General features: G+C 41.1%; 11 protein-coding genes and 1 long non-coding RNA gene across 24 annotated transcripts in view; 4 read left to right on the forward strand and 8 right to left on the reverse strand.

Annotated features, from left to right (window-relative positions):
* The first annotated feature begins 8,614 nt into the window (after window positions 1–8,614).
* Window positions 8,615–157,218, forward strand: ripor3 (RIPOR family member 3). 5 transcript variants are annotated; one of them, XM_079683327.1, is made up of 26 exons: window positions 8,615–9,030; window positions 84,271–84,363; window positions 102,006–102,104; window positions 113,567–113,719; window positions 114,224–114,302; window positions 114,396–114,419; window positions 114,548–114,601; window positions 115,027–115,176; window positions 127,508–127,571; window positions 127,654–127,697; window positions 128,810–128,935; window positions 130,030–130,175; window positions 146,007–146,133; window positions 146,512–146,663; window positions 147,450–147,671; window positions 147,986–148,082; window positions 148,484–148,747; window positions 149,262–149,407; window positions 149,496–149,646; window positions 150,261–150,390; window positions 150,549–150,713; window positions 151,991–152,155; window positions 154,346–154,548; window positions 155,659–155,742; window positions 155,958–156,048; window positions 156,137–157,215. In XM_079683327.1, the coding sequence occupies exons 3-26, from the start codon at window positions 102,007–102,009 to the stop codon at window positions 156,235–156,237; spliced, it is 3,036 nt and encodes a 1,011-aa protein (XP_079539453.1). In that variant the 5' UTR covers window positions 8,615–9,030; window positions 84,271–84,363; window position 102,006; the 3' UTR covers window positions 156,238–157,215. The 5 variants fall into 5 exon arrangements, with proteins under 5 accessions (XP_079539453.1, XP_079539457.1, XP_079539455.1 ...); XM_079683329.1 differs by lacking the exon at window positions 8,615–9,030 and adding an exon at window positions 36,745–36,905 and having other exon boundaries at window positions 156,137–157,216; XM_079683330.1 differs by lacking the exon at window positions 8,615–9,030 and adding an exon at window positions 42,816–43,266 and having other exon boundaries at window positions 156,137–157,216.
* On the forward strand, window positions 55,165–57,468 carry LOC307040477 (uncharacterized protein). The gene is made up of 3 exons (XM_079683343.1): window positions 55,165–56,369; window positions 56,737–56,955; window positions 57,038–57,468. The coding sequence occupies exons 1-3, from the start codon at window positions 55,516–55,518 to the stop codon at window positions 57,243–57,245; spliced, it is 1,281 nt and encodes a 426-aa protein (XP_079539469.1). The 5' UTR covers window positions 55,165–55,515; the 3' UTR covers window positions 57,246–57,468.
* On the reverse strand, window positions 57,493–62,491 carry LOC307040473 (G2/M phase-specific E3 ubiquitin-protein ligase-like). 2 transcript variants are annotated; one of them, XM_079683333.1, is made up of 13 exons: window positions 61,974–62,491; window positions 61,622–61,740; window positions 61,237–61,543; window positions 61,057–61,136; window positions 60,783–60,841; window positions 60,494–60,533; window positions 60,346–60,413; window positions 60,167–60,256; window positions 59,718–60,031; window positions 59,359–59,537; window positions 58,766–58,938; window positions 58,262–58,476; window positions 57,493–58,185 (listed from the first exon to the last, which is right to left on the reverse strand). In XM_079683333.1, exons 1-13 carry the CDS (start codon window positions 62,146–62,148, stop codon window positions 57,950–57,952), a joined length of 2,055 nt encoding a protein of 684 aa, XP_079539459.1. In that variant the 5' UTR covers window positions 62,149–62,491; the 3' UTR covers window positions 57,493–57,949. The 2 variants fall into 2 exon arrangements, with proteins under 2 accessions (XP_079539459.1, XP_079539460.1); XM_079683334.1 differs by lacking the exons at window positions 61,237–61,543; window positions 61,622–61,740 and having other exon boundaries at window positions 61,974–62,489.
* Window positions 128,785–145,941, reverse strand: LOC307040480. Its single transcript, XR_013808508.1, has 3 exons — window positions 144,486–145,941; window positions 130,014–130,169; window positions 128,785–128,922 (listed from the first exon to the last, which is right to left on the reverse strand). It is a non-coding gene; the product is annotated as an uncharacterized lncRNA (long non-coding RNA).
* Window positions 157,219–159,374: 2,156 nt separating the features above from the next.
* blcap (bladder cancer associated protein) lies at window positions 159,375–163,526 on the reverse strand. Of its 3 annotated transcripts, none has more exons than XM_079683348.1 (2): window positions 163,381–163,526; window positions 159,375–161,242 (listed from the first exon to the last, which is right to left on the reverse strand). In XM_079683348.1, the coding sequence occupies exon 2, from the start codon at window positions 161,060–161,062 to the stop codon at window positions 160,799–160,801; it is 264 nt and encodes an 87-aa protein (XP_079539474.1). In that variant the 5' UTR covers window positions 161,063–161,242; window positions 163,381–163,526; the 3' UTR covers window positions 159,375–160,798. The 3 variants fall into 3 exon arrangements, with proteins under 3 accessions (XP_079539474.1, XP_079539476.1, XP_079539475.1); XM_079683350.1 differs by lacking the exon at window positions 163,381–163,526 and adding an exon at window positions 162,883–163,330; XM_079683349.1 differs by lacking the exon at window positions 163,381–163,526 and adding an exon at window positions 162,623–162,834.
* A 23,586-nt stretch (window positions 163,527–187,112) lies between these two features.
* LOC307040475 (zinc finger MYM-type protein 1-like) lies at window positions 187,113–191,504 on the forward strand. 5 transcript variants are annotated; one of them, XM_079683338.1, is made up of 5 exons: window positions 187,113–187,425; window positions 187,963–188,046; window positions 188,145–188,246; window positions 188,372–188,458; window positions 188,723–191,504. In XM_079683338.1, the coding sequence occupies exon 5, from the start codon at window positions 189,372–189,374 to the stop codon at window positions 190,974–190,976; it is 1,605 nt and encodes a 534-aa protein (XP_079539464.1). In that variant the 5' UTR covers window positions 187,113–187,425; window positions 187,963–188,046; window positions 188,145–188,246; window positions 188,372–188,458; window positions 188,723–189,371; the 3' UTR covers window positions 190,977–191,504. The 5 variants fall into 5 exon arrangements, with proteins under 5 accessions (XP_079539464.1, XP_079539465.1, XP_079539462.1 ...); XM_079683339.1 differs by having other exon boundaries at window positions 188,769–191,504; XM_079683336.1 differs by having other exon boundaries at window positions 187,113–188,046.
* A 1,138-nt stretch (window positions 191,505–192,642) lies between these two features.
* Window positions 192,643–197,711, reverse strand: LOC307040474 (zinc finger MYM-type protein 1-like). The gene is made up of 4 exons (XM_079683335.1): window positions 197,687–197,711; window positions 197,490–197,597; window positions 197,167–197,214; window positions 192,643–196,926 (listed from the first exon to the last, which is right to left on the reverse strand). The coding sequence occupies exon 4, from the start codon at window positions 196,832–196,834 to the stop codon at window positions 194,651–194,653; it is 2,184 nt and encodes a 727-aa protein (XP_079539461.1). The 5' UTR covers window positions 196,835–196,926; window positions 197,167–197,214; window positions 197,490–197,597; window positions 197,687–197,711; the 3' UTR covers window positions 192,643–194,650.
* Window positions 197,712–206,622: 8,911 nt separating this feature from the next.
* On the reverse strand, window positions 206,623–238,807 carry podxl2 (podocalyxin-like 2). Its single transcript, XM_079683332.1, has 13 exons — window positions 238,502–238,807; window positions 226,520–226,863; window positions 225,309–225,660; window positions 215,286–215,377; window positions 213,259–213,475; window positions 212,010–212,183; window positions 211,114–211,331; window positions 210,960–211,034; window positions 210,048–210,204; window positions 209,639–209,700; window positions 208,767–208,946; window positions 207,831–208,028; window positions 206,623–206,865 (listed from the first exon to the last, which is right to left on the reverse strand). The coding sequence occupies exons 1-13, from the start codon at window positions 238,530–238,532 to the stop codon at window positions 206,803–206,805; spliced, it is 2,163 nt and encodes a 720-aa protein (XP_079539458.1). The 5' UTR covers window positions 238,533–238,807; the 3' UTR covers window positions 206,623–206,802.
* Window positions 238,808–239,738: 931 nt separating this feature from the next.
* mcm2 (minichromosome maintenance complex component 2) lies at window positions 239,739–251,798 on the reverse strand. The gene is made up of 20 exons (XM_079682663.1): window positions 251,647–251,798; window positions 249,999–250,192; window positions 249,754–249,926; window positions 247,982–248,112; window positions 247,728–247,866; window positions 247,546–247,643; window positions 247,187–247,308; window positions 246,321–246,528; window positions 245,563–245,697; window positions 245,246–245,437; window positions 244,806–244,899; window positions 244,638–244,716; window positions 244,327–244,498; window positions 244,058–244,184; window positions 243,303–243,415; window positions 242,564–242,728; window positions 242,161–242,235; window positions 241,639–241,821; window positions 241,392–241,547; window positions 239,739–240,583 (listed from the first exon to the last, which is right to left on the reverse strand). Exons 1-20 carry the CDS (start codon window positions 251,650–251,652, stop codon window positions 240,473–240,475), a joined length of 2,673 nt encoding a protein of 890 aa, XP_079538789.1. The 5' UTR covers window positions 251,653–251,798; the 3' UTR covers window positions 239,739–240,472.
* A 775-nt stretch (window positions 251,799–252,573) lies between these two features.
* On the reverse strand, window positions 252,574–263,169 carry pigu (phosphatidylinositol glycan anchor biosynthesis, class U). Its single transcript, XM_079684268.1, has 12 exons — window positions 263,012–263,169; window positions 261,783–261,847; window positions 261,586–261,645; window positions 260,616–260,678; window positions 260,074–260,183; window positions 259,066–259,166; window positions 258,367–258,464; window positions 257,807–257,961; window positions 257,409–257,552; window positions 257,183–257,307; window positions 256,479–256,621; window positions 252,574–254,464 (listed from the first exon to the last, which is right to left on the reverse strand). The coding sequence occupies exons 1-12, from the start codon at window positions 263,139–263,141 to the stop codon at window positions 254,351–254,353; spliced, it is 1,308 nt and encodes a 435-aa protein (XP_079540394.1). The 5' UTR covers window positions 263,142–263,169; the 3' UTR covers window positions 252,574–254,350.
* An 847-nt stretch (window positions 263,170–264,016) lies between these two features.
* Window positions 264,017–288,358, reverse strand: part of tmem74b (transmembrane protein 74B) — a 41,498-nt gene continuing 17,156 nt past the window's right edge. The window contains exon 4 of the transcript XR_013808512.1: window positions 264,017–264,320. The gene's annotated coding sequence lies outside the window, so the exon portion shown is untranslated. The remainder of the gene's footprint in view (window positions 264,321–288,358) is intronic.
* On the forward strand, window positions 270,052–282,632 carry psmf1 (proteasome inhibitor subunit 1). Of its 2 annotated transcripts, none has more exons than XM_079683355.1 (7): window positions 270,052–270,219; window positions 272,389–272,544; window positions 273,123–273,205; window positions 274,456–274,638; window positions 279,315–279,371; window positions 281,106–281,267; window positions 282,083–282,632. In XM_079683355.1, the coding sequence occupies exons 1-7, from the start codon at window positions 270,181–270,183 to the stop codon at window positions 282,132–282,134; spliced, it is 732 nt and encodes a 243-aa protein (XP_079539481.1). In that variant the 5' UTR covers window positions 270,052–270,180; the 3' UTR covers window positions 282,135–282,632. The 2 variants fall into 2 exon arrangements, with proteins under 2 accessions (XP_079539481.1, XP_079539480.1); XM_079683354.1 differs by lacking the exon at window positions 270,052–270,219 and adding an exon at window positions 270,840–271,057.

The following is a 288,358-nucleotide window of genomic DNA, read 5'->3' on the forward strand; positions in this document are numbered from 1 at the left end:
AATACAATATGTAATCTCTCACACATTTTCATTTCCTCCTAAGAATGAGCGTTAGAGATGAAGTAACAAATCAAAACCAACATTTCTTTAATGCTCCAGCTCTTGGTCTTTTGTTGTAAAGGTGATATAATACATGTGCTACTACTACATTGTACATCTTGTGTTTTATTTATTTTAAGTGTGTTGCTTTAATGTAGCAGTGCATGACATTAAGGATTTTGGCCCACAGGGCCATCTAAGCTCATTTACAGATGGCCCTGAGCCCAATAGAGATTGCCCTGAAAAATGCGAGCGGACGAAATGGCACGAAGGGTTTGGGGGGCCTCCCCTAGAACATTTAGATTTTTGCAGGTCTTAGATGCTGTCTGGTGCATTCTCTAGACTGAATTATAAGATGAACCACAACAATATTATATTGTACAATTTCAATTTTATTTTTAATTTCACTTGTTTGTTTGTTCTTGTTTGTGTTTGCTCTCTTGCATGCCCTGCATAGCTATAAGAAATACTTAAGTTGTTGGTCAAGACACTTTCCATCTGATGAAGGCAAATGCCTTCCCAGATGTAAAAAAGTAGAAAACATTACATTCAGTTGTAACTGCCAAAACAAACATTATTTACACTATTATGGCCCCTGTTACAAATGTTTGTAATGTTATCTACTGTAAGTTGGTCCAACCAGCGCGCTGGGTCGAACGAATGCCTCCTCATCCGGAAGCTGACCGAGCAGACCCCGAGCAGCAGTCGAGGGGAGCCGAGAGGAGCCGAGCGCATCCGCGAAGCACACAAAATGGCGACGTCAGAGTTCCCATTAGCCGGCAAATCTAAATCTCTTCGGTCAAAATAATTTCCCTTTAGCGCAATACTGCTTCAATTGCGCCACTTAGGTGACAGACAAGAAGAGTATGTGACAGGCAAGAATAGTCAATTCTAATGTCTAACACTTAATGTGGAGAAAGAGATGTCCTGTATAGGTCGATTGTGCGTTGATCTGTTGGTAATGCCTCGGGGTTCCGGTGGGCATGTAAACAAATGCATAATGCTGCGCTATACTTTGTGGCCTCACCCGGTTGCATAGCGACACTTATCAGAGCTCTCAAGTCTCGAGCATTTGGCGTGAGAAACACGCATTTCACTCCATTCACACGCTCACATGCCACACCTTGTACTTCTCACGCAGAGATTTCTTTTCAGGGTACCGCCCACCAAGTCGCGCCGCAATTTTGTAAACAAACTAGGCTTTTTAGAGACGCGTGCACTCCACTAGCACGCACACCCCCCCCCCCCCCCCCCCCCCCCCGTTGACATTCGCGATACAGTGGGCTTCATACTCCACTAGCACCCCACCCCCCCCCGTTGACATTCACGGTACAGAGGGCTTCATGGGAACTTTGAGGGGAACCAGAAGTTGGAGTACCAAACACCACTGCCAAAATCTCACTCTGAACTCTGTTCAAAACTTGATAGCCCTGACTTATTGTTTAGGTGTCTTTTAATAAGCAGGTAGTCCTATAATTAGTTAAATCTGATCAATATGGACATAAACGTTAGTGAAGTCTAGGTATCATTTTTTTCATACCGTCATACCTTGCTGACATCATACCGTGGTATACGGTATGACTTGGGTCGACTTGAGCGAGGTGGCGTTCGGCGGCAAATAGATGTTTCGAACGGTATATTATATGCTTGGTGTAAAATGCAGGCCGAGCCGGTACACGCTCGCAAAGTGCCGCGACGTGCGCGCAAGTGCAAAACAAGGGCTGAATACATGACACATTGTGCAAATGGCACATTTTGAGATCGGATACAGGACGCGTTTGTAGATGTCCGACGTTGTTTCCATTGTGAGCTAAGTCAACAATATATCATCATACATAAACATTTTCCGGGAGTAAATACTTGACTTATTGAAAAAGTTTGCTATATTCACTAACTAGTTTGGCAATATTATTCCGTGCATGTGTTAAAAACCTTATTTCCATTTGATTCATTGGATTACTCGCGTGAATCTTTAGCACGTAAGTGCTTTCGTTTTTAAAACCGTCCGACCTCGACTACAAAACCATCAACCAGTTGCATAGGATTAAAAAATGTCAACACTCACTCACCCCGTCTTAAACATTCCCAAAGAAGTGCCTCTGTCTCTCGTTGTGCTGGATGAAGTCACTGGCGACGAGTAAACCCAAAATAGTCCCAAACATGCGCAGAGGCATTTTTCTTTTTTACTAGTTGTCCGGGTTCGGGGCCGGCAAATGCTGCCGCCATCTTGCTCAGCTCAGCTCTGTGCTGAGCTCTGAGAACGGGAAAGACGGACTGCCCTCCCCTGCCCTCTGCTGGCGTGTGCTGTGCATTACAACCAATGTCGTCCCTGTCAAAACTCCGTGTCAGTGTAATAGAATGAAACGCATCTGTGATTTGGCGCACAGTCTGTGACGTCACGGTATTGAAATCATACCACAGGGATTTCGAAATACCCTGGTATACCGTAATACCGTCATACCGCCCAAGCCTATACTTTTCACCACATGGCGTAGTAGTTATGCGACGCCCATTTTCACGTTCGCTCGATGCTAGGTGATCCCTCACCATGGAACACAATGATGTCTTGATTCCAACTGACATACTCCGAACGCCGCCAAACATCACATTATGGTTAACACTGCGGCCCTGAACAGCTCTACGTCAAATCTAAGGTTTCATCATGTGATGTTACCATGGCAATGCACCCCTCGCCATAAAACACGATGTTGCTGTAACTCCAATGGACACGGTCTTATCGTTTTTGTCGCAACTCAAAGGAAAATGGTAAAAACTTGAGTTTTCCTCAAAAGCCGCTGCCATGGCAACGCATCCCTCGGCGTTAAATACGATATTGATATAACTCCTATGAAAATTGTCATAAACTGGTCAAACTTCACATGTGTGCTAACAGTCCAGCCCTTAAGACATATACGTTTAATTTTTGAGATTTCCTCAAAGGTCATTGCCATGGAAACACAACGCTCTCCATGAAACACGGTTTTCTCATAACTCCAGTGAACATGCTCCAAACGGTCCAAAACATCACTTGATGCTGATTCAGCCCTCAAGACATCTAAGCCTATTATGGGGTGTCATCAAATGCTGTTGCCATGGCGACATATCACTCGCCATCAAACACGATGTTTATGTTACTGCTGTACCTCCCATGTAGACCTACATAGTCCCATCGGCCTGAAACCTCCCACGCTTGCTAACGGCCGAGTCCGGAAACCATCTGCGTGACGTCGACGACAACAGCGAAACTGCGCGGAGCGTCGAAGATCCGATCATCCCCCAAACTTCACATGTATATTACTGATCCATGCCTCAACAACTCCACATCAAATCTGAGGTCTCATCATATGCCATTTCCATGGAAACACATCCCTTGCCATAAAACACAATATTGTCGTAACTACACGGAAAATTATCCCATTAGCCACAGACTTCAGATAATGGTTAATGGTCCGGCCCTCAACATGTCTTTGTGCCACTTGGAAGTTTTCCTCAAAAGCTGTTGCCATGGCAACGCAGCTCCTATAATTGTGTGCTAAAAGTCCAGCCGTGAAGACATTTACATGTCAGTTTTGAGATTTCACCAAATGCTGTTGCCATGGCAATCCAATGCTTGCCATGAAACACAGTTTTCTCATAACTTCAATGGAAATGCTCCAAACCGCCCAAAAATGCACAGGTTTGGTAAGGATCTAGCCCTCAAGGCATCTAAGCCTATTATGGGGTGTCATCAAATGCCGTTGCCATGGTGACAGATCACTCACCATCAAACACGTTGTTGTTGTGGCAGCATAGACAGGTCTTTTCTGTGTTAGAGTTTTACTCGCTACAGGGTGTACTTTGAGGGTTTGTGACTCTGCAGACCGTTTACATGCATAAAAAGCTACATAACACACAAGGGGACGGGCAATAACCAGAAAAGCATGACATGGGACCTTTAATATTATTTGTATTATTATTTCCAATTGTTTTCTGTTCATCTATATTTTTTTACTAATTTGGCAGCAAAATATTCCAAACAGAGGAGAAGCAAGATTGCACTAACAAACTCACACCCAAATACCAGACATACACACACACAATGCACAGTCAGCTGTTACAGTGAGGGAGTGGAGGAGCAGAGGCCTCCAGATACACAGGATACACTACTCTTGCTCCGTATCTCTGCCTGCCATGTGTGTGTGTGTGTGTGTGTGTGTGTGTGTGTGTGTGTGTGTGTGTGTGTGTGTGTGTGTGTGTATGTGTGTGTGTGTGTGTGTGTGTGTGTGTGTGTGTGTGTGTGTGTGTGTGTGTGTGTGTGTGTGTGTGTGTGTGTGTGTGTGTGTGTGTGTGTGTGTGTGTGTGTGTGTGTGTGTGTGTGTGTGTGTGTGTGTGTGTGTGTGTGTGTGTGTGTTTGTGTGCCAGCTGAAGTAAGTATCTGCATATATTTCTGTGTTAACTAGCCAACTGTTTGAATGTGGATGTCTGCGGTATGTAAATATGTGCGTGTGTAAATGTGTATTTGTGCAAGAGATCCCTAAACTATGACATAAATATGTGTGTATTTTAAACCTTGTGAGGGTGTGTTAGCAAGTGTGCGCTTCTATCTCAGCAAATACTGAACATATCAAAAACAGGCAACTGAGAAACCTTCATATGTACTGTATGCTGCTGCATCTTTTGTGTACACTGCAAGGCATTGGCCATACTTTGGTTACTGTCACAGTCTATAAGCCAACAAGGCTAACAATTTAAGAAGCAAACTATGAGACAAATATTACAATAATTTTCCTTTCTGAAAAATCAACTTCCATACCGCTGACCATTACTAACAATGAGAGCAAACAACTTGTTCACTGTGAGCTTACTGAAGATTTCCTCTCAGGAGGTTGTGTTGAACACATTATGGGTAGGTGTTTGTAATTACCATGCTAAACAAGAGCCATTTAAAAGGCAAATGTCTCTTGAATTGGCCCCAGTATGCTTTTGTTTCCCTTTCTTGTATTGCGTTATATTGGCGAAAATCCCCCCGTTCCCTCCCCACCAATCATCATGATTAACAGTGAATGTGTGAAAGTCACTTTTTTGCCACACTATATAATAAAACGTTTAGCTAGAAACTAGCTAACATTTTCTCTAACTGCTAGCGTAAGCTTTAGCCTACACTCTTAATTTTCATTGTTACAGTACATGGTATCATGTCTCATCATAATCATATATTATATTGTTGTCTTAGTACTTGCACACTGTGCAATGACAATAAAATGGAATCTTATCTCATCTAATCTATTATCATCCTCGCTGAAGCAAGAGGAAATTCCTTTAAAAAAACAATGCTCTCAATTGAGTGTAAAGCGCCAGATTGGAAACAAATTATGACAATAATTAATACATGGACCAGCATTAAATCATACATTACACTTAACTTGACAGACCTGCAGCTCTTGGAAATCACTGCCTGAATTCTGAGAAACAAAGGCTGTTAGGAACAGATTCATATTTTCTGTTTTGAATTAAGATTTTCACTCACACGTACGTTCGGTCATGCATATAGTGTAAATATTTAAACGAGGAAACAAACAGGCATTCAAATAAATCTTGATTTTGTTATTAATTGGATTTTACTCAGAAGAAATCCTTGAAATAAACCACTGGCTCCATTAACTTTGCCGCAAATTACTTAAACGTTTGCTAAGACTTTGAGATACTCTGCTGATTACCACATAAACCTCAGATAACAAACCAAACAAAATGACATAACACAGAAATCATTATGGGACGACTAAGTTAATGTGTCCTCATGAATCTTAAACTGGTGTCAATGTCCCCACATCACAGTTTAAGGTTAGAGGCGAGGTTCAATGACTTCAGTCAGTGTATACAGTCTTACGAGATTTTCACACGGTAGTTTGAGAAAGCTTCTGGACGGAGATGCATAGTTTAAGTTCTGATGGCGCTGTGATGTGTGGTGATAATGACAGAAAAACATCCAAAAACAAAAATAATGTAAGAGTAAAGAGGACATCATTCGAATAACACACAAAGGAGTGATTCATAGCTGCAAATGGGAGCGTGTTTATTACTCTGTGGTTTGACTAACAGATCAAATGTTTGGTAAAGGGGGTTACAACATTTCATTTAGTGATTGTAATGATATGTTAAATTTGTTTATTTGTCCTCGTGGAAAATACAAATGTGACGCAAGAAATGTTTAGTCTTAGCATAATAAAGTGTTATCATAAAGTATCGTTCTAGTAAAATTGTTGCTATTCTGAAGAGATGTATGATAAAAACAGCTACTCAAAACATAGTATAAGTGTAGAAAATGCTTCAGGCTAATCGCGTCAACGTTTTCTTGGTTTCTTGGAGTCCCTTTAAAAAAACATATAGAGATAATTAACAAGCTGTAATTAGACCCTGATGCTATAGAGTGGCGAAGTCACGCCCACTTACTTCCGCATCATGGGACCTTATTCCGAAAAAATAATACATTGAAGTCAATGGAGAGAGAAAACGTATCTTTTGATCCCGTTTGAATTGTGCCATGAATTACACATATGTTGTTTGTCAATCTTAAAAAATACTTTCCATGTCAAAAAATTCAAAGTTTGTCTTAAAACTGTTGAAATATAAGATTATGAAAAATACGCAACTAGAAAGACTACAAATCCCAGAGTCGCGTAAGTGCTGTCATAACTGATGTATTCCCTCCAGATAGCTAAAAATACATTTACTTACTGTACTTACTTACTTTAACAAGATGCCTGTGTGCTTTGTACCAAGTTGTTATCATACCAGTAATAGTACCTCTTGCTCGTTCTCGAAGAGCAACTAAAACAAAACACGAGAGTGTACCTTGTTAGCTAATGTTAGCTAGCTGACATTAACGTTTCACATTACACTCGTGTTACTCACCGAAACCTTGTAAAGCCGGTCCCGCATGCTGGCTCTTACGGAACCGACTAACTCCCCTTTTTCGTATGTACAGCTCTCAACATGCCCAGACTTCTAGTGATTTTCACCTCTTTTAATACTTTTCGCCTCATTCTGAAAGAAAGAGGTGAAATGTACCAACGTGACGGCCATCTTGGTGTTGGTGACGTGTGCAAGACCAGAGTTGTAGTTCATTGAGCGCTTCACACAAAGAAATGTGTAACTTCACAGTTTTACGAAACATTTAAAAAATGTTGACTTGCAAAATTATCTTTTAAATTGACAAACATCATATGTGTAATTCGTGGCACAATTCAAACGGGATCGAAAGATAACCTCTCTCTCCCCATTGACTTCAATACATTATTTTTCCGATATAAGGTCCCATGGAGGTACACCGGAAGGGGAGGGACTTCGCCACTCTATATGTTGTTCCTCTAATCTGACCTGTTTCCTTGCTTTAATGTTCAACAAGCTCTTTATTTTTCTCATACTGGCCCTGTTGTGTCCTGCCCACATTAAATATGACGGAGTGCTAGCCAATAGAAGCTTGAGTGTGTAGTGATGTCATTATGCTACCGAAGTAAACCAAGGAGTCCAATCGAGTCGTTTCAGGTGTTAAGGATTTTAGACAAGCCTGTATAATACACTACAGGAAAGGGAAAACCCGAAAAAAGCACAATAGGGCGTTTTTAAAGATTGATAACATTCATCTTTTAAATCACATATTTTCACATGTATTCAACCCCTTTTGGTTCACAGTAAACCTCTCCTCCCACAAACTTTACATTTGTATGCATGCCTTCCTTTCTTATAATATGATTTGAAAGTTTACACTCTCCGATGCACTGCTAAGAAAACGTCTCCAAACATACAGATGGTGTGATGAGTAGGTTCAGCATGCAATGTTTATTTTCACAAAGGCACGACCATCCATCAGGACATAAAGCAGCGGGTCAGTGATGTATGTGTTCTGAGCCGCAGCCAAGTTCTGTAGTTTAAAGACAAACACGATATACTCTAAGAGAGGAGAGGGGGAGGGGAACAGGAGAGAGGAGAAGGAGAGGGATAATGAAACACTTTCGGGGAAAAGAACAGTAAATTGTGAAGTTTAAGGAGTGTTAAATGATTAGGTCACAGTTGTTGGAAACAGGGAAAAGTATCCCCAAGACAGAGAAGCAAGGAAGGTAAAAGAGGCATTGGATTTGGCAATACGGAAGAAACAAAGGGGAAAGATTTAGAAGAAAGTGTCAGTGCATGGTAAGAGTAAGACTGAATAAGAAGAAAATAGTGGAGAGAAAGGAGGAGCTGAGGGTGAGAGGTGCGAGCTAGAGATACAGATAAGAAATTAAGAATGACATGCACTGAAATTTCAGAAAGAGGGAGAAATAAAAGGCAGAACGTTAGAAATTAAAGAAAGAAACAAAAAGAGAGAAGAAAGAAAGAAAGTTAAAAAGAAGAAAGGAAGAAAGAAAAGTTATAGAGTTAAACAATCAATATCAAAATAGGAATTCTGGCATGAGCATGAAGAAGGAGGAAATAAAGGTGCTTTAATTGACAAAAAGAAAGGAGCAGATGTTAGAGTGGGAAGTGCTGAAAGAGGAGGAGAGAAAGACAAAAAGGGAGTGGATAATAAGCTGAAGGAGAGTGAGAGGAGCGGAGACCAGAGGTGGAAACAGAGTGAGACAGAGAAGGAGAGAGGAGGAGAGCAGAGTGAGAGGAAGAGGAGGAACTTAACTCAGCGCTGTGTTTTCAGACTCTCTCTCACTGTGAAAACCTCTCCAGCTGCAGGACTGAACGCTATCAGTGCCTAACAGGCTGCTGCCAAACCCATTGACACACACACACACACACACACACACACACACACACACACACACACACACACACACACACACACACACACACACACACACACACACACACACACACACACACACACACACACACACACACAAACACAAACACAAACACAAACACAAACACACACACACACTGGATATGACTCTTGTGGTGTGTTGGACTCGGAGTGACAGTTGGGAATAATAGTTGGGAATAATAACCGGTTCGGCATCCAGTCAGGTAAGTTCTATAAGCTTTTTTTTTGTTGTGGTTGTTATTGAAAAACTTTCTTTAATTTATTAAAGTTAGTGGAAGAAGTAATTAGGTATTTTACTAAAGTAAACGTTGCAATACAACTGTGTAAAGTTCTCTGTTCTAACTACAAGTAAGTGAAAATTATTGGCATCAAAATATACTTAAAACAAAAAAAGTACATTTCAAAATTATATGTATTTATAAATGTTTTTGAAGAAATATTATCATTGAGATATTAATGTCAATGTTGCACCTACCTTGGTAAAGGTGGGGTTGATTTGAATGTATTGATAGCTTAACCTGTAATAATATATCATCATTTATTTAGCTTGATTGATTAATATACATCAGCATGGTAGCTGTTAACTGAAGCTGTAAAATGTAGAGGAGGAAAGAGAAATGGAGTGGAATAAACGTAGCATAAAACGAAAATACTCAGGTAGAGTTCCTCAAAATTATACTTTGTTACAGTACATGTGTAAATGTACTTAGTTACATTCCACCACTGTAAACATTTAAATATTTACAACCTTCTCCTTCCTTTCCTCATTTGTTTTGCCACTGAGAGAATAGGGAGGTTATCGATAAGGTCAGTTTAAAGGACATAAAAGATGATTGAAGTAATGGGTAATAGGTTTCATATAGGTTTTTAACTTTAAAAGCAGAGTAAATACATTTGAGTAGGCACAATGACATTTAGAAGCAAACAAACCTATGTGAGTAGATGTTGTTTGCATTTGAAGTTTAAGTAAAGTTTTAACCACAGGTGATCATGAGTTTGCTCTGAGGATCAACGTGACATAGCAGTGATGCTGGTTCTCAGGTTTCCCATGTTGTTGGTGTGTCTGTTGCTTTATTCTATCGTATCCATTCTGATCTGCTGTTACTGCTGAGAAACCAACATGAGTTTTATACCCTGCACGCTTGTTACAGTTTATGTTCATGTCTTCTTGAGTTACATCTCCAAAGAAAACCAGCAGAAACATGATTCTTCTTGTAGAAGCTTTGGCTGAACTTCAATTTGACTACATCTCTTTATCTTCAGCTTCACATTCATTCAATCTTCTCTCTGTTCTAAACACATGTATTCTATTTTCGCAACAGTGCCAGTACAGGGAGTGGAGAGTGGTGCAGAAATGAGTTCTAAAATCCAGAAATTAGTTAGCATTTTACGACTTCTGTTTCCCCTTTCTCAAAGTCATCTTTTTTTTGCCGCCTTTATAGCCTTAATATGTGGAAATTATTAGACTTGAATCTTATAAAGATATTATATTCTTCAATGTTTTAAAAAACAATGGAAAAACAACAATCAATCTTTTTACGGATTCTTTGTGATGCAAAAAATGCGCCTTTGTAGCATAATGTAAAATATAACAAAAAACACTACCTGTACGTATTCTGGAAAGACTAGGTCAACAGTTTTTAAGTTTTTCTCCACCAGGTCAATATTGTATAGGTGTTCATTTCATGTTTTCTAATATGTTTCCCCCTCTCTCAAAGTCACCACATCTTCATACACACAAGAGTTCCCGTCTTTCTCTGTTTGCAGTTAGGAAAGTATTAGTTTTAAGTCAGGAAATCGGAGAACAAGTTTACATCAACTGCAATGAGCTGATTACTTTAAAACCCACATTTACAAGCAACTGGTCAGTGATCAGATCCCCCCCCCTGCCCACCCCCTTTTACCCAAAGCTGGCGTACTCTCAGCTTTTTGAAGTATTTTGTTTCAGTTTCAGAATTAGGATGTGATTACTTCAAATGGCAGGGTAAACCACATTACATGTCTGCATCCCACTGCACTGCTTTAAGGGATTCCCTTTCTCTGTTCGAGATTGTTTATCCCGTAACATCCTAAATACATGTTTAAAACAAATCCAGCGTAAATCTAGCAGTGTTCCTTAAACGTAAACTTCTCTACATGTCCCTTCATATTTGTGTGGGTGCGAACCTCTCTTGTCTCCCCTCTTCTTCCTCTCCTCCCCCTCCTCCCCCCGTTGGATTGAGGTTTTGCTCTCAGAGCCAGATGAGCGTCAGTTTCTCATGATCCCCCTCGGTGAGTGCAGCTCAAACCGACGCGCTGCCAGAGAAAACATCAACACAACAAACTTCGCTCCCCCCTTTACTCTCCGCCTTCCTCCCTCTTTCTCCCCCCTTTATTCTCCTCTTCTCTTTCTTTTTTCTCTCCCACCATCTACTACTTAGTTTGTTTTGATAGCTTTGAGTCGTGCTGCAGTTCAAGGTTTCTCAAGTTCATGGTTATGTCCAGTTCAATTTGTTCTCCTGCAGTGTGTGTGTGTGTGTGTGTGTGTGTGTGTGTGTGTGTGTGTGTGTGTGTGTGTGTGTGTGTGTGTGTGTGTGTGTGTGTGTGTGTGTGTGTGTGTGTGTGTGTGTGTGTGTGTGTGTGTGTGTGTGTGTGTGTGTGTGTGTGTCCTGGCAGAAGTGGGGGGTCTGGCCTTGTGTGTCATTAAATGGTCTCAGTAAGAGGTCACTGGTTCAATTGTTGTTAAATTAAGTGCTGGCAATTGTCACGAAGGACAGTGTGTGTGTGTGTGTGTGTGTGTGTGTGTGTGTGTGTGTGTGTGTGTGTGTGTGTGTGTGTGTGTGTGTGCGCGCGCGTGTGCGTGTGTGTGTGTGTGTGTGTGTGTGTGTGTGTGTGTGTGTGTGTGTGTGTGTGTGTGTGTGTGTGTGTGTGTGTGTGTGTGTGTGTGTGTGGGGCAGAGTTGCCTTTGTGCAGAGTGAAGTGTAAATCTGTAACACATTCACTGGTGTCACTATAAGTGGCCCTGACGCCTCAACAATGGTTTCATTAGCGCTGAGGATGCCAACACGTCGAGTGAATGAAACCTCGATGAGATTAATAGAGTGTGTGTTTGCGGTCTAATGAAGCGTGCACTGCAGATGTTTGGTGTTGTGTAATGTCTTTAATGTCACTGATACACATTAACTGCTGGGGTGTGTGTTTCGAGACAATACAGAGGAGGCCCCCTTTGCACTTTAATGAAGTGTGTAAGTGATCTTGAAAGGGCAGATGACAGGGTGGGTTAAGACTTATAAAACATAATAAACTCATTTTATTGGATGATGTACACTGTTCGTACTGTAAATAACAGATGATGGTTCTGTTTACCATAATCTCTTAATCTCTGTTGGTTCCATTGTATACCATATTAAAAAGCTTTAGGGAAATGTCATGTTGCATTTAACTGCATTGAACTGAACAAGAGGAGGTCGGGATGTACAAAAGACAAGTGTCTTAGGCTGGAGCCACACAGGAACGGTAACGCAAACGAACTGAATTCGATATCAAAAAAGTCTTCCACCCACACGCAATAGGCACCAGAAACGTGCCCTTCCACATGAGACCGCTCGACCCGCTGGAGACGCTGTAGTACATATGCCGGGCCTGTAAGTGGCGCTGTACTTCTGCCACAAAATACACCAAAAGCAACGAAGAAGACTTCTGAGCATGGTTTCTATGGTTGCCCTTCAGTTTATTCTCCGCGGTGGATTTAGCAGGAGAGGCAGGGCTCTTTTTGTCCGTCAGCAGCAGCTGATCTCTGATCTCTCTCTCCTGTCCGATTAGACTACACTCGCGTTTGTGTCCATATCGATCATATCTAGCTAGTTCTAGCTAATGATATGACTGCAGTGTTCAAATTACCCATTTGCTTTCGGGGGAGCCCTATTTTTCAGTGCACATCCTGCTACTAAATATGTCACACGCACGCTCTGTTGATTGGCGCAGCAGGGCGGATGCGATCAATTGCTATAAAAACACTGCTATTTTTTATTTATTTATGAAAAGCCATGGATACCTTTCATTCCACTCACTCAATCTTTTCTGTGTCCAGTTAAAAGGCAGGTCGGGAGTCGCGGGCTCTGAGGATGTAAGACGTCAGGGCTCGACATTAAGGACTGACCGATGGCCCGGGGCCATCTAGTATTTAGCTCGGGCAATGAAGCCTCACCTGCTGGTTGCCCGATCGGGCAATCTATTATGCCAGTATCATGCAGCTTGCGGATCCAGTAGTGAGTGACCCGACAGTAAAACTAAACATATCTATAACTAGTTTAGGTAGTTTGAGAGGTAATTAAAATAGCTACGAGTGATATTCTAACCTGAAGTGTGTGTTTTGTCCGCTCACCGCTGCATGTGATCATGCAGAGCTGTGTGTCGACTCGTCAGCAGCAGCTGATCTCTCTCTCCCGTCAGATTAGACTTCACTCGCGTTTATGTCCATATCGATCAGATCCAGCTAGTTCTAGCTAATGATATGACTACCTGCTTATTAAAAACCACCTAAACAATAAGTGTTGCTATGCAATCGGGTGAGGCCACAAAGTATAGCGCAGCATTATGCATTTGTTTACATGCCCACCGGAGCCCAGAGGCATTACCAACAGATCAACGCACAATCAACCCAGACAGGACATCTCTTTCTCCACATTAAGTGTTAGACATCAGAATTGACTATTATTGTCTGTCACATACTCTTCTAGTCTGTCACATAAGTGGCGCAACTGACGCGGTATTGCGCTAAAGGGAAATTATTTTGACCGAAGAGATTTAGATTTGCCAGCTAATGGGAACTCCGACGTCACCATGTTGTGTGCTTCGCGGATGCGCTCGGCTCCTCTCGACTGCTGCTCGGGTCTGCTCGGTCAGCTTCCGGATGAGGAAGCATTCATTCGACCAACTTACAGTAGATAACATTCCAAATATTTTTAACAGGGGCCATAATAGTGTAAATAATGTTTGTTTTGGCAGTTATAACTGAATGTAATGTTTTCTACTTTTTTATATCTGGGAAGGCATTTGCCTTCATCAGATGGAAAGTGTCTTGACCAACAACTTAAGTATTTCTTATAGCTATGCAGGGCATGCAAGCGAGCAAACAAGAGCAAACAAACAAGTGAAATGAAGAATAAAATTGAAATTGTGCAATATAATATTGTGGTGGTTCATCTTATAATTCAGTCTAGAGAATGCACCAGACAGCATCGACAGTAAGACCTGGAAAAATCTAAATGTTCTAGGGGGAGGGCCCCCAAACCCTTCGTGCAATTTCGTCCACGCGCATCTTTCAGGGCAATCTCTATTGGGCTCAGGGCCATCGGTAAATTAGCTTAGATGGCCCACAGGGCCATCTCCCAAAATCCTTAATGTCATGCACTGGACGTGTTTCTCCGCTGTTCCTGAGAATGTGACTTAATTTCATAAATCCTGCACAATCTTGGTCTTTTATTGTTGAAATGAAATAGAACATAAACTAAGGATTCGTCATACGTGACTTTTGTTAACCAAAACAACCGAAATGTCTTCTGCTCCCCAAAAATCCGAAGCACAGAGAGGAGGCTGCAGCAAAACCTCGCCTTTGCCTGACCCGGCTAACGCTGCTCGAGGGGTGGCTGAAGCTAACGCACTCGACGCCGAACTATAACAAAGTATGATGGACTTCCTGAAAGCCGACATTTTTGGCAAAATTGACTCTTTGTCTTCCAGCCTACGCTGGTGGGCATATCGGAGGGATTGGAGGGACCTCGTCCTACTGAGTTTATCGCCAAACTACTTCAGGAAATACTTCGCGTGGATGAAAAGCCCCTGCTAGATCGAGCCCATCGTACACTGCGGGACAGGCCCAGAGAGGGAGATGCACCCCGACCATTCGTCGTAAGAGTTCATTACTTTCACATTCGCAATGAGATCCTACGTCGGGCCGGGGAACTGTCTCCCCTCCTCTGCCAGGGTAAGAGGATTTCTATCTTTGCTGACTACACCTCCACCGTTGCTAAAAAGCGAGCTGCTTTTGGGACTGTCAAGCGTCAGTTGCACTCATGTCCGGGCATTAAGTTTGGACTTCTCTACCCAGCGGTACTCCGAATCACGCTGCCGAGCGGAGACACACATCGGTTTGAAGACCCTACAGCTGCAAATGACTTCGTCAATACAAAACTCAAGAAAGCAGTCAGTCCAAGTGCTGTGTGACGGAGCAGGGCTGAGCTCCTTTTTTTTTGCTCATGACAACTTGGACTGCATCTCCCAGTAAGTCATTGAGAGCCGCAGTGACGCGTCCTTAAACCCGGAAGTAAACTTCTTCCGGTTCCTTCGTCTAAAACGCAATGCAATTTCTCCATAGGATTTTGGAAAATAGCTCGAAATAAGGTCTGTGGTTGACACATATTTAAGAGATGGATCACGTTTTGTTCAGCCGGATAATATCCACATGTCAACCCTACTTTTATAATTTTTGAATAATAAATCTAGTCGGCAGAAGCAAAATGCTAACGTTATGCTATAAACGAACTACAAGCCAGTACAGCAGCAGGGTCGCACGACTTCAACGTCACGCCAACTTAAGATCGTTTCAACTGACTTGCACTGAAACTGCACTTTGAAAACTTTAAATATATTAACATTTTAAAATGTATACCCCGGTTATCTAGGCCCGTTTTGTTTAATGTATACCACGTTTATCTAGGCACTTTTTGTTTTATGTATACATGTCACACTGTGGGAAACGATATTTCGATATTTCTGGATGTATAACACATGTAGAATTTTTGACAATAAAGCTGAATTTGACTTTCGCGTGCTTGCATATTTTAACAAAGCTTTTCATTTTAGCCACACTGAATTTAACTAGAAGTCATGGCTGTGTCAATTACCAGTCTGATATCGTTTTACAAAGATGACAAGAAGAGTGTAGATAGAGGAGAGAACCACTACAAGTCAGGACACGTTACAGTGCAGCCTCGATGAAGGTGTGCTTACCGGTGTTGTCAGGGCTAGCATGAGGGACAAGGTTTATAGTGTCGGTGAGTAGTGATAGCAAGAGTACCGTTAACCTTTTAAGACCGAGTTAATTTATTCACATTAATTCCCATCAACAAATTAATTTTATGTGTCACATGAAATCTTTATTAGGCAAGGCAAGTTTATTTATATAGCACTTTTCAACACAAGGCAATTCAAAGTGCTTTACAAAAAATGAAAGACATTAAGAAAATGGCATTTAAAATCAGTCATTAAAAAGAAAAGCTAATAAAATAAACATTAAAAGAAAAAATACATGGATAAAAGTTACAGTGCAGTCTAAGATATGAATAGTTCAATTAAGAGCAGCGACAAAAAGAAAAGTCTTCAGCCTAGATTTAAAAGTAGTAAGTTGCAGCGGACCTGCAGGTTTCTGGGAGTTGGTTCCAGATATTTGGAGCATAATAACTGTACGCTGCTTTACCATGTTTAGTTCTGACTCTGGGGACAGAAAGCTGACCAGTCCCTGAAGACCTAAGAGATCTGGATTGTTCATCCTTTAGCAGGAGGTCAGAAATGCATTTTGGTCCTAAACCATTCAGTGCTTTATAAACAGCAGCAGTATTTTGAAATCTATTCTTTGACACACAGGAAGCCAGTGTAAAGACTTCAGAACAGGAGTGATGTGATCCACTTTCTTAGTGTTAGTGAGGACTCGAGCAGCGGTGTTCTGAATCAGCTGCAGCTTTCTAATAGATTTTTTAGTGAGACCTGTGAAGACACCATTGCAGTAGTCCAGTCTACTGAAGATAAAAGCATGGACACGTTTTTCCAAATCCTGCTGTGACTTTAGTCTTTTAATCCTAGATATGTTCTTTAGGTGATAGTAAGCTGATTTAGTAACTGTTTTAATGTGACTGTTGAAACCAATAACTAATTTAACCCGCTCACAAGAGAGCCTACCTCCGAAGATCGTGACTGGCTGAGGGACAGACTCGGGGGCAGGTTCTCAGGAATTTCTTGGCTTCTCTCCCCCGAGCCAGAAGAGGAACACTACAGCTTGGAAACACTTACTGTTCCTGAAATTATCAAATCTGTTGGGCATCAGGGACCTGAGGCAATTGTGGCAAGCATGGCATTGTCTGAAGAGGAACAGAGGGCAATTCAGGTGGCTACCACTGGTCAGCGAACCAGCCCAAACTGGCATTTGTTCAGGAAAGGAAGGTTGACTGCCAGCAACTTTGGAGCTGTCCTGAGGTCAAAGCGTGTGACTGCTTCCTTTATTGCCAGGGTGCTAAGGCAACAACAGGCCCTTGATGGTGTTTTGTCTGTACAGTGGGGGACTATGAATGAATGTGAGGGTGTCAGGGCATTCACCACTGCAACTCAGATGCAGGTCCATGAGTCAGATTTGTGGCTCTCCCAATCAGGATTGTTGGGGGCATCTCCAGATGGTCTGGTAGGGTCTTCCGCTGTGCTTGAGGTAAAGTGTCCCTACGGAGCAAGGGAAATGACAATTAGTGAAGCATTGCAAATCAAGGGCTTCTTTGTCAGTAAGGAAGGAGAAACATTCAGCCTGCGTGAGGAATATCCTTACTGGCACCAGGTGCAAGGTCAGCTTCACCTCACTGCAAGAAAGAAGAAGAAATAATAAAATTGTGAATTGTTTTTAATTTACATTTACTCGCCTTTGCAATGTTGTGGTTGTTAGAGTGTTAGGTTTTCTGTCAGCTCGTCTGTTGGGAAGATATAAAATATAGTTTCATGGAAGTCACACCGTCACATATAAGAGCATTAAGACATACAGTACATAGGCTAAAACAAAACATCTAAAGATATAACCTTGCACTTTGATAAGTCTCGTGAACATTTTCACTATTTTGACATTTTTATAGATGAAAATTGAACTAAAGAAATAAATAGTAGATTAATCCATATTGAAAATAGGTGTCAGCTGCTACACTAATTATAATAGTTATATTTCTTAATTAATTAAGATAAGATATTACTGTATTGATCCCAATTTGGGAAATGTTTGTGTTGCAGCAGCATAACAAGAAAAACAAAATATAAGTTATTATATATACAAAAGTATGTGAGGGATGGAATATTAAATTGAATATAAATGTAAAATGTACATGTGATTTTACGTCCAAGAGAAGCTATGGAGCAGAGAGTTCTCTGCCAGCCAGAGGTGATTTGTTATTAGTTCAATATGTCAAACTGATTTCCCTGACTACAATCTTTAATTACATGGTGAAACGTTATGCTGCTTGTACTAATAAGACTTATCATATCATATCATATCATATCATATCACTTATCATATAAGCCACACAGGTTTTAATAGGATGTATTCATTATCTTTACTTGTGTTGCGGTCTTTTCAGCAGCGCCATCTCTATAACGGCGATACAGTCACTACCCATTATTTACATTTCACCGTGACATGGACAAAAATGTAACGTCAGCTTACCTCATGGCACGAATCCAGACTCTCCTTTGGAAAACATTGGCCGGGAAACGATAGAACAAGCACGTTTCATGCGAAGACCTGTGGCTGCAACCCGGAGCAAAGCAACAAACCATTGCGTAGCTAACTAGTAGCGCTAGCTTTAGCTAACGTTAGCCAACGAAACGAACTGCCGAGTAAAATTGGAAAACACTGGTAATTAATTATTCTATCATTTGTAAAACTACGGTGTTAAAAACGACAATTTCAAAAATACAGATTCTAATGGTCAGATATAGATATACAGATACTAAAGATAGGCAGGTACTTGCTTTTAAGCTGAACACAGGGGAAAACAAACTTAGCGGGAGTGTTTACGTGTTCGGCGTAATGACGTACAACGGCCTCGACAATTTCTGTAGTCCTATTCAGCCATTCGGTAACAACCATCGTTTTTCAGACACGTAAACTCTTCAAAAATCCCCAGTGGGGTCACTGCTGATGTATTTAATGTCGTAGAACAAAACGTCAATTACCTCTTAAATTTGTGTCAACCACAGACCTTATTTCGAGCTATTTTCCAAAACCCTATGGAAAAAATGCATTGCTTTTTGAGGAAGGAACCGGAAGTGCTAAAAATGCTAACTTACTTCCGGGTTTTACGACGCGTCACTGCGGCTCTCTATAGCTTTCCATGATAATTAGTCACTGACAACATGTCTAAACGTGTGACGAACGTATTAATGTTCTGTTTATTTTGTGCGTGTTTACTCTTGTTTTACCCAGTCACCTTTCTCTTTGGGTAGCTTTAGGCTGTGTTAGTATAGTAGCCTAGGATGGTAGTAGCCATGACGGAGCGTTTAGCAATTCCTATAAGGTTTGATCGGCGTGTCTCGCATGGGGAGGCACTTCTGCGAAGGTGGGAGGGAGTAACGTGGTTCTTTTACCACAAAGGGTTGTTCTATATGGTGTGTTTTTTGGTTGTTTCTTTTTTGTTTTTTTCGTGTCTTGGTTTATCAACATCGTACATGTTGAAATGCTGTTATTCGTTATACCTCATTCTGCTTCTATGTTATATAATGCTTCACTCCTTGCCTCTTAAGATGCTTCTATGGTTTCACCTAAATTAATACAACAAGATGGAGAGGGGCTTCAATTTTGTACCTGGAACTGTAGGGGCCTTAACAATCCTGTTAAGCGCAGCAAAGTGTTGCACCATCTCAAGCACCTGGGTGCACAGATAATTTTTCTACAAGAAACTCATTTTAGAGTCTCTGATCAGAGCAGATTAAAGGCCAGTTGGATTGGCCATACCTACCACTCTTCTTTCATGGGGAAATCTAGGGGAGTAGCTATTTTATTGCACAAGTCAATTCCTTTTGTGTGTTGCATGTATGAGAAAATTAAGTGCCTTGCAATTTATTTTTGTATAGTTTCACTCCATTTGAATGTCAGTGGACTGCAAATAAGTCAATAAAGGAGCATGGCTGCTCATTCCCTGGCTCTCAAAAGAGTTGGGCTGGCTGTTTAATCTATGTTCACACTGAGACAGTACAACACAGAGAGAGAACAGTACACCTATTGTGTAAGAACATACAAGCAGTTCACAAAGTATGATCACAAATACATAAACTCTGTTAAAAATCTGTTTTTATTCAAAAGTACAGGCTGCTATGTGTTCTTGGAGAAACTTGACATGTGTTGGTATGTGTCTGAACCTCTCTTTAGTGGTTCATTAATAAAACAGATATTTCAACGTGTGCCTACTTTGTTCATGTACTGTTGAGGTTAATTTCAGTAGTTGTGTGCTATAATGTATTTACTTAGTGTGAAGAGGAGGCGACTTTAGAATAGGGAACCTGTTCAGGTCAATTAGAGTCAAACTACTAGCTCAGTGTTTCCCCTATATACAAATAGTGGCGGCGCAGCGCCGCTGCTGAAATATGAGCGCCGCTGCTAGGGGGCGCCAGCCAGGTACCCAAAAAACAAAAATAATAATAATAATTTTTTTAAACTTTTTTTTCTTTCTTCAAATAATAATAAGTGGCGACCATTTTTCATTTTTGATTGTTTGTTATGTGGATTTGTAGTATTTGTGTTACTGGCATAACCGACACAGGCAGTCGCCTAGGACGCCAGATCTGGGGGGCGCTGCGCTGGTAGCTCTGGGGAAAAACATTTTTGAACGTTGGCGCTCATCCAAATGTTCGGCCTTGATGTAACAACATTCATAATTAAGTAAATGTAACACCCTTTTCACCCCGGTTACACGTTTAATTTGCCCTGTACGGTGGGCGCTAGGTTAACTAGGTAAAATAAGATATGAACGAACAACAAAATTAGAATAAGCTACATTTATTTGTTATTGGCTATGGTAGGTTATTGGTTATGTTCACATACTTATTTGATTATTAAAATGTAAACTGATCTTTTTCATATGGGCCTTTTTATAGTTGTACCCCCTAGATCAGGTTTCTAGTAATTCTCTGCTCAAAGTGCACCAGATTGAAGCATTTTACTGTAAAATGTTCAAAAAAAATCTTCCCGGGTGGGCATACCCCCGGACCACCCTAGAGGATGTGACATCCACCCCCCAATTCAAACATGTTCATACAATACTGAATACATTTGAAGCCATTTTGACGTCTATTACCTATGTCAATAAGTTTCTGTTTTTGCAGTGTATTTGTCTTTTGTAGAGATTTTTCATTTATTCTTTACACATAAAATGTCGCCTAAAATCTCACCAAGGGCAGCAAATTGTCTAGAACCGGCCCTGGTACTAGGCCTCAAGAGCCTTTCTTGTGCTGACACATAGAAACAAATTGGCGGGGCGCACTTCGCACGCACTAAAAATGTCCATGTGCTCCGCGCTCACATTATGCTGGGCCCACGGGCCTTAGCACCGCTGCTATGACTCCATCCTAAGGGAAACACTGTAGCTTATTGGTTATGAACAAGACTTCACTTTAAAATAGGGAACATGTTCTTAGATAGAAATACCTAATTAGAGTCAAACTAGCTTATTGGTTATGAACAAGACTTCACTTTAAAATAGGGAACATGTTCTTAGATATAAATAGCTAATTTTGTGTTGTTTAGACTGAATTAACCCTTGTAGTTTCATGTCTTGTTCCATAAGAATAGATCATATTTGTTAAGTGTTATTATGGGAGAATTATTATTCTTGTGGTATTACTGCCTTATTAGGCCCATTTTGAGCAGAGCATTAAGACCAGAACTCATGCCAATAAATTCCTTACTTGCAACAAATAAGCACTAATTAGAGGGTTATTGAGGAAAAACTCTCAACTAATGGCTTATTACTTGTAGAATATGGTCATGTAGAATAAGGCATTAATAAGCCCCAAGGTCCCCGCCGGCGGGGACCCTGGCTATTTTTTTCAGGACACTGTGTCTCAGGGGATCTTAATATTTAAGAACCTATTAATGTGTTATACCAGATTAACGGAAATAATCAAAACAAAACACAAGTCTCATAAGAAGCATCTAAATGACCCCTTAGCGAAAAATGCTAACGGACATTGGCACAGAGCTCAAGATAAAAGTACCCTTATTACTTATCGTAGCTGCATATACAAGATCTCCGATTAAAGCTGAGGTTCCACAGATTATTTAGGTATACAGTATCATCACTGAGTGATCGGAACTTGCGACAGGGGAAGCAAAGACAGACATCACAACACGTACCTTTACGTAGCTTCTAGGGAGATCGTCTCACCGTAGCTGTTAATCTGATCAAAAGACGTGTTCAATGGCATTAAAACGAGTAAAAACGCGGCTGAATCGGTTAATCCAAAGGTTGATAAAGTTCCTGGGCAATAATTGGAATTATTTATAATACATAATTTCATTTATGTAAAAATCGCAGAGCAAAAATTAGCTGCTAATGGTAGCCACCAGAGTGGCTGCTGCTTCCGGTCTTGGCTATGCGGCAGTATAATACACACACATGACCAAATAAGGACTATGTGGGAGTACCCCTCGATTCCATTGGCTCTGACGGTTAGAAATATATGTCACATGTCAAAATCCAGCAGGGGGAGCCAGAGATATGACAAATCCACCCAAATGGCCCCAGAAGAGGTTTTTATTTGCTAAATCTGTCTAAAAATATCAAATATAACTTGTTTTGCATCAATCTTGATACAGGGTACTTATTATATGTTGTACTTTGGATTCCTAAAGCTTTTAGTCTACTAACCCATCATCCAAAGTTAGTTTTCACTATAAGTACAAAATATTATTTGGACGGACACTATAATTTACAGTTTTTTACCATGTTCAATCGGAATTTTCTTTAAAATAAAAAACATCTATATTGAATCTGACTTTTCTACATCCAACTGACAGGTTTATCATTACTTTGAGAAAAAAGATTATTAATTTAACCCTTTTAGAAGGGAAGATATGGTCATTTGTTCTGGGAATGTCATTTTCGAGCCTGAAACCTGAAAAACAGGCTCGGGGTTTAACAGGTTAATAAGTGTTTTATTATGACTACTAAAGAGCCAATATACTGCTAATATGCAAGTTCATTAACAACTAGTTGTTGGTGAATTTGTGTACCTTAAAGGTGACCTATCATGCAAAATGAACTTTTGTACGTCTTTTATACATGAATATGTGTCCCCGGTGTTCCAGGGAACTCACCAAGTGTCAGAAAACAGAACCCTCTCTATTTTCCTCCATACACAAATCTCTTAAAAAGGGGCTGCAACGGATCTGATACAGACTGATCCAGATTTGAACACTTCTGTGATGTCACAGAAGTGGCGCTACGGCTATTGGGCCAACTCCACCAATCAAGAGGAGACAGCCACGGACATTGCCGTTCGAAAGCGCTGGAGACGCTGTAGTACATATGCCAGGCCTGTAGATGGTGCTGTTCTCACAGAATCAGCCCATGCAAAGACAGTGTTAAATTGAGCGAAATGAGGAATGGCTAAAATGCATGATCTGTTTGGTATTTTGAAAAATAAAAAGTATAAATATGCCTTATATAGGTATGGTCCTACACTATATTATTCAAATATAGCATGATAGGTCCACTTTAATATAAAGTGTTACCAAAATGTCATCTGTGGAAGCCGTAGTTTCTGTTCTGCCACCCGAAGTCGGCATCCCCTGCAAAGGTTCGGATGTGTTACACAAACATTACCGGTTGCCTTGTCACAGTCAATCTGCTCGACAAAATAAACTGCTGCTTCTTAAGCTCTAATCACACTCTCGCAGACTTTTCCGGTGATTCTAAAGTAGATGACAATGTATGTGTGTCGATTAAGAGGAAAAGATGCCAGTTTTTTTTGTTGCTATTACTATCAAGAAATGTACAACCTAACCCTCGTCCGCCCAGTAGTAGTAGTCAGATTGCTACTCCTGCTGATTTTAAAGCTAGGTCTGGGTTGGGTTTCATCCACTTGAATGTGCGCAGTCTGTTAGGTAAACTAGATTTTGTCCGCATTTGGGCAAGCTCGACTGACGCTGACGTCATTGTTTTATCAGAAACATGACTAAATAAATCTACTTTGGCCTCTGACATTGCCTTAAATGGTTATAATTTGTATCGTACCGACCGGCCTAATAAAGGTGGTGGCGTTGCCATTTATGTTAAGAATAAGTTCAGTGTAACCACAGTAGTTTCCAAATCTATCAGTAAGCCATTTTAATTTTTAGCCTTAAATGTAGAAGTGGCAAAGGGTCAACAGGTCATGGTCGTGGGCTGTTACAGACCCCCCTCAGCTGTCAAAGACTCCTTGTCTTCGCTAGCAAATCTTTTATCGCAACTAGAGTACAAGGAAATAGTGCTACTTGGAGATTTTAACTGGGACTGGTTAACTACAGTGTCAGAGGATTTTAAAAACCTTTGTATCTCTTTAAATGTTACTCAGATTGTCGACAGTCCTACTCGCCCTAATATTAAGTCCCCAAATAAATTCTCCCTAATTGATCTCATTCTAACTAATATTCCCTATAAATACTCCTCTATGGGAGTATTTGCGAATGATCTGAGTGACCACTGTGTTGTAGCCACAATTAAGGACACTAAGGTTCAAAAGGTTAAACCTCGTATTATCATCAAGAGAGACATAAAACATTTTGTGGAGTAGGGTTTTGTGCATGATCTGTTTGGGTTTGATTGGGGAAAAATCGATTTGTGTGCTGATGTTGAAACTGCATGGTCTTATCTTTATCTTGGTTTTATGGAAATTATAGATAGACATGCACCCCTGCGTAAATTTAGAGTGAAGGGACGAGACAATCCTTGGTTTTCTGCTGAACTGTCCAGTCTCCTGCATGAGAGAAACAAGGCCTGGGCAAAGGCTAGGAAATCAGGCTCAGAGGTAGAATGGCTGCGTTTTAGGCAGCTAAGAAATAGCTTCACTTCACATGTCAAAAGTGCTAAATCTAAGTATTATCTGTCAGTTACACATGTAGCGATTCATTTCAGACAGTTTGAAACGCGAGTCCCGTGATTGGTACGTGATCTGCCCTCGCTCAAGGGAAAGCCTCCAGCTTGACTTGAGACCACCCCCGTGATAGATACATTTAATTATAATGAAGCCAGCTGCAATGGATCATTGATCCACCAGGGGGTGCAGTGGGGTTCCACACTGGAGCTCATGTGAAATAAAGTCAGATACAGTACGCTGGATGTACAGCGGAACTTTGTTAAGATCCATATGTCACGGATATCTTACTCTGTGCTAAATAAGAGACATGTAATCATTTACAAAACATCACCATGTTGTTATTTAACTAAATAATGTTGTTTAGTCGAAAAAAACGAACAGGAGGAAATGCAGCCCGGCTCTCGATTTTTAATCCTAATTTAATCATCATCTTCACCACAATCATTTATGTTTATGTTCGTCGAATTGACATGAAATCACTGACACATATGAATATACTGTATTCAACTTCATTAAAACGTTATTAACGTGCCTAAACTCAGTAATTCACTAAAAATATTTATATTTTAATGGAGCCTCGTCGGCAGATCAAGATCCCAAAGCGTAGCGGAGGGATCCTGATCTGCATGACGGGTGCTATTTTCCCCATAAGGAACAAGTCGCTGCAAATTATCCCGCTTATTACATGGCCACATTCTCAACAAAGTAACGACATGACTCCCAGTATTAATTGAAATGCTTTTATGGATTTGGAAAATGTTTTTAATGATTTAAAAAATAGTTGTATGTATTGATTTAAATTGACATGCATCCGCTAAGAAAAATAGTCCGTTGTTACCGTTTTTTAAACAGTCTGAATGAAGCGGCAGCTCTCAGCTGTGTATTTACACAACTAATGGCCCATCAACCACAGCTCTCTCCCCCCCCCCTCCCCCCCTGATCTTTCTTCTCCAGCAGCTAAATTAACTGTAGGTTACTCTGAGTGACCATAGACTGTATGTGACAAGCTTACAGTTAGTGACGTAACAAGACCATAAAAGCTGGTGGGTTGAAAGCAATACGGGAGGTAAAAATAACTAGAATAATTGTGATTTATTTATTGAGGCTTTAATGTTTTTAGGTATAACCTTTTATGTAATTCAGGCTTATAGTTCACCCTTCTCTAAAAGCCTTCAACAATGACAATATTCATAGTAATTTAATAAATCCTTCCCAAACATATAGTAAAAAATAGCCAACTGTACTGTAAGTTAAGAAATCATTCCAATATGTACATCTTCTGATGTAACAACAATAACATTATAAATAGTAACATAGCTGAACATGGTATTGCACATTTAGCTTTGAGTGTTACTGACCTGAGATGTTTTTATTACATGAATTAAGGTGACTGAGGCTTTTTAACATACAGGGATGCAAACTCATCAGGTATGAAAAAGGTGATAAGGATCCGAGCCCCCGGCTCCCCCACCCCACGGAATAACAGAGGATTTTAGCAGTCAGAACAACTAAAGCAGCAGTGTTAATAATAACAGAAACGCCAAAGAGTCACATCTAAGAGAAATATATAAAAGCATTTATTTTAAATTGTGTAGCAGTCAGTTTATAATTTTGGCAGCACTGTTGAGCATTTTGAAAATGTATTTTCATGCCTCTGTGCAAGGCTTAAGTCTTTCTATCTTTATAGCCACGTGGTGTAAAGTAACTAAGTTCATAAACTCAACAAGTACTATACTTGGGCACAATTTTGAGATACTTGTACTTTATTTAAGTATTTCAATGTTTTGCTACTTTGTTCTTCTACTCCACTACAGTTCAGAGGTACATGGTGTATTTCTACTCCACTACATGTATTTAATACCTTTAGTTACTTCACAGATGTGGATTAATTAAGTGAAATATAATCAAGTGTTAAATCAGACTTTAGTTCCACCTGGAGTAAATCCAAAAGCTACCCTGCAGTATAAAAAGTCATTCAAACTAGCTGCACCTTTACCAGCTTTGAGAACACTTTCATGATCAATCATTATAAAACATATCATATATTATTCTGAAATGGACCAATCTGCACAACGACTACTTTTACTGTCGCTACTTTCACTATATTTTGATGATAATACTTTTCTACTTTTACTTGAGGACCATTTTGAATGCAGGACTTTTACTGTAACAGAGTATTCCTACACTCTGGGACTATTACTTTTACTCAAGTACAAGATCTGAGTACTCAAGTACAAGATCTGAGTACTTTTACTTTGACTCTAGTACAAGATCTGAGTACTTCTACTTTTACTCAAGTACAAGATCTGAGTACTTCTCCTTTTACTCAAGTACAAGATCTGTGTGCTTCTACTTTTAATCAAGTACAAGACCTGAGTGCTTCTACTTTTACTCAAGTATAATATATATATACTTATACCACCTCTGTTTATAGCCTATGAAAAAAACTATTAGAAATAGAAGGCTAAAGCTAACGTGAGCAGATAGTGACAATATATGCTAGCTAGCTTGCTCAACGATTCCTTAAATAATATTGCGACAGAAAAACGTTTCAGTTCACATCACGCTCTGCCGCTCCGACAGGGAGCTCTGCTCTGAACACCTGAACGGCCCGTTCTAACAGCTGTTCACCAGCGGTCCAGTCTGTGCCACAGTGACTCCGGACGCACAGTTAATATTAACGAACGCACCCGTAGGTAATGTAGCTGCTGAAGCTAGACCATCATCTCGGAGCAGCAGAGCCTTATTATACATCCACCATGAGCAGAGCCGACAGGCAGGAAGACTCGAGCACACAGCTCGCACTTCATTATAATATATAAAAAAAGAACACCATGCGTGTCATGATGGCACATAACAGCTCACGGCCGCAGATTACTCCGGGTCCCAGACCCCCCCATGCCCCAAAAATATTTGTATTGCAGATCTACATGAATCACACAAACGACCTTTTTTGGATTCAAAACGGCGAATTTCGCCGAAAGGTGAAAAGTTTGCATAGACAGAGCACAACTGAAACATAACATCTGAAACGATGTAACAACATAATACACTTGTGGGGATGCAGCTTGGGATGTGAGGAGTGAGGGACACGGCTTAGAACGGGCGTGTCGCTTGGCAGGACAGGAGAGTGTGTGCACCAGTCTGCCTTGATCTATGAATTCATGTCTGTGACACTCACTGCTGCCCACAGCTGTTTTATAGAAGGAAAACCTCCTTCACTTCATGAAAGTGTTTTAACCACACACACCTCTACACACACATGACGGGTGTTATTTTCCCCATAAGGAACAAGTCGCTGCAAATTATCCCGCTTATTACATGGCCACATTCTCAACAAAGTAACGACATGACTCCCAATATTAATTTAAATGCTTTTATGGATTTAGAAAATGTTTTTATTGATTTAAAAAATAGTTGTATTTATTTATAAAATAGTTGTATGTATTGATTTTAATTGACATGCATCCGCTAAGAAAAATAGTCCGTTGTTACCGTTTTTTAAACAGTCTGAATGAAACGGCAGCTCTCAGCTGTGTATTTACACAACTAATGGCCCATCAACCACAGCTCTCTCCCCCCCTCCCCCCCTGATCTTTCTTCTCCAGCAGCTAAATTAACTGTAGGTTACTCTGAGTGACAAGCTTACATTTAGACACAACACTGTCATTGCAAGTGACCCTCAGTTAGTTGACTTTTATATTCAACTGCTAAATTCGTTGCTGATAAAAAAGGTCTTCTACTGTACCTAATTATCTTAACACTAGAACCGCCAGAGGTTTTTGTATAGGCCTACCTAAACCTGTCAAATCCCGCTATTAGAATGCCATTTTTAACAACATAGGGTGCTACATAACACACTTTCAGGAAAAGTCACGGACTGGGAGACTTTAATATTTTATTGAAAAAAAGTTACATTGCACACACACAACACACATCACACAAATTGACCCGATTGGCGGTTCTAGTGTTAAATAAACTCACTAATTAATGAAACCAGTTCAATATGCATTATTCTTATTCTTATCATTCTTTATGAGCGCAGAAGTAGTCTTAAAATCAGATCTGTTTTTTAAATGAAATCTGACGGCAGGCAGTTAGCTCTGATCACCTATGATAAATGCGCCACACCTAATCTGGCCATTCAGCCACAGAGCTCCCTCTATACAAATCAAACTGTAGACGGTGTGAAAGCACCTATTGTTTTAAATAATGGTCGGAATGTGACCTGTGAGCCTTCTGAATTACCGTGGGACAGCACATTCTAAACTAAAATGTTCAATCAATAAAGTAACATCTTATCTTATCTTAATAATATCTTCATATTAATAATAATAATAAATCATACAGTATGTGTCCGAAAGGGAGCAGGAGGAAGCAAACACAAAAATATACACAAAATATACTGCATATTAAAGCAAACGATTGTAAAGGTAAAAGTATGAGCATAACAAATAAAGAAGTGTAATGTAAACATTTCGATTATAATTATGATTATTTAATATATAATGACTATATATTATTGAATTACAAGATTAGATATACTTTAGTTGATCTAAAATATTGATGTGTTCAAATGCGCTTCAAAACTCAACTAAAAGTCCATGAGCGCCATCTCCTGGTTAAAACCTGAAATTGAAAATCTGGCAACGCCCTCTTGGAAAATAGTGGGAGGGCTTAACATTCCTCAATACTGGTCTTAGGCAGGTCGTAGGCAGGAAGCTGTAAACTGGAGTCAGAAATTCGGTGCTACATCTGTACCACAAAGAACCTGAACAACCCTAGAAAATTCTGGAAAGCCATAAAATTGATATCCACCGGTGATATCCGTAATGAGCTACCTCCGTGCCTTACCACAGCATCTGGCACTATATCGGATAGGGCCACCATACTAAATTGTTTTAATGAGCATTTTGTGTCCTGTGGCTCTCTGTTTCATTCTGTTTCTAATTCTGCTTCTGTGAACACCACAGTCGGTGACTCAGAAGAATGTGGTCTGGAAAACCCTTTCAGTTTTACTCCTTTTACTGTTGATGTTGTTCGTGAAGTGTTAACCAAGCTAGATCCTAAAAAGCCGGCTGGACCGGACAATGTAGAACCTTTTTTTTTTAAAAGATGGCTGCAGATTTTATTGCTCCACCTCTTACTACTCTTTTTAACCTCTCCCTCAGCACGAACAAAATCCCAAAAGTATGGAAGTCAGCTTATGTGAAGTGTTTTTATGTAACAATGACATCCTGTCTAAACATCAGTCAGGCTTCAGAAAGCAACATAGCACCATCACTGCCACAATGAAAGTGGTAAATGATATTACGAGTATTTTAGATAATAAGCAGAGTTGTGCAGCTCTATTTGTTGACCTATCCAAAGCTTTTGATACCGTCGATCATCGCATTTTGAAGCAGAGGCTGGTCAGTATTGGCATATCCAGCCATGCAGTGGGGTGGTTTGTGAACTACCTCTCTGAAAGGCCCCAATGTGTTCAGTTTGATGGGCTGTCTTCTGAGTGGTTAAACATCAATAATGGTGTACCACAAGGTTCTGTTTTAGGTCCGCTATTATTCTCTATCTATATTAATAGTTTAGGTGAAAATGTCGAAGGAGCAACCTTACATTTTTATGCGGACGATACTGTTATGTACTGTGCAGGTCCCTCAATTAACGAGGCTGTTGTTAAATTACAGGCTGTTTTTAACATTATTCAGGCTCAGCTCTCTGAGCTTAAGCTTCTTTTAAATGTGGATAAAACCAAGGTAATGCTCTTTTCTAAAGCTAAAGCTAAAAATATACCAGAGACTGCTTTGGATATTGTATCTACGCAAGGAATACAACTTGAAGTGGTTACCTGTTACAAATACTTGGGTATCTGGCTGGATGACTGTCTTATTTTTAAATTTCATGTAAATAACCTGCTTAAAAAGCTGAGGGTTAGGCTAGGTTTCTTTTACAGAAATAAGTCCTGTTTCTCGCTTGAGGCCAGGAAAAGCTAGTCACTGTGACCTTTTTACCTGTGCTGGACTATGGTGATTTGTTATATATGAATGCACCTGCCAATTACCTGAGCAAGTTAGATGCTGCGTATCACAGTGCACTGAGATTTTTGACAAATTGTAAAGCACTTACGCATCATTGTAAACTGTATACCAAGGCGGTTTTGCCATCACTTACTGTACGGAGGCTCAGTCACTGGTACTTTTTCATTTACAAAGCCCTGTTGGATAAACTACCATCTTATATCTGCTCCCTGATCTCTCGGCGAATTGAAAGTACTTATTGCCTGAGATCGCATGCTATGGTTTTATTAAATGTGCCAAGTGCTAGGACTGTCTTAGGGAAGAAAGCTTTTAGATGTGCAGCTCCACTAACTTGGAACAGTCTGCAAAAAGAATGGAAAATGACCAAGCGAGTACCACTACATGTTTTTAAAGCTCGGCTGGATGCTACAAAATAAGATGCTTTTGGTACCTGTACATGTGGATAGATATGTAAATTGTAATCCCTGTACATTTTGCTGTATGATGTCCTTTTGTTGTTCTGTTGTTTATGTTTTTATGTTTTCATGTGGAACCTACTGCTGCAGGTCTCCCTTGAAAAATAGATCATTGATCTCAATGGGATTTTACCTGGTTAAATAAAGGTTTTGAATTGAATTGAATTGTAGTACTGTAAAAAGCACGACCAATCATTTTAGCCGCCCCGGCTAAAATAACTGGATGGCCTACCTGCCTGTCAGCCTTTCATCTGTGCACAAACTTATCTCGTGCCCTCATTGGTCATGTGCATGTTCGTGTGTGTTGGAGGAGGGGCTCTGTAAGGAAGTGGCAGATTTTTTCCGGCTGTTTATTTTCAAATTCTAGCGCACTCGAGCTGGTTTCTCCAAAATTACCTACCCCACCTTTAATTGTCATTAGAGCTATTTTTAATGAACTTGCTCTGTAGTGGGCTAATATGTAACTTCAACTCAAACTCTCCATTATTTCCCTTTTCAGTTGGGAATCCGTTAAATAATGCAAAGTATTTCCTGAGTTTGTTCATATGGGAATACAACAGTTTGATGTAGAACTCACCCAAAAAATGTAATAACTGCCTAAAAGATTGATCGATTAATTATCCACGTATTCATTTATAAGTTTACTGTGAAAAGTTTCCAGTGCTGGTGAAGTTAAGAATAGGATGACTTTTATGTGTGTTTGGGTGAACTAAACCTTTAACCTGAGGGCAGAAATCAAGGAAAGATCGAAGATAAGAGGAGTTAAGATAATCAATCATGGTTATAATGTTCTTGCCTACTGTATGGTCTGAGATTCTGTATCTGTATTAATCTTGTGTAATCAACAGCTGTTGGATTAATCATTTCTTAACAAGGTGTGATACACATAATTATCTGAAGTGGCTGCTGGGTGTGTGTGCAGATTTGCAGCCTCAGTGACTTGTAGCAACAAAGCAGCTCTATTCCCTGATGCCTACAAGCTCATCATGTCAACAAAGCAGGTCTATTCCCTGATGCCTTCAACACCATTTATTATCCCCTCCCCCACACACACACACACACACACACACACACACACACACACACACACACACACACACACACACACACACACACACACACACACACACACACACACACACACACACACACACACACACACACACACACACACACACACACACACACCTACCTTCCAATTAGTTGCGTGACATCATCTAATGACCTGTGAACACACACGTACAGATTATCCTGCCCCATGCTTGGTGACCTCCAGGTCTTGAACCCTCTGGAGTAATGATGAACTGAGAGAAGAATCCACAGCAGGATGACATCCACTCCTGAAGCTCCACATGAGATCTTCTTACATTTTTATAAGACTGGATTTTAAGTGTTTATTTTTGGCAGAAGAAGATTTCATAAAGCTGTTCAATTGCTAACAAATATCAAGTGTCAATAAGGGAAGTAGTCCAGCAGCACAGATGTAATGGCTGCTCTGTACTGAGACAGCAGATTAACAGCAGATACGTTTTCAATTATTTCTAGGAACATACCTGGAGGCCATGTCCTTCCAAACCAACGACAGAACAACCTTTACATAACTATAATATTTGTATCTTTATGAATGCAAACCAAACAAGACCGTGAGAAAAACAAAAAAACAGCCAGTTAGCTTAGCTTAGAAAAAATATTTGAAACAGGGGGAAACAGCTATGTTAAGCTAGTTTATTAGAATCTTGTATAGTTTGTTTAATCTGTGCAAACACTGAAGAGTAAATACAGTGACATGTGGTTTTATTTGGTGTTATGTCCAGGATAACGTAATGTGCCATAGCAAGAGGTGCTGCTGGATGTATTTTTTGACATTAAAAAAGAGCAACGCTAGCTGTTTAAGCTAACCTAACCTGTTTCTGGCTGTTGCCTCTATGGTTGCCTCATATAAAGCGTAAAGACATACAAGAGGTATCAAACTTCTCACCTAATGCCCAGCAAAAAGCAAATGAGCTTATTTCCCAACATGGCAAACTATTTGTTAAGTGACGAAAGGTTAGAAAACTATCAATAATTCCTTCAAGAGTAGGAGTGATTTATTTTTCAAATGTGGATATCAGATTTTGGAAAGCAACATTTCTGTCTGGGTTGGGGAAAAATATGACCCAAATGCTGTAAGAGGACTAAAAAAGGTAAAGTAACAAAAGGCGAGCTTTATTAAAAAGCTGAAAACAGGAAAAACAAGGAACTACTTAACATAAACAAAACCAGGGAGCACGACAAGAACAAACTTACAGGCAGCAAGGAACATGGACAAAAACGGGCAGGTGTCGGTGGGATAGTCCCCGGTGTTGCCGGGACAGGTGTTCCCGACGAAACAAGGGCTGGTGTTGGCAGGACCCCGGCAGAACAGGTGTCTGCCGTGGCCAGAACTGGAGCTGGAACCAAGGCTGCTTGGGCTTGGGCCGGTCGCTTGGCTGCTGGGGCACGGGGTTTGAGGCAGGCATGCAGACTGTCTGGGGAAGTCACAAATGTCCTCAACATTTCTGGCAGTGAGCTTCCCAGTCGGGCTTATCTGCCACTTCCCGGCATGCATGTGAAAGAGCGGCCTCCTGAGCCTCTTTACAAGGAGCCCTCCTCCACCCTCCAAAAATACACAAAATCTTGAGCATCCTCAAAAATTACTGCTGGGTCCATACTTGGTCTGTTTGTACTGTCAGGGTTGGGGAAAAATAGGACCCAAATGCAGTAAGAGGACTAAAAAAGGTAAAGTAACAAAAGGCGAGCTCTATTAAAAAGCTGAAAACAGGAAAAATAAGAAACTACTGTGAGCCTCTCCGCAGGGTTCAAAGAGGGACGGAAAGAGCAGGGTTTAGGTTGAACACAGGCGTTAGCACCGAAACCAAGTATACACGGGTCTCAAAACGTTGCCCGTGTGGGAACCTTCACAGGTCCTTTGGCGACCTTCAAGGATCCCACCTACTGCAAGAAAGACCAGAACCAGGTTACGACGTGCTTTTATGTTGAGCGAGGCAGAGAGCGTGTGCAGCCGTCTGCTTGCGCACAGAGCCGGAGTTTGTGAGAGAGCCGGCTTGAGAGTTAATTTCTCTTCAAAATATAATTGATTGCCAGCCTCCCCTTGTCCCTGGCTGGCTTGCTAGCTCGTTGGTAACGTAACTGATGTCTTCTAATGTGCCTGCATCTGGCGCTGAGTTGCCATATTCCTTTCATGAACCACTTCCTGATATCCATTGTTGCAGTGCTTGAATTGGAATAAAAAAGCTGCCAGTACTCTAAATCAGCAACAAGTATTTGGCACAAAGTCATAGTATATCCTATAATGCTGGTGGGTTTGTCTCTTTACTGTATATTTTAGAAAGGCTCACTGTACTTAAACAAAATGACTCAGGGTGCATCTGAGATTAGAGGGGGTGCAGTGGTAAAGTGCTATTTTTATAAGTGGGGAGTGGACCTGACACCCTCTAGTCTAGGGGGGTCCGGGGGCATGCTCCCCCGGGAACATTTTTTTTTAAATATTGAAGTTAGATGCATCAATCTGGTGCACTTTGAGAGCAAAATCAAGAGATATATGGATACCTCTCAACATCCATAATGAAACAACTGTAAACAGATTTACTTTTTCTTTATGGATATAAAAGAAAGTAAAGCTTGACTCCTACTGGCTGGTTAAATGACTCCTCGTCCCTAAGGCCACTACCAGTTTTTTGTGCCATTTTGCTGGATTTATTTGTCAATAGCGTTGCTGCACAAAGTGATAGCCCTCTAGTTTAAATCTACTACCCAAAAAGAAACATATGGAGATGGGTTACTATTTAAAAAATTGGAAATCTATTTGGGAACAGTGGGGCAGGGCCTCAAATCCTATAGGGGGGTCCGGGGGCATGTTCCCCCGGTAAGATTTTTTTTAAAATGTTGGACTTAAATGCATCAATCTGGTGCATTTTGAGGGGGAAATAAAGAGACTACACCCATATGAAACAAAAATGTATACATTTAAATAATCATAAAATCATAAGTACATGGCCATAGCCAATAACATACAATATCCAATATGAAAAAACATTGAAACTTGTTTATTTATTTGTTTTTGGTTCATTTATAGTTGTGAGTGTGTCTGGGCTCCTGAATCGGCCTCTCCTGTCTCCCTCCTCTCCCCCCTGCTCCTCTTTGAGGCAACAGCAAAGACTAGTTTTAGCTCTCAACAAGTTTATCTTACCTTTTTTCACCTAGTTAACATTTTGTTTGTATTATTCATGCATATTTTACTAATCACTACCCCCTCAAATGGAAATATGTGTTTACATAAATGGTGACCGAACCGTTTGAGACCCACTGAGATAACTTAAACTAAGTTAACTATCTAAAGACTCAGAGAGTAATTTACCTCACCAGAGCTGTAGTTTTCAGCCTCTCAGTCTGACAGCAAAGGACTTTCCCTCCACCTTGTTGTTGAAACAGCTCCTTATATCCGTTAGCGCAGCTAGCTAGCACCAGATGCTAACAACAATACACGTAACCGGTGCGCGCGCTTTCTCGCTCGCTCGCGCCACACATACACCAACACACACCCTCCCGAGCTTGAATGACACACAGAGACCAATCGAGGACATTAGTATGATCTGTATGAAAGTGGCAATGTCGGCAGGCCACGTCATGTAGACAGCCAGTCACCCTCTATGAGGCAGAGTCAGACCCACATTTGCACTGCGTTGCGTTTACAATATATACGTATATTGCCGGCGGCTGAGTACCGGCATTTTACTGAGTACCGGCACCTTGCCGGTACTCAGTAAGAAGTGCCGGTACCACATGGGTAAAAATCAGAAGTGCCGGTACTGCGTACCGGTGAGTACCGGCCCAATTCAAGCACTGCATTGTTGCAGATAAATATAAATGATAAAAGCCAAACTAACCTAGCAAGAGTAAACTGACAGGCTGCTGTACTGTATCTCATTCAAAAACCCACACCACTCAACCCAGCAAAAAAAACAGTCTCGTGCGCAGTCTTTCATTCAGAATTTCCTTGCAAAATTAAAAAATGATATTAAACTAATCTTTCAACATTGTTTAAGAATAAATATTAGGACAAAGCCCTACAAATAACAACAATAAACATAATAATAAAACAATTAAAATGTTGTATTCAGCCCTGATTAAAACAGCGGGTCCAAATCCTGAATGGGCGGGCCCAAATCCTGGATGGGCGGGCCCGGCCCCATGGGGCCCGCCCATGACGACGGGTCTGCATAGCCCCCGCTTGCTTAGCAAACCCCGGCCAATTCATTCCCAAAATCAGAGGGTGCGTAAGGCGAGTGCTAACTCCAGCCCTGACTCTATGCTTTTTCCCCTTATAAGAAATTTCCAGCGTCACCTCCGGGCACTGGTGATTATCCCCATGCACACACCTAACCTTCACCCACGATGCTTCAATCAAAGCCCCAGGCCGAACCAAGCGCTGATGGATCATTGTCTGATTACATGTCCATCAGAGCCTGGTGTGTACCCCCCTGTATACATTCCGGTATATGGTACGTCCCTTCCAAATCGGGGGAGGCAACTGGCGATCCCGCAGCCCGAACCAGCTGTCCGACACTCCCATCGGAAGTGGCCGGGCTGCCCGCACCGCCAGCAATCCTGCCCTGACGTCTGAGGAGCCCCCTGTGGTGTCGGACGACCAGAAGCGTAGGCCGGACCCTGGGGAGAGATAAAAACAGGAGGGTAAGGTAGGGCTTGGGGAAGAAGTGTTGGGGCTGCGGGGGAAGTGTTGGGGCTGCGGGGTTGGGGCCGTGTGGTGGTGGGGAGGGAAGGGCAGCTGCTCCAGGAAACCTCCTCTTTGGGGCTGGGACGGGTCTGCCCGCTGAGAAGGCCGGTGGTCAGAGCTCCTCTTTCATGCTCCGCCGGGGAAGCGCGAGGTGGTCCTCCGCGAGGACGACGGCTGCTTCCAGGTTGTCGGGGCGATGGCAGTGGACCCACTCCCGGCTGGAGCCAGCGGCTCGCTGCATCCAGGAGCTGCTGCGCGTAGGGGGAGGGCCGGTCAGCGTCCTCAAGGGGAGGGCCCGGAACCGGCGACGATGTCCCTCTGGCGTGCTGCCAAGCCGGTCCAGGATGGCCTTCCTCAGATGTCGGTACACATGCCGAGAGGCCGCTGGCAGGCTGTGGGCGGCTAACTGCGCACCCCCAGATAACAGAGGCAATAGCCACGCTGCCCACTCCTCCTCCGGCCACCCGCACGCTGCCGCTGGAGGGCAATCGAAGGCGGTCGGGCCGGGTTGGTAGCGGGATCGGCCTCCCTGGCGGCCGGACGCTGCAGCAGCTCCCGTAGGAGAGCCCGGTCCTCACGCTGGCTCGAGGCGATCCCGAGTAGAGCCTCGCTCTGCTGTCGCTGCAATGCTGTGGTGGTGTCCTGCATGTGGGCGAGACGTTTGGGGGCCTGACCCAGCGGGGTTTCTCCTTCCGACATGATTGTCCCTGTTCAGGCGCCACTGTGAGCCTCTCCGCTCACAGAGGGACGGAAAGAGCAGGGTTTAGGTTGAACACATTATTAGCACCGAAACCAAGTATACACAGGTCTCAAAACGTTGCCCGTGTGGGAACCTTCACAGGTCTTTTGGCGACCTTCCAGGATCCCGCCTACTACAAGACAGACCAGAACCAGGTTACGACATGCTTTTATTCAGTCACTGATTACCTGGACAGTAAAGTTTACAGCTAAGGATCCAAATAGGAATTATATACTTCATTACAAGAAGTTGACAACTCTGGTATAGTCCATTTATAGGGAAGAACGCAACTTTGTCCATGTGTCAATTGACTAAAATGGTTAGGTGTTCAAATCGTTAATGTGTGAATACGACCAGAAAGTCATATTCATGTGTCACATATATTAGATTTAGGGTTTCCTGTGCAGTCAGACACACTTAGCACATTGTAGTTTTTTAACCGTTCACAGCCATTAAGAGGTGGCTCAGTCTGCTCTCAAACATATTTCCTGTAGCAATTCACGGCTCTGTGCTGCCCAATAAAGCAAGAACCTCGTCACCGCAGTCAAAACCTCTCTATTTATGATCCTCAGTCTTATAGTTTCTTACTTTTTCTCACAGCATGGGTGAAGGCTCAGACTACTCCTATTGACCACAATTAGGATAAGCTGTTATTAGCCAACAGTTTAAAATAGTTTAAAATAAATAACTTGGTAAGCATGATGCTGAAGTAAACAATCAAAGAGTAAGAAATTAGGAGTTTCATATCAGTTAAAAGCAAAATACGTCTTTCGTTTCTGTAAGCATGAGTGTTACTGGGACCAGAATTAGGACGTTGTTTTTCCACACTAATCCCTGTTCTAGACAGAAATATCTTCGTATGGACTAACACTTAATGCTCCCTAGTGTTAAATATAAGCGCTATATAAATAGAATTTATTATTATTATTATTATTATTATTATTATTATTAACTTACTATACTATTATTACTTTTTGGGGTTCTCCTTTTTCCTGTAGTTTGTTATAAAGGTTTTTGTGCATGTAAACGGTCTTCAAAGCCTACAAGTTCTCTCCAGAGGGAGTTTCTCTCCCACACACTTCCCATTGGGCTCCTTTGTTACTTCTGTAACATAGGGACATCACTAAGTAACACTCACTCTTCTAATGACTAACGCTCCAACACATTGCCCATGATAGGCTAAGGGGCAGGACATCTTTAAGCGGTTGACCAATCAGAGCAGAATGGGCTCTGGTTTCAGACAGAGGTTGAAAAGAGGTGCTGCAGTACACAAAATACAAATATGAACCTGAAAACGTTAGCTACAATTCTTAAATGCTCCTCTTACTGTAAATTGACGTCTTAGTATTAACAGTCTGGTAATGTCATATATCATATATATTAATATGATATTTTATTGCACAACAAGTACTTTATCTTTCGTGTTTCTGCTGATAATATTTCTATACTTTAACATATGTGTTTTTACGTTATGGTATTAAGTAAGATATGTAAGCACTGCCTCTGCCACTTATATTCTCTGTCTCACTCCAGAATGAAACCCCTAAATCGTTCTTAAATGTGTATTTTATTTGACCTATTGTCCCCACGCAGAGAGAGAAAATATTTGTTTAACAGAACCATCATATGGGCCTGACAGCTCACTCAGTAAATCACAGACCCCCGGGGGTCCAATCTAATAACTGGAACTCAGCCACATCAGTCTGCCTCTTTTTTCTGTTGAATAAACTAAAGTGCAGGGGAATCATTTACCAACTACTCTTACTTTTGTTTTGGAAATATAAATAAACCTCCTAAATAGACGTTTTCTTGTCCAGCTGTTGCAGCTGTTGCAGACATTTTAACTTCTTTGTGTTGGTATGTATTTTCAAATGTGACTGTTATACTTGTTTGTTACTCTTTTTGAAATGTGAATAGTTAAACTTTTAGAGTAGTTTCGATAAAGCTCAAAAGACCATTTGACTTTACTTTTTAGGCTGGAAATGGTTGCCCCTTTTCTAACCAGAAAGCTGTGTTCTCGCATTCTTAAATACAATATCTCACAGTAGACAGAATACAGCGTTTAGGCACTTTTGCATTGGCTTCACTTATCAGGACCAGAAGTTACCGCTTGAATAAAGCAAAGTTTGAAACACTGAAACGCACACACACTCACATGCACATAGACATGTACTACTAGGATAACTGGTGTTAGAAATTAAAATCAATGTTTTGATGGTATAATGTAGTTTAAAGATACTGTCAAGTTAAACGCTCTTTTATACTGAAAAACCAGAAATTCTTGTGTACAAGCAGTTAAGCTTTTATTCTGAAAATCCTTCATCTACGGTTAGCATTTAGCATGTGGCTAATATACGATTTCCTAAAGAGGTGAATTGAGTAGCGAAATGATATGGAGTGGTGCAAATCGAAACCTACGGATTTAACACTACAACTATAGATGTCGAGGTACTACCATGTTGAATATTAAATGAAAGTACAGTTTATTTGAATACATTATTGTTTACAGACGAGAGTAGCATGTGACAACATCCGGAATGACCGGAAACCAAACGAGCCGAGAAGTATTGTTTAGAGCAGGGGTGTCCAAACTTTTTTTCCTGAGGGCCACATACAGAAAAATATACGAAGGACTGGGCCACTCACTAGACGTGAAGTATACTGCCTCACTTCTAATGCACTAATATTGGTAAAATCAATCAAATGCAGATAAATTACGTTTGATAATTGAACATGTTTGAAGAAAAAAAGCCTCCATCACAGCTCTCCATTAGTAGATTTTAATTTTGTTTTTTACAAATAAATAAATAATTGGGCTTGTTAACACATCAACTAATGTTTGTTAAAAAATTCAACTTTAATTGACTGAATTTATTAAGTATTTGGGCTTATTAACACATGAAAACTGTGTGTATATTTTTAACTCACCAGTAATGGGAAGAATGTTGCACTCAGTGGGAGCAGTGATGCTGCGCTTTGGTCTGAAGGATAGCTGGCAGGTCAGGAGTAAGTTTGGTGGTTGAGATGCGAAGGACGTCACAGAGATGGCTGTCGGTCATTCTGGTTCTCAATCTGCTTTTGTTCAGCGTTAACAGAGAAAATGTCTGCTCACAGATGTATGTTGAGCCAAACAGACTCATCATTCGTTTTGCGTGGCGTCTCATCAGAGGAAACTTGGCCTTTTCCAAGCTCCGGTAGAAGTCAGGTAGGGAGAGAAGCTGATGTTGATTCTTCAGAGAATCATCACACTGCATTTCAATCAGTTCTAATTGCAGACTCTCTTCCACTTCTTCTGCATCCATTGAAAACGGAGCCGCAAACAGTGTGATTTTCTTCTCAATGACAGAAAAATCTTGAAAGCGCCGACTGAACTCTGTAATGAGAGATGTGATCACAGACACATATTCTCCCATTTTAGCAGAGAGGGCATCTGGAAACGCGCATTTGATTTCGGTCAGCGTGGGGAAGTGCGCTACATTGAAGTTGCGCAGTTGTGACTCGAAGAGACGGAGCTTCGCACGGAATGCTTTCATGTGCGCATACAGCTGTGATACCAGCTGCTCTTTGCCTTGTAGTCTCTTGTTCAGGGTGTTGAGATGATCAGTGAGATCAACTAAAAAAGCCAGGTCTGCCAACCATAAAGGGTCACTGAGCTCATGCAGAGGTCTGCCCTTTTCTTTCAAAAACGTGTCGATATTTGATCTCAGGGAATAAAACCGCTGCAGCACAGAGCCACGGCTAAGCCAGCGCACATCAGAATGGTAGAGTAGGTCCCCGTATTCAGCATCGACATCAGAGAGGAACGCTTGAAATTCTCTGTGGTAGAGCCCTCGTGCCCGAATTATATTGACAGTTTTCACAACTGTGTTCATCACATCGCCAAGCTGGACTGACTTGGCACAGAGGGCTTCTTGGTGGATGATGCAGTGCATTTTGACAGCCTCCCCTCCGCTCTCTCGCACCTTGGCGCATACCATAGATGCCATTCCTTTGCGCTCGCCTGTCATTGCTGGAGCCCCATCCGTTGTTAGTCCACACAGCTTGTCCCATTTAAGTCCAATCGAGTCAATTGCATCTGACACAGCTTCAAAAATGTCCTTACCAGTTGTTGTCCCCTTTAGACTCCGAAGATCAAGCAGTTCCTCCGTAATGCAAAAATTATCATCAACTCCCCGCAAAAAGATTAACAGCTGTGCAGTGTCCGTGGCATCTGTACTCTCATCACATGCAATCGAGTAAAAATCACAAGCACAAGCTTTATCTGACACTTGCTGCTTTAAGTTAGCCGACAAGTCTTCAATTCGCCGCACAACCGTATTTCTAGACATGCTAACGTTGTTAAAATCCTGCATTTTCTCCGGGCACATTATTCCCACGACTTTAGTGAGGCACTGTTTGATGAAGTCACCGTCTGAGAAAGATTTCCCATGTAGGGCAATGAGTTGAGCTACTTCATAACTGGCTATTGTAGCATTTTCTTGAGCTTTGTTTGCACGGAAAAAAAACTGTTGCTGGGTTAGCAGGCTAGCTGTCATTTGCTTCACCTTCTCTTCCCGCTCGGCGCCAGTGTAGGACGTGAAGGTCTGATGTTTCGTCTCGTAATGTCGTCGTACATTGTACTCTTTCATAACGGCAACCGTTTCATTGCAAATCAAACACACACACTTCCCCTTGGTTTCTATGAAAAAATATTCATTTTTCCACCGAGTCTGAAATTTTCTGCACTCACTTGCGATCTTGCGTCTTTTTGGTTCCGCCATTTCTGGTGACCCTGAGCAAATTTTTTCTTTGATTGCTTGCTTTGTAGGGACGCTGCCTTGTTAAAGACAGTAGCTCCATCTAGTGTTGAAACTAAGAAGTACAATACAGTTAAACGCAAATATTATGTGTGGGCCATAGTCCATTATACTTTTAGACTTTGAAACGGGCCAATTAAAAATGGTTGGCGGGCCGCAGTTGGACCGCGGGCCGTAGTTTGGACACCCCTGGTTTAGAGTATTGATTACAGCGTTTAGAATGTGTTAAATGAAAAGTGATGAAAGAGAATATGAGGAGAAACTGCGTGTTAAGCATATATTGAATGTGAAAAGAACCTATCCTCTGTTGAAATGCAATAACGGACATTGGAGACGAGGTGAGCCGGCTGGCGGGGAGGAGCCAGCAGAGGATATATAAGAGCGCCGGAGGAGAGATCCGGTCTCTTCTCTTCTTGCTCAGGAGAGCCAGATCACAGCTGTTTTCTGCCGGAACAATATTCTGTCTGTAACACTACCGCGCCTTTTTTAATTAAAGTATCCCATTTGAATCTTTTCAGAGACTCCATTTAGTCTCATTTTAAAGCTTCTCTCCTGGACGCGAGAATAAAGAACATATTTAACACTGGCTAGGACTCACACAGATGACAGAGAGTCACACGTCAGTCCACACTTTAAGGTCAAACTCTGTTGAGTTCATCCAGGCTCCACATGGATCTACAGGCCCCACGAGTCCAGTCTGACACAACACACTGCTCTCTGCTTTCAACACAAGCAACTGATCAACAGGGTCAAAGGTCAAACCCATGTTCTTATCCATGACAGGTCAGTAGTCTGTTCAAACCGATACAATCACATTTTGTGTTGATATGGCTAGTTTCTTATTTCTAGCAGACCCAGAGCATTACTTTGGAGTTGTGTTTGGGTCCACTTGATGAATGTAAGTCGAATTTAATTCTCTCTTTTAGCTCTGTTTGTGGTCTCCACCATCTACTGAGGGTAATATGTGTCTCTTTAGCTGCTAAATGCTCCACATTGTTCCCCAGTTAGTGTGCTTTTCTATTTATTATTCTATGTAATCTATAGATTCAACCGAGACACCATAGTTATGTTTTAATATTGTCAATAGTATTATTATAATACAAATACAGATTACAGTCACTTATACAAATATTTGAGTTCACTGTCAGATGACTCAGAGTTCCGACCTTCAGCATGGCTAAATGCACAGGTATGCTGAACTCTGTGCTAATTGTTATTAACAAATAGCAGAATAAGAAACCTCAAGGTAGCAGCTTCTCGCAGACACAGACAGTTTAATCAATTCAAGCTTTGAATTATTACAAACTTTGCCGATCATACCTGCTAATTCTTAAACATTAATTCGACCATTAAAATGGAACTTGTCAGTTATCTAGTTTGTGTAGTCTGTGCAAACGCAAGTTGTCTAAATTTGTATGTGGTTCCAGAATAATAACATCTGATAATAAGTAGTTGAATTTTACACATTGACTTTTACAGGAGCGTGAAATAAGGATTCTGGATCACTTTTTCATTTATTTGAGTGCCAAGACGAAGCAGGTCTAAATGGTTTTGCAGTTTAGCATCTGGTTTTTGCAATAACTCCTGTAAAGGGAAGGGACCTGGAAAAGATTTTAAAAACCATATATTTTCTCAAGCTTCACACAAGAAGATAAAGTGCAATTCACCTTTCTCAGGTTAAATGAATAACAAGTGCTGTGGTTTTGGACATATTTTCGTTGCTGAGTTGTTGCTGAGTTGGGACGCCCCCCTACAAGTGTCATTTGTCTGAGTAAAATGCTCTGGGCCTCAGGAGGCATAAAGAGAATTTCCATTTCACACTTGGCTGAAACTCCAGATTGGCATAGCTAACCCAACAGAGACCTTTGAATGGCCTACATTATGCCAAGTAGATTCAATCATGCGAGAGGAAAAACAGTATGTAGCTACACATTTATACCTTAAGCATTTGGCTGAGTAAGAGTGAGTTATACAAAATGAAAAAACAAGAATAAATCATCATATTCTTATTCCAAGTGGCCTGATAACAAGAACAAGTTGCAAAATGCTAAAAAAATTCAGAGCAATTCAGGAACCCCTCAATCCTGGCAGCATTGCAGTTCTCAAACGAGATGATGTTCCTGCTGAGCTACAGTGTTATTTCACATGCTGTGCCACATAATGTATACTGTATGCATTCTCCCTTTTCAGGTATCAGGTTCCACTGATGCAAAGCAAAATATGTTGGCCGTTGGACAGAAATGCATAAATTAAAGCAAAATTATTCAGACGCAAGGGTTAAAGGAAGTTGAAACGGGGAGGTTGAGGGACATTAGGACTTTATGTCTGAATATGAAGTATAGAATTCCCAAATGTTCTATTGATAATCACTGCCATGTGCGGAATATATGTGTGCATGTGTTTTGACTCTAATGCTAGCAGTATTCTTCTTGTCTGCATACTTTGTGTTCAAATGACAAATTAAAAAGTAGATCAACTAGATGGCAAATAATGAGAACATCTTTCCTGTGTAAGACCGTGCATCTGTAGTTAAGAATGGAGACGTGTGCTGTTTCTGTTGTAGGTCAAATGTAATTATCATTTCATGGTGTTTGGCAATATGTAGGGATTACATTTGTTCTCTTTAAGGGATGGTCTAGAATCTCAACTGTTTTACAGAGTGGTGCATGAATGAGTCCTAAACCCAGAAATTAGTTTTTACCAAATCCGTTTCCCTTATCATGAAGTCAACGTTTTTTTTCGTGTGTTTGGTTAGATGCCTGATATAAGATCTGTGCTTATCACAAGTCTAACAGATTTTCACGTTATATTCTATGACATCAAAAACATCATTAAATACATCATTCATGATTGTTAAACCTTATCGTGTTTTAAAAAAGGCTAATAAGTTACTAAATGAGTGAGACAACTAAATATCATCACGCCAAATTTTAGCCACCTTTAGCTTAGCGGTGCTGAGGTGAACACATGCGACTGTGATGTTGTTTTTGTAGCTGAACTTTAGCTTTTAACTTCTAGTTACGCTGCAGAAAGCATGAAAATGGTGTTAATATGTAGAGATTATCCCGCTGTACAAATCTTCTGAATATTATTAAAGTGGGTTTGAACGCTTGCTATGCTTACTCCGTGTAGGCCTACTAAATACGTCATCACACTGCACCACACTATACAAAATATTTGTTAGAAGGATCTTTGTGTAACTTGCAGGTTTCATGCAGTGCAGTGTCGTGTTTGTATCTTAAATATGTTCTTTGCTACACTGAACCCACTGGCCTCTTTCCCTCACTGGGTATCAAATAAAACACACACACACACACACACACACACGCACGCACGCACGCACACGCACACGCACACACACACAGCTTCATGCTGTGATCTTTATTGTTTTTATGACCTGAGAATTTATAACATTTTGAAAAAAAAAGACTAGTTGTGAAGTATGATGTTTCAGGTGGTTGGACTTGTGATAAGTGAACAGATGAAGTCTGAATACAGGATTAACAGCCTCTTGCTTTGTCTAATCTTTTGCCTTTTTCTGACACATTCAATGCAGTTTAAACTAAAACACATTTAGTCAGCTTTTACTGGTGGCACTTGTTCTATTTCTGTCCACACCAAAAACTTAGTTCTTCTGTTTATTCCAAAGAAACCGCACAACTTCCACATTTTTAAAACTATTGGAAAACAGTTAAAGTAAATCTGTTTCAGATCACAGAAGATCACCATATCCTTATAACTCTCCCACACACCCCCTGCCGGAAATGCCTCGATTGGACTCCTTTGTTTACCTCTATAACATAGTGACATCACTGTGTAACACTCGCACTTCTATTGGCTAAAACTCCAACACATTGTACGTGATAGGCTAGGGGGCGGGACATCTTTAAGCAGTTGACCAATCACAACAAAGCCGTCCAGCTAACCAATCAGAGCAGACTGGGCTCTGGTTTTGGACTGAGGGTGAAAAGAGGTGCTGCAGCACAGGCAGTATGAGTAAAATAAAGCATATAAACATGACATAGTATTGCACAAAATGCAAATATATACCTGCAAATGAGCAGTTGTCTCTCAAGAAAAGTTAGCTTTAATGCCATATATCATATTATATGTAAAAAAACATCGCCGCACACATTATTATATTTTTTAACAGAATGGAATGTACTTCACATGAGTTTACATCCCTGTGTAGGTAAAAGCTGTGTCTCAGAGGGGAATTACTGTAAGAAACATGTCTAACAGCTGTAAGGACAGACTAAACAGAAGCACAAATCACAGACGCTAGATTCGTCCTGCTGTTTCAGGCGGAACAAATCTCAATGCAACTATAAACAAAGGACTTTACCGCACAAAGTTCAATAGCACATTACGGTATGGACAGGTACAAAGGGATTAAGTGTATCATTCTAATGAAATTAATGAACATCTTGCAAAAACTGGTAAACTCATTAAATCCTATAAGTAACTTTCTGGCAGTAGTTTAGCGTTGTGTAAATTCTGAACTGCAGTAACAGCTGTAGGACCCTCCGGTACCATAAAGACTTGCAAAGTGCATCCTTCCTTATCTTCTGCAGAACTCATCAGACTGTGGCATTTAATTACAGAAGCGGCTGCTTGTGCATAATACTTCATCATTAGTCCAATAACATCAGCCTGAGATTGAAAAACATGTCGGGCTCACTTTACCTGCGTTCTTTTAACAAACTAATGAGCCTATACAGTAGCTTTTTATTTATAGCTATCGTTTTTTTTTCTTGTGGTCTACTTGAACCGTGGTGTCAGTTCTATCCATCAAGACGGCTATTATATAATAATTAATATTGGAGCAATAGTCATCATATTTGTATTTACTTTAAACACTTTGAGATGACAGTTGAGAAGTCCATTTCAAGGAATCTTCTCATCATGGAGTGAGAAATACAATTCCTCCATCCTCGCATACCTCTCTCAAATCCATGTAGAAGGAAACTAAAATGTGACTTAACTCGTGGGCTTATTAACTTTAAGTGAAACATTTTTTTTTTTTAAATCTGCATCCTCTGCATTCTAGAAGGATGCTTATTGGAGCAACTTTCAACATGCTTGGATCATTTTATATATGCATGCTTTAGCTGCAACTGTAAAGCTAAAGGACTAGGACTGAGATTAATTGTGTTGATAATTATAATCCCCATCATATTGAGTTCACTCTGGCAAATGCAATAGACACTGGGATATCTTTTATTCATTACTGTGTAATGCAACTCACTTTTCTTTTGATTTTAATTAATGAATTGATGGAAAGATGTGCAAAGGGCCACAACTATAGCCAAAAATCACCCGTGTGACAAGTTAAGGCTGTCAGCAAAACGGAATCAAGAGGAAAAACAAAACACATGTTATGAGCATGATCAGGCAAAAAAGGGCTGAATCACTAAAGTTGTGTTGCACAAACCTGACCTGTGTGTGAGGAGTTAAGGGCAGGTGCATATAGAGAGTGGCTGATTAAAAATAATGAGGTACATGTGTACAGATCAGGTGACTGATGATGGCAAGAAAAGCTGAGAGCTACTGCAAAATGATGGAATTGGAACACCGTGCCATATAAACTACCGCATCTAAAAATACGAGCCTGTTGTTGGCCTCTGTGTACAACAACTAAAAAACAACCATTCTTGGAGCGTAACAGATAACATGTAATGTGATTACATCGTCAGGAACCAAAGAAAAGGTAACTGTGTAACTGATGATAATCCAAACGCCTAATTCAACTACCTTGATCCTAAATAAAATAAAATATTAACTTTGCAGGTGTTGACGATTTTTCAGTTCCTGATGGAGTGGCTTTTTATCCAGCTTCCCTCTGAAAACGAACAGCTCCTTCAGATTTAATATCAAACTGCCACAGCTCGTACTCCTGGTTGATTAGATTCATTACAAAATAAAAATACCTACAAGTCAAATAAAACAGCTAAAAACGTTGCTTTTCATCCCTTCAAATAAAGCACACACCAGTATTTTTCCCATTTAAAAAAAAGTTATTTAATTGGCTGCATAGATTATGCTAATTCAACACATTAGAAAAAATTCAAAATGTGTCTGTTAAACCAGGGGTTCCCAACCCCCGGTCCGCGGACCGGTACCGGGCCGCGGAGGTGTTTCTGCCGGGCCGCGAAATAGCTGTGAGTTTATTGTAATATTTGCAGAATTATAAATATTTTAAAATATTTTATCAAATTAATTTTTATTTTTATTTTCGCACCTATACCAGTCATATTATTTTATCCAAAACATACAAAATAAATCAAAATTGGTTAGCATAAGGTCTCAGGCTCTCGTGCACAGAGAAAGTTACAGGTGCGCCAATAGGAAGTGGAGCACACAGGAGACAACCGTTTAATCGCAGACTGTTATGTTTATGTGGGGAAATGGCAGTGAATACATTATTTGAGATATATTTCAAACTCGGACTTCATTTTAAGGACATTGCGGCCAGGGGTGTAGAGCTATTTTTTTTATTTGTAAAACCTCCTTCACTTCATGAAATGGCTGCAGCATCAGGAGGCAGCCTCTGAGAAGTGCAGCACCAGCGCGTACACACCCGCCTTCACTTTGTTCCCCACTGCAGGCTGCTACGTTTCACACACACAGACACATTGAATGGCCCAATTATTCCCCCTATTACTCCTTGTATGAAGGAAATGTCCGGTCACAAAGGCTTATGATGTCTGTGTGTATGTGCTCTGCTCAGCTCCGCTGTCTGTGTGTGTATATTCGGTGCGTTTGTGTGTGTCCAACAACGGCATTTGTTTTCAAATTACCATGAACAGTAATTTACACACATCTGGCCAACTCCATAGGTATGTGGGTGTTCCCAAAAGAAGTTAGTTTAATCTTAATCTCGATGTAGTGCTAAATGCTGTCGGAGTGCACCGGAACGAACGCCCCGGTATGACGTTATTATGGCTGGCAAACAAGCCCAGGGGTCTCCCTGACATTTCAGTTATATCAATATGTGTACAGTGGTCCTAATTTGTTCTAATTGTATCCTGGTTTTAAATGTTGTCAATATGTTTTGGATGCATATTGTTCTATTATTTGTTCAGGCTGTTACATACAATCAGCCATTGTTGCCACCTATATTATATATTATATTAATATTTGTAAAGCGGTCCTATTTTTATTTTTGTATTGTATCCTGGTTTTAAAACGTTATTAATATGTTTTGGATGCATATTGGTATTTCTTCAGGCTGTTAAATACAACTAGCCTCTGTTGCCACCTGCTGGCGAGTAAAGATTAAAATCAGCTAAAATTGACAACTGGTCCGCGATTTTTTTTTTATGTATCTGCCGGTCCTTGGCACAATAAAGGTTGGGAACCCCTGTGTTAAACCACCCATACACATACACAGTGAGGAAAAGTTGCAGAGCAGCGATTGGAGGAAAGTGTCTGTGTATATGTGTGTGTTCAGCATGTTTAGGGCTCTGTTTAAATGGTGTTGACAGCAGGGCTAATGAAGGGGAGGACCGTGGAGAGCCTCCTCCTCCTCCCTCCTCCTTCCTCCCTCCTCCCTCCTCCTCCCTTCTCCTCCTCCTCCTGTCGCACGCATAAAGGCCCAGACACACCAAACCGATTTTGGCCGTCGATAGATGTCTGGCCGTCGATGAGCGTCGTGTCACCCTACTCAGATTGTTGTGTCCCGCACCGTTGTGTCTTTTCGGCCGTGCCGACACCTTTTTGGCCAAAGGCTGTCGGTCAAATAAATCACTCTGATTGGCTGTTTAGCTAGCGAATCAGTGCATAAGAAGCGAAACGGAAGAGAGGGACCCAAACAAACGATTAAGAAGACACACACAGACGGCTATTCTTTTTCATTTTCATCTCAGCTGGACGCAAGAGTTTATTTTTCATAATAGAGATCTGGAATGAAGAAACCGAAGACCAACGCACATGCTATTTGTTGTTTGTTTATATCACGCAGTCTGTTCTTCTCTCGGTGTATCACCCAGTCTGTCTTCCGGTTGTTGCCTCTTTTGAATGACAAATACACACTACCGCCGCCTGCTGGTAAGGAGAGTTATTGCCACTCACGCATGCGCAGTTCCTACGTGCTGCTTGGCCGTTGGCTGAAGTCTTTGCGGTGTGTTCCAGTGCGACACATGGCCAAGACGCAGAGACATGAGGCGACACAACGGTCATGTTCCGTCGGGACGTGTTCTTTGGTGTGAGTTGGTGCCCAGACACACCGGGCCGATTTAATAATAACAATAAGCACAATGAGAGGACTAATGGTCTTCTCTTTTATACCACTTTCTATTGGAAACAATATACAATTTAATGTGAAATTAACTGTGCCATGTCACAAAGGGTTGGAATGGATGATTGGCTGGGTTGTGTGAATATAAAGGTACGCAACTGTTGCATAGCACAGAGGATATGGCAAAAGTAAATATACTTTTTTCTCACCTAAAGCATCTCTCCTCCTCTTTGTACCCCTGCCTGCTCCTCCCGCATTAGACTCTGGGGACTTAGCTTTTAAAATCGTGTTCAAGCTGTCCACTCTGTAGTTGGACCTCATGACCTCAGCTTTATGACCCACCCGGCCTGAAAAAGAATGTCTACAATGGCTGGTAATAAGAGGTGTTATGGACGGCCCTCTTCTCCCTTTTGTATTTGGGGGGCGTGAAGGTGAGAGGGAGACTACTGTCATGTGGGCTGTGTTGGACGTCTTCCAAAAGATAATTTAGTCTTGATATCACCGTACACATGAACGTCTCATCCTGTAGGTGGTATGTGTGCTCAGTAATTTCCCACAATAAGGTTGTTTCCTATCTCTTGAGGACTTTGAGTGTTTACCACTGTTCTTGGAATGGGTGTCCTCCGTGTAGTCAGGGGTGTTGGGGTTGTCCTCCATGCAGACAGGGGTGCTCTGGGTGTCCTCCGTGCAGACAGGGGTGTTGGGGGTGTCCTCCATGCAGACAAGGGCATCCTCTAAGGAGGTAGTGATTGCATCTGTTTGAGATGTAGTTAAGCAAATAACATCCAGATAAAACAGAGGGTTTTCCCTGTAGGTCTCACTGAGACTCTCCCAACCACACTAGGGCCACCAGGGTGGGTGGAGGGTGTCTGGAGGACGGGTTTTGGGCTGACAGCCCAAGAGCACAGCGGAAGGGATCTCGGGCGGACGGCCCGGGGGCAAGGCAGTGGCCGAGTAGGGGGACTCGGGCGGACGGCCCGGGGGCAAGGCAGAGTCCATGGAGGGTCGAAGGCCGCGGCAGGAAGAGTCAGGGGGCCGGGCCCGAGGGCGAGGACCGCGGCACACAGGTGGAAGGGCTCGAGGGCGAAGACCAGACCGCTCCGGAGGCCGGGCAGGGCCCGGTGTCGGCCGAACAGGAACCGGAGCTGGCGAGACAGGTGATGGCGGGGCCTCCAACGGAACAGGACAAGGGGTTGGCAGGACCCCCAGCAGAACAGTTGTCGGCGGGACCCCCAGAGGCACAGGACACAGGGTTGGCAGGATCCCCGGCCGAAGAGTAGTCGGCGGGACCCCCAACGGGACAGGACATGGAGTTGGCAGGACCCCCGGCAGGAGAGCAGTCGGCGGGACCTCCAACGGCACAGGACACAGGGTTGGCAGGACCCCCGGCAGAAGAGTAGTCGGCGGGATCCCCAACGGGACAGGACATAGGGTTGGCAGGACCCCCGGCAGGAGAGTAGTCGGCGGGACCTCCAACGGCACAGGACATAGAGTTGGCAGGACCCCCGACAGAAGAGTAGTCGGCGGGACCCCCAACGGGACAGGACATAGGGTTGGTAGGACCCCCAGTAGGAGAGTTGTTGGCGGGACCTCCAACGCCACAGGACATAGGGTTGGCAGGACCCCCAGCAGAAGAGTAGTCGGCGGGACCCCCAAGGGGAAAGGACATGGATTTGGCAGGACCCCCAGCGGAAGCGTAGTTGGCGGGACCCGCAACGGGACAGGACATTGAGCCTGCATGACCCCCAGCGGAACCTCCAACGGCACAGGACACAGGGTTGGCAGAACCCCCCAGCGGAACCTCCAACGGCACTTCAGTAGGGACTTGAGTTGGGACTTGAGTAGGGACTTGAGTAGGGACTGGAGAGGGAACTCGAGAGGGGACTCGAGAGGGGACTCGAGAGAGAGAGAGAGAGAGAGAGAGAGAGAGAGGGCTTGAGAGGGAACTCGAGAGGAGACTTGAGAGGAAACTTGAGAGGGAACTTGAGAGGGAATTCGAGAGGGAACTTGAGAGGGAACTCGAGAGGTGACTTGAGAGGGGGCTTGAGAGAGGACTTGAGAGGGGACTTGAGAGGGAACTCGAGAGGTGACTTGAGAGGGGACTCAAGAGGGAACTTGAGAGGGAACTCGAGAGGGAACTCAAGAGGAGACTCGAGAGGTGACTTGAGAGGGGACTAGAGTAGGGACTTGAGAAGGGACTAGAGAAGTGACTAGAGGAGAGACTGGAGAAGGGACTAGAGATGGGACTAGAGAAGGGATTAGGGAAGTGACTAGAGGAGGGACTTAAGAAGGGAATTGAGTAGGGACTAGAGAGGGGACTCGGGACGGGACTATGGCCCCTGGGGCCAGAACTGGGTCTGGAACCATGGCTGCTGGGGCCGGAACCAGGACCGGAACCATGGCCGCTCGGGCCAGAACTGGGCCTGGGACCATGGCCGCTGGGGCCAGAACTGGGTCTGGGACCATGGCTGCTGGGGCCAGAACTGGTTCTGGAACCATGGCTGCTGGGGCCAGAACTTGGGCCGGAACCATGGCTCTTGGGGCTCGGGCTGCTAGTCTGGACTTGCGACTCCTTCTTTTAGGAGCCGTTTGGTGGCTCCGTGGACCTCCAAAAGCCAGACGAGTTCCAGAGAACGGCTCTTGGACAGGAGCAGGAACTGGGGCAGAAGCAAGGGGTGATTCCAAACGGAACACACCGATGCGTGTGGTGTCATAATGGGAAATGGGAGGCAGGGAGCTAGCATGCCTAGGGCTAGCAGGCAGGGGATAACAGACCTTGAGGAAATTCAAAATCCAGCCAGGTAAGAATTTCACCAAGCCTGGGTTCTCCGTAGTCTTCTGGCGCGCCTCTGCCAGAGCAGCCTCTCGCTGCTGAACCCCGGACGCTCCCCCCCATCGATGAGAGCAGTTAGCCAAATAAAAGGAAAAATCCAATAATTCCTGCTCAAAAGGATCTGCTGGGCCCATATCTGGTTGGTTCGTACTGTTGCGGTTGAGTGAACGAAGCAGGACCCAAATGCAGATAACTCTGATTAACCTTTATTTCAAGGATAATGAAAATAACTCGGACAAAACAGAACACTCACCGGTGAACTCAGTCACCAACAAAAGACGAACCAACACTGAAAACAGGAAGAGACAAGACTAAATACAGGGAGGGGTAGTCACAAGACGAGAAACAGCCGGGCAGGGGAGGAGAAACACAAGGGTGACAGGTGAACACAATCAGACAATTAGACACACCAGGGAAACTAACGACAGGGAGGAAAAACACAGGAAGAAAGGCCAGACAATATACAAGGAGGAAAACACCCATAATCCGACATACAAAATTACAAACGTGACATATCATAAGAATCCTGACAAGGGCAGTAAATGTCTTTTCCAGTCTTGGCAGGTACATGATGGACTGATGGAACCGCGGCTAAAAGACACCAGGCTGGCTGATGTTGTCAGGCTTTTCACACAGTGCACTCCTTTTTCCCGTCCTGTGACGGCTCCTTTGAAGTCGAGTGACCGAATGTGTCTGTCCAGGATGTGTTGTGCAATGGCACGTGGTGTGTCTTGGAGGTACTGTGGAAGGTTTGTATTGTACTTCCGATACCCATCGGAGAACATAACATTCAGCTCAATGTACCTTTAAAAATAAATAAGCAATATGATAGATACAATTTATGAGTTTAATAGTAAGCAATGTAATAAGGGAAGAAATCAAATGATCAACATGTGCTTACTTCTGGTAAGCCTTGGGCAGAAGGTCTGAGACCACCACTGTCAGCAGTTCACTCAGACTTCAGTTCTTATAGCCTTCAAGGAACGTGTTCTTGAGGGTCTTGTTTTGCCTCTCCACAGCATTGTTGGTGTAGATGGCTACCTTGAGGGATTCCATCTTGTAGACATTCACCCATCTCTGAAGAGAAAGTCATGACATTGTTGAAAATAACTTAACCATACGCTACGCTTTGGGATCCTGATCTGCCGACGAGGCTCCATTAAAATATAAATATTTTTAGTGAATTACTGAATTTAGGCACGTTAAGGTTTTAATGAAGTTGAATACAGTACAGTATATTCATATTTGTCAGTGATTTCATGTCAACTGTGTGTGTGTGTGTGTGTGTGTGTGTGTGTGTGTGTGTGTGTGTGTGTGTGTGTGTGTGTGTGTGTGTGTGTGTGTGTGTGTGTGTGTGTGTGTGCGTGCATGTGTGTGTGTGTAGAGGTGTGTGTGGTTAAAACACTTTCATGAAGTGAAGGAGGTTTTCCTTCTATAAAACAGCTGTGGGCAGCAGTGAGTGTCACGGACATGAATTCATAGATCAAGGCAGACTGGTGCACACTTTCCTGTCCTGCCAGGCGACACGCCCGTTCAGAGGCGCGGGAAGGTATTTTGAGTGGGGGTGCTGAGGTGCTGGACTCCAGTGAACACTATTACGTACGGTGGCTGGGAAGTGCAATGGACAATTACAAAGTGTGAAACACTTTAACAAAGCTTGAGACAAATTTACATTTTATAAAACAAAATTACATTAGCAAAAACACTTTTACCAAGGATAAAACAATTTAACATTAACAAAAACAAATTAACAAAATGCAAAACACTTTAACATTTCCCGAAACACTTTAACATTTCCCGAAACACATTAACATTTCCCGAAACACATTTACAAACCAGAATTAAACCGGAAGTGACGTGACGTGACGTGACGTAACCATAGGACGTGACGTGATTGGCTCAAATTTAAATTTGTTTTGGCGGAAAGACCGAAGGTACGAGTGTGTTTCATATACAGTCTATGGTGTGTTTACGTTCGGTAAACATGTTTTGTCCGTTTTGTGGAAACAACCTGGAACAAGTGACACGGTTTTGCCTTTCGTGTGGAGGATCTCTGGAGTGTTTAAAGGACACGGGTCAGACAGAAGGACCAGATATCTTGCATCATTGCGTGCAATATTTTAATGAAGGTCACTCGTATGCTGTAATCGTGGACATTTTGTCTACCTTTCACGGTGTAAAAATCAGTTTGCGGACTCTTAAAAGCAAACTGAATCAAGCCGGGTTTTACCGCAGAAAGGGTTATTCCTCTCAAATCGCTGTAATTAACGCCATCAGGTTGGAACTTCGTGGACCTGGACAATTGTTTGGATACCGAACAATGTGGCAGGCACTAAAACAAAAGTACAGTCTTCGAGTGAAGAGAGATGATGTTATGAATTTGCTCCGGGAGCTTAACCCTCGAGGCTGCGAGAGGAGATCTCGCAGAAGGTTTATAAGGAGAACCTACCACTCAATGGGACCGAACTATATGTGGCATGCTGACGGTTATGACAAACTTAAGCCATTCGGTGTGGCCCTTTCAGGATGCATAGATGGATTTTCACGTAAAGTACTATGGCTTGAATGTGGTCCAACAAACAATAACCCAAGAGTTATCGCTCAATATTTCCTCAAATGTGTGCGAACCCTCGGTGTCATCCCCATGAGGCTGCGGACTGATTGTGGCACGGAGAACGGAATTATGGCTGCAATTCAGTGTACCCTACGTCACCATCACCATGACTACTACTCTGGAGCGTCCAGCCACATGTATGGCACATCCATGACTAATCAGCGCATTGAGTCCTGGTGGTCCATATTAAGAAAGGGAAGGTAAGTGTTTATCATTATTTTCTATTACTTGCCAACCCTGTCAGACAAACAACATTTGCTTAGCTAAAGTGTATCAGTTTTTATTATAATAGATATAATATATAGCCTGTAGTCTATGACCCAGACTATACAAGGCCTTTCTTTAGAACTTCTTTTTGGCAGAAATAAAGTTAGAAACTGTGAACATCTAAGCGTGGGTTTTGGATTGAACAGCGGCCCCTGAGGGGACGTAGGTTGTGAAGCAAATAAATTATGAAATAGACACTCAATGATTTGTTGTTGATTTTACTGGTAACCTTTTAATGTAATTTGTAGAATTGTTGTATATTGCTTAATAATTCACTTGAAAATATATCAATTTCTATAGGTCTCAGTTCTGGATGGAGCTATTTGCAGACCTCCGAGATGCTGGATACTTCAACGGGAGTCACGAGCATCAGTGCCTTCTGAGATTCTGCTTCGTTGATGTTATTCAGAAGGACTTGGATGAGTGTGTGAGACTGTGGAACAGTCACAGGATTCGCCCTTCCAGAACAGCATCATGTCCAGGAGGAGTGCCCAATGAACTGTACTACTTGCCACACAGGTAATACATTGGTGATGGATTGATACTTCTTTGTGTTTTTATCTTAAATGTAAATAAATACTATATCTTCTATTTAACATAGATTTGGCTCCAGGGACTGTGGATTTGAGATTGAACAGGCAGAATTGGATGCTGTTCCTGAGACAAGCCTGTCAATAGCTCCATGTGGGGACCAAAACATGCAAGAGTACTTGGACTTTGCTATGGAGCGCAATGACCTACAGAAGCCAGAGAACTGGGAGACTGCATCAGAACTGTACATGAAGCTGAAAGAATATGCTCAGTTATAAAGTAATCGAAAAGGTATTCAGAAGTACAGTAGCACTGTTTCACCACTCCAAATCAGATTTCAGGGCTCAACAATGCTTGGTTTCATGGTTTGTCAGACTGCATTTACTCTTTCCCCTGTGACGTATCCAAATGATTATGGTACCTGTTCATCCGAAGACTGGTCCTATTTAGAAAAAAGATATTCCCATACATTTTTAAATAAAAACAGCATTTTGAAATGAACATTGTTTCCAGCCAATCACCATATTTGTTTCAATGTCATTTATACAGCACCAAATCACAGCATAAATATCTTAATCATTATAAAATATAACCGGAATAACAACAAACAACGCTCCAATTAGCAAGCACAAACAAGGTTATGTTGTGTGTGTAATTGTGTGCAGAAAGAACATTTCTGTATAAGTCTTATTTCAACCATGTGGACTCACTGGAAACCTGAGAATGAATGACTGATTTACAACAAAGAAGCTATGGGTGGCAATGTGAAATATGTATAGCAAAGTTCAGAGTATTTATAAAAATTGTATAGGTATAGAACAATACTTTGATTTTGTCCCAAACTAAATGGACAACATGAGCTGTAAGAAGAAAAAAAAACACGTTCACATCCAACAACAACTATGAACAACCTTTATAGAGTGTTTACTCTATGAAAAACCTTCATAGAGTCTGTACTCTATGGGTCATCCAGTCACATGACTTAAAAACAGCCAAATCCTGGAGAATTTTGCATTCCAAAGTCCATTTGGGACTTAAACACATTGTATGCGTCAAGGAGAGGTAGTTTTAATGTGTTGGAACATGTGTTTGCCATTGGGAATGGAGAATCATCAAGGAACTCTATTCCTGGCGATGGTTCAAATCCAGATGGGGGAAGTGAAGTCAGCCCAGTCGCAAACATCAAAACATCTTCCAAAGACACAGCAGTCTGGCTTTCTGCAAAGAAAACATGTTCAGATACATTTTGGCAATGTGTTTCCTGAAATAGTTATAAAAACAGCGATTTACAAACCTTCACAATCGAGGAGATAGTCTGCCCAGTAGCCCAAAGTTTGACTTTCCCTAAGCCTCCTGTTACTCCCTGGTGGACTGAGGTCAGGCTTGAAGAGTCGCTCAAGTTCCAGAGCAGTAAGTCGCTTTTCAGAGTGGCACAGGACCGGGGCCAGCAGAGTAGGGTGCTGCTGTAGTGCGTTTAAAAACTGAAGGGCTGAAAGACCCTCCTTGAATCTGAAGAGTGAACAAAAAAAATATTTCATCACAAAGTCACATTTAAATAACCTAATACCTAAAACAAGGGGGGGGTGGCATGAGCACTTAAAGATTGGCACAAGACAGGCAGGGAAAGGAGAGACGGACGTCCCATATCAGTTATACTACACAGGCACACATTTTGACACTGACTAATTGCTAACAGATAAACATAGAATAAACCAAAGAGGGGGACCATGAGGAATTTTAAACAAAAAATTCTTACATACATTAAAAAAAAATCATATGAATACAAATATGATCTTACCTCTCAATTACAGAGGAGTTTCGGCCAATAATGTACCACTGGAGGTAGTCTGACACAATATCATTCTTTCCTTCAACAGAAGCCACATGTCTCAGACAACCTGCTGTCTGTAACATTGTGCTGTGTCTCATGGTCATTTCTCGCAAGGCATCCACTGAGGCAGCATTCTCAATCTGAAGATTATAAAATGGATATAAACAATCCAGTCAATAACTGCATGTACTGTATATTCTTGCCATTTTTTTTCCATTGCAAGATTTATATATTACTATTACTACTATCCTTGTACAATATATACCTGGCTGCTAAATCCTCTATTACAGGATGTGTTTTTTGTAAATTGTGTTTGTGTATCTTTACTAGTTTTTTATCATTCTTCTTAGGTAACATTAAGTTGTCTTTGGCTCTATTCTGCTCCAACAATGTAAATGTCCCCTCTGTGGGACTAATAAGGGTATTCTGATTCTGATCACAAAACAAAAAATGAAGCCAATTCGGTGTATGTGATAAAGGTAAAGTAAAGATGTCTCAAAACACTGCAGGAACTACATAATAATCCACCCTACCACACTGTTGCTGTATGCAATTCTCACCTCTTGTAAAGCTTTCCCTACTTCTTCATCAGTTATTAAATCAACTGTTGCTTTGAATGAAGGCTGGCCTGCAAGATAATGTACAAGATCTTCTGACAGAAAATGTGGCCCTGGACCTCCATGCACAACTGACACTGCAATCATCTTTCCTGCCAAGTAGTATTCATCCTCCCTAACAGCTGTGAATAAAGGTATTCATATTGCAAAATTAAAACTTTATTTAGTATATACTTTAATGTACTGTAATGAAACTCAACGTTTTGGAAAAAATTGTTCAAGCAACAAATCATATGTCATGTGATATATATGGTTAATGATCATTAACAATTGTATTAGTACACTTCTAACCGTATGCATACCATTTGCATTGTAGACCAAGAAGCGGCGTCCGTCTGGCCCATCAAAAATGGGCCGGTCTTTCAGATTCTTCATCAGTAGAGATAACAACTCTCTCCTGGGACCACCTGAGTCAATTCCTTCTTCGAAAACACCAACATCATCAGTGAATTTTACCAGCATGTCACAGTTTTCTGAATACGATGTACGCTTGAAACCTCTGACTGCTCCATCCCAAACATTAGCCCTTGAAATGTTGAACCGGCTGACTCTTCCATGATCAATAGGCTGTGAGAGGTTAGCAATAATGGCAGGTAATGTAATGTTCATCTCCTCCCTGTAAAGGAAAAAAAGTGACCTTATTAGTGGATATTCCAGAGAGTGCACAAACAGTTTAAAAAAAAAAATGTTGTACCAGAAATATTGTACAGAGAAAAAAAATGTAATGTCACTGTAATAGCTGTCCGTTTACATTTCAGTGTCCAATAAACTCGTCATGTTGACTGCAACCAGCTCTTCGTCCTCTTCTTCAACACATGGTGCATACAGGTCTGTGTATGTACTGTTAGGAAGTGATCATTCCCATGTTAAAACATCTTACAAACAAAAATGTCTTTCTCGTGTAAGTGAGTTACTAACATTTGTACTTACCTGTAGCAAGTAGTCTTGTCTGTATTTGTTTTGGGTGGACCCATATCCTCAGTATCAGATATTACTATCTGAAATACAAATACAAATTTCTGTAACAAAACAACACTGAACATTAGAAACATCAGGCTTCCACAATCTGCCTCAATACCTGTCCAGGCTGAGTTGTGGATGAATGTCCAAGTGCCTTCCTGAAACATGATAAAATTGATAAAATTATTAACTTCATGATACAGGGTATAGTTGAGTTTTAAGTAACATTTAGAGGTAGGAGGAACCATAAGATTTATAAATAACAGATTATTTTTGTTTGAAATTAGATTAAACATGACATGTATGGTATTTTTGTATCCATGTTCACCAGAGAAAATGCTGTGGCCTATTCTTATCATCCACTTAAAGATAAATTACTTATTTTGTAAAAATAAGTACAAACTTACCCTTCATTTTCCGGTTTGTGTTTTGGAGTACTTTTGTTTCGTGGTTCAAATTCAAATACCTGAGAGTAAAAGTGTACAATTATCAACAGCTTCCATTATTGTTCCCTTACCACATATGTCTATCAACAGTGAAACGTTGTGAGTGTTTCTGATAGTAATTGTAACTGCCAAGTTGGTTCTTCTAAAATATTTACCAGAATATAGATTTCCTGCTTAAAATCAAATGTATATGAAAAATAAATAAATGAACATTAAAATAAAATCATTTACGCACCACAGTGTCAGCCTGATTGAATTCAGCTGTGCTCCTAGATGTGATGACAATATCCGAATCAGAGTCTGAGGTATCATCCCCTGTAGTAAAAGCAAAACGTTCAACACATTATTATGTATGCTGCAGTAGAGGATGTTAACATGTAAACAATTAAAATATTGAATAATAACATCCACAAACCTCCTCTAAAATGTTTCTCAAGGCAAATGAAAAGGGTGATCCTGGCATATGCCTTTCCTAAATCCTTTTTATATTCTGCCAATGTGAATGGCTTTTCTGAACCAGGCACATTGACAACCTCTGAGCAGTCTGGATACAAAAGGACGTACGGTCCTTCATCCATGTCCTTGTTAAAGGCTTTCATTTTCTGGACAGCTCGTTCCAGTATAGCAGGTGCTGCTACCTCCGGGTCTGTAAACAACGGGAGTGTTTTCCCTCTCCGAGGCTTTAAATCAACTCCTTGTGGCGACATCATTCCTATGTTTATCTAGTAAAATAGCAGAGATATAAGTAATGAAACACACAGAGACACTGAGATTTCTATGAAACGGTTAATGCAGCTTACCTGGACTCGTCTCTTTTCTTGTTTAAGTCTTCCTTTCCCACAGTTAAAAGACTGTTTCTCTTTTGACTTTGAGTTTCTGTACTCCATGAAAAGTTTATAGGATCGGCCTGGTTGTTCTGCTATGAATAGTTCCAATAAAAATATAATAATTAGCAGCTCCAACAATCAGCAAAAGCAAGTGTGCATTAAAGTTTACGGAAAACCTAAAAATAAAAACTAGCATATTAGCTCAATGCGTTGCTATTCCGTTAAGACATGGATTGGTATTTGACTGATATGAAACTGTGATTGAACTTTTATTTACTGCATGTCTTACATTAGCATCACAAAGCTAGCGCAATACTACACTTACTTTGTTTCGCATTTTCCGGCTGTTTCGATGTCCCCTGTGCGCTTGGTACACCCGTCTGGTCCGTGTCCTTTAAACACTCCAGAGATCCTCCACACGAAAGGCAAAACCGTGTCACTTGTTCCAGGTTGTTTCCACAAAACGGACAAAACATGTTTACCGAACGTAAACACACCATAGACTGTATATGAAACACACTCGCACCTTCGGTCTTTCCGCCAAAACAAATTTAAATTTGAGCCAATCACGTCACGTCCTATGGTCACGTCACGTCACGTCAAGTCACTTCCGGTTTGATTCTGGTTTGTAAATGTGTTTCGGGAAATGTTAATGTGTTTCGGGAAATGTTAAAGTGTTTCGGGAAATGCTAAAGTGTTTTGCATTTTCTTAATTTGTTTTTGTTAATGTTAAATTGTTTTATCCTTGGTAAAAGTGTTTTTGCTAATGTAATTTTGTTTTATAAAATGTAAATTTGTCTCAAGCTTTGTTAAAGTGTTTCACACTTTGTAATTGTCCATTGCACTTCCCAGCCACCGTAATTACGGGCAACATAGAGCATGCACAAAAAAACTCCCCACACGCAAACACACAGTAAACCCGCAACTGTTACAATGAAGGCTTGATAATCAGCTCACGGCATATAGGCAGGGGTAAAGTGCTATTTTTTACGAGTGGGGAGCGGACCTCACCTCCTCTAGGGGGGTCCGGGGGGATGCTTCCCCGGGAAGATTATGTTTAAATATTGAAGTTAAAAGCATCGATCTGGTGCACTTTGAGAGCAACATTAAGAGATCTATGGATAGGCATACATCTCTCAACACCCAGATGAAACACAACTGTAAGCAGATGTTCTTTTTCTTTATGGATATTTTACAAATCACTCCCCTTTCAAACTGTATTCTTGTTTTACTGCCATATAGTATTTCATAACTGTTTTTCCTTTATTCTCTTATTTTTTTTATAACTATAATGATCATATGAAGGTGTGCCGCGGAAATAATCTTTTGAATAATTTTTGACCAAACCGTTTGAGACCCACTGAGATAACTTAGACTAAAGTTAACTTTCTAAACACTCAGGCTCAGGTGAGCTAAAGGACTCTCTCTCAGTCTGAGAGGAGAGCTCTCCTCCAGCTTGTTGTGGAACAAACAGCTCCATATGTCCGTTAGTGCAGCTAGCTAACCAGATGCTAACAACACGGTCCCTGCTGCTGGCACCGGTCCCTCTCTCTCTCCCCCTCTCTCACACACACTAAATGCGCTATTTCCGCACACACACAGAGCCGCAAGCTTGAATGACACAAGCACACTTTTATTTCCATGCAACTCTCTGATTGGTCTGGTGTCTTGCCTCTGTTGCATTCACTGAACACGGGAAATTACATTCCTGCCGTCCTTTCTAGTGTCTTGATGAGGTTCACGTAAAGCACGGTTAATGTATTATATTATTGAGGTAGAATTGTCCGGGGCTACAGAAAAAACATTCGGGGCAAGCCAAAATATTATTTTACCAACAATGTGGAATTTATTGGCTACATATTACACAGATTATGCACAGCGGGAGCAGCAATAACCGTCAAATAATAATTCAGGCAGGGGAGCTACGCACCCCCTGCCTGCCGCTAGGGGGTGCTGCAGCGCCCTCAGCACCCACCTTCCCGCGCCCATGCGCCCGTTCTAAGCCGTGTCCCTCACTCCTCACATCACAAGCTGCATCAAAGTGTATTATGTTGTTACATCGTTTCAGATGTTATGTTTCAGTTGTGCTTGATGCAAACTTGTCGAAATTCGCCGTTTTGAATCCAAAATAGGTCGTTTGTGTGATTCATGTAGACCTGCAATAAAAATATTTGTGGGGTATGGGGGGGTCTGGGACCCGGAGTAATCTGCGGCCGTGAGCTGTTATGTGCCATCATGACACGCATGGTGTTCTTTTTTTATATATTATAACGAAGTGCGAGTTGTGTGCTCGAGTCTTCCTGCCTGTCGGCTCTGCTCATGGTGGATGTATAATAAGGCTCTGCTGCTCCGAGATGATGGTCTAGCTTCAGCAGCTACATTACGTACGCGTGCGTTCGTTAAAATTAACTGCGCGTCCGGAGTCACTGTGGCACAGACTGGACCGCTGGTGAACAGCTGTTAGAACGGGCCGTTCAGGTGTTCAGAGCAGAGCTCCCTGTCGGAGCGGCAGAGCGTGATGTGAACTGAAACGTTTTTCTGTCGCAATATTATTTAAGGAATCGTTGAGCTAGCTAGCTAGCATATATTTTCACTATCTGCTAACGTTAGCTTTAGCCTTCTATTTCTAATAGTTTTTTTCATAGGCTATAAACAGAGGTGGTATATATATATATATATATATATATATATATATATATATATATATATATATTGTACTTGAGTAAAAGAAGAAGCACTCAGATCTTGTACTTGAGTAAAAGTAGAAGCACTCAGGTCTTGTACTTGAGTAAAAGTAGAAGCACTCAGGTCTTGTACTTGAGTAAAAGTAGAAGCACACAGATCTTGTAGAGTAAAAGTAGAAGTACTCAGGTCTTGTACTTCAGTAAAAGTAGAAGTACTCAGGTCTTGTACTTGAGTAAAAGTAGAAGTACACAGATCTTGTACTTGAGTAAAAGTAGAAGTATCAGAGTGTAGGAATACTCTGTTACAGTAAAAGTCCTGCATTCAAAATGTTCCTCAAGTGAAAGTAAAAAAGTATTCTCATCAAAATATAGTGATAGTAGCGACAGTAAAAGTATTCATTTTGCAGATTGGTCCATTTCAGAATAATATATATTATATGTTTTATCATGATCGATCATGAAAGTGTTCTCAAAGCTGGTAAAGGTGCAGCTAGTTTGAATGACTTTGTATACTAAAGGGTAGCTTGTGGATTTACTCCAGGTGGAACTAAAGTCTGATTTAACACTTGATTATATTTCACATCATTCATCCACATCTGTGAAGTAACTAAAGGTATTAAATTCATGTAGTGGAGTAGAAGTACACCATGTACGTCTGAACTGTAGTGGAGTAGAAGAACAAAGTAGCAAAACATTGAAATACTTAAATAAATTACAAGTATCTCAAACTTGTGCCCAAGTATAGTACTTGTTGAGTTTATGAACTTAGTTACTTTACACCATGTGGCTATAAAGATAGAAAGACTAAGCCTTGCACAGAGGCATGAAAATACATTTTCAAAATGCTCAACAGTGCTGCCAAAATTATAAACTGACTGCTACACAATTAAAATAAATGCTTTTATATATTTCTATTAGATTCGACTCTTTGGCGTTTCTGTTAACACTGCTGCTTTAGTTGTTCTGACTGCTGAATTCCTCTGTTATTCTTCATTTTAAAGCCGATATTCCGTGGGGTGGGGGAGCCGGGGGCTCGGATCCTTGTCACCTTTTTCATACAGATGAGTTTGCATCCCAAAGCCTCAGTCACCTTAATTCATGTAATAAAAACATCTCAGGTCAGTAACACTCAAAGCTAAATGTGCAATACCATGTTCAGCTATGTTACTATTTATAATGTTATTGTTGTTACATCCGAAGATGTACATATTGGAATGATTTCTTAACTTACAGTAGGCTATTTTTTACAATGTGTGTTGGAAGGATTTATTAAATTACTATGAATATTGTCATTGTTGAAGGCTTTTAGAGAAGGATGAACTATAAGCCTGAATTACATAACATTTTATACCTAAAAACATAAAAGCCACAATAAATAAATCACAATTATTGTAGTTATTTTTACCTCCCGTATTGCTTTCAACCCACCAGCTTTTATGGTGTTGTTACGTCACTAACTGTAAGCTTGTCACATACAGTCTATGGTCACTCAGAGTAACCTACAGTTAATTTAGCTGCTGGAGAAGAAAGATCAGGGGGGGAGGGGGGAGAGAGCTGCCGTTTCATTCACACTGTTTAAAAAACGGTAACAACGGATTATTTTTCTTAGCGGATGCATGTCAATTTAAATCAATACATACAACTATTTTTTAAATCAATAAAAACATTTTCTAAATCGATAAAAGCATTTAAATTAATATTGGGAGTCATGTCGTTACTTTGTTGAGAATGTGGCCATGTAATAAGCGGGATAATTTGCAGCGACTTGTTCCTTATGGGGAAAATAACACCCGTCATGCAGACCAATATCCCTCCGCTGCGCGTTGGGATCCTGATCTGCCGACGAGGCTCCATTAAAATATAAATATTTTTGGTGAATTACTGAGTTTAGGCACGTTAATAACGTTTTAATGAAGTTGAACACAGTATATTCATATGTGTCAGTGATTTCATGTCAATTCGGTGAACATAAACATAAATGATCTTGTTGAAGACGATGATTCAATTAGGATTAAAAATCGAGAGCCGGGCTGCATTTTTTCCTGTTCGTTTTTTTCGACTAAACAACATTATTTTGTTAAATAACAACATGGTGATGTTTTGTAAATGATTACATGTCTCTTATTTAGCACAGAGTATGATATCCGTGACATATGGATCTTAACAAAGTTCCGCTGTACATCCAGCATACTGTATCTGACTTTATTTCACATGAGCTCCAGTGTGGAACCCCACTGCACCCCCTGGTGGATCAATGATCCATTGCAGCTGGCTTCATTATAATTACATTTATCTATCACGGGGGCGGTCTCAAGTCAAGCTGGAGGTTTTCCCTTGAGCGAGAGCAGATCATGTACCAATCACGGCCCTCGCGTTTCAAACTGTCTGAAATGAATCGTTACATCTGTATGAGGTATGTCACATTATTTCAAACCTCCATCCATGCTTTCACATCTTACCATTGAACACTTCCTTCAGGGCGCAGATTTCTGCCTCACAGAAGTCCACCATGAAGTGGGAGGGCTTCCAATCAGGATTCCAATCCTTGAACACCTCAAGTGCCTCTTTAATATCAGAAGTGCTCTCTGACTGTGTGACAAACACTCCCACTATAACATAGTTCACATTTGTCCTCACACACTAAAAACAAAGCGGAACAGAATATATCGGCATCTGCGATATGTTGCATCAAGCAGACACATTTGCTGTCCGTACAATAGGAGAAGCCGCTGTTGCCAGGAGGTCTGCAAGCAGAACAGCAACTTGGTCACAGAGCCATCATCCTGCTCTTCACTGGGCCTGTATACATTACAAATGTCATAATGTGCCTTCTGATCTCTCCAATCTTTCTCGCTCCTGCCAATGCCAGCCTTTCTATGAATAATTCCACCGTTGGATCAACAGGCTATCGGACATCAGCTGGCTATAATGGAAAAAAACAGTTGGCAATACCTGTTTTCATTGATTAGAACAGTCTTGGTTTCTTTAATATAACAAAAAAAAACATAAACCTATATAACTAATAAATTAGTAAATAAATTAACTAATTAAATAATCAAAACTTCAGTGAGACAGCCATGCTAAATCTAAATCTAAAGGATTATATTTGTAATATTTTCTCTCGTGAAGGCAAAGGACGGACGGAAGTTTAAGTTGAGGCAGAGTGGACTCGGTAAGTCCAAGTTTTAAATGCTCTTAAAATAAATATTAATTCCCAAAAAGTTTTTATGACAAATGTATTTCACTGACCTGTCCCAAAACTGTCTGGTTTGGATGCTCTTCATTTTTGGGAAAGTATGCTGCGAAGGGCTCTACTGTCTTTACTTTGCTCTGGTCATCTTTAATTGCCTGTTTCAGTTGTCGGGATGCCTCCCGCTTCCCTTTTCCATTGTTGACAGATATCTACAAATACAGAAACATGTGTGTTTGTGTAAACACATTAAATACATGATCATTAGGAAAGGAAATATAAAGTTAAAGTGCCTACTTTATATTCAGGGGACTTCATCAAATGCACAACATTGATCGTAGCTGGGCAATCCATTTTCTTGGTGTTTTGCACCAGACATCGCCTTCCTGGGAACCCAGTGTGATCCTTTCGGTGGCCTTTTTGCAAAATAGAACAATTACAAAAGAGAAATAAAATAACTTACATATATATAACTTATGTATTTTCAACTAAAATATCAGTCTCACATGAGAAAAGCTGTCATTCCTTCTCTCTCTCTCTCTCTCTCTCTCCCACACAAACACACACACACACACACACACACACACACACACACACACACACACACACACACACACACACACACACACACACACACACACACACACACACACACACACACACACACACACACACACACACACACACACACACACACACACAGATATACTCACTATTTGATCTTCCCGGTTTCTTTTGGCACTGGCATTCTTATCTTCGCCTTGATGGCAAGCATAGGTATTTTTGCCAACCACCATCAATGGTTCTCCACCAAATGGGACATGTTTTATGTCCCATTGTATTTTTTTACACAAATTCAAATCTGAGAAGGACAACATGATTATTTGTTTGCCTTCTTTTAGTCAACCTTTGAAATGTCTGACAGTTTAAAAGCTAGCATCAATTATAAACTCACCTCTTTTGCCAAAACATTTGTCCTTCTTTGTTGATACAAATGTGGTCTTTGTTTCCTCCTCATATATGCTCAAACTATTGTTTAAATGTCCTAGACATTTAAACTGACAAACTTGTCTGTCATCCATCCTTCCTCTTCTTAGACCCGCGATTGGCCGATCTTCCCGCGTCCCGCCCACCCCGACCCTTTCCGAGCGCTTCCGAGCCGCTCCGATTACAACGAGAGTTACAATGAGAACGTGACATCATATTTACACTAGACGGATCCTTTCTAGACATAACCGTGTTCTTTGGTGTCAGTTTGATGTGTAGTGGCCTTAAGAGAGACATATTAAGATAGGAAGACAGTCAGCTTTGCACAGACAGAATGATGTCTCTTTATCTGTCTGTTGTCCACAGGGACAGAAACACACAGAAGCCAATAATAGATGGATGAAGACAAAATGCATTATTTCTCAGCTGTGAAAATAGAGAGGCTGTAGAAAGACTCAGAGAGAGAGGAATGATCGTGCATTCCAGACTGAGACAGATAAAAAATGTGGACAGACACACAGCGGCCATATTGGATTTAGATCAGACTCATTTGGGGAATAGAAAGCGGAGTGGAGGTAAACAGACAGCATTTAGTCATCCTGTCAACACTTACATTCTGTTGTGTTGATCGATGACTTTCTTCAATTTGTAGGCATACCTAACCAACAAAATGACCATTAATATATAAACGACTCCCCTTGAACTTTTGAAGAAAGGTTTTGTTTCTTGAGCCATGATGAACGGAGACTAGGAAAATAGAGAAAGGCCTTGATGTCTTGAAATAAATGGGAGCCAAATTTGACTTCAAATCTTTAGAAAACATTGGTTGACACTCACACAACTCCAATGGGTAATGTGCTGGGATGCAGTCATTCCAACCCAGTCTCACAAAAAAACGTGTAATAATTACATTGGTCCACAACGTAGGACGTAGTATTTCTACAATACGCCTCTGAAATTCTAAGATCCCTACGTTTTTTTTCACCATTCATTCCAATGGCTGGCGTCTATGTCACGTGATCTTCACATTTCTCCCTGCAGAAAAATAAAACATGGCCGAACTTCGTTTTATTCTCGGTGTAAAATACCTATTTTAAAGTTAGTTTGGCCATTAAAATGCGTTTTGATCTCATTTGATGTGAGAAATATGAGTTGTTATTTCAGATTATGTGTGCAGTGGATGTACGTGATCTTTAGTTTGCTAGTTATTACGAAGATTACTTCAGGAAATTGTGTCTATACAACGTTTTCATTGTTACCAAGGTGGTTGCTAGGGACCCTGCTATCGATATTATTTCTGTTATGTTGTGTAACTGTTTAATGGTGTTATCTTTATTGCTACCTTGTTTGGTTACAAGCATGGCTGTGTGTGAGAACTGTCATACTGCATACTCACGACTGGAGGGTAACATTCACAGGCTGGAGAAAGAAGTCCGGGAAAAAGGAAAAATGATCTACATTTTCTATCGATTGCCCATGCCCAGTCAATACACATCTCACAGATGCAGGCGTCTGTCGTCCTGGCACCGTCCTCCCGGCTGTCACAGGCCGCGGCCTCGGACTCTGCGGATACACTTCCATGGCTGTCAACAACCAATGCTGGTGCTGTTCCTGATCCAAAGACGGAGAGCCCGGTAGCTGTGGAGGATAGACTATCCAACGTGACCGAATCAGGTGTCGCTACTGCTGTTGGAGCCGTGGAGCCGTGCGATGTCATTCCTCCGGCGGAGGCCCCTGCGCAACCGGGTAGTGACTGGGCTCAAACGGGAGCCAGACCCAAGGCCCCAACTCTTACTTCCACACCAAATCGGTCCCACTGTGCGGTGCAGCCATCCTGGTCCGAGGTAGTTCGTGGCGGCAGGAACTGCTCTGCTGCAGCGACACCCTGGCCTCGTCTGGAGACATCGAACCGTTTTGCTGTTCTCCCTGATGAGGCTCACATCAAAAGAGTGATAATCCACGAAGGCACAAATGATGCAGCTCATCAACAGTCTGAGTTGACCAAATCTGATTTTAACCATCTTTTTGACTTCCTAAAGAACCGTGGAATGTCTGTTTTTATTTCGGGGCCGATTCCCACTGTAGGCCGCGGCACCGCTCGCTTCAGCAGACTGCTTAGTCTTCACACCTGGCTGCAGTCCACCTGCACAGATCAGAACGTTGGGTTTATTGACAATTTTAACCTTTTCTGGAATCGCCGGTCTCTTTTTAACAACGACGGCGTACATCCAAAGAGAGCAGGTTCTCAGATGTTGTCCGCTAATATTCAACACACAGTGCTGTCCTATCCTCGTGCTTGACTATCATCAAACCCATCTTCTTCTGGGGTATCGGGACAGTCTGCTGACCTGGGGATTGGCGCCCCCTGCCATCTTCCGCTGTCCCCTGTAGCCACGCCAGGGCTAGTCACAACAACGGTCACTGTGCGTATTTCAGCTCCCACTTTAATGCCGAGCGACATCCCGGTCAGAATCACTGACCGGCGGTCACGCCCTTGCTGTAATAACAACTGTCGTGGTGCGAGAGTGATCAGTCCAGTTGTACAAATAGTCAAAGCTCCCTGTGCTGATGGTGATACAGTGGCTTCCTCAGCTAAAAATAGAGAGAATACAATTAATTTGGCCTTACTTAATGTTAGGTCCTTAGCAGGTAAGTCATTTTTAATTAATGATCTTATAATAGAACAACAAGTAGATTTTATGTTTCTTACTGAAACTTGAACAGATACAAACAATAGTGCTGCAGTTCTTATTGAAACAGCACCACTTAATTACAGCATTATGAGTGAGGTCAGAGCTGAGAATAAAGGTGGTGGAGTGGCTTCCTTGAACAAGGATGTTCTAAATTGCAAGCAAATATCGTTGGAACATTCACCACTTTCAAATATCTTGCAATAATACTGAAATCTTCATCACGTGTTTTATTAATAACCATATACAGGCCGCCCCGATACTCAGCAAACTTTCTAGATGATTTCACACAGCTGCTTTCTGTCATATGTATTGATTTTAACTCATTATTTATTGCTGGAGATTTTAACATTCATGTGGATAATACCAATGATAAAAATGCTAGAGAATTGCTCCATACTGTGGAGAATTTTGGTCTGACTCAGCATGTCCCAGGGCCCACTCATTCTAAAAGCCATACACTGGATTTACTTATGTCCAAAGGTCTTGATATCTGTAAAGTGTTTGTTTCTGATGTTTTATTAATAACCATATACAGGCCCCCCCGATACTCAGCAAACTTTCTAGATGATTTCACACAGCTGCTTTCTGTCATATGTATTGATTTTAACTCATTAATTATTGCTGGAGATTTTAACATTCATGTGGATAATACCAATGATAAAAATGCTAGAGAATTGCTCCATACTGTGGAGAATTTTGGTCTGACTCAGCATGTCCCAGGGCCCACTCATTCTAAAAGCCATACACTGGATTTACTTATGTCCAAAGGTCTTGATATCTGTAAAGTGTTTGTTTCTGATGTCGCTCTCTCTGACCATTACTGTATCTCCTTTGAGAAGTCTGTCACTGATGTGATCCACACTAGGTCAGATGAGAAGGTATATAAATGAAAATATCTGTAAATCATTTATCCAAGCCTTTTTAGCTGCGCCGGCTCTCACACCAAACCCTGTTAGTAATCTGGTGAATACATTTAACGCAAAACTGACGAATATCATTGACGCCATTGCGCCCGAGAAAGTTAAAAAAATCTGTGGAAAAGTGAAAGCACCATGGAGAAATTCGCCATCAGTGAAACTTCAAAAAACAGAATGCTGGAAAGCTGAACGTAGATGGCGGAAAACAAAACTCAAGATACATCATGATATTTACAAAGAAAAACTATTCACCTATGGTCTTGAACTGAAGAAAGCTAGACAATCATTTTTCTCTGATCTTATCAAAAAAAATATTAACAACTCTCGTTTATTATTTTCCACGATTGATAGGTTAACTAACCTCAGAATGGAAATAGCCCCTGAACTAATCTCCACTCAGAAATGTAAAGAGTTTGATTTATTCTTCACAGAAAAGATCTTAAAGATCAGGCAAGATATCAATTCCTTAATTCCGAGTCTTGACCCTATGTTCCCATTGCAAGGACAAATAATTAATTAAGCAAACATGTCAGAGTTTGTTCCAGTCAGCCATAAAACACTTGAAGACGTTATATTCCATCTAAAAACAACTACATGTAGTCTTGATAGTCTTCCGACAAACTTCTTTAAAAATGTCTATTGCTATATTGCCTCAGATGTACTGCAGATTGTGAACATGTCGCTCCATTCAGGTGACTTCCCTAAGGGCTTGAAAACTGCAATTATTAAGCCACTGCTAAAAAAAGAACACCCTCGATACACTGACAATCAGTAATTACAGGCCAATTTCAAATGTACCATTTTTAAGGTTGTCTACCTTCAACTTAACAGTTTTTTGACCTCCAATAACATTTTAGACACCTTCCAATCTGGTCTTAGGTCTCGTCATAGCATAGAGACGGTTTTATTAAAGATTTTAAATGACATTCATTGGAATACCGACTGTGGGAAATCCACAGTTTTAGTTCTATTAGACCTCATTTTAATAGAAAGACGAGAGAAATGGGTGGGTCTGTCTGGCACTGTCCTAAAATGGTGTACATCCTATGTTGAAAACCGAGAGTATTTTGTTTCAATTGGTAGCTGTACTTCGGACAGAACCAAAATGACATGTGGAGTTCCCCAGGGGTCGATCCTCGGGCCCCTTCTATTCAATCTGTACATGCTGCCACTTGCTCAAATAATAAAAAATAACAACATTTCTTATCATAATTACGCGGATGACACCCAAATCTACATATCACTTTCCATAGATGAATACGGTCCTACTGATTTATTGATCACATGTCTAAAACAAATACATGACTGGATGTGCCTTAATTTCTTACAGCTCAACACAAAAAAAAACGAAGTAATTGTTTTTGAAACCAAAGAAGAAAGAATTAAAGTCTCTGCACACCTGGAATCACTATTACTCAAACCGAAAAGTCAAGCAAGAAACTTAGGTATAATTTTAGACTCTGACCTCAATTTTAACAGCCACATCAGGGCAATCAACAGATCAGCCTACGACAATCTAAAAAATATCTCGCGTATTAAAGACCTTATGTCCAAGCAAGACCTTGAAAAACTTGTCCATGCATTTGTTTTTAGCAAGCTTGACTACTGCAACAGCATCTTCACAGGCCTCACAAAAAAATCACTCCGTAAACTCCAACTAATTCAAAATGCTGCTGCCAGAGTCTTAACCCGGACAAAGAAAACTGATCACATCACTCCAGTGCTGAGATCGCTGCATTGGCTTCCAGTTAGTGAGAGAATTTACTTTAAGATTTTAGTGCACACATATAAAGCACTAAACGGGCTAGGACCCAAATATATCAAGGACCTCCTTCAGTGGTACGAACCCAGCAGACCCCTTAGGTCTTCAGGCGCAGGCCAGCTCACTGTTCCATTTGTGAGATCAAAGCGTGGGAAAGCAGCCTTCTGCATCTATGCTCCTCATGCATGGAACAAACACCCAGAACATCTGAGAATGGCTAGCACTTTAGAATCATTTAAAACAGGTCTAAAAAACATTTCTTTTTAATATGGCTTTTCAAATTTAAATGTTCTAATTTTCGAACTGTTAAACATGGTTTTCTTTCTTTTAATTAATTATTTTATGTGTTTTGTATTTCTTCTCAATGTATTGTGTTTTCTCTGTTTGATCCTGTAAAGCACTTTAAATTGCATCACTGTATGAATTGTGCTATACAAATAAATTGCCTTGCCTTGCCTTACCCCCTTCCCCGTCAATGTATAGTGTTGGTCCACAGCGCAAATATTAGTTTAACAAAATACGCATCTAAAATGGTGGCATAGATACGTTATTTTCCCCTGTGCAATTCCAGTCTCACATGTCACATCTCACATCACATCGTCATAAACAAATACCGGAAACAGACCGAAAACACTTTATTCCGAGTGTGCTTGCTCTTCTCTTTGGAAGTCATCACATAACGGCATTGTAATACACGGTTCGGCTGCATTAAATGTTACATATCTGCTGTAATTCTCTATTTATAGAGCCTTGATGAGAAGACTTCTAGACAAACATGAGGAACTGCCGCCAACACTGAAAACGTGACGTGGATCATAAATATATCAGCAATTAAACAACATCTTACATTTATTTTCACACAATACATCAACTTACAGTATCAAAACTAATTCGGCTGACTTTTATATTTGATCCAATTGGTAGATAGGCTGTATTTACACCATAAACGTGCAATCCTGATATAAAGGGACACCTAGTGGTTAAAGCATGTTATTGAATTTCATTTTTTTTATTATTAGATATTAATAGGATCCCTAAAGTATATTCATTACTCGTTATTCTCTAATAATAGTTAATTAAAGACTGTATATAATGACTATTTTGCACATCCTTTTCAAGATTTCAAGATTTTCTAAGGTTTATTGACATATATACACAAACGGTGTAGTTATGCAATGAATGAAAAACTTTGTGTATACCTCCGGCAATGAAGCACTTATTTTAACTGATACTATACATAATGTATTATACTCTTATATAAGATGTATGTAGATAGTATAAGAAATATGCAGAATATGACAGTTTAATGGTGGAGGTATACACAAATATTGATGTCTTGTGATGCACTGTTGAGGAACCTGCAACCCAATTTTTTCATCTCCGGCCTTGTCAGGTATTGAACAATCAATAAATAAAGAACACAGAATTATTAAATATAAAACACAGAATTTGTGTGATTATACTAAATGATTTACAAATAAACACGACTGCATATTTACAACTGTTACACATGCTGATGTAACGCAAATGTTTCCAACTTGGGATCAATAAAGTATATCTTATCTTAAGATGATCGATTGCTACTGCCATATTTGCTAAATTTGCCTCTGAACCTTGACAAGTGCATGTTACAGGCTTATCAATTAACAACAGGAGGGGTCACAAACATAAGACCAGCTGTTAAATAAAGCTCTTCTGACCTTAGCTGTCATGTGGGTATACTAATGCTGCCCATTATGGGCACAAGCAATTTTCACCCATTTATTAATTGTTTATGTTTTAAATTTGAGTGTTTCCTATTCTCTAAACCTCCAGGGATGTACACAGTTTAATACTGGCAACTTTTTATTATGGGAAATATGAAAACGTCTTTTAAAACTACAACTCCCAGTAGAGACGTGCCATAGATAGAGAACATGTTGCGAAACACAATAGCCAGCATGTGTAGTTCTGGGGACGGAGTGGGGGAGGGGGGGACCCGTTCAAATCCAGTTTTGGACAGTCTGCCGTGGTTCCATCCCATTTCAAGTGCTGTTCGACGCTCGGCGTAACCCTCGGAGCACACTCTCCAATCACAGAGCTTGAGGACTATCACGGGGTTTGGCAAGCGAAGCGGAGAGAATACTTAGTTCCGGGTGTAATATTCTGTAAAGCAAATGAGCTGCTCCGACCCTCGGTCCTGACTCCTGACGGACTCCCAACTTGTGTTTATTAATCAAACAAATAAATAAACACAAGGATAATTATGTGTTATTGTTGAGTAAATGGAGAATTGCACAGGGGAAAATAACGTAGGCCTATCTATTGTGGTGATTGACATTATTCACATGGCCTATTCAACTGGCGGCCCGCGGGCCAGATGCGGCCCAGAACCAACTCCCGAGTGGCCCAGCCTCCCATAGCCAAATTCCTACACTAGTACAGACCATGAACGCAACACTCCGCGTTGCATAGAAACCACCAAACCACAACGCAGCACGTTTTTTGAAAGTGCATCTAGTAACGGTGGTCCTATGATAGCAACTCTAAAACATGTCTCTCTCAACTCTGAAGCATAAACAGAGACAAAACGGTCATTGATCTTGTGGAGCAGATCCAAGTCAAGCTGGACCTTTTCGCGACCGACTTGAGCACGGGTCGGATGCTGCATTTTCCGACGCTCCCCAAACACATCACATCTCCAGCACAAATCACGGATGTGATGACAGATTTCATTGCGAAGTATAAAGAGAACTTTGCCGGTCGATTGTGTTAAGTATTATTATTTGATGACGCCCTCAGTCTGTGTACTACGGTAGCAGTCGCACTGTTATTCTGTTCTTGTATGAAGGTACGTCCTAATGTGACGTCACTACGTTGACTGTTGTTAGTCTGTGAATAAACTTACCGGAGACATGCTGAAGAGAATACCGAGTCTGATTTACTTATTGTTCATACGCGATTCATGTGCACCCAAGCTTAACAGGTTATGGGCCCAGGCAGAGTTGGACACAAACCGACTTGGAGATAAGTGAGTTAGATTATCGGAAGAAGTGTTACGCGACGTATTACGCGTTAGCCAATTAAGCTAACAAGCTAGCTTAGCAAGTGAAGTATATTAGCAAGCTAGTAGCCCTCGCGGTAAAGTTGGCGCGCAAAAATGGCAAGCAGAGCAACAGGTCTCCTGGCACCGCAGCTCTTATTCAAAGGATGTGAAGATAAGTATGACCTTTGGGAAACAAGATTCCTAGGCTGCTTACATACTCTGAGGCTAAAAGAGACTATCTTACATCAGCCCACCGGTGCTGATCAAGAACAGCTAGATGCAGATAGAAGGAAGAATGCTGATTGCTATGCTGAGCTAATAAGGCTGATAGATGATAAGAGCCTGTCGCTAATAAGACATGAGGCCGCAGATGACGGCAGGAAGGCTCTGAAAATACTGAAAGAACATTATTCAGGGAAAAGCAAGCCGAGGATAATAAACTTATACACGTCGTTAACGAGGCTGCACATGGCAGACAACGAGAGTGTTACCGACTACATGATAAGGGCAGAGAACGTGATTACAGCCCTGAGAGATGCAGGCGAGACCATGAGTGATGGACTGACCATAGCCATGATACTAAATGGGTTACCAGACTCCTTCAAGCCATTCGCCGTCCATGTAACACAGAACGAAGATAACGTTACGTTCACAGACTTTAGAAGAAGATTAAGGGTCTATGAAGAGTCGGAGAAAATGAACACAGCAGAATTCACAGATAATGTGATGAAAACATGTGCAAGGCAAGGCCGAGGCACCAAGATGCACGCTAGCAACAGAAGAGATGAAGATGCCAATGTGACGTGCTACAAGTGTGGAATAAAAGGACACATATCAAGAAAATGTTTTCGAAAAGTGTGGTGCGGTTACTGCAAAAGGAATACACACGATGAATCACTCTGTAAGAAAAAGGGGGGAGAAGATGGTGCCAGAAAAGTCGCAGAGGAACAGAATGGCGACCAAGACCATCTCTTCAAGGCCAAGCACACAAAGAGCGGGAAACCACCAGACAACGTGAAGATGAAAGGCATCATGGTGGACGCAGGAGCGACATCCCACATCGTGAACGACATCGGAAAGTTTAAAAGCTTCGACGATTCATTCCAGCCCGAGTCTCATTCAGTGGAGTTAGCTGACGGGACCAAGTGCAATGGAACAGCACAGAGAAGAGGAACGGCGGTGATATGTCTATTAGACGACGCCGGACGACAACACAGAGCACAGCTACGGGATGCACAGTACATGCCCTCATACCCACATGACATCTTTTCGGTGGCAAGAGCAACAAACGGAGGGGCGACAATCACCTTCAAGAAAGGGGACAGTCACATGGTTACCAAAGACGGCAGCAGGTTTGACATCCATGAAAGTGTAAATTTGTATTACTTACCAACTGTTGAGGGGAATGTTGACCAATGTAAAGGGTGTCACGACATGCAAACTTGGCATGAAATTTTGGGTCATTGCAATTACGAAGATGTACAAAATTTACAAGGTGTAGTGAAAGGCCTGGAGATAAGAGGAAGTGCAGTCAAACCAGCTCAGTTGTGTGAAGTGTGTACACAGGGCAAGTTCACCCAAACGAGAAATAGGGAGCCAGACAAAAAGGCTAAGATGCCCTTAGAACTAGTCCACACAGACTTAGCCGGTCCCATGTCAACACCAAGCATAGAAGGGCACAGATATACACAGTCTTTTACAGACGACTACTCTGGTACTATTTTTGTGTATTTTCTAAGGTCCAAGAGTGATACAGTGCAGGCCACAGAAAGGTTCTTAGCAGACATAGCACCTTACGGAGAAGTTAAGTGTATCCGTTCAGATAACGGCACTGAGTTTACAAGCCGAGACTTCCAGGCACTGTTAACCAAAAATAGGATTAGACACGAGACGTCTGCACCCTATTCACCCCACCAAAATGGTACAGCAGAGAGAGGTTGGCGAACTCTCTATGATATGGGCAGATGCTTACTGATAGAAAGCAAGTTACCAAATAAACTATGGAACTACGCCATACAGACAGCAGCTTATGTAAGGAACAGGTGTTACAGTAGGCGCACAAAGAAAACGCCATACGAGCTGTTCACAGGCAAAGAACCAAATATATCCAAACTTCAGAAATTTGGGTCAGTGTGTTTTGCTTACAAACAAGAGAAGGGAAAGCTCGACCCTAGGTGTGAGCAAGGTGTTTTCATAGGCTATGATAAAAATAGCCCAGCTTACCTGGTGTATTATCCAGACACAGAGAGGGTCCAAAAGCACAGATTGGTAAAATTCACAACAAAGGGGGATAAAGAAAAGGAAACACAAACACCAGAGTCATACAATGAATTTGGTGATAGTGATGTACATCCCAGGGTCAAGGACAGCGATGAAAATGTTGTTGATGAATGTGATGTGGGAAATGTGCCAGGTCAAGATACTCAAAGTGGTGCTTCTGGGACTTTACCTGAACAGACTGAACGTACACAGCCGGGTAAAGTCACCGAGACTCCAAACAGAAAAAACCCACCCAGAACCAGGAGGAGACCAGCTCACCTACAGGAGTTTGAGACTGACGATACGGAGGACAAACTGCAAACATGCATGAATTTTTGTTACAGAGCAGTATGCGACATTCCTCAAACCTTCCAGGACGCCATAGCGTCACCCAAATCAAGGCAGTGGAAAAATGCCATGAACGAGGAGATGAGATCACTGGAGGAGAACGAGACCTTCAACCTCACCCAATTGCCACCAGGCAAACGGGCAGTGGGGGGTAGATGGGTCTACGCACTCAAGAGTGACATTGATGGGTCAGACAAGTACAAGGCGCGATTTGTAGCTAAAGGCTACAGTCAGAAACCAGGAATCGACTATGATGAGACATTCTCACCCACAGCTGATATGACAAGTGTAAGAGTACTCATGCAAAAGGCAGCACAGGAGAACTTAATCTTACACCAAATGGATGTTAAAACAGCCTATTTACATGCACCCATTGATTGTGAAATATATATGACACAACCAGAAGGTTATGAGAAACAGTCAAAAACAGGTGAAGAGTTAGTATGCAAGTTGCACAAATCTCTCTATGGTTTAAAGCAGTCAGGCAGAAACTGGAATGCTATGTTACATACATGTTTGACTGAAAATGGTTTTGTACAAAACCCCGCTGATCACTGTGTGTATACAAGAGAAAAGCACAGCGAAAAGGTAATCCTAATAATATGGGTTGACGATCTCATTATAGCAGCCAGCAACGAGGGTGTATTGGAAAGTGTAAAGGGGATGCTCACTGAAAGGTTCAAAATGAAAAACCTGGGAAAGTTGAAATATTTCTTAGGTATAGATTTTGAGCAAACAGAAGGTCAAGTCAAAATGTCTCAAAAGAGATATGTGAGCAAAATACTGGAGAGATTTGAAATGCAGGATTGCAAGTCCAGAGACACACCATGTGAGCCAAAACTAGAATACACAGCAGACGCTGAAAACATTAAAGAGCCAAGAAAGTACAGGGAGGCAGTAGGAAGTTTAATCTACTTGTCCACATGCACTCGACCAGATATATGTTTTGTGGTCAGTAAACTATCTCAGCACTTTGCTGAACCAACTGAAGAGCACTGGAACACAGTAAAACATGTGTTCAGATACCTTAAAGGTACAGCAGAACAGGGGTTATGCTTTAAGAGAAATGACACAGATAGACTAGGTCTGAGAGTGTACAGTGATGCTGACTGGGCATCAGACGTAACAGACAGACGTAGTACATCAGGATATTGTGCCAGTCTCAGTGAAGGAAGCTCCTTGATCTCATGGAAGGCAAGGAAACAACCTACGGTTGCACTATCTACCTGCGAGGCAGAGTACATGGCCTTAGCATCAGCCATACAGGAATACATCTACTTAGAACAATTACTCAGAGGTATAGACAAATACAAATATGCACAAACAAAGGTGTACGAAGACAACCAAGGTACTATAGCACTAGCCAGAAACCCAGTAAACAGGCAAAGGTGCAAGCACATTGATATTAAGTACCATTTCATAAGGGAGACTGTAAATAGTGGAAAGGTAATTTTGGAATACTGTCCTACTGAGCAAATGATCGCTGATGTGATGACAAAACCAGCCACCAAAATAAAGCTAAAGAGGTTTGCTCAGGATATGTTTGGCACCTAGAAGGGCAAAGAGTTAACATAGTTAAGGTAAAAGAAAAAGAAGCCTTATTTTGTTTTGTTCTCAGGTAACCCAGTAAGCTAAGAGCGAGTGGGGGTGTTAAGTATTATTATTTGATGACGCACTTAGTCTGTGTACTACGGTAGCAGTCGCACTGTTATTCTGTTCTTGTATGAAGGTACGTCCTAATGTGACGTCACTACGTTGACTGTTGTCAGTCTGTGAATAAACTTACCGGAGACATGCTGAAGAGAATACCGAGTCTGATTTACTTATTGTTCATACGCGATTCATGTGCACCCAAGCTTAACAGATTGGATGGACTTGCTCTGCCCACAGAGGTGATGGGCTTTGCCAGAGACCCCTTCACTCATACTTGTCAACCCTCCCGATTTCCGCGGGAGACTCCCGATTTCATTGCCCTCTCCCGGTTTCCTCCCGGGGTCATATTTCTCTCGCATTTCTCCCGATTTCTGACAAAATCAGATTTACACACGAATGTTTCCACTCGGACTTTAATACAGCGACACCATTGTTTGGTTTCCATGGTAACACGTCTCTTTAGTAGCACGCGCAACTCAAAGTCTGAGAGGGTGAGGCAGATAGTCACAGAAAACGGAACAAGAATCGACAACTACTCCACCCTCTGCTCACTCCTTTCCTGTAAAATACAGGTCAAAATACAGGTCCAGCCCACACATGGTGCTACAGGCCGCAAGGCAGTGCACTTAGAACTACAATAAGCATGTTAATGTTAATCTAACAGCTCCGGCGATCCACTAGCACCCCCCCAATTTTGCATTTTGAAATGCTCCCGATTTCTGAGGTCTAAAGGTTGGCAAGTATGCCTTCACTGTTGCAATAGAGGGGGACGTATCAACCAGAGCAAAGGAAGTGGTCCCCTGCATCGACAAGGGGAAATATACACTGGAACTTTTTGACGTGCAGCGCACTAACGGGCCAGCGAAGTTTTGGAGTGATGTCAAAAAACAGCAGTTCCCTAACGTTCAGAAAGTATCGATCTGTGTGCTCAGTATGTTAGGATCAACATACACATGTGAATCAAGCTTTTCACACATGAACTCAAATCAAAAGTAGCACTCGCTGCTCCCTGACTGACAGCACTCTTCACCAATGTCTTAGGATTGCATTTGCATATGAGCCAAAAATCACTGCTCTTGTTCAAAACAAAAAATCTCCGTTCTCCCATTGAGAAAGTCAGCGATGACCAATCATAAATGAGGTGATAGTAAGCACCTAGTTTACTATAGTAGAGGTGTAGTGTAGTATTCATTCATATAGTTACCCGTATCCCTTGTTATGGGTTTGTGCACTGAAGGGTTTGACAGTTCTTTCTGTATTCATTTAAATGCACTTTGTAATGTGTCTGGGTCAAATGTGACCAAAACGTATGATTGTATTGTTATTACTTTAAAAGTGAAAAAATAGTATTGCTACAGTACTACCTCTTTGTGTTGCATTGGAGCTCTTTAGCTGTTTTCTTTGTATGTGAGGACATTAAGACTGCTATTATTGTATCCAGTAAATGCACTTTGTGATGTGCCTGGTTCAAAAAATGTTACCTGAATATTTGACTTCTAAAGCAAACAAATGTAATGCTACAACTGTGCACTTTTTTTCAGATTCTGTTAAATGAATGCTAATTTGTTGTGTTTTTATGCACTTTTTGACGTACATTTGTTAGATGAACAATGAATAAAAATTGCATGTTTTTCATCGCAGTAATATGTGTTGGTTTAAAATGTGTCACTACACGCTTTTTACAGGCCGCTGAATGTCTGGCTCAGCTGAATTTTGTAGTTATAAAATCTGGCCCAACTGAATGTGTAATTGAATAGCCCTGGGTATTCTGCAAGGACATTTTAGTGAGCTGGACTTCCTGTCTCCGCCCGTCTTCGCTCCCCGGCATGAAGCTGTTTACATGTGTTTTGAGATGCTAAATAGAAGTCTAGCTTGTACCTTTGATACCCTGCCTCCTACTCCCATCTCTCGGCACCACACTATGCCACAATTTTAGATGCTGATTTTGTTAAACTAATACGTTTGCGCTGTGGACCAACACTACATTGATGGGGAAGGGGGTAGCAATAAAGATAACACCATTTTACACAACATAACGTTGAAAACGTTATATAGACACAATTTCCTGAAGTAATCTTCGTAATAACTAGCAAACTAAAGATCCTGTACATCCATTGCACACATAATCTGAAATAACAACTCATATTTCTCGCATTAAATGACATCAAAACGCATTTTAATGGCCAAACTAACTTTAAAATACGCATTTGACACCGAGAATAAAACGAAGTTCGGCCATGTTTTTTTTCTTCTGCAGGGAGAAATGTGAAGATCACGTGACATAGAAGCCAGCCATTGGAATGAATGGTGAAAAAAAACGTAGGGATCTTACAATTTCAGAGGCGTTTTTGTAGAAATACTATGTCCTACGTAGTGGACCAACGTAGTTATTACACGTTTTTTTGTGAGACTGGGTTGGTCATTCATGAAAAAAGAACAAAGTCACACTTACATACCAAAAAAAAAAAGATGTAGTCACAATATTGCTTTTAAATTATTTTATTGATTTAAAAATTATCGTATACGATACTTACGCTAAGAAAAACATTGTCTGCTCCCCTGCGTACCAACGTCTGGAGCTGTGACGACAGCAAAGTAACTTTAAATGACGGCAGAACTGTTCAAGGTTTTCTGTATGTAACTATCCAAGTTTGTTCACATTTGCTTTTCCATGAACCAGTCTTTAAACACTGCCAGATCCAATCTGTGTTCCTGTTAGTGTTTACTTCCTATTCCTAATGTGAATGTTTTTTTCAGAAGTGTTTTAAATGTTAAGCTTTTAGCAATAGTGCATGTGTTTCAGAAGTAGTGAGCATATGACATTACAATAATATAAACAACACAAAGAGTAAAAACAATAGAAAGTAATACAAGACAAATGTAATATTTTCTAAAAAAGTATGTTTTTAAAAGACCAGATTCACTGCAATTCAACAGAGCCACAATATTTCAAATGTATCCTAAATTTAAATCAACACCTCTCAAAAACTGCACATTACAACCTTTATGAAAATATTATTTGTTTCACGACTGTTTGATTACAACCAATTGACTAAGGCCTGTTTTCAAATTCAGAAACCAACCAGTATTTCTTATCATTTCAGTGTTTTTGCCAAGATGAAGTGAACCCGGCAGAACCTGAGCCCCGATAGCAACACAGTTTGAATGCTTCCATCAGAAGAAAACACAACATAAAAGTAAGAAACTTATGTTTGGTTGGTTCTCTGTGAACCTCGCTGTGCACAATCCATGTTGGAGGACAGACTACAGTGTGATATGATTTCCTAAAACTCAAGATAAGGCTTCTTGTCAGTTCCTAGTTAACCTCTCTGTCTTGATGCTGCTGCTCTGAGGAAAGTCTGAAGGTTGTTTCTGATCAAATAAACACCCAGGATTTAAAATGTAATCCACATCTGGATTATCCAAAGTTATCATGGACATTGCTCACATAGTTCCACACTGTGCTGTTTATTGATGAACATAATAAGATCAGGAGTGTGTTCATCAACTTGTCAGTAGACACAGATGTGGAATTACACTGTGAATGTGTGTGTAGGTGAACATCTAAGTGTATGGGGTGTGTCGGAAAGTAAAGATGTTTGTATCTTTTTGAGGATTTAAGCCAGGTGTGTGTGCGTGCGTGCGTGCGTGCGTGTCTCCTCAGGAATATAGATATGTACACTGTGTGTGAAGAGTTTATGTCAATACATTTAGGATATTAAGTTACTTTAGAGTCTTTTAATCTTTGCTCTTGCTCGGCTTAAACACACAGGAACTGTTGATCTCTACATAACACACCACACGGCGGGGGGGAGAAGGGGGACACCAGGCAGGGGGAGAGGAGTGAAGGGAGGTCTGCAGAGTGAGTTAAAAAGGTGAGGGTAAACGAATAGAGGTAAAAGAGAGTGACAGAGACAGGATGGAGAAAAAGAGGCAGAGATAAAGACATCTGAGAAAATATGTGAGAGGCGATGTGAAAAATGACTGAAACATGAAGCCAAAGAAAGGACAACTGCAGATGGGGACAACTCTTCTAACACACGTTCTCTTCAGTCCTTTAAACTACTTTTTTGGTGCATTATTTCCTGTGGAAGAACTGAATGTAATCGGTCCGCCTCTGTCACAGTTTCTCATTTTTGTTCCACTGTCATCAACCTCATTTCCAGCAGCAGACAACTTTAAGAAGAAGAAAAAAGGTTATAAAGAGGCCCTACGCTTTTTGGGGTTCCCTTTCCTGTAGTGTGTTATTTATGTGTTTGTGCATGTAAATGGTCTGCAAAGGCTAAAATCCCTGTTTTCCCTCCAGAGGGAGTTTCTCTCCCATACACTCCTTTGTTTACCTCCTGAACATAGTGACATCACTAAAGTATTTAACACTTGCACTCCAACACATGTGATAGACATCTGTAAGCGGTTGACCAATAACAAGAGAGCGGGCCAGCTAACCAATCAGGGCAGACTGGGCTCTGGTTTCAGACAAAGGGTGAAAAGAGGTGCTCACAGGCAGTATGAGAAAAATAAAGAGCTTTTTACATTAACATTAAATGTGAACATGTCACAGTAGAGGCAGTAATATAAATATGAACCTAAAAAGATATGTTTTAATATAATAAAAAACACAATTTGAGTGTAAGGCGGCATTACATTTAATTTGTAGTGCCAATACTTTACTTATACAGGGACCTCATACTGTTCTCAGCACTAATGTTGTTGTAACCATAGTTCACATGAATATACATTTCAGTGATTTCGTTACACTTGCTTCAATGGGCAGTTGTGTGTACACACTGAGGAAAAGTATCTGAATCCATTTTAAGTTTGACATATTTTGGTGGGCTTTCACAGTTCTTTGGGACAAACATGGTCAAAGATTTCCCAAAAAGTGGAGCATTTGATATCTTAAAACCCAATTTCCTGAGTTTGACCTCTTCCCCCTCATTTCTTCTCTTGATCACTTTTTATTTTTCTCTCCAAACTAACTCTAAACATTTTTGACAGAGCAGAATGGAAGCTGTTAATAACATTTGAGTTCATTGCTATTCCACTCACATAAAGCAACAATCGATCAGATTTCTTTAAAAACAGAAAGCCTCAGCTGTGGTGGGCAAAGGTCTAATGGATGTTAATAGTTAAAGTTGATTATACAAAAGTTATGTGTTTATCTAGCAGGCAGTGACACAACCAGATAAATTCACCTCTAAAAGCCACTTTGTTTAACACTAGAGCCGCCAGAGGTCTCTGTATACCTAAAACCGCCAACGGTTCAAATGTACCCGCTATTGATTTGCAAGGTACAATGTTATTTTATTTATCATGTAGAACAGTGAGTTTTGATCGCACAGGGATGACATTTATACCAATATAATCTATGGACTCTCAGCTTTTCATATGCTATAGTTTGTGCAGATAGCATGAAGTATAAAATATCGCTACCAGTGCTGATTTTAACGCTTGTGTTTTGTCTAGGTATAAATCTCTCCATCTCTCTCTCTCTCTATCTATAACTATCTATTGATCTATCTTTAATGTTCTGTTCTATGGACATATAATTGTCTACATAAACAGACGACGCGGACTACTTCTCTCATTCCGAGTGTCCATCTTTATTCAACTGGAACGTAACCTGCACACATGCAGGTTATACAGGTTGATACGTCATCAATGTGAGCTCAGTCATCAAGATCTTGTATTATCCAAGATGTTACACTATCTATAACTATCTATCTGTCTATCTCTCTCTATCTATCTATCTATCTACCAATCTATCTGTCTATCTCTCTATCTATAAGGAACCGCAGTAGACAAAAGGCGTTGCTATAGCAACACGTCATGTTTACGCTGCATTTTCTATAAGGTAAATATTACCCGCTGGCGTGTATAGGTATAAATGGCAATTTTTTTTCAATCTGACTTCATAATGACAATTTTTAACAACAGAGGGTGCTACACAACACACTTTCAGGTTAAAGTCACGGACTGGGAGACTTTAATATTTTATTGAAAAAAAGTGACATACAATCAAAAAACCGCTGCGGGTAAAATTTACCCATTGGCGGTTGTAGTATTGTTCTCGACCTCTATGTTTGACCTTCAGAAGTTTGATACCCTGGTTCAAGATCCCCTCGCTCCCACAAACAGAGAACTTTTTGGCACTGTGAGGCGTTTCCAAGGATAAACAGTAGAAGTCAGTGATGCAACATTAAACTGGATAAAGAAGAATAAAACAGATGTCCGTCCCCACCCTTGACTTTTGTTGTGTTTATTAAAGCCAACCCTTCTTCTCAAGTGCATGTCAGTCAGCCCAAGTTCATTGAGTTGGCCAACAAATGTCAAATCCTGCAAGATTTCCCTTGGTTAAACTGAGCTCCTACCCGGATATTTATTTAGCCTAGCAGGGCCTTGCTGCCCACCGACTGCTAAAGGCTCATAGTGGTGTGTGTGTGTGTGTGTGTGTGTGTGTGTGTGTGTGTGTGTGTGTGTGTGTGTGTGTGTGTGTGTGTGTGTGTGTGTGTGTGTGTGTGTGTCAAGGGGAGAACACTGAGGCATGAACTCAATTGCACGACTCAAAACTCAGACTCAGATAGCGTTTCAAAATAAAGACTTTACTGGAATTTGCACAGTACTAAAAACAAGGAAAACAAAACCACTCTTTCGAGGAAAACTATAATGCGATCTATAGCATAGGTCCGTGAAAGGTCCGTGAAAAGGTCCGTGAGGTAAGCCGATACGTGGTCTTCGAGAGACAACGAACTGACAATTAACAGGAGGGAGCTAACACAATATATACACAGGTAAAGGGGACACAGTTGGAAACAATCAGGGCGGGGAAAATAATCAAGGACGCAGGAGACAGAAAAAGGGGCGGGGAGCGTGGAGGCCTGAAATGAGAGGAAGAAATAATTAAGGGTATAGACATAAAGCACAAGACAAAGGGACATGACAACTCTAACATAAAGAATAAACTTTCACAATAAGTTTCTTGGACATGACAGTACCCCCCCTTCTAGGGACGGCTCCTGACGGCCCAGGCTCCTCTGAGTTGAGGCGGTCAAAATCCTCAATGAGGCTTTTGTCCACGATGAAGCGGGAAGGAATCCATTGCCGCTCCTCAGGACCATAACCCTTCCAGTCAACCAGTAACTGTCGCCCTCTACCCCTTTTCCGACTAGCCAATAGTGACTTGACCGTGTAAACCGGACCTCCATCGATCATCCGGGGGGGCGGGGGGGGTTTGACGGTGGGAACCATAGCGCTCTCCTTCAATGGTTTTAATTTCCCTACATGGAAGGTGGGATGTACCTTCATGGCCCTGGGAAGCCGTAGTCTCACTGAGACTGGGTTTATGACCTTGGTGATGGGAAAAGGACCCACAAACCGGGGAGCCAGTTTTCGGGAGAGTACGTGGAGGGGAAGGTCTCGTGTAGAGAGCCAGACTTTTTGGCCTGGCTGGTATACAGGGGCTGGTCGGCGTTTTCGGTCTGCTGCTCTTTTAACCAGTTGTGAATTTCTGCAGAGTATCTTCCTAGCCGCAGCCCACACGCGCCGACAACGCCTGACCAGAGCGTGGGCAGACGGGACCGTGACCTCCCTCTCCGTGGCTGGGAACAGTGGCGGTTGGTAGCCATAAACACAGTGAAACGGGGACAGGCCCGTGGCAGAAGTAGGGAGGATGTTGTGTGCATACTCAACCCAGGTGAGGTGCTCGCTCCAGGAGGATGGATTCTGGGACACCAGGCAGCGCAGGCAGGTCTCCAGTTCTTGATTTAGGCGCTCTGTCTGGCCGTTAGACTCCGGATGATATCCAGACGAGAGACTGACCGTGGCACCGATGAGGCTGCAGAACTCCTTCCAGAAGCGTGACACAAACTGGGGGCCCCGGTCGGAGACAATATCCTTAGGGAAACCATGAAGCCGAAACACATTCTGCATCATGACCTCCGCCGTTTCCTTAGCTGAGGGCATCTTTGGCAGAGCAATGAAATGTGTCATTTTGGAAAATCTGTCCACTACCGTGAGAACTGTGGTTTTACCTCTAGAGAGGGGCAGGCCAGTGACGAAGTCCATGGAGATCTCTGACCAGGGCCTGTTGGGAATAGGGAGTGGTTGTAATAACCCTATTCGCGACCTGGAAGAGGTCTTGTTTCGAGCGCAGATAGGGCACGCCTCCACATACTCCTTCACCTCCTTCTCCATGGATGTCCACCAGAAACGTTGTTTAACGATGAACATAGTTCTCTTGACTCCGGGGTGACAGGTGAGCAGCGAAGTGTGAGCCCAGTGGATCACCTGTGGTCGCTCGGCCTCCTGAACAAAAATCCGGTTAGGCGGGCAACCCCTTGGTGCAGGAGCTCCAGCATTGGCACGTATTACCTCCTTCTCTACTGGCCAAGTCAGCGCTCCTACCACCCGGTTCAATGGGATGATGGGTTCCGGCTCCTTGGCTGCAGGCACAGGGTCAAACAGACGGGACAGAGCGTCAGGCTTGATATTCTGAGACCCCGGCCTGTAGGAAAGAACAAAGTCAAAACGGTTGAAAAACAAGGTCCACCTAGCCTGGCGGGAGTTCAGTCTTTTGGCCTTTCTGATGTACTCCAGGTTCTTGTGATCGGTCCAGACCACAAAAGGATGCTCGGCTCCCTCCAACCAATGCCTCCACTCTTCCAACGCTAACTTCACGGCCAGCAACTCACGGTTTCCCACGTCATAATTTCTCTCTGCCGGGGAGAGCTTCCTGGACAGGAAGGCGCAGGGGTGAAGTTTGTTGTCCTTCTGTTGTTGCTGGGAGAGGACCGCTCCCACCCCCTCGTTGGAGGCATCCACTTCCACCACGAACTGGCGAGTGGGATCCGGCATGGTAAGTATGGGGGCAGTGGTGAACATCTTTTTCAGCCGAGAAAAAGCCTCCTCAGCCTGAGGAGACCACACAAAAGGCACCTGAGGGGACGTGAGGACATGAAGAGGGGCTGCAATAGCGCTGAAGCTCCGCACAAAACGTCTGTAAAAATTAGCAAAGCCTAAAAACTGCTGCACTTTTTTGCGAGAGTCAGGGGTAGGCCAACAGGCTACTGCGCTAACCTTCTCTGGGTCCATCATAACCTGACCTGGGGAAATGATGAAGCCCAAAAAAGTGACTGTTTCCACATGAAATTCAAACTTTTCAGCTTTGACAAACAACTTATTTTGGAGCAGTTTCTGTAGAACCAGGCGGACATGTTGTTTGTGGGTGTGAAGGTCAGGGGAGTAGATCAGAATGTCGTCCAGATAAACAAAAACGAAACGGTTCAGAAACTCCCTCAACACGTCGTTGATCATAGCCTGGAAGACTGCAGGAGCGTTTGACAATCCAAACGGCATGACCAGGTATTCATAATGTCCTGAAGGGGTGTTAAAACCCGTCTTCCATTCATCGCCCTCCCTGATCCTGACCAAATGATAGGCGTTCCGCAGGTCTAATTTGGTGAAAACCTTGGCTTCCTGAAGCTGCTCGAAAGCGGACGAGATGAGAGGGAGGGGGTACCGGTTTTTAACCGTAATGTCATTGAGAGGTGAGTAGTCGATACAGGGCCTAAGAGACCCATTCTTTTTGCCCACGAAAAAAAAACCTGCCCCTGCTGGGGATGAGGAATGACGAATAAGCCCTGTCTTGAGGGAGGCATCAATATAGTCCTTCATGGCCTCTTTCTCAGGTCCTGAAATTGCATAAAGTCGACCCTTAGGAATGGGAGACCCGGCAATTAAGTCAATCGCACAGTCATAGGAGCGGTGAGGAGGAAGAGCCAGAGCTTTGGACTTACTAAAAACTTCACTAAGGTCGTGGTAGCAGGAAGGAACTGAAAGTACATCCGGAAGATATATTTTTGGGACTGTATCCTGCCTAACACTCCCAGTGTTACATCCCCTGTCAATCTCTGCTACCTGCTTAAAACAGAGATCAATGCAATTCTTTCCCCACCCCTCCACCCTCCCAGATTGCCAATCTATGTGAGGGTTATGAAGTTTCAACCAGGGAAAACCCAAAATGAGTGGATGTTGGGCTGAGTTAAATAAGTGAAAAGACATTGTCTCATGGTGGTTATCATTACATCTTACTTCTAAAGGCTCCGTTTGGTGAGTCACTTTAAACAACAGCCGCCCATCGAGAGCACTCGCTTCAAGAGGCTGGGGTAGAGGTTTAGTTTTTATGTCCCATTTTTTAACTAAACCCCAATCCATAAGACTTTCGTCCGCCCCTGAGTCAATGAGAACACCATGAGTAACTACATTGTCTCTGATTTTTACCTGGATCCGGGTCAGGGTGCGAGGAGGAAAGTCAGAGGAAGAGATCCGGCTCACCAACGTACTCCTCTTCATTGGTGAGCCTCCTCTTTTACCGGACAAGCCGCTTGTGGGTGTCCGCGCTGCCCGCAGTAGAAACACAGGCCTTCCTTGAATCGACGCTGACGTTCTGCCAGCGACAGCTTGGCGCGGCCCAACTGCATTGGCTCCTCCACGGAGCCAGGGGGCGCTGTTGTCCGGAACGCAGGTGGTGAGGGGTGACGGGACCTCCAAGAAGAAGTAATATCCAGCGGCGAGCGTCTCCTCTGGAGAGGTGGATCAACTGCATCCTTGGATTTATTCCTTCTCCTCTCCGTCAAACGATTGTCTATTCGTAAAGCCATGGATATGACAGAGTCCAAATCAGCGGGCAGATCGAGAGGCGCCAGCTGGTCTTGTAAAGAATCCGAGAGACCGCTGACGAAAGCGTCAAACAATGCAGCGGAGTTCCAGCCGCTGTCGGCTGCCTTAGTCCGGAACTCGATGGCGTAGTCAGCCACACTCCGCTGATGTTGTCGCAGCTTGATCAGAGCCCGAGCTGCTTCCCTGCCCGGCGTGGTTTGATCGAAGGTCTTCCTCATAGTGTCTATGAAGTTCTCCAGAGACCCGCAGATAGGCGAGCCTCAGGACCATTCTGCCGTGGCCCACGCTGCTGCTCGGCCGGAGAGATGAGAGATCATAAAAGCCACTTTGGAAATGTCCGTGGGAAAAGCAGCCGGTTGGTGGTGATAGTGTAACTCACACTGCACGATGAACGGCCGGCAGCCTTCTGAGTCCCCGGAGTACCTTTCGGGTGGAGCCAGACGCATGGAAGCACTGTGCGGCTCAGTAACCCGGTTGGGATCGAATCCGGTCACCGCTGGAACCGGAGGAGTCGTAGGAGGAGAAACAGCCTGCAGGTGAGTGAGCACACGCTGAACCTCTGCTGCCAGTAGATTAACTTGGGTCGTCAACGATGTTTGTAGTTCCCCCTGGCTGCTGGTTAGATCCTGCACTCCCTGCTGCATGGTGGCCATACGCTCCTCTTGTTGCCCAAGACGTTGGCCCTGAGAACGGATAGCGTTCTTAATCTGATCTGAGTCGGCTGAGTTCATTTTAATGGTCAGTTCGTACTGTCAAGGGGAGAACACTGAGGCATGAACTCAATTGCACGACTCAAAACTCAGACTCAGATAGCGTTTCAAAATAAAGACTTTACTGGAATTTGCACAGTACTAAAAACAAGGAAAACAAAACCACTCTTTCGAGGAAAACTATAATGCGATCTATAGCATAGGTCCGTGAAAGGTCAGTGAAAAGGTCCGTGAGGTAAGCCGATACGTGGTCTTCGAGAGACAACGAACTGACAATTAACAGGAGGGAGCTAACACAATATATACACAGGTAAAGGGGACACAGTTGGAAACAATCAGGGCGGGGAAAATAATCAAGGACGCAGGAGACAGAAAAAGGGGCGGGGAGCGTGGAGGCCTGAAATGAGAGGAAGAAATAATTAAGGGTATAGACATAAAGCACAAGACAAAGGGACATGACAACTCTAACATAAAGAATAAACTTTCACAATAAGTTTCTTGGACATGACAGTGTGCTTCCATCCAGAACAGCATAGTTATTCACCCCGGGGGGACTTAAGTCAGCTATGACCTCTGACCCCTCAATAATGTTTCTACTGGGACTATGCCAGAGGTGACGAGTGGAACTGGGAAAGAAACATCTTTGAGATGAACAAATGTTTTCATTTATGACACGCTCTCTTTTTTCTCTCTCTCTCTCTCTCTCTCTCTCTCTCTCTCTCTCTCTCTTTCTTTCTCTCTCTCTCTCTCTTTCTGTTGTCATGCAAGGGAATCTATTTGATCCGACAATTTATGACACCATAAACCGAGGGATTTGTTTGTTTGCTGCTCTTAATACGATAAAATATGTTTTGTGGATTCTGTCTACTTGGAAAGGGGCAAAGTCCCAGAGGAGCATTCAAAGTAATTTAAAGCTGTCTTTCAATGATCACAGATCATCTGTGAGCCAGGGAGGGGAAATAAATGAGTAGAGGAATAAAAGGATTGAAAGACAAACCACAAATAAAAGGGACGGATGGAAGGAGGAACAAAAGATAACAAAAAACATCTTTCCACCGTCGGGAAGACACAGGAGGGATCTAGGGGGCTACAAAAAGAGGGGAGACCCCAGAAACACACACACATAAACACACACAAGACATACACACTCAGACAGACACAGACACAGGCTTTTGCATCAGATGAATGCATTCATGGTGAGTGTCACATTCCTGGTTTTGATGGCAAAGACCTAAAAAAACTTTAAAACGAACTATTCTTAAACCAAGTCAATTTATTTTAATGAGTCAGATGTCGACCCAGTGGCGTAACTATCGCCGGTGCAACTGGTGCAACGCATCGGGGCCCAGAGCCGGCCAGGGGCCCATGCAAAAAAAAAAAAAGTTAACTTTTTTTTTTGGGGCCCCAATGGCATTGACCGGTTCACACAGTCTTCAAAGTAACCAAGCAACCTAAATTAATTTGTAATTTGTCTGCCCAATGACCTTGCTCCTTTTCATGTGATGTGATACCTTGCGTGACGAGAGAACCGTTTAATCAACCTGTAATGTACTGTAGCTAGCAGCAGCAAGTTCGGCAGCATTATAAAAAATGTAATAGCTTGCATTTATAAAGTACAGCAAACCAAAGCACAAGAGCAGCGCTCAAAAGAGAAAGGACAAGAGAGAACAAGGAGATGTAACAGCTAAACTGACAAAATTAGACAGTTTTATTTTGTCATACATCGTCCTCGAAATCGAGCGCTAACGTTATCAATGTTGAGGTGCAGCGGCAGCCGGAGCCGGTAAAAACATTATGTTTCATTCAGTTTGACAACATGATATGTAATTGTTAAAAGGATGATCACAATGATCATTTTCAGTGTTACAAAGAGATGTAGTTACACTCACCGGCCACTTTGTTAGCTACACCTTACTAGTACCTGGTTGAACCCCCTTCTGCCTTCAGAACTGCCTTAATTCTTCGTGGCATAGAATTTGTCTACACATCCATGATTCAAATCTTTCGTCCCACCACATCCCACAGGTGCTCTATTGGATGTGTGTGTGTGTGTGTTTGTTTGTTTGTTTGTTTGTTTGTTTGTTTGTTTGTGTGTGTGTGTGTGTGTGTGTGTGTGTGTGTGTGTGTGTGTGTGTGTGTGTGTGTGTGTGTGTGTGTGTGTGTGTGTGTGTGTGTGTGTGTGTGTGTGTGTGTGTGTGTGTGTGCAGATTTAAGTGTTTAATGTGACATAAGTGTGCAAATGTGTGTGCGTTGCCGCCACAGACGATGTACAGGCCCCTTGTGAGAGTCTGTTACATGCTAATAGCTCTGTACCATGCCAGACACTCTTTTACACACACAATCACACACAAACACATACACATACACAGACAGAGGCCTCCGACCTCCCACCTCTTCACCACATGGGACCCCGTAAATCACTTGCAGGTCAAGGCTAATTTCTTAAGACCAGATCTCCCCCATTACTTTCCTCCAGACACTCTTAAAACACACACACACACACACACACACACACACACACACACACACACACACACACACACACACACACACACACACACACACACACACACACACACACACACACACACACACACACACACACACACACACACATACAATTTCATCCGTCTTCACCCTTCCTGCATTCTTCATCACTAGAGGACTGTACCTCCCTCCATTCAGATTTGAAGCACATGCCACAGATATTATTAATGTTAATAATTACAACAATAATAAAATAATACGTCTTTTTTTACGTGCTCTCAGTTGCATTTACACAAGTGTCTGTCAGTCATTTTCAATCAGAATGAATCAAGAAGCTGCAGCAGCACACCTCCAGGCAACAGCCAATCAATCATCAGTGAAATCAGCTGGTCTGGGGCTAGTCTGAATGAAAACAGCAGGATGTAAAGCTAAAGAAAATAAATATCAACAAATAAATGTGTTGATAAATATCAACAAAAGAAAAATGAAGGAATCTGTGTTTTTTTGGATAAGGAAATGGAGACACACATTTAGCTTTTTATGAATGCAAAACACGCATTTAGTTCACCGTAATTTAAAGCAGCGGTAGTTACTTCACTTGAACTTAAGGGACATTTTGAATCTGGTAAAGGTATTTTTATAGAGCTGTATTGCATCTTTTACTTAAGTATAATATAAGATACAGCTTTATTGATACTGGATATAGATTTGAGTATTTTTTTCACCACCGAAAGAAATATACACAATGCAGTAAAAGGAAAATTAGTGAACAGATGCAGCGGGATATAATATATGATATACAAATATGGGTATTACAAAACATGATATAAGTGATAGAGAGTGCTGCATTGAAAAGTCCACATCTTTAACATCTGTGGAAAAGTTCCTTTTTAAGGAGACCTTCACTTTACACTGGGAGAGAGACGACAGGAAAAATATATTTAGAGCAGAAACAGAGATGCTATATTTAATTGCTGTGAGGAACACATAAGAGTTAGAAAGAAATGAATGAGAGTCATACATGAATGCATGCATCCTCGGGACTTAAACAGACACACAAACATGTACAGTTATAACATAGTACTTCAAGTAATTTACCAAAGGTTCTTTCAGAGGGTTATATTATATATCATTGTATTTGAATATAATCACTGATGCTTTTTATTTAAGCAGCATTTTAGGGAGGTGGAACAAATAAACGACTTTATGTATGCTACTGTTTGATAGTTCAATGTATAGCTCTGTGTCATATTTCATAAATCACCACATGTTTTGTCTGTAAAATCTGAATCCAAATGTGACAGTTGTTGCACCTGTGAAATAAATCTAGAGAAGCAGATGTACCATATAATTAAGGATTACACAGAACCACAAAGAAAAAAAACTTGATTCTGCAAACATGAGGAGGCTTGTCAGAAGATGTAACAAAATCCTTGAGGAATGAGGGTAAAATAAGACAATTGTAAAACATAGTTGACTGTGACAGCTACAAATTGAAGCTTCTTTGTACGCTGACATGTTGAAAAATGCTGTGTGAAGCCAGAGACTGTAACTGAGCGGGCAGGTGGAGATCACTACAGTTTATATCTGTGTCAGCAGCAATAGACTTTATGCTGGTTTGATAGTGTGATCAGTTTTACATTCCACTCATGGTTTGTTCCAACTGGTTAATGTGGCCTTCAGCCAGGACTGAACCATATATATGGGAACAGAGCTGAATCCTGGCGGCGAGGTCACCCAACGCCCGCACATTGGACAGCTGCAGGATGCCTGGCATATCATTTACAACAATCTATATTATTTAAAAAAAGATATGCATGAAAGATTCTCCAGAAGGCACCGTAAGCAATGCCCAGAGATCAAACTTAGGGACTCATAATTAGGTGAGGTCACGCCTATCAGACAGCTAGCGGCTAGCTGCTTGTGAGAACATAAAAGCGGCTACGTCCTTATGCATAACGTTTTATAAAGTGATCCCCCTGTACAGTTGTCATCAACAGGATGTTAGCTATAAAGATTAAAAACACTTTTTTGTACCAGACTGTTAACATGTTCATTTCTGCTGTTAGGCATTTTAACATGGGGGTCTATGGGAATTGACTCACTTTTGGAACCAGTCTCAAGTGGTAATTGAAGGAACTGCAGTTGGTTGAACTTCTGCGCTAACTTCATTTTTCAGCTGGAAGGTTTCCGCTTCATTTCTCACAGTTTTGCATTTTAAGATTGAATGATTTAGCATTTTATATATTAAGCTTACAATAAATGTAAATACATTTCAAAAATAATTAACACACAGATGAGATATAGTTGGATACACATAACAAGGAGGAGAGGAGGCTAATGTCATTTGATTTAATTCTTGTAGGTTTCTTTAAAAAAGTACTTTGCACTCTTTTTTAAATGAGTGATTCAAAGAGGAGGACATGGGGTTAGAGTAAGGGTTAGAGAGTTAATAGACAGGAAATGATGACATATAAACCAAGATTATACTTTTTTTTAAAGACACGTGACCTTGGAGAAAAAAAATGGTGTGTGTGTGTGTTGTACAGTTGAAGACCTGGTTTCTCCATCCCTGTGTGTTAGGCCTGGTTGCTTGGTGACTCTGTTGGTTCTGGCATCAGGACCAGAGAGTTTTTTACAACATGGATCAGGACTGCAAACTACTTACACTGACAGCGTGTTCCTGCTCATGCTGTTGGTTTGAATCCTTGTCACAGGGGCAGCTGATCTTGATTCAGTTTATTTATTTAATTTCAGGATTTTACCATGAAGAAGACCTACAGAGAGAATAATTAAACAAGCTAATGAACAGACTGGATCTGTAAAATAGTTTTTCCACATTAGACATATTTTTAAAGATGATTTGAAAATATTTTAAATGGAAAGATTGGATGTTTTGATTATGGAGGGTTTAAGTACACGCTTGGAGAAAAAGGCAGACCTAAAGCAATATACTACCTTGGACCGAGGTATCAGCAAAACGTATTTTAGCCACCTTTAAAAAAAAGTATACATATGTTATATTTAGATTATTTTCACCACTTTACATACTGCCTGACTGCCCTTTCTGATAGAACAGAAGAATGTGCCTATGCTGGGTTTAAAAGCACCAGACATAGAAACAGACAGTAATTTTCAAGGAGTTGCTGGTTCACCTTTGCTTCAATCGGTCAGTTTGCATTGTGAATTTGGTTGCTTCAGTTTCACAAAAGGTACACAATAAGAGAAACTAATTTAGCGATTAAGGCAGGGGTAGACCAGCAACTAATTTCTCAATGGAGTCTGGTGCTTTTGAACAGAGCTAGTTAAAAAAAAGTTTTTGATCGCTTCAGTTCACTGTTGGAAACATTGACTGTATAGCTGTCTCACTACGGTAAAGTAGTGAAATATTTAAAACAATAGCTACGACTTCACTGATATTGTTTTTTTAAGTGGTTAATTAATGCTTCTTCTCCATCCACTGCACTAAGACGCCTCAAAACATCCAAACTATCCTTTTGATAGTTTATTTAAAGCTCACGAACATGTAGACAAACAGAATAGTGATGCTGTTGTTTTATTTCAACCAAACTAACAGGAACCACATGAAAGCATCTGAGCAGATGGCATCCAGACTGTGTGTGTGTGTGAGCTTTGTTACTGTTTACTTACATACAGCATTTTTATGTGCAGCTGCAGCATGTGTACCTCTGAATGAAAACAAAACAGGACAGGATTTATTTACAGTTATCGCCTGTTCTTCATCAGCGATTTACCTTTTTAACTTTGTGCCACACTTTGATGTTTTCTTTTTCTCTTCATCATAATACAGGGAATAAACCAGCGGTCATAAACCTATACAATAATATTTTTTCTTTGAAGTTTTATTTAATGCAGAGGAAATGTCAGACGCAGTCGGCCATATCTACAACCATTATTATTCATCATGCAACACAACGTCTTTAGACGTCTTTGTTTTGAACTAAAGCAGCTACATGTCAAATAAAGAACAATAAACTGTATTCATGCATTATGTATTTTATGCATTGGAAGCAAAAGTCATTCACAAACCTGTATGATCTCATTCACTATCTTAAAAAGTAGAAGATCGATGAAGATCAGAGGATGACAGAATTAATTTAAAATACTGATGGATTAAAAGGGACATCTTATGCTCATTTTAATGTCAAACGTTTTACTATTATTTGCTACTCTTTTGGGTTTACACTAGTGCATTTGACATGCTTTAATCTTAAAGCATATATTATAATGTCTGACTTGATATACCTGATATGCTTTTACAAAGTTGCACACTTTTGCAATGGTACTTTCAAGATATTCAGATTGTTGGGCAGTATGAGAACCGGTCAATGCCATTGGGGCCCCAATTTTTTTTTTGCATGGGCCTCTGGCCGGCTCTGGATCCCGGTGCATTGCACCGGCTGCACCGTCGATACTTACGCCACTGGCCAGTGCCCTGTAACAGAGGTGTGGACTCGAGTCAGATTCGAGTCACCAATTTGATGACTTTGGACTCGACAAAATCACAAAACACTTGCGACTCGACTTGGACTTGAACACCAATGACTCGGGACTTGACTTGGACTTGAGCCTTCTGACTTGAGGTGACTTGATACTTTAATTCAGGGGTCTCCAAAACGCCGATCGCGAGATGCCGCTAGAAGAGCAGAATCCAGTCGGGGAGAGCAAAATCTTCAGCCGCTCCTACTCTTGCTGTGAATCAATGCAGGCAGGGGCGGGACTTTATTTTGCTGAGCCACCATGCGGCCAATCATATGCGAGGACAAACTAGGATCATACCATTATGTGAAAGAAGGGTGGGGGGAAAGATGCTCCAAAGACAGCGTAGTGGTACAGGCCAGCTACACATAAAGACCGCCTCGCTGCACATTATCCCTTGCATAAAGATAGATTGTGTGTCCCTTATAGCATGTTGTACACAGTGGACATAAACATTCTGGTTACCTTAACATCAGGGATATTATACATTAAACTCCTTCTGAATCAAACCGTCACGGTAGCATTACCTTACTGATCCCTCTTAAAATAGAACAAAACACGTTACTTTACCAGAGAGAAAATTGATTATTAAATTATTAATGTGACTAATAAAGAGCAGTTTTATTATTAAGTATTATTCTGTTGATCGATGTCCTTACATTTGTTGAAAAGCACATAAGGACTTGTTTAAAACTCGTTTTGTCAAAGTTTAGGACTTGACTTGAACTTGCCCATCCTGACTTGAGACTTGACTCGAACTTGAGCGCAAAGACTTGAGACTTGACTCGGACTTGAAAAACAATGACTTGGTCCCACCTCTGCCCTGTAACACTGAGCTTGGACCCCGCTTGTGAAGTCAGGTACTCACCAAAGTCGGCAAGAGTTATTGTCTGGGAACTGTGAGATCTTGAGATATGTGTTATCTGTTGTTGGTGGTATGGAAGCCAAGGCATCACCAAATACATTAGGCTTGATCTTATGGTGTCAATAACTGCCTGTACAAAATAATAATAATAAATAATAATAGATTTAATTTGTTAGCGCTTTTACAGTTGCTCAAAGACGCTTTACAGATAATAGTGAAGAGAAAAGAAAAGAGAAGAAAGGAATAACAAATAAATATATAGTTAAAGTTAAAGTCAAATAATACAAAAACAATCACACATGAAAAGCCAGATTGAAGAGGTGAGTTTTTGTGAGTTTTTTGAAGATGGTGAGGTCGGTGCAGTCTCTGATGGGTTGGGGGAGTGAGTTCCAGAGGGAGGGGGCAGCGACGGAGAAGGCTCTGTCCCCCCAGGTCCGGTGATTGGTGCGGGTGGGGATGGATAGGAGGTTGGCTTCTGATGAGCGGAGGCAGCGGGAAGGGGTGTGGTGGTGCAGCAGGTCTGTGAGGTAGGGGGGGGGGGGCCTGGTTGGTGAGGGCTTTGTAAGTAATGAGGAGGACTTTGAAGTGGATTCTTTGACGGACGGGGAGCCAGTGGAGGTTCTGGAGGATGGGAGTGATGTGGTCTCGGGAGCGGGTGTGGGTGAGGAGGCGGGCAGCAGAGTTCTGGATATGTTGGAGTTTATTGAGGAGGTTGGATGGTATGCCATAGAGGATGCTATTGCAGTAGTCGAGTCGGGAAGTGATGAATGCATGAATCAGGGTTTCAGCAGCATAGGAGGAGAGTGATGGGCGGAGACGGGCAATGTTTTTGAGGTGGAAAAAGGCGGTCCTGGTGATGTGATTTATGTGGTGGTGACAAAATGACATGACAATCCATCCAATAGTCATAGACTTCAGTTTAGACTCACTGACGGGTTGACACTGTCTTCCCTAGAGGAATGCAGATAGCGTGACATAAAATCTGATGCTGTGCCATCTGAGAGACCCAGAGTGAGAATTTATCTGCAAACATATAACTGTCTTCCATCTGCAGTCCAGTATTTGTACATGTTTGGGTGTCTGTTTCAGGATGTTCCTGTCTCTTTGAATGTGTCCCAGAGATGCATGTGCTCTGTTTTTCTGTTTTGGATTGACTGAGAGTTGAGGGTGGTCTTTCCCTTTTGATTTAAGCATTTGCGTGTGAGTTGAAGGGACGTGAAAATAGAAGCTAAAAAGTAAGAAATAAAAATGCAGGTGTGCTAGAATTCATTAAAATGCTCCATTCTTGGCTTCATCATTTAGTATTACCTTCCTAAATATCAATATAAAAATGTCTTGCACACAAAGTAACAGGTGACGGATGCTAATTCATTTTGAAATAGCAAGATCTTCTTACAACTAATTTATGTTTAAAGATAATGGTTTGGTAAGAAACAAGTGAGAGTACCGTCATTTCGACTTTTAAAATAGATGTGTTTAAATGTCTCTGTCTTGTCAAAGTTATGGTCGTTTGGTGTTAATTGGAGAATATTTAGGACGCAGGGATTTTTTGTTTGCTTGCAATGTCCCAAAGCTGTAATTAGTCTGTCTTTCTCTACAGGATGTCGGTGAAGCTGCGATTCGACTCCCCCTCTGATGGAGGTTTGGTCAACAGGAGCCGCTCCTTCACCGGGTTCAGCTCTCTGAGTGGACGACGGCGGTGAGTGACGAATTGTTACAGCCAATGAGATGTATGAAAATATAAGCATTTGATCTGCCTTGAATTGCTGCAGTCAAGAAATGATAATGAGAAATATATTAGCTTTGTGTCTGTAAGTCGTCTACATCTACACAGAACCAGCGGCACCGGATTCATTTCAGAAGTGGGGGGGCCAAAAAGTGAGTGTGTATGTGATGGTCAAAGAAATGCTAAATCTACAGGCACTAGCGGAGTGGTAATCAATCCGCTACAGGCATGGCCGTATCCACCATTGAGGTCACCGAGGTCAGGACCTCGATAATTTTTTCAAGGTGTATATAATAAAAGTCGTGAAATAAGTATACATAATTAACAGGGTTCCTTGAAGTAGTTCCATTTACTGGCATTGGGGGCGCTGCATAACTACATAGCCTGTATTAAAGCAAACTTAATTAATTTATGCACTTACGCACTTTTTTTGAACACACTGTGAAAATGAGACTTTTCGTGGCTGTCCAGGAGGCTTGGGCACTTTTTCCAGTTATTAGCTCTGCTGTCATCTCCACATTTGGAGAAAGGTTACAAGCTGTTTGACAGCAGCAAATCTGCATATTTCACAGAAGGCTCGTTTAGTGGTTTTGCAAAGAATTAACCACTCTCTGTTTTTGTACCATTCTACATTGAAGTACCTTTCTCTTTGCCCAAATGATCTAGCGGTCTCCTTTTTTTTCTACAATTAGCTGTTCAGCTTTACCCGTCTCAATGTCCCGACAACAAACCTCCACGCAGTCGGAACCAGCCTGTTTCGGTTCAACGATGCTGGCGGTTTTGACAGTCTCAGCGGTCGCAGAGCTGCTGCTTTGGGGTTCATCCGGCTGCGCTGGTTCTAGGGTTTAAGGGCCATGCTCCGGAGTTATGGATTGGAAACATTGATTGATTGATGTTTAATTAGTGCATTAAAAAATAAATAAAATCATTAGTGAAGTTTCAGCTCAGACCCCACGCTTAATAAGTCTCCCCCTGGCCCACCAACATTTCTCCAGGCCCACCCACACAATAATTCCTGGCTACGCCACTGATGTCAGGGATGTGACATTGAAGTTGTTGACGTTCAGTTTTGTTTGACTGTATTTTATTTAATTATGCGCTGGTTCTTCTGACATGTTTGTGATATCAAGGCTGACACAGAGCAACGTAACAAAGAAACAAATCCAAGCTTTTTTATTGGTCTTAATGTACATGGATACATTTGAATGGTGTGACAATGTCCTCTTTGATTGGATTAAAATGTAATTCTTCCTGTTATGTGTGCCTGCTTTATTTTACCTAATGCAATATATGAGCCTCTGTCGCTGCCTGTAGTTAATGAGATTGTCTTATCATCTCCTCAATTAGCAAAAATAACAAAATATACACAGCTAGATCAGATCGCGTTCTTTTTAGATGCGACGAGTTGAGGGGAATTCTTGAAACGGGATGTACAGTGTTCCAAGCTATTGCAAGCTATTACATTTTTTATAATGCTGCCGAACTTGCTGCTGCTAGCTACAGTACAGTACAGGTTGATTAAACGGTTCGCTCGTCACGCAAGGTATCACATGACATGAAAGGGAGCAAGTTCATTGGACAGACAAATTACAAATTAATGTAGGTTGCCTGGTTACTTTGAAGACTGTGTGAACCGGTCAATGCCATTATTATTTTTTGCATGGGCCCCTGGCTGGCTCTGGGCCCCTCTGCACCGTCGATGGTTACGCCACTGCCTGTTTGTGATGCCACATTCAGGGCCCTCAGCGTCCTTTTTTTTAACAGAAGACCGTTGATAGAAGCTGCAGCTAGACTGCAGAAGTATTAGTTGGGTTTTTTTGAGGATGGAACAATTTCACACACAGATATAGGGAGGCTAGACCTATACAATTGATTTATTATGGTTTATAATTTAATGTCAAGACGAAGAAGAAGAAAAAGATGGCTCAACTGTTGTGTCAATCCTGTGGAGATGGAGATGGAGGTTATAAATCCCCAAAGTCATGTTCAGCTTAAGTCTCAGCAAAACTCACAACATTTCTGCAGCCTTGTAGACACAGAAAACTAGAAGAACATCACCAATCAGCACTGAACAATTCTGCTTTATTTGGCTCTACATACCTTTGTGAAGCGGCTTTTTCTGACATGAATGTCATGAAATCTAAATACAGAACAAGACTGACTGATGAACATTTAAATGACTCTATTAGAGTGAACCTACGTGGGTACACCTCAGCATATACACCACCACCTGGTGTATGGTGGACTCCATGCAGTGCCAGTCATCTCACTAACTGTGAAAAAGAGTGAATGCACCTATTTTACACATGTGTCATAAGATGTTTGTAAGGTGGTGATTAAGGTGATATATTTACTATGTGGGCCATAATAATATGTGAGAAATTGTTTTCTTGGACCTTGATGTGAAGTTAAGATTTTTGATAAGCTTTGGGTATTGCAATTTCACACGTGGACAAAAGTATCGCTTAATTCAACTGATGAGGGCTATGTGAATACATGTAAGCAATGTGATGCAAGTAGCTCTTGGCCACTTTCATTTGTTCAAAGGAGCTCTCAGATGAAGAAAGGTTGGAGACCCCTGCTCTAAAGTAACCCCATGACACTAAGATTACCCAACCCACTCTCTTCAGTGTGCGTACAAATTACATGACTTTACACATTGGAAATGTGTGCAATAGATACGCAGAAGTCCTATTTTGCGTGCATATGATACGCTAACCATTCCCATTGAGATCTGATGCCAAGTTTTGCGTGCATATGATACGCCACGTTTTGTCAAGTCGGGTCTTGGTAGACCGGAAGCTGTGTGGTTCATAAAAACATGTTCTTACTCAAGCCACGATTATCGTTTTTATTTTAAATCGTATAATGTCTGTCTTTTTTTGCCGTCTGTGAGGAAAAGAAATAGGGCTCAGAGCTTCAGAATAATGAAATCTGTATTTTTTTTTAATATATATATATATTTTTTCTAAAAAACACACTGTTATTTACTCAACAATAACACACAATTATCCTTGTTTTCATTTATTTGTTTAATTCTATAATCTGGGGCTTTTTAGAATGCTTTTTAGCCGTAAATAAAGTCAACGGAAACAGACAGACGGTAAACTGATTACCCAAGATCCTCAGCTTGAAGCTCGGCATGTTTTAGCCGCAATGCACGTTCGGATATGGTGTTAAAAGCAATATGATATCCAAAAAAGAATTCAGAGTTTAGGATGGCCGAAGACACTACACTACCCATAATCCCCAGCTATCGTTTGGGACTAGTTCCGTTGACAAACCCCGTGAATAATGTTCAAGCTCTGGGATTGGATGTTGGAGTGGCAGTGCGCCAAGGTTACGCCGAGCGTCAAACTAACACGTTCTCACTCCCAACCCGTCACATATTGACGGACGGTCAGGGCCCCTCCCCGTCACTCTATTACGTACAGGGTACCCCTTGGAAGTCAGTTTTCAACGGGCAGGGCGTCCCATTGACTTGCATAGAGCTCCCTGAACGTTGGTAATAGAGGAGTTGGGATCGCGGCGAAATGCTCTCCGCAGATCCATTATCGCAGCATTTATCAACCTTTTTCTTACTCAATATCAAGCCACACTTATTGTTTTTACTTCTTTATTTTAATTGAATAATGTAGGACTTTTGTTGCCATCAGTTATGGGGAGAGTAGGGGCTCAGATTACTGAAATCTGTATTGTTTCATCCTTTTTACCTTCTAATTTTGTATTCCTTTCTAAACCACACACTGTTATTTACTCAACAATAACACATAATTATCCTTGTGTTTATTTATTTGTTTGATTAATAAACACAAGTTGGAGTCCGTCAGGACCGAGGGTCGGAGCAGCTCATAGTAGTTGCTTTAGAGAATTTTTACACCCAGAAGTAAGTATTCTCTCCGCTTCGCTTGACAACCCCTGTGATAGTCCTCAAGCTCTGTGATTGGATGTTTGAGTGTGCGCCGAGGGTTACACCGAGCGTCGAACAACACTTTGAAATGGGATGGAACCACGGCAGACTGTCCAAAACTGGATTTGAAAGGGTCTGAACGGGCTTTAGATAAGCCAGTCCTTTATTAGTATATAAGTGCTTTGTTAGTAATTATATCGCTCGAAGTGGGGTCGAAAGAGATAAGATATACTTTATTGATCCTAATTGGAAACATTTGCGTTACATCAGCAAATATGCAGTGGTGTTTATTTGAACATCATTTAGTATAATCACACAAATTCTGTGTTTTATATTTAATAATTCTGTGTTCTTTATTTATTGATTGTTCAATACCTGACAAGGTCGGAGATGAAAAAACTGGGTCGCAGGTTCCTCAACAGTGCATTACAAGACATCTATCAATATGTGTCTATACCTCCACCATTAAACTGTCATATTCTGAACATTTCTTATACTATCTACATACATCTTATAAGAGTATAATGTATAATATCAGTTAAAATAAGTGCTTAAACATACAGTAGTTAATATTACAGGAAAGCAATATATTAGTACTTGGTCAGGATTCTCATGTTATGTCACGTTTGTAGTTTTGTATGTCTGGTTATGGGTGTTTTCCTCCTTGTATATTGTCTGGTCCTTCTTCCTGTGTTTTTCCCCTGTCGTTAGTTTCCCTGGTGTGTCTAATTGTCTGATTGTGTGAAGCTGTCTCCCTTGTGTTTCTCCTCCCCTGCCCGTCTGTTTCTCGTCTTGTGATTACCCCTCCCTGTATTTAGTCTTGTCTCTTCCTGTGTTCAGTGTGGGTTCGTCTTTTGTTGGTGACTGTGTTCCCCGGGGAGTGTTCCGTTTGTCTATATAATCCTTGAAATAAAGGCATTTTCAGCGTTATCTGCATTTGGGTCCTGCTTGCTTCACTCACCATAACAGTACGAACCCACCAGATATGGGCCCAGCAGATCCTTTTGAGCAGGAATTATTGGATTTTTCCTTTTTTTTGGCTAACTGCTCTGATCGATGGAAGGGAGACTCCGGGGTTCAGCTGCGAGAGGCTGCTCTGGCAGAGGCGCGCCAGATGACTATGGAGAAACCAAACTTGGTGAAATTCCTACCAAGCTGGATTTTGGATTTCCTCTCGGTATGTTATCCCCTGCCGGCTGGCCCTGGGCATGCTGGCTCCCTGCCTCCCAATTCCCATTTTGACACCACGCACATTGGTGTGTTCCGTTTAGAGTCGGCCCTTGCTTCTGCCCCAGTTCCTGCTCCTGTACAAGAGACGTTCTCTGGAACTCGTCTGGCTTTTGGAGGTCCACGGAGCCTCCAAACGGCTTCTAAAAGAAGGAGTCGCAAGTCCAGGCTAGCAGCCCGAGCCCCAAGAGCCATGGTTCCGGCCCTGGTTCTGGCCCCAGCAGCCATGGTTCCAGACCCAGTTCTGGCCCCAGCAGCCATGGTTCCGGCCCCAGTACTGGCCCCTACAGCCATGGTTCCAGCCCCGGTTCTGATCCCAGCAGCCATGGTTCCAGACCCAGTTCTGGCCCCAGCAGCCATGGTTCCGGCCCCAGTTCTGGCCCCAGCAGCCATGGTTCCAGACCCAGTTCTGGCCCCAGCAGTCATGGTTCCGGCCCCAGCGGCCATGGTTCCGGCCCCGGTTCCGGCCCCAGCAGCCATGGTTCCAGACCCAGTTCTGGCCCCAGCTGCCATAGTCCCCTCTCTTGTCCCTCCTCTTGTCCCTCCTCCAGTCCCTCCTCTGGTTCCTACTCAAGTCCCTACTCAAGTCCCAACTGAAGTGGCGTTGGAGGTTCCGCTGGGGGTTCTGCCAATCCTATGTCCTGTCCCGTTGGGGGTCCTGCCGACTACTCTTCTGCCGGGGGTCCTGCCAACCCTATGCCCTGTCCCATTGGAGGTTCCGCTGGGGGTCCTGCCAGCTCCATGTCCAGTCCCGTTGGAGGTCCCGCCGACTACTCTCCTGCCGGGGGTCCTGCCAATCCTATGTCCTGTTCCTCTGGGGGTCCCGCCGACAACACTTCTGCCGGGGGTCCTGCCAACCCCTTGTGCTGTTCCGTTGGAGGCCCCGCTATCACCTGTCTCGCCGGGGGTCCTGCCAACTCCTTGTCCTGCCGAAGCCTGTCCCAACGACTGCGGTTCCTGTTCGGCCAACACCGGGTCCTGCCCGGCCTCCGGAGCTGTCTGGTCTTCGCCCTCGGGCCCGGCCCCCTGACTCTTCTTGCCGCTGCCTTCGCCCTCATGCTCGTCCCCCTGAGTTCGCCCGCTGTGGCCTTCGCCCCACCATGGATTCTGCCTTGCCCCCGGGCCGTCCGCCCGAGTCCCCCTCCTCGGCTTCTGCCTTGCCCCCGGGCCGTCTGCCCGAGATCCCTTCCAGGTCCTCCGCTGTGCTCCTGGGCTGTCAGCCCAAAACCCGTCCTCCAGACCCCCTCCACCCCCTCCTGGTGGCCCTAGTTTTGTGTCCCTCCTCCGGACCCCCTCCACCCACCCTGCTTGAGGTTTTTTTTTTAGGGACGTCTGGCATCCGTCCCTTGAGGGGGGGGGGGTTCTGTCAGGATTCTCATGTTATGTCACGTTTGTAGTTTTGTATGTCTGGTTATGGGTGTTTTCCTCCTTGTATATTGTCTGGTCCTTCTTCCTGTGTTGTTCCCCTGTCGTTAGTTTCCCTGGTTTGTCTGATTGTCTTCACCTGTCGCCCATGTGTTTGTCCTCCCCTGCCCGGCTGTTTCTCGTCTTGTGATTACCCCTCCCTGTATTTAGTCTTGTCTCTTCCTGTGTTCAGTGTGGGTTCGTCTTTTGTTGGTGACTGTGTTCCCCGGGGAGTGTTCCGTTTGTCTATATAATCCTTGAAATAAAGGCATTTTCAGCGTTATCTGCATTTGGGTCCTGCTTGCTTCACTCACCGTAAGATTTGTCAGGCTTAATATGTATACCCCCAAAGCTTTTTTCTTATTCAAAATAAGACCGTAACCTAAAGTATTCTTTAATGTTTAAATAAAGCCATATACCGATCGGATCAAATATAAAAGTCAGCCGAATTAGTATTGATACTGCAAGGAGACGTATTGTGTGAAGAGAAATTGAAGATTTTGTTTGATTGCTAATATATTTATGATCCACGTCACATATTCAGTTTCGGCGGCAGTTATTCCTGTTTGTCTAGAAGTCCTCTCACCAGGGCTCTATAAATAGCGAACTACGGCAGATATGTAATATTTAATGCAGCCGAACCGTGTGTTACAATGCCGTTATGTGATGACCTTCAAAGAGAAAAGCAAGCACACTCGGAATAAAGTATTTTATTTTTAAAAAATGTTTTCGGATTTCACATCAACAGGAAGTCCGGTTAACTATAATGTCCGTGCGCAACAATACCCCATCCCATAGATCCGCGGGTGAATAATAATCACCACATTACACACATCCCTTCACATTTAAATTTAAATTTGCATTAAAGTATTTCGTTAGGCCTTCTAAAATGTTTTTTAAATATAATTAGGGTTGTAGTTGAGTTTGTAAATGATTGCGTTGCGCAATCGCACAACGGCATGTCCATTAATTCCCCAACCACACACATGGATTAACATCGATGTAACACATTAATGTAGCCTTTGTTTCTGCTAAAAGAGGTGTCGACCAGCTGGGCCAACAAGAAAATCGGTGAAATCGAGTGTGACTATTAAAAAATAAATAATTATTATATTAATATTGACAATAACAACCGACCGTCGGGGTAGCATTTGCCGGCGAGCGTTCTCATGGCGTCTATTATCAACGCTATGGGAGGTCTATGGGACGCCCTGCCCGTTGAAAACTGACTTCCAAGGGGTACCCTGTACTTAATAGAGTGACGGGTTGGGTGTGAGAACGTGTTGGTCAAACAGCTCTGTGAAATGGAACGAAACCACGGCAGACCATCCAAAACTAGACTCCAACGCCCCCCCAGAACTACACATGCTGGCTATTGTGTTTCGCAACATGTTCTCTATGGCACGTCTCTACTAGGAATTGTAGTTTTAAAAGACGTTTTCGTTTTTCCCAAAATTAGAAGTTGACAGTATTAAACTGTGTACAGCCCTGGAGGTTTAGGCGATAGGAAACAAATTGGTGTGTACAAATTCAAACATGTAATTAGTAAATGGGTGAAAATCGCTTGTATCCATAATGGGCAGCATTAATATATACCCAAATGACAGCTCATTGTTACTTTGTAATTCTACTCCACTACAATTCAGAGGTTAACCTGGTATTTTTACTCCATTACATTTATTTTAGTTACTTTGCAGATTCTGATTAATGATATATGAAATATAAACAACCCTTAAATCAGACTTTAGTTACTTACACCTGAGTCAAATTCAGGGAAAGGTGATTGTCAAGTGCCAACAATCAGGAGAGATATTTGATAGTTGGTGCTTGAGAAGACTAAACATTTATCTGCATACCTCTATAAAGTATATTCATTACTCGTTATTCTCTACTAATAGTTAATTAAAGACTGTATATAATGGCTATTTTGCACATCCCTTTCAAGATTTCAAGATTTTCAAAGGTTTATTGACATATCATATATACACAACCACGGTGTAGTTATGCAATGATGTAAAACTTGGGTCACAGGTTCCTCAACAGTGCATTACAAGACATCTATCAATATGTGTGTATACCTCCACTATTAAACTGTCAAATTCTGCACATTTCTTATACTATCTACATACATAAGAGTATAATTAATGTGTGTAATATCAGTTAAAATAAGTGTTTCAACATAGTTAACATTGCAGGAAAGCAATATATTAGACGTTAAGTACTTTGTCAGGCTTAATATTTATGTGTAGATACCTCCAAAGCTTTTTTCTTATTTAAAAGAAGATCTTAACCTAAAGTATTCTTTAATGTGTTAATAAAGGTTAATTAGATTGTCTGTTTTGCACATCCTCATTAATATCTTTGTACATCTGGCACTAAACAGTTTTATTGTGGAGATCACTTACAGTGTTCTTGATTTTTTATATTCTATATTTCTATCATTGACCTTCTACTTTCCCCCTATTAAAGTATGTACTCTTAATATTTTTTTCATCAAATAACATTATTCAACAAAAATAACATTATTCAACAAAAATAATTAAATAACGTGCTTTAACCACTAGGCGGTGCACACAAGGTACACACAGCCTACTAATAATAACTTTGTATTATTATTAGTGTAGGACACTTATGTATGTATAACATCTTAAGATGTGTAGTTTTATTCATGTTTTTACATAATTTTACAGGATATTGCTATACTATTTCTCATGTTTTACTTCTAACATTAATATCTGATTTGTAAAACATCACAGACAGAAAGGTATGTCCGTCATTTAATGGTAAGCTATTGAAATTGTGATTCCATAGATGTGTCTCCCGTCACCCAAATCCCCTGACTATTCTTTCAACTCAGTATTTGCATTCTTATATTCAAAGAAAATCAGCAATATCTTTTAAAAAAAATGTTTTCGGATTTCATATCGCATTAACACCATATCCCAACATGCATTGCGGCTAAACAATCCAATCACCGGGCTTCTAGCTGAGGATCTTGGGTAATCAGTTCACTGGGTTTGTGTTGTGTATTGCGATGATGCTCGAAATGTCCCTTATAGGCCTACGTCTGTTTCTGGTTACTTTATTTTAAAATTCAGTTCCTGAGAAACGGCTAAAAAGCCCGAGATTATAGAATTAAACAAATAAATAAAAACAAGGATAATTGTGAGTTATTGTTGAGTAAATAACAGTGTGTTATTCAGAAAAGAATAACAAATTAGAAGGGAAAAAAATCCAGATTTCATTATTCTGAGGCTCCGAGCCCTATTTATTTTACTCACGGACGGCAAAAAAAGTCAGACATTATACGATTTAAAATAAAAACAATAATCGTGGCTTGATATTGAGTAAGAACCGGTAAGAACATGTTTTTATGAACCACACAGCTTCCGGTCGACCAAGAACCGACCGGACCAAACGTGGCGTATCATACTGTATGCACGCAAAACTCGGCCTCAGATCTCAATGGGAATGGTTAGCGTATCATATGCACGCAAAATCGGACTTCTGCGTATCTATTGCACTCATTTCCAATGTGTAAAGTCGTCTCATTTGTACGCAGACTGAAGAGAGTGGGTTGGATTACATACTGTACTCTAAACCATATATGAGATGAAGTTACCAAATTATTTTTGATATGTGCTTATTACGAGCAAGACATCTAATCAGCATAAATTGGAAAAAATGTCTTTAGGGCAAAACATTTTTTTTTGCAATTCATAATGATAAGCATGATATAAACGCACCACAAACACACTGAGAGGGACGACAAATATCACACAGCATGAAAACACTTTTATAGCCGAGTCCATAATTACAGAGAACGTTTGCAAAATCTGAGGGAAGCTTTATTTTATGAGAAATACATTCTATAGATGTGACACAAACACTTTGAGTCTGACATTTCTAAGCATCCATTGCATTTTAGAATCTTTTAGTTTTTGCATTATGGTGGCCGTCATTTTAACATAGTTACCTGTTTCATTCTCACTGTGAATGTATGCTACATAAGGAATGCAATAGACAATAATTGCATCAAAAATCACTCTATAAAGTGCTTTGGGTATCCTGACATTGTTGCAAATACAGTTGACAGCATCAGTCCGTTTGGCAAAGTCGGGTGATTCTAAATTAGAGATAAACTGGAACTGTCTTCCAATAAACCCTCAGTGCACAAAGGGCTGGATTGGTGGGTCCAAAATATGGCAACCAAACAAGCTGTTGGCCTACCTTTCCACAAACCGCTGCTTTTAACAGTAAGGACGAACATTAACAATGTAGTCATTTTCATACAAACCATGGCCTTTCCCCAACCCTAGCCAAACCTTAACCTTAATGTGTCAGATCACATAACTTGAGCTCAGGAAATGCTTCTATGTTTCCCTCTGGGTTAACCTTACAAACTTGGTATATAAAAATTAATGTTTTTGATTTACATTGGTATAGAAGATCATTGGTAATCTGTCAGACTACTGTTTTTATTACTTACTCAAATAAGGACTTAGATCCAGCAAACAATTTATAATTTGACCTTGTTTAAATAAGTTAACTTGGGTAATAAGTGCATAATTGCCTGGTTAAGTTTTCCGAACCTAACAAGGCAGCTTTGATAACTATACTTAAAGTGTTTTTGTAATAATTCACGACTCTAACCTTGTTCTTAAAACTGCAAACGTAATCCAGGAGAAAATAGAATTCCTTCGGATAGCAATTGTGGACGCAGATTTACAATAACGTAACTTTGAACATGAGTTAGATATAACTCTGAATATAATAAGAATTTAACTTAAAGTAATATTATGAATATGAAAAATCCTTCATTCAGCTCAGAGAATATTGGGTACAACTATCTCACTCCTTGTCTTAATAAATATATGTATTTTCTTGTTTTCAGGTCATCTTCTGTTCGTAACTCTCTGCACTCCAAGGCCAATTCTGGAGGTAAATCTCCCAGAATGCAACTGTCTCCCAGCAGAGGAGGAGCTCTCTGGTCTTTGCAGCCGGAGACGGTGGAGACTGTCTTCCAGTCGCTGCGCAGAGGACTCAAGTATGTTTACTACTACTACTACTACTACTACTACTACTACTACTACTACTACTACTACTACTACTACTAAAGGGGTTGGGTTACATTATGTATACAAAATGTATTGTAATGCTGCTTATATACTACAAATAGGATTCTGTGGAGGGATAAGTACTCAATGTACACAATGGGTACCAATACAGAAGCAAAGGTGCTTATTATAAAGAGAAATGGCACCTGGTGGTGTTATGGCTGTTATTGCATTATTAGATTGTAGTGATGCATTAACATTACTGTTGCATCAGGTGGAGCTAGTTTGAACTACTTTATATATAGTTAGAAGGTTGAGTTTCCAGTCAAGGGGTCAGGCTCATGTGTTACGGTAGGGGTGGTAAGATGAGTATGGGAGAGAAAAGATACAGTACATTCATTAAAATATATTGTTTCTACTATATAAAAGTGTTACTATTACAATGAAACCATGTGAGAAGTTAAAGGGGAAATGTCTCTTTCTGGTGTGTGCAGGGAGTACCTGGAGGGTCACAAGGCAGAGATGGACTTCCTGTCTTCTCAGCAGAGAGAGACCAAGAGGAACTCCAGACTTGTGAGGACAGAGACAAAGAAACTGAACATGGAGGGGGGGTTCAACTTGTTTTTCAGCTGGTTATGATAATAATGATGTGTTTTCTCTTTACAGGCTTTTCTGTATGATCTGGAGAAGGTAATCTTTGCACCAGATCCGGACACTTTTTCCTACAATCCAACCTGCTCTCATATAGGACAATATAATAGGAAATACACCAGTTTACACACACTGAAAAAAAACTAACCATATTTTTCCCTTCAAAGGAGATCAGAGCTTTGGAGAGATACATACGGAGATTAGAATTTCAACTCAGCAAGGTAAAAAAGTGGATTTTATGTTTTTGCATATGGTAACAGGATTTAGAAAATTGCACAAAATAAGATCTTCAGGCAAACACACATTTATGATACTTAAATGTTTTGTTTAGCGAGATAATTTTCACATATTAACACCACTTTGTGATTTTTAAAGCATGAATACAATTTCCTGAAGGCTCTAAACAAACTACATCTCAGTCGCGTGACGTCACCACCGCTGAGCTAAAGGTGGCTAATGTTCTACGTGATGACATTTAGTAGTCTCATTAAGCCACCGAGCGACCCCAATTTGTGTTGTAGGTGTTGTATGTGATACAACACATACAACAGATGTGCAGCAGCAAGTTTTGTGGAAAAAAATGGAAACTGAATGTGTTTTCGTAATTGAATGTGTATCTGAACAGAGTGTTTGTGTGTGTCTGCAGGTGGAGGAACTGTATGAGACGTATTGTATCCAGTGGAGGCTGTGTCAGGGAGCGGTGAACATGAAGAGAGCCTTCTCCCTGTCTCCCTCCACCAGAGCCTCCAGAGAAAGCCTGCTGGAGCTCAGCCGCAACCACACACTCAGCCTGCAGGTGAGTGCATGCAAAGTGTGTGTGCAAAGTGTGTGTGCAGTGTGTGTGTGTGTGTGTGTGTGTGTGTGTGTGTGTGTGTGTGTGTGTGTGTGTGTGTGTGTGTGTGTGTGTGTGTGTGTGTGTGTGTGTGTGTGTGTGTGTGTGTGTGTGTGTGTGTACTGTATTTTACAATGTACAAGAAGCATGAGGACTTGTTACCAGCCATCTAAAAGTAAAGTAAATATCTCCCTTTAATCTTAAACTGTATATTTTCAGTTTGACTAAGGATGCGTTCTAAGTTGTATTTTATGTGGATGGGAGTTTTCCTCACCAGTAAAATAAATAATTAACATCTTGTACATTTCATTCATTTTAATTTTTTTAAGAAAAAGCCCTTCAGAATCTAAGTTTTGGATATAATATTAAAATACTGGACATGCTGATGCTAAGTTGAACAGCCATTTGTGCTTAGAATACTGAGAAAATTGGGGCGGTTGCCGCTTTAAAATTTGGAGCAAAACCAAACACATTTGTCAAAAAGAGATTCAGTGAAATACTTGAGTTAATTACAAAAATTACAGATGATCACACAAAATAACTATAGGTTACTTGCGTAACCCCAGTTCTCAGAGTAACATGAAGTGAGATGTCTCACTATGGGATGCGCCTCATCCGCGGAGCAAACAGAAGCATCAATCTCATTACGCCAATCCTGATTGGCAGGTGATCTTGACGTCAGCGTCAGGGAATCCACCCACCCTATAAGTAGCTTGCGCTACGCCGCATGCGTCATTCAAAATAAGCACCTCTTCTCGCTTCACCATAGCAAGGAGGGCCGTCTGGTTCGATGTCTCACTATGGGATATTGTAGCTCCCGTATTACCAGATGAGCTTATCTCAAAAATCACCAAACCAACCAGAACTTAACAGGTAGAGCTCTGACACATCAGGGTGCCCAGCACTGCTCGGGCCACACTGGGAGCAGAGACGTCTAGCCTGTAAAAGCGGATAAAAGTGAGCGGCGAGGACCAGCTCGCCGCTGCACAAATGTCTTGGATGGAGATACCCTTGAACAAAGCCCAGGATGTAGCCAGACCACGAGTCGAATGAGCACGCAAACCCGAAGGTGCCTGCAGACCCTGACTCGTGTAAGCCAAAGCAATTGCCTCCACAGAGAGAGAGAGCCGTTGCTTAGTAACAGGCTTGCCCTTCTGAGGGTTAGCCCAGGACACAAAGAGTTGGTCATAACGACGAAACTCTCTTGATCTATCCATATAAGTGAGTAAAGTACAGACTGGACATAGCAAATTCGGCTGCTGTTCCCCGGAGGGACACAGCGGCGAAGGAAATGCCTCAATGTCAATTGGGGTACCTGAACCAACCACCTTAGGATAAAGGCAGGGTTGGGCCTCAGCAACAATCTAGTTTTCCCTGGGGCGAACTAAGTGCATGAAGGATGTACAGATAGCGCATGAATGTTACTGACTTGCTTGGCGGATGCCAGGGCCAGTAACCGCACTGTCTTCAGTGACAAGTGCTTCATGTCAGCGTCTTCCAGAGGTTCAAATGGGGTACGAGCGAGCCCACTGTCAAGTCCCATAAGGTCACCAGTGACCTTGAAACCCTGTGTTTTCAATTAAGTCCTGTGGAAATGATAAAATCACTCCGCCAGGGGATTGAAAAAGAGGTGTGTCCTTCCTAAGACAGCATTCCTCAAAACCCTCCACTTTCAGTCATAAAGAGACCTAGTGGAGGAAGTTTTCGCACTCTGAATAGTGTTCATCACCTTCTGCGGGAGACCCACTGTATTCAGATTGTACCACTCACGGGCCAGGTCCACAAGACGTCCAGAGTTTGGGGTATAGGCGCCAGGGGTGAAAACGCGTACAGGAGGACCGGAGGCCAATCGTGCGCGAGCGCGTCCACGCCTAACGGTGCGTTTCGATCGTGCATTGAAAAGAAAATCTGACAGTGAGCATTTTCTTTTGATGCGCACAGATCCACCTGCGGCTCGGCCGTAACGCACCCACAGCTGGCTCACAATCATTGGATGTAGAGTCCAGTCTGCATATAGTGGTACACCTCTGGACAGTAAGTCTGCCCCGAGGTTCAATACCCCTGGTACGTGCGCCGCTCTCAGAGAGAGGAGACGGCCGCAGCTCCACAAGATCAGTTTGCGTGCCAGCATGTGTAACTGGAGAGAGCGCAAACCCCCTTGTCGGTTTATATACGATATCGTGGTCGTATTGTCAGTCCTCACGAGGACATGGTGTCCCCTGAGAAAAGGCAGAAAGCGTTTTTAGGGTGAGAAACACCGCTAAAAGCTCCAGGTAATTTATGTGCGCCCGCTGGAGGTCTATGCTCCAGAGACCCCTCACCGGGCGACCCTCATAAATACCTCCCCAGCCTGTCAGACATGCGTCCGTGGTGACCACCTTACGTGAAAGGACAGTCCCCATCGATACGCCCCGTACTAGAAAAGTCGGGTGTAGCCAGTGGGGCCGTGCCACTACGCATCTCGCCGCAACCATCACTCTCCGCGTGCCATGACGCGCAGGGTTTAGTCTTAGAGCGGCTACCCAGCGCTGAAACTCCCTCATGTGTAAGAGTCCCAGTCGTACGACCAGAATGGCTGACGCCATGATCCCCAGTAACCGCAGGCATGATCTGAAGAGAACATGTTTGCGCAGCTGGAAATGAGCGAGACAAACTCTGAAAGCTTTCACTCTTTCCGCCGACAAGCGGGCTGTAAAGGGCACCAAGTTTAGGCGTAAACCCAGGAAGAGTACAGTCTGTGCTGGGCACAGCATGCTCTTCTCTGTGTTTATCATGCTTTACGAGGACATTTGTCTGCGTAATAGCCTCCTGTTCCAACTGTGCGAGGAGCAGCCAGTCGTCTAGGTAGGTTGCCCGGCGAATACCCTTTTGTCTCAACGGGGCTATCGCGGCTTCCGTACATCGTACAAACACTCTTGGACTGAGAGACAGCCCGAAGGGAAGTACTCTGTATTCGTAACAGACCCCCTGAAATGCGAACCTCAGATTATTTCTGTGTGGGTAATATACTGAGATATGGAAATACGTATCTTTCAGGTTGACTGATGTAAACCAGTCGTTTTGTCGCACGAGACGCAGCAGAGAAGTGTGAGTGAACATTCTGAATTTGTATCCTTTTAGATACACGTTCAGAGCCCTCAAATCTAGTATTGGCCGAATTCCGTTCCCTCTCCGTTTGGGAACGAGGAAATACTCGGAATAAAAGCTGCTCTGACTCCGCTCGGCGGGTATTATAGATATAGCCTTCATTTCTTGAAGCGAGAGGATCTCTCTTTCTAGAATGTGGACTGACTCCCCCTCGGGCCGAATAAAGAACGCCCGAGAAGCGAGGGGGGGGGGTGACAGTGGGTTGGAGACTGTAGCCCCGTGTTACTGTCTTGAAAACCCAAGCGGACATTGTGAGCATCTTCCACTATTTTCTCCTTAGAGTCAGCGGAGATGTCACGTCTCCTACCCTCAGAGTCTCTATCTTTTGTGTGTTATGGGGCCCTCTAGTGTCTGAACACGGTGGTACCCCATTTCGACAATCCCTACCGGCACTGCGCCTGCACGTGACGGTGGTGGCTTCATAGCCCCAGTCGCCACTGCGCCTGCGCGTGACGATGGTGGCTTCACAACCCCAGTCGTCACTGCGCATGCGCGTGGCGGAGGTGCCTTCACAGACCCGTCCAATGTTCGCCTTTTGAGAGAGGCCGTAGCTGCTCTCAAAAGGGAACAATAGGCGGACCGTTTATTGGTTTTATTGTTTTTTATTGTTTTTTTCCTTTCATTTTTTTGAGCTGCGCCCTCGGCCTGATCCTGGATGCGTCAGCGGAAATGCTTTATACAGAAAAAAACACAACAATATGTCACAGACATGTGATTTCGTGCACTTGAGGATGGCGTTGAGGCATCGCTCGAGGCAGCGGGACATATCTGGAGCTGGGGAACGCAGCTCTGTCACAGAAGGGAGAAGAGGAGGCTGTCAGGTTGCCCGCTTCTTTCTTCCCATCAGGTGGCTGAGGATCTGGGTCGGCTGCGCCTGCACGGCTGCTGCCATAACCGGAGATCTGCTCGGCCAGCTCGCCCTCGTCTTCTGCCTGGGCTGGGGACTCGGGGCGGGCTGTGGCCTCTGCTGCCTCGGTATGTAGAACCGGGCAGGGTGTGAGGCATCTCGGGCGAAGGACTGCCGTGAAACCATTGCGGGTAGCGGCTGGACCCTTCAAGGGAGACAAAGGTGAAGGGCCTCGTCTTCCCTCTTTTTCGACTCGCGTCTCCGCTGCATTGAGACTAGAGCGGAGCCGAAAATACCCTCGGGAACAATAGGCATGTCTAATACATCCTCCTTTTCCCGGTCTGGGAGGTTGGTCAGGTCGAGCCACCTTGCTCTCTCCTGCACCACCATTATGCCCATTATTTTGACCGTGGCCTGGACCGTGCAGCGCTGCACCCGGAGGCAAAAGTCTGTGATCGCTGCGATCTCGTCCCATATGGCCAGCCCAGATTCGCTCGACAGATCCCCGCAGAGCTCTGCCTGTTAGGCAGTTAGCAGTGAGGAAATGTTGAGTGCCCTGGCGGACAGCGCTGCGGCCTTGTAGGCCCGATTAGCCAACGCGGACTGCTATCGGTCCGCCTTCACCGGTAGCGTGGGGTTCCTGCTTGGTGTCGGAGCAAGCCTCGGTTGGAGGTGAGCTGCCACCAGCGGTTCCAGGGGCGGTATGCGGAGCAGGCCGAGCCTCTCCATACCGTCACAGTCCAGGGAGGAGGCACCCTGGATTGGGGCCTTATTGCTGAAGGGACGGTCTCTCCAGGAGACCGATACCTCGTCCAGCATCTCCGGGAAGAATGGAAGGAGTTGCCTCTTTCTCCTCGCTGCACAGTTTTCCCCTCGTAGCGGGACCTAGAGGTCTCCTTGGCCACCTCAGGCCATGGAATGTCTAGCCTGGACGCGGAACGTTGACACACGGCCTGCAGGTCCATACCCAGACAGGGCGAAGCTGGTGTGCTATCGCCCGGGGGAGCAGCCATCGCTCCTGGCATTGCAGCTTGAGCTGATGGCGTGAAGATGTCCTCTTCCTGCACATCCGAGTCAGAGAGTAGAAACTCAGAGGAATCCTCTTCGTTCTCCACGCATTCCGACTCCAGGACATCATCCGCGAGCGCGGCCATGGTGAGGTCCAGCTGGGAGCCCCAGCTTGGTGTAGCGTGGGGCCCCAATCTCACGTCTCTAGCCGCTACCGAGTTCCAGCCTGACACAGGGCGGGACTCTGGTTTTGCAGCTGCCGCTGTAGATGAGCCCCAGACCGACACAGTGCAGGGTTTAATCTTAGCGGTGGGCGCCCTCGTGTCCTGATAGCCATCCGGCGCATCAGTGTACATGAAGAGGTCCATTCTCGACAAGCTAGCTTGACGCGCTAGCCACCGGCGGAGGCTCTTTCGGGTGAAGCGGGAGCAATGTCCGCACGAGCTGGGGTTGTCAATAGCCTCCTGGGCGTGTTCCAGCCCGAGGCAGGAGGAGCAGACCTGGTGTGTGTCTGTGCCTGAAATGTTCAACCCGCAGTCGCAGAGCCGAGCAACCGAGTTTCTGACTGCTCTGGTGTGAGGGAGAGAGGCGTCCATCTTGCCCACCGTGGTGACGGCGTGGAAAGGGCCCGCTCTCAACAGGAAAGTTGCAGAGGAAAAAAACTTCCAACCCGTCCTTAATCCGGAGAAAAGCGACGGTGTAGATTTATTTCCAAAGAGTATTAACTGGTGTGTTAATAGTCGTTTAATTCCTTTCTTCTCTGGTGTGAGAAGAGAAGAAAAAAGTCCTCGCCGTCGTGGTGTCGATAGCGAGGGAGACAAGCTAGCAACGTGGTGTGCTGCTAGCTTGAAGTCAAAACCTTACCTTTCGATTTCCGGAGAAAATAAAAAAGTTGAGGTCGAATGTGGTACTAACTGGTATGTTAGTACCGACAGTCTTCTTGCAGAAGTATATATAAAAGTAGCCGGCGAGCGCCCGTCGACCGAAGTTAGCTTGGTTCCGTCTGTGGACTGTGTGAGCTAGCCCGGCTACCAATATAGAGATGTGCTCTGAAGCGAGAAGAGGTGTTTGAATGACGCATGCGGCGTAGCGCAAGCTACTTATAGGGGGTGGATTCCCTGACGCTGACGTCAAGATCACCTGCCAATCAGGATTGGCGTAATGAGATTGATGCTTCTGTTTGCTCCGCGGATGAGGCGCATCCCATAGTGAGACATCGAAGGGAGTGTTATGAATGAGAACTATAGTTGTTGTGTAAGAAGCATGATGGAAGCTGCATTTAACTATTAATCAACAGAAGATAAATGTGTAAAAAAGCTTTATGAATGATTTTGGCTGCACTGCAAAATCTAACAACATCATCACTCCAGACAAAAGTTGAGAACAGATTGTAATTGAAAAGTGTCAGCCACTTCTCCGTCATCTCCTCACAGCAGAGGGTTGGTGCTCGCTGCTAATCGTCGTAATGCTGCCAAACCAAATCATCTGGTGTGAGTGATGGGCCCACAGTGATTTTCCTGTAGCAGCCGCATGCTAAGGGTCATTAACAGACAACTGAGGACTCATTCATGCCCTGTCTGTCTGCAGAACATGTATTCTCACACTTTCAAACACATGTTCACAGAGCTATATCTGTTTATTGTCTTATTTAGCTTTTTTTCATACATCACATAATGTCCCTTTTCACATTTCTGCCTTCTGTTTTTCTTACTGCTCAAATGGGTTTTATTTTGTTTGCTCTCACCAGTGGTGGGAGAAATACTAAAATGTAGTATAGTACAAATGAGCAATACCACAATGAAGATTCACTAGTAAAAAGATTTGGTCTGCAAAGCCCTGAAACTCCTCCAATGGACTCCTTTGTTTACTTCTCTAACATAGTGACATCACTATGCAACAATAGTTCTTCCATTGGCTAACGCTGCAACACATCTGACTAGATAGGCTAAGGGGCGGGACATCTCTAAGCGATTGACCAATCACAACAGAGCGGCCAGCTAACCAATCAGGGCAGACTGGGCTCTGGTTATATTTCACACAGGCTCCGCTCTCTACTGGACTCTATGGGTACTACCATGCTATGCGAGCATTCACATACTGAGTTGCATAAACGTAGCCGGCAAATCAGGGCGAGCCTACCTGAATGCGCGTGCAGGCACACAGTATATAAGGCGGCCACGCCTCCTGATCCTGTTATCCTTTTTCTCTTCAGCAATTGAGCAATAACTGATGCATAAAAAGTAAAAACTTTTGAAATAAGAAGAAAGAATTTATCATACCTTCATGGAGTCGCCGCTTCTAGAGACCCGGGCCGGTCATTCGTGCCCTGGCTTAATAGCGGGCGCCGATCCCCACCACCTCTGCTTCAAGTGTTTGGGGGACCAGGATATGGCCGAGGCGGTGCCATTCACGTTCGCCATTCCAGCGGGGCGGATGGCTCCGTTTGCCGGGGAGGAGAATGACGAGGACTTCTCGTTGTTGGGCACTTCCGGGTCCGGCGTCCATGGAAGTCCACCGCCAGGTCTGTCCGCCAGGACTTCCCCCTGGTGATGGCCATGGCGGCGGAGCGTGGCAGCCCATCTGCTCCCAACAGGCAGCGGCTGCAAATAAACATGGGTGTGTTGGGCGTTTCGCCCCCACCTCACCGGATCAGAGCGATTATTTGGCCGCAGCATCAGCCAAATTAATAGCTTGGTCCACGGTGTGGCCGCCGCTGCTTGCCATGTGATGTCCCTGGGGGATCACGCCGCATGGCACTTTCCAAAAAAAGACCTTGATGATCTCTTGGGAGCCCCCAGGTCTACGGAGGGGCTCTTTGGATCGATTTCCTTGGTCACGTCGGTGAGAAGTAGTCGCAGCTTGGCGTGTGCTGCTTTTTGCTCATCCTCAGAGGGCAGAATACTGTCCCACACTCGCCGCCCGGCTGTAACTCCAGTAAAGGAAGCAGCAGGTGGGCGCGCTCAGCCGAGGGGAATAAACAGCAGAAAGTGCTGTCAAAGCACTGTGCGGGTTCAAGAGATGATATTGCCCGCATGCTGTTGTCAGAAAACACACCTTGCCTGGTATAATAGCCCCGATTAATACGTTTTACCGTTGAATGTGAAAACACAGCAGAATCCACCACAGCCTGTTACAGGCCAAAGTGGTTGGGATTCCAGCGATGGTGTGAAGAAAGGAGTCTAGAGCCTATGCCTTGTACGCTGGGCTCTATTCTATCCTATTTACAGTTACTGGTGGACAGGGGGTTTGCTTATTCCACAATTAAAGTGTATACAGCAGCCATTTCATCCTGCCATGAGTGAGCGCAGTGGGACCTGCCGTTGATGCTCGAGGCTCTGGTCACAGAACCATTTGAGCTTCTGGAGTGCTCCTTCCTGAAGGCTCTGTCATTGAAAGCAGCTATGCTGCTTGCCTTGACTTCAGCCAAAAGAGTGTCTGAGCTGACCGCTCTGTCGGTACACCCGAGTTGCCTTTTGATCCGGGGTGACCGTAGCAGGGCGACACTCAGACCGAACCCCTCCTTTGTTCCCAAAAACCTAGGGATTTTGTTCAGGTCGAGGGTTATACAGTTGAACGGCTTTAGTCTTCCACTCCATATTGGGGCAAGGGAGGCTAAATTACACCTCCTCTGCCCGGTGCGTGCGCTGGCATGTTATGTAGAGCGCACGGCTTCCATTAGGCGCACCGAACAGCTGTTTGTGTGCTTTGGGGGGTGTGTGGCCGGTAAAGCTCTGTCCAAGAAGCGCCTGACAGGATGGCTCTGCAAGTGCATCTCACATGCCTACGGACAGGCGGGTAGGGCCTTCCCCACTGGGGTCCGTGCACACTCTACACCGGGTATGGCCGTGTCATCAGCCTTGTTCAACGTGTGGAGGACATATGCATGGCGGCGTCTTGGTCTACGCCAGGCCCCTTCATAAGGTCTTATCTCTTGGACATGTCTGACTCCTTCTCATCCTCGGTGGTTGCTGGTTGCAACACACGACTGGTGAGAGGGGGGGCGCTGTGGGTAAGTAGGCATCTGACCACCCCCCTGGGACATAGTGCGCTTATGTTTTCCCATGCGCCTTAGGGACCCGGGAAACATAGTATGCTGTAAACCCCATACAGGATTGGAGGACGCTCCTCGCCTTCCTCACTATTTTCCATGCACACTCTACAAAAGGTAAGCATGTGTGAGTGTGGGGACCAAAAGCCGGTCAGGGGCCGTGTGATGGGTCGATGTTGTTGAACGACAGGGCGTTTATCCATCAGGGCTCCACTCACTGTACCCATAGGGTCCAGTAGAGGGCGGAGCCTGTGTGAAATATAACGGTGGGTTACATATTGTAACCCTGGTTATATAAGCACAGGCTGAGCCCTCTAACTATGGGCCTTGTCTTTCCTATGCCGCTCGCTGAAGAGTGTGTGGAGGATAGCAGAATCAGGAGGCGTGGCCGCCTTATATACTGTGTGCCTGCGCGTGCATTCAGGTAGGCTCGCCCTGATTGGCCGGCTACTTTTATGCAAATCAGTATGGGAATGCTCGCATAGCATGGTTAAGGGGAGTACCCATAGAGTCCAGTAGAGGGCTCCGCCTGTGCTTATATAACCAGGGTTACAATAGGTAACCCACCGTTTCAGACAGAGGGGGAAAAGAGGTGCTACAGCACATGCAGTAGGAGAAAAATAAAGAGCTTTTTGAACATTAAAGCATGGAGACATGTTTCAGTAGAGGCAAAAAATACAAACATGAACCTTAACATTAGCATATGTCCTCTTTAATGATGCAATGTTATGCTCATCACATGGTAAAGATGGTTATTTTAAATTATTTTATAAACTGCCGGGTACCTTGTGATCATAACCCAAGAAGATCAATTAATTCTCATCTTGTTTTGTGTTTTCTTACCCTAGATCAAAACCTTATCATTATGTTATTTGCTGATTGTACCTTGTATAATTATTCTAAATGTGTAATGAAATGATGGAAAAAAAGTATTAAATAAATTGTAGTGGAGTAGAAAATTGAACTGAGTAACTTGGTTACTTTCCACCCCTGATTCTCTAACACACAGACACACAGAAACTGAGCTTCATAAACACAGAACTCAGTGTTACACATTCTGGTCAGAGAAACCAAACGTAGCCAAGTAGGAAGTGGAGCGAACAGGAGACAACCGTTTCATTACTGACTGTTATGTTTATGTGGGGAAATGGCAGTGCATACATTATTTGAGATATATTTCAAACTCAGACTTCATTCTAGGGACATTTCGGCCAGAGTTGTAGAGCTATTTGTTTAAGCACCGGATTCGCAAAACAGGAGAGTCTGTGAACCAGTCTGCCTTGATCTATGAATTGATGTCTGTGACTCTCACAGTATCTGCTATCTGCAGAGAGCTGTATCTTTTACGCAGCGCCTTCACTGTGTTTACCTTCATTAGAACAGCTGAGCTAGAGATCGAGGCTGCTCCGTTTTAGCCACGCACGCACGCACACACACACACACACACACACACACACACACACACACACACACACACACACACACACACACACACACACACACACACACACACACACACACACACACACACACACACACACACACACACACACACACACACACACACACACACACACACACACACACACACACACACACACACACACACACACACACACACACACACACACACACACACACACACACACACACACCATTACAGATTTTGGTCAGAGAAAAAAAATCCCCCGAAATCCTTTTTGGAACATTTTAAGGTTTTAAGGTTCATGAGGGAACCCCTTTATTCTCCAAGGTAACAGCAATTGGATTAAAAAAGAATCATAGGAGGACACAGATAAGTTATTTTAAAAAAAAGTTAATAACAAATAAAAGCAAAAGAAGGATATGGCAAAACAGAAAGACATAAGGGAGAGAAGAAATATATTAAAATAAGAAAGTATTTATTTACTATTATCATACACTATTGGAACATTTTTCAAGATGAGTACTTGTGTATTTAGTGCTTTTAAGTGTTTTGATGCTCATACATTTCTTATTTCACTTTTACCCAAACATGACCTATACATGTAACAGTATTTCTACACTTGCTATTTTATCTGAATTATTATATCTGAGTACTTCCACCTCCACCTGAGTAACTTGTGGTGAAGTGTATGTAAAATATAAACCCTATGGTATTGTATGGTATTGTCTCTTGTCGGCCCATAAAAGGAACCGTTTATTGGAAATACAATACATTTATTTTTAAATGTGTCCCTCTTGTTACGTTATCTTCTTTTAAAATCAGTGTTTACATGCTACCCCTGACAGAAGCTCCTCTTAATAACTCTGAGTTTTATGTATTTACCACATGTGTTTGAATTTAACTCTGTATTTAGACAGAATATTAATGGTCCTGCAATATTTAGGTGTCACAACCTCTTCAAGAGTCATAAATTGACCACTTTGTTTTGAGTTTTGACTTTAGGCATGAGTTTGACCTGCTGTGTGTGAGGAACAGCCGTGACCTCTTCAAACATCAGAGCACACACAATGCCTCATCTGCGGATCTCTGTTCTTTTTCACACATGTATTACTGAAAAACGATTTCATTGACTCATATAAGTTATTCAGTGTTATTAACATAGGACAATGTTTGTGTAAATGTTTCATAAGAGGCATATTATGCTCATTTTTAGCTTCAAACCTGTAATTTTGGTTTCTACTAACTTGTGTACATGCTTTAATGTTGGATGAACATATTATTTCTCTCATGGTGTTTTCTCTCCATATACATGTATTTACCCTGTGTCTGAAACAATTGCAAGACAATTCTCAAGCCATGAGTGGCGATAATGAGATTGAGGACATCATATTCTGCATGTCACATGAAAGCAAAATCTAAAGGGCTTGTTAAAGCTCATGTTTTCTGATCGAGGGCAGCACACAAGTAACTGACCTGCCTTATTTCAGTTTGTGGGTTTGTAGGCAGAACATATGGAGTCAGGCCACAGTAAAACCTAGGTGGCAAATACACCAACACTAAGGTTAATTAAAACAACGTTCACATGTTCTACATTCAATTCAGGTTATGAGGAAGTTCAGTAAGGGGTTTGACTATCTTTCAGTAAAAGAGGCCAAAAAAATGTGTTTCTGAATATCCAGTGTTGTATCCAGTGCTCTGTACATTAACCTCACATTGGACAGGATGGATGAAAAGTATCAGAATTGTAAGACTATTCAAGGTGCCCTGCTAAAGAATAATTTAGAGTTTTCCCTCTTACTTAATGTTCCTCTCTCTGCAGGACATGTCAGTTATGGAGGGAGAGTTGGAAATCCTCCTTGGAGAGCTAAACATCAAAATGAAAGGTACACACAAACACACACAGACACACACACGTCCACACATTATCTTCCAAATACTGTATGTAACACGTGTTTTCCCTTGCAGGCCTGATCGGGTTTGCTCGACTCTGCCCTGGAGACCAATACGAGGTGAGCCTCTCTTTTCAAACACAAATATCAGATATATTAGTGTTTGTGGTTAGAATAACAATGTGGAACATATTGAGTAGATGCTTCATGAAAAGTGAAGTCTAAATGTTTATTCAAGTTTAGTTAATCAAACATAGGGCTAGAACCAGAGCTAGTACTGTACTGTAGCATAAGGAGGAAGTCAAAGTGCTATGAAGTCATTTGGAGATGATAATATGGGGGATTAGAGGCTTTGCATTTCAACAAATTAAATTAATTCAACTTCAAAATATGTCCATATCATAAAGTTTAAAAGAATGAAGTAGTACAAGTATAGTACTTGATTAATTGTATCAACTAATTTATATCCCACCACTTGGGTGAGGGTCACTTCAAAAACCCATATTTTACTACTTTAGTTGGTGGGAAATTGACTATTATTTAGTTTGTATATTTGTTTATATAGGTTTGAGTTTAATGCCTTTCTAGAAAGATTGTATTTGTTACCATACAGGTCTAAAATCTAAAATCTATATTACATTAAACAACAACATACATTACCTCATCAGGTTATTACTCCATTGATAATACCATATTTCATCTTTTTTGCATCTAAGCATTTTTCTTTTACAAGATATTACTATACTATTATATTCATTAAATAATATATACAAATAGATACATCATTTAGCCTGAATGTGATCTATGAATGTGTTTCTCATTATTCCTGGATCTTTATTAATCTGTTACATACATATCAGCCTAATATTACTCAGATACAGTATACCTGTTGTTATTACGTCCACACTATAACCATGTGACTTAGCTGAGTGATTTAAAGTGCTTACAAAATATCAAAGTTTGCAGTTACATTTTTAATGAAAAATGTGAGCTCTACATGAGTTATTCCTTACACCTCTACCTTATAAAGTTTTAGCTTATAATAACACAAAATATATTATAATAACAAATATCAATAGCTTGTACCTAAGGTATTGTAATAACTTCCTCTGCTGAAAAACACAACACACGTTTTAAAACTCTAAGGTGAAAGTAACTCTCTTTAAACACACAACCCGTAACTGACTGAAGATTTAAAATCAGTTACTGACAGTTGGATGTCACATGACCAGGTGGTGGTGCGGTTGGGCCGCCAGCGATGGAAGATCAGAGGGAGGATCGAGTCCGATGACACTCAGGCCTGGGACGAAGAGGAGATGGTCTTCCTCCCTCACATACAACATAACTTTGAGATCAAGGTCACACACACACACACACACACACACACACACACACACACACACACACACACACACACACACACACACACACACACACACACACACACACACACACACACACACACACACACACACACACACACACACACACACACACACACGATATTTGTACTTTAATTGATTATTTCCATTTCTGCTACTAAATGTTAACAATGCGTTCACTTTCAAGAGCCAATATTGTACTTCTTCCATTTTTTGGACAGGAATAGTTAGTGGTGTACAGTAACTAAGTACATTTGTTTAAGTACTGTACGTTTACTGTTAAGAAGACGTTTTGGGGTACTTTTAGTATTTTCATTTTATGCTACTTTATACTTCGACTCCATTACATCCTAGAGGGGAATACTGTACTTTATTATCCACTACGTTTATTTATTAACTTAAATTACTAGTTTATTTTCATATTTAGTTATATGAGTAATACAAATTATAATCGGAACATTTATTAAATGATCATATCAATAATATTTTATTTGATCCCAGGAAGAAATCATCAAGCCACCCACTAATTTATTTAAGGCAATAGATATATAAATAACACATCAAAAGCATATATTATAATAGTGATTCACTTATTCAAACATCAATAACTTATATCCAAATTTATAATGTGTATTATTCTGTTTTGGTACTTTAAACATGCTCTTTGTTGCCAAACTGTTTTTCAATTTTACCAGTGAAAGAATATTTCTTCATTGAAATAATGTTAATACTTTTACTTAAGTAAAACCTCTAAATAGAGTAAGATTTTACTAGTTGTAACAGTCCTGCAATAATAAAATGATGTTATGATGTTATTATCATGAAGTAGTATTAAACATATTACAAAACCCTCTTGGAGGTGATATTCTGTAGAATCAACATACATTTTGTTATACTTAAAGTCATTTTACAGATAATAACGTTTTTCTTTGAAAAAAAAAAAAAAGATGTAGTATGCAGGACTTAACCCTGTAATAGCAGATTTTTCCATGAAATGTCTACTTTTATCAAAATCATCTTCCCCCTCTGATTCTGTGATTATGAATCATGTTACTTGTCTGTTCTTTCAGGTGACGGAGGCGAAGGGTCTGGGTTGGCTGCTGGTTGGCATGGTGACGTGTCTGAGCGCCGACTTCTTTGTGGCCAGGCCGCAGCTGATGCTGGTCGACATCACGGAGCTGGGAACCATCAAACTGCAGCTGGAAGTCACCTGGAAGTACGAACACATGCACAGAGGAATAACTACGGAGCCCTGGAGGGTTCATAGAGAGAAAAATAAATAAAACGAGGCCACGTCTTATTAATTTGTGCGCACGAGATGTAATTCGTGGCCTCAATTTAAATAAAACGAGGCCACGCTTTATTAATTTGGGCGCAGGATATACTTTCTCGTGCGCACGATATACTTTCACGTGCTCACGAGATACTTTCTTATGGTTAGACACATCGAACTGCTCGATTATTACGCCATATTATTAGGGATATGAAGAAGATGTCCGGTCGCCAAAGTGTGTGGAGGTCCCCATGAGTGGAATCATTAATTTTAGGGTGAAGACTTGGTTAGGTTTAGGGTTGGGGTAAGGCATGTGTTGGTTATGGTTAAGGTTAGGATAAGTCTTCAGGAAATGCATGTAAGTCAATGTAATGTCCCCTGAAGTGATGTATACATGGTGTGTGTGTGTGCGTGTGCATGTGTGTGTGTGTGTGTGCGTGCGTAAGTGCGTGCATGCGTGTGTGTGTGTGTGTGTGTGTGTGTGTTTGTGTGTGGGCATTTATTTTCAGAAGATATTATGATAGTGGCGTTCGTTCCGGTGCACTCCGATAGCACTTAGCACTAGCCTACATCGAGATTAAGATTAAACGAATTTCTTTCACTTGGAAATACACATATGGAGTTAGCCAGATGTGTGTAAATTACTGTTCGTGGTCATTTGAAAACAAATGCCGGTGTCGGACACACACATACACCGAACACAGAGCTGAGCTGAGCAGAGCACAAACCCATGCACATCATGTAGCATTTCATGTTTCCATAGCAACAACAACTTCCTGTCAACAACGTAAACTCGCCTTCAAAATAAAACAGGAAGTTAACCTAAATTACATTTAAGACATATACAACTCCAACGAAAGTAGTGTCTGTCTCTGTGTGTGGCTAAAACTTAGCAGCCTCGATCTCTATTCAGCTGTTCTAATTAACTTAAACACAGTGAAGGCACTGCGTAAAAGACACAGCTCTCTGCAGATAGGAGATACTGTGAGAGTCACGGACATTAATTCATAGATCTAGGCAGACTGGTTCACAGACTCTCCTGTTTTGAGAATCCGGTGCTTAAACAAATAGCTCTACACCTCTGGCAGAAATGTCCCTAAAATGAAGTCTGAGTTTGAAATATATCTCAAATAATGTATGCACTGCCATTTCCCCACATAAACATAACAATCGGTTGTGAAACGGTTGTCTCCTGTTCGCTCCACTTCCTACTTGGCGCACCGGTACTACGCCCGTGCCAACAGAGATGGAGTACTTGAGTCCTGGACTCGGACTCGAGTGCCGATTTTCGGGACTCGTGACTCGACTCGGACTCGCGCACAGATTGACGCGACTCAGACTTGGACTCGCGAATTCTCGCGTACGATGACTTGGACTCGGACTCATGAATTTTTCCCCCCACGATGACTCGGACTCGACTTGTATATTGAGGCTCCGACTTGGACTCGGACTTGAGCAAGTTTTCTCTGGAGTCTGATGTCCTCTATCCTGGCATGTGCACCTGTGAGGCGAGTTCACGTACTGGGCCCCGCTATTCCAGTCTAGAGATGTCTAGAGACACACCCTGCATCGTGCTATATGCTTTCAAACATTCTGCTTCCACATTGGAAAAGAGCAGCGCAAAATGCTTGTTATGTGGAAACAATATTGAAGAGAAGGCTTCGTAACACATTACTCAAAGGATCGAGTTCAGACATATACAGTTGCAAGAAAAAGTATGTGAACCCTTTGGAACTACCTGGATTTCTGCATAAATTGGTCATAAAATGTGTTCTGATCTTCATCTAAGTCACAACAATAGACAAACACAGTCTGCTTAAGCTAAAACCACACAAACAATATGTTTTTATGTTTTTATTGAACACACCATGTAAACATTCACAGTGCAGGGTGAAAAAAGTATGTGAACCCTTGGATTTAATAACTGGTTGACCCTCCTTTGGCAGCATTAACCTCAACCAAACGTTTCCTATAGTTGCATATCAGACCTGCACAACGGTCAGGAGGAATTTTGGACCATTCCTCTTTACAAAACTGTTTCAGTTCAGCATTATCCTTGGGATGTCTGGTGTGAATCGCTCTCTTGAGGTCATGCCACAGCATCTCAATTGGGTTGAGGTCAGGACTGACTGGGCCACTCCAGAAGGCGTATTTTCTTCTGTTGAAGCCAATCTGTTGTTGATTTACTTCTGTGCTTTGGGTCGTTGTCCTGTTGCATCACCCATCTTCTGTTGAGCTTCAATTGGTGGACAGATGGCCTTAAGTTCTCCAGCAAAATGTCTTGATAAATTTGAGAATTCATTTTTCCGTTGATGATGGCAATCTGTCCAGGCCCTGAGGCAGCAAAGCAGCCCCAAACCATGATGCTCCCTCCACCATACTTCACAGTTGGGATGAGGTTTTGATGCTGGTGTGCTGTGCCTTTTTTTCTCCACACATAGCGTTGTGTTTTCCTTCCAAACAACTCAACTTTGGTTTCATCTGTCCACAGAATATTTTGGAACATCCAGGTGCTCTTTTGCAAACTTCAAACGTGCAGATCAGAACACATTTTATGACCAACTTATGCAGAAATCCAGGTAATTCCAAAGGGTTATTTTTCTTGCAACTGTAGGCTGTCTTGAACACTATCATCAGAGTAACGTGATCTAATCAATAAATAAAGATTCAGCGATAACACGAAAGCACATGGCTACTTAACATGCAGAATGATGTCATTTTGCATTGCATGTGCTTTCTGGGGCTCAATCTTTATCATAAACCGATTTAATCGGTAAAAGTTCCTTGAAAATAAGAGTCCCGATCTTATTACTATCAAAATAAAAGTGCAAAACTCAAACTTTACCATAGGAAAATATTGGCATACAAATATAATCACTTCTCTAAAAGGTAACTCATTTTAAATATAGTTAGACATATTAAAGGTCATAAAGGTAAAGCGACTGCAGTACCGCTCCCGCTGCTCCGATTCTCCGGCCCATCTCACGCTCCGTTGTTCCCTCACTCGAGAACAAGACCCCGATATACTTGAACTTCTTCACTTGGAGTGGACAGTCCTTCGGTTTCCAGCTGAGAACCATGGCCTCAGATTTGGAGGTGCTGATCCTCATCCCAGCCGCTTCGCACTCGGTTGCGAACCGATCCAGTGAACGCCTCGAAATCTTATCCATGTATATTACAAACAGGATTGGTGACAAAGCGCAGCCCTGGCGGAGGCCAACCCTCACCGGAAATGGGTCCGACTTACTGCCGAGGACCCAGACACAGCTCTCGCTTTGGGAGTACAGAGATTGGATGGCCCTGAGTTGAGACCCCCTCACCCCATACTCCTGCAGCACCTCCCACTGTAACTCCCTGGGAAACCGGTCATACGCCTTCTCCAAGTCTACAAAACACATGTAGACTGGATAAGCGTACTCCCAGGCCCCCTCCAGGATCCTTGCGAAAGTAAAAAGCTAATCCGTCGTTCCACGACCAGGACGGAATCCGCATTGTTCCTCCTCAATCTGAGGTTCGACAATCGGCCTGACCCTCCTTTCAAGAACCTTAGAGTAAACTTTCCCGGGGAGGCTGAGTAGTGTGATGCCTCTATAATTCGCACACACCCTCTGGTCCCCCTTTTTGAAAAGGGGAACCACCATTCCGGTCTGCCACTCCTTCGGTACTGTTTCTGACTTTCACGCAACGTTGATGAGACGTGTCAACCATGACAGTCCCTCAACACCCAGAGCCTTCAGAATTTCTGGGCGGATCTCATCCACCCCCGGGGCTTTGCCACTGTGGAGTTGTTTGACTACCTCAGTGACCTCCCCCCGGGAGATTGGTGTTGATCCAGTCCAGAGGCTTCCCGCCACCCAACTCACCACCAGATGGTGATCAGTTGACAACTCCGCCCCTCTCTTTACCCGAGTGTTCAAAACTAAGGCCTCAGGTCTGAACAAAATCGATCATGGACCTTATGCCTAGGGTGCTCTGGTACCACGTACACTTATGAGCATCCTTATGTTCGAACATTGTGTTTGTTATGGCCAATCCATGACTAGCACAGAAGTCCAGTAACAAACCACTCCCAGTCACGCCCCTCCAAGTGTCTCCATCATTGCCCACATGTGCGTGGAAGTCTCCCAGCAAGATTAAAGAGTCCCCTTCAGGAGCCCCATACAGGACTCTTACCAGGGTCTCCAAGAAGGCTGAATACTCTGAACTGCTGTTTGGTGCATAAGCACACACAACAGTCAGAGTTTTCCCCCCCATAACCCGTAGGCGTAGGGAGGCGACCCTGTCGTCCACTGTGGTAAACTCCAACAAAGAAGTACCCAACCGGGGGCTTGTGAGTATCCCCCCACCCGGCCGGCGCCTCACACTTTGGGTAAGTCCGGAGAAGAATAGAGTTCAACCCCTATCCAGAAGTAAGGTTCCAGAGCCGACGCTGTGCGTAGAGGTGAGCCCAACCAGATCCAACCGGTAACGCTCCACCTCCCGCACAAGCTCCTTCCCCCCCAGAGAGGGGACATTCCACGTCCCACAAGCCAGGTTATGTAGCCCGGGTCTGGTCCGTCGAGACCCTCTGCTTTCACTGCCACCCTTCTGGCAGCGCACCCGACCCCATCGCTGTTTCACGTAGGTGGTGGGCCCGCGGGACGGAGAAGCGGAGGTGTTGCTCACGTTGCCTTTTCGGGCTGTGCCCGTCGGGCTCCGTGGCAAGCCCGGCCTCGTTTTATTTAAATTGAGGCCACGAATTACATCTCGTGTGCACAAATTAATAACACCTGGCCTCGTTTTATTTATTTTTCCCTCTATGAACCCTCCAGGGCTCTGTACTCCAGGGCTCAAATATGTGACCCGCTCTATCAAAATCAGTCAGAAGTCGCAACGGCTCATTTCAAAATAAACGTGGATTTGCGTACCGCCTTCCGGGGTTCGGGTGTTTTGTTTGATTTTAAACAAACGAAGTCTTGGCTTTCAGAATATGATTCCAAAATCACACGATAAATACATTTTTGAAGCTTGTAAAGGGAAGATGACAGCTCTCACTCGCCACTCTGCTGTTCCGCAGCGCCGCCCCCCCTCCCTCCGGCTGAAATTATGAATGTAAGCGTATAGTAATCATAGATAACACGGTTGGATCTTTTACAGTTTGTTTTCATCTGATTTCAATTAAACAAAGCTTTGAGAAAAAACAAGCTTTCAGAATATTAAACTTATTTCGGCAAATTCAGATGATAAATACAACTTTGAAGCTTGTAATGGCATAATTACAAGCGGAGAACGGAGTAACTTAACGTCACAGCAGGCATAACAACAGCCGGTGTTTTTTTAGATTGTTTTCCCCGGGAAACAAACACAATACACACAAACGCAAAATTACACAAACACACACACATGTATACACACACACACTCGCGAGCTTCCCCAAGACCAGTAATCCAAACGAAAATATCTTCCCTCCGCAGTATTTTGATAATTTGCTCCGCTAATAATCAATCAGATCGATGGATTCCAGAGAAGAGAAAACTTTGAAGGTCTTTTTCTCAAAATGATGACTCTGTGACAGTCATTATATAATGTTACATATTTCGCTTAATATTTGGAGTACAAAAACAATCCTGATATCATTAGAAAGCTAGGAATCTCCTCTTTCCAGCAGTGTATACAACTCAAAATGTGTCTTCGGGTCAATGAGACTGATTTGAATAGAGCAGGTCACATATACACTTTATTTTATTTGGTACTTTAATACACCCCAAATTTAAAGTCAATACAAGGGAAGTTTCACTTCGTGCTCGGGAGAATACATTGAGCAGAAGGCCAACCACAGTCATATATTTTGGTCTTGTAAAGCTTAATGTGACTTCTACGAAATATCTATAGGGGAAATGTCACCTAATTTTGGTGTTTATTAAAAAAAAAACACTTAAGAACTTGGAAAAACACCAGAAGAAATACAAAATAAAGACTTAGTACTTATTCCTCATAAGAAGGGTAAAGTGAAGAGTAGCAATAATCACAAAAATTAGGAATTGGGTAAAAGATGATAATTTAACCTCTTCTACACCGCACCCCCGATACCGGGGGGAAAACGCGTCATCTGCAGGAAACAGCGTCCGAGGGCATCTTAATATTCAATACACTATGAATGTTTTATATCCATTTAACGGGAAGAAACTCAGCTAACGGATCTTTTTTTTCTTCAAAAAAACCCACAAAGCTAGCGCTGAGCCTATTAGCCACGAGCGAAAAATGCTAACGGCGTTTTGCACAGAAACTCACTGATAACACCCTTATTACTTATCGTAGCTGCACGTCCAACCCATCGATCTGATCGTGAGATGACACAGAATCGATCGGTACATACATTATCACTCCATGATAAGAACTCGCAAAGATATTAACAAGAACAGTCATCAAAACATGTGGCGCTAGGTAGCTAAAAACGGCAACATGACCCAAATCACCTCAGAGGTGGAGTTGTTTTTGCTAAACCTCTCTAAAATGGTCACATGTCACTTGTTTTGCATCAATCTTGATACAGGGTACTTATTATATGTTGTACTTTGGATTCCTAAAGCTTTTAGTCTACCTTACCATCATCCAAGGGTAGTTTTCACTATAAGTAAAAAAAATTGGACGGACACTATAATTTACAGTTTTTTACTATGTTCAATCTGAATTTTCTTTAAAATAAAAAACATCTATATTGATTCTGACTCTTCTACATCCAACTCACAGGTTTATCATTACTTTGAGAAAAAAGATTAGTAATGTAAACCTTTTAGAAGGGAAGATATGGTCATTTGTTCTGGAAACGTCATTTTCGAGCCTGAGACCTGAAAAACAGGCTCAGGGCTTAACAGGTTAATAAACACAAAATTAAAGGATCTTAGAAATTAATTTGAAAAAGCCATGACAACAAAAAAATCTAATTCATATCTTTAACAAATGACGGGCAAAATGTGTGAGGTAAACAACACAAACATTTCCCTCCGGTTAGATATAACAATACATGTAATTATGAGGATTAATTATATATATATATTATGTTCTTTTTATTTCTAAAAAATGTTTATATGAGGATTGATATTTAGTTTTTTTATGCAGCTTAGTTTTAACTGCATTTCATTTCTGTATTTATACCCTGTAATCTAAAACAAATAAAAACAAAAGTAAACAAAAATATTAATGAGGTGATTGCATGACTTCAAAATGCAGATGCATTTCCTCTACTGGAGACAAGGGGTTGATGGGAAGGTAAAGTGGAGTACGTGATGGAAAGTAGAATCATTGGATGATCTGATGAGGAAAGGTTGTGGCTGCTTTGGAAAGATATCTGTAGTGTAAAATATGAGAACGCCTTTGTACTTTTGTTTCAACTTCAAAAAAGAAGTCACTGGAGAAGTGACACATTCAGTTTTTCTTTTTCTCTTTTGGTTTCTCCCACTCCTTTTCTGAGATGTCAAACAGATTCCTCAATGTTACTTTACCACATATTCAAAGCACTAAAATATGATCAAAAAGCAACCAACAACATGTAAATAACAAAAAATCATGTGTTGGATTATTATAGAATTACATAGCGGTTTTACAGAATCTGACGTTGTTATTCTCTTCTTTCTCTGCACCTCTAACCTGAGCCATCTGTCGCCGTGCAGCTCATCGAATACAGACTGTACATCATACACACACACACACTCTGCTGTGCCCTTGCACCATGACAGATCACATTTCAGGGCTTAGAGAGGCCAGGTGTTGGACGTTTCATGGATCCTCCCGGGAGACACTGAAAACCACACAAGCACGCAGAAAGCTGCAGAACTCACTCACACACACTTACAGAAACAAAAGACTAGGGTGGCCGTACACACGCACATCACACACAATTCTGTTGAACCTCTAAATGAGTCACAGTTAAGTGATTCAATCAGTTTTTAATTTGAACTCTTAAAACCACAGAAAAATAAAGCAGGATGTTTTTTATGTATTATCTCCTGTCCTGTCTTGTTTTACTTCCTGTCGATGGGTTTTCCCGCCTGTTTGCTTGTCTGATTCTTTTCACCCTGCCGCCCCTTAAGTTTTTGCTTCCCCTCCACAGCTGTGTATTGTCTTGGTGATTAGTACTGTGTATATATGCCTGTCTTCTCTAGCGTTCTCTGTCGGTTTGTCATCAATGTTTCCCTGATGTGTGCTGTTATTTCATCCCTGCCTGATTCCCCGTGCTTCTACGGTGGCAGACTGGCGCAAACGATCTTGGGGATTATAAAGTTTGCCAACTGTCACTGTTCGCAAAGTTAGTCTGTTTCATAATAATTTGTAAGTGTTTTGTCAGTATACTTCAAATCACTAGGTTAGCTAGCTAGCTTAAAGCAGATATTCTATCACATTGTTCAAATGTAAGGTACGTTTTCAGTGGGAGTGTCAGTTGGCCAACTTTATAATCCCTTAATGTTAACAAGCACTCCGGTCCGAGATGTGTGCATCACTTTCAGAGGTGGGAGAAGGAGAAGTAGGTGGGAGAAGTGTACTAAAGTACCAGAGTATAGGAATACACTATTACAAGTAAAAGTCCTGCAATTGAAATGTTACTCAACTAAAAGTAGAAAAGTATCAGCATCGAAATAAACTTAAAGTACCAAAAGTAAAAGTAGTCATTGAGCAGATTGGTCCATTTCAGAATAATATATATGATATGTTATTGATCATTAAAGTGTCACGGCTTGGCTCTCAGCCATAACAAACGCAGCGATGAGACGACGACGTGAGTACGGAAAAAAGAGGAGTTTATTCAAACTCCCCAAAACAACCGACCACCAAACAGGGTTAACAAGCTCTATGCAGGAGGATAGCTGTTCCGGGCTGCTCTTCCTCCTACGTTCCCCCGGGCAGAGAGAGAGCCACTGCAGCCTACTTAGACCCTTTATGGAGGCGCTGATCAGATTGGGAGCACCTGGAGAGAGGCTGCACCTGGATACAATCAGGGAGAGAGAAGCACACACACCCACACACAAAGGCACACCCACACCAGCATAGGCAGTGAAGCAGGGGTCGTCACACCCCCCCCCCTTAAAGTCGGTGTCCCCAGGGCCACCGGCACCACCAACCAACCCCATCCCAAACCAAAGCAAAAGGTCATGGAAAACAAAACTCCACATATGGAACTCCCCCAGGTCCCTAATGAAAAAAACAACAAAAAAACACCACCTTCACACAGCAATCCTCTCCTTCAACGCCCAGCCACACCTTTAGCAACACCAGTATCTGAGAAGCACTATTTAAAAAGAATGGGCAGAGCAAGAAAGATTTATCACAGTATGACAGTCAATATATATACATTAAGGTACGACCTAACCATACTTAGTGCCATGGGGCTCGTGACAGCGCGTCAGCAATAACATTGTCAGACCCCCTAATGTGCCTAACATCAAGGTTGTAAGCCTGAAGAAACAAAGACCACCTCGTCAGTCTTTGGTTAGGACACTTCATTGAATGCAAAAAGGTCAGGGGATTGTGATCTGTGTAAACCAAAATTGGTCCTCCTGCTCCCACATACAGTGAAATGCTGCAACGCCCAAATGAGTGCTAACGCTTCCTTCTCAATCACTGAATAATTCCTTTGGTAACTGTTAAGTTTCTTTGAAAAGAAACTGACGGGTCTCTCCACCCCCCCCCCTTGTCAAGCTGGAGCAGAACCGCACCGACTCCCACCTGGCTTGCATCTACTTGGAGACTAAAAGGACGATCAAAACATGGAGCCGCTAACGCCTGAGAGGAACACAACAGAGACTTAACCCTATCAAACGCTCTCTGACAGTCGACCGACCAAGTATATTTTATCTTAGCCCTAAGAAGTTCAGTCAAAGGAAACACTGTAGTGGAAAAATGTTCACAGAACCTCCTGTAGTAACCCACCATACCCAAAAATCTCTGGAGTTCCTTTTTGGTTGTGGGTTGTGGGTATTCAGATATTGCTCTGACCTTGGCCAAAACTGGAGCCACACAACCCTGACCCACCACATGGCCAAGATATGTCACTGTTGCCTTTGCAAAGGCACATTTGGCCAAATTAATAGTCAGATGTGCCTCCGTCAACCGTTCAAACAACCTCTCGATGCGCTGAACATGAGCAGTCCAAGTGTCACTGCAAATTACCAAATCGTCTAGATACACCGTACAACCCTCTAAACCCGACACCACGCGATTCATCAAACGTTGGAATGTAGCAGGAGCATTTTTTAACCCAAACGGCATTACCTTATATGAATAAAGTCCAGATGGTGTGATAAATGCTGCTATTTCCTGTGCCCGCTTGGACAAGGGGATCTGCCAATAACCTTTAAGCAAATCAAATTTGCTAACATACTTTGCGGACCCGACCTGATCTATACAGTCATCCATCCGTGGCAAAGGAAAAGAGTCAGATTTTGTCACCGCATTCACTTTTCTTAGATCAGTACAGAATCTAGGTGTCCCATCCTGCTTTGGCACCAAAATACATGGAGACGCCCAACTAGATGCTGATGGGACAGCAATTTTGTTCTCCAACATGTAATTAATCTCTGCATCCAGCCGATTGCGCTTAACTGGTGGCATGCGATAAAAATGTTGCTTAATCGGCTGAGCGTCCCCAACATCAATATCATGCTCAGCCCAGTCAGTTTGCGACGGAGTGTCTCCAAACAGACACAGATATTTGTGTACCAATGCTGAGAGTTCCTCACGTCTTGATTCCGCCAAATGAGACAACAACCCGTCTAAATTATCTAGCGATTCCGAATTTCTCAAATGACCACAGAGCAAACTATCATCAGGTTCAGGCACTACATCTCCCTCATGCGTCAAACCATGTGTCGCCGCAACAGCCGGCTGCACCTCATCCTTCTCCACCTCTGTGTCCGTGTTAACCTTCCGCTTGTGGTAGGGTTTCAGAAGATTTACATGACAGAGGCGTTTAGTCTTCCTTCGTTCTGGTGTTGCCACAACATCATTTAAATCAGAAGTTTTCTCAATGATAGTGTACGGACCTGAATATTTAGCCTGAAATGGGGAACCAACAATAGGCATAAGTGATAGAACCTGGTCACCTGGATTAAACTCCTGTCGTGCCAAACGACGGTCATACAACTCCTTCATTTTACTTTGAGACACTGACAACTTTTCCCGTGCCATACTTAAAGCAACAATCAAACGACGTCTGAAGCCATTCACATAATCCACCAAGCTCCGTGGTGGCTCAGTGTCCACACAACCCTCTTTCAGCACTGCCAAGGGGCCCCGTACAGCATGTCCGAAAACCAACTCATTAGGGCTAAACCCCGTACCTTCATGTACCGCCTCCCTTGCAGCCAACATCAACCAAGGAAGACCTTCCTCCCAGTCTCCATCTAGCTCAGTACAGTAACCACGTAACAAGGATTTCAATGTCTGGTGAAACCTTTCCAAAGCACCCTGACTTTGGGCGTGGTAAGCTGTTGACTGGTTCTTCTTAATCTTCAAAAGCTTCAACACCTGAGCAAACATGTGAGACGAAAAATTGGAGCCTTGATCACTTTGAACGACCTTAGGAATACCAAATATTGAGATAAACTGCAACAAGGCCCTAACCACCGCCTTAGTTGTAATCGACCTCAAAGGATAAGCCGCTGGATACCTAGTGGTTTGACACATCACAGTCAGCAGATATTTGCAACCAGACTTTGAACATGGTAAAGGGCCCACACAATCCACAATGAGATGTGTAAATGGTTCACTTACCACTTGTATCGGCTGTAGTGGTGCTGGTTTGATCTTCTGGTTCGGTTTCCCTGTCAGCTGACACACATGACATGTTCTAATATACTGCGACACATCTGTCTTAAGACGTGGCCAGAAGTAGTGTTTCAGGATGTTCCAATATGTTTTCCGAACCCCAAAGTGTCCACACTCATGTGCGACTTTCAGGACAAGAGGACGAAGCTTAGTTGGCACCACCAGCTGGAAAACCTCAGTCCCTGCACCATCAACAGCCCTCCATCTCCAAACAACAAGTCATTACGCAACATGTATCCACTTGAAGCGTTTTCCCTCTCTGCCACTGGCACAGCACAGTCAAAAAGGCCTTTCAGCGAAGCATCCTGACGTTGCTCCTCTCCCACCTCATGGTGTGTAAGTAACACCGAAAACTCAGACAAAGATGGAACGTCCACTGTGTCAGTTGACTTCCCATGTGATAGCAAGTCCTGATCCCTTTTGGCCCTAGCCCTTGTGATCACACACGCGGCCGTAACGTCTGGCACCACTGTAGAGCGCTTCTCAGATGCTGACTCAATCAGACCACCAGTGACTAACAACACAGAAGGGCCATCAGCCCAGAGTTTACCACCTGCCAAATCGTTACCCAGAATGAAATGTATCCCCTCGGTTGGAAAAGCTGGACGTACCCCAATAGCTACATCCCCTTTAACAAGGTCACAGTCGAGATACATCCTATGGACAGGAACAGGAAAAACCGTTAATCCCATCCCCCGAGTCTGAACCGTGTCACCAGTGTCACTTTCCTCAGACAAAGGCAGAACCGAGTCAACAATAAAGGAGTCAAATGCACCTGTATCCCTCAAAATTTTAATTGGAACTTTGACATTGCTACCCACCAATGACACCAAGCCGTCTCTTATAAAAGGAGCATAGGACGCCAGAACCTCAGGTCCACATAAGTGGTCCGTAAGCACCTCGTCAACACAGCAGCTACTCACAGGAGCAGCAAACGCAACCGGTTTACCCACAAATCTTCCTCCCTTGGATTTTGCTCTAAGCACCGGACAGTCTGGTTTCCAATGGCCTTTCTCACGACAATAGTTACAACTATCCTCAGATTTCTCCCAAGCCACTTTCTTTAGATCCATCCCCAATGACCCAACATCAACAGACCTTCCACTTCCCCCAAACACAGGTAGATCTCCAGCACGCCCTCCGAACCTACCCTTATGCAGTAACACAAACTCATCCGCTGCTACTGCAGCCTCGGATGCCGAAGTTACCCTGTGTTCTATTATATAGGTTGCAATGCTGTCAGGAAGGATGTTTTTGAACTGTTCCAAAATCATGAGTTCACCCAATTTGTCAAAGGAAGTGATGTCCATAGCAGCTAACCAACGTTTAAAATGAACAGACAAATCCCTCGCCATTTCCACATAAGTCTGACCCTGTTTTTTCTCCAAGGACCTAAAATGCTGTCGATAAGCCTCTGGAACAAGTTCATAAGCTCTAAGCACCGCCCATTTTATTTTAACATAGCTAGAGCTATCCTCCGAACACAACGCGGAATATGCGGACTGTGCTCTTCCTGTGAGTACACACTGAAGCATCAGGGCACAGTCTGCATCCGGCCAATCCCTAGCTTTAGCCACCCGTTCAAAAAGCAAAAAAAAAGTGTCAGGATCACTTTCATTAAATTGCGGCAACAAGCGCAAGTTGTTAGCATCGAACCGCTGAGGAGACCTGGGCACCTGTTCACCGTGCCGCTCACCCAACACCGCACTACCTCTGCCTATGGAAAGACGCTGTCCTTCCATATCAAATTTGGCTTTCTCAGTCTCCTGCCGCATCCTCTCCACTGCAATCTCCTTTTCAAACTCCATCTCATACCTCATTTTGTCATGACTCAGCTGCAACAACAACATCTCCTTCTGCTGCTCAAAGGACAGTAAACTAGCCTGCAACAGAGGTTTTAACACCCCCTCCTTAACTTCCGGAAGCACACCCGTTTCACGTAATACTGACACAATAGAGGTTTTTATAGTGCTTTTTAGCCTCTTATCGCCAACGATTTCCACCGAGAAATGTTCCGCAATAACGAGCAGCTGCTCCATTGAGACATTTTCAAGGGCTTCCTGAGAGGGAGCACTGATAAACGCGTCTACCTCCGCCATACTACAACGCAACACCGAGTTTACAGTGAGACAAAAGAGAGAAAAGAGAAAAAAAAAAAACTGATTGGAGTTTCCCCACTAACTACGACACCCGCTAACTAATCTCCTCCCTGGTCTTCATGTGGTTACTTGCGGCGGGTACTTATGCACTAAAGACCGCTGGCCGAGCAAAGCGACTAGCAAGCTAGCAAAAATACTACGACCACGGCCATGCCCCCAAACCGAAGCTTCAGCCACTTTCACCACAACATTAACACCCCGCACAACGCTCCCAAGGGAACCGTCGCTACCACCTATCAGGAGAAACCCAACACAAAATAACGAAGGAACTCACACGCACCCAAGCTTATCTTACCGGTTTGGACGAGCCCCCAGCTGTCACGGCTTGGCTCTCAGCCATAACAAACGCAGCGATGAGACGACGACGTGAGTACGGAAAAAAGAGGAGTTTATTCACACTCCCCAAAACAACCGACCACCAAACAGGGTTAACAAGCTCTATGCAGGAGGATAGCTGTTCCGGGCTGCTCTTCCTCCTACGTTCCCCCGGGCAGAGAGAGAGCCACTGCAGCCTACTTAGACCCTTTATGGAGGCGCTGATCAGATTGGGAGCACCTGGAGAGAGGCTGCACCTGGATACAATCAGGGAGAGAGAAGCACACACACCCACACACAAAGGCACACCCACACCAGCATAGGCAGTGAAGCAGGGGTCGTCACAAAAGTTTTATGAAAGCTGGTGAAGGTGCAGCTAGTTTTAATGACTTTGTATACTGCAGGGTAGCTTTTGAATTTACTCCAGGGGTAACTCAAGTCTGATTTAAGACTTGATTATATTTCACATCATTAAATCAAATCTGTAAAGTAACTAAAGGTATTAAAAAATGTAGTGGAGTAAAAGTACAAAGTAGCATTAAATGGAAAATTCTCAAGTAAAGTACAAGTATCTCAAATGTGTACTTAAGTACAGTAGGCTACTTAAGTAAATGTACTTAGTTGCTTCCCACCTCAGATCACTTTTTGGTGTCCCTGTTTACATTGTGTTTTGAGCTTCTTTTTTGTTTCAGCGTTCTGTTTATGCAGTGCTTTTAGTAAAGACTGCGCATTTTTCGTCAAGTTGGTGAAGATGTTTCTTCATTTGCATGTGTTTTGGCACTTGTGTTTTTATATTTGCATCGTTTTTCTAAGTGCAGCGTGTTTCTCCTATGGAAGTGTTTTGGGCTGTTGGCCACCGTATATTCTGTCCCTTTGCCCTCTTGCCCTCTCTGTCTGTACTTATTCAGCTTTTCTTTGTTTTCGTTTGTTTTGTTTTACCTTGCCTGGTCCCCCTGTGTTTGTGTCAAAGTGTTTTTGTTATCTACTTTATTTCATTAAAAGCTGGCTTTTTAAGTTTTTAAGTTGTGGTTAAGCGCGTCAATGCTCTGACAACCTCCCAAATAAGTGTTTAGAATGCTCCCAATATATCAATTTATAGACACTTTACACAAATTACTTACGATTACTGCAGATAACATTTATGATACATTCAGGTAGCTCAAGGGTTGGTATAACTCATCTGATACTAACCATAAAAGTGTGAAACAGGAACTGTGACTAAAAGGAATCATATATTTCACAGTCTTTACGCTTGCTGTCACGATTAACAAAAAAGGAAAAGGCCGTAAAAATGTTCAGGTCTGGAAAAACGTCAAACTTTGGAAAAAAAAGTTTGGAGAATGGGTCATGAGACAAGCTTTAAATATTAAAAAGCAGTGATTGTTGCTGATTTATTGTCATCATACTGTATGGATGAAATGTGTTGGACAGCTGTAATATGTGTGTATAATGTACCTTTTATATTTATATTGGGTGTGCTTGTGTGTGTTTGCTCCTGCAGTCCGTTCGACAGCTCAGAGAAGATGAGGCCGCTATCCGTCAGCAGGCAGTCGGTGTCCAGCAGGAAGAGCTCTGTCTACAGCTGGACGGCACCGAGCACCCCCTCCTTCACAGAGAAATACTTTATAGTGAGTTATACACACTCACACACACATTAGCGATAAACACTATACATGCCTTTCCCTGTAATTTAAGATAAAACCAGGAATAATTCAAATTTTTGACATTGAGGAAATAATAAATCACAGATTAATAACACAGATTCATGCATGCTTTTCTTTAACACCACGAAAATGCACATGCAGTTGTAGAAAATGCACCTAAATTAAATCTATCTTTTCCCATATCCTCAACTGCAAAGGACTTCATTCGTATGACCACATAATATATTGCAAATATTGCATTTAGCTGATAAAATTACTACATTTTCCTGTCAGTTATAGCCAGTGGCTTTAAAGTCTAAAGTGTGATTTTTAAATCGATATATTCTCCTCTCTCCTCTGCAGTCGATGATGCGTGAGCTGCATGATCCAGAAGGTTCCCTCCCCTCTCTGGTGTCTAAAAGTCGACACAACAGAGGGGGGGTGTCTCTGCTCAGCTACCTGTCCCACCCCTCCCACACCGGCACGCCAAACCACAGCCAGCAGAGCCCCTACAGGTGTGAAGCGTTACAGGAAAACACAAAGAGGCTAAACAGTGGATACAGAGGACACACTGGTAAAGTGGGGTTTGTCCCACTTCTCCGATTGTTTTATTTGAAGGATTTTACCTTCAACATAAAGGAGTGAAAATCACTTATCCAGTACTTTACAAAAATATGACAAAAATTACACATGTGACCCCTCAGATTCCCTTCATTAAGGGTCCTTCTCTTCTAGGTTGGGGACCATTGCTTTAAAGCAGGGGTGTCAAACTCAATTTCATTGCGGGCCACATTAGCATTATGGTTGCACTCAACGGGCCGGTTGTAACTTTAAGACTATATAAATATAAATATATAATAAATATAAAATAATTTATTATATTACATTATTGACTCTGCATTGGATTATTATCAGTTCTGTTAATAACTTCATAAATAACTACGTCTGAATGCAGAAGTCTAGGGCACATAATTGAAAGCAAATATTCAACAATTACACCAATTGTAGTGTATATTATATTCTTTGCAAGCTCTTGCGGGCCACTTAACATTAAGTCCCGGGCCGGATTTGGCCCACAGGCCTTGAGTTTGACACCCCTGCTATAAAGGTACATTTTTGGGGGAAATCTTGATTTTTACCCAGTCAGATTAAAGTCAGATTCAAAAGATATGGTTCCTGTATTTGTCCAATAAAGTGATTCAAATGTAATTCACACATCTATTTTAGAAACGTTCTGATTATAAAATGCATTGATGTATGTGTTATTTGAATGCTTTTCATGAAAACTAATTCATCCACAGTCGCATGCGGGCTCACAGCTACCCCTCCAGCTACAGTCAGGGCACCAGTCTGGGGGGAAGCCAGACTCAGCTGTCTTTCGAGGAGGAAGAGTCCCTGGAGGTCTCTACAGAGGAGGGGGAGACTAGGGAGGAGAAGGATGAAGAGGAGGAGTGGGAAAGTGTGTTGGATACTTCCTCCATTCCGGCGCAGAGTAAAGCAGGGTCCCTGCTTGCTCTGCAGAGGTGAGGATGAACTCAAGAGATTTTCATTATCTTTTAATAAACTATTTTTCAAAGTGCTGCCTAAAGAAAAAGCATTGTTGCGATGTCGTAAACAAATAAATATAAATTATTTATTTATTGTTATTAAAAGGTGCTTGCCTTTTTATTTAATATGCTTACTGTACCCTACTTAATTTGCCTTTATCTCCACTGTCGGTTTAATTTCCATGCTGTGGGACGAATATAGGATTTCTGATTCAGATTCTCATGAATGCCAACATGGTAAGACCTCCTTTAATAAGACGCTAACATATAAAGTTGTTTCTGTTCCACAGGTCCAGCACTCCTGACATCCTCAGGAAGAACACAGCTGGAGAAGCAGACCCAGAGAAACACGATGCAGCGCTGGGACAGGACACAGTCAGCGCTCAGGTAAAATACACCTTCTGACTCCACTGGAGTCATTAAAAACATCCCACGATCATCATTTGGGAATTACTGATCAACATTTGAAAATATTCAGTTATTGCAGCCCTTATTTGTTGTATTCATGCAGTATAGTAAAAGCACAAAGGCAACACTTTATGTGTTTATATCTATATTGCAAGTAATATCGTTATCCCAATAGCCAACAATGATATCATCTTTTTCTTAAGTTATTGTTCACCCCTACAGTATTGCTAAGGGGACCCATTGTGACAACTTTCACTGAACTGCATTTCTTATGGCTAAGAAAATGCCACATCTCCAAAATCTAATAATCTTTCAAAATCATTTTCAGGTATTTCTATCACTCCTCGCCTCATTTTAAACTTTCCCTGCATATATTCCAGGACTCCTCGCAGTGTCAGTCATATTCTGCCCCCGCATCGACGACATCCCGTTCTAAACCCCCGGTCACACCTCCTTCCTCCCCCCTGGCTGCTGCTCCATCCCCGGGGGGGCTGGGGGGGAGCGGCGCCCATCGGAGGGCCCAGGCTGTCAGGCTTGGAGCCCTGTTCACAGAGCTGGAACAGACGTTACAGAACCAGAGCGGCTCTGAGAAGGAGCTGAGGGCCCTGGACCACCAGATACTGCACCTGGCTACCATCCTGAAGGTGTGTATGTATACCAAGCCTCCAGAAGGTGAGCTAAGTGATTAAGCAAATAGTGGCCAAACGATGATTCTTCAACTTCCATGTTATTCGTGTGATGTAATTTGGGCCAAAAATAAATGTACTCATTGACTTTCATTGGGAAAGAGAGGTAAGTTATTCAGCGGAGAATTTTTTTATTCTAATTTTGATTAGCTTAATCAATTTCACAGTACACTTGAATAGCTCTCAGGTCTTAAAAGTTGTTAAATGTGCTAAAAGCCAAATCCAGAGGTTTTTTTCCCTCTCCATTAATTTGAGCCAAGAACATTTGAGGCGGGGCTTAAAGGAAAATGCATGTTTGCTGTTCCCAATGATGCAGAAGATTTGGCCCTCTTTGACTCGAGAGTCAGGAGAATTTGGTTTCATGTACCACTGAGTAACTTTCTAATATCCTAAATCTCCTGAATCATGATTTACATACACACACCTGGATGTGATCTTTATCTGCATGGATGTGGCATGTGCTCACCCACAGAACGACCTCTCCCTGCTCAGAAGCTCTTCCACAGAGGAGACTCTGGCTGTGGAGGAAGTCCTGGAAAGCTTTGACTTCCTGTCAAATGACTTTAATGCGGATGATGACACTTCCTGTTTAGGTAGCCTAAGACTAAAAGACAGTGGGTGAGTTTAAACAGACAAAAGATAATAATCAATCACACTGATATGAGATGTGAAACAACTCATCTAATGTTTTCTCTTCATCCATCAGCATCAGTTCTTTGCAGCAGAGCACTGCAAAGAGTCTTGGCTTCCAATCAACTTCAGAGGAAGAGTTGGTCATCACACCTCTGACTTCTGGGAATTGGGGTCTAGACCAGGCTCTTGAGAGTCACCTGGATATTTGTTGTAACCTGCTCCAGGTATAGTGTTTTAATGAGCTATGTCCACATTAGAGTTATCCTAATAATTAGGCACAACGCACATGAACCCACATTGTTTCTATCTAAACCCCACCCAGAACCACCGTAAAATGTTTTGGACCAAGCCCAATCAACAACAAAAATGTCCACCTCCCAATATGGGGCCCAAAGTGAACAGAAACGTTACAAACATAGCACATTAATAAATAAAATACAAAATACAGGAAGAGGACCGTGGCACATTTGTACTCAGTCATAAGTGATACACGACAGGAATTATTTTAGTTGATCTATATATAGCTTTTTAGGAAGTTGCTGCATGCTATGAATACCTGGTGGTAGTGGTGACTTGATCTACGACATGCAGTTTCTCGTAACAAATGTTTCTTCAAAGCTGTATCACAGGCTTTGGTTGGAGGTTAATCCAGTTCAAACAGAGGGAATTTAATGAAATTAAAGGCTAGATTGTAATGGCAGAGAATCAAAGCTTAGTCCACATTAATAATGTTTTTGGATCAGTGGTTAACATATTTTTCTGTCTTGCTGCCCCTCATCTGTATCCATCCTCCACTTGCCTGTCGAAATGTTAACAAATCGTCATAATGTTTCCTCAGAGGGTAACAACCACCGACTTCGGCCCATCTCGGAGGGAGCTGCTGGAGGAAATGTCTCTGCAAGCTGAAGTCCTGGACAGGATCAGCTGTCTGCTACTGGAGAAGAACGACAGCCTCTGTGCTCGAGACAGTGAGTTTAGAGCAGAGCACTCTTAGTGCATAAATAGGCCAACAAATATGTACAGTATACTCTGATTATAACATAGTCAACAACAAACTTTTGTGGAAAAATTGACATCATAAATGAATCTATTTTGGATTTACATCCTCCCCTCTCTTCTTCTTCAGTCCTGCCTAAGACGCAGAGAACGAGGGCTGTGCTGTTGTTCTGGGAGGAGTGTGTGACTGACAGCAGCTCTCCTTTCTGCTGCCTCTCCGACACATTCTCCAGGACGTTAAAGAAACGTTACACACACAAGGTGAAGGCCAAGCAACCCGGACAGTCAGAGAAAGGTACGGCAGTACATACACACTTATTTCTCTCTTTTTTTTTACATATTGTTGATTTTTTTATACTTATTTTGTGATCATTCATTTACGTTTTTTAAGTACGTTCTTATTCAGGATGTTATGCCTTCTACTACTGTATAGTTCACTTAATTTCCCATAATTAAATCTTTATAAACTACATCTGTATCTGCATAAAAATCTGTGGGCAACAGGAAAAGGGTTTGGTATCAGTTGCGTTGATTTGCAGGACTCTGGGTGCACCATGACTGAATCCTTCCTTAAAATCTTTAAATTGCACCTATATAGACAGTCTATGGTTCTAACAAATTGGGGGTTACCATCTAGAACCAGCCTTTGGTTTCAAAAGTGTTCTGGTTTACAATTGCAGTCTGAGTATTAATAATAATAATAGCTTGGATTTATATAGCGCCTTTCATGAGACCCAAGGTCGCTTTACAAAGAAGAACAGGAGTAGGAACAAACATAACAAAAACAAAAGGCAGTCAGACAAACAGTCAGACAGACAAAACAGCAAATAGATTAGGGGCCAAAGGCCTTGGCAAACAGATGGGACTTGAGGGCCCTTTTGAAGGCGTCAAGCGTGGGGATGTTGCGGATCTCCGCAGGGGGAGCGTTCCAGAGGGTGGGGGCTGCCACACTGAAGGCTCTGTCCCCGAAGGTTCGCAGGTTGGTGCGGGGGGTGGTAAGCTGGCCAAAGTCTGAAGACCGCAGGTTCCGATCTGGCCGAGGAGGAGCATGTCAAGGGTGAACAGGAGGGGGCCAAGCACAGAGTCTTGGGGTACACCGTGATTGACTGGGGCCGGGGTAAATTTGAGCTATTGATGGTTACAAACTGTTCCCTGTTATGGAGGTAATGACCAATCATGTTTGAACAGGCATCCATGCCGCCCTAACAGTCCGTGTTGAAAGCTAAAGATGCTACCAGTTCAATTCTAACTTCAATTTTTGGTTTGTCTCAGGTTATATAGTCGACTGTGAACAATGAACGATGCAACAAGAGGAATATGTAATTCAGGAATTATATATTTACAGGCCGACAAGGAATGTAATTTATTTATATAAATGTTTATTTGTTAAAAGATGAAAGAATAAAGATACAGCAGGTTGGTTAACAAACTACTGAGTTCTTAAAATATTTTAAAGTCAAGAGTTTCTGATCTGCAGAGATAGGAAATCAAAGCACTAAAGGAGGCCTGGCTCCTCCAGACTGATCACACACTGCGCTGACTGACTGACTGCCTTCCTCTCCCCCTCCCCAGTATTCTCTCAGCTCCTGCAGCAGGTGCACACAGCCTGTCGGATGGTGCCCAGCCCCCGGCCGCTCTGCAGCCCAGAGAGAGTGTCCCTCTTCCAGCTGTCTGTCTATCTGAAACGCTGGAGCATCCTGGATCTGGGAGAGCACATCTCACGCCTCTCAAAAGAAGGTACATCCATCAGCTTTAAATCTATAGACGTTTTAGTTCCGAGGTAAATAAAGAAATTGTTTGAAAAGGTCAATGTTCAGGGGATTTTTTTAATTCATGGGGACTTTTCTTTGGTAGTATTCACACATGCAAGTTGTAGCTTGTTTGTCAATTACTATTCCTACTGTGGCAATATGACAACGCCCAATTCAAACGATTTTATCAGAATAATCTGAAATATGGAATGTGAAATAATCCCCACTTTTTCACAGTTTGAATAAAATATGTTCATAGATAGATAGAATTGGAGGATGAAACCCTCTTTATTGGTCACACTTACATGCACACAGCACACACAATGTATGACATAACTTACTTATATTTAGAATCTGATAGTCAAGATATTTTGATAAGGCATTTAATAAGTACATAAGACCATATCACACTGAACAGTATTTATTTAAATCTAAATACAAAGTCCTGATCTATTAAAACCCTCTCGAAGATCTTTAATAATTATGAAAAAATGCCTCTTCAATTCTAATTAAAATGTACGTTTTTTGTGTAAAGTCTGGAAAAGGTCGTGGGCTGTGACGTGCGTTCCAAGTTTTGCGTCTGAAGCTCATTTTAGCGATTTTGTGACATTTAAATCGTCAAAAGTGGTACATTCTCCGTTAGCTTACGAGCTCCCCGTTTGAGCAGTCAACTATTCATTCGCAATTTAGCATCACATTGGATATGGACTGATCTTGTCCTGGTTTGGAATTTGTCCGATAATTTCCCTAGGAGAAGTGTGCAAAAACGCACTTAAAACGCACATTTTTCAAAATGGCCGACTTTATGGGGGGCGGGGATAATGGAAGCCATTTTGAAATATGTCCGCAATTCCATGAGGAATGTCTGTGCCAATTTTCGGGTAGTTCGGAGAAACTATATGTGACTAACGCACAATAGGGGGCGCTACTGAACCGTATTTGCTAAAACGTACGATTTCTTTGTACAGTCTGGAAAAGGTTGTGGGCTGTCATGAGTGTTCCGAGTTTAAAGGCCGTAACTCATTTTAACACAAAGTTATGTGCCCGTAAGTGTTTTTAACCCTTCGATTTCGAGAAAAAACTGCATAGGACACGCCCACATTTATCATTGGTTACGACACTTTAAATCATAGTTTATACTCATCCTGCCAGTATATCTATGACAAATTAGAAATTTCACTCAAATCTATTCAACAAAAAAATCAGCATACAATTGTAATTAAAGTGAAGTACAGTGCATATATCCTTAAATCCCTTCACAGAACTAAAGTATGCTTTTAAAGAAAGTTTAATCTGATGATGGTCATAAAGTTTCTAGAATCAGAGTTGAACTCTATAACATAAAAAGGCACACTTGACTTGTATTCAATAAAAAGGCAGACTTGGAGCCAAACCTGCAAATTCACGTGAAAAATGTGACATGCTTGCTGTATAAAAAGAGTAGTTCTACCGCAAAGTGATTCTCCGTCGGGACTTCCGGCAACAAAACCATGCTGATTGGTCAGAAGACTCGAAAAAATCAGCAAAGATATTCATTGAGAAGATGATCACTACGTCACAGAGGTTTTCAAAACAGTTTATGTTCTCCGGCATTTCCAGTCCAACTGCATGCGCAGCGTTAGAAAATCGGGCTTTCTAAATTTAAGTTTGACTTTTTTTTTTTCACTCGACCCACTTTTGGTTAGCGACCCACCAGTTGAGAACCACTGCTCTATATCATCCATCACAAATGTTAAGACAGCAAAAAGCATAGTGCCTGCTGCTATCTGCTGAAATGAGATGTGCATTGTAAGTCAAAAAATAATCAGCAAAAAAGGGTGTTGTCACGCCCTGATTGGCCAAGAAGGATAGCACCAAGCTGCTCTCAATTCCTAATTAGGAACCAACAGGTGGTCTGAAGGACCCTATAATTAACCCTATTATGACAAGGCCATTTTATTGACCTCACAAAATGAATTGGTAAAGAGAATTACATGTGATGTACCAAATAATTAGGGACTGTAACAAAAGTAAACATGGTTGAATCCTCAACCTGAAAAGTCGTTAAAGCAATCACCACACAAAATTAAAATGAGATGGGCAAAATCTGTGGTGGATAAAGATAGTGTGATTTGATTGAAAGCTCCAAAACAACAGAATTAATTATTCATTTATGATGGTAACTACTGTGTTTCAGAGTACATCCTGTCCGCCCTGAGGAGCCCCAAAAGGAGGCGGGTTTTAAATAAGATGAGGGGTCGGGGCATTGCAGAGCTCCTCCCCCTGAGATGCACGCTGCAGACTATGGCGGCGCTGCAGCTCGACTCCAACCACAAAGTGTGCAAAGCTGCAGCCAGCTGTCTCTGCAGGGCTGCAGGCTGCAAGGCCTTCAGGAGCAAGGTACGTCAAACTGACCCTGTCAGGGTGTTGAGCTGCATTCACATGAAACGTGGTAAAGAGGCTCTGCGCCGACGCCATTGTGACTCAGTAAAGAAAGAGCACTGCGCTTAATGTTCAAATAATCTCAACTTGACTTTGTTTACCGCTGACCTTTTCAACAAGCAACCAACCAGAAAACAGCTGTATGTGGCGGCACAAGCTAGCAGGAGAACAATATAAACTATTTCCACTGCCATGCTCTATGCCCAACCTCTCATTAAGCGAGCATGTTGTTGCGTATCAGGTGAATGCAGCTTTAGCATTAATAAGACAAAGAGTCCACAATCACACTAGCTGCTTTAAGCTAAATGCTAATGTGCATGTTAAGCAGCAATGCAACGTTCACCTACTTCATTTAGCGTGCTAACATTACCCAAGTATAGATGAGGCTGATGCGACATTTAGAAGTTTTGGACAAATTCAAATGTTGACCTTCAATGCCACATAAAGTTGCAATAGGCAAGATTGTATCTTTAACTTCATTGTGAAGTAAATGTTTATTGCGCAATGTAAGGGCTATGTAATGACACCTTCCAATTATCTTAAAAGTCACAAAGTTGCCATGCTAGCTGCTTTTTACGGTGATGACCTGTATTATTACCATTCACTTCCATTCTATGCAAACACATGGGAAAAATCCCACCTCTTCCAGGAGCAAATCATCACATCTTGGCCTGTATGGAGTTCATTTTTGGCGAATTCTATGGTCACTGCCTTTATTTGTGTATTTGTAAAGATTGCCCCAAATAGGTCGACAGAGTCCATCATAGCTTTCCAAAATTGTTTAACTTCTTTGATTCTGTTCACTGTTGTTTTCACTCACAGCTCACAGTTACAAACTAGAACTAACTCAACTGTAATGGTAAACATCATCCTTGCTAAACATTAGCATATTAGCTCAAAGCACTGCGGTGTCTAAGTTCTTAACGAAGCAGCTAGCATGGCTGTAGATTGTTGTTGTTCTTATTTCTTAACAACACAGCTTCCATCTCTTGGTTTACTTTGTTATAATACATATGTTGATGCATGACAAAACTAATAATTTCTGTGTCTGTCACCCTTTTCCTCCAGGCAGTCGTTTACTACACAGAGAGTTTGAAAAGCACTCATGTTCAGATCCAACAAGGCTCCTGTCTGGCACTTAAATGCCTCAGGGTGAGCACCACAAAATACATAAACTCTCAGCAAACACTCTTTGTTAAACTAGAGAATATAAAGTGTGTGTGTGTGTGTGTGTGTGTGTGTGTGTGTGTGTGTGTGTGTGTGTGTGTGTGTGTGTGTGTGTGTGTGTGTGTGTGTGTGTGTGTGTGTGTGTGTGTGTGTGTGTGTGTGTGTGTGTGTGTGTGTGTGTGTGTGTGTGTGTGTGTCAGGCGACAGAGAGTGTGGACTACATAGCAGATTTATGGAAATCAACAGATGAAGATCTGCGCAGCGCTGCCAAAGAAACCGTCCTCTCTTTCGGTACAAACATCATTATTTTGTATGGAGTATTCACTTGTATTTTATGTCATCATATTTTTTATAAAACATTCATTTTGTGCATCTGAAGGTAAAAAGGGCTACCTGGCCTTCCAGAGGATGGACCAGCTGTACACTGAGATGCAGGAGGAGGCGTACCAGAACCAAGAGACTGAGATCACCTTTCTATAGGAACAAAGAGCAGACTTTAAGAAGGTCTTTTTTCTGATGGGATCCAACATGAAGTGTCTCTGTGATCCTGAAGACAGGGAGAGAGACTAAATGTAAAGAAAATGTGTGCCCGAGGGGGATGCCAGGATGAGGAATGGTACTTTATTTTGTTTGTTGAAGAAATCTGTGCTACCTTCATGACAAATACCAAAAGGGACGAGTTCAGAGGAAGATCTAAAGATGGTGACTTTGGATCGCTGGCGAGAGAGTTTACTGGGAACCTGAATTTATATTGGTGAAATATGAAGAGTTTTGTACAAAGAATAAGAAGTTCTGTTGTCTATTGCAGTGCCACAATTGAACCTGCTAAGATGTCTCATGCAGCTGTAACATTTGTCCATTTAAAAGTTTTATATGGCCGTTTTTTTTTTTTAATTAAGGATAAATGTATTATTATTATTTCACATAATGTATAATGTGTGATTAAATAGCATAACCCTAACATTCAAATATCCTGTTAACATTAAATCCTGAGAGACTAAATAAATCTGCCTGAATCCTTCCTGTCTGACAGTCAGGTTTTAAAAGAGGAAATAAACCTCATGCAGAAGGATTCTACAAATCTACTTGTTGGAGGGTTTTTCTTCTTATTTTCATCATCTAGCATGGCTGCTTAAATATTTCAACAAACAGGAGATGTGACATTTAGGGAGGCCAAAAGATTATCGACAACTCTGGCAGGCAGCCAAACAGGACGTAAGAGGTTTTACTCACCTAAATCCTAAATTAATTCTTTACAGGCAACATTTGTCAGCAAGTTTTGTGTTTTGCAGATGATATGAATGCAGCGCTAGATGTTGTGGGCTGATGAAAGTGTATCGTCATTTGAGATAGATGTGTGCATTGATTTGTATCCATGATGATTGAAGGGGGGGACAATCCTGATGCATTGCACTCATCACAATACATCGTAAATGTATGATGCAACTTATTAGTGCTGCATAAAGAATAGAAACACTTTAAAAAACCTTAACTGACAATTTAATTGATTTAAAACATCAACCCCTATAACTTACTATTATAAAAAAAATGTGCAAGTAATCAATAGATTTTACCCCAAACTATATTTATATGCCACCAGCTGGAATCCAGTTGATGAAACTGTCTTGTTTTCATAATCAATATATGTTTCAATTATTTATTGTATATCATGTACAATGTGTTGTGAGCTAGCCAATAGAAGATGATGTCACTATGTTACAGAAGTAAATAAGGAGTCCAATGGAGGCATTCCAGGCATTGGGATTTTAGCCTTTGTAGACCATTTACATTCACAAAAACCTATATAACCCTACTACAGGGAAGGGAAAATCCCAAAAAGCATAATAGGGACCCTTTAAACACAATAACCGAGCACGGACGCGGTTAACAAGCAACCTCCTTTTTCTGCAAGTTAAAACGATTTTGTTAATGCAGTGTATTGGCTTTGAACAGTACAGGAGTGGATTTAAAGTGTCCAGTTAGGCGTCTAAAAGGGCTGTCTTTCAGCAAGTTAAAGCGGTGAAAATATTCTAAGTATAGCATAGCATATAGCCCATAGAAAAAGGTATCTCCACTTAAACAGAGCAGGTGCTGCCCTCCGCTGGCCGTTTGATCAAACTGCACTTTAGTAAGGATGCTTTCACTGCCCACAGAGTAGATCTGGCTGTGGTAAACTGACCAGGGACCTCTCTGACTGGGACATTTAAGGAATGTTTGTGAGGTCAATAAAATGGCCTGGGAAGAAGAAGGAGTTAGAGAGCTTTTTTATTGCAAGGCTGAGGAACTTAAGGAGTCAAATTAGGTTTTTCTTCAGTCTTGATAGCTCAATACAGGTCAACTTTGCATATTTAGGGAGGCTTTTGGTCTATAAAGGTTTTAAAAAGAAAACGTGGTATGTTCAAATCTCATCATATCTCTTAAGAGTATTCGTGGACATAAAACTGGATCAAAATCATCAGAATACCAAAGCTCTCGTGTTAGAAAATGTTACTTTCATAACCCCAATTCACAAGGGAAGCCATAATGTGTAACAGCATGAATGCGTTGGTCTTTTTTTCCTTGTAGATAATTAAATGCAGATAAGCTTTTTAAAAACAAACACCTTGAAAGTGTTCCAAAAACAAACAAGTACCAGAGCTTTGTTTTATCTCCCTCGTGCAGGGCCAGATGGTATGAGATTTGAAAAGAAAATAACAATTAAAAAAAGATAGACAATTAGATGGGGAAAGCATTTTAAAGCAACGTTTGGGTACACACTATTTTTATTTCTAATCTGTAAAGTTTAATCAACTAAAAATGTATTTATTTTTCTAGGAGACATTTTTCACGCAGTGAAGTCACAATTTAAAGACATTTCTGGCAGGAAAAAAAACAGCCACATTGAGAAATACAGCAGCCCAGATACATTTAATAATATAGTAAATAACTGCAGTGTTGTATCTGGGACTTTTCCATTGCATGCAACATGAACATGCATTTTCTATGTGATTATATAGCATGTCCAAGGCACAGTCATAATTAATTATAATGGAATTAATTCCCTTTTAGGTTTATAACTCTATTTAGTGTGATTAGATTAGAAGTTTTAGGCTTTAAAACTCAAATTTAAAAAAGCAGAAAAATAACGATGCTCAAGGTTTACTTTAGCTAGGAGTTCTTCTGAGGAAGCAAGGGTGAAGTTCAGAGTTGGCAATAAATCAGTCTCTTGTTTTAGAAACACAGGAGACGTTCTCAGCTGGTTCACAGGAGGATACACATATAAATGAGGAGGTGAATAATAGCGTTAAACGCAGAGAGGAAATGGGAGCAGGTCGTGAGCTCCGCTTGCACTTCACTTGCATCATTTAAAACTCACAACCTGCTATTTACAGCTTTACATTAGTTTGATCCGAAATATACAGATGTATAATGACGGAAGTGAAACTGAAAATATTAAAGGCTATTATGAAATTATTATTTTACTTAATACCTATTAAAGCCTTCTCTCAAATAGAATATTTAATATTTTTTTCAGACTCCGGAAAACATGGTGCATCATTGCCATAAATAATATTTTCTGTAGGAGAATTAAGCATACAAAAATATATATGTTTTATGTTTGAATGAGTCCAACACAGTTTAACATGTTGAAAGGAAAAACTTTATTTAAATTAAAACCAAAGCAATAATGTAGCAGTGAGCATGTTGAGGACTGCGACAGGAGGCCACACACACACTAATAGGAACACAGTATGAACACCTTAGCCTGACAGCTAAACTTAACACTTACAGCAGTGAGACACAAGGGAACCTTCTTACTGAGAGCGCAATTACCAATAAACCTGTCAGTGAGAATTTTCATTTCCCAGCACTCTGTATTGCTTTTTGACACTGAAACACGCATTACTGTCACCTTGTGTATCGCCCCTTTATAACGCTTATCATGATCACAAAAAAGACACACCTATCACACATTTTATTTCATACAGACATTCTCCACACATCCAGATTATTCTACCCTTTGGAAACGTTCAGCATTTTGTCTGAATTGATTCAAATGTGTGAACTTATTTCTTGAACAAAACAAAATAACAGCAACCCATGCACAAGAAAAATAAAAGTAGAGGTCTGGCAGCAGGGCACGTTCGATCTGAGGCGGAGATGAGGATGAAGAGGGGCAGCTGGAGAACATAGTATCTCAGCAGTCGTACACCTTCTGAGGTGTGTTTGCGTGGCAATGCGGCAAAGGAGGAATTATTCACAGCATAGTTATTGATTGTCCAGTGTCTGTGTGGACACTTTGTTCAGGAAAGTGTGCAGAGCAAAAATGGCGACAGTTTGGTCAGGTTTGACTGTGAGAAGCATGTTTGTCCTGTTCCTGTAAAGCCTGGGGCCAACATGTCAACCATTCTTTAACACTACCTGGTGTACAAAGTATGGTTACTGTAAAGCAAGCGTGGCTGCCAGTGAAAACATCCTTTCAGTAGGATTAAGTGAATGTTGGCAGTTTATTTTAAAAAGATGACGCGTCAGAATGAAGTAAACAACTTCTCCCGTGAGCAATGATGGAAGTAAACAAGAATACCGGAAGCAAGGAACCGGGATACTGAAACACAGCGGTGACTTTAAGTTAACATGTGGTGGATTTATTGTCTAATTTTCATTCAAATGCTGAATGAAAGTGAAACGCTTCTTTCCTCAAGTTCAGTCCTGTTCTTTGCTTAGCATTCCATGTTTGGACGCCACGACTTCATTTCCTGTTACATAACAGTTTCCATATTGTCCCCTCTGGCATCCCTCCTCTCCTCCTCAAGTTCAAGTCTGTTGAGCCCCTCGTAATTTACCCAAACTGGCTCTTTTCTTCCTCAATACCACTTTTGTCCGAGGGCCATCTGTATTTGCAGTATTACCATCCCGCAGTCCTCGAACATCTCTTCTACACTGCTCTCAAACCCCTAGAAGTGTAGCCTGTCCCCATTTACAGCATGGCAAAATCTTTCCCAAGCAACGCCTCATCACCCTTTGCACCCCCCATTCCCCTTTCCGATATCTCTCTCCGCTCCTAAGTCCCGACAATCGCCGGGTCATGGGCGCTGTCCGGCAGTGCCGTGTCCTGGCAGTGGTACAGGAAGCAGTTGCCCCAGCAACTGTAGCAGATGAGGAAGAGGGCAGCGAGGAAGACCAAGGCACAGATGGTGCAGGGCTTCCTCTCCAGCAGAAAGCTGAGCAGGTAGAAGCCCATGAACATGGAGTGGTTGAACCACAGCGCTGGGTTCAGCGGCTTGGGGATGAGCAGCACAGGAAGTAGCCACTGTAAGCAATACATTGTCAATTTTTTTGTGAAGCGGGTTGGCAGAGGGTCTCTGTGGGGCTGGGACCGGTTAATCCCGGGGTGTTGGAGGTCTTTGGAAAATGAGGATGTAGCACTCTCTGGGAAGATGTGGGGGAGTTGTCCTACCCGACAGAGCTTGGATGATGGAGGGAGCCAGATGTCGTCAGGTCATCCCTGAAGAAAGAAAGGAGTGTGAGGATTGTAAGTACCAAATATCTGGAAAGTCTGGCCAATTAGTGCTAAAACTAACAATAGTTTAATCAAATCATCTGTCTTTTCACTTATTCACTAAGTGTTTGCCCTTGTAAGTGCCAGAACATAGTGAGAACATCCATCACAATTTCTTAAATGACAAATGTATGCCGTCATATTCAAATTACTTTTACATAAGACAAAGAAAACAAGCAAGTCCTCATAACAAAGAACTTTCAACAAAGTCGTAAACTAACCATTCCAACTTTATATCAACCATGATTTCTTTGATGGTAGTACTGCTACAAGAAAATGATAAAATGACCAACCATGCCTGAGTTGGCAAGCTAATACAGCAGTCGTGTTCAAATGCAAGGGAGCAACGGCTCATACATTTTAGTTTTGGATTCCATTGCTGAAACAATAAGTTGATTGTCAAGGAAAAAATATATAAATATTCTCTGATGTCTTTTAGGGCTTTGGTTAATTGTCATCTGGCTTTTTATTTGAATAGTTTACTTGCATTATTGTATGATACGTTTCCACACTTTCTACACATGTATACCTCATAATAAATATAAGACAACCTAACAATTAAGATGCTTTTTAAACAATTCTTTAAAGCATAAGTGTCCCTTCGACAGTGAACCTCAAACTCATATGAGCCACTCCTTAGATAGCTACACATGACTCAAGGTTTGCAACAGTCTTGCATATAAATAAAGTCTACATAATAACTTGATAGAAAAGGTCAAAATGAAAGAAGTATTTTACATTTAAGTTAAAGGATAGAGTCAGGTCATATAATCAGTGCCCCAGCCCTTTAAAATGATTTGAAAAGTAAAAAAACTATTTACATGGGTTACTTTTCTTGATTATAATTTTAAATAAGTAACATTTTCCATACAGGAGTATTATGACTGTGTGGCGTTAGTCATCCCAAGTAAATAGGAATACTTCCTCCACCCATGCTTCTTTGTAAGGGCCTGATACTCGTAGCTTAGCATTTCAGCTAACCTCAACTAGGTACGCACTATGCAACACTTTGCTATTATATGAACATGGGACGGGTGTGTTAAGCGTCCGACAACATTGATAGGATTGACTAAATCAAATGATACACTTGACTTGAACTTTAGACAGAGTGCAAATCAACACAGAGTTACGTAAAAGCAGCTGGTTTGGGAAAGAAAACTGGCTGCGGCTGGATGAAGGACAAAAGCTCAGTTGCTGTCAGTTACAGCTGCTAGCATTCACCGACGGACATATGTTTACATAAGCTAATCATGTTACTAAAACCAACTTGTTAGGATTAAGTAGGTATTTATGTTTAGTTGGCAACCATTTACTTGGACAACTTACGCTTACAGGAAGTTGTGACCTGGCAAAGTCCACTCTATAGCAAACAGCTTCCGCCAGGTTAGTTAAATTGCAATACAAGGTTTGATCGTTTACTTCGATATCTTACTTTAGAACAATGTTAATGCTATTTGACAGGGAAGGACCAAGTCCGACTAAGTTAGCTAACACTAGCCCAATTCCCCGGTGTTTTGCCAGAGATGCATAACCAAACCCCATTCAAAAATCTACCACTTTAAATAATGAAGCGAAACCAAACGCACCATGGGGCTTCAATGAACGAATTATGGATCCTGATTGAGACAATTATTATTTCGGCATAGTGGATGTATGACAAGCCGCATTCATTATATACTCATTTTAACATAAGAAATACACAAATCTGACTCGTCTACAATCGCTTTCCACAAATAGCCATCGCAGTGGGCGGTAACGTTAGCAAGCAGCTTTAGCTAGTTCTAAAAGTAGACCGTTTTAAGACCGGGGTTGTGACAGATACAAGTCCTCATTTCAGTGAAAGATTGCATCCGGTTTTGTTAGTTATAAGCCCTGTAACTATAAACCACCAGGTTTGTAAGGAGTTGACACGTTTCGTTATCGGAGGCTAGCTAGATGGGTTAGCTTAAAAAACAAAAGATTTTGCCTATGTATTGTAACGTAACAGCCGACGAATGCAGCTACAGCTATCAAAGACACGTTGACGTATATTTTGAAGGTTGGGGTCTGTGTTTGAATGTATTTTTAAAATAAATAGAACAAACCTGACATATTTTGGGTTCATTCTCAGCAGAGAGCTACCATAAACACCAACTGACTGCGTACGTAGCGGCTAATGTGGCAATGTGGCTAACAAGCATTAGTGCTAACTGGAAGGACCCCTGAAGGAAAGCTTTTTGGAGGACTGTGGTCTGCCTGAATACATTTAACTTAAGCTTAGCTATGCAAATAAAGGACCACGCTCAAATAAATATTGGAAGTTTAACTCCAGTCTGCTTAAAAATAAAGATTACTGCCAAAAGATTAAATCTCTGATTATTGACATTTTAAACTCTGAAGCGCTAACAACGCCCATCAAAAAATGGGAGTTCCTTAAATATAAAGTACGCCAACTCTCAATTTCATTTAGGAAACATTATACAAAAGAACTCCAAAGTAAGGAACTAGACATAATTAAACAACAAAATATTTACTGCAATAAACCTGACCCTTCTGCAGAAGACACACAGAAAATACTTAGCCCTCATCCTACATTAGATTAAATGTATACTCAAAGAGCACAAGGGGCCTTTATTAGATCCAGAGCTAAATGGATAGAGGAAGGGGAGAAGAACTCGGCACACTTCTGTGGTCTTGAATAAAGAAGGCAGGTTAGAAATAGTATCAACTCTTTAATGGTTTATATGTAGAAACAGACGAAAAAAGGATTTCCTCAGAAATCCTTAAATTCTACAGTCAGCTTTATACCTCCACATGTTCTAGTGAGAACTGTCAGACATTTTTAAATAGTATAGCTAAATATATATATATATATGTATATAAGGTTAATGTGGTGATTTCTCAGGGTTGTCCTATTTCTCAGTTTATCATATTTACAGAAATGTTAGCGATTTACATTGAAAATTGTGATGACATCAAAAACCTAAATGTATTTGCTACAAGTATTCTCATTAGCCAGCTTGTAGATGACACAACATTATTCCTAAAGGATAAAAATCCAATTCCAAAAGCTATTACTAAAATTGAAAGATTCTCCAAAGCATCAGGCTCAGTGGCGTAGCCACCATAGGGCCAGGGTGGGCCCAGGCCCACCCAGTTTACTCATTGGCACACCCTGAGAAAGCTTCGGTGTCATTTAAAAATTGTTTTATTATTATAAAAAAATGTATTCACCCATTGAGAATATCCAAGAATTCAAAGTGAAATTCAAGTGAACAAATATCGAGTTTAATTAATGTTGTATGTGTTTTGTCCTCTGAACCGAACTAATTTACAGGTAAAAACTGATTGTTGGTTCCGGTGCGCGCCATAATAACGTGAGAGAGGCAGAGAGCTGCCTGCAAAAAAAATGATGGCTCAAAGTTCACTAATGAACTTTAGTTTTTTTTAAAAAGCCAGACTCCAAGAACAGCCCCCACTGCCCTCATCTAACAGCGATTTATACGATCATTTTCTGATAACGATGAAATAGACCGCCTCCCTCTCCCCACGTCTCCCTCTCCCCACCTCTCCTGCTGCTGGGCTGTCAGAAGAAAAATAAATGTTAACGGAAACTGCCGCACGGTTCCCTCGCCCCTTGGAAGAGGCGGAGAGGTGGGTGTTTTTCATCTGCTGGTGGACAGTCCGGAGAGATATACACAGGGTTGGGTTGTAACGGAATAGCCTACATGTAACGGTGTTACGTAATCAGAATACAAAAATCAAGTGTATTCAGCTGGCGTTACATTGGAAAAACGAGTAATCTGATCACAGTTACTTTCGTAAACCTGAAGTGAATACATTTTGGAATACTTATTGGAATTATTGGTGGAAAAGTTTCCTCACAAAATGTAATATTCATTACCTGCAGAACTGTGTGCACACTGCACAGCGCTGCAGCATGTCTGTGAGCGAGAGAGATGCAGCGTGTCTGTGAGGCCCCGCCCCCGCACGCAGATGAAAGGGAGAGAGCTCTTTTAAAATATATTGAAAGTTAGAAACGGAGATGGTTAGATAAAATGTGCAAGATAACGTTTATGTAGCATTTCTTTATTGTCAAAATGATGACATTTATAACGGGATCAAATCAAAGTGAATGGCCTGCTGCTGCTGAATGCATGGGGCAAGTGACTGGAAAAAGTTTTAAAAGTTATTACATCGTTTCAGATAATAAATAATAATGATAATTCATTCTATTTAGGGGCGCCTTTCAAAGCACCCAAGGACACCGTACAATTCATAACATATTCTAAGGAAAGGTTTTAAGACAGTAGGTAGTCAGGGTGATGTTTTTTATGTGGGGTGCAGATGAGAGGGAGCTTTCCAGAATGACACCAAGATGTTGTGTTTGTGCTCTTGATAAGCCATTAAAACAGTAAAACAAGTATCTCCTGTGCACCAAAACATACCCATCTGTTATGGAAAAAGAAAGTATTCCAAAAGTATTCTAAAAGTAATCTGCCACCGGTACCGGCAGGGATTGTTGTTAGCTTCTGATGCGCAGAAGAAAAATCTGGCCCACCCTATTTTTTACAGGCCCACCCTAAAGTAAATTTCTGCCTACACTACTGGTCAGGCTTGACTTTAAATATAAAAAAAATGTTGAACTTCTTGCCATACATGATACTCCACATAAAGACATTTGTAATATTCCAATCAAATCAGAAATAAAATTCCTGGGAATTTACCTTACTAAAACAAAAAAGTATTTGAACATTGAAAACAAATTAAAGGAATGCAAGGCTAAGTTAAATTCATGGCTCCAAAGAAACCTTTCGTTGGCCGGATATATCTGACAATGATGGAATCCTTGTCAAGATGCATTTACCCAGCCTACTCTAATGCCATTCCAAACAAACTGATTAAATCCATTTACCAAATTAATCTAAACTTCATCTGGAGAAACAAACCACATTACATGAAGAAAGGTGATATGGATAAAGAAATTTAGGGTGGAGGTTTAAAAGCGATTGATTTTGAGTGCCTTAAAGGTGGGGTAGGTAAATTTGAGAAACCGACTCGAGATACATTTTTTGCTATATTCCATGGAATGCTCTTAACATCCCGATAGCAATGAATATCTTAAGTGCTTTGACAAAAAATCCATTAGAAAATGTCATCTGTGGAAGCCGTAGTACTGTAAAAAGCACAACCAATCATTTTAGCCGGTGTCAGTACCATATGTGTTCGCCCTTGTCACTACCCGATCCGTCCCCCTGACCCTCTCACTTATTCTGACAATGTACTTAACCCCAAATAAAAGAACCCCATAAAAAGAGTTGTTAAATAATAGTGAAGTCACGTTGTAATAACAATAACTCATCTCTCTCTCGTTTTATTTTGCAGCTTTGCCAAAAGCCACTGTGTCAAGTGTCCTTCCTGGGTTGCCGTCCGGAGTTCTTCAATATGGCGGACCATCTCGCACATGCGCAGTACCGATCGGGCAGGGGGACGGATCGGGTAGTGACAAGCCCTACCATATGTGTTCGGGGTCTGTCGCTTACCAATGACGTCACGCATTGTGATTGGTTGTACGATAAGATCATGCGGATTGGTGTAACTAGGGGCGCTAACGGGTCACAACCGTAAGCGACCTGTTATCATTCAGGTAATGACAGCGAAGCATCTGGGGTGTTTTCTGGCATTTATTCTGAGAATTAACACAACATTCTCTTTACATCCGCGTTGCATGTCACATCTCCACATAACTGCTCAGGTCACTGTCGCTAGAATTTTATTTATACATACTAGGGCTGTACCCGAATATCTGAATATTTGTTCGTTGAAGTACTATTTGGGTTTCAATGTCGTTATTCGGATATTCGTTTTGTTTGTTTTTTCCCCGTTTTTTTTTCAAATTGAATTTATTGAAAACTCCAATATCAACGTAAGAGCTTTTGCCTCTTCGGGGGGTGATAACACTTAACCATAAACGTTATTGTTTACTTTCTCCGTCTTTATATGTAGATATTACTTTTCTCCGTTAATCTCCGTCAGATTGTTTCCAAAGCAACAACAACTTCCTGTCAACAGCGCTACCTCTCCTTCGAAATAAAAGCATGTCCATAAATAGGAAGCCAAGCCAAATTACACTTAACACATATACAACTGCAACAAAAGTAACAAACACAGTGCGATATCCTTTTCAATTTCAAAGAACAAAAATTGGGTTACATTAACAAATAACCAGGGCCGTGGGAAGTAGGGGTGCTGAGGGTGCTGCAGCACCCCCTGGTGGAGGACAGGGGATCTGCACTTCCACAAGATATAATACAAATATAATCCAAAAAAAACCGAATTTAGAGCCTTGATGTAACAACATTCATAATTAAGTAAAGATAACACCCTTTTCACTGCGGTTACATTTTTCATTTGCCCCGTACGATGGGCGCTGTAGTGATGAAAGTGGGGGATGTTGGCTTATCAGGCGCCCGCAGCTCACAGCCAAAGTGAGAGAGATAGAGAGAGGGGGTGCACCGGTACTGGCGGGGATTGTTTTTAGCTTCTGCTGCGCTAACGGATATAAGAAGTTGTTTCTACAATAATGTGGAGGGAGAGTTCTGTCCTGTCAGACTGAGAGGCTCAGTGAGGTAAAGGACTCTGAGGGTTTAGATAGTTAACTTCAGTCTAAATGATCTCAGTGAGTCTCAAACGATTTGATCACAATTTATGTAAACAAATATTTCCAAGGTACACCTTTATAATTATTAGGATAAATAAAAACAGGCTTGAAATCATTCCAATGTATACTATAGGACAGTAAACCAAAAATATTGTTTAAAACTGGAGAGATTTAAAAATATGCATAAATAAATAAATGTTAACTGGTAAAATAAGATATGAATGAACAACACAAATAAAATAAGTTACATTTATTTGTTATTGGCTATGGTAGGTTATTGGAAATGTTCACATACTTATTTGATTAATAAAATGCAAACCGATCTTTTTCATATGGGTGTTTAGAGTTGTACCCCCTAGATCAGTCTCTAGTAATTGGGCGCTCAAAGTGCACCAGATTGAAGCATTTTACTTTAAAATGTTTAAAAGATCTTCCCGGGGGGGCACCCCCGGACCCCCCTAGAGGATGTGAAGTCCACCCTCCAATTAAAACATGTTATAATACTAAATAAATTTGAAGCCTTTTTATATATAAGCTGTCTACCATGTCAATATGTTTCTCTTTTGGTAGTGTATTGGTCTTTTGTAGAGGTTTTTCATTGCCAACTAAAATCTTGCCTATAGGGCAGCACATTGGTCAGAACCAGCCCTGGTGTCATCCCCACAGCACCCCCCATTTGAAACATGTTCCCACGGCTATGCAAATAACTATAAAACAACAATATTTTTGAATAACAAAATGAATGCCGTGAGTACACCGAAATGCGAGTGTTGAAGCGGTTCTCTGCTGATTACTACGCGCCCCCCCCCCCCCCGCGGGGGCCGAATATTCGGACAAAGTAAAGAATTAAGTGTATGTTTAAATGTTAGCACCCCCCGAAGAGGCTCAAGCTCTTACGTTGAGTCTGGAGTTTCAATACATTCGGAATTTGGCTGTGTAAAATGTCCTCTTGGGTTGCCGTACAGCCAATGCGTGACGTCATTGGTAAGCGTAACGGACCCCGAACACATCTTGTAGGCCGAACACATATGGTACCTGTAAGGGAAACTTCTGTGTAGCAATGCAGTGGGAGTCACCGACTCATGAAGGAGACACGGGAAGAGCAGGAGCTTTGATGTCAAACACTGATGGTTTATTATAGGAGCTTCGGCCGGAGGATTCACATCACAAGTCACTGCACGGGAGAGTTGCCACGTCAATTCTGAAGAACTCTACCCCAGACCCATGTATTTAGCTAGTTCAGAGAGAATAAACAACATGCTGCATAACAAGATAGAATCATAACACCTCTATCAGCTGACGCCAACAGGCAGGAACATAGAACCATAACACCTCTATCAGCTGACGCCAACAGGCAGGAACAGGGAGACAGAACACTGAGAGCACAGCAGCCAAGGTTACAGGTGCGTGTGCTCAGTCAGGACAGTTTGAACTGATAAACTGGGTCAAAGTTATGGGCCTTGGAAAATATTTCCCCAACAGTACCTACACCCATAGATATATATAAACACTATATGGCTCATGGGAGATTTTCCAGCGTAGCTCACTGGCCGCCATCTTGCTACAGTTAACAGCTACTCTGGTACACTCTATGGTAGCTCTTGTAAGGTGAGTGATCTGCACAAAAATACTCTTAACTCGCTGAAATCTTGACTGATTTACAAACGGTTTCGTTTATTATAAACATTATTAGCATGGCTATGATACAGGATGCTTGGACATTTTGAAATTGCAGCTTTTCTTTGTGTATGTGGTTGTATTTATTAGCTGGCTAATAACAAGAGGCTGTGAGTGAGACCCAGTATAACAAAGTTGACCCAGCAACTTTACACCAGTGGGAGAGGCAGAACTGCTCTTTCTTTTCAACATAACATAAGTTACACATGACTTCTTCCAAGTGGTTTGGCTTGTTAAAAACATCTTACATTTAGATACATTATGATACAGGAAATGTCTGGCTTTGTGTTTACAGAAGTACCTGACTATGTCACAATCTTATGAAGGACCCAAATGCAGCACTCGAGAAACCACGGAGTATTGGTAATGTACTTTATTGGTAATAATACCAGAGCAGAGGAATACCGGATGATGTACAGGCAAACAAACCGGAGGACAGCGGGCAGAAGGTGAGTCAGGGCCGGGCAGAGGGTCAGGGAGCGGGCGAGGCGGTCAACGTAGGTACAGGCAAGGTCAGACAGCGGGCAAGGCAGGATAGTCCAAGGACAGGCAGGATCAGGGACAGGCACGGTCGGAACCGGGTAGGCAATCTGGTTACAAACGCGTGAAAGACTAGCATGAAGGCAAAGTACGATCTGGCAATGGGTGTGTCTCAGGTGAGGGTTTAAATACTGGCAGTGAAGCTAATGGGTGCAGAAGAGAAAGAGAGTGAGCAAAAACGTGGGTGTGGTTAACAGGTGAGACAGGTGAATGGAAAACTACTGGTGAAAGATGGAGCAGACTGTGACAAACCCCCCCCCCCCCCCCCCCCCTTAATGGACGGCTCCTGACGTCCCTAAACGCTAATCTACAGAAGAGCGTGGGAGGTAGGGTTAGTACTCATCTGAAAAAGTTATTTCGGCCTCCTTCTCCTGCCCCCTGTGGGAATTGGCGTCTTCATCAGAAGCAGGCCCCTCGCTGTCTTCCTCGGAAGAGCTGACAGTATGTGGAGAGACTCTGCCTGTGTCTCTGCCCGTCGATGTGATGACCTTAGAAGGTTGCTCGGGATTGCGCCGATGGAACTCTCTGATGAGCCGGGGCTCCAACACATGACGAGCTGGAACCCAAGACCTCTCCTCAGGGCCGTAACCCTCCCAGTCTACCAGGTACTGGATTCCTCCTCTTCCGCGACGGGAACAAAGCAGTCGATGGAAGGTGTATGTAGGTCCGCCGCCAATCATCCGGGGGGGTGGTGGAGGAGGGACCGCAGGAACCAGTGCACTCTCTCTGACAGGTTTGATCCTGGAAACGTGAAATGTGGGATGGACCTGCAGAGTCCGAGGCAGTCTTAGCCTTACTGCTGCGGGATTGATTATCCTTATAATCTCAAAAGGTCCAGTGAACCTCGGTGCAAGCTTTTTGGACTCCACCCGTAAAGGAATATCCTGGGCGGACAGCCATATCTTTTGGCCCACCTGTAGGACGGGTGCCTTGGAACGTCGGCGGTTGGCAGAGGAGGCTTACCAGTTGGCTGAACGAACAAGAGTTATCCGGGCTTGATTCCAGGAAACAGAGGGGTTTGGCCGAACTGATCAGCGTGTTGTGGGCGTACTCGACCCAGAGCAGTTGTTTAGCTCAGGCCGCTGGGTTCTTGGAAGCTACACAACGTAAAGCCGTCTCCATCTCCTGGTTCTTCCTTTCAGTCTGACCGTTGGATTGAGGATGGAAACCGGATGACAGACTGACCGTGACCCCAATGAGCATGCAGAACTCCCTCCAGAACACCAAGGTAAATTGGGGACCACGATCGGAAACCACATCGGTAGGTAGCCCATGGAGCCGGAACACGTGGAACAGGACCAGCTCCGCCGTCTCTTTAGCTGAGGGGAGCTTGGGAATCGGCACAAAATGAGCCATCTTATTGAACCGGTCTACCACCGTCAAGATGGCAGTGTGCCTGTTGGACGGTGGAAGACCAATAACAAAGTCCAGAGAAATGTGGGACCAGGGGCGATGAGGGATAGGCAGAGGTTGTAGGAAAACAGCAGGAGCTTGGTGTGAAGACTTGTGTTGATTGCACACAGGGCAGGCATTAACAAATTCCCTGGTGTCCTCCTTAAGTGTTGCCCACCAAAACCTTTGCTGGACTACCTCCCGGGTACGTTGTATACCAGGATGGCAGGTGAGTCTGGAGTTGTGGGCCCACCGGATAACATCAGACCTCAACATCTGCGGAACGAACAGGCGGTTCGGAGGACAGGCACTGGGTCCCGGCTGGTCCTCCAGGGCAGCCTTGACCCTCTCCTCCACTGCCCAGGTGAGGGCGGCGACGAGCTGCGGAGTTGGAAGGATGGTGTCCGAGCCTCTGGGAATGTTCCCTCCCTCCCCAAACTGACGTGACAGAGCGTCAGCCTTAATGTTCCGAGAACCAGGGCAGTAGGAGAGGGAGAAATTGAACCGAGTGAAAAAGAGGGCCCATCTAGCCTGTCGGGAATTCAGTCTGTGGGCCGACCGGATGTATTCCAAATTCTTGTGGTCGGTCCACACCAGGAAAGGTTGACCGGTCCCCTCGAGCCAGTGACGCCACTCCTCCAGAACCAACTTCACTGCTAGCAGCTCCCGGTTTCCTACATCATAGTTTCTTTCCGCTGGTGTCAAACGCCTCGAAAAGAAAGCACAGGGATGTAGTTTTTGACTGTTCGTTGCTCGCTGAGACAGGATGGCCCCTACCCCCATATCAGAAGCATCCCCCTCCAAAACAAATTGTCTTTCAGAATCGGGTACTCGGAGGATGGGGGCGGAGGTGAACCTGGCCTTAAGGTTTTGGAACGCCTCCTCAGCCGAGGAGGACCACTTGAACATAACCTTAGAGGAGGTCAGGGCTGTGAGTGGAACGGCCAAGGTGCTGTATCCACGAATGAACCTCCGGTAGAAGTTGGCGAACCCGAGGAACTGTTGTAGCCGCTTCCGGGAGTCTCGAACCGGCCAGGAAGTGACTGCATCAACCTTGGAAAGGTCCATCTCAATGCTCCCCCGTCCCACGATGTATCCCAGAAAAGAGACAGAGGATGTGTGAAACTCTCACTTCTCCGTCTTAACAAACAGCGAGTTCTCCAGTAATCTCTTGAGAACCGCCTGGACATGGTGCACGTGTTCTCACAGAGTCTTGGAAAAAAGTTGGTAAGTCCAAAAGGCATCACCAGATACTTGTAATGCCCCGAGGCGGTGTTGAAGGCGGTCTTCCACTCATCCCCCTCGCGAATACGTACCAAGTGGTACGTGTTACGCAAGTCCAGCTTGGTGAATATGGTTGCTCCCTGCAACAACTCAAATGCAGAAGAGATAAGAGGCAGTGGGTATCGATTCTTTATAGTAATATCATTAAGACCCCGAAAGTCGATACAGGGCCTTAGGGTCTTGTCTTTCTTCTCCACAAAGAAGAACCCCGCTCCAGCGGGTGATGAGGAAGGGCGAATAATCCCTGCCGCCAGAGAGTTATTAATATAAGTCTCCATGGAAACTCTTTCCGGAGCAGACAGGGAGTACAATCGACCCCTGGGAGGGCTGGTGCCGGGATGCAGGTCGATGGCACAGTCGTAAGGCCGGTGTGGTGGTAGGGAAGTAGCCCTCGTCTTGCTGAATACTTCCTTGAAGTCCAGATATTCCGGTCAGCGTTTCCGCCAGGGGGCCGTCTTGCCGTCATTTGACGCCCTTATTCAGCTCGGGACGCCCTGAACGCGAGCCGAGGGCGTCCAAAAATATTAATAATTCGAGAGAAGATCGAGAGTTTGTATCGCTTGAAATGACGAAAAGGAAAAAGGACAAGGACATCCCGCTGTTGGAGGGGCAAATGAGTCTGGTGGGATTATTTTCGGAGTATTGAAGATTGTTTCCATGACATTGAAGGTGCCTGCTACAGGACAACACGGAACGTGCGCGATTTGGACGCGATGAGCAGGGGTATTTTAGTGGAGCATGCGCGTGAGCTGCGAACACCAGAGCCTCGCAGCGGCGAAACTGAGGCTCCGTGGTAAACTGTTTGGGAGCCGAAAGAGCCGGCGCTTTAACAGAGCCGAGCCAAATGATTTAAAAATACAGTATCTATAAGGGACGGTTCGAGTAAAAACAACCCCACCCCCGCTCTCGGGGTGGACGCCCTCTCAGCCCTTGTCTGGCGGAATTACTGATTCCGGTGGAACCCCTGTAACATCCGGAACTTGGCTGGGGTTCACCGAACGCTGAGGCGCGGCAGCCTGTTTCAGACAGATCTGATGACAAGAGGGGCTCCACCCCAAAATGGCTCCCGTCTCCCAGTCAATGTTAGGGTTGTGGCGGCGGAGCCATGAGTAACCCAGGATAAGCGGGATATGTGGAGACCGGAGAACATGAAACTGAATAGTTTTGTGATGGTTCCCGGACAGGAGCATGTGAACGGGTACAGTCTGATGAGTCATTGTTCCCAGCAGGTGACCGTCTAAGGCGCTGGCTGGAACTAGGCGAGATAAGGGAACCCGGTCTATTCCCAACTGCAGCATAAGCTCTTCATTTCATTTCATTTCAAACCTTTATTTAACAAGATTGGTCCCATTGAGATCATAGATCTCTTTTTCAAGGGAGACCTGCAGCATATAGGTTCCACATGAAACATAAAACAATAAAGGACATCATACATTATATTTACAGGATACATTTACATACAGTAGTTATAGACATTTACAAGTGCCCATAGTATCAGCATTTCATTTAGTCTAGCTTTAAAAACATGCAGAGGAATGAGATTGCTCAGTTTCAATTCTTGCCGAAGATTGTTCCAAGCAAGTGGAGCTGTGCACATAAAAGCTGTCTTACCTAAGACAGTCCTTGCTCTTGGCACATCTAACAATACTACATCATGAGATCTCAGACAATAGCTGCTTGCAACTCTCTGTGTTATCAGAGAGCATATATAATATGGGAGTTTACCCAACAAAGCTTTATAAATAAAGGTGTACCAATGACTGAGCCTCTTTACAGTAAGTGATGGCAAACCTGCCTTGGCATACAGGGTACAGTAATGTGTAAGTGCTTTACAATTTGTGACAAATCTCAGTGCGCTGTGATAGGCGGCATCTAACTTGTTCAGGCAATAGGCAGGTGCATTCATATACGTACAACAAATCACCATAGTCCAGCACAGGTAAAAAGGTCACAGTGACTAGCCTTTTCCTGGCTTCAAGTGAGAAACAGGACTTGTTTCTGAAAAAGAAACCTAGTCTAACCCTCAGCTTTTTAAACAGGTTATTGACATGAAGTTTAGAAGTAAGACAATCATCAAGCCAGATACCAAGGTATTTGTAACATTTTCACCTAAACTGTTGATATATATGGAGAATAAAAGTGGACCTAAAACAGAACCTTGAGGAACACCATTAGCAATGTTTAACCACTCAGAAGACAGCCCATCAAAGTGAACACATTGGGACCTTTCAGAGAGGTAGTTCACAAACCACCCCACTGCATGGCTGGATATGCCAATACTGACCAGCCTCTGCTTTAAGATACGATGATCAACGGTGTCGAACGCTTTGGACAGGTCAATAAATAGAGCTGCACAACTCTGCTTATTATCTAAAATACTCGTAATATCATTCACCACTTTCATTGTGGCAGTGATGGTGCTATGTTGCTTTCTGAAGCCTGACTGATGTTTAGACAGGATATCATTTTTACATAAAAACTCCTTTACTTGTTCACTCACGAGGCGTTTGAAAACCTTCGCCAGAACTGACAATTTAGAGAGTGGCCTATAGTTATTTAAAATAGTTGCCTCCCCTCCTTTTAGCAAACGCAAAACATAAGCTGACCTCCATACTTTTGGAATTGCATTTGTGCTGAGGGAGAGGTTAAAAAGAGTAGTGAGAGGAAGAGCAATTAAATCTGCAGCTATCTTTAAAAGGAAAGGTTCTACGTTGTCCGGGCCAGCCGGTTTCTTAGGATCTAACTTTGTTAATGCTTCATGAACAACATCAACAGTAAAAGGAGTAAAACTGAAAGGGTTTTCCAGACCACATTGTTCAGAGTCACGGATTGGGGTGTTCACAGAAGCAGAGTTAGAAACAGAATCAAACAGAGAGCCACAGGACACAAAATGCTTATTAAAGCAATTTAACATGGTGGCCCTGTCAGATATAGTGCCAGATGCTGTGGTAAGGCACGGAGGTAGCTCATTACGGATCTCACCGGTGGATATCGATTTTATGGCTTTCCAAAATGTGGTAACTGACAAATAGTACTTCGACTTAGCACTTTTGACATGTGATGTGAAGCTATTCCTTAGCTGCCTAAAACACAGCAATTCTACCTCTGAGCCTGATTTCGTAGCCTTTGCCCAGGCCTTGTTTCTCTCATGAAGGAGACTAGACAGTTCAGCAGAAAACCAAGGATTATCTCGTCCCTTTACTCAAAATGTACGCAGGGGTGCATGTCTATCAATGATCTCCATAAAACCAAGATAAAAATAAGACCATGCAGTTTCAACATCAGCACACAGATCGATTTTTCCCCAATCAAACCCAAACAGATCATGAACAAAACCCTGCTCCACAAAATGTTTTATGTCTCTCTTAATAAAAATACGAGGTTTAACCTTTTGGACCTTAGTGTCCCTAATTGTGGCTACAACACAGTGATCACTCAGATCATTCACAAATACTCCCACAGTTGAGTATTTATAGGGAACATTAGTTAGAATGAGATCAATTAGGGAGGATTTATTAGGGCACTTAATGTTAGGGTGAGTAGGACTGTCAACAATCTGAGTAACATTTAAGGAGATACAAAGGTTTTTAAAATCCTCTGATACTGCAGTTAACCAGTCCCAGTTAAAAACTCCAAGTAGCACTATTTCCTTGTAGTCTAGCTGTGATGAAAGATTTGCTAGCGAAGACAAGGAGTCCTTGACAGCTGAGGGGGGTCTGTAACAGCCCACCACCATGACCTGTTGCCCCTTTGCCACTTCTATATTTAAGGCTAAAAATTTGAATTGCTTTCTGATAGATTTGGAAACTAATGTGGATACACTGAACTTATTCTTTAAATAAATGGCAACGCCACCACCTTTATTTGGCCGGTCGGAACGATACACATTATAACCATTTAAGGCAATGTCAGAGGCCAAAATAGATTTATTTAGCCATGTTTCTGATAAAACAATGACGTCAGCGTCAGTCGAGCTTGCCCAAACTCGGATAAAATCTAGTTTACCTAACAGACTGCGCACATTCAAGTGGATGAAACCCAACCCAGACCTAGCTTTAAAATCAGCAGGAGTAGCGATCTCACTAGTACTAGAGGGCGGACCAGGGTTAGGTTGTACATTCCCTGACAGTAATAGCAACAAAAAAAACAGGCATCTTTTCCTCTTAATCGACACACATACATTGTCATCTACTTTAGAAACACCGGAAAAGTCTGCGAGAGTGTGATTTGAGCTTAAGAAGCAGTCCTGAAGAACCATCATCGCAGGAAAACAAAAAAGACAAACGTATTTTGTCGAGCAGATTGTCTGTGACAAGGCAACCGGTAATTGTTTGTGCAACACATCCGAACCTTTGCAGGGGGTGCCCACTGCGGGTGGCAGAACAGACCTGAATCCAGTAGACTTCTCAGAATGACTAGAGATCTTCTCGTAGTCCAAAACAGTTAACAGGCACAGCAGAATCCCGATATTGGCCATTTTTCCAGACCAGCATACAGTATCCGTGATATTCTTGGAGCAAATAAGCACAGCAGCAAAGGACAGGCGAAAGCAGCAGCGTGGAAGCGCTTGGGTCCCTCCGTGGTATCCCCGGGGTGAAAGCAGGCCTCTGCAGCAGCAGAACCAGGACAGGTGGAAAGCAGGCCCCAGCCGTGGTAAAATCCTCCTCCGCATAGCAGCACACGCTCGGTGGAAGCAGGCCAAGCCCGAAGCGTGGATCCACTACGTCTCTCCGCGACGACTCCGGGGTAAAAACCTCTCCAGTACAGCCGTACTCTACAGGTGGGAGCAGGCCTCCGTAGATCGCAGATCGCAGGCAGCAACAGGTGGAGCCGCTCCGTCTCTTAGCGACGAGCAGGCCTCCGTAGATCGCAGATCGCAGGCAGCAACAGGTGAAGCCGCTCCGTCTCTTCGCGACGTCTCCGGGGGAAAAACACCCAAGCACAGCCGCACTCGACAGGTGGGAGTAGGCCTCTGCAGATCGCAGACAACTAAAACTACTACTTGTATAAGCAGGGATGGCTAAATGTTTGTAAGCAGGATAGCTAGATGCTAACAGATGCCAGATGCTAACAGGTAGTGGGAGCCTGTAACAATTGCGACTGCCTCATGCGAGTGCCTCTGAAGAATGCCATCCATAATAATCGCGTCCGAACCAGAGTCAATAAAAACTGCAAGAGCCTGAGAGCTATCCGGTAATAGCAACCTGGCGTGGCTCAATGGTCACTGAGCGGGAACAAATCCAGGGGTTTGGCTCACCAATATGTTCCCCATTACTGCTGAGCCCTGCCTTTTACTGGGCAGCGAGAAACCAAATGGCCAGCCCGGCCGCAGTAGAGACATAAGTTACTTCGTCTGCGATGTTCACGTTCCTCCAAGGTGAGGCTGGTGCGGCCCACCTTCATGGGCTCATCACCCCCTGGTTGCGGATCTGGAGTGAGGGGAGGAGTCCCAGTCGAACCCGGATGTCGGGGTGCCCAGGCATGTTGAACTCCCTCTGATCGTCGCTCCCGTCTCCGTGTCTGGATATGCCGATCAATGCGGGAAGTCAGCTCAATCAGCCCATCCAGTGAGTTGGGCAGATCAAAAGACACCAGCTCGTCTTTAATGTAAGCCGCCAAGCCACGCAGATAGGCGTCACACTGGGCTGCAGAATTCCAGTTGCTGAGGCGGCCCCTGGTGCGAAACCCAATAGCATAATCCACCACAGATCCATTACCCTGGCTCAGGCTCAGTAGTCCTCCTGCAGCGTCTGGACCCACAGACACGGGTCCAAACACCTTGCGTAGCTCCGCGGAAAAAGCGGGGAAAGAAGAGCAGGCGGGTGTCTGCTGCTCCCATTCAGCTGTGCCCCACAGTCGGGCTTTCCCAGTCAGATGATTGACCGTGAACGCCACACGAGCTGCGTCAGAAGCGAAAGTTTGTGGCTGCAGCGCGAACAGGATAGAACAGTTAGTAAGAAACGGGCTGCAGCCCTCCGGTTCCCCGGCGTATCGCTCCGGAGTTCCCACCCGAGGCTCTGGAGTAAATCCCATCGGAAAGGATGCAGAAGCGGGTGCCGGCGGCATGGGAAGAGGCGCTGGAGCAGCCACTACTGCCGCTAGCTGCTGCACAGTAGCCGTTAGCTGCTGTGGCTGCGCAGCTAAATAGGTTAGCGTCTGGTCGTGTGTAGAGTTAGCATGATGAGCCTCGGTGGCCAGGGAGGCTATTGAGGCTTCCTGCCTCTGGAGAGCGTCCTCAACTCTCTCAAAACGGTCTCTAGGTGAAGAGGAGTGCGCTGGGTCCATGTTCTGGCCAGATCGTTCTGTCACAATCTTATGAAGGACCCAAATGCAGCACTCGAGAAACCACGGAGTATTGGTCATGTACTTTATTGGTAATAATACCAGAGCAGAGGAATACCGAATGATGTACAGGCAAACGAACCGGAGGACAGCGGGCAGAAGGTGAGTCAGGGCCGGGCAGAGGGTCAGGGAGCAGGCGAGGCGGTCAACGTACAGATGTAGCAATTCATTTCAGACAGTTTGAAACGCGAGGGCCGTGATTGGTACGTGATCTGCCCTCGCTAAAGGGAAAACCTCCAGCTTGACTTGAGACCGCCCCCGTGATAGATAAATGTAATTATAATGAAGCCAGCTGCAATGGATCATTGATCCACCAGGGGGTGCAGTGGGGTTCCACACTGGAGCTCATGTGAAATAAAGTGAGATACAGTATGCTGGATGTACAGCGGAACTTTGTTAAGATCCATATGTCACGGATATCATACTACTGTGCTAAATAAGAGACATGTAATCATTTACAAAACATCACCATGTTGTTATTTAACAAAATAATTTTGTTATTCGAAAAAAACGAACGGGAGGAAATGCAGCCCGGCTCTCGATTTTTAATCCTAATTTAATCATCATCTTCACCACGATCATTTATGTTTATGTTCGCCGAATTGACATGAAATCACTGACACATATGAATATACTGTATTCAACTTCATTAAAACGTTATTAACGTGCCTAAACTCAGTAATTCACCAAAAATATGTATATTTTAATGGGGCTTCGTCGGTCGATCAGGATCCCAAAGTGTAGCGGAGGGATCCTCATCTGGATGGAGGGTGTTATTTTCCCCATAAGGAACAAGTCGCTGCAAATTATCCCGCTTATTACATGGCCACATTCTCAACAAAGTAACGACATGACTCCCAATATTAATTTAAATGCTTTTATGGATTTAGAAAATGTTTTTATTGATTTAAAAAATAGTTGTATGTATTGATTTAAATTGACATGCATCCGCTAAGAAAAATAGTCTGTTGTTACCGTCTTTTAAACAGTCTGAATGCAGCTCTCAGCTGTGTATTTACACAACTAATGGCCCATCAACCACAGCTCTCTCCCCCCCTCCCCCCCTGATCTTTCTTCTCCAGCAGCTAAATTAACAGTAGGTTAGTCTGAGTGACCATAGACTGTATGTGACAAGTTTACAGTTAGTAACGTAACAACACCATAAAAGCTGGTGGGTTGAAAGCAATACGGGAGGTAAAAATAACTAGAGTAATTGTGATTTATTTATTGTGGCTTTTATGTTTTTAGGTATAAAATGTTATGTAATTCAGGCTTATAGTTCACCCTTCTCTAAAAGCCTTCAACAATGACAATATTCATTGTCATTTAATAAATCCTTCCAACACACATTGTAAAAAATAGCCTACTGTAAGTTAAGAAATCATTTCAATATGTACATCTTCTGATGTAACAACAATAACATTATAAATAGTAACATAGCTGAAGATGGTATTGCACATTTAGCTTTGAGTGTTACTGACCTGAGATGTTTTTATTACATGAATTAAGGTGACTGAGGATTTTTAACATACAGGGATGCAAACTCATCAGGTATGAAAAAGGTGACAAGGATCCGAGCCCCCGGCTCCCCCACCCCACGGAATGACAGAGGATTTTAGCAGTCAGAACAACTAAAGCAGCAGTGTTAATAATAACAGAAACGCCAAAGAGTCACATCTAATAGAAATATATAAAAGCATTTATTTTAAATTGTGGAGCAGTCAGTTTATAATTTTGGCAGCACTGTTGAGCATTTTGAAAATGTATTTTCGTGCCTCTGTGCAAGGCTTAAGTCTTTATATCTTTATAGCCACATGGTGTAAAGTAACTAAGTTCATAAACTCAACAAGTACTATACTTGGGCACAATTTTGAGATACTTGTACTTTATTTAAGTATTTCAAAGTTTTGCTACTTTGTTCTTCTACTCCACTACAGTTCAGAGGTACATGGTGTACTTTGACTCCACTACATGTATTTAATACCTTTAGTTACTTCACAGATCTGGATTAATTAAGTGAAATATAATCAAGTGTTAAATCAGACTTTTGTTCCACCTGGAGTAAATCCACAAGCTACCCTGCAGTATACAAAGTAATTCAAACTAGCTGCACCTTTACCAGCTTTGAGAACACTTTCATGATCAATCATTATAAAACATATCATATATATTATTCTGAAATGGACCAATCTGCACAATGACTACTTTTACTGTCGCTACTTTCACTATATTTTGATGATAATACTTTTCTACTTTTACTTGAGGAACATTTTGAATGCAGGACTTTTACTGTAACAGAGTATTCCTACACTCTGGGACTATTACTTTTACTCAAGTACAAGATCTGAGTACTTCTACTTTTACTCAAGTACAAGACCTGAGTACTTCTACTTTTACTCTAGTACAAGATCTGTGTGCTTCTACTTTTACTCAAGTACAAGACCTGAGTACTTCTACTTTTACTCTAGTACAAGACCTGAGTGCTTCTACTTTTACTCAAGTACAAGATCTGTGTGCTTCTACTTTTACTCAAGTACAAGATTTGAGTACTTCTACTTTTACTCTAGTACAAGATCTGTGTGCTTCTACTTTTACTCAAGTACAAGATCTGAGTACTTCTACTTTTACTCAAGTACAAGACCTGAGTACTTCTACTTTTACTCAAGTACAAGATCTGAGTACTTCTACTTTTACTCAAGTACAATATTTATATACCACCTCTGTTTATAGCCTATGAAAAAAACTATTAGAAATAGAAGGCAAAAGCTAACGTTAGCAGATAGTGACAATGTATTGCTAGCTAGCTAGCTCAACGATTCCTTAAATAATATTGCCACAGAAAAACGTTTCAGTTCATATCACGCTCTGCCGCTCCGACAGGGAGCTCTGCTCTGAACACCTGAACGGCCCGTTCTAACAGCTGTTCACCAGCGGTCCAGTCTGTGCCACAGTGACACCGGACGCACAGTTAATATTAAAGAACGCACCCGTAGGTAATGTAGCTGAATACAGCTTCACCTCACTGCAAGAAAGAAGGAGAAATTAAGAAATTGTGAATCGTTTTGAATTTACATTTACTCGCCTTTGCAATGTTGTGGTTGTTAGAGTGTTAGGTTTCCTGTCAGCTCGTCTGTTGGGAAGATATAAAATATTAGTTTCATGGAAGTCACACCGTCACATATAAGAGCATTAAGACATACAGTACATAGGCTAAAACAAAACATCTAAAGATATAACCTTGCACTTTGATAAGTTTCAACATTGTCACTATTTTGCCATTTATAGATCACAATTGAACTAAAGAAATAAATGGTAGATTAATCCATATTGAAAATAGGTGTCAGCTGCGACACTAATTATAATAGTTATATTTCTTAATTAATTAAGATAAGATATTACTGTATTGATCCCAATGTGGGAAATGTTTGTGTTGCAGCAGCATAACAAGAAAAACAAAATATAAGTAAGTAGCCGAATAATATCCACATATCTACCCTACTTTTATAATTTTCTAATCATAAATCTAATCGATAGATTTATGATTAGCATAAGTCCGTTCATGATGGCTCATGTCAGTGATAGTGATGATGACATAGTTGCGAAATTATTAACCGAGTCATTTTCAAGATTGGAGTGGCAAAGGATCAGCTGCATGACCCGCCATCAAGTACTTAAACCAAAAGGACAGGAGGATGGAATTTGTGTTTAAGTGATTTGATCATCAAAGGTAGGCCAAGGTAGGCCTAAGTAATTTTCAATGTGGGCGGGCCACCATGCCAACTTAATTCCTTTGTAATTGTTACTTGGCTGTGGGTGCCCTGTCATGATAGGTGTTTATATAAATGGTGTTGTTTTGTGTGGTAGAGCAGTGGTTCTCAAACTTTTTTCAATAAAGTACCCCCTTTGAAAAAAAAATTCAGCCAAGTACCCCCTGGTCAGCGCTGAAAAAATGCCTATATAAATAGGATCAGTATCTGATTTATTAAAACAACAACATTTTAACTGAGAAACACTTAAATGCTGCATTTCAAATGTTTAAAATCCATCACTAAATTCATGGCAAACCAATTTTAACATCATGCAATAACACTAAGACGACATTAGTTGCATTGAACTGATCTTTTTAATAAGTTGTACTTACAATTTAGTGAAGACATGTGCTTGTGCTTCACTGAGGACCTTTGTCATTCTGACAGGTAGACAAACTGCAGTTATTACACTTAGCGTTTTGAAATATGCGTAACTCTGTTAATAATATAAAACCCACACTGCTCAAACTTCGTTACTTTTCCTAAAATGTGTATATTTATTTTGGGGCGTGGGGAATGAAGAGAAAAAAATATATGAGCATTTTATGACCATGGGATTTTGACACCTCATATAACATTTGCATAATGCTGCGCTATACTTTGCGGCCACACGCCGTTGCCAAGCAACGTTTATTGTTTAGGTCCTTTTGATAAGCAGGCAGTCATATCATTGACTAGAGCTAGATCTGATAGATTTGGACATAAACGCGAGTGAAGTATAACCGGACGCGAGAGAGAGACAGATCAGAGATCAGATCAGCTGTTGCTGACGGACCGTTGAGCGGAGCAAAAATAGTTAGACCTAACACACTTAGCTATTTCATCTACTCTGGCTAAACTAGTTATAAATATATTTATTCTTTACTGTCGGGTCATTTATTACAGGTTCAGCGAGCTGCACGAGCCTAACGGGCTGTCAGGAGAGGGAGAGGAAAAGAGAGCACCCCGTTTATTGTTCCCATTTTATTATCCAGAATTACTGTAAACTTTTGAAGAAAGTAGATAATCTACTATTAGTAGTTTGTTTAAATGCATTAATTACGTTTTTGTTTTCATTAACATAAAATAAATCTCACGTACCCCCATTTGAGAACCACTGTGGTAGAGGGTCGCTGTCATTGATGTGTTTTTCATCCCGGGCCGTTGTTTTGATATTCCACTGAGACGTACTGTAATAACAATTTTTTCAAGGGAAGGGGGGGGGGGGTCAGAGGGCCCAGGTATAAAAGTCACGGTTCGCCACTGGATTTGAAAGGGCACTGACCTTTTCATTCAACTCCTTCATTTGGCTAAGCACGGTGTCGATTTCCTCCTCTGGATCTCCTATCTCAAATGTATCTTCCATGGGACAGGCATTCAACACCTCAGGTAAGCGTGGATGCCGGTTGAACATCACATAAAAAGGACTGCTTTGTGGAAGCCTGGATACAAATAAGATGAGCATTTACCATCAGGTAAAGGTACAAAAAAAACATTTAATGAACAACCAGGAGGAAAAAACCATGAAAAACTTACTTGCAAAGCTGTGTTTATGCCAAATACAACTGCAGGCAGGTGGATGTCCCAGTCATCGGGATTATCGTTGACATATTTTCTAAGAGCCCGTTTTATATTTTGAGTTGATCTTTCATCCTAAACGTTGAAAAATAGTTCAGAACAATGTTTAATTATATTTGTCTTACAAAAGTCTGAAGACATGTATGAATTACATTAAAAAAAAGAATGAATTCATTACCTGGCCGTTTGTCTGAGGGTGATACGCACACACAGGCAGGGCCGGCCCAACCCATTAAGCGACATAAGCGGCCGCTTAGGGCCCCGCAGCCACTGAGGGGCCCCCTAGCAAAAAAATTTTTACAAAAATTTAAAAAAATTTTTTTTTAATCTCAGTACACCGTTGCTCTACTCTAAAGTCGCATCTAAAACGCGATCTGATCTAGCTGTGTATATTTTGTTATTTTTGATTGTTATATTCAATCCAGTGTTCGAAATGGGGGGGAGCCAAGGGGGAGCTTGGCTCCCCCGAAGAGGGAGGGAGCTCCCCTGAAGGCCGACTTTGAGATAAATAGGGGGAGCTGCATATTTGTGTCACACAGATTAGAAATGTTGAGTTTCTGTAAATAAAAGTTCTTGAAATAAATAATAGTCATTGTTCATTACAGTTTCTGAATATTTGTTTTATATTTGTGAATATTTCTGGGTGTTGCCATCTGTACGTGGCGGCGCTGCATTCTTTACGCTACTTACGTTGCTATGGTTACGGCGGCGATGCCGGCGGCGTATTTGAAATGTTCATAAAAAATATGGCGAAACGAAATCAGCCAAGCCTCGCAGCTTTTGGATTCACAAGCAAAGAAGCGAAGGATTCTAAAAATGACAACGTGAACGGAACAACTTTTAGCTAGCCGGCTGTAAGCGGCGTTAGGGTCGCGTTTGACAGCTCCACACCGAGGGAGAGGCTTGCCGATGCGGAGCCTGAAGAGGCTTCAACAACGGCCACAGCCGCCGGCGCCACCTGCACTAGCAAACCTGACGATGCCCATGACCTGCCTTTTAACTGGACACAGAAAAGATGGAGTGAGTGGAATGAAAGCTATCCATGGCTTTTCATTCCACTCACTCCATCTTTTCTGATGAATGTGGATATGAGATTTGCAAAGAGGCAAAAAGTATATTGATCTCTCTGCCGCTCGCAGAAAAATCCACCGGAGTGCACCTTTCACAAGAAAGGATTCAGGGAAAAGTCAGCAGTGATTAAAAGAATAACCTGCGGAAAAAGATTTATAATCACCATAAGGGCCAGGCAAACGAAAAAGCGATCGAGATTTCGGAGAGGAGAAAAAAAGATGTCCTACCAAACAAGCTATTGGCGATCAATGTTGACCTAATGCAGGAAACATATAGATCTTTCAGGTCTGCCTATATGATTAGCAATAAAATAAATAAATAGGGCTCCCCCGAAAGCAAATGGGTAATTCGAACACTGATTCAATCTCATTAGCTACAGGCATTTGAAGCTTGTAAAGGGAGGATGACAGCTCTCACTCGCCACTCTGCTGTTCCGCAGCGCCGCTTCCCCTCCCTCCGCTGAAATGATGAATGTAAGGTGTATAGTAATCATAGATAACACAGCAGGGTCCGTTACAGTTTGTTTTCATCTGATTTCAAATAAACAAAGTATTGGCTTTCAGAATATTAAACTTGTTTCGGCAAATTCAGATGATAAATACAACTTTGAAGCTTGTAACGGCATAATTAAAAGCGGAGAACGGAGTAACTTGACGTCACAGCAGGCATAACAACAGCCGGTGTTTCTCAAGTGTTTTCCCACAATACACACAAATGCAAAAATACACAAACACACACACACACACACACACACACACACACACACACACACACACACACACACACACACACACACACACACACACACACACACACTCGCGGGCTTCCCCCAGAACAGTAATCCAAACGAAAATATCTTCCCTCCGTACTATTTTGATAATTTGCTCCGCTAATAATCAATCAGATCGATCCAGAGAAGAGGAAACTTTGAAGGCCTTTTTCTCAAAATGATGACTCTGTAACAGTCATTATATAATGTGACATATTTTGCTTAATATTTGGAGTACAAAAACAATCGTCGTGGCGTAGGTGTTACTCTCATCTATCTCAGATAGAAGATATGATTGGAGACGACCAGCCAATCAGAATTGACCTTCTCGAGTTCTCCGATTGGTTGGTTTTGTGGCACATTTGTAACGCTGTGACAACTTGAGCGAGCAGGCAGGCAAAGCTGAGCGCTCAATTGTGGTGCCTTCAGTTTGCATGATGTCTGGCAAAAAAAGGACATACGCCTCTGGTGATCAAAAACGAAAAAATAGAAAACTTAATGAAGAAAAAAGGCAAGACAATAAAGGTATGTAACTTCATATTATGGCTCTGTCTCCTGTCCTGTGTCCCACTAACAATAGTTGGATAACTTGGATTTGGGAGTATTCTAACGTACTTACTACTACTCAGGGGCGGAGCTTTCTACAGGCAATATAGGCGGTTGCCTAGAGCGCCACCCAGAGGGGGGCGCCAAAAATTGCAACAAAAAAAAAAAAATTCTTTTTTTTTTTTTTTTTTTTGCTTGGCGCAGTTTTGGCGCCCCCCCTCTATATCTGCAACCATTATTCTTACATAAAAAAAAAATTCTAACATAAGGGAAAATGAGCCAAAAATCTAAAACGGTCGGTCGGAGAGCCTCGGCTTTAGGTGTTCACAGTCAGAACATGCTAGAGCGCTGTGCATTGATGGGTATCGGTCAAGTGTTTATCAAATTGAGCGTTGAGGAAAGAAAGACTAACGTTAGAGAACTATGAAGAGGCAAAAGCCATCTGGGGCGCAGTATAAAAACAGAAGAAAAGAAGAAGAAGAGAAACGTGCCAAGGTGAAAGGTATGCAATTTTGATTGTATTGTCAACATTAGCGAATGGATCATGTAATCTTGCTAGTTAGCCAACGTTAGCTAGCCAGCGTTTGTTATTGCCATTCAGTCGAAACTGTCATAAGGCTATTTTCTTTGTGTCATGAAATAGAAATATTAGTAATAAAAACAATGTTAGTTTTGGTGTAGCGAGCTAGCCAGTGTGGTGGAATGTTAGTTAGTTGGTAACGTTAGCTAACGTTAAGTTTACCTCAGAAAGCACATTGACTATCCGAGTCAAACATTTGCCAAATTCAACCCTGTCATAATGTGCGCTAACGTTAGCTAACTAGCTCAGTGGTTCTCAACTCCAGTCCTGTTGAATGTTTTCGTTCCAACCCAGAACTAACACACCTGATTCAACTGTTCTAATAAGATAGGCATAGCTCTTGATTAGTTGAATCAGACCTGTCAGGCTGTCCTAATGCTTACTAACTAAATAATAGCTACATTTAACAAATGGAAATGATTCAATGTTGATAATACACATTTTGTTATATCATTTTAGATTCACTTTTAAAATATCTGGGACCATCTGCTGCATCAGTTGACAAGGAACCGCCATGCACCTCAGCTGTGCCGGCTTCCTCAGGTGAGTGCAATGTGTCAATAGATGTTCCTGATGATAAATAATTGAATGTGAAATCCAGTCAATATATTTGCTCTTGTGTGTTCTTTCTATATTTATAGACCTAGAACCACATGAAGGAACGTCAGAACAGCAAGCTGCTCATCCTGATGAGATGACCACTGATTCCACCCTGCCACTGACCACTGTGTCTGTTTGTTCTGGTGAGTACAATATGTCAATAGATGTTCCTGATGTGATGATAAATAATTGAATGTAAAAATGACTGTCGTGCCATTTCTAATCCAGCCAATATATTTGCTCTTGTGTGTTCTCTATATATGTATAGGCCCAGAACCACTGCAAGGAACGTCAGAACAGCCTGCTGCATCTCATCCTGATTGCACCACAGATTCCACCCATACACTCTTCTCAGGTGTGTGCCTTATGAATGTAAAGATGTTTAGCTATAAACCTAATTGTCCTCATGCTTTCAAATAATTGCTTTCTGTTTTTATTTACATTTTACACACTGTCCCAACCTTTTTGGAATTGGGGTTGTGTGTGTGTGTGTGTGTGTGTGTGTGTGTGTGTGTGTGTGTGTGTGTGTGTGTGTGTGTGTGTGTGTGTGTGTGTGTGTGTGTGTGTGTGTGTGTGTGTGTGTGTGTGTGTGTGTGTGTGTGTGTGTGTGTGTGTGAAGATATTGTGAATATGAGGTGAGAAAATGTGCTTCACATGCCCTCCAGATGCAGCAAAGACAGACGATCCACTACCAACCGATCCTGCTGACTGCCCTTCACATCTCACAGACACAATGAGGACAGAGTTTGTTCGGAGAGGACCATATCAGATAACACCTGATTTCATTTTCCCAAGGAGAGATGATGGGAGAAGTTGCCACCACCAGTACTTCAGCAGGACCTTAGTAAATGGAGAAAGGATCAAAAGAAGTTGGGTGACATATTCAAAAAAGAAGAACAGTCTTTTTTGTTTTTGTTGTCAACTTTTATCTCCAAAACAAATTAATTTAACAAATGCAGGACTGTCGGATTGGAAAAATGCAAGTGCTGCTTTGACCAGCCATGAAAATAGTCCGGAACACCTGAACAATTTGGCGTCATGGAAAGAATTGGCAGTTCGATTAAAACAAGGTACAACAATAGACAAACAAGAGCAGGCCCTCCTTGAGGCAGAGAAGAGTCGGTGGAGAGCAGTGCTGACACGACTGGTTGCTATTGTACAGTCTCTGGCAGGGCGAAATATGGCATTGAGAGGAAAGACAGAAATACTCTCCTTCAAATGGAAACTTTTTGAAAGAGGTTGAGCTTTTGGCGCAGTTTGACCCAGTGATGAAAGACCACATCCACAAGATTAAAAGTCAAACATCCCACCACAGCTACTTGGGCAAAACCATTCAGAATGAGTTGATTGAATGCATCAGTGGAAAGATTCTATCAACAATAGTGCAAGAAATAAAGAAATGCAAGTACTTTTCCCTCATTTTAGATTGCACCCCGGATGTTAGCCACACTGAACAGCTGTCAGTAGTCATCAGAATTGTGACACTGGAAGAAGACCCCCAGATTAAAGAGCACTTCATGGGATTCCTAGTAGCAGAGGAGTCCACTGGTGAAAGTTTGTCCGCCCTGATTTTGAAGAGGCTGGAGGAGTTGCAGATTGCCTTTGATGACTGCAGAGGACAGTCATATGACAACGGCGCAAATATGAGAGGGAAGAACAAGGGAGTACAGGCCAGGCTACTGCAGTTGAACCCAAGAGCTTTGTTTGTGCCTTGTGGGGCACATACACTCAATTTGGTCATTGCTGATGCTGCCAAAAGCTCCAAAGATGCCATATCATTTTTTGGCATTGTGCAGAAGCTATACTGCCTGTTTTCTGCCTCTACACAGAGATGGGCCATCCTCAAGAAACACGTCAACCTTTCACTCAAAATGTGGTCAGAAACCAGATGGGAGAGCAGAGTGAAAGCTGTGGAGCCTCTGCGATATGAAGCCGCAGCTGTGAGAGAGGCACTGCTTGAGGTGAGAAACCAGGCCAAAGACCCAATCATCAGGATTGAAGCCCAGTCTCTGGCAGAAGAAGTGGGGTCATTCCGCTTTTCACTGTGCACAGTGGTCTGGTATGACATGTTAAGTCAAATTCAGCAGGTGAGCAAAGTCCTGCAGTCCCAAACAATGCAAGTGGATGTAGCAGTAAGTCTACTGAAAAAGACTGAAAAAGCTCTCAAATCCTACAGAGCCACAGGCTTTGTGGCTTCACAAACATCAGCCAAGGACATGTGTGAAGACATGAATGTGGATGCAGTCCTTGTGCAAAAGCGGCTGAAGTCAACAAAGAGGCACTTCTCATATGAGTCTCCTGATGAGCCATTGAGGAATGCCTTGCAAAATCTGGAGGTAACGTTCTTTAACGTGGTGGTAGATGCTGCAGTGTCAGCACAAAAGGAGAGGTTTACCACTCTTGAACATGTGCAAGACAAGTTTGGCATTCTGTACAACTTCCCAGACCTGCCACACCAAGAGCTGATGAAGCAAGCAGAGGCACTTGCACACACCTTAAGCCATGGAGGGCAATCTGATTTGGATGGGAAGGAACTGGCTCAGGAGTTGGAAAATGTACCTGACTTGCCATCAAAGAGCATGACAACTCTTGAGTTGTTGAAATTCATACATACAAAGCAGCTCACCGAAATATATCCCAACTTGTGTATTGCTCTGCGGATCAGTGCAACGCTACCAGTAACAGTAGCTTCAGCCGAGAGGAGTTTTTCCAAATTAAAACTCTTGAAAACATACCTGAGGTCCACCATGGCTCAAGAACGCCTCAGTGGTCTGGCTGTAATCAGTATTAACCATGAGGTTGGTGGTCAGATTTCATATGATGATGTGATTGATGACTTTGCAGCGAGGAAGGCCAGAAGGATTGCACTGTAAATGGAAACCAGTAGGAGCTAATATGTAGGCCAACCTTGTGTGATGATAGGGAGTGGAATGTAAATAGTTCTTGAGACAAAGTGAATTTGTAATTTTTATGTATTTGTTTGTTTATTTAGCATATTATATTTTGATTATTTGACATGTGTAACATATTTTACAATACATAATTTTCTTTTAAAGCAAATGTGCACGTTATTTTATTGTTTGTTATTGTTATTATTATTATTGTTTGTTAGCTAAGTTGTTTGTTTTAATTCTTTAGTGTGCACTTTACATTTCTTCTTAATTTTCTTTGAAAGCAAATTTGCACATTCTTTTATTGTTTGTTATTGATATTATTATTGTTTGTTAGCTAAGTTGTTTATTTGTTTTAATTCTTTAGTGTGCACTTTACATTTATTCTTAGCTCTTGTTCTTGCTTGTAATAAATAAAGCTGCAGTACTTTACTGTATAACTGTTAAGATGTTTTGATATTTTTTTTGGGGGGGGCGCAGTGGTGAAGCTCGCCTAGGGCACCAAATGTGCTAGGTCCGGCCCTGCTACTACTACTTACTTTCTAGCTAACGTTACAGCTAGCTAACTAGCCAAGTTATCATTATTATCTCAGCCTTTCTGTAGAATAATGCGATGCTATTAACGTTACTGATTAATTTACTTTAGAAAAGTTTAGCTCAGGCAGCAAGTCACACTCGTAGCTAATGTTAGCTAGGTATATGTGCTTGTTTCATATTTTGACCAAGTAAACCAATTTCCCCTGGGATTAATAAAGTACTATCTATCTATCTATCTATCAATCTATCTATCTATCTATCTATCTATCTATCTATCTATCTATCTATCTATCTATCTATCTATCTATCTATCTATCTATCTATCTATCGAACTATCCAAACATCATTGTGTGGGTTCTAAGTTCATGTAAATGCAAGTATTCATTGGCTGAATATTGAATTAGCTATATAAAGCTAGTATGTTCCATTTGATGTTCCATTTCAAGTCTGTTTCCATAAAGCTTAACTCTGTAACATACTCTCCTCAGGAGCACTTCTGAAGTACTTTGGAAGCCCACAGCAGGTGCCAGCACACACCACAACGTCCACTGAGGACACTGTTGGTGAGTTCAAATGGGCCCAAAGTGAGAGCTTTCTGAATTTGGAATATTAAGTCATTACATTACGAATCATATATTTCTTTATTCCATAGCAGGTCAATCAACCTCCACCGCTGCTGTTGGTGAATGTGAAACCACAAGGTCAGCTGTTGGCACCAGTGACTCCGATGTCATCCAAGAAACCGCCTCAGACAATGCTGGTAAATGATGTGTTAAGTGTATAGATTAAGCCCATAGAGCTAGCTACAATTGCCATTTGTCGAAGTTCTATTGAGCAAGCTCGCTGTTCATTGCTTATAATAAATATCTGTCATGCATGGGGCAGGAATTTGATGATACCTGTTTTTAAGGACTGATTCTGGATCAGCACTTTGGAGCTATCTCAAAAGCAGCGCCATAGTGGTGAAAAGACAGCTGATCTAGAGACAGTCCTATAGTCATATATTAAACAATGATATACTTCTTTATTCCATAGCAGTTCCATCAACTTCCATCACGGAAGAAACCACCTCTGACAATGCTGGTAAGTTTAGGCCTACATCAAAGAGACCTTAACTTTGTTTGTCAAGAAAAGCAAAGCACTATATGTCCAATCAATCATGGTATTATTATTATTATTATTATTATTATTATTATTATGAATATTATTATTACTATTGTGTTCAATCATTCAACTGTGTTGTTCATTGCCAGGAACATCAACTTGTAAACATGTCAAGTAACAAAAACTTATTTTTTAAAATTAATTTCCCTATAGGTATTTCTGTACCCATTGAAGTTGAGAGCAGTACCATTACGCCTACTACACCTACCTCTGTAACTTCTACTCCTTTTCTCTCTGGTTCACCAATGGATCCAACTGGGTGGCCATCAGTACTTAACGATCACGTACGTACAGATCTGGTGATTAGGGGGCCAGTACAGGTGGACAGAGATTTTGTATTCCCGAAAACACCAAACAACAGAAGCTTTCATTATCATTACATGTTTAGAACACTTGTAAATGGTGAGAAAGTTAAGCGAAGCTGGTTAATATACTCCAAGAACAATGATTCAGTCTACTGCTTTTGCTGCAAGTTGTTTTCCAAGAAATCATTAAAGCTCATAACAGAGGGACAACAGGACTGGGTGAATATTGGCGCATTACTGAAGCTACACGACAACAGCCCAGATCATGTGAAAAGTGTGTTGACTTGGAAGGAACTAGAGCTCCGTCTTAGAAAAGGGAAGACAATAGACAAAACAGAGTTGTACCTCCTGGAGGCAGAGAAGAAGAGGTGAAGAGAGGTGCTCATTCGGTTGGTTTCCATCATCCAATCTCTAGCAGAGAGGAACCTGGGACTTAGAGGGACTGTTGACACCCTGCATAACCACAACAACGGGAATTTCCTCAAAGAAGTTGAGCTAATTGCCAAGTTTGACCCTGTTCTGAAAGAACACATCAGACGCATTGACAGTGGAAGAAATTACACTACATACTTGGGTAAAACAATCCAAAATGAACTCATGTCCTGTATCAGTGACACAATACTTGCAGCAATGGTGGCTGAAATCAAAGAGCCCAAGTATTTTGCCATCATTTTGGATTGCACCCCAGACGTCAGCCACCAGGAGCAGATGACTGTTGTGATTCGAACAGTGAGTGTGAAGAAAAGGACTGAGATCAGGGAGCACTTTCTGGGGTTCATCATAGCCCCTGCATCCACAGGGCTTGGTTTGTCTACACTCATTTTGAACAGGCTGGAGGAGCTGAAGATCCCCTTTGAGGACTGCAGAGGACAATCCTATGACAATGGTGCAAACATGAAGGGCAGAAATAAAGGGGTGCAGGCAGGGCCGGCCCTAGACTTTTGGGGGCCCTAAGCAAGATTTTGTTTGGGGGCCCCCCTCACTCTAGCGCGTTCTCACTACACACAACACGGAACCAACTTTTGTCTTATGATGTTAGTATGAGCACACATATTGTACAAATAAGCATGTAAACACTAAAGTGGGACCTGAGAAGAGCAGCACAGTCTTTAAATTGACTACAAATAACTACCTAGGCTATAACTAATGACTATATAAACTCAGTGAACAGAAATATAGAAACTCCTCAGTCCTCAGTGACATATGTTTTGTTGTTGTGGCTCTGAGTCTGTACTCCAGCACATTAGATTTGAAATGAAACAAGGACTATGAGGTTAAAGTGCATACTGTGACCAAGTATTAAATATGACTACTTTGTTGAAGTGTATGTTAATTTGTCCAATATTACATTTGATCCCCCATTTTAGGGGATCAAAAGTACTCTGACAAATGAACATAAACTTGAATAAAGTAGTCATATCAGATAGCACTGATGAACTGACAGTACAGAATAAAAAGACTGACAAAGTGACCATCACTGTTCAAAGATAGATATTTTGAATAAAAAACACTCAACACTAAATAGAATATATAAATAGATCCAAAAATACCTTTAAAGGATTAAATAATATGTGCAAAACAAACTGCTTAACAATGAAATGAAATGTAAAAAAACAAATGCAAATACAAATGTTCCTCTCGTACGTACAGTCAGAATTGTTCTCTTCTTGCTTTCCTGGAGGCAAAGTCATTGATGACCTGATCATAGGAGATCTGGCTGCCAATCTGGTGGTTTATGCTGATTATTGCCATTCCACTCAGGCGATCCTGGGCCATGGAGGACCTCAAGTATGTTTTTATCAGTTTGAGCTTCGAGAAGCATCTCTCTGCGGACGCCACTGTCACTGGAAGGGTACAGGCTATTCTCAGCGCTATCCAAAGATTTGGATAGATCTCACACAGCTCGTTTTCATTTAAGAAGGTGAGCATCTCCAATGTGGTCATATCTTCTTTGGGAAGCTCTGGAAGGCTTTGCATCTCCATGGCTAGCTCTCTCCAGTCAACGTCTGCCTCTTCGCCACAGGTCAATGTTTTTCCCAGCAGGGCACATTGGTCTGTAAGTGACTCATCATCCAGATTATGGAAGTTGTGAAGCACTCCAAACTTGTCTCTTACTTCCCCCAGGGACTTGAATCTGTCCTCCAAAGACTGGATGCCACAGTCCACCACAACATTAAAGAATCCTGTTTCCAGTCTCGTCATGGCATCAGCCACTGCCTCGTCAGCTGCCTCGTAGGCAAAATGCCTCTTTTTGCTCCGCAGCCTCTTTTCTTTCAGCACTGCCTCAACATTCATATTTCCACAGAGCTCTTTTGCTGTGGCCTGAGCATCTGTGAACCCAGTGGCCCTGTAGGTTACCAGCGATGCTTTGGTTTTGTCTAAGAGACTGACCGCAACATCCAGCTGCATGTTGACAGACTGAAGGAGCTTGCTAACTGTATTGATCTTTGACAGAATATCATACCAGACAACAGTGCAGATTTGGAATCTAAATGATCCAATTTCTTCTGCCAGGGATTGGGCCTCAATTCTGACCATGAGATCATTTGCGTTTTCCCTCACCTCTAGCAAAGCCTCCCTGACCTTATCCGTTTGGTAGCGCAACGGCTCGATGCTATTCACTCTGCTCTCCCACCGCGTCTCACTCCAGGACTTGAGAGTGATGTCCACATGTTTTTTCAGGATGGTCCACCTCTGGGGAGAACCTGAAAACAAGGTGTACAGCTTCTGAACATTACCAAAGAAGCAAGTAGCATCTATTGATCCTTTGGCTGAATCCGCCACCATCAAATTCAGTGTGTGGGCTGCACAAGGAACATACAGAGCTCGAGGATTCTTCTCCAACAGCCTGGCCTGCACCCCTTTATTTCTGCCCTTCATGTTTGCACCATTGTCATAGGATTGTCCTCTGCAGTCCTCAAAGGGGATCTTCAGCTCCTCCAGCCTGTTCAAAATGAGTGTAGACAAACCAAGCCCTGTGGATGCAGGGGCTATGATGAACCCCAGAAAGTGCTCCCTGATCTCAGTCCTTTTCTTCACACTCACTGTTCGAATCACAACAGTCATCTGCTCCTGGTGGCTGACGTCTGGGGTGCAATCCAAAATGATGGCAAAATACTTGGGCTCTTTGATTTCAGCCACCATTGCTGCAAGTATTGTGTCACTGATACAGGACATGAGTTCATTTTGGATTGTTTTACCCAAGTATGTAGTGTAATTTCTTCCACTGTCAATGCGTCTGATGTGTTCTTTCAGAACAGGGTCAAACTTGGCAATTAGCTCAACTTCTTTGAGGAAATTCCCGTTGTTGTGGTTATGCAGGGTGTCAACAGTCCCTCTAAGTCCCAGGTTCCTCTCTGCTAGAGATTGGATGATGGAAACCAACCGAATGAGCACCTCTCTCCACCTCTTCTTCTCTGCCTCCAGGAGGTACAACTCTGTTTTGTCTATTGTCTTCCCTTTTCTAAGACGGAGCTCTAGTTCCTTCCAAGTCAACACACTTTTCACATGATCTGGGCTGTTGTCGTGTAGCTTCAGTAATGCGCCAATATTCACCCAGTCCTGTTGTCCCTCTGTTATGAGCTTTAATGATTTCTTGGAAAACAACTTGCAGCAAAAGCAGTAGACTGAATCATTGTTCTTGGAGTATATTAACCAGCTTCGCTTAACTTTCTCACCATTTACAAGTGTTCTAAACATGTAATGATAATGAAAGCTTCTGTTGTTTGGTGTTTTCGGGAATACAAAATCTCTGTCCACCTGTACTGGCCCCCTAATCACCAGATCTGTACGTACGTGATCGTTAAGTACTGATGGCCACCCAGTTGGATCCATTGGTGAACCAGAGAGAAAAGGAGTAGAAGTTACAGAGGTAGGTGTAGTAGGCGTAATGGTACTGCTCTCAACTTCAATGGGTACAGAAATACCTATAGGGAAATTAATTTTAAAAAATAAGTTTTTGTTACTTGACATGTTTACAAGTTGATGTTCCTGGCAATGAACAACACAGTTGAATGATTGAACACAATAGTAATAATAATATTCATAATAATAATAATAATAATAATAATAATAATAATAATAATACCATGATTGATTGGACATATAGTGCTTTGCTTTTCTTGACAAACAAAGTTAAGGTCTCTTTGATGTAGGCCTAAACTTACCAGCATTGTCAGAGGTGGTTTCTTCAGTGATGGAAGTTGATGGAACTGCTATGGAATAAAGAAGTATATCATTGTTTAATATATGACTATAGGACTGTCTCTAGATCAGCTGTCTTTTCACCACTATGGCGCTGCTTTTGAGATAGCTCCAAAGTGCTGATCCAGAATCAGTCCTTAAAAACAGGTATCATCAAACTCCTGCCCCATGCATGACAGATATTTATTATAAGCAATGAACAGCGAGCTTGCTCAATAGAACTTCGACAAATGGCAATTGTAGCTAGCTCTATGGGCTTAATCTATACACTTAACACATCATTTACCAGCATTGTCTGAGGCGGTTTCTTGGATGACATCGGAGTCACTGGTGCCAACAGCTGACCTTGTGGTTTCACATTCACCAACAGCAGCGGTGGAGGTTGATTGACCTGCTATGGAATAAAGAAATATATGATTCGTAATGTAATGACTTAATATTCCAAATTCAGAAAGCTCTCACTTTGGGCCCATTTGAACTCACCAACAGTGTCCTCAGTGGACGTTGTGGTGTGTGCTGGCACCTGCTGTGGGCTTCCAAAGTACTTCAGAAGTGCTCCTGAGGAGAGTATGTTACAGAGTTAAGCTTTATGGAAACAGACTTGAAATGGAACATCAAATGGAACATACTAGCTTTATATAGCTAATTCAATATTCAGCCAATGAATACTTGCATTTACATGAACTTAGAACCCACACAATGATGTTTGGATAGTTCGATAGATAGATAGATAGATAGATAGATAGATAGATAGATAGATAGATAGATAGATAGATAGATAGATAGATAGATAGATAGATAGATAGATAGATTGATAGATAGATAGATAGATAGTACTTTATTAATCCCAGGGGAAATTGGTTTACTTGGTCAAAATATGAAACAAGCACATATACCTAGCTAACATTAGCTACGAGTGTGACTTGCTGCCTGAGCTAAACTTTTCTAAAGTAAATTAATCAGTAACGTTAATAGCATCGCATTATTCTACAGAAAGGCTGAGATAATAATGATAACTTGGCTAGTTAGCTAGCTGTAACGTTAGCTAGAAAGTAAGTAGTAGTAGTAAGTACGTTAGAATACTCCCAAATCCAAGTTATCCAACTATTGTTAGTGGGACACAGGACAGGAGACAGAGCCATAATATGAAGTTACATACCTTTATTGTCTTGCCTTTTTTCTTCATTAAGTTTTCTATTTTTTCGTTTTTGATCACCAGAGGCGTATGTCCTTTTTTTGCCAGACATCATGCAAACTGAAGGCACCACAATTGAGCGCTCAGCTTTGCCTGCCTGCTCGCTCAAGTTGTCACAGCGTTACAAATGTGCCACAAAACCAACCAATCGGAGAACTCGAGAAGGTCAATTCTGATTGGCTGGTCGTCTCCAATCATATCTTCTATCTGAGATAGATGAGAGTAACACCTACGCCACGACGATTGTTTTTGTACTCCAAATATTAAGCAAAATATATCACATTATATAATGACTGTTATAGAGTCATCATTTTGAGAAAAAGGCCTTCAAAGTTTCCTCTTCTCTGGATCGATCTGATTGATTATTAGCGGAGCAAATTATCAAAATAGTACGGAGGGAAGATATTTTCGTTTGGATTACTGGTCTGGGGGAAGCCCGCGAGTGTGTGTGTGTGTGTGTGTGTGTGTGTGTGTGTGTGTGTGTGTGTGTGTGTGTGTGTGTGTGTGTGTGTGTGTGTGTGTGTGTGTTTGTGTATTTTTGCATTTGTGTGTATTGTGGGAAAACACTTGAGAAACACCGGCTGTTGTTATGCCTGCTGTGACGTCAAGTTACTCCGTTCTCCGCTTTTAATTATGCCGTTACAAGCTTCAAAGTTGTATTTATCATCTGAATTTGCCGAAACAAGTTTAATATTCTGAAAGCCAATACTTTGTTTATTTGAAATCAGATGAAAACAAACTGTAACGGACCCTGCCGTGTTATCTATGATTACTATACACCTTACATTCATCATTTCAGCGGAGGGAGGGGAAGCGGCGCTGCGGAACAGCAGAGTGGCGAGTGAGAGCTGTCATCCTCCCTTTATAAGCTTCAAATGCCTGTAGCTAATGAGATTGAATCAGTGTTCGAATTACCCATTTGCTTTCGGGGGAGCCCTATTTATTTATTTTATTGCTAATCATATAGGCAGACCTGAAAGATCTATATGTTTCCTGCATTAGGTCAACATTGATCGCCAATAGCTTGTTTGGTAGGACATCTTTTTTTCTCCTCTCCGAAATCTCGATCGCTTTTTCGTTTGCCTGGCCCTTATGGTGATTATAAATCTTTTTCCGCAGGTTATTCTTTTAATCACTGCTGACTTTTCCCTGAATCCTTTCTTGTGAAAGGTGCACTCCGGTGGATTTTTCTGCGAGCGGCAGAGAGATCAATATACTTTTTGCCTCTTTGCAAATCTCATATCCACATTCATCAGAAAAGATGGAGTGAGTGGAATGAAAAGCCATGGATAGCTTTCATTCCACTCACTCCATCTTTTCTGTGTCCAGTTAAAAGACAGGTCATGGGCATCGTCAGGTTTGCTAGTGCAGGTGGCGCCGGCGGCTGTGGCCGTTGTTGAAGCCTCTTCAGGCTCCGCATCGGCAAGCCTCTCCCTCGGTGTGGAGCTGTCAAACGCGACCCTAACGCCGCTTACAGCCGGCTAGCTAAAAGTTGTTCCGTTCACGTTGTCATTTTTAGAATCCTTCGCTTCTTTGCTTGTGAATCCAAAAGCTGCGAGGCTTGGCTGATTTCGTTTCGCCATATTTTTTATGAACATTTCAAATACGCCGCCGGCATCGCCGCCGTAACCATAGCAACGTAAGTAGCGTAAAGAATGCAGCGCCGCCACGTACAGATGGCAACACCCAGAAATATTCACAAATATAAAACAAATATTCAGAAACTGTAATGAACAATGACTATTATTTATTTCAAGAACTTTTATTTACAGAAACTCAACATTTCTAATCTGTGTGACACAAATATGCAGCTCCCCCTATTTATCTCAAAGTCGGCCTTCAGGGGAGCTCCCTCCCTCTTCGGGGGAGCCAAGCTCCCCCTTGGCTCCCCCCCATTTCGAACACTGGATTGAATATAACAATCAAAAATAACAAAATATACACAGCTAGATCAGATCGCGTTTTAGATGCGACTTTAGAGTAGAGCAACGGTGTACTGAGATAAAAAAAAAAAATTTGAAATTTTTGTAATTTTTTTTTTGCTAGGGGGCCCCTCAGTGGCTGCGGGGCCCTAAGCGGCCGCTTATGTCGCTTAATGGGTTGGGCCGGCCCTGAAGTCATGGATGTTTAAAGTTTAACGTCTTCATATTTGTCTAACATTATAGTTGACTTTTCATTCAGGAAGTATGACGCGCTGCGCTGTCCGTACGCTTCTCCTTGTTTGTGATTGGTCGAATGCTCCAAATACCACCCTTTCATGTGAACGCGCACCTAACTAGATAGGGCACGGCTGGCTTGAGCGATCCACTTGATAACCCGTGTCGTAGGACCGTTTAGTGAGAGCGCGTATGTTTTGGATTAGGCCAACCGGCTAACTCAAACATATCCAGGTTAGGTTGAACCAGCTTCGTAGTACAGGCCCCTGACAATACACAGGGAGGAAAACACGACAAGGAGAACAGCAAAACACCCACTACCAGACACACAAAACTAAAAACGTGACACAACACAAGAATCGTGACATTTATATGTTATGCTTATGTCTGTTTATTTAGTACTCGTTTTCATCTTCACATTGTATGCAATGCTACATGCTGCTTAAATAAAAACATACCCCAAATTGGGATCAATAAAATATATCTTATCTTTTTTATCTTTATCTTAGGGGAGTGAAAGTACCTGATATGAAGTGTAGTGGAGTAGAAGACATTTAAACACTCAAGTAAAGTACAAGTATCTCAGAATTGTACTGGAGTAAATGTACTTAGTTAATCCCACCTCGGTAAATTACTGATTGACATGTTTTTATACAAATGTAAAAGAGAGATGAAGTGACTTTCGGATGACAGGCAGCTCACTCCTGCAGTTAGTGTGAACGGTCAATAGGTGGCAGTGCTGGCTAAATCATTCTCTTCCACAGGAAGTAGGTGAGGATGCTGAAGGCCAGCAGAGTCCAGCAGCTCTTCACCTGGCCCTCCAAGCCCTGATTCTCTCCAAACTGTGATACAAAACCACTCTGTCAGAAGCAAAAGAGTAGATGAAAGTTTCAAGTGAGAGTTCATATTTCACTACAATATTTACAGTGATATTAGGTTTTTCCTGTTCAAAGGATACACCATTAGGATCCCATTAAAAACAGTGTTTAGGGAGGATCTGCTTCATGGATAAGAGAGCATTCACATAGCGTGCAGCGTTGGGCATGAACTTATTTGGATCAGTGGTTCTGTGAACATGCAAATAGTGGCGCATTACAAACCTCACAGCCGCCCTCATCCTCCGTGGAACACTATGGAAGTGTGTCTTCTTTCACATAAGGGTGCACTTGTAGAAATGAGGATGTTTGGGTGTGCTAAATATGTTGCACCTTTATCATACAGTTACTGTAAAGACACCCTTTACATGAAAACATCTCGGTTTGACGGCCCATCAGAATTTCCATTTTCTTCTGAAGCCTTCAACAAACCCAGGAAGCCATTTTATTTATATAAGTGAAGACTACCGTAGGGCCCAGACTCACTTCAGAAAACCCAAAAAGCACCCCAAAGGGGCCCTGCACTTCTAGGCCCATTGAAAAAAAAATCATTAAAGCACAATTTAAAGTGAGATTACAGGAGCCTCATGATTTGCATTTTCTATATCTCGAAGGGAACCTAAATCTCTAAGACTATCGAGATTTGTCATCTGGAAAAATTACCAAAGTTACTTTATTTGTAGATTGTAAATTACAAGACTCTGATTTAAAAATAGAACTATATATCTATATATAATAGAGATGTATGCTTTTACCAGGTCCTGAAGAAATATTCCCAGTTCCGTTGCATAGGAAGATTCAATGTTTTGGAGCTTGGTCACCAAATACACTAAAAGGATATTGATTCAAACCATTAAAATATGTCTCTCAAATGTTCCTGATATTAATAGAGGTGCATTGTTTAAAGTGGGGTGGTATGGGGTACTTATAGTCAGAGTATCACCCACAGTATCCCTGTCAAGCCACCACTGCATGAAGCTAAGTGCTGGGAACAGGTGCAGCAGGGAAATGTAGTTCAGCCACCAAAAGGAGCTGGTAGGGATCAAGGAAGTGGTAGCCATGCAATATAGAAAAGTACCAGAAATGTAGTGTACACTGAAATTGCAGTATAGGCTACATTACATAGCCTCTTTGCTATTATGGATAAGTACCTCACCCAACTCTATATGAAGTTAAAATAATCCGCTTGTTTTGTATTCAAATGAATGCTCCTATTTATTTATTGATAACAATTCAAATTTGGAGTCAAAGTCCAACTAGTTTGCAATAACATTTCTGTCAATGAACTGATTGAAAACAAAGATGATTTGGAAATGTTCAGAGGATGCAATTAGGTCATTTTATATGAAGGAAATGATAGGCCCCTATATCTGAACATAGCACATTTTCTCATAGTTCATATATTTATGAATTCTCATATTTGAATTTAATATTTTACAAATGAAAATTACTAGGTTTCATGTACAAGTATAGAAACAACATGTAGACTCAACTAACCAAAAATGTTCAGGGTTAAAGGACAAAGAAATGGCACAAATCACAATTTCTCCCAACTTTATTTCTCACATTTAACTTATTACACAGACAACCAAATGAGTGTGACATACATACATAGAAAAACATTAGTAAAATAAATTAACAGAAATAAAAAAATTGGAGAGGATGATTAAATATTCAACAAAATGTGTGACAAAAACCTAGTTACAAAAGTGACCAGGAAACTAATGTTGTTGTCTTTATTCAGATCAAGGGTCATTGTCTTTACCAGAACTTAATGTCAACTGACTTGCACTTGCTAACAAATGCAAACAAACACGAGGTTGCTCTCAGATTCTGTAAAGGAAAAAACATCTGAGAAAACTATTTTAAATCCTTAGAATCAAAATCAGAATACTTATTTATCCGAGGGGGATAGGTTTCTTTGTGACAGTTGCTCCATTTTGAAAGATATGTCTTGAAAACAACAATTATTTAAAAATAAGATTCAGACAATCATTGATTGCATATAGCTCTAAGCAACACAATTGAATTCATCTGGTTCAAACTGCTTTTCAGCAAATAAAAGTTACAGCTTGTTGCAGTTTTGTACGTTATGTTAGTGCTCGCTGCAGTGCTGAAAGCTACATGCTCATTTATTATGTTTCCCAGTGGAGGACAATATCCCTTCACTTTTCTCTCAGAAGCAGATCATCTGCAGCAGGGAGTCATTCAGAATGGACAATTGTGAGTTCCTGAACGCTCCCTATATCCCGCTTAGCTGACAAAGTGCGTATCACTCAGCGTAGTTTATAGTGAAGCCATATACAGTATTGTTACAATGAGAAAAGTCAGAGTAAAAGAGCTGAAACACAGGCAACATCTTGACCAAATGTAGATGGGCAACACCTGTAACAGGAATGGAGAGTGACAACTGCAGGAACAAATGTTACATTTATTTTAATTGATAGCATCTATATTAAGTTAATATAGATGCTAACCATTTCAGTTAATTCAACAGTATTTTGCCCATTTGATGAATGTTGTAGGTTTGTGCTGTTTGGAAACTAGACTTTATTATGCCCTGAACTTTTCAAGTCCCATACAAGTCACACATTTGATGATTTATAGAGATAATTGTCAATCAAATTGTAGTGACAAGGGCATGATCACAACATTAGACATTATTGTATTTATTTAGAAAAATATTAGTCCAAAGTACATGTTGTCAGTATGACACAGTAATTGATATGTACATCATTATCACTCTTCAGATTTAGTTTGCCTTTCATGCCCTGCAAGATTGGACTAAGTTGCAAGGCATACTTAACCTGGTCTCCTTACCCTCTCTTGACATAAGATAAGATGGAACTTTATTTATCCACGTGGGGAAATTCAGGCGTTTATAGCAGAGTGATTTATTCTTTAAAAATGATTGAAAGAACAATAAGGTTGCTTATAATATATAAGCATATTTGGTGTCTGTTTGCTCTTTTTTTTGCCGTCTTGCCCAGAACAGATTTTTATTTTTGTATGGTCTTGAGACCTTTCTGGTTAAATAAAATAAAGGCATGTCTGCAGTGACCGTTATAGGGATGGGACGATATAGAATTTTTATGGGGATCGTGATAAAAACACGATTGGGGCAATTTTGATTATGGGGATGATTGTAAATATCCTCACGAGTGACCATGACCATGTTTTAAAAAATACAGGAATTATCATGTTAAGAAACTGAATCCCACAATGTTGCTTATAGAACAATTTATCCTTTATTAATGTAAATTAGTTCAGATCAATTTATTGTGTTTCACTAAAAAGGATGTTTGTCCTGTCTGTGATGCAATATGCAAAATGTAAGGTGTGTGATTTCCGTGAGTTTTATTGTACATTTTAAGAGATTAAGCATATTTATATGCAATACATGTGGGATAATATTGTGAATCGCAATTATTTTAGACAGGATGATCCTGAAATGAAATCTATATACTGTATACTGTATGGTCCCATGCCAAGATAGTGACTCAAACATGACTGTATTGATTCAGACATTATTGTGCTGACTCAAATGTGAGTTAAACATGGTTTTAGAGACTCAAACTTCAACATTTAACATTAAAACATCAACAACTCGGGGCTCGACTCGGGTTTATTGTTTGATTAATCGACTTCAACACTGTTACTAGTTTTTTCATGCTGTCTGCCTCTTAATGTTGCCCATGTGTCATCGCCTCGAGGAAAAGCCTGTAGCGTACAGCAGCCATTGCACCACTATTGAAAAAAGCATATCAGGCTAACAGGTAGTAAGTATAGCAATCACATGACTGATTGTAGAGAAAACATCCTCAGTGGCTACAACCATTCCTATTAGCAAAATAGAGATATCTCAGTCACTGTATGTAATACATTTAACATGATGCAGCATTTCAATGATGATAGTCGCCATTTCCAAGAGGAATCGATAAAGTGCCAAAACTTTACTTGACGCTACAGATTGTACTTCCTGTTTGGAAAAGTTAAGAGGAGTCGCTGTTTTCTCCGGATTCAGACACCAGGGGTAAACTACTGAACATCTCTGAAGTTTTAATAACTACTAGCAGGGCCGGTTCTAGCCAATTTGATGCCCATGGCGAGATTTTAGCTGGTTTATTGTCCTATAGTATACATTGAAAAGGATGAGAGAACACAGAGATGTTAGACTTTGCAGACCATTTACATGCACGCTAGCCAATAGGAGAGAATATTACTTAGTGACGTCACTTTTTTGCTGAAGTTAACAAGGAGTCCAGACAGGAAAGGGAAAACATAAAAAGCATAACAGGGCCCCTTTGAGCTCATCATATGTTTTGAATGTCAAATATTAGTAATAATTACGAGTGATACGTTAATAACAGAAATTGTAAAATTCTAATAAATGAAGTAAAGAAATGTGTAAAATATTGGTCAGTGTTTCCCCTATATACAAATGGCGGCGGCACAGCAAATTATTATTATTTTTTATTAAAATATCCGACTGTAGATTGTGTCAATAATTAATCATTGAAATACTTTTGAGTAGTTTCATCAGTAATATTGCACTGTTCTAAGCTCATCAAACATTTTGTATGTAAAATAATAACAGTACATGTACAGTATTAAGTAGTATAACCTTAAGATAAATATATTGGAGTGAAATAAAATCTGAAAGTTTGTACGTAGGTCAAATATTTGAAATGCGCTTAGGTACATTCCATCACTGGTTATCAAAGTCAACAACGTGTTCTTCAGAATTAAACCTACATCAGGTGGGAAATGTAATTATTTTAGTTTCCCTAAATATGTTTTAGCCAATGATGACGCTGCAGCTGTGGACGCTTCAGACTTTGAAGCCTCGTTTACATTCAAATGTTACGGTGGATAAGGTGCTCTCTGCTATGATTGTGTCCCTGGTATCAGGATTATTTTTCGTGCAGTGCAAAAAGCTGAAAGCATAAGGCACAATCAACAGATGGTGACATTATCTAACATCAGGTAAGGGTATGCAGCTTTAGGAAATGCTTACCTTTCCCAGAACTTTTAAAGAGATCAGCAAGTTAAATGTCTTTTTATGCATTTCAATTTGAAGCATGAAATAAACCCTGGTGCCTAATACCCATGAATATGTCAGTGACTCCTCCTGCTCACCTCCTACGAGCCTCTTTAACTCTCACTGGACAACACATCTTCTACTCACTCGACTATCTCCTATCCTCACTATTTTTTCTTTTCTGTCTCTTCCTCCTCTCCTCTCCACCATTCTTCCCCCTCATTACTCCTGTTTTCTTTGCCATCTTCTTCTTCTTCTTCTTTCCTGTAGGCTCCATTTATCACCTGTCTATCAAAGACCTTCATAACCTGTCCCCTCCTCCTCTTCGTCCATCAGAGATGTGTATCCTGCTCCTCCTCTCCTTCCTCCTCAGTCACTGCCTGATTGACAAAGACCTACAAAATGCAGATTAAAATTAGTTTCCATAAAATTGTGATTGTTTTTGTCACAGCAGCATGTAAACAGGCGTCGCACATGAAATAGAAATATAAAAAAATAAAAAAGGATAAAATAATTACAAGGTACATAAACATTATTTATAAAACGGACAAGTCAAATCAAGCAATCTGATTGGTTCTTAGCCGTGATATACTGAGCGTATACCACCTCGGCCGAACCACGCCCCTTAGCTGTGATATAATAAGCATATACCACAGCCTGTCGTGAGCTATTGCTTAAATATACAGTAGGTACGGTAGAACAGATATAAATCAAACAGATATAGATACTCTATAATAGACTAATCTATGATAAGTATCATGTGTAAATAGTGTAAATCCTGGTTATGGCTAGCTAAGGAGTTAAGTAAAATTCAAAAATGTAACATCTGGAAACATCCAAATCAGGAGTCTTGACATTTTTTTTTTTTTTCAGAGCAGGAAACTGCATACTATTTAATTGAATCCAAGAAGAAAAAAAATGAAATATTCAGAGTTGTTCCCATGGAAAGAGTCTGTTTCAAAATAAAAGGAAATAGGTAAGAGCAGCTTTAAAAATGTATGGCAGCCACTGATAAATTCCAGCAAGTACATTTCCCCTCTGTGGGACGAATAAAGGTATTCTGATTCTGAAATCTCCAGAGGCTTTTCTACAAATCACTCAGCTAACGATTTGCATGTAAACAACAGTGTTGTTACTAACAGTAGTAGTAACCTGTTTTACTATGTTATTAAGCTCAGGCAGTAACAAAGTCATGATGTTAAAGTTAATAAAAAAAATAAAAACATGTTAACTATCAACAACATGCTTTTTCCAACCCCCCAAACAAAAGACAGCAGGGAATTTACAACTAAACATTTCAACCTTGACATATTCATTTATTTCCTCGTCCACATGTTCATTTAAAAAGTCGTCCAATCACCTGCCAGCGACTGCTTTCCTCCCCGCCTCCTCCAGTTCCTCCTCCCCCAGTTCCTCCAGTTCCTCCAGTCCCTCCTCCTGCGAGCCCATTGGTGCTCGGCTTCTTCTCCTGCATCTCAGACTGGTTGTCATTGGTTACGTCCAGCATTGGGTTGTCGTGGCAACCGTTCTCCACAAAGTGAAGTTCCTCATTGCGAAACTGTGAGGTCAAAGAAATATATTTTAAATTGCATTTTGTCATCATTATATATTTAGAGAGCTAATGTATATATTTAGCCTTACCAGAATTAGTTAGCTTGTAGCTTGCTTGTGAATGTTAGTCAAACTTTGTAAAAATGTTGAACTAACATTAATGCTTTTTGTTGCCAGATCTGATGAGAATATGTTGCTGTGCAAGGCAAATCAGACAAAATGCGATTATTGTGTCAACATGTTAGGATGATATGTTCCTTGTAGAAAATGTGTTAAATACTTATTTTGGTGACAGTGGGGGAAATAGTCAATTATAATCTTGACCTATTTTTGTTTCATTTCTTGTATTTGGGAGCCATGAGCAAATTAATGAGGGGGACATTCTGTTTCAGAATAATAATTACAATACTGAATTATAATTATTAATTCATTTATGTGTTTATCACTTTAATGTTGCAGCTGGTAAAGGTAGAAGCAGTTTTTAGGTTCAATATATACTGCTGCCTAGGTTAACTTGTTGTAACATTTTGTAATGTATTAGTTAAATGATATGTTGCATTGATAATCTAAATCTGCAAAGTAACTGAGTTATGAAACAAACAAAACAAATAAAAAAAAAACAGCATTTACCTCTGAGATCTAGTGTAGATGTAGTTCAATGGAGATACTCAATACCAAAAAACAATTGCCTCAAAGTACTGTAGTAAATGTACTATTCACAATTCCCGCCTAAATGTTAACTCACCGTGGTCTTGGTTGCAGGCAGTCTTCTCTGCCAGCATATGTAAATGAATCCAGATGTGATGATGACCATGCAGATGGAGCCGATGATCACCAGAACCACGAACAGCTTCCCGTAGTCGCTGCGTGTCTGACTGGGACGAGATGGGCAGCTGCTGGCCGAGCTATAGTTCTGGATGCCCAGCTGATCACACACACACACACACACACACACACACACACACACACACACACACACACACACACACACACACACACACACACACACACACACACACACACACACACACACACACACACACACACACACACACACACACACACACACACACACACACACACACACACACACACACACATTGGATGTTTACATAAATAACACACTTTTTTCATAAATTGTTATCTGTGCAAAATGCTGAAAGATTCTGCACATTTCTCAATATTTTTTCGATTTGAATGACCTTTTTTTAAACAGTATTCAGCCCTTATCAATTGTAACACTGACATTGGATACATTTTATTTTTGGAAGGGTGTAACTTGGTTGGAAAATATTTGTTTTACTAATGCAAACAGCGTTGGCAGAGGTTCACATTCTTTGAGTTCCATCCTTGAGGAAAATATTTCTATTTTCTATTTATGATTCATGACTCATGTTTTTTTCTTTCACTTACAATGTTTTTTTATGCACAAAAAGTCCATACCTACTTATTGTGATTAAGCTTGAAATTCAACATGCTTAAACAGGTTGAAATCACAATGTGTTCTATATGAGCAGAAATCTTGTAATTGCTTCCTTTCATTTATTGTGAAAATTGTTTGGGCTTTGCAATACGCAGACAGTAGTACATATCAAAAGACGTTACCGGCCTGTGTACCTTATTCAAATGTTTCCTGATTTCTCCCAGCATGCCCAGCACATCCTTGGTGGCTATCACTCCTGGAGGACGCAATACGTGGAACAATTTTAACATATTTAAAAATATATACTGTATATTGTAGGCATGTGAATGTGTTAAGAAGCACTCACAGCATCGTTAAAATCGGAGCACCTTTTACTTCATTATGTACTTTAAAATACAAAACTGAAAATGTGAATGTGAATAGCAGTCGAAGTACCTCTTGCTTTCTGCACAAAAATGTGCATGAATATATGTGTGTGTGTGTGTGTGTGTGTGTGTGTGTGTGTGTGTGTGTGTGTGTGTGTGTGTGTGTGTGTGTGTGTGTGTGTGTGTGTGTGTGTGTGTGTGTGTGTGTGTGTGTGTGTGTGTGTGTGTGTGTGCTTACCGCGGTCAGACGCCACGTTCATCAGCAGCTGGTGTTGCTGGTGTGTAGGTTTGCTGAGAGAGATTAACCATGATCCCTCTGGGCTGTTCATTCTCCGAGCGAACACGCGCTCCATGACCTTCAACAACCGTACACCCTGGTCCACGCGAAACTCCTCCTGTAACACACACACACACACACACACATATTTATCTTTATACCACAAGCTACAGCTTGATTTGCAGTAGACATAAAAACGTCAAATTACAATTATACCATTTTCAGTTTTCTGCCTTTAATTCAATCAAATAGTCATTCATATATTATTTTGTTGTCAATAAATATGTAAACATAACAAAGTTATAACATCCATTTCTCTAGCTTTCTCTTTCTACGCACAAATATCACTATGAACATATAGAATATATTCACAGAAAAAGTACCAATATAAAGTCCACTTCTTTAAAAAAAATAGGTGCAAGAAAACAGGAGCACATCAGTGCTGCCATAGCAACTATAAGGTCAGTACGGTGGTGGTGAGGGTTTGTGTTATTGCCATGACGACAGACATTATGGTGAAGGTACCTTCCTCTCTCACTTGAAAACTCCAGTTCACTGTCTGTCTGACAGCGTGGGAGAAAAATGGAGTTAAACTTTTCACGACATTTCAACTCTATTTTTGAAATGCTAAATTATTTCTCATCTCATTACCCATCATTGTAACATTTCTCTCTTCGATGAGTAGAAGTACAAGGATGCATCAAATAGAAATATATGTAAGTGAAGTAAGAGTAACTCAAATTTGTACTTGAGTATAAATGCTTTTTATTGTACATTCCACCACGTTGAACATTAAATAAAATCCCATCAATGTCACAAATTTATCTTTTATTGTTGAAACCTTTTATCTAAATATTTACCCAGTGTACTTACACAGTTTAGGTTATGCGTCATGTTGAGGACGACGTACCCACGTCCGACCAGCTCGCTCCACTCCAAACACACCACCTTTAAACAACAGTAATATCAATATTAATTAATACATTAATAAAGGTTAGAACAGAGACAGATTTAGATTTGAACAAACCTGCCGTGCTTCCTCCATCTCATCCACATCGTGGACCTCTGTGACCCTGCCCCCCCTGATCTCTGACCTCTGGGTCTGCAGGACAGTGGTCTTCTCCAGTAAATCCCAGTCTGTGGTGAGCGGGACCATGTGTCTGTTTCTTTTTCCCTCCTCTTCCTCCTTCATTTGTTTCCATTCCTCCTCCTTCATCTCGTTGCTTCTGTCTGGCAGTATGCCCCCTTAATCGGGATAACCAGAATAATCCATTTATAATGCATTTATTCAACCCACCCTTTAATTAAAACATGTCCAATCTATTCCAGCACTTTAAAGTGATAACAGGTAAACAGGCCCTATTCTACTTTTTGGGGTTTCCCTATCCTGTAGTGTGTTCTATAGGTTTTTGTGCATGAAAATGGTCTGCAAAGGTTCGAAAATCCCTGTGTTCCCTCCAGAGGGAGTTTCTCTTCCACACAATTCTCCGCCCCCCCCCCCCCCCCCCCCACCTGAAACGCCTCCATTGGACTCCTTTGTTTACTTCCGTAACATAGTGACATCACTATGTAACACTCTTCTATTGGCTAGCGCTCCAACACATTGTACGTGATAGGCTGAGGGGTGGGACATCTCTTAGAGGTTGACCAATCACAACAGATCCGGCCAGCTAACCAATCAGAGCAGACTGGGCTCTGGTTTCAGACAGAGGGAGAACGGAGGTGCTGCAGCACAGGCAGTATGAGAAAAATGAAGAGCTTTTTGAACATTAAAGCATGGAGACATGTCACAGGCACAAATACAGAAAAATTATTTGCAAATGACCATAATAAGTCTTTTTTAAGATTAACCATTGGAATTCTCAGTACTTTCTTTGAAAGTGGACGCTTGATTTCAAAAGAAAGAGACAGGCTGTTGCTCACCTTGTGACTGGTGTTCCTTCTCTTCCTCCACGCTGGGCTGCAAAGGCTCTCTGCTGGGAGCCATGCCAACCTCTGCTGCTGTTAGATTCTGGGTAAAAAGGCCTTTGTGTGCAAGCTCCGTTTCTTCCTCTTCCTCCCTCTCTGTCTCTTCATCCTCTGTCTCCTCTGCAGAGACTAACCAGGGGAAAGACAACAAGCAGCAGAGACTTCATCGTCATCTTCTGCAATCTCATGTAGGTGGAGTTAAGATGCAGAACAATGATAGGCATGCGACAAAGTATTATTTTCATTAGAAATTAGTTGGCAGATAAAAGAAAATGTAAGACCCTTTTTCACAACTTGATAACATTTATACATTATACAGACCAATACAAAACACGGGAAAGCTGTGAAGCCTTAGTAAACATTTTTTGTTTTATCATAGACAAGAATCCAGTCTACAACAAGAGAAAATATTGTATGTGAAGACAAAAAACAATGGTCATTGTTTTTTGTTGGGACTTAAGTGACTTAATATCGTCTTACGTTTGATTTCAGCTCATGTTAGAGTAGGGAAAAGCAGCAGCTGAATTAATGATTATTTTCATTATAATTTAATCTGCAAATGATGCTCTCGATTACCATTGGGGCTATAATTCCAAAGATATCTAGTTTAATATGATACACATTTGAGAAAATCTAAAATGGTCAATGTTTCAGAGGCTTACAAACAGCATTTTTCTGACATTTCTTTTTAAATGAATTATTCAAACATTTGTTGTTTATTTCTCTGTCTATCTACTGAATAATTAGACGACTAATCCTCACAGCTTAACAGCAGACCAACAATCTAACGTCAGTAGTGTGAAACTGCATACACTGCACAGACCCAACATTTTTCAAACAGAAATAGTGATTTCCTTTTTTTTATTCAACTTCTTATTGCTTTTACTTTTGTTCAGAGTATGTATGCACTAGTATTACTGCTGGTACTCACTGTAGGAAAGTTATTACAATTCATTGTGGTGACAAAATGAATCAAAATTCATGACATCCACCAATAAGTAGATGAGATATCAGATTTAAATCCAAATATCTTCACCTCACCGTGGCACCAGAGTAACATTTAAAGGACCCCCACTGTCATTAGAATTAATCCTAAGGGTTATATGAATGTATGTAGAAGATTTCATGGCAATCCATACCATATATTTAGATATTTCAAACAATGTCAAACTAAGTCGATCAATATAGGCTTTGTTTTGTATACCTCTTGTGTAGCTTCCCAACAGCCCAAAGTCTGTGCCTGTGTCCGTCTCAGGGGTGGATGTTCCTGCAACGTCTCCACCAGCAGCAGCAGTAGTAGTAGTAGAAGTAGTAGAAGTAGTAGTAGTCATAATGATGGAGGAGTGAAGGACTCCGTAGCCACTTGAATGACCGCCTTCCTCCCCCTCTGCCTCCCACAGCTCTCTCTCTAACGGATCCACCTGTAGGGGAGACATCAGGTAAAGGGAGACACAAGAGGTGACAGTCATTTCCACTGGAAGGCTGTCTCTGGGGTTTAAACTTCCTGAAGCCACGTGAGGTGAGGTGACGGAGTCTGATACACATTTTCAAAAAGAACGCACAGACACGTTGTTTGGTTCCACTTGAAAAAATATGACTTATTAAACGATGAATATTATCCTGATCAGGTAATCCTCAGAAATATGTAACCAGAAAACAAAAAGTGTCACGTCCATTTAAAGATGACCTATTATGCAAAATACACTTTTTGATGTATTTTATACATAAATAAGTGTCCCCAGTATGTTAAGATTTGGAAGTTTCATGAAAAAAGTTTCTCTCTCTCTGTTTGCTCTGATCTGGTCTGAAAATGAGCTGATCAAATTTTGGCCACTTTGTGATGTCACATGTTTTTTTGGGTTGTGCAACCATTAGCCAATAACCAACCAATGTAACACGCACCCACCTTATCACCTGAATCTCCTAGAGCAACATTTTGTTTTTTTAAACCAATCACGTCACAGAGGGGCGTGGCCAGCAGCAACTCATTAGCATTTAAAGCTACAGACACAGAATCAGCTCTTTTGAAACAGGGCTGAAACAGAGGGCATGAAAATGGCATGCTACAATTACCTGTTTGGTATTTTAACCAAACACTTCAGATTCAACTTGGATCCAGTTTTTATTTGTAAAAAATATCTCTGTCTATTGATTTATATATATATATATATATATATATATATATATATATATATATATATATATATATCTATATAAAAGTAGTAAGTAGTAAGTATACTACATGTACTTTATATTTAATTAATTCAGGTAGCCTTTTTCCGGTTTTTATGTAGAATATCTGATATCTTTTCCACGCCAGTATAATAGCTTAAGTAGTAGCATTAATAATACTAGTAAGAATATAGCCCCGTATAATGATAGAAGCACTAGTGATAATCACAGTAGTGTACATACTACTGGCAGGAATAGTAGTACAATTAGAAAGTTTATAATGGCTATTAACATGAAAAGACCCAATGACTCGCGTAAGCTGTCATTCATTTATAGATCGTTAAAGAGAAACTTAACAATAAGTCTTCTCTGTGTCTCTTATCCCCATTTGCTCATATGAAACAATGAGCGGCCACAAATCCCATAAAGGGTTTAAACACTAATTTAATTATTCACAGCAAGATTAGCAGGTGAGCTTTGTGGATTACTGGACCTGATTTACTGCGATCTAATTAAAGTCAAAATGGAGCTGATAATTACTTTTTATTCTGAAACGACTCTATCTGCTATAATAGATAATAATGTAGTTATAATAATATTGTAATGATATAACATATAAAAGTGTATCAGTCACAGGAAACATTTTTTATACTTTTAAAACGTAGTACAATTTCCTGATTAAAATTACAACATCAAGTATTATGATATTGTTGTATTAATAATTCTACGTTACATTTAAGTTAAGGATATGAATGGTTACTGCACCACTGATAATATTAAGTGGCTTATTTCCGTGACCGAATAATAAGTGAAAATGTCAAGCAGTAAAAGGATGACTTTATGGGGCTTTTAACTTCTGTCATAATAAAGTAATAAAATCTGGACGGTTGTGCGTGACTTTTTTGAAAGGTTCTATCTAATCTTCATTTTTTGTAATATATTTTTTATGGAACAGACTGTTATACTTATAACTACTGAGAAAATATCCAACCCTAACAAATTAAATAGGAAGACATTAACAGTAATATGTCAGTATCCAAATCTTTTGTCCATCCTCACCTCTAGGACGGGGGCTGCACGGTGCTCCTGTAGCCCAGAATCATGCACCTCAGCTGGGGAGGAGATGCTGGGCTGGAAGGATGGACTGTAGCCTGTGAGAAACAGCAGACATGTCAGAAACATGTGTGTGTGTGTGTGTGTGTGTGTGTGTGTGTGTGTGTGTGTGTGTGTGTGTGTGTGTGTGTGTGTGTGTGTGTATACGTGTGTGTGTGTACGTGTGTACGTGTGTGTGTGTGTGTGTGTGTGTGTGTGTGTGTGTGTGTGTGTGTGTGTGTGTGTGTGCGTGTGTGTGTGTGTGTGTGTGTGTGTGTGTGTGTGTGTGTGTCAGCTGGTCCTCTTTGTACTGTTTTCATAAGGTTTTGACATGGTTCAAACAAGAAACACGTAGTCGTGTTATAGTCACGAAAGTTAATCTATTGATTCGTGTTCACCATCACGATTTCCATCTTTGTTTCGTGTCACACAGAACGATTTTAAAAGCAATGTAGTGCCTGCACCACGTCTTTTTGTCCGGTCGGCTCTTGGAAGACCGGAAGCTGTGTGGCTCATAAAAACAATTTCTTACTCAATATCAAGCTACGATTATTGTTTTTATTTAAAATCGTATAATTTCGGACTTTTTTTGCCATCCGTGAGGAAAATAAATGGGGCTCAGAGCCTCAGAATTCTGAAATCTGTATTTTTTAAATCTTTTGTTCCTTCTAATTTGTTATTCTTTTCTAAATAGCACACTGTTATTTACTCACCAATAACACACAATTATCCTTGTTTTTATTTATTTGTTTAATTCTATAATCTTGGGCTTTTTTGCCGTCCGTCAGGAGCTGAATTTCAAAATAAAGTCACCGGAAACAGACGTAGGCGATACACACCAAGCCCCCAGGAAGTGCGCTGGACTCAGATGAAAATATTCGTGGTGGCCAAACGGCGGTACTACACTTCCGTTTGGTTGCCAGGCCCGGAAACACTTTTTCCCATTGACTTACATGAGGAAAGAGTGGTCTGTAAATCGTTGGATATTTTTTTTTAAACTAAATAAACCACCCAGTATGAACACTTGTATAGCCCTTATTAAAAACATTCGTTCCTCAAGTTGTAAAAATGTGCTAATAACGTTATTCTGAGAGTTATTTCCCTCTGCATTATGAACGCGCATCTAACCCACGGGACCGCGCCGCCCGGCACGTTCGTGTTACGTGTTCAGCATAGTCCCGACCAATCAGGGCACACTGTGCTCACAGGGAGGGGGGGGGGTTGGAGCTATTGGAGCTACAACGAGCCGTTAAAGGCAGAGAGTGAAATTCAGTGAATACACGTAGTTTACAGAGATGCTGTATGAGAAACCAATGTGAGTTGCGTTTATCTTTACCCATGGATGCACAATAAGAACGGACCCATATCGTCTTACTGCCATCCCACGGAGCTGTAATAATGGATATATTGCACATGTTTGCTGTAATTCATTATTATACTACATGGGCTGTATGATTAAATCTTGTACCGTAAATGTTGTATTAAATCAAGTTAATGTTACCGACGTTAGATTAACGTCCCTGTAGCTTCTTATTGCACTAAGAAGCTTATTGCACTGTGTATATATATATATACAGTGCAATAATTATTTCATGTTAAATGAAGATCTGTTGCTTGGATATCACTAGCTCCTGTTACAGCGTAATATAAGTACATAACGATTGATGTATACATTAGCATACTAGCTAGCTGCTAACTGCCGCCTCGTTAATATCAAATCCATCATAATAACACATCATTACCATGCTGTCATGAACGTACGGTGCTGTTACGTGTACGCAAATGGACGTGCTTGATGTGAACGAGCATTTTGGTTAAAGTTGTTTATGTGCTATGGGCGCACATACGCCGGTAATCTGTGACGTTTCACTCTCTCAAAAATTGGGCCATTTTATCATCATGCGCCAATGAGCAACTCTCATAGGAATGAATGAGGCCCCGCCTCCCACGCTGTAGCCAGTTCTTATTATACATCCATGATACACACCCACTGAACTGATTACCCAAGATCCTCAGCTATAGTTGAAGCTCTGTGATTGGATGTTTTACCCGCAATGCACGTTGGGATATGGTGTTTATGTGATATGAAATCCGAAAAACATAAAAAAAAAATAATAATAATACTTCCAAGAGTACTTGCTTTTCTCTTTGAAAGTCATCACATAACGGCATTGTAATACACGGTTCGGCTGCATTAAATATTACACATCTGCTGTAGTTCTTTATTTATAGAGCCCTGACGAGAACACTTCTGGACAAACTGGAAGAACTGCCACGGAAACTGAATGTGACGTGGATCATAAATATATCAGCAATTAAACAACATCTTCAATTTCTCTGCACAGAATACGTCTCCTTGCAGTATCAATAGTAATTAGGCTGACTTTTATATTTGATCCAATTGGTAGATAGGTAGCGGTGCACAGCTGATAGACAGGGACTTGTAGTTTTTAAAGATATTACTGATTTTCTTTGAATATAAGAATGTAAATACTGAGTTGAGAGAATAGTCAGGGGTTTAGGGTGATGGGAGACACATCCATGGATTAATAATTTCAATAGCTTACCATTAAATGACGGATATACCTTTCTGTCTGTGATGTTTTACAAATCAGATATTAATGTGTAGAAGTAAAATAATATAGCAATATCCTGTAAAATTATGTGAAAACATGAATAAAACTACATATCTTCAGATGTTATACATACATAAGTGTCCTACACTAATAATAAAAAGTATAATTTGTTGTGTTAAGTCTTTAAACTGGAGCGTTTTTTAACCCGCACCACCTAGTGGTTAAAGCACGTTATTGAATTTTGAATTTTGTTGAATATGTTATATTCGATTAAACAAATATTAACAGTACATACAAAATAGGGGGAAAGTAGAAGGTCAATGATAGAAATATAGAATATCAAATATCAAGAAGATACTGTAAGTGATCTCTACAATAAAACAGTTTAGTGCCGGATGTACAAAGATATTAATAGGAGGATGTGCAAAACAGACAAACTAATTAACCTTTATTTAAACATTAAAAAATACTTTAGGTTAAGGTCTTCTTTTAAATAAGAAAAAAGCTTTGGGGGTATCTACAGATACATATGAAGCCTGACAAATTACTTAACGTCTAATATATTGCTTTCCTGCAATGTTAACTATGTTGAAGCACTTATTTTAACTGATATTATACATATTAATCATACTCTTATAAGATGTATGTAGATAGTATAAGAAATGTGCAGGGCTGGACCCGTTCGAGTCCAGTTTTGGATAGTCTGCCGTGGTTTCATTCCATTTCATCGAGCCGTTTGACGCTCGGCGTAACCTTGGCACACTGCCACTCCAACATCCAATCACGGGGTTTGTCAAGCAAAGGGAATGTAGTCCCAAACGATAGCTGAGGATTATGGGTAGTGCAGTGTCTTCGGCCATCCTAAACTGCGAAAAAACTATTTGTTTCTCCGAATCGAAGGGGGAAAACACAAAAGCATTGTACACAGTGGCGGCCGGCCCATAGGGGTGCTAGGGGCGCCGCCCCCCCCCCCCCTCTTCCAACATTAAAACATATTTTTATTATTAATAAACAAGGTAAATATTATATAATTGGTATCAGTAAAATGTATAATCTACAATAAAATCTCGTTTAAAATTGTGTTAGGATGTCTAAAGTTACTGATAAGTCACGTGTTTCCTGCCTGGCCTTGCCCGCTATGCACAGTGCCCAGACGAGAGTGCAGCAAGTGCACCAGAAGCCAACTATTGCTATCTTTAAACTATGCCGCCGAAACATAATTTCAGCCAATCAGCGTCGTCAAATCTGATGGTCACAGGGCGCCTACGTCAGCGCCCGGTGCAGTCTGTGAGTTGTTTGGACTCGTATCCAGGGAGACAAAACAGGAAGCTGTCATACACTCTGGAAGCTATCATTAGCACAGGGTTGCCAACTCTCACGCATCTGGCGTGTGACACACGCTTTCACTCTCAATCTCACGCTGCCCAAACTATTCTCACGCCAAAAACAAGATGAACCGGCAATCGTTTTTGGTTAGTTATTTACAATGTTGAGTTGACAGCTGCTCAAGCTTTCGATCCGCTCCCTCCCCCCCTCCACTCTTAACAACATTAACAGACAGCAGAGCAGTGGGAGCCGGTTGGTCTATCCCCGACCTGTATTGCGCATGCGCAGATCCAAGGGTGCAACTTTGGTGTGAGAAGTGGGGGGGTCACAAAACAGGGGTCCTCCGTAATGAAACATTGTTCTCGATTTAATTCCATTTCCTGCCTTTCTACAAATATATTAGGGAATATGGTGTTAAAAAGGCTGAGAAAAATGTGTAGTGTATATAATGAGTGCGCAAACGTATCTAGTATCCTATGTGAACCTGTTTTATTTGTGATGACCTCACATCCTCTAGGGCAGGGGTGCCCACACTTTTTTGGCTGGTGAGCTACTTTTGAAATGACCAGCTAACCGAGGTCTACCAACCAAAAATAAAATCCCAAATTGCAAGGGTTGCTGAATAACACGTTTTATTTTTACATGGGATAACTACAATAGGGCTGCAACAAACGACTAATTTGATTATCGATTAATCTATAGAATAATGAAACGATTAATCGAATATTCGGACTACCACTGTGTGCCTTGCACAATTTCTCAAACGCTCTTATTTAGCCGTCAACTTTTAGATTTAGTTTGAGGTTGTTTTAGGCATGTGGAAACTAACAATGAAGACAATAAAGATGAATACTTGATTCAAAAATACATATATTATTAAATTAACTTAACAAATTGTGAACAAAATTAACATTGCTTTTTATTTGAATTAAATAAATAATATTTCACATCAAAAGAAACAACAATGTTTTAACAAATCTTATTAAATAATCTGATGACAGAACTGGAAACAGAATAGCTGAAACTTTAACAAAATAAATAACTCAGTTACCTCTAATCATTAACCCATGTTTGTATAATGTAGTTAACCCCGTGTGTTGCTGCTAGCATACATAACACCTGACGTGGAAACGTTACTCGTGGATGGGGCTAAAGAGCTACTAGAAAGACAGTCGAACCCGGTGCATTCCTCCGTCTGAATGTGGTGCACTTTTGCTAAATGTTTAGACAAATTGCTCGTGTTACCGCCCTTACATGCTAAACACTTTTGGTGACGAGCATTGTCCACCTCAAGACGGGTAACATGTAACCACACCTTGGAGCGCTTCTCTCCACCATCTCCTCCGTGTGTTGCTGCATGTAGCAGATGCGTGTGTGTAAACTGCCCCGCCCCCTTGCAAACAGACGGGGGAGAGAGAGATCTCTTCTGGATTGGAAAGATAGAAAATACACCGACCATAGACGCATTTGTTTGTCTTTTTGCATGTTAGAAACGAGTTGGCGACACTAAGACTAAGAGATAATGTTTGTGTAGCAATAATACATGACCTTTCTCAACTCGCTACTCGGAGGGAAGTCGCTGTCATATGCCTTGTACACTCCGATAATGCCTCTCCACGTTACCTTTCTTTTGCAGAGCGACGCTTGCTTTACAAATAAGGCAAATAACCTTTGAATGTGACATCACAAAAAAAGATTCTCCCTCCCATTCTGTGTGGAAGTGGTATGTCTTTAGCTTTTTGCTCGTTCCCGCACTCATTTTGTTGTTTGTCTCTCCCGGCACTTGACTGATTTTGTATCGCTTTGCATTCTGGGTTAACAGACTGGAAAGCAATAGGTCGCTTTTTCTGTCAATCAAGTCAACTCCTGAATTAAGTGGCAGGGAGGCCAAGGGAGGAGGGATCAAAACCTGTTTTGTCTATTTTAACGGAGCTGGATTTTTTTAAATTTATGAATGACTCGCGATCTACCAGCATTGCCCCCGCGGTCGACCGGTCGACCGCGGTCGACGTACTGGGCACCTCTGCTCTAGGGGGTCCGGGAGCATGCACGCCGGGAAGACTTTTTTTCTTTAAATTTAAGTTAAAGGCATCAATCTGGTGCACAAATTAAGAGATTTATGGATACAGCTGCAGTGCATGACATTAAGTATTTTGGGAGATGGCCCTGTGGGCCATCTAAGCTAATTTACAGATGGCCCTGAGCCCAATAGAGATTGCCCTGAAAAATGCGTGCGGACGAAATGACACACGAATGGTTTGGGGGGCCTCCCCCTAGAACATTTAGATTTTTGCAGGCCTTAGATGCTGTCTGGTGCATTCTCTAGACTGAATTATAAGATGAACCACCACAATATTATATTGTACAATTTCAATGTTATTCTTCATTTCACTTGTTTGTTTGCTCTTGTTTGTGTTTGCTCTCTTGCATGTCCTGCATAGCTATAAGAAATACTTAAGTTGTTGGTCAAGACACTTTCCATCCGATGAAGGCAAATGCCTTCCCAGATGTAAAAAAGTAGAAAACATTACATTCAGTTGTAACTGCCAAAACAAACATTATTTGCACTATTATGGCCCCTGTTAAAAATGTTTGTAATGTTATCTACTGTAAGTTGGTCGAACGAATGCCTCCTCATCCGGAAGCTGACCGAGCAGACCCGAGCAGCAGTCGAGAGGAGCCGAGCGCATCCGCGAAGCACACAAAATGGCGACGTCAGAGTTCCAGTTAGCCGGCAAATCTAAATCTCTTCGGTCAAAATAATTTCCCTTTAGCGCAATACCGCTTCAGTTGCGCCACTTATGTGACAGACAAGAATAGTCAATTCTAATGTCTAACACTTAATGTGGAGAAAGAGATGTGCTGTATGGGTTGATTGTGCGTTGATCTGTTGGTAATGCCTCGGGGTTCCGGTGGGCATGTAAACAAATACTGCGCTATACTGTGTGGCCTCACCCAGTTGCATAGCGACGCTTATTGTTTAGGTGTCTTTTAATAAGCAGGTAGTCCTATCATTAGCTAGAACTAGCTTGATCTGATCGATATGGACATAAACGCGAGTGAAGTCTAATCTGACGGGAGAGAGAGTCAGCTGCTGCTGACGAGTCGACACGCAGCTCTGCATGATCACATGCAGCGGTGAGCGGACAAAACACACAATTCAGGTTAGAATATCACACGTAGCTATTTTAATTACCTCTCAAACTACCGTAACTAGTTATAGATATGTTTAGTTTCACTGTCGGGTCACTCATTACTGGATCCGCAAGCTGCATGACACTGGCATAATAGATTGCCCGATCGGGCAACCGGCAGGTGAGGCTTCATTGCCCGAGCTAAATACTAGATGGCCCCGGGCCATCGGGCAGCCCTTAATGTCGAGCCCTGAGCTCTCAACACTTGAAACAGAACTGTAGGCCTATATATTTCAATACTCCAAAAACCATTAAAATATGCTCACAAGCAATAACAAATCATTGATAAACTCCTCTCTCCTATCTTTATCATACCTCGTCTGCATTCTTTCTTTTTATTTATGCATATTTTACTAATCATTAACCTTTCAAACTCTGCTTTTGATTTTTTACTGACCTATAGCACTCAGTGGAATGATTTATTAACTTACTTTGAACAACTATTTTAAATAGATGGAAATACTTGTTCACATAAATGACCAAACCGTTTGAGACCCACTGAGATAATTTAGACTAAAGTTTACAATCTAATCGCTCAGCGAGTCCTTTAGCTCACTGAGCTGACGTTATCTCAGCCTCTCAGTCCGACAGGAGAGGACTCTCCCTCTCCTTATTGTTGGAACAGCTTCTAATCTCTGTTAGCTCCGAGCTACAACCCTCGTAACTCTCTCTGGCCGTTTCTCAATCGCGAGGATACTGGCTTGGTAGTCGCATACTTGCAAGTCACTTCCTTCAGAAACAAAGCAAGTATACTTCCAAGCCACGCCTTCGGAAAACAAAGAAAAATGGAACAGGCTAACAAGTGTGCCACTCTCTCTAACGGTTTCAACATAGTCCCGAAAATAAATACCTCACGATGTCTATCTAATTATGAACTTGCTTTACTTTCACGGAACACATTTTTGGTGATAACAAATGCAACGAAGTAACATTTTTACCAACACATATTCTACGCCACTACATACTTACATTTAAATGTGTGCTGCGCTGCGTCGGTTCAGCCATTCTCCGCAAGGGTTTTTGAAATTGGTCCGTGCACAAAGCATTGTGGGGATTTGAAGGACGCGAAGTCTACCCATGTGCAGCCTCGAAATTACCCCCAAACCAAGGACGCGGCCTCGGTGGAATTCCAAGTATGCTGGAGATTGGAACAGTCCTTCAGCGGCACTCGATGACGTAGTATCCTTGAAATATTGGCTCGGAAGCCAGTTTCCTCGCGATTGAGAAACGGCCTCTGTCTCTCTCTCTCTCGCTGTCTCTCTCTCTCTCACACAAAATGCACTCGTGCTACACACACACACAGACGCTCCTCCGTGACGATGACCGCTTGCGTAAACATTTATAATAAACACATTTGAAAAGTGGGGGGGACACAAACGGGATTTTGAAAAGTGGGGGGGACATGTCCCCCCTGTCCCCAGTGGAAATGACGCCCATGCGCAGATCTAAGATCCAGTAGAAATTATAAAAAGCAAAAGTCTGCTGCTTATTGTTCTACTAGGCCAACATAGAGTATCAGAGTGAGAGTGTGTTAATTAATACATTTGGCAGTTTGGAGTAAGTCAGTAGATTTGTTTGTGTGTGTTTCATGTATAGGCCTCTCACGATAATTAATTGTGTTGGATACATTTTCGGGGAAAAATACGGGGGGAAAAAGCCCCTTAACAGGTTAAATGGGAATTAAATCATTTTAAGTCATTTTGAGTGTTCCCAAAGCCCTGGTGTTCTGCAGTTTGTGTGGGCCTACTGTACTGTTGCACAGTTTATACTTTAGAAATTGACCATCAACAAATATGTTAGAAAGTTTGATGTGGTTATGAATGTTTATCAAAGTTTTTATAATTCATCCTGAGGGGAACATTATTGATTGTACCCACATTTCATGCCAAGACATGAAATGTTTTTTTGAGATATTTCGGTCAGAACCAGAGTGTTGGAAGGATAAACCATCATGATTCAACCATCACTAGAGCCATGCTGGACGCAAATCAAACATAATTGAGCTATAATCCAGCATCTTCACAGCTATTTGTCCTCCACTAGGAGTCTCTATTTATCCGGTAATAAATTCATATTTAAACCCAATATCTTCAGACTGTTCCAGGCTCTTCCACTTACATAATGTGTGTCCAGCAAAGAGCAGCAGAGTGATCAGTCTGTAACATGTTGGACTGAATCTGTGGTTTTGCCCTGAGCAAACATTTAATAACTTCAAGGAGACAGCAAACATCTTCATCTCAAATGATGCCTGTGAAGATGAAACCTCCCTATGGGTAAAAGCAGGTTTTTACCAAAGCTTGTGACCAAAGCTAATAAGGTTGTCTGAGGGTGTCTGAGGATGCCCTTGAGCAAGGCATCAAACCAACACCCTGTAGATACTGCCCACTGCTCCAAATATGAGGATGGATTAAATGCAGGGACTACATTTCACTGTGTGTGGTGCTGTGAGCATGTATCCAACCAATAGAAAAGGATTTCATTAGAATAAATATTTTTTGAAAATGGCACTGTTTTGGGATATTGCAGAGAATTCTTACATTTGCAGAAATGATTGCAAACTAATGTTTATGTCAGAAGTAAAAAGCTAAGGTTAGGCTATAATAAAAAATGTTTACAAGACACTTTATATTTACAGGTTAAAATATTCTGTCATGGAATCGCCTATTTTAAGAGGTTGTGATAATGAAATAAACCTGTGTTGGATATTTATTGAAGTATTTTATATTTTTTAACACAACATTAAAATCCCTTAACTTGTGGTAACCATGGACGATGGAATCGGAAGAGCAACATTTGTGACTTTTGTCCGGGTTTCAGGACTTTTAAACACTCATATATGTGAAGTGAACAGCCTATTTTGATTCGGTGCTGAATAGAAGATCATTTCTACTAACCAATCAGAGCATCCAGATCTGGAGTTGTGTGGTTGGCATCCAACACATGGAGGCCTTGATCATCTGTTCCTCCTCCCCTCTCCTCTTCCTTTTCTCTGGCTCCTCCCCCTCCTCTCTCTATGTCCTCTCCCTTGTATCTCTCCCACTCCTCCTCTCCCCCTCTCCTCTCTCGGTCCTCTCCTCCTTCCTCTCCTCTGTCTCTGTCCTCCATGTCTGTCCCGAAGAAGCCGGACGCCTCCAGGGAGGCATCAGCAGCTCCTGGCCCGTCAATGAGCTCCTTGTCTGGGTCGCTGGAGTCTGGACTCCTCCTGTAGCCTTCTGCATCCTGAGGAACCACCAGATGGACCATACGCTGGAAATGGAACAATATTTGTTGGGCATATAATCTACAGTATAATTTGTTGTAATATTCTTGTTGTTTTAAACATTTTTTATCATTTTCGAGATATGTGCTCCATTTTCACAACCTAATTCTTCCTGCTGTGATTATGTTTGCACCACGCAAATTCCTTGTATATGTACGTTAACCTGGGAATAAACCCGATTATAATACAGATTCTGATATTTGATACAAAATAACTATTCTCAGAGATCATAGCAAAACTTATTCAGAACTAAAAAAAGTTTTAATAAACTATGTCTGTACAATTAAAAAAAAAATGTTTTTACCTTCGATAATAAATGACTAGATTTGTTCTGAAGCTAAACAAAACATTGACACAAAATGATTTAATGTTATATGTTTTTACATGATATCTGCTCCCTTCATAAATGCATTTATTCCTGTTTTTGTATGTTTTTCTGTATGTTGCTTCCATCATTATGTCATTTGCACTAAATTATTGCACAATTTAACGTATTATTTTTTCTTTAATCAGAATCAGAATACCTTTATTAGTCCCACAGAGGGAAAATTTGCATCGTTAAAGCAGGAAAGAGCCACAGACAGCTTAATGTTACATATGTTAAAAAAAAAAGTACTAAGTTAAAATCTTAAGTATAATGTATTTTGTATTGTTTGAAGAGCCTGGCGCTTAAGATTTTCTTTTGCAACAACTAAGCTGTAATGGTTGTGCATATAACAATAAAGCCTTTGAATGTTGAATTTTAATAAAGCATGGAGGTTTGCATGCATGTACTGTATGTTACCCCAGTATGTTTTAGGTGTGCCTTTTGCAGTTTATTACACATCCTCATGAACTTATGCTCACCTCCATGTCATCTACTACACCAACATTTTCCTCCAAAGCAGGGCGGGTCCTGACTGCTTCCTGACCTGCGGGGGGTGGAGGATTTATCTGAGAGGAGTTATCAGACTCCATCTTGTCCTTGGAACGGGATGTTTCGTGGATCTCTGGCCGGCCCATGTCGTGAACCAAATGAGGCTGGACCCGCACTAACTCTGGCACTGAGTGGCGCTTGGTTCTGACTAATTCCTGGATGAAGTGTGCCTGGGCTGGGCCTTCATCCTGGAACACCCGAGCCCCGGGGGCACTGAGGGGGATGACCCTCTGAGACGAACCCACTCTGAAGGCATCACAGCAGGCGAGCAGTGCTATGGGGAAAAGAGACAAATACATTGAAGATGATGATGCAGTGAAGCATAATGTCTTATTACAATAAAACAGGGATGTACTTTTTGTTTCTTTGTATTTTATGGATCCCTCAGAGTAGATAACATTGTCAGCAGAAGTTTTACAGGGTAAAGAAAAGAAAACAAACTTACAAAATCAGTTCTAAAACATACAATATATGATTGGAATTATAAAAAATATAAAAGCAGAACTATCATATCAAAAATATATATTCATTTTAGCTGCAAACAGTTGGGTACACAGGAGAATAGGAAATATCGGAATTACTGAAAACTTTGAACCTTTTCAATCTTAATTTCTTGCTTAACATTAATGAATGGATACATAACAAAGAGAAGGTATTGTAAAATTGAATACAAGCCAATATATTTGATTTCCTTTCAGTTGTTTGGTTAATAATGTTTATTAATCAAGCCATGTTAACAAATCAATTACAGGGTCAAAACAAATCAAATTAATATCAAAAAACAGTCAAGGTCAAATTGAGTGGATTGACAGATCTAATGAATGTCACTTGTTCCCTAAACATATTTAATGTGTTGTGTTTTTGTTACCCAGCAGAGAGAACAGCCATAACACTATGAGCACTCTGTTGTCTGCATTATACATTAAGTGCCTTTATTTCCCCTCCGAAAGAAACTACATTGAGTTTTAACAAGCCATTCATTCTCTCATTCTTCCTACACAGTGGTGCAGCGATGACACATGTTTTAAGAACAAGTTAGTATCACAAAGTCTCCCTTGACAAAATCCAATTGATTTTTCCATTGGATTTTTAAATATTACAGGAAATAATAAGCTCTGTCGCAAACATACATTTATGAAATGTACACGTTATGTTCAGCCGGATAGTCTCCACATATTAACACCACTTTATGATTTTTGAAGCATAAATGCAAATGATTTCATGTTTGCTGTGATGACGTTTAATTGTCTTATTTTGTGGTACAACGCTAAATAATTTCCGGGTTTTAGGACTTATTCTTGCACAACTCTATTTATTCCTACATTAATTTATAGTTGAAAGCTTCAAGTAATTATTTGCAGATTTGTTTAACCAAGGCCGAGAGATGCTGCAGTGTACATTATTCTTTGTTTGTTTGCTCATAAAAAAGAAAATAATTTGTAAGAGTCACACATATTTCCACGTATATTGTTCTATTCGTTTTTCCATTGATAACACATCACGGCTCCACATTCACCTATTCTCGTGTCCATCTTTCCATCACTTATTCCCAGGTTGCGTTCCGATAATCCAAAAATCAGCTCCTAAATTCTAACCCTATCTCCTATTCCTTGACCTCTGAGTGAAACGTCACGGGGTGAAGGGATAGTGGATAGGAGAATTCAAAAGGACTTAGGAGAAGAGACTGCGGTACTTTAGAGAATCCGAATGCACTTTCACTATCCGACGTGTTTATGATGCACCAGCGGACGTCATTGTGTGCGTCTGCTGCTGTGGGGAAACTATGGAAACTACAGTGTTCTATACAACGGACTACAACATGGATGTTTAATAAGAACGAGGGACTACTGTAAACTCATCTAGAGACTCTGCACCGTGCTCTGATGCTGTTGTTTTATGCTTTATGAACGTCGACAACAGAGAAACATATTCTTCATGAACAAAGTTGTAATTGAAATAAAAAAGGAAAGTGAAATGTATGCTCGTCACCCTCTCCCTCCGGTCCACATTAATACAAATGATCCCAATACGTATGATTGTATGAAAATATCTTAAAATAAATACAAATTTATTTATTATAAATGTTGGTCCTTAACATCTATCACTGTGTACATCACCGTTCAAACATATTTTAAAAGTTGAACAAACCCCACACAGCTCAGTGAAATGTTGACTTTATTTGACAATTTCAGTAAAAACTAATGTTCATATTTCTCTTTTTGATTATAATACAGATGAACGTTCAAAACAAAGCACTTTGGCAAGTTACCACATACGTTTTAAAATGCTTAATAAGCACCGTAACTTTCATGATATAACTTCTAGGTCATTATCGTTTGTTTCCGTGAACGGCCGACTGTTGTCTGACGGCAAATGGTGTGGCTGCAAGGCATTGTGGGGCAGCATTTTCTCCTCTCCTTTCGGTAAGGGAGGTCCAGTGGTTCCTAAGCTAAAGGAGGTTATAAAGGAAGTTTGAAACCTCCTTTCCTTTCATTTAGAGAATTGGAATGGCACTTAACATGGCTGCCACTGACGTACTTCCGGGTCATTTCACTTGGTTAGGAAGGTTCCTAAGCTAAATGGACTATTGGAACGCAACCCCAGTCTCCCTCATGTTTCCCATGGTGCTCTCTGTCTGGGACCACAGATGGCTGTCTGACCTCAGGGTCTGACTGAGCAGATTATCATATCATCGCCAACATGTCTGCAACATGTCTGCAACACGCTAAGCTGTCACTACAAAGCCCCTCAGACATTACACTTCCTTCCTGCTGGCAAAAAGATCCCCCATCCCCCCTACCAAAAAGAAAAGGCTGACTGACCATAGCTGATAAGCGTGAAGATATTGTTCTGGGACAAGAGGTCATAGAAATTCGGAGACAAGGACAATACAGATTGTTACGATTAGGACTTGTGGAGCTCCTGAAATGAATCATCATTAGATAAAGAAGCTGTGCAGGATGAATATGAGGAGATAAAGGGGGCTTCATTGTGGACACATCTCTGTGTCCTGGCTGTTAGTCATGGTCAATTCTCCTGGATTTTGCTTAAATTAAACCTTCAGTATTGGAATACATCAGCCTCCACTCTCCAGCATCCTCTTGTTTTCCACTTTATTGCTCCAATAATTCACAGTAGCTGAACTGACTGCTGTTAAACTGTCTGATCTGTCTTCTGAATCAGAGCAGAAGATATTCCTCAACATCCTCTTCATCTCGTGTAATTTCAGCTGCTACCCGCCAGTCGTTGATTTGGACTTCAAAAGGCCAGTTTTAACAGGCCTTTCCCAGGCCGCCGAATTATTAACTGCTCACAATACCCTACTGGTGCTCAGTTCAAATGTAACTCCTGACGGCTAATGATGATGGTTTTAGGGATGGGAAACTCTACGTTTCCTGTCACCACGGCATATTTTCATAGTTCTTTGTTCTATACTAAAATAGTACGTTTATTTTTCTTACAGAAGACAAAGATAAGAGAGATAAGATGACTTAATAGTCTTAAGTCAACAAAAATCTTACATTAAAAAATATGAAGTTGTCTAAATATGATGAAAAGGACATTTGGCTCAGGGTTAAGTATACAAAAGATACATTCACACTACAGTAAACACAAATAATTAGGGATGCACCGAATATTCGGCCGCCGAAAATTATCGGCCGAAAATGGTTAAAAAGGCCCTTTTCGGCTTTCACCGAATGTCAGAGAACAGGGTTACGTTGGTAAGCTAACGTGTTGTTGTGATGACGTAATCAAAACGCGGCGACAAGCACGGCGCGCGACCATGCTCGCGGCTGGCTCACAGCCAACTTGTCTGCCGCTAGGAGATATTTAAAAATATCAGAGGAAGAGGCGCGGATTGCGATTTGTAAAACGTGTTCAGCTGACATTTCTCGAGGGGGTGTAACTGCAAAGACTTTCACCACTAAACACCCGGACAAATATGCGGAGTAAGATCAAATCACAAGCACTGACAGCGGGAGACTGTTCAGCGCTGCCTCTCCTGTGCTTGATGAGAAGAGGAACAGATTTATGGCTGATAAATCAGAGAAACTACTGTACATTAAAAAGAACCTCCCACTTTTCCTTAATAAGTAGACAAGGCTGGCTTATCATAAGTTTATCTAGTTCTACATGTCTACTCTATACCCACTTTCCTGAACAATTTTCATTGTGAGTTATAATTCACCATCTCAGGTTATCATTAGGGGGAAATGACAGCAGCACAGTGATCAATATATTGTACTTTCGGTATCTAAATGATACAATGTTGTTTACATTGCTCATGAGGACAGACCACCTTATTGGCAGATTCTTGAAATTGTAATTTAATTTGTAATTGATTGTGGATTTTGTATCCAGTTTTCACTTTATGTATCTGTATATATTGTTTACTACTTTGCTTATGAGGACAGCCTTATTTACAGATTCTTGAAATTCAATTGTAATTTCATTTGTAAATAGTTACATTCATGTGGATTTATCCAGTTTGCACATTTGTATGCATGCACTTATAGGTGCATTTGTTGTTGTTGAAGGCCTGGCTGTTACATTCTTTATATACACTATTTTGTCGTAGGCCTACTGGCCTAGATGTTTATGCAGTTTTAAAGCACCTTGGCTTTGTTCTGAGTGCACTTTGTTGTAGTTATCCTACAGAGAAAAGAAAATGCACTTGACTTGGAATTAATGTACTGTATGCATTCAAAAGTGCTGAATAAATGTTTTATGGACCCATAATAGTGATTATTATTTAAGTTAAGTTTTGTCATAATCATGTCTTTTTCCAAAATCAGGTAGCTGAACAACATTGGTAAAAAAATGTATACATTATATATATATATATATATATATATATATATATTTCTATTAATCATTTTCGGCCTTTCGGCATTCGGTTTTCGGCCAACTGTTTCCTATTTTCGGTATCGGTTTCGGCCAAGAATTTCCCATTCGGTGCACCCCTACAAATAATATAACTATAGGGTGGATTTTCATTAAAATTGGTCCAAATGTCCAGCTATTACAACATCAGTTCAATACAGGAAGATAACTTAATATCAGAAATCATTTGTAAGCATTAAGGAATATAAAAGTTGTCTCCACTTTTCATCCATTAATTTCCCTGTTTGTGAAACTTTCAGTCCCACAGGAACCAGTGGACAGGTAATAAACTTCTGTTCCTGCAATGACTTACCCGAGACACACAGTGGGAAGTCATTATCACCAACTGGAACTTTTCTTGAACTGAATTACAGAGGTGATAGGAGAGCATGTTTTAATCAAGGCATCTTGATTACTTCAGGTACGAGAGGACTCAAGAGAAATATGAAGTCACAGCTCTTGTGGCCCTGTATCATCAAGGTGCAGATCTATTTTAAGGGAAGCCTCTGCTAGGTTAGACCTGGAGACCAGTCAACACTGAAATATCTCAACATTTATTTGGTGGATTTCTACAAAATGTTGTCCAGACATTCATGGTCCCCAGAGGATCAATCCTACAGGCTTTTGTGATCCTCTGACTATTCCTATAGTGCCACAATCAGAGCAAAATGTGTCCGATACTGTGACTTGTGACTAAATTCCCAGCGAAGTAACGACTCTCATCGACCTCAATGAATGGTTAACAATATACCTGCTAATTATTAACATAGTAGAATTTTAATTGAATAGATGTCAGCACGCTAACATAGCCTCACAGAGCATTTCAAATTCAAAGTAATCTCAAAGATCAACTAAAAGCGAAAACTAAAACAGATATAGGTTGTATTTTTTATTATCTGTTGCATATTATTTATTTATTTGATTTCAATATATTTTCTAAATGCTTATGTCTTGCCTCAGTTCTCCCCTTCCTTCTTCGAAATGTAACTAGATGTTAGCTAAAACCCTTAACTAACATTGAGAAAATGTTCCTGCATTTCACATCATTTATTTTTTACCTCTGTAAACATTTTCTTAGTTTTGATATCCCTATTCTTTGAAGATCACCTATTATGCTATATTTGAAAAATATATTTTAGGGCCATATCTATACAAAACATGTCTCTGAAGTGTTTTGCTCAAAAAATACCAAACAGATCACCCAGCCATGCCTCATACCCCTCTATTTCAGCCCTGTTACTAAAGTGCTGATTCTGGGTCCATAGCTTTAAATGTTACAGAGCTACTGCTGGCCACGTCCCTTTTGCGCTGCCGCTGGTCACGCCCCTTTGGAGCGCCATACAAGCAGTGAGCTCTGTGAAGAGAGAAGTTTCTACTCAGCAGATACTCAGCTAAATGCTGCCGTGATTAAACGCCATATTATGTACCAAACCACATCAAGGATTATTTCTGAAACAGTATGGAGCTCAAATGCTTTCACTCTCACTGGTTTACCACAAGGTGAGTTCCTTTTTATATCCGGCTTCTTAACACATATTCTCTTCAGTACAGGTTAGCTCTGTGTGTTAGCGATGCTTTTTAATGTAAACACAGACCATATTACTTCCAAAACACATTGTGCATTGTTTGTGATACAGCAACGTTTCTGATAGGGTCGTGGGCGTAAAGCCAGCACACATTTTAGTAATGTCGTCATGACCGCAGCAAACCTGGATCAGCTCCGTTGTACCCCTGTTTTTAGAGATATGGGTAAGGAGGAAAAAAAGAGAGGGTTGTATTTTCTGACACTTTGTGAGTCTCCTCGCACACCGGGGACACATACTGTATTTATGTAAAGCGCATTTTGCACAATAGCTGACCTTTAAGGTAAAAACAAGAAGAACATCTGTTCACCAACAGCTGATTATCTGAACACTGATATCTCCTTGCAAACATATTGTAGACTTGTATTTCACCTTCAGAATGTGCTTAGTATAAAAACCAGTGGCCTCTAAAATGTCCCGCATGCCGCACTGATCGCTGTGGATGACTGATCCAAGGAGAAGAGATGGAAGAAGGGAATTAAAGATGGAGGGATGAACAGCAAAAGTGAAGAAGTGCTGTGGTGGTTTAAATTCCTCCCTTTTCCCAAACCCTCAAAGTCAGCACTGTGCTGATATAACTGCACGTTAGTAAAGTCTGCATGTGCATTTCTGACAACCCAAGGACCAAAAAGCGAAAGGAGATGAGAGAAAATCTAGTCGTGTTTAGCGGAGTCCAGAGCTGCTGTCTGTGTGATTATTTTGGAAGCAGCAGATAACACCATAAATAAATGTATCGACTCATTGATGTTTGAATATTTGGCTGAAGAGCGAGGACTTGCAGTGTATATTAAAGCCTGGAGAGAGGGTTTCAAATGTTTGTGCTGATGTAGCTTTCACCTTCCCAATGCAGAGCAAGTATACCCAAGAGGTGTATTAAGAAAGATGGTACAGTACTACTAATGCACTGCAGTGAAATAAAACTACACAAATCAATATTTACAATGGATAAAAGGTCATAGATAGATGTACCACTTGCCTGTTAAGCTTTACGGAGCATTTTGGTTTTACAGCCAATAACATGTTTTGGTTTTAGCCACATTAGCTTGCTGTTTTTAGCTATAACGCTATGATAAATACCACTAAACCCAACCTTCTAAGCACCAGTAGACCGTCTGACAAAGTTAGCAGCTAGCTGGTGAACCAGTGTTCTGTTAGCCTTTATTTGGGAAACTTTGACCGGAAAAATCAGTGGAATCAGTTTCTCTCATAACAGAAACGCTGTTGTGAACGTATCTGAGCATTAAAAAGCTAAAGAGACAGAAAGTTCCCTCAGGAGTTGGTGGAAACCAAAACAGAGCTTTAGCAAATTAAGCTATCTTAATACATGCATACATAATTCCGCCCCTCTACTTGCAAATTATACTATACATTGTTGGCCTCTCTGTTAAACAGACCAGACCAAGGCAGGAACCCATGACATGACATGACATGACATTATGAACCTGTAACACAGAAAACCTAGCATGATAACTTGTCCAACACCTACTCTAAAGTAAACAATAAACATGGTTGCCTAGGCTGCACATGGATGGGCAGCAAGAATACCAAGCATTGTGTTTGGTAGACACCAATTATCGGAAATTGGGAAGCACAATTAGTCACCTGCTTTACTGTAAGCATAGTGTATAATTTTAGGAACAAAAATAAAACAGGAAAATATGCATTGAAACAGAAAAAAGGCAAAAAGAAATATGATAACCCTACAAATCTCAAAATAGGCTTCCTATGGAGCTCATGCCTCTTTCTATTTGAAACCCTGGCTAATTATCAACATATAACATTGAAAGATACACCAAATATGAATGTATCATATATATCTTGTCTGTATTGCACGCTTATATGATGTGGAACACAAGCACATCTCTCTCATGCCTAACAGTCTTGTTTCAGTACTCCAAAGTCACCTTGCAATGTTTCGTCTACAAAGGCTACTTTGCAGCGTAATAACTTCAAATACTTCCACAGTCCATCCAGCAGGAGCTGAGTTATCAGCTTCACACAGATACACTCCAGAGGATATGAGCAGCTGCTGGAGGGAGATACTCTCCAAAGTCCATCAAACAAAACTGAAATGACTGAAGTAGAGAGGAAAAACCCTTGCTTCATTATGGCTGGGAAGTTAAAGCATGGAGAAAAAGAAACAGGAAATCTGGACATCAATAACCAGAAAACACACAATGTTGTTAAATGATTTGTTAATAGCATAAATGTTGTGTATTTATAGTAACGTTTTAAAGTGGCTTAAAGAGGCCCTATTATACTATTTGTGGTTTTCCCTTCCCTGTAGTGTTATATAGCTTTGTGTGCATGTAAAAAGTCTGCAAAGGCTAAAATCCCTGTGTTCCCTCCTACATCCCCGCCTGTCTGAAACGCCTCCATTGAACTTCTTTTTTCACTTCAGTAACATAATGACATCACAATGTAACACTATTCTATTGGCTAGCACTCCAACACATTGTAAGTGAAAGGCTAAGAGGCGGGACATCTATAAGCAGTTGAGCAATCAAATCAGGGCTGGCCAGCTAACCAATCAGAGCAGACTGGGCTCTGGTTTCAGACAGAGGGTGAAAAGAGGTGCTGCAGCACAGGCACTCAGGCAGTATGAGAAGAATAAAGAGCTTTTTGAACATTAAAGCATGGAGACATGTCACAGGAGAGGCACTTAAAACAAATATGAAAATTAGCTAAATATGTCCACTTTGAGTGATCTTAAATTTGTTTATGGGAAAAGATGATTATCAGTGTTCTGATGCTTCTGAAAATGTTTTTAATTAATACCTTTAGTGTTCTTAATATTGAACGCATCTGAATGCTGTAAAAAAAAGTTTATTAATAATGTCATCATGACATCAAATTAAGTCATTATGTGAAGAACGTTTACAATAATGAAGTCATTGACAATTTTGCACATTTTGGCACAATACCATATTCAACAGCAGAGCTCTTCCACTTTTGATTCAGATACAGTGAACATATTTTTCCACAGTAATTTGTAATAGACTGAAGTTATTTATTTTTGGGAAATGTATATTTTTAGATCTTTTTTAATTTGACAATTTAAAAAAAAAAAAATACTGTACCTATACTTTCTTTCTACTACTGTGTTCATGTATTCACTATACACCAAAGCAAATATGTTGTTTTGAAAACCAACAATTTTGGTCCTGATTCTACTGATCTTGATTTAAAAAAATAAATATAAAGTTTGTTATTTAATAAATGTTCCAACACTTCCAACACCCCTTCATTCACTTCACATGCACAAACTCAACACACACCGAGCAGAAAAAGCTTGAAATGTAAGTGTCTGTGTCAGTGAGTCTTAACAGCAGCTCGTAACATAAAGAAAACCATTTTGGAAAAACAGAGGAGATAAAATGTTGGAAACATGGCCGTTTAAGGCTTCCGTAGCATGCAGCAGTCTCTCTGCTGTATCAGTGTAACCGTGGGGGTCTGTGGACACACAGCTGATCACAGATGTTATCAGGGTGAGAGTCTCCATAAACACTGCAGAAACCTTCAGTTCACATGGACAATCAAATGTGATGCTACATTTTACTTCCTGCTGTGGCTACAGCTTTAGTTTGGACTTGGTAAATGTTACATTATGTTAGAGGAGGGGGTGTTGCCCCTAAAGCCCCCTCAGATCAGCTTATAGTAGACCGGACCCTCCCCCAAATCCCCCTTCACCCCAATCGAGAGACAGCAAGGGTGAAGAGGTTCAGCATCCTCTTCCTCACCCTTTTACCTCCTCTGTTTCCTCAACAAACCTCCATTTGCAGCAGGAAGATTTATGCACAATGTTTTATCACGATAAAAAACTTTTCTAAATAGCAGAATTATTTATACTTATTTATGTTTGCACCCTTAACATTTACTATTACTTATGTTTCAATATAATGTAGGCACTATTATTATTATTATTGTTTTATTCAAAGTTATTTTTTATTTTATTTAAACTAAATACATTTAATGTTTTTACCTTTACAAACAATTATTATAATTATTCTATATTATTTTTATATTAATGATTTATTTAAAGAAGTTATTATTATGTTATAAGCATTTTTTGTTTTGTTATTCAATAATACAAATAAACATGTGCTATATTTATTTCCCTCAAAACACAATTTTAAGTCCCAGTAACTGTTAGATATTAATATGACTATTATTGTATCATTATTTGGTTGGTTTCTTCGTACATGTATCATGCAAAGATCTGTATGTCACCATGATTTCTTTGTGAATATATAGATTTTTTTATTTTGCCTGTTTCTAACACTGCTGTCCCAGTATATTCACCACGGTGTGAAGTGTGTTTTCTTTTGACTTGCAGAGGCAGTCATGTTGAATGTACACTTAATAACCAGCATGGAAGCTGCTGTATCAGAGCAGCTTCACAAGCACAGAGGATCTGAACCTCAACATCACATGTAAAGAGAAACAGCAGCATGAGAACATCCCAGAGGAACATGTGGAACTTCATGAAGGCAGATGTGTGCGGCTGCAGATGATGATAATGATGGTGGAACTATTCATCTATTATTCAATCCACACATGTTGCACATATTCAGATGATGGACTTCAGTCAAAATATGTCCTGGTTCCTAGCTAACAAATGTGATGATTTGAAGCTCTTTTTCTCATACATGATGATAAATTAAATTGTATATAGAATGTATTCAGCTGCAGGAAATTATTAAAGAGATTAAAACATACATTTTCCTACAATTTGAGGTCAAAACAATAAATCCGTTGAGTGGAAATGTTAAAAGATAACTGCAGCAGCCCTTATTTTGTGAGTAAGTAATCATTTAGCTAATTTATTTTTAAAAGAAATCCCGCATCTCAAATGTGACATTGTGTTCAATGTATTTCTTTTATATTGCTAGGAATGTTATATATGAAACAAGAATATGTTATAATTGTTTTAGTCAATGCAGGACAATAGTTTAGCAGGTATTGAAAACATACAGCATTGTTTTTGATTCATCACATAATCAATACATTAAATGACCATGACAATGCAAAACTCCTTATTTATCCTGATTAAAACTAATGAGTTGAAGATACTTTTCAGTGTGTGTTTGTGCCAGACACTGCAGTGTGTGTCTGCTGATTTATGTGCACTGCGTGCCTCCCACACACTGCAAGCCTTTGCATCCACTTTGCAGAATCGAACCTTAGGGATTCATTAGAAAAACACTCTGATTCATAACAGTATCACTAACACTTCTACATACTAACAACACTTGTACAATACTACAACGAGTTATCACACGTCTGTTGTGTTTTGTAGTGAGTTTACACTGTGTGCTGTTTTTCAAAGTCTCCGAAGATTTCCCTTCTGTATATTCTCAGCGTTTTTAGTTGCGCTATGTGTGTGTTAGCTGGTTGTGCTCATGGCCGGATGAAATTGATAGATGTAGACATTAAAGCACTCACCAGTCAGGGTGATGTACAGCAGGCCCGGCATGTCTGCTGCAGTGCTGCTCCTCCTCCTCGGCACAGGACAGTCCTCAGATTCAGCTGCAGATGCTCTCTGGATACACGAGGAGCAAAAACGCCGAGCTCATCGCCGTGTGCTCGAGATCACTGACCGCCTAATGTCCGTGTAGACAGACAGAGAGGCGGACAGACAGACAGACAGGCAGGCAGGTTAGACAGACGGGCTGGGTGACTTGGCTGTGTGTGGGGCCGAGCTGCGGTCAGGTCTGCTCTGCTGCACCACCGTCGCTGGAAATAACCGCCAGGCAGCAGCTGTACTTCCTCCTGCGGCCGCTAGATGTCACTGCAGCTGCGACTCACAGATGCGTTCATGTGCTCCTCGAAAGTAGTAATACTCCTTATCATTATACTGTACTTTAAACCAAAAACATTACAGAAAATTGTTATTTTGGTAAAAGACTAATGGAACTGATAACAAATAAACCAAGGGAAATAAAAAAATATATATATTTAGAGAAAATGGTATGTTTCACAATTAAATACGACTGATCACACCAATAAATAATTATTTCGAGATTTTTGCCAATACAAATATATTTTTTAAATTGCCTGATAGAATTCATTATAGTGAGAAACTTTCAAAATTACGTAGTATCACGAAAATACCAAAAAACCTACCTTTAAAATACTAAGTCATTTTGAGAAAGTTTTTCATTGTGTTTTGATACAAAATATAATTTAAAGAAATGCACTAAAACATAAATACAGGCTTGGAATACAAATCAAGCTACCCAGCACTATACAATGAAAGTAATATTAATGCCAATAATTATAACTCAATAACAAACATTATTCTGAAATTGTTCATTCTTCCTAATGCAGGACCTCGACTCATAACAGAGTATTTCTAGATACTGGTGTTACTACTTTTACTTTAACCTTCGGGTAGATTTTAAAGAATTTCATATTTTATTATCACCTTCTTCCAAATTATATCAGAGCAATTCGAATAAATATGCTCAGCCCTTTAGTAATTCCAGTGTAAAATCCTTTAACAAGTAAAAACCTCATTTTCTGCACATCCTGCATTCAAGTTTTCTAATCAGGAGAGACATTTATCCGTTTAATATGCTGCATGGAGTCAGTAAATTCACCCAGTCAGCAGAAATTAAAGGCAAAACACTGCAGAGGGATCAATTAAAGCATCCTTCATTAATGAGACGGTGACAAAACAAATGTTTGACAAATATTTAATATCAAATAGACCTACAATCCAACATTTATTTTAAGCACTTTGTGTGGTATTTAATACATTTTCCAACACTGCTTCATTTACTTCACATGAACAAAGTCGACACACGGCGAGCAGAAAAAGCTTGAAATGCAAGTGTCAGTGAGTCTTAACAGCAGCTCGTAACAGAGAGGAATCAAGTGAAAACACTCATCCTGTTTCTTGAATAACACGGACGTAAACATGTACATTTATTTACAATCGGCCCTACATGAGGACGGCTAAAGAGACGGGAAGATGGAAAATGCAGGAGGAAGAGTGATTTCATCGCTGATTGTTTCTGAAAAGTGAATTCTGTTTGTTCATTTAGATGTATATACATGTTTTTCATTTGGGTTGTTTTACAAACATAAGCTTTTAGTTTTCATTCAAACTCTTCATCTGGTGAAGTGACTTTCTGTAAGTTCATCTTCTACATCCCCTCTTCCTCAATGCTACTTCAGGATTTAAACAGGTAAGCACAACATTTAAAGCTCCAAAAGATCATGTTTGTGGAGTGTTTTTGCTGCATTTTACCACCTTATCTTCTACCGCCTGCTTCCTCCAGCGGAACAATCATTCTTTCAGAAAAAGTCTAAACCTGGAGTCCAAAAATGTTTCTTCCCAATGACCCATTTTGGGCCATGCCATAAGAGTTCATGAAGCACTATGAAGAGAGGAGGAGTTTGTGAGGGCTCCTAGAACTGCTGCAGGATCAGTTTCTTCTTCCCGTCGTGGCTGAACTTGTTGGAGCGGAAGATGTCGCTGTCATAGAACGACGACAGGTTATGGATGTTGATCTGTCTCGCCTGGAGGAGGAGGAAGTGAAGACGGATGATTAGAGCTTGGATTTATCTTTCAACAAGGACAATGGGAAATATCCTTTGATTTGCAAGTTGGCTATGAAGTCCCAAGATGATCCAACTAATCTATATCAGAATTAGGCATGTGACAAGAACCGTTACTAAGGTAACAAGTAGATGCCAAAATGTGTAAAACATAGCGTAGGAAACAGTCAGGGCTCGAGAGCACCAGCACTCTAGGGACAATAGAAAATGTGTTTGTGACAGAGAAGTCACCACAAACACATCCACCTACATTGTGTATCCATGTGGAAAACCGTTGAATGGTGTGTTAAAGGGTAAAAGGTCATTTATAACGATGATGTTGTGATGATATTTTCAACTTTCAAGATTTAAGTTTGGTTAGAAACTTTAATACATTTATTTGAAATGGTTTTAGAATGATGTTAAACTTCCTAAAAAAACTGAATACAAAGAGTAAAAAGGGAGAGTTTGTTGAAGTATATAGGATTTATTTGTCTGTTTTTACCATAGTTAAGAATTTGATCAAAATATTTTACCATTTGTTTTTATGACTTCAACCAAAATAAGGATGTCATAATATCAGAAATGATCTAACAAAAACAAACTGCTTATGTATTTAAGGCTTACGAAAAAGGCTTGTTTATTTATACTCTGAATTTGTATTTTGAACAAAGCGCGGACAAAATAAATCAATAAAAAAATATATATTTAATGTATTAATTTAGGAGGAAAATCCAATTCCTATCCTTTATTTTATTTTCTATTTTTTACTATGAAAAACCCTTGTTACCTTATCGTGCAGGTCTTTCTCTGCCACCTCGATGGTGTCGTTCTGGACTCCGTATCTGTTCCTCTGGTAGGCCACCTGCTCGGCCATCAGCTGTTTGAGGATGAAGAGCAGCAACTCGTTGTTGTCCCTGCGGAAGGCCAGGTACCGAGAAAACGTCTGGACGGAAACGCAGAAGACGCCCACGTTAGAGAACTCCACACTCTGCACAGGTACATTTCTCTGTTCTCGTGTTTAACCCGCCACTCACCTTCCTCATGCTCCTCATGACGCTGAACTTCTGCGTGTCGATGAAGCTCTCCAGCATCACCCTGATGGCCATGTTCACGTCGTCCTCCAGCACGTAGTCCCTGAGGTGCATCTTGGCGTGAGCCTCGGCCATGCGGATCATGGACTCGATGTGACGCACGGTGATGGGGATGCTGCCCGTCGCCTGTTAAACCAGAGGGAGGTTTCATTGTTAAAATCCAGAGAGCCATTAAAGCCTTTTAGTGCAAAACAACATGACTACAGTCGTAGTCAGCTAACCCTTTTTAAATGTGCAAATCAGCATTCATATCTAATAAATACTATTGTGAAGATTTAAATGTCCATTCTAAAATAGAGCACACATCCCAATGTATCCTGGGATGAATAAAGTATTCTGAGGAAGTGCAGAATTATACACACAACTCTTATTATTACACCTTCTTCTACTTTTCTACTTTTGTCAGTGACATTTTCTAATCTTGTTTTATTGTCAGTGAAAGGTTGTAGAGCTGGGAGCAATCACCATGGACTCTTTGCGCAGATCGCTGTAGATGCGAGCCACTTTGTCCTGATCCATCTGGTTCAGTTTGGGATGAATCTGCAGACACAATTAACTCATTAACATAAACCTTTAGGGCACAATGGTAGCAACACTTATAGCCACTATTTAACTCAATACATGGACAAAAAGACATTTAATTGTATATTTAACAACATTTAAGAGATTTGTTGTCTCTAAACTTGAAGCAGCGGCCAAATATCTGCTTTAAAAAAGACTGAAAGGGCAACTCAAATACTGGACTCCTATTTCAAGTTAGCAGGCACTAAAGGGGGTTTTCCCATGTTTCAATAGCGTTTACAGAATAGTGATTACCGAAGCACAAAGACAAACATGTGATAGGGAAGACGGAGGTGTTTAATCGTACCCGCTCCTTGGCGTAGATGATGTACTTCCTCAGGAGCACCTGGGGAATGGGCGGCACGTCGGACGTGTTGGGCAGAATCATTTCCTCCAAGGCCACGCCCGATTCTTTGTTGCTTGGGTGATGCTTGATGTGGGAGCCAACCACAAAACGTGCCAACATCTCATCCTGGTTTAGAGAAGAGCCAATCACAAGAAAGAGGAGAGTAGCAGTGAGTGTCTTGAGCCACTGGTGGTCTTAAAAAAAAAAACATGTGTCTTTAACGTTTTGTCAGTACGACCCTTTCCCTCAGGACCCTTTCACAGGGGGCCAAATGATCAGCAACAAACCAAAAAAAAAAGAAGGTATGAAAAAGAATAAAGCATATTCACATTCTCATCTGTTTTCTTATGATGCTGCCTCTAAAGTTTGTTCAGCTTGTCTGATAAACTTTGATCTCTTTTTTAAATTGTTTTGCAACCTTCTGGGATCATTTAAGTACAAAAAATGCAAAATGTTAATCACATAGGTGAAAATGTTACTTATTATAAGCTACTTATCAATTCCTTTTATTTTCCAAAACATTAAATGCTAAAGGGATTTGACAGTGAAGGGTGACTTACTGATCAACGTACTTTACATTTGTCATTTTGGGACTTTTCAACATCGGTTTAAATCAAATTGAATAACCTTGTCTTAAAACGTATTTTTAAACACAAGTCAAGTCTGTCTACAGTTGGATTAAAGTTATGCGAGTGTTTACCTGTACGGGGTCGACGGTGTCTCGGACGATACACAGGACGTCAAAACGAGACACGATGGGCTCCGTCAGGTCCACGTTCTCAGAGAAGGTCAGCGAGGGGTCGTACCGTCCGCCTGCAGGGAAACAAGACCACGATTAAAATCATGCACAAAAAACTAAAATTCTTAAAATATTTCTAGATGTGTTAATACACTTATACACAGAAACTGTAGGGCAGAACAATGGAGCCCTGTCCATGATTAATAGCAAAAGGATTCCTCTGGGAGCAAACACTAATCAGTCTACAGGATCATATTTGAAAGAACTTTGATATCCAATGTTTGAGTCAGCTAGAAATCAATCCTATAGCAGCTGTTTTGATCATCATGTATGATCATCATGTATGCAGCATAAATGTCAAATATTTGCATATTCCATCTTATATAGAGCTGTGGATACATATTAGGATACATATTCATAATATGGGGATACTGTAAGATTCATCAAATCTCATTTTAGGACAAATGTCCTTGCAGAAAGAAGTGATCATAACGGATCCATTGACTGAAGATCAGCCTTTAATGTCTTTGCCAGACCAAAAGCAGTAAAGGCATACGGTTCCATTATTGCTTCAGATGGACTCATGAAACAATCTATAACAGTTCATAAGAATCAGCCTTTTTATTGTCACAACCTTCTCTTTGATTTGCATCATGAACACATATTTCCCTATCGGTAGCCTTAGTGACAAACAGAGCTCCCACAGCGTAACGTACCGATGGGGTTGGAGGCGGCGATGATGGTGCAGCGGGCCTGCAGCGAGGTGACGATGCCGGCCTTAGAAATGGAGATGCTCTGCTGCTCCATGGCCTCGTGGATACTCGTCCTGTCGGCATCGTTCATCTGCAGGACACACGTCAGTTAGATGCTTATTATTCCAACTTCAGGCACTTAACAGAACATTTGTTTAGAAGTAGGACAGTGATACTAAATAATAAAATAGCACTTCTCCCTAAATTATAATAAAACATTTTAAAAAGCTCACCTTGTCGAACTCGTCGATCAGACAGACTCCGCGGTCGGCCAGCACCAGCGCTCCAGCCTCCAGCGTCCACTCGCGGCTGATGGGGTGTCTCTGCACGTAGGCGGTCAGACCCACAGCGGACGCCCCCTGACCCGTGGTGAAGACCGCCCGACTCGACACCTTCTCCACGTACCTGCAGAGTAAAGCATCAGGTATGATGAAGGTCTCTATTCCGATGGAATCCATGGATGGATGACATGACAATAAACATATTTTCGGCCCTTTTTTCAAACTTTTGATTACATTTTTCGTCGTGAGGTGTTGATACGTACTTGAGGAACTGGGACTTGGCGGTACCCGGGTCTCCGCACAGCAGCACGTTGATGTCTCCACGCACTTTGTGTTTCCCACCTGGAGAGAGACAGAAGAGAGTTTATTGGTAACAGACAGATTTGGGACGGCACCCTAATAAAGGTATCTCTCTTCAGAAGGGTAGTCACCTGGATTCTTGGGCTCCCCTCCGAACAGACACAGGGCCAGGGCTCTCTTGATGTCCTCGTGACCGTAGATGGACGGCGCCATGCTGGCAAAGACCTGCGGATACGACAAGAGGTGAGAAACAAACAAAAACCATCCGCCTTCATTACTATGTTCACATTTAAAAAGCCAGTAAAAGTGTCAACATAGCTGATAAAACCTAGGAGATTCAATTTGTAGCGTTTTCTTTCTTTACCTTTTACTATAGAAAAGCTAACCAAAAAATAAATATTCAATTTTATTTATATGTATTCATATATTCTCAAGGTACTTTGCATATGAAGCAGGTCTAAACCGTGCCTTTAGTCATGTGTTATCCACTTCCTCTTAAAGCGTTATCTCCCATCCTGCAGCAGACGTTCAGACTATGTTTCAGACGTGTGTGAGTGTGTGCCTCCCTCACCCTCTCCCCGATGCGCTCGTCCTTGGACAGGGCAACGATGGCCTTCACGTCCTCGTCGGTGAGCTCGGCCACGGCGACGCCCTGGTCTCTGCGGGTGATGTGGTTGGCTAAGATCACCGTAGCGAACACCGGGAAGCCGTTAGCCATGTTCAGAGAGCCGTCGTAGTTGTTGTGGTAGATGCCCGTCAGTTCCTGAGAAGGAGGAAAAAGGTTTTTAAAAACACATGGTATTTAGATATGATGTTTTAGGCAAATCATTTCAAGATTCAAAGGCTTAATTGTTTGAGGCTACATCGTTAGTTATGTGTTTAACTTACAATCTCGTCTCCGGGCTTGCAGTTGTCCACCAGGTCGGCCAGCAGGATGGCGTCTTTGGAGCGCGGGAGGCGTCCGGCGGCGACCTTACCGGGACTCTCCTGGATGGTGATCCTCTGGTAGTTCTGGTACACGGTCTGCAGGAGGGAGGGAGTGGTTAATTCACTGGGACAAATAGAGAGGTTGGTTGAAACAGAAAATCCATAAATGCTTTGCTGCTAGGGCTGCACAATTAATACAAATATCAAATTATAGTAAGCACAATATTTGGTTAACGCAAAATATGTGAAAAATCTAAACATAAGTCCCGACCAACATATGGTGTTTTACAGACTTAATAAGAAAAGGATTGGATTTTGAACAATCCTTTTCTTTTTAGTAAACCACAAAATGATCTTTTCATTATATTTTTTATGAAAAGAATATATATGATTTGTCAGAATAATTGCAAATAGTGATTTTTTTTCCACATCATGCAGCCCTATTTGGTTTGCATATCAAATAAAAATAATTCTGCTGATCGAAATATGTACATTTGTAAATGATAGTGTTTTTATTTGAATTTGATCTTTCTAAAAGTTGCACAGTCTTACTTTAACTTCTTTTTATTTTTATTTTATTCTATTTAATCTATATTAGATTTATAAAAATAAACGTGTTCTATTTTTATAATTTCTTTGAAAAATAATATTATTCTAAAATGGAGCATAAAGTATACTCTGAACAAAGTTCAACGTTTCCAGCGCTCAGGGCCTCTCACCTGCTCCATGTTGATCTCGAAGGGCCCCAGGGACTGACACTCGGGACAGGAGCCCGGCTTCACCTCCTGGTTCTGGGACTGGAAGAAGGGGCCCAGCACGAAGTTACACTTGTTACAGTTGTACTTCACCATGCCGAGCTGGGGGAGCACGCTGGTGCAGCTGCTCACCACGCCGCTGGTCCGGATCAGCTGGTTCAGGTGGAGCTGCCTGCGGAGGAGAGAGGAGGAGCAGGAGATTTCATTAGTTTACTTGGCCTTCTAAAACCCTATCTGTAGACCTTGTCATCTGCATACCCTGCATTATTCACCATTCCATCTGCTCATATTGATTCAGATGTCTGCAGTGCTCTCAGTAGATGATGATGATGATGTATGCAGTGTTTGTGTACACAGTCAATCAATATTGTATATATTACTCTATTAGGCATAGAAATCTAAACTGGTTCCATCCATCAGATTGGTATGACTCTAAGGTAAAACAAATCCATGAATTCATGCTATTATTCTTTTTAAGGGTTAAAGCGAAATAGCCTCCCTGCAGCTTTTTGTGTTATTCTATAGCCACTACGGACAGCATGTCAATATGAAACTCGTCTGGCTGCCTGCAGAAGTACCTCTAGCTGTTAATGTCTTCTTTTGATTTGAATACGCTGCTACACCCTTTATAGTATTTTTTTGGGGAGTTATAAACTTAGTTATCTTAAAATGTGTGTTTTTTCTTAACACAAAAATAAGTATTTTCATCTTATAAATCCAATTGTAATGCATATATTTAAAATCACATGACCAACTGTTATCCATCAATCATTTTGGGGAAATTAGCAACAGAGGACAGATATTGTACATGAATGTGAGTGAAATATGACCTTAGTGAGCGGATCTCCTCCACCAGCGGCAGGTTGCAGATGCGGACATGAATCTCGTGGGCGATGCGGTCGTATTTGGGGTACATGGCCAGCACCACCTCTTTAGCTGCTTCATCAAAAACCTGATGAAAAGAGAGACACAATGTTGGTTAAAACACTGATGGTTTGAATGGAGTCATGAGATCCATTGTTGTTTTTACTTCCGTGTTAAGTCTGCACCACATTTCCTCTGAAGTGCAACAGACAAACTTGACGTGAAAGCAACGTAATAACGGTCTCTTCTTCTTTCAGGCAATGTGCTGGATTAAATTCACACAACAACAGTTTAATATGAATAGAAATAATAAAGTTGGACTCACTTTCAACATTTCAGTTGGAGCCTCTGGCAGGAAGTAGGCCAGGACGTGCTCTCTGGCTGCCAGGTCTTCATAGTTTACAACCAGACTCTCCTTATTCTCTGGAATAACAGAAGTCAAGTCCTTTAACATCAGACATTTGCCCAGCATGTACGCACAAACGTTTTATAAAACAGTTGAACTACCTTTGCACATGTCGCTGATCTTCTCCTTGAACACGTTGTGGCCGTTCTCGTCCACGTGGGTCCGCAGGAAGTTCTTGAAGCGGTTGTAGATCTCCAGCCTGGGAGCTGCCATGGAAACCCACTCCCTCACCGTGTGGCCCTGCAGAGCGGGAAAACACCGTCAGATCCTCCAACACAAACACTGTCCCAGCCTGACAGGAAAAGCTACATTAATGTATCTGTAATATATAACTCTAAGCAGCAAGTTTTACAACCTTCATGTCCTCCAGGTTCTCGATGCTCTCGATCATTTCCTCATCCTCTCCCTCTGCGATGCCTTCAGCTGCACGTTCAGCCAATCGCCTCCTCCGAGCTGCAGGGCGCTCGTCATCCTCATCTTCGCTGTCTGGATGACGCAAACACAGACATCACAACACGTACCTTTACGGAGCTTTTACGGGAGATCGTCTCACCGTAGCTGTCAATCTGATCAAAAGACGTGTTCAATGGCATTAAAACGAGAAAAAAAGCGGCTGAATCGGTTGATCCATAGGTTGATAATGTATCTGTGGCTTTGAAGCAATTGTTTATAATCCATAATTCCATTTTTATGTAAAAATCGGAGCACAAAAGTTAGCTGCTAATGGTAGCCACCAGAGTGTATGCAGCTTCCGGTTTTGGCTACGCGTCACTCTCACTCCTTATTTGTTCATGTGTTGGTGTGTGTGTAGAACTTCCCCTCAATTCCATTGGCTCTAGCGGTTATAAAGAGATTTCATTCGTCAAAATCGACCAAGGGGGGCCAGAGATATGGAAAATCCACCCAAATGACCCCAGAAGTGGTTTTTTTTTGTGTGTGCTAAATCTCTCTAAAAAGGTCAAATATTACTTGTTTTGCATCAATCTGGATACAGGGTACTTATTATATGTTGTACTTTGGATTCCTAAAGCTTTTAGTCTACTAACCCATCATCCAAGGTTAGTTTTCACTGTAGGTAAAAAAAAAATTTGGGACGGACACTATAATTTACAGTTTTTTACCATGTTCAATCTGAATTTTCTTTAAAATAAAAAACATCTATATTGATTTTGACTTTTCTACATTCAACTCACAGGTTTATCATTACTTTGAGATAAAAGATTATTAATTTAACCCTTTTAGAAGGGAAGATATGGTCATTTGTTCTGGGAATGTCATTTTCGAGCCTGAGACCTTAAAAAAGAGGCTCAGGGCTTAAGTAAGTAAATTAACTCAAACACGTCATGTTACAATTATTTTGCTGCTTGATACAAAAGGAAAACTTGCGTGGCTCTCATGTCAGGGGAACTTGAGTGAGTGACATGCAGGCTCTGCATGCACAGCAAACCACCAATCACAATCATTCTTGATCAGATCACAGCAGGCCCCGACCCGCTAGTTTGCAGACCATCAAAACACCGTTAAAAAATTAGCGAGGCACAGGAGGACAATACCTTCATCCGGTTAAATATAGTTAAAAAAACACAATATATATCGCAGGGGGAAAAAAATCGCAATGTCCGTTTTTTTCAATATCGTGCAGCCCTACTGTATTAACATACTTTTATTTCCTTTCATATTTCTTCTGTTACTCCTCCTATTGTTATTAGTCTTTCTTTATTGGGGGATCATCATGTTATTTTGGAACTACAGTTCTACAGGGATGCTGCCATGGAGTCAGCTGCAGACTAAATCTTGAGTACTGTTTTTTACATGTTGGCAAACTGGCACAATTAAGTATAACAAATGAGTTAGTAATCTCCTGTTTTTGGTGTACCCATGTTTGTAGAGATAACTGGATAATTTTACTAAAGACAACTTTAAAAAGATCTGAAGTTATAATAAGAAGCATCATTTTGTTATGTTTTCTAACTGGATATATGGACATGTATTCATTAATATTCAAAAGGTGATGATACATGAGTGAAAAGTCACATTCAATCTAAAAGTATGTGCATCGTGCCTATATGTTCAGATTTGATGGACCAAAGTACTTTTAATATTGGCATTTATCCGTTCTCTTCTCACCGTAGAGCAGTCCTCTCCTCAGCCTCCCGCTGGCGCCTGGCTCTCTGTCCCTCCTCCTCATTGCCTCCTCAGCGGCAGCCCGGGCGCTAGGCGACAGCTCCGAAAGATCCTCGTCATCCAGGTCCAGACCCTCCGCCTCGTACTGATCCAGCGCCGGGATGGCTCGGTAATCCCTGAACAGAAAAAAAAAACATGTTAGCATCAAACAATGAAAAAACATTAAAGCAAATCCATTTGACCCTCACCTCTCCATCCCGTCCCCGATCAGCTCCTCTCCGTCCCCATCTTCCTCCTCCTCCACAGGCACTGCTTCATCTCCCAGCAGCCCCTCAGACTCGTCCTCGAAGGGTGGCAGGTCTCGCCCCGGGCTGGAGGTCATGTCTCCTCTCCGGGAGGCTCTGCTGGGGCTGGTGGCCATGTGGAATGACTCAGAGGAATCCTAACACAAAATAAAAACAGGTTAGTCCGACTACTATTAACTCATGACTAGATTACCGTGTTTTACTGGGCACCATTATTTTTACAGTTTATCTTCCATTAGCTGTTCAGCCATTCAGCTTCTATTGCCAGGTTTTATTTCAATCGTATTTGACTATGTATTGCTATCTGTTGTGTTTTTTTTAACCCTGCCGCCCTTAGTGTTCCTTTCTCTTGTGTTGTTAATGAGCTGAACTTAACAGAGGAGAAATAGTAATAATTCATTACGATGATCAAAATATCAGCTTATCTGAGATTAAACTTCCACCTGTAGTTAGTTTATTGCTTCTGAAATCCAAATTATTTATGTATTCAAATATGTTTGTTTTGTACATTTACAACAGACCCCATCTATGCTTTTCCAAAGGCAGAACATGCATTCTAAACATTAGAATGTTTGTGGCATGGTGCAACCCATCTTTCCCCATACCTCATTATAAAAACTGGACTGATTTTAACACAATTATGCATGCATGTCTAACACTGGCTGTCATGAATGGATTGCAAGTTACTCGCTCATTTTAATTATATGTGTACCTTTTGTGCTCAATTAGTTGTCTCTCTAATGATTGAGTTCACTGAATATTACCATAACATTTAACTTAATACAAGACGAAAATCCACAACAATAATGTTACTTGCAGGAAGCTGTTGCAGCGTCCTACCTCCTTATATATTAGGGTGTTTTTTTGTTCTCATAATATCACATAAAATATGTCATAATAACCGATAGAGATAAAAGAAACAATGCCTTCCAGCCATGTGATAAAAACCCCAATCACAATATTGCACAATGAATAATAAAAGATGGGTAATTTAAAGTGTCATTAACTAGCCTAATTTAACATTACATGATATAAATGATCACACAAGATAAGTTCTATTTTACAAAATTTTTTAGCAGAAAACATGATATTATTCATCTTATTTCCGTTATTTTGTTAAGCATTCGGTTATTTAAAAATGTACTTTTTATGTTGTCTGTAAGGTTTGCTCCATAAACCATGAACACCTAAACTGACATTCTATATATACATTTTCAGGAACAAAAAACTCAACAGCCACATGGCAGGTCTTCTTTAAACAGCAAGAGGACAATCAACAGCCATTAGCATTAACACACTAATAATTGTTCATTATAGCAACAATGAAAATGGGACTGAATACAATAAATAATTCAAATTCAGATATCTTGATTTAAAGTGATATTTAATTCAGTCTTCTGAGCAAACCGAAGCCCTAAGCATCTCTGTCATTGTTGTGATGCAGACAAAAGCATAAATGTCAAACGTCTAAAGAGTAGAAAACTCAACCTAAAAAATTCCATCTGTTTAATATAACATCGTGCTCCTTTAGTAATGTCATGAGACTCTATAATGAGCCGTTTTATTCACTTTTTGCATAGTTTTAACTCACCGCCATTGTTCCGCGTCTATTTCTCTCTGCTTCTTGTAAAGAAACGTCTTCTTCTTCTTCCTGCCGGGAGTCACTTTTCGCGCGAAAAGACCATGTGACGCTCAAAGCCCGCGAAAATGAATGAATATTCAAATACAGTACTGACGCTTCATCTCTCTATTGGTCGAGTTGTTTGAAAGGGGCTGGGCTTCAAAGAAAGTGCGTTTGGTTTGGTCAGCGCCATATAGAAAATGGCGCTGGGTTTGGTCTACCAAGCACTGAGCTTTGTTTTTGTGGCGTGAGGATGAAGTCTGAAAAAGCCATTGGCCAAATCTTAAAACAAACGCACCCTTCTCAGAGCGTGTTGGGCTGGGGCGGAGATTGTGATGTGTATTTTTTCCCGGGAATATTTGGGCCGTGTACGATTCCGTTTCACTCAAACGGATGGCCACGTCCAAAACAATTTTGTCTTTATTGCAGTTTTTTTCTCAGTTAAAAACAAATCTGTAATCACAAAACATTGTCTGCTCATTAAGATGCTATTCTATACAAATGCATTTGAATTGTGGCCAACTGTGCAATAATTACAGCAGCTTGCTGCTGTCCAGTAGATGTTGAGGTATTTTACAGTAGCTATAAGTAAAATCCTTTATTTAAACAGTCTATGGAATAAACTACTCTCCACAAACATTTTAAATTTAAAAAACCTAACTAATAAGTATTTTAATAATAAGGTGATGAACGCACAGAACATGTAGATCATTCTTCTTTGGGTTTAAATCTCCAAAATGTGCTAAACGTGGCTGGTTATTATCACATTTTTATTGTGGTGTGAAATGCTGCTATAATTCACTCCATATTTTTTATTTTGCATGAATGTGATCAAAAATGATAGTAAAATGGTTGAAAAAGACACATATACATCAGTACTGACAACAGGAGACCAAATACCAACACCTCAAATTTAATAATCATTATTTATGACATGTTCACTCATTCATCAAATATAACATAGCCCCTTTCAAACCTTGCATTTTAATATAAGTAACAAAACAAAAATAATATATATACAGTATCAAAACAGTAGAACTCCTTTTTTCTTAAAATAAAACAAAAGAATCAAATGAAACAAATTAAATATATTTGCAAAGTCTTAGTGCATCAAATAAATAAATATCATAAATGACTTTTCACTCATCGGTATCAAAGTGGTTTTAAAAAACGTGTATCTTTGTGAGTGATTCTCAGTTATAAATGTTGATGTTCTTGGACAGTAATCCGAAATTCATTTCCCATGAAAACAAGTTTACAATAAGAAGCCTTTTTGCTCGTTGACGTAGAAATTATTTGAGTGGGTCTTTTTATGTGAGATTTCTTGTGACATATAATTATTTTCACAATTATCAAAAAGGAAAACATTCATCTGTAGACATTCAAATAAAAGCAATCTTTACAACAATTTTTCCAGGCAGGTTAAGGCTTATTTTAAGGGTGTGGGAATGTAATCCATAAAGAAAGATTTAGTAAATGTATGTCAGGAGCTTCTATTCAAGGCAGACATTTTTCATTTAGAGCAAATGAATACATTGACAGAAATATTATACTATTTAAATTAACTATTGCATGAATCCATTAATCATTTCAGATATGTTCCCAAAGTGAAGCATTTCCAATATTCTCGTACTATAGCCTATCAATTGAGAGTTCCTGCTTTTCTTTGTCTTATATGAATGTACTGTAAACTTGTGTTTTTATAATTTTAATTGACCAAGACAGCTGAAGTTTTTACATGTATCTTTTTACCCTTTCAGACTAAATGCTTATCTACTAATTGATAACTAGTTAATTAATTAGATTAGTGTTTTCTTTTTTTCACATTCAATGTTGTCTTTGTCAGGTAATAGGAACTTTAAAAAAACTTCTTTAGACAAATTCTCAGTTTTGAAGCTATTACAGTTAAAGGAGCGTTGTTATGTACCATGATGAAGTTAGAGTTAGTTTTTACTTGGTATTGAATTTGTTCACTAGGTATTAGAAGAAAGACAGCTGTAAGATTGGAAAAAAAAAAAAGTGTTTAGAAATAGAGGGACAACAGAGATAAATGGACATTTTTAGACACCAATTCTCAATCTTTCCTAATTAAAATGTATATAGGAAAGCTTGATGTCCGGAATGATCCAAACAGAGGCCGGTTCCCACATTTTCATAGTATTTAAAGAAAAAGAAAGGCTTCAAAATAAAATCCCCAGCAACACGATTGACGTTTCCCTACAGGAGAAAAAATTATGCGTAAAGTTGTTGCTTCAAAAGAAAAAAAGCCGTCCAAAATGAGGAGTGTCAAAACAAGATTATTTTGAAAGGCTTCATAATAAAACCCATCCTTCCAGGGCGCAGCTTCCAAAGTAAGGCGCTCCAGAGGAGGAATAGTAAAGAGATGTTTAGTTGGTGTTGTTTGTTTCACATGGCAGGAGCAAGATTTCTACATCCCATCTCAGAATCTCAGTCATGTGACATGTTGTGGCTTTTTTGCATATGAGGTTGTATCAGACACACTTTCTGCATGTGTCTGAAGGTTCTGTCTGAGCGTGGCTCTGAAAGGCTTTCATCCTCCGCAGCTTGTTTGTTCCCTTTGAGGATAAAAGAGACCCCGAGCCGTTTCTCCCTTCCTGGAGGCTGCCAGCCAGGTGGTGATGTGTTTGTGAATGTGTGTATAGTTATGTGTGTTTTATTTAAGGACCAAGGTAGCCTCAGAGCCATCTTTCCTCTTCAGATACAGTCCATAGCAGAGATGGTGTTCCCTCCTCAAGAAGGCGTAGAAATAATCTGACACCAGCAGAATCTGAGAATAAAAACAATATTTAGAAATCCGCAGCGTGTTTAAGAATGAACTAAATCATGAATAATTAAACAATGAAAAAACTAAATCAGATATAAGTCTCCCAACATCAGTATAAGGAGTATTATTTCAATGAAAAATCAAATATTCACCAGTAATTTATAGTAATAATAGAAGAACAAGGACAAGAGGAAAACCAGTTACAACATCTACACACAGTGGGGCAAAAAAGTATTTAGTCAGCCACCAATTGTGCAAGTTCTCCCACTTAAAAAGATGAGAGGCCTGTAATTTTCATCATAGGTATACCTCAACTATGAGAGACAGAATGAGAAAAAAGAAAATCCAAAAAATCACATTGTCTGATTTTTAAAGAATTTATTTGCAAATTATGGTGGAAAATAAGTATTTGTTCAATAACAAAAGTTCGTCTCAATACTTTGTTATATACCCTTTGTTGGCAATGACAGAGGTCAAACGTTTTCTGTAAGTCTTCACAAGGTTTTCACACACTGTTGCTGGTATTTTGGCCCATTCCTCCATGCAGATCTCTTCTAGAGCAGTGATGTTTTGGGGCTGTCGCTGGGCAACACGGACTTTCAACTCCCTCCAAAGATTTTCTATGGGGTTGAGATCTGGAGACTGGCTCGGCCACTCCAGGACCTTGAAATGCTTCTTACGAAGCCACTCCTTCGTTGCCCGGGCGGTGTGTTTGGGATCATTGCTGAAAGACCCAGCCACGTTTCATCTTCAATGCCCTTGCTGATGGAAGGAGGTTGTCACTCAAAATCTCACGATACATGGCCCCATTCATTCTTTCCTTTACACGGATCAGTCGTCCTTGTCCCTTTGCAGCAAAACAGTCCCAAAGCATGATGTTTCCACCCCCATGTTTCACAGTAGGTATGGTGTTCTTTGGATGCAACTCAGCATTCTTTCTCCTCCAAACACGTCTAGTTGAGTTTTTACCAAAAAGTTCTATTTTGGTTTCATCTGACCATATGACATTCTCCCAATCCTCTTCTGGATCATCTAAATGCTCTCTAGTAAACTTAAGACGGGCCTGGACATGTACTGGCTTAAGCAGGGGGACACGTCTGGCACTGCAGGATTTGAGTCCCTGGCGGCGTAGTGTGTTACTGATGGTAGCCTTTGTTACTTTGGTCCCAGCTCTCTGCAGGTCATTGACTAGGTCCCCCCGTGTGGTTCTGGGATTTTTGCTCACCGTTCTTGTGATCATTTTGACCCCACGGGGTGAGATCTTGCGTGGAGCCCCAGATCGAGGGAGATTATCAGTGGTCTTGTATGTCTTCCATTTTCTAATAATTGCTCCCACAGTTGATTTCTTCACACCAAGCTGCTTACCTATTGCAGATTCAGTCTTCCCAGCCTGTTGCAGGTCTACAATTTTGTTTCTGGTGTCCTTTGACAGCTCTTTGGTCTTGGCCATAGTGGAGTTTGGAGTGTGGCTGTTTGAGGTTGTGGACAGGTGTCTTTTATACTGATAACGAGTTCAAACAGGTGCCATTAATACAGTTAACAAGTGGAGGACAGAGGAGGCTCTTAAAGAAGAAGTTACAGGTCTGTGAGAGCCAGAAATCTTGTTTGTTTGTAGGTGACCAAATACTTATTTTCCACCATAATTTGAAAATAAATTCTTTAAAAATCAGACAATGTGATTTTCTGGATTTCTTTCTCATTTTGTCTCTCATAGTTGAGGTACACCTAGGATGAAAATTACAGGCCTCTCTCATCTTTTTAAGTGGGAGAACTTGTACAATTGGTGGCTGACTAAATACTTTTTTGCCCCACTCTACATCTGTATTCTTCATGGAGCAGCCCACAGGTAGCAGCTTAGCACAAAGGCATGAGAAAAAAGCTAGCCTGGCTACACCTTAAGGTTACAGATCCACCTTGCAACAAGCATCCCTAAAGCTCAAACGATTAAAATGTTATAACTTGTTTGTTTAAAAGCAACAACTTGCTGTTTGAGTGCTCCCCCCCGCTCCCCCCCTACCTGTGCCACGTTAAACAGCAGTGTGATGGCGTAGTAGAAGTTGGAGTTGGCGCTGCCGGCATAGATCCAGAGGTGCCAGAGAACCGGGAACAGAGCGGAGCAGGTGAGCAGCACGCAGCACACCAGGAAGATGTTCCTCAGGACTGGACAGGAGCACAAACCACGACAGTTATGGGTTTTACTCCAATCTTAACCTTATTTTAGGTCTCATTTCAATGCAAATATGTGTTATTTGGCATATATTATTTCATTGAAGTGAAGAAGTGAAAGCAGTGGTTTGTAATATTGAAACATAAAAAGTTACATAAATATTCTCTCCTTAAAATCCAATTAATCATTGTGATAAATCAATTGTGATCTCAATATTGATTAAAAATATTAATAAAATCAAGATTATGTCGACATGTCTGCTGGTGCTTTGTATATTTTTACTTTGTGTACTGAGCGTGTTTGACTTTGGATTGATTCCATTTGATCTAATTTCAGGTTGCAGCTTGAGTGTGCTCCGTGCAGCGGTGTTATTTAGGCTAATAAAAGTATTGGATCAGAGTATCGGATTAGAACCAGGGCCAGAAAAACTGTATCCAGACATTTCTAGTTTCTAGTTAAGCGTTAGCATGTTAACTTTAATCTAATAAAGGAGAAAACCAGGCAGTGAAAAGAAGTGAGCACTAACTGAAGAAGTAATGTATGTATTTACTCACATCTGTGCAGGTGACTCCACACAGGCAGGAAGGCCATGTAGAGAGCGATGTCTCCCACAGTGGGGTAGGACTTAAAGATGGAGATCACAGCCAACTGCATGAAGATGAGAAACACCGGATGCTCCCTGTAACCAAAACACACATTTGAGAGGATTGAAGTTAAAGATAACAATTGAAAAAGACAAACTGCAGCGTTTTATTCACTTGTAAAGGACGGAGGACTTACTTGAGTTTGATGGACAGAGGGATGGTGTAGAAGAAGACATTGATCTGGAAAACGCAGAGGAAGAAGAGGCGGAAGTGTTCAAACATCTCGGCGAAGAAATACCAGAAGAGGCCGATGTTGGGGGTCAGGTCCGGAACTGAGAGGCTGGAGGGAGGGGGAACACATGGTCGGATCATACAAACATCTGACTTGTGATGCCTACTCTGTACTAAGAGGGACATTTAACAGTCAAAGAATCAACTTTCTTTTCTCAGAAGAAGTAACAGAGCTCAAATAAATGTCATTCTCAGACAATAAGTTAGTTTGAAGACTCTCTTCAGTCTTGCTTTACAAAGTATTTCAGTTTCTGGGCGTCATATAAACAATTGTATGTCTTGTTAATGTTAATAAAGACTCACATGAAGCCGTAGACAGACGGCAGGAAGTCCCAGGAGCCGAGCAGGAAGAAGGAGAGGCAGACGATGACGAAGAGGCTGCCCAGGTACATGAAGGCGTACTGAACGATGAACCACCAGAAGCTGGCACGCCTGAAGTTCACCGGGATGTACTGACGCTGGAGGAGATGCACAAACATGGAAATGTTCATTAAAAAAGACATTCATTTAGAAGTTTGCATTCAATTTGTTTTTGTTTTTTAAGGAAAAAAGGGCAAAGACATGATGAGAAGGAAAAGACTGGGGATTTCTTTTTTATGTGTATAGCACTATTCTAAAACATGATTTCAAAGTTCTTCCCAACAGCAAAATAAAATTAATACAATGAGGATGAAATAAAAGCATTCAAAAAATGACATTAACTAAAATACATTATTCAAAAGGATATACAAAGAATAAAACAATATAATTCATTATTAGACATGCACAGGAGGAATGTTATTCTATGAAGCAAAAGAGCCTAAACTAAGTCCAAGATCAAACAGATAGATGGAGGATTAAAACTAGACATGCAGTCAACAGACCTGCATCAGATAGAGCAGCGCTGAGGCGCACAGAGTGAGAGGATAGATGGACTGGTACGTGGCCAAGGACAGAAATATAGCACTCAGCAACACATTTCCTGTAAAACAAACAGAAAGACACTCAGCATCCTGTCTCATTTTTTCATTTACATTTCAAGGCTTTATTGATATTTGCACATTAGCTACAATATGCACATTAGCTACAGTGTAGATAGGCAATGAAAAACTTAGGCTCCTCCAACAGTGCAACATATATATAGGACATAGCAGAAATAAAACAGATAAAATAGAGCAAGTAAATACAAATACAATAATTGTTACAGCCATTTAAAGCAGTTCAAATGATCTGTTTATAAATAAAGAAATTACTAAAATAAAACACAGTGATAGCTCCAGTATTGAAATAACCTTTTTAAAATTATTATTTCTTTTTAATAAGATTTCTTTTCTTTTTTTTAAGTAAAAAGGTTGCTGCCTACTCAGGTAGAAATGTTCGTTCTTGATCAAAGATTATACTATTATTTTGTATTCTATCTATGTTGATATTTTGTTAATCTTCTTCTTCTGTAATTTAGAAAAATATAAATTCATTTATTAAATGATTTTCTTTAGGGACTAATGATTGTACTAAACTCTTCAAGCTATTTCTTAGAGACTTTTGAAATGTTTGTGTCCTGTCTGATCCCACTCATTCTTTACCTTTGACTGTGGAGAGGATGAAGAGGGAGAGGACGGCGTTGTTCAGGCCGCAGGTCGACTTGGCCACGCAGGACAGGATGGTGAACGGGTTCAACAGGTAACTATGAGAAGAGACAACACAATCAAAAGAGAAACAGGGAGAGGATACAACGACACTGTACTGATACTATAGGGAACTAATATGTGGACGAAGAAGCTTTGGGGGAATATTGTTGCATTTCCTTCATGACTCTTGAGGATGCCATAATCCCCAAATCAAATCATTTTCTACAGTCTTAACAAAACACTTTTTTTTTGGAATCTCTTAAAGAAAAGTTGAAATCACACCATAATCATTTAATATGTTTTTCCCTGATGTTGACAATTATGAATAAAAAAAGATCAATACTTCCAGTATCGTGAATCATATTTTACTATCTGTTTGAAAGAGCTAGCTGTTTGAAATAAAACTTGAATTAAAAGAGTCAGAACCAATCAGCTTTAAAAGGACAATTTTATTGGCATCTAGATGACGGACTGAAAGGTAGGAGAGATAACTGTAGCCGGTTTAATATTTGAATGTTGCTTCATCATCCTTTTAAACATCACATGTGCATTAGTATTCTTCTTAATAGTATATAAAGTTCTGGAGAAAATCATTCTTAAATCTCAACTCTATATGTATGGCAGACATTCCATTCCACTGACTGTTGCATTCCAACACAGAAACATGTTGACAGTAGCTTCTAAAATAGAATTAAAATGTTTTAAGTTATACCAATAAATAGTAAACAGATAAACTAATAATGTTGCAGTGGTCTCTTATTTTCTTCCAGAGCTGAACATGGTTGGCTCCCTCAGCTAATGGGCATCATTTAAATAAATACAATTTACCAATGACAATAACTTGTTTCATAACCACCTGATCTGACATGTGACCACCTCTACAGACATAATCTGATATCTGACATATCTGGTGTTTTCTGCTTCGGTAGATGTGTAGTTTGTTAGTTGGTGTGTGGTACTTACAACATAGCGACCTTCAGAGGGATGTAGAACATTTCTTTGGGGCTTCTGATGAGCTCCAGACAGTCGAGGGGATAGCGATCGGCTTCCAAGGCATATTTCTGCTTTCTGAACTGAAACAGTGCATTAAATATGTTAAAGAAAATACCCCATAAACACCAAACAACATACTGCATATCAAAGTGTCAGTACGATCAATTCATAAATAACAAGCCATGTAGCAGTGAAACAAGATGATATTTGTAACATATCTGTGTTAGTTATTAGCAGGGCTGACAATGTTTTTGAAATCAGTAATTACACATTGGTCAGGGACTGAAGATGGATATAAGCTAATAGCTACATCTGACACAAATCCTCTCTTCTCTTTTTGAGATTAATGTATTTTCATACATGGTCCTTGTTTAATAAATACATAATAAGAATAACATTCAGAAGATAAAATCAGTTTTGACAAACCATACTATTTTTATTTAATTTCACATTAATTCTGTATTCTTTATTATTTTTCTAATGTATTTTTGAAGACATTTCTGTTTTCTTACCACTTGCTTGTTGTACTCCTTCACTGCCAGGTAGAGAGCCACAGCGGTGATCACATCTGCCAACTGCAGAGGCAGAAAGACAGAATGATCAGCTGTGAGTCAAGGCCAATGGTGCATTCATTTGCTTCCTGGATTGTCCCGTTAACTCTTTTTTTATTATTCTGATGTGTTCATGAGCTCTAAGTATTAAAGTGAAAATAACGTAGACGCTGCTAAGACAATGTGCTTACGTTCATTGCTCAAAAAAACTAAACGATTAATATCTTTGTTGTGTCGACTTTAGGGACAATTTGGATACATTGGCAGACTCAGGAACTCGTTTTACAAGTTATTCCAACATAACATGAAAGCAGCAAAAATGCCTCATCTCACAATGTTAATATTAATGAAACTTAAATAGTATCGGCCCTGTTTTACAGATATCCAAAAAACAAATGGGTTTTTTCTTTGCCCATGCGAAAGATTCCACAAAGTTTCATGGAAATTGAGCAAGGCATTTTTCTGTAATCCTGCTGACAGACAGACAAAATGGACTCAAAACATAACCTCCTTCATGGCGAAGGTAGAATTACCCATGTTTTTCCTTTTCAAATTATTTCAGGCAGAAAGAGCAGTTTGAGTTAAAATATCGTGCTGACTGCTAAAAAAGAAATTACACAAAAAAAAAAGCGAAAGAGATAGAAATAGAGGAGAGTTCCTTGATATTCATACTGAGTTGCTTGTTAGACGCTTTTATCCAAAGCGACTTACATACTCAATACTGTGGCCAATCCCCACAGGAGCAATTTGGGGTGAAGTGACTTGCCCAGGGACACGACGACATGCTGACTGCAGTGGGGTCTGAACCTGTGCTCCCCTTGATCCGAACACCAATGCCCTACCCACTGCGCCATACGCGTCCTTCCTAGATCTTGGCTTTTAAACACATAAAGCTACCGAGAAAAAAATAGATTATTTGTTTTTCACTCACCATAAATGTTATCTCTGCATAGTCCACCAAAAAGTGAAAGAGGTAAATAATGAGTGGGGTCTGAAGAGAAAAGAAAAGGACAGTTAGGAAAGAGCACAGGCTAGGGTGGACATTTTTAATATTTTCTTACATTTTGAAGAGCATACAATTAAACAAGTCAACCAATTTATAAATAAGTATACGTGTGTATCTCTCACCTCATGGAAAACATCTCCAGAGTACGGCGAGACTCCCAAGTCAAGCAGAGCCAAACCTTCAACAACTGCAAACAAACACAACAGAGAAATAAAGCACACCAAAAGATACTTTCCTCATACGGTCTCTTCTCTCTGATAGATTCAGCTGCACAGCCCTTCTACAGTAATGCAACATCCTGTTACAGAGGCCTAATAAACTATTCATGAAGGGACCACAACAGGCCAAAACGCTAGATATGTATAGATATACGTATATGTGCATTTAAATGTAAATAAACAAAACAGATGCCAAAATATGTAAGTAATCCCTTCTTCACATCAAGTCAAGACAGTCCATATTCCCAGGCTGCATGTTTCTTGATCTGATTATCTTTATCAGATCCATAATGAAGAAGGTATCTTTAGTGCAATATTTCCTTTGTGAAATATTGCTAAAGTAATGCTGTTCCTTTACTAACAAGATGCCAAATAATGTATACATGCATTCATTTCAAGTAGATAGGACTGATGCTCTCCTCCTAATCTTTAAAAACAATGCACCGATAAACCACAAATAAGAAATCTGCTACTATAGCTAAAATGAGAATGAGGCCTTTAATAATTTGGAGCCCTGATTTTCAATTAGATTTTTGTATATTCTATTGCTTTTAATGAACCTGCTCTTGCTTTTTGCTGCCTGTTTTTAATCTGTTGTACACTTGATTGCTTGGTGGTATCGCACTTATTTAGTATGCACTTTGAACTAAACCCCTGTATGTAAGGTGCTATGAATAAAGCACTTTTGTTATTTAAAATATAAATGTTGCATGTAATATCTTATTACAAACGGGGTGCTTCTGGCGGCTTTCATGAATGCACATTGCACACACAGCAACATCTACAGTAGTTTCTTAAGATCTATATTACAGACAGACAGTATGAAGCCTTTCAAAATGCAAATATTGGAGTGAAGTATACTTTAAAATGAGGATGGTTTTCCACCTCTCATCTCTTGCACCATCATCTTTGAACCAGTGAATATAATGAAGAATGTCCATTAAAAAGTGGAAGCTCTTATATTCCCGTCTAAGAGGGGTTTCTGAATATGAACGGGAGATACTGCTTCTTGGTAGCTAAACCGGTTACTGGCTTCACTCAATCACCAGCTAGCAGCGCCGAGGAGAGGAGGCTACCAGAGCGGGGTCTCAGCGAGAGAATTACACCCCAAAATGGCACTAAAGCCCGCTTACCTCTCTTCCAGGCTGTCAGCGGAGACACCACCTCCACTCTTTCCGAAATTAGGTCCGCTAAACTGGATCTGTACAGGGCTGCACGGATAGTAACAGCTACAATCAAAAGTAGTGTCAGAGGAGCCGCCATCTTGACAAGGAAGAAAACCCACTCCGCCCTGCGAGGTGCACGATGGGAAATGAAGTATTTTAGTTTGAAAGAAAAATTAACGGAACTACATTATAAAAATAAAGACTGATAGTAAACATTATATATATTAATAAGTATACACATAATAAGCATCATACATCATATTAACAAATAATAATACAGTATTCTTAATGGATTACTTTTTCTACATTTGAAACCTTCTCGTAATTAGATAATCACAAAATTAATATTTACCAGTAACCTCTGCAGTCGAAGAGCTTGTTACGGCAGGCTTTAGAAAGTGGAACGATAAATGCTGAACATGTTTTCAACCCGGGACCCTTTGTGCGTTGGATCAAAACAAAAAGCACAGTAAAGTTAGACGGATTCCGCCACTGGTTTTCCGCTAAGGAGAGCTGGTATTTTATTAAAACACAATTATTATTTTTTAGCAATGAACACATTAAGAGACCGAGGAATTCCCAGACATTATGAAACCTAACGTTTTTAAAAAAGACTGAATCGAAGAATATTCAACAAAATATCTACCAACTGTTTCCTTACCTTTGTTAAATGATTGTTACACAAACTAAATGATATCCGTGTCGTTATGAAAACTAAGTGGACTATACAATGTATAATAAATAACATTTCACCATTACAACAACATAATTGCTTTTTTTTCTCTTGTGAAAGATTTTGAAGATGCTTTTAATATTATTATGTGCATTGCTGGAACATGTTTATGACTGATTATGAATAACAAATATGTAAAGAAATGTCTTCAACCTCTAAATGTACATAATCAATCAAGAAAGTAGTGTTTTTATAGAAACTGTATTTGCTAACCTACTGGGGTTCATTAAATAAGACATACAAAATAAAATACAGTAGGCTACAAGCAATTCTGAAATAAAAGTAAGTATTAAGTAGACCTGCAACTTTTCACTTTCACTGCTTCGAACAGTGGCTTATCACATCCTCATCTAATTTATCATTTATTTTTCAGTCTGTCAAACGCTGCCATTCTGTTGTGGGCTTTGGCTTCCAGGAACTGTCTGCTTGTCTATGTTTCCTGGACAGTCGCTCCATCTTTAGAATCGTTGTGGCTGTAAAGCTGGCCACCTTGGTGAGTTCAGTCAGGGCGTGTCTAGGTACTGAGTCATCCAGAGAGGCCTTCTGTAATAAATCAGAACAAACACAGCAACATTTAAAAGGAGCCCTATTAAGCTTTTGGGTTTCCCTTTCCCGTTGAGTGATATAGGGTTTAAGGTCTGCATAGGCTAAAATCCCTGTGTTCCATCCAGAGGGAGTTTCTCTCCCACACACTCCCCCCCCCCCCCCCCCCCCCCCCCTCCCCCCCTGCCTGAAACACCTCCATTGGACTCCCTTATTTACTTCCAAAACATAGTGACATCAAATGGCGCTTTTCCACAGGTTGTAGTGGAAAAGCGGTTGTCACACTCGTGCTTCTATTGGCAGAGGGTTAAAAGAGGTGCTGCAACACAGGCAGTATGAGAACATTAAAGCATGGAAACATGTCACAGTAGAGCCACTAAATACATATATGAAACCTTAAAGTGAGCACAATAGGGTCACTTTTACAAATAACACCACCAACATGATACACTACATATTCACTCAAATCCGGCAGTGGCACAGTCAGTAGGGGCTTGGACTGTGAGTTGGAGGGTTGCCGGTTCAAGTCCCCGAACAGACCTGAGTGTGGACTGCTACTTGGAGAGGTCCCAGTTCACCTCCTTGTCCCTTCCGTAGTGCCCTTGAGCAAGGCACCGGACACCCCCCTTCCCCCCCCCACTCCCATTGCTCCCCGGGCGCTGTACAATAGCTGCCCACTGCTCCTAGTATAGACTCCTGGCACTACGATGGGTTGAAGGCAGAGAACAAATGTCACTGTGTGTGCTGTGTGCGCTGTGTGCTCTGCATGTGTGACCATTAAAGAGGTGTTTCATCCCTCCGATTCTATTCTATTAAATACTTCAATACTTTTCTATATATATATTATTGTTGTATTCACAATAACTACAGAGCAGTTTTGGTAATGAAAAGTCCCAGGCATCTCCAACAATGCCACATAAATATGTATACAAAACATAAAACAATAAAAAGCAGGCTGCAGAAAATAGTATACTATATATATATTTAAACTAATAAACTAATGAAATGAAAAATAACAGAATGTAAAGTAAGTTCTGTGCAGAGAGAACACACGTGTGACATTTCAATCATAAGTGCACAGGCATCTTCAATGGCTTGAGCCCAAGGACCAACCGGCTGATCTAATGTTGTTGATCTTTTATCCATTCTCTGGGAAACACATGACAAATAAATATAAAGTGAGTCAATAGTGAAATGACATATACAGTTGATTCACTGGGCTTTAAATTAAACCAGCTTCCATCATTGTATAATATATAGGTACACTTTTTTTCACTAAGAAAAAACGATATTTTCTTTCTTTTTTGAAGATAATTATATTTATTTTATTGATCTGAAATTGGGTAATGATTGTGTTATAAAGGCAATGTTCAGATGTAAAAAAAAAAACTAAAATCAGTAAATTCCTTTGTATTATCAGTAGAAAGATATCAATAAAGATTTTATTTTTTTAAATAGGCCTACAATGATAAAGAAAAAAGGTTAGATTACATTATAGTATACCACACATCTGCAACTCAATCATTAAAATGTGAAGCTTTATACAATTGGATGCTTTATACATTAGAAACATATTTATTTTGATCTTAGTATTGCAATAAGGTATTCACCTTTTCTTTTTATATCACAACCATTACATTGCATTTAGCTGACGCTTTTATCCAAAGCGACTTACAATAAGTGCGTTCGACCAACAAAATACAAACTTGAAGAAAACAGAATCATATAAGTACATCAGGTTTCATAGAGCTAAAACATTTCAAGTGCTACTCAACTGGCTTTAGATAAGCCAGTCCTTTATTAGTATATCAGTGCTTTGTTAATAGTTATATCGCTCGAAGTGGAGTCGAAAGAGATGAGTTTTCAGTCTGTGCCGGAAGATGTGTAAGCTTTCTGCTGTCCTGATTTCAATGGGGAGCTCATTCCACCATTTTGGAGCCAGGATAGCAAACCCACGTGTTTTTGCTGATGGGAACTTAGGTCCCCCTCGCAGTGTGGGTGCAGCGAGCTGTTTGGCTGATGCAGAGCGGAGTGCACGTGCTGGGGTGTATGGTTTAACCATGTCCTGGATGTAAGAAGGGCCAGATCCATTCACAGCATGGTACGCAAGTACCAGTGTCTTGAAGTGGATTCTAGCAGTTACCGGAAGCCAGTGAAGGGAGCGGAGGAGCGGCGTGGTGTGGGAGAATTTAGGAAGGTTGAAGACCAGACGAGCAGCTGCATTCTGGATGAGCTGCAGAGGTCGGATGGCACATGCAGGTAGACCAGCCAGGAGGGAGTTGCAGTAGTCTAGGCATGAGATGACGAAAGCCTGGACCAGAACCTGCGTCGCTTTCTGGGTCAGCTGGGGACGTATCCTCCTAATGTTGTAAAGAGTGTATCTACAGCAGCGGGTTGTTGCAGTGATGTTTGCAGTGAAGGACAGTTTGTTATCTACGGTCACACCCAGATTCCTTGCAGTCTGAGTCGGGGAAACAATAGAGGTGCCAATGTTGATTGTTAGGTCAAGAGTAGGACAATCTTTTCCCGAAAGGAAAACAGTTCAGTCTTGTCAAGGTTGAGCTTGAGGTGGTGAGCAGACATCCACCGAGAGATGTCTGCTAGGCAAGCAGAGATGCGTGCGACGACCTGGGTCTCTGAGCGGGGAAAGGACAGAATTAATTGGGTCAATTGGTTAATTGTCAGCGTAGCAGTGGTATGAAAAACCATACGGGCTAATGACAGACCCGAGCGAGTTTGTGTACAGGGAGAAGAGGAGGGGACCGAGAACAGAGCTCTGAGGGACCCGTGTAGTTAATTGACAAGGGTCGGACTCCGACCCTCTGCAAGTTACCCTGTAGCTGCACAATCATTGTGTATCACTATCGTTTCATTTCCATCATGCTTTTTTGATAACAAGCTCACATTTGCAAAGGAACGAAAAAGTATAGCAAAATAAAACAAGAGGAATAATAATAAAAAACATAAGACATAAATGGAGAAGCAAACATTAGGGAGAACAGAGATAAGATTTATATGGTAGATTTTTAAGTATAAGGCACATGTCAACAACAGAGCTATTCAAAAACACAAGCCTTCGGAAATAGTGCAAAGGAAAATTCATAAGTTCAGTGACATTTAATTAACGGTAGAGCAGTCACTTAAAAGCTAAAAAAATAATAATATTTGTGTTAGATATATTTTAAGCCTTTACTCTAAAAGTAAGTAATGCAGTCCACCTCTGCAGACTGCATTGAAGAACCCAAAGCCGCAACGTATGAAGCACCAATGTCCAAGACAGTAGCTACTGACATATAAGCTACTGTTTGAAGGACACATTTGCTTGACTACCTAAAACTTACTTAATACTCATAGTTGAGGATTCAGTTGTTTACTAGCTGCCAACATTCATAGCAACCTAACCCTATTCACACATTCATGGTTACAGGACACTGCAGTCTGTCAGTGTTTTGTGTTTCTTCCAATCATGCTAGATTGAATCCATTCATTCATCAGCACATGTTCACAAGTATATCCAGAGACATTATCGCCTGTCTCTGAACACAAGAACACACATCCACCAACATTTAGCAACAGATAGCTCTGTCTACTTACTTCAAAACCATAGTTAGTTCAAACAACAAAAATATTTGGAAGATAAGGATCCTTGAAATTCACGGACATCGTTATTGTATGTTTTTAAAAATGAAGTTATAGGCTTGGATCTTTTTGTTTAAAAATGACATGAAATGGCACTTACTTTAAGAATATCTGTTATATGAATGTAAAACTTTAATGTAACGTATTTTCTTTTGCTTGAGAAATAATATTTAAAAATGTTCTCTAAATGTAAATCGGCATAATATATACATTTATCAGTTGGCCTGCTTGTTGATGCCATTGTGAAGTTTTGTTGAAAAAAATCTGAACTTAATTTTGTTTGACATTTTCCTTCATTTACCCACAAAATAAACACAAACCTGTTAAACCCCATCCCTGTTTTTCAGGTCTCAGGCTCGAAAATGATATTTCCAGAACAAATGACCATAGCTACACTTCTAAAAGGGGAACATTAATAATCTTTTTTCTCAAAGTAATGATAAACCTGTGAGTTGGATGTAGAAAAGTCAGAATCAATATAGATGTTTTTTGTTTTAAAGAAAATTCAGATTGAACACATGAGACATCATAGAGTCTCTAAAAGTACAATGGGAGCCAGAGCCTTTTCTTATCAAGCTCCACATTTGTGGAATCAGCTTCCAGTTTGTGTTCGGGCGGAAGACAGCCTATCCGTTTTTTAAGAGTACGCTTAAGACCTTCCTTTTTGATAAAGCTTTTAGTGATAAAATAAAATAATCTAATAAGAGTGCATTGACGTAGATACGCTGTGCCTCTTCACCAATACATTTTAGTTCTTACTCTTTCACTTAAATCCTAAAAACTTAGATCTTATATTTAAAACTTTATCCCAAACATTTCCCCTCTCTGACCTCTCAAGGTTCTAATAGAGGGTAAAAGGTTGCAGAGAAGGCCTAGCCCGGCCTGGGAGTGTGGAACGTAGCCACAGACCTACTCCTTACCTCTAACCAATTCAGGTTCCAGTGGGGACCTTTCTCCCTGCGTGTGCCTCTCCACCTCTGCTTCTTACTTCTTACTTGCTACCCTTTTCCCTCAGCCTATCCTAAGGGAGTGCATGTATGTAGACACGTTAGTTTAGCTGCTATAGGCTTGGACTGTTGGGGGGGCACCTTACTCCGTCTTTCTGTCTGTTTGTACCTGTGTACTCTCATGTTCCGATTAACCCAGCTTCCCCCAAATCTCTTTTTTGTGTCCATATATACGCCGGGATCCTGAGTCGAGGCTAATCCTGTTGCTGTGGTCGTGTCTCCTGGATCCTCTATCCTGAGTACTGGATCTGAGTCCTGGACTTCGAGTCGTGGCTGAACCTGTCTCTGCGGTCCCTCCAGACTCTCACCATACTACTTCCCTGATGGCTCCCACAAGATTGCTGACATCCTCGTGGATTCATCTTCTTATTATAGACACATGCATTTCCAAACATTTGGTCTACCTATGTTGTAAATGTATTATCTTTTCGGTTTACACACGGCATCTATCACACGTCTGTCCGTCCTGGGAGAGGGATCCCTCCTCTGTTGCTCTCCCTGAGGTTTCTCCCATTTTCCCCTTTAAACTGCGGGGTTTTCTCTGGAAGTTTTTCCTTGTACGATGTGAGGGTCAGAGGGTGTCGTATTGTCATACTGATATTCTGTACAAACTGTGAAGTCCACTGAGACAAATGTAACATTTGTGATATTGGGCTATATAAATAAACATTGATTGATTGATTGATTGATTGATTGATTGATTGATTGATTGATTGATGTAAATTATAGTGTCCGTCCAAAATTTCTTTTTTACTTATAGTGAAAACCTTTGATGATGGGTTAGTAGACTAAAAGCTTTAGGAATCCAAAGTACAATATATAATAAGTACCCTGTATCAAGATTGATGCAAAACAAGTGACATGTGACCTTTTTAGAGAGGTTTAGCAAAAAAAAACTCCACCTCTGGGGTGATTTGGGTGGAAATGGGCGTTTTTGCCGTTTCTCTAGAACCCATTGGTCGATTTTGATGATAGACATCTCTTTTGAACCGTTAGAGCCAATAGAATCGAAGGGGAATTTCCACATACGTTACCAAAAAAAAGTGGGAGCTTCGTGCATGCAGTTTGACGAAAGTGAAACCTATCTCACGCTCTGAAACCTGAAAACGGAAAAGTAGGTTTATTGCTTATGGATTATCAGCAATGTTTCAAAGTGACACAGACACATTGGATTAACCTATGGATTAACCTTCAGCAGTGTTTTTATCGTTCTAATGCCATTGAAGACAACTTTTGATCAGACAACAACGAAGGTAAGACATAATGCCGTTTTTGCTACCTAGCGCCATGTGTTATGATGTCTGTTTTTGTTTATTATGTCACACGTTCTTATCATAGAGTGATGATATAGATACCTATCGATTCTGTGTACTCTCACGATGCTAATTGATGTGTTGGATTTGCAGTTACGATAAGTATAAGGGTGTTATACCGTGTTTTCTGTGCAACCGCCGTTAGCATTTTTTCGCTCGTGGCTAATTCAGAGGCTCATCGTTAGCTTTGTGTTTTTTTTTGCAAAAAATTATAATAATGATCAGTTAGCTGAGTTTCTTCCCGTTACATGGACATAAAACATTAATAGTTTATTACATATTAAGAAGCCCTCAGACGCTGTTTCCTGCAGATGATGCGTTTTTCTGCCCAGGGGCGGATCGAGTGGGTTCAAGAATATTCATCACAAAATAAAAAAAATGCATTAATCTTTTATATGAGAAATATCTTTAATAATAATATAATTGATCTGTTAATATCATAGACTGTATATGGTTAATATCTATGATTGGACATAACAATTGGTAGTAAACCTACAATTCTCACTGGTGCTTTTACATTGAAAGGTTTAGACAGGAAGTGGTTATTGTTGCTGTGAATTTTATGTTAAACTCCTATGAAGACTTTCGTTTTCATTTCTTGTTGACACTGCATTGATGTTGTTATAGTGGGTTGCTAGTTCAAACAAACATGGCCGGCTTGGAGGTGTTATACTCCTGTGTCGGTGGCAGCATTAGCTGTCCACAGGACGCCGTGGTGTGCTTCGTTCACTGGGAAATGATAAAGAGTGGATACAGGTGCATCGGTTCTGGAGACGAGGTAAATTAAACTAGCTAACATAAGCTGAAAAAATACAACATTGTGTTAACCACTGGCTGTATATAGATGCTAAAGCTAACATTTAACCATCAGCCGTAGACAAGCTTACACCAAACTTCATTCAAAATCCAGCCGTTTAACGCTACATTGACCATTTGTAAACATCATATGTACGGGTTTATAGGACCAACATAAATTAAACTATATAAAGCAAAATATGTGCTGTTTGGTGAATCACCTATAACGTTAAGCCGAATTGAAGAATGGCTCTTAAACAGTCCAAGTAAATAATTCTGTTTGTTTTTACCGGGGGTAAAGATGTATGCCTTACTGGAAGAAATAAAACAGTACTTTTTTAAAAGGACTTCTGCATGGGCTAACTTGCCCAGCTGCACAGTTTAGCTTTAGCTTCCTAAATGAGCATATCTGAGTTTATCTAATGGGCAGTTATACCGTTGTGAAGACATTGAAGGTCTTCTAAAAAAGCCTTTTTATTGGAAGCATAATCTGCTAGTAGTTGTTCTATTACAGAGATATTTTGACGAGCTCTAAAAACTGTCCTGTCATCTTTAGCTAGCTAACCTGGTACTGTGCCTCCTGGGGCCAGTCACAGGAAAGCACTACATTACACTTATACTAAGACCCTTTTACTCCAGTAAAAATAGTAATACCTCAGTATTATACAAGTAATGCCGTGGAATCAAAACCTTACATCTTAACAAATAATCATTATGTAGTAAAACAAATCCCTGTCAGTGGTTAGATTTATGATGATAGGATTAGGATTACTGCTGCATTAATTTGTATGTTGCATTTTACTGCTGTAGATGTTTGAGGATCTACACATTTTAATGTTTTGTTGGGTCGTTTATTCTACAGAATGCATCGTATATTACAGAATCATCATATGATTGCAGTTTCTTTGAGTTGAAACATCTTCTAATTCATAATTTAAGACATACGATTATATTTACAACACATAAAGGACACTTTATCCTTCAGTTTTTCACAAACATTATAAATCCTCACATCAGAACCGCATAGTATATTAGTAGTAATAACCGACAGGAAGGGGATGAACCAATCAAAGCTGTGAGAGGTATATAGTGGAATAAAAAGTGACCTCTTAGATAAAGTGTAGTGGAAAGACTCAGGTACAATACAAGTTTCTACTTGGAAAAAACAGTTATTGAGTATTTACTACCACGACCACTGATTTTTAGAGCCATCTGATCTGTTTGTCTGGACTCTTATTATGCTCTCACTGTCCTTTTCTAAACCCCTTTATTTATCCCTGTTTTGTTGTTTTTCTCTCTCTCCCCCTCCTCCAGCCCAAAGGCAGTGATAAGAAGTCCGAGCTGCTGCCTACTGACTGGAACAGCAACAGGGAGGAACTGTACAGTCTGCGATACAAAGCCAAAGACAGTGAGACACAGTTGCTGCTTAAAGCCATCTCTGTCGACTCCACCCTGATCTTCAACTTGATGGTAGGAACAGCCGACTAACATACAGGGGAATGCACATTTCACCAACTTTAAAATGTGTTGGAAAGAAAATGATTAGGTGTTTAATTTTAAGTCAAAGTTAAAGGCAGAAAACAAATGATTGAATGCTGAGACAAAGCAGCATAAGAGGTAATGATCCCTCATCATTAACATTACTACCAAAAAAGTGTGCAAATCCACAAATTCTTTGTTATCTACATGAAACTACAAAAATATTAAAAAAAATAGGGACGTTTTTGTAAAGTAATTTGAGATCAATTGAAAGAGAAAGGATTTGGGTTCTTCTACATTTTCTTTCTCTATTCACATTCACCAACATTTTGATACTGATAATATAGATTAGGAAGATTTCTGCAAGTGAAGGGCCCTGCTCCTTCGTACGTGCCCCATAGGAAATATATATATATATATATATTATTGTGGTCAGCTTTGATTTATGTGCAATTAAACAATTATTTTGAGAAACAAGTGTATGACTGGTATTGAGCCTTATCTTATGCACTTTGGTAATTGTGTGTATCTTTCTGTCTTTTTCCTGATGTGTGTGTTGGTGTGTGTAGAACTCCGGCACACAGCAGGTGTCAGACTTGACGGTGAACATCAGCGATCACGTGGAGGCCGACCAGCTGCACACATTTGAAAGGTTGGTGGTCAGTTTCTTTTTTTAAGTTGTTTTATTGACTTAAGTAAATCATATTTCAAAAAACAAAAAACAAAGCATTTGGTCGCCAGTAATGAAGAGCGTGACATGACCAATCTAATGTTTTAATATGCTTGTATTATTTGTTCCACACATGATTATGAACAAACCAGAACGAAATACAAAAAGAGCAATCGACATAACAATTGTATTAACATGTTCCATAGCGGAAAAGGATGAAGGGAAAAGGGTAATCTTACTTTGCCTTACCCTTTTTTGAAAGATAAATAGACAATACCAATATTTTTAATAAAAGTTCATCGTTAATTACAGTTACAGTAAGTAAAGGTACTCAACAACAAATAGTTAAAAGAAGAATCAAAGCCATGACCATTAATTTAACATAAAACCTGACACTTTATTTAGCGTAATTCTTTATATCTTTTTTTATTTATACAAACCTTTAAATCGTTCTGTTGATAGATCCCATAAATAATGTCCAACCACTGAAATACACATCTGCTTTGACATAATCCTTTCATACCAGGGTTATTATTGTAAACTCAAACTGATATAAGCAGAGAAAAATACAGAAAACTGAAATAAATAAATGTTGTATTTTAATAAAAACAGAAACAATAGTTCCGGTTTCAAAAATGCAAACTGACTTCAATTCCTCTCGGTTGTAGTTTTAAGGCTGTACCTTATCACTACCAAGAACAATAGAAAACGTAAATCATGACTGGGCAGCAGATGGCGCTATCTCTCAATGAATCCATGTTGTTTCTTTAGTATCATCTTGTAGAATAAGGTAACAAATCCATCATTCAAATACTGTAGTAGATCAAATTATTATTATTATTATTATTAGACCTTTATCCAAACTCTTCAGCTCAGGCCCTATGTTTTACAAATGGGGAGTGTGGTAAAGAATGAGTGGATTTTAACATAGTGCCATTTCTACACAGTTATCTTACAATGTATTCTTTAGCTCCACAATTTTGAGACAGTTTACACGACCCTAAAAAAGAAGTTATAAAACGTAATCTTCCTCAATAATTCCCATTAGTTATTTTTATTGCCCAAGTGCTGTCAGTTTAATTTTTTCCACATCAGAATGCTCCATAATCGACCATCACGAGAAACAAGTTTACCTTTGCCGTGGATCTAAGAAACAATAACAATGTACAAACATTTTTACAACTTACAACTTTATTGTGAATAATTAACATAAATCACTTTTTTCTGTGCAGTGTGTTCAAGGACACAGACAGTCTGTCAGAAAAGGTGAAAACTCAGCTGCTGCCCGCTCAGGGGCGAGCACCAGGACAGAGGACGAGTCGGAGGGACGAGGAGGACGAGCGGAGGAGAAGAGAGGACAGCGACCCCCTCCGCATCCCCATCAGACAGCCCCGACAGGGACCCCCCCCACACTGGTGCGTTAACACAGGAGGCTGCCTCTTCAAATCCATACATAGGAAGTATTCTTCTGAGTTAATGTCTGATAACATGTCTTATATAAGCTACAAGAGTTCAAAATATACTGATATATTTTTATACTATATATCAATAGTGTCACATTTTAAAATCTTTGTTTTAGATTGAATGATTTGCATTTTAACCACAGATGCAAATCAAAGATGCAAACCGAAGATCTGGATTTAGGCATTTTCTGGCTCACCTATTCCAAAATAGCAAATTTGAGTAATTTCATTCCAAATCTGCATTACACACATACATCCTCCACCAGAGGCCTACACTACGAAGCCGGATCTTCGCTTAGCGGGCTAACTTCAGGGTGAACAGGTTTCCGGTCCTACGACGCTGGTTCACTTTTTAGCGGGCTAGATCTCAATGGTAACTTATGCTCCCCATTTGCTGAACGGCTAACCTGCTGCGGAGCAGGTTAGCGATCAACTTAGTGAAAGCACCACCTGCTGACCAATCAGAGCTCAGTGTGCGGAGTTTAAAGCGATCAAGTCATATTACAGGAGAAAGGAAATACAGAAAAACTGCAGTTGCAGGAGAGACGGCCGGCAAAAGTCACCGACTGTGTGAACGTGAACATTAATAGAATATCACCTCCCATCTTCAGAGCAATCTGACTATTATAACATTAGCTTTAAGAAAGCTTAATTAAATATCTTCCACAACATAAGTAACCGGATCAGAGTAACATTACGTATAGTCCACGGCACTGTGAGTGCAGACGTCGATGTGTCCCTTTATCATTCATATCACATCATAATGTATCATATATTTCCTTATCTGAGTCAGCTTCTTTAGCCGTATCTGGCCGTGCAAAACTTACAGTGTCACATACTGTATGCAGAAGTAGACAAATGTACTTAAAGTCAGATCCACTCGTGTCTTAGACGGGGCAGTGATATCATAAACCTGTTAATGTACGCATTCAAACGCTTGTTCTTTTACCAGCTGTATTCACCTTGCAGGTGCAGCTATGTGGCTTTGATCCTGGATAAAGTGTTTAACTCATGGATGTTTAAAGTTTAACTTCTTCATATTAGACATATGAAGAAGTTCAACTTTAAACATCACATTATAGTTCACTTTTCATTCAGGAAGTATGACGCTGCACTGTCAGTACCTTCTCCATGTTTGTGATTGGTCAAATGTTGCTAACCCCGCCCCTTTCATGTGAACGCGCTTGCAGCCGGACAGAGAAACCCTGGCTTGAGTTACCGAGTTGATAACCAGCGTCGTAGGGCCGTTTAGCAAGAGCGCATTTGTTTTGGATTATGTAAGCCGGGTAACTCAAACATATCCAGGGTCTGTTGAACTGGATTCGTAGTACAGGCCTCAGGAAGCACTTAGCTTGTTTCTTTCCTTTTTTCATTTTTCATCTTTTAGGGGACTACTGTACATTTAATCTAATAGTCAACATTATATTACTTTAAGGCAGTGGTCACCAACCTTTTTAAGCCCAAGATCCCCGACCTCGGCCTAGGTGAAAGGCGAGATCTACCTATTGCAGAATTGAGTGAAAAAGACGGCCCAGACAATGCTTCCAATTTGAGGCCTTTTATATAGGCTAATTGCATCTGAATTACTGTTACAATGAAGGCTCCATAATCAGCTCACGGCATATAGGCAGGGTTAAAGTGCTATTGGGGGGCGGACCTCATCTCCTCTAGGGGGGTCCTCAAATCCTCTAGGGGGGTCCGGGGGGATGTTCCCCCGGGAAGATTTTTTTTTAAATATTGAAGTTGAAAGCATCAATCTGGTGCACTTTGAGAGCAACATGAAGAGATCTATGGATACCTCTCTCAGCACCCATATGAAACAGAACTGTACACAGATTTTCTTTTTCTTTATGGATATTTTACAAATCACATTAAACTGTATTCTTGTTTTACTGCCATATAGTATTTCATACCTGTTTTTCATTTATTCTCTTGTTGTTTTGTATAACTATAATGATCATATGAAGGTGTGCCGCGGAAATAATCTTTTGAATAATTTGTGACAAAACTGTTCTCAACACTCAAGAGTCCTTTAGCTCACCTGAGCCCCTCAGTCTGACAGGAGAGGACTCTCCTCCAGCTTGTTGTGGAAACAGCTCCTTATGTCTGTTAGTGCAGCTAGCTAACCAGATGCTAACATCACGGTCCCCGCTAGCACCGGTCCCTCTCTCTCCCTCACTCCCTCTCTCCCTCTCTATCACACTAAATGCGCTATCGCCACACACACACACACACAGAGCCGAGCTTGAATGACACAAGCACACGTGTATTTCCATGCAACTCTCTGATTGGTCTGGTGTGTTGCCTCTGTTGCGTTCACTGAACACGGGAAATTACAGTCCTGCCGTCCTCTCTTGTGTCATGATGAGGTTCACGTAAAGCACAGTTAATGTATTATATTATTGAATTGTCTCAAATATACGTCAATCAAGTGGCACCTGCTAACGGGGTGGTGGATGATAGGTTTACATCTAAAAACGTATTTTTCAAACATTATTATTTTTATTTTATTTTTCTTTCTTTTGTTACTTTTTTTTTAACGGTCCGCGATCTACCCGCACTACACTCGCGATCGACTGGTTGGCGACCACTGCTTTAAGGTATATACGTTTTAATTAAAGTATAATAATAGTGTTACTTTCCATTGGGAAATGTCCATACTTGTGCAGATTTATATTAATCCCGGTTATTGCTAAAATGTGTCAAACCATAGATTTAGTGAGAAAGTTACTGTCTAATACTCACAACATCTATGCAGTCAGTCTTAGTAGGAGGGTCTCTCTGTTATTATTTTCAGCTATCCTGCAGGTTACCAAATCATATTATATATTTAGTAAATATTTGTCTATCAACAAATTAGCTGAAACATTGCCCAAAATATATTGTACTCCTCCTGTCTCCAGTATGACCATTTTCTCGACATTTCAACTAACAAACACAATCTTCCCCGTCTGCGGTATTCCTGTTTTGACGCACTCTATCACACATTCAGAAATCCCTAATTTGCTCTCTACATTTTTTGAATTTTGAATCAAATTTGCAAACAGAATTCTCTTCAAAGTCCTTACACTAGTGAAAGTAAAGTGTATGGATTCTCCCCTAAAATGTGCATCAAAACAAAAATACCACAAACCCATGAAGGACTTGACTTTGAAACTGGCTTGTGTGTGTATAACCGCACGCACACACACACACACACACACACACACACGCACGCACACGCACACGCACACGCACACACACGCACGCCCACTTTGTAGAAAGTCTAGACGCAGAGGCTTCAACTGCAGAGAGTAAATTAGGGCAGAGCTTGGGCAGTGTGTGTGTGTGTGTGTGTGTCTTTGTCTGTGTCTGTGTCTGTGTCTGTGTCTGTGTATGTGTCTGTTTGTATTCCTGACTGTGTTTGTCTGGATCCAACCACCCTGCTCCCCCCCCTAGCCGTGACCCGATCAGATGAGATACGAGGTAATGTCAGCACTTTATCGACCTCGTTGCTGTTGCCTCCTCATCTCCAGAGGAGGAGGAGAGGGGGAGGGGGGGGGGCAGATAAGGATGGGGTCAAAACAAAGACAGATGGAGTAGAAAATAATCTGAGAGAGAAAATACAAAATAAGGGAGAGAAAATGACAAAAGAGATATAATGGGTAGAAACATAAAGCAAAGAATAAAAAAGATGAAGAGAAAAAAGGAATAATGAATGAGAAAGCAAAATCTGAGTCAGGACTGCGGAGAGCAGAACGTGTTGGAAGCAGGCAGCGAGGAGGGGGAGGAGGAGAAGGAGGGGGGAGAGGGAGGAGTAGGGAGGAAAGGACAGAAGTGCTAAAGATCAAACCACAAATTGTACTCATCTAATGTCAACATTCTTCTTCTTGCAACAAAATGCTGTTTTCAGCCTAAGTAGAGATTTCCTGCTTCTCTCTATTCTCTTTTAAATGAATGACTTTGGACGTCATAACATTTTTATTTATTTGATACTATTGATTCACTGAAAGAATAATTGGCAGATTAATCGATAATATAAATAGTTGTTAGTTCACCTCTCCCATATCAAGGCTCAAGGCTTTGATTGGTCATACGTGCATAGCTACAGTGTAGTTATGATCACGATGTAAATCTTAGGTCACAGGCTTACTCCAACAGTGCAACACAATAACACAGATAAACACAAACAAATAGTGCAAGTAAATACAAAAGGAAAAAAAGTGAAATAGTGCAAGTGATTGAAATATGATATATTAGATAAATAATTCCTAAGTAGCAGCCAGATTAATGTTATGATGTTGTTTCAACAGTTGTTTAACAGTCTTCTGGCCTGTGGGATGAAGCTGTCCCTGAGTCTGGTGGTTTTAGTCTCGATGCTGCGTTACCGCCTGCCAGATGGCAGCAGGCAGAACAGATTGTGGCTGGGGTGTCACTACATGCAGTATATATATATACATTTATCACTACGCTCCAATGTGATCTGAAATCAGATGCAGTTTGATCAACATCTTATCTGAACATCTAGGGACATATTAAATATTTAAAACCCTATTGAAGTGCACTTAATTCTTGTTTACTCCAAGAAGATGTTGCTCACAATTGACAGCAGATATTGTGATTCATTAATAATCTAATACATTTTCCAGGCGGGACCCCATGGTCCCTCCGTTCTCCGTTGGAGGAGCAGATCTGGATCCCTTCGGGTGAGTCTCTCATAATTAATCCCTACAAATAATTTTTATGGAAATCATTTTGCAGATATATATATATATATATATATATATATATATATATATATAAATATATAAAAGCACCAGAGTGTTTTTTTTTTGTTATAATCTGGGATTTTAGGGATGAACAGTCCCTCCACACAGGATTACTGGCGCTGGCCCAGACTCCCTCTGCCAGCTCAACGTGAACCACAAACATTAGAAATAGTAAACCAGAGCAGTCTGTGTGTAGCCTGAACATGAGAATGACATCACTTTACTGCCTTACATGTGCTTCCCTGTATTATCCTACAATAGGTTGCTTTTTAAAGCAATGACGGTCAGGGTTTGACTTTTTGCAGAGATATTTATTCACCTTATTACAATTAGTAGATGTAAAGGGGCCTATTGTGCACATTTTCAGGTTCATATCAGTATGTAGTGTCTCTCCTGGGACATGTCTCCATGCTATAATGTTCAAAAAGCTCTTTATTCTCCTCATACTGCCTGTGCTGCAGCACCTCTTTTCACCCTCTGTCTGAAACAAGAGCCCAGTCTGCTCTGATTGGTTAGCTGGCTGCCCCTTAGCCTATAAAGATGTGGGAGTGCTAGCCAATAGAAGCGCAAGTGTTACATAGTGATGTCACTGTGTTCAGGAATCAAACAAAGAAGTCCAATGGAAGCGTAAAAAAGCAGAGCATAAAGCACAACAGGGCCTCTTTAAAGAAAACAACTTGTATACATACTGTTCAGGCATATGCCACAACAGCTTGATTGGGTACAGTTAGATGTCTGAGAGGACTTTTTTATATATTTTCTTCATTGTCTTTCATGCTTCAGGTTGTAGAAAGCCCTCTTTACAAACATATTTTATTTTGTATTTTGAGAACATGCTCTGAACGATGTCAATTAAAAGGTTAGAAGGACCCAAAAGAAGAGAATAATTCACAGACGTTTGTTAAAGAAACTGGAAGCTTAGCAACAATATCTTCGCAGATTTAATAAGGAACAGGTTTGAGTGTCAGGGGCACAACAATGCCTTTAACAACCTGGAATCAACCGCCAATGTGTTGCTGTTTCAAAGTCATTTGTTTAGATTCACAATATAATGAAGTTAGGCCTGGGTTAGCACTGTTGAAACGGATCAGGGAACATCAGCTCAACCTCTTCAATCAAACCCCAACAATCTGACAAACTAAATATTTAAAGTTCAGTTGCAGTGTTGTGGTTAAATAATGAATAAGGGCGTTTTATACTTTTGTGGCCCTGGAAAACAAATTCAAAATCCAACCTTAATCTTTCTGCATAATCAAATCTAAATGGAAGATGTAATCTTTGAATTATTCTTCTTTTGGATCCAAAACTATTTCAAATGTAATACATACGGTGTATAATTGGTGTAAAGAAGAAAAACCAGCTGATTCCAAACTTTTCATAGTAAGTTACTATGGCAACATTTGGCATATTTTGATAGCATCAAATGGAGCGTGGCCCTTGTCCTCTGTTTTTATCATCAGACGTATAACTTGTTGTGTTTCATCTCTTGTGTAATTAGAAGTTTTGGCCCTTTATCAAATCAAATGGCCAGTCTCTCCACAATGTTTAACTGGTTTGTACTAAAGCAGTTTTTCAGTTCAAACTATAAAACACTCATTAAACTTAAACTAAGGGAAGAAGTGTGTGAAAGAAAAGATAAATGACACCTATCCTCCTCATCTCCCCCCCCAGGTCCCGTGGTGGTGGCGGGATGATCCTGGACCCCCTGCGGTCGGGGTATCCTCGCTCTGGTTTTGACCCATCAAGTGGAATACCAGACATCCTGCCTCCTGGAGCTGTTCCCCAGGGGGCTCGCTTCGACCCGTTTGGACCAGTTGGACGACCCAGACCAGGGTAAAACACACACACACGCACACAGCACACAGCACACAGCACACAGCACACATCGCGCACACACACAACACACACGACACTCTTATAAATGTGTCTATTTTGGTCAAAGTAACCCCCTCTGCTGGCTCAAGATAAGAATCTCCAAGCTGAATGATACTGAAAGGAGAGAGAAGAGATAATACATTTTTTTCGCAATTCAGTGTATTTGCCAGGACAATAATATCATCATTAGTTCCAGCCTTAGTTTCATTAATAAACTTTACAACAGACTACCCATGGCATATGCAAATAAAATATGTAAATAAAGATGCGTTATAGTTGAAGCCAATGCAGGATAAATACGTTTTCAATTCTCATTTAAAAATGTTCACAGCGCTTGCATCTTTTTGTGCATATTGCAAAAAAAAATTGATCTGCCAAACTTCTTGTTTCTGTGAAAGTTTGTATTTAAAGAAAAATGGCAGCAGTTGGTCTAAGATTATGTAAAAAAAAAAGAATAACTATTGTGGGCCACCCCGAAAACGTTAGGAGCCTTGTTTGAAAAGACCTAAAACACGAGTAAGCTAGCTTATACTGGGCTTTTGTGCTATATGTTTCTTGTTCTGGTAAAAAGCCTGGCAGATGAGAGTCTCTGTGGATGTTATTTGAGTGGCAGCTTCTTAAAAGTGATGTGTAACGGGACAGTTGTGGAGAAGATAGAAAAATCACAGTTTTGATGACTCACGTTCAAGGCCTTGTTAGCATGCTGCTGTTACAAAAAAAACTCCCAATTTGGGTAACTCTGATCTAAAAAAAAAAGCATGTTTGTTTTCCAGGCCGGACCCGGACCACATGCCCCCCCCAGGGTATGACGACATGTTCATGTAGTGCTTCCTTCTTTTCTACTCCCTGTTTGCTACTCACAACAACATCCTGTCCTCCAGCCAATAGGAGGAAGATCTCCTCTTCCCCCCCTGCAGGGTTTGATCCGCTTTAGTGGCCTGAAAATAAAAATGTTTGCCTTTTTTATTTTCCCGTTTTTGAGAAAGAGGGTTTCATATTATTGGTTTCTTATAACTTATGTACAACTCGTGTATATAACTTGTGTAGAAGTTCCCTTAGTGATAAATATACATCAGCAAATGTGCTTTGTTTCCTCTGCTTCCTGGAGGATAGAAGTGAGTTTAGATGATTATTGTCCCATTAAACTGCATCTTGTAGTTCTAATTTATGCATAATAAAGAACAAGCGCTTGTATTTCTGTTGTGGAGACATCAGAAGAGCATGACATATGGTTCCTTACAGCTGTTTTGTTTGGATTGTTGTTGATTCTACAACATAGTTGATGAAATATCCCATGCCAAAATAAAAGTCTTAGATTAACAATCTGTTGTCTGTTCTTTCCATATTTATAATTCCTTCATTGCTGCTGATGAAGGAATGATACTGTCAGCACAGTGTCATGTTTTAAATGTCAAATCAAGTTCAGACAAGGTTCAAGAGACAGACACATTTGCACACTTGATTAAAAACAACAAAACAGAACTTTTATTGGTCACGTTAACAAAATGAAGAATCAGCATCGTTGTTACGTACAGTATTCAGCTCCCCCTCAGTATGTACAGGAACAAGGCATCTTTACACTTTCACAGCTCACACACTTAGAACATGCAGATTCAGCGGCCTCCGCACTGCAGCGCTTCAACTATCAGTGGAGAGGGGCCTCTTCTCCAACGGATGACATAAATCCATATAAATGTATCTGTGTGTATTCAATGGATCAGTTTCTCAAGTGAGAATATATTAAATTCAGTTAGGGAATAGCTGAAGCTCCCTACATTCATCTGTATTGGCTTGAAAAGAGAGGTTTATTAAGAGGAATAAAGTTGATCTTGAGTAGGATTTTTAAGATTTGGGAAGTATGAATGAATAATCAGCACACTTAAAAACTTGTCAGATTATGATATGATTTGAACAACATACGGCATTAACACAATGTACATAAGTAGCTGTGCTCGTCACAAAATGCACGATAGACCAACACCAGGGGTCTGTGCAGCTGAACGCATCTCAAATAGACCGATTGGAAAACACATATTGTTGTAATAACAAAAACAAATTCTATCTTTGTGGTTTGTGTCAAATTAAATAAATACGATCCATGCTTCATGAAAGAAAATCTTGAAAAGCAATCTTCAAAATCCTGATGAATAATACATGTCCCCATTTTATACAAGTAAAGGATACATTTGTGCCGTAGATGCTTCAATGTTCTGTTTTTTGTGTTAACGTAATGCTGGAACCAGATGAAAGCAGAACATTTCATGCATTCACTTCAGAATGGAGTCTTAAGAAAGACATATTTGAGACTCAGACAATTTCTTTTATGAAATGACATTTGACTCAATTCACTCCTGTAATTGATGTCTTCATCACTTAGTGCAAATAACATGAAGAGATAAATAGGGATAAAAAGCTTTAAAGTCACTAATAAAACAATTAACTGTTAACATATGGATGATTTTTTTTTAGAAATACTGAACAAAATTGCAAAACTTCTGCTTTATAAAACTTTATAGACCTCGATTTTCACTCAGGTTAAAGAGATATGTCACTTTGATCACGTTACAATGGTCTTTGTTTGTCTCAATACCTTCATATTTTCTTTACTCTCTTAACATTCCCACCAGCTGACAGTACAACTAATATACAACCACTTCAAAAACCAACTGATAAATCCCTTTAAATTCCATTTCCCATTATTTTCTGTGCTAAACCTTACTTTCATTGTCATAAATGGATTGCAAAAATGCACATCTTTGATTCACAAACAGACACACAACTACTTTCCCAGGCCACGTTATATTTTTTTCATATATTTCATAATATGCATTTCATTTCATTCTTGTATCGTAAAGCTACATTTCACCTGCAGGGAATACTTTCTTTCCTTTTTTTACATTTCATTATTGAAAAAGTCAACTTCCTGTTTCTTGTACCTGCTTTTATTTTGAAGGCTATACATGTTACTACTAACAGATGCTGTTGCCCCAACAATGATTCCAGATGGGTGAAATGTCGCTGTATCTGGTTAGATACACATCTTTGAACTTGTTTAAGACAGACCAATACAAACAAAAGAGCAGGAATGTTTATACAGCAGTGTTTCCAAGGCGTCTGCACTGAAACCATGTGACTGTTTACACCATGTGACCGACAGATATTGTGATATTGCGTGACGGTGCTGTGTTACAGCATTAAATTGTACATTCATTGAGTCTCTGAGTAAAATGCTACTGCTGTGTGTGTTTCATCTGAGCATATTGTATCTGTATATAAAGGGAGGCATCAGCAGGATGTACCGGTTGATGTTTTTAGTTTGTTAAATTTAATAAAACTGGAGGGTGTTTAGGGTTATTTTTCTCTATTTTCTGCTGATTTCAGGAGTTTGTTTTTGGAGCTTGGCAACCTTCTCTTGGTATTTTATGCAGCAGCAGGATGTGAAGTGATTAACGAGGCTGAGCTGGGGGGTACAACCCTGCCCCGGCTGCTAAAGTGTCCTTGAGTAAAGCTCTGAATCGCAAGCAGCTGGGGGAACAACTGACCTATGACCTCTAGACTCCTATTTGGAGAGGATGGAGGTAGGGACTGTGACTGCTCTGGTTCAGGAAAAGGAAATGGCTTATCAGAAAAACAGAACCAAAGGTCTCTTGAGTAAGAGCGCTGATATATTTGCTTTAACACTTAACTACTGTATGCTGCATTTCTTTACAGCAGATGTTTTCAATCGGTGAGGATTTGCAAAAGAGCTCACATCTGAACACACATATGATACATACAGCTGAAATGTTATGATATGATTCTGGTTTTAACATGTATTGGTCTGTGCTTGTTTTATTCAAAAACTACTGACAACAGCACTTCAATATTTCAATTAAAATATTTTTTTAGAAAACAGGTCAAAGTGACAAAAAATATGTTTTGAATACATTTTAAACACATTAATACATTTCAAAGAATGCTATGCCAAATAAGAAAATCTTCAAAAGTGTTGTAATGATGATATAACAGTCAAACAATGTTGTTTGTCTGATATTGTTCAGTGCCGCTCCATGTTAATCTTATTAAAATATTTTGTCTAATAGCAGCGTGTACAAGCTAATGAATCAGTAAGCGGCTTGAAAATATAAATTACAGCAGTTTCAAATAGCAAAATATATATCTTAACATTTTGAACATGTTTGATGTATTTTTGTACAGAATGATTCTTGCTCCTGCCAGTTGTTTTTTGTAAGTAGAATATGATTTGTTCAACACATCAAGTCTCCTATACTATGGCAAAAAAATCCATAAAAACACGTGTTTCACCTGAGGTTTCAGTCGTCTGCTGTGTCCTCAGGATTTGCTGCAGCACGTTCTGACTGCTCAGCTCAAATGTGCCCTTGGTCTGGTGAGAATTAAAGCTCCCACTTATAGATGATTTGTACTAAAAATGAACTTCTGCGTGTCCCCTCAGGTTTGTATATTTCCAAGAGGTTTTTAAGAGTTTATACCATTGTCTCCTCTGTGGTGCCCTCACAAGGACTTTCCATGACATCCGAGAGCGGCTCTGCCATGGGTCCTCGATATAAATAGACGATTTCTATTTTAACACAGTCATTGTGCTGCAGACAGAATAAAGATTGATTTTCTTTGTGTCTTTGGTCAAGGTTCTGTCTTGACATTGAAGGCGTCACATAGGATCAGAAACATAGTTACCTTTCTTTCAGATGATTAGCTACGTCCTTTCTATGTCTGCTTCTGTTTTCTGGTAATCATCCATTCATGTCTTTCATTTTGTGTTCATCGTTTTTCATCTTATATCTCATTCAACAGCAACATGACTATCCAGTAAGAACGTCAGATTCATGTATAGATCACTGAACAGACAAGGCACAGGCTCAGAGAACCATCATACAAAATGTCCATCAAATAGACATGGACCAACAAGAAAGACAGTTAAAATGTCAAAAAAGAAATATGAAACGGCAACAAAGAGACACAATTCGACTATAAAAACGACCAAAACAACAACAAAGAGATGAAAATCCGTTGCAAAGAGAATCAGAGAGACTAGCTAGGATACGAAAAGCTGCAGAATGAGAAAAAGAGAATCAAAATGACTATACTAGGGTTACACAACTGAAAAGAGATATTAAAACCAGCTAGAAAGGGACATCAATTGACCTCAAAGACACTCACAGCAGGGAAAACAACCACAAAAAGACACAACATTACGATAAAGACACATAAAACAACTACAAAGAGATGCAAAACAGCTGCAAATCCATCTCAGAAGCTTCTGTCTCCAATTTCTTAGTTTAAGATTTCCAGATATTTATACCGGTAATCATTTTTAACTTTAGGCTACGGTGGCCGAAAGATGCAAACGCGCTACAATGGTCCATAACATTTCCAGTAGGAGAAACGCACTGCACTTTCAAAAACGATGCAAATATAAAAACCCAAATTTGCCAAAACACATGCAAATAAAGAAACATCTTCACCAACTTGACAACAATGTGCAGTGTGTAAAAGCACTGCATAAATGAAACACTGGAAGTACAAGATGTTTCTTTATTTGCGTGTGTTTTGGCACATTTGTGTTTTTATATTTGAATCATTTTAGAAACTGCAGAGCGTTTCTGCTAATGGAAGTGTTTCGGGCCGTTGTAGCGGTTTTGCACCTGTCGGCCACCGTACACAACAGCAACACACCTCCAGATTTGCTTCTACTTTTCAAACTCGTAGGCCCAATCCCAAACCACGCTCTACACCCTACCCCTACACACTACCCCTCCGTGACGGAGTGAACTCCGTGGAGTGACACTCGCAGCTCAACGAGGCTCGCTCCTGTCAGATGGAGGGAGTAAATACAGCGGCAAGCTTTGGGACAAACCCCCCTCTCTCCGGCAGAAACAGGAAATGCCGTAACTGTATGTAACAACGGTTTCAAATCAGCTTCTCGACAACAAATTTAAATTAATAACCGAAATAAAACTCAAAACATCTTTAATTGTTATTTTTATAAGCTTCTTAGTTTTTGCAACAGTCTGTAAATATACACAACTTTATAATAAAATGCACACATTTAACTTTTTCTAGACTAAGCACAGGTATACGATACTAAGTGGTGCATTCACACCTAATAATCCGCTCTCTGGTGCGTACCAGACCACAGATTGTTACATCGTTTCATTTTTCACAAGGTTCGGTTTGCGTTCACACGGGCAAAACTCAAACGGACTATAAACTTTAAACACATGTCATGTGCACGGAAATGCTGTTCAACCATTGGTCAGACATTAAGGGGGTAAAAACGCAAATCCCGGCAATTGACCTTTCGCAAAGCCACGCCCCTAAATGCTTGTTGTCCAATCATATTCGATCACGTGCGCGGCTCCCTGTGGAAGTCCGACAAGCTTAGCGTTCAAATTCATTGCGAAAATGGTGAAGCGTTGTGCTTATGGTCTTTGCAAATCGGATAGCAGATATCCCATAAGCTTAGAGGGGGGGGGGTGATATTTTACCCGTTTCCTAAACCCAAAACCTGAGAGGAGAGATGCCGCCAGTGGATAAAGAAATGCGGCAGGCCCCATGCCCAGCTGAATATGGCGAATATCAACAAACACAAATACGTTTGCTCGAAGGTAAATACGTGCTAACGTAGCTAGCTAGCTAGCAAAGATTACATTCACAAATTAACTAACTAATTTAATTAACTAATTTCACTAACTAACGTTAGCTAAAGTCACACGACTACAGCTGTAAGCTGTGTGCTTCTAGGTCGTTTTGACCATGTATATCACTTGATGCATAATAATGTCTGAACAGCTGAGCTCCGTTATTAGTCTGTGGTCAAAGTACAAAAAAGAAAGCCAACAGGCAATCATTAATTTATATTTTGCTTTAATCTTTGTAGCATTTTGTTAATGGAAAGCCTACTGCTGAGTTCCCTAATCCTGCTGCACAAGTGGGCACCCCGACCCCCACAAAGGAACAACAAGGTGGATGCAGAAAGCCACCAAGGAAACGGTAGTTAACTTTAGACAAACTACAACATTTAATGCCTC

This window comes from Notothenia rossii (genome assembly GCF_949606895.1).
Source record: "Notothenia rossii genome assembly, chromosome: 5".
In the NCBI taxonomy this organism is placed as follows: domain Eukaryota; kingdom Metazoa; phylum Chordata; class Actinopteri; order Perciformes; family Nototheniidae; genus Notothenia; species Notothenia rossii.

Excerpts from the sequence above, each read along its gene's own strand:
- podxl2 (XM_079683332.1), bottom strand. The coding sequence starts at position 238,532 with ATGCCGGGCCTGCTGTACATCACCCTGACTG. Across the intron at positions 212,184-213,258 it reads GTTGGGAAGCTACACAAGAG|TCTCTGCAGAGGAGACAGAG; the intron begins GTATACAAAACA and ends TCCCCTGGTTAG. Across the intron at positions 206,866-207,830 it reads AGGAAAGCAGTCGCTGGCAG|GTCTTTGTCAATCAGGCAGT; the intron begins GTGATTGGACGA and ends TGCATTTTGTAG.
- LOC307040477 (XM_079683343.1), top strand. The coding sequence starts at position 55,516 with ATGGTGTGTTTACGTTCGGTAAACATGTTTTGTCCGTTTTGTGGAAAC. Across the intron at positions 56,370-56,736 it reads TCCATATTAAGAAAGGGAAG|GTCTCAGTTCTGGATGGAGC; the intron begins GTAAGTGTTTAT and ends CAATTTCTATAG. Across the intron at positions 56,956-57,037 it reads CTGTACTACTTGCCACACAG|ATTTGGCTCCAGGGACTGTG; the intron begins GTAATACATTGG and ends TATTTAACATAG.
- LOC307040475 (XM_079683336.1), top strand. The coding sequence starts at position 189,372 with ATGAAAGACCACATCCACAAGATTAAAAGTCAAACATCCCACCACAGC.
- mcm2 (XM_079682663.1), bottom strand. Across the intron at positions 245,698-246,320 it reads TCGAGATCAACATGGAGCAG|ACCGTGTACCAGAACTACCA; the intron begins GTGAGAGGCCCT and ends TCCCTCCTGCAG. Across the intron at positions 243,416-244,057 it reads CGCCGCCTCCAACCCCATCG|GCGGACGGTACGACCCCTCG; the intron begins GTACGTTACGCT and ends GTTTCCCTGCAG.
- blcap (XM_079683348.1), bottom strand. The coding sequence starts at position 161,062 with ATGTATTGCTTACAGTGGCTACTTCCTGTGCTGCTCATCCCCAAGCCG.
- ripor3 (XM_079683331.1), top strand. The coding sequence starts at position 102,007 with ATGTCGGTGAAGCTGCGATTCGACTCCCCCTCTGATGGAGGTTTGGTC. Across the intron at positions 148,083-148,483 it reads AGGACACAGTCAGCGCTCAG|GACTCCTCGCAGTGTCAGTC; the intron begins GTAAAATACACC and ends CATATATTCCAG. Across the intron at positions 149,647-150,260 it reads TTTGTTGTAACCTGCTCCAG|AGGGTAACAACCACCGACTT; the intron begins GTATAGTGTTTT and ends ATGTTTCCTCAG.
- pigu (XM_079684268.1), bottom strand. The coding sequence starts at position 263,141 with ATGGCGGCTCCTCTGACACTACTTTTGATTGTAGCTGTTACTATCCGT. Across the intron at positions 260,679-261,585 it reads ATGCAGAGATAACATTTATG|TTGGCAGATGTGATCACCGC; the intron begins GTGAGTGAAAAA and ends CTGCCTCTGCAG. Across the intron at positions 257,308-257,408 it reads CCTCTGTCCATCAAACTCAA|GGAGCATCCGGTGTTTCTCA; the intron begins GTAAGTCCTCCG and ends TTTTGGTTACAG.
- psmf1 (XM_079683354.1), top strand. The coding sequence starts at position 270,929 with ATGGCCGGCTTGGAGGTGTTATACTCCTGTGTCGGTGGCAGCATTAGC. Across the intron at positions 271,058-272,388 it reads GCATCGGTTCTGGAGACGAG|CCCAAAGGCAGTGATAAGAA; the intron begins GTAAATTAAACT and ends CCCCTCCTCCAG. Across the intron at positions 274,639-279,314 it reads CAGGGACCCCCCCCACACTG|GCGGGACCCCATGGTCCCTC; the intron begins GTGCGTTAACAC and ends TACATTTTCCAG.
- LOC307040473 (XM_079683333.1), bottom strand. The coding sequence starts at position 62,148 with ATGGTGTGTTTACGTTCGGTAAACATGTTTTGTCCGTTTTGTGGAAAC. Across the intron at positions 60,032-60,166 it reads AGTTTATTGGACACTGAAAT|GGAGGAGATGAACATTACAT; the intron begins GTAAACGGACAG and ends TTTCCTTTACAG. Across the intron at positions 58,186-58,261 it reads CTATCTCCTCGATTGTGAAG|AAAGCCAGACTGCTGTGTCT; the intron begins GTTTGTAAATCG and ends TTTTCTTTGCAG.
- LOC307040474 (XM_079683335.1), bottom strand. The coding sequence starts at position 196,834 with ATGGATCCAACTGGGTGGCCATCAGTACTTAACGATCACGTACGTACA.